The sequence below is a fragment of the Hyperolius riggenbachi genome, chromosome 10 (genome assembly GCF_040937935.1).
Source record: "Hyperolius riggenbachi isolate aHypRig1 chromosome 10, aHypRig1.pri, whole genome shotgun sequence".
NCBI classification, from domain to species: domain Eukaryota; kingdom Metazoa; phylum Chordata; class Amphibia; order Anura; family Hyperoliidae; genus Hyperolius; species Hyperolius riggenbachi.
This window is the reverse complement of record NC_090655.1, coordinates 267,255,027-267,481,913: the sequence shown is the minus strand read 5'-3', so window position 1 is coordinate 267,481,913 and position 226,887 is coordinate 267,255,027. Positions and strand designations below refer to the sequence as shown.

Here is a 226,887-nt window from a genome sequence, read left to right as displayed (position 1 = left end):
ACTCTATGTGGCGCGTCCCCGCTTGAACGGGAGGTGAGGAATAACATCTATACGACCTTGGTTACACTCAGGCATGGTAGGTGTAAAGTATAAGAAATGAACATAGATAAATAACTCCCCAAAGCCAAACAGGAGATGAAAAGGAAGTCCAGTAACAGTTCAGGTCATACACAGGCAATCAGATTAAACGAGGCACGAGGGGTAAGGAAGACTCAGGTCACTAGGCAATCCAAAGGTCAATTCAAGTGGCAGACAAGGGAGGTCAGAAGCAAGCAGTGGTCGGTCCAGGCAGCAGGCAAGTATGGTTGATAACAGGCAGAGGGCAAATCCAGAGTATTAATAATAATAGTAGAGAGCACCCAGCAACTAGCCACAGCTAACACTATCATGGGCAATGACAGAGCGCACTCAGCAGGTTTAAATACACTAAGCATCCAATCAGTGGCCGGCCACATGTATTCAGAACCAATCACAGACCAGCAACATTCCTGTCTGTCAGCTGACAGGAGAGATTAGCTGACACACACATACAGTGCTGCAAGCCTGTCAGCTGACTGGAGTGTCAGCTGACACAGCAACAACAAAGACACAGCCAGCTACACTATCTCTGCTGCCATCTAAGGAGGTAATGCAGGCAAGAGGAGCACAACAGCCGTCCAGCAATATGCGTGTGTCGATTCACAGCAGGCGCATCAACAAAGGGAACGACTGGTGAGACCCGGAAGTAGAGGCCTCGGCTTGATCTCCTGCAGAACAGTGTGCATCAGGCAGGTTCCTAACAACAGTACTCCTGACCTCACTGGTAGGTTGCATATACAGTGGGTTGCAAAAGTATTCGGCCCCCTTGAAGTTTTCCACATTTTGTCACATTACTGCCACAAACATGCATCAATTTTATTGGAATTCCACGTGAAAGACTAATACAAAGTGATGTACACGTGAGAAGTGGATCGAAAATCATACATCATTCCAAACATTTTTTACAAATAACTGCAAAGTGGGGTGTGCATAATTATTCGGCCCCCTGAGTCAATACTTTGTAGAACCACATTTTGTTGCAATTACAGCTGCCAGTCTTTTAGGGCATGTCTCTACCAGCTTTGCACATCTAGAGACTGAAATCCTTGCCCATTCTTTTTTGCATAACAGCTCCAGCTCAGTAAGATTAGATGGACAGCGTTTGTGAACAGCAGTTTTCAGATCTTGCCACAGATTCTCGATTGGATTTAGATCTGGACTTTGACTGGGCCATTCTAACACATAGATATGTTTTGTTTTAAACCATTCCATTGTTGCCCTGGCTTTATGTTTAGGGTTGTTGTCCTGCTGGAAGGTGAACCTCTGCCCCAGTCTCAAGTCTTTTGCAGACTCCAAGAGGTTTTCTTCCAAGATTGCCCTGTATTTGGGTTCATCCATCTTCCCATCAACTCTGACCAGCTTCCCTGTCCCTGCTGAAGAGAAGCACCCCCCGAGCATGATGCTGCCACCACCATATTTGACAGTGGGGATGGTGTGTTCAGATTGATGTGTAGTGTTAGTTTTCCGCCACACACAGCGTTTTGCATTTTGGCCAAAAAGCTCAATTTTGGTCTCATCTGACCAGAGCACCTTCTTCCACATGGTTGCTGTGTCCCCCACATGGCTTGTGGCAAACTGCAAACAGGATTTCCTATGCTTTCTGTTTACAATGGCTTTCTTCTTGCCACTCTTCCATAAATGCCAACTTTGTACAGTTCATGACTAATAGTTGTTCTATGGTCAGATTTCCCCACCTGAGCTGTAGATCTCTGCAGCTCGTCCAGAGTCACCATGGGCCTCTTGACTGCATTTCTGATCAGCGCTCTCCTTGTTCGGCCTGTGAGTCTAGGTGGATCGCCTTATCTTGGTAGGTTTACAGTTGTGCCATACTCCTTCCATTTCTGAATGATCGCTTGAACAGTGCTCCATGGGATGTTCAAGGCTTTGGCAATCTTTTTGTAGCCTAAGCTACATTTCTCAATAACTTTATCCCTGACCTCTCTGGTGTGTTCTTTGGACTTCACAGTGTTGTTGCTCCCAATATTCTCTTAGACAACCTCTGAGGCCATCACAGAGCAGCTGTATTTGTACTGACATTAGATTACACACAGGTGCACTCTATTTAGTCATTAGCACTCATCAGGCAATGTATATAGGCAACTGACTGCACTCAGATCAAAGGGGGCCGAATAATTACGCACACACCACTTTGCAGTTATTTATTTGTAAAAAATGTTTGGAATCATGTATGATTTTCGTTCCACTTCTCACGTGTACACCACTTTGTATTAGTCTTTCATGTGGAATTCCAATAAAATTGATTCATGTTTGTGGCAGTAATGTGACAAAATGTGGAAAACTGCAAGGGGGCCGAATACTTTTGCAGCCCACTGTATATACAGTATGTATAAGATGAACAAATCATCGATGATCCGGTACCACCCCAAGATGTGGTGGTCTCTTGGCACCAAACATCGTCATGCTCCCACCACCCAAAGTATAGATTCGCCACTGAGGGGGCACAACTTCTGTGGTGCATCTGTCCCTTGGGTGGTGGGAGCACTAGGTTGTTTGATGCCAGTCAATGGACAGGAAAATAAATGATTTTAAAGTTTTAATTGGTTTTATGTTTTGGAAAACGTTCCCTCGATAAAATTGGAATATAATAGGCAACCTATGAGGTGTTATGAGTATTCTGTGAGCTGAACATGGAAGCTTTGTTTTCTTCTTTTTGTTAGCATTCCTGTTTCTCCATGGAAGCCATTATTGTGTTGGTTCCTTTGCTGTGATCTTTTGTATTATTGTGGTGGCAGCCAGTGTCTGGGGTAACTGAAGCAGCATGAACTGGCATCTTTCTGGCATCAGTCTGTGACATTAGCATTGGCAGGCTGGTAGTTACTAACCCACCTCTTATTCATTTTTGAAAACAAAGTGAGGTGAGTGACCTTATCTGGTGACAGACATGGTTGATTCCCTGTGACCACACCACCAGTAGCACTGAAGGGTCTGCAGACAGATCACTGGATGCCGGGTAAAAAAGGACATGAATGGCATGCTGTGCCAATTGTGGGCAGATGTCAGGGCCTTTCACCCAAAACTGTATGGGGTCACCACTGCTCAGACATGCCTCACCATCACCACCACCAAAAAAGCAACCTAGATAATCATGCGCTATTCATTTTTGCCATTGTCAGTTGATATGGCCCAGTGATTCAGGTGTCAGTTGATATGGCCCAGTGATTCAGATGGTCATAGTAGATTTATCCCCCTGCTTGGGCCAATAGTGGGAGATGTGTGGCCTGGTGCTGGTACAGGAGGTGGTAGTAAAGGAGGAGGTAGTGGGTGTGGCCTGGTGCTGGTAGAGCTGGTCGTATAGAAGGTGATTGGTGTGGCCTGGTGCTGTTGGAGCTGGTAGTAGAGGAGGAGGTGGTGGGTGTGGCCTGGTGGTGGTAGAGCTGGTAGTAGAGGTCGTGGCCTGATGCTGGTAGAGCTGGTAGCAAGTAGTAGAGGAGGAGGTGGAGGGTGTGGCCTGGTGCTGGTAGAGCTGGTAGAACAGGAGGAGGAGGTGGGTGTGGCCTGGTGATGGTAGTAGAGGAGGAGGTGGTGGGTGTGGCCTGGTGCTGGTAGAGCTGGTAGTAGAGGAGGAGGTGGTGGGTGTGGCCTGGTGCTGGTAGAGCTGGTAGCAGAGGAGGAGGTGTAATCTAAATTTATAATGTAATGTAATCTAAATGTTACCCTATCCCCAGAACCCACATAAAAGGTGGTCTGATATTAAGAGCCTGAATTTCTCCAATACGTCTGGCTGTGGTAATTGCCACCAAAGAACAAGTTTTGGATGTTAAATCTGTAATAGAAATTTGATCCAAAGGCTCAAATGGAAGCTCAATAATAGAATTTAAAACTAACTTTAGATCCCATGGGGGCTCAGTAGGTTTCTTCACCACTGACTTGCTTTTTACCACCCTAATAAATCTTTTAATTAAGGAGTTTGAAGTGAAAGGAACATCAAAATACGCACCCAAAGCCCCTATCTGAACTTTAAGAGTCGGGACCCAATAGGGCGTTTTTGGCAGCATTTTGGGATAACTGACAATCACTGGCAATTCCCAAAAACCCTTTACCAATGAAAGTGAGTGGGGGAAAGCCCACTACTGCAATTGTGATTACAATCACAGGAAATGCAGCATTGAGTATAGCAGTGCTGCAAAATTCTATTTGGGGGCGATTTTTTTCTTAGGAGATATCCGGACACCTAGTAAGTATAATAAGGTTTATTGAAACAAAAAACACAAATAGATAAATCGAAGCACTGTACAATTTACTGTACAGCACTTCCAATTGCCGGGAAACGCGAGCGCATTGACCCTAGAAATCGCTGCACACGGCACAGCCACAATTTTAACCACTCTGCGTGCTACTGCTTAACACAGGATGGCAGCCGCAGAGTGGCTCTCTTGTTCCTCCAGGAGGCTACGGTGCGTCATCTTGCTCATCGCGAAATTAGCAGGGATGGAGCGCTTGCGCAAGCACGCAATGCCTGCAGGAGGAATTGGTAGATGTCCACGAACAGCCTGCCAGTCGCGAGCTGGCATTCTGTAAATGGGAAAAAAAACAGCAAAAATTATTTGTACAGCACTGCGATCTACGGCAGCACTGTACGGGGGACAGCTCTGTCACTGCGCTCTCCTCAGGAGAGGCTTACAATCTGATCCCGCTCATAGGCTGATGCCTATGAGAGGTGTTTAACATGGTGGGATCTTGGGGGAGGGTAAAAATTTGAAAAAAAAATAGCTTATTTAATTAAAAAAAAAAACAGTTTTTAAATTTAAAAAAATAGATTGCAGCAGCTATCTGATCCCACCAACAGAAAGCTCTGTTGATGGGATGAAAAGGAAGTAAAGTTAATTTGGGTGCTAAGTTGTATGACTGTGCAATAATTTGTTAAAGCTGCGCAGTGCTGAGTTGTAAAAAATCACATGGTCACTAGGGGGTGTAAGCCTGTGGTCCTCAAGAGGCTAAAGCGCTCCAATAAATTCTAGTGGGTTCCAGGTCTAAGAGTGTTTAATTTCAAACCCAGATCTAGACCTCTCTGGAGAATATCTAGAATGTTTGGGATAGAAAAATTAATAAGATTTTCTGGAAAATGTTTGTTAAATTTACTAAAAACTTTCCAAAATCTTAAATAAATTGCTGAAGTAACCGGTTTCCTAGCATGCAACAGTAATAACTTTATCTGACAGACCTTTATTCAGTTATTCAGGAGGCATGAGAAGGCTCCACGCGTGGCGTGGTCCGCATGACCACTTCATCAGGAGCCACGCGTGGAGCCTTCTCATGCCTCCCCCAGCCTGAGCCTTATACCATACATTGGTCACCCTGTGGAGCCCTGGGCCGGTACAGTATGTCATACCACTTGGTATGAGAAAGAAAAGAGGAGGCGCTCTGAGCCTTCGAGTCAAAATGAAGTAACCCACTTCCAGGACAGGTCTCACCTTTTTACAGTTTGGCCAGCACAGCGTACTCGGCCATGATCAGCATATGTCCCTCTCTGCCGAGCCAGGGACCGGGCTCTCCAGGTTGGACTGGGCGGATGTGACGTCACTCTCCTGCACGCTTCCTAGGTTGTTGCTATGGAAATTAGGACGCACGCTCGTACCACAATGGCACTGCAGGTGGCGTCTATACGCTAAGGAAAAGAGGTGGTCTGGTTTAAAAAGCCACCATGAAGGCAAAATGGGCTATACTGTTGTTAAAAATGACAACGCGTTTCACGGAGGATCAGCCTCCGCTTTTTCAAGTCTTATACACTAAATAAAATTAATTCATTTTATACATGATGTCACAAGATTTCCACCAATCGGTCCTGTGTGGGGCGGGGATTAAGACCATAAACTTCATAGTAGTCTGAGAGAACGTAACACTCCTTGGTAGTTACACATCATTTAGCTGTATGCCTGCTCATTATGTTTTGTCCATGATTCACTTTATTTGTTAGCATGACTATGAGCGTATGCTTCCTACACTTTGGGTCATGCATCACTATTTTCTTTAGCACTTGCACCTTCTTTAGCTTTGCTCCTATTGTGTGACCCGGGTCTCCACTCTTTAATTGGGGCTCTTGTTGAACCCCAGTTTAAAGTATACTGTCAACTCAGGCATCTTTTATTGTATTGAGGTGAGGCATTGTTTATTTTGACATTATCATGTGTCTTTATAAAGGGTTTTGTATTAGTGGTTTATAGTACCTCTTTTTAGATGTTTTTATGGTTCTGGTTTTTCAATAAAATGTGTAACTTTTGATATTGAATTGGTGGTGCAGTTTATGTACAGTCTTTGCTTTGCTCTTTATTTCACAATCATTAAACTTGTGGCTGTCATTTTAAAATTCTTGCTTTGCTATAGACTTACATGACTTCTGCTCCGCCACACGTCGCCGTGCAAGTTGGCTGTTAACGCAGGGATGCAGAATTTGCGGAAAGAGGCGCCCTGGTAGATGGAAGCTTTTAAGCAGTTTAAAATCGAAAAAAAGAAACAAGGTAGATTACCTCAATGACAAAATATTTGTAATAACAAAAGAATTATTTTTTGTTATTACAAAGATTTCACCATTGAGATAAGCTACCTTGTTCCTTTTTCGATTTTAAACTGCTTTTAAAAGCTTCTATCTACCAGGGTGCCTCTTTCCCTAAATTGTGCTTCTATACCCCCCTACACACCCTGGAGGTTGTGACAGAACACAAGTGGTCCACACCACGGTAGACATGTCATTTTTTCTAAGAGAGCGACCGCATGCAGGTCTGGAAAGGGCCGCCCCAAGTGGAGTCGGGTTCTTAGGCTCCACCTGCTTCCTGTGGTTGATTGCCCCTCTGCAACCCTCCTTTGTGAGTAGTGTTTTATTTACCTATTGTCACGTTTACATCCAAACATACCACACTATTGGGCTCCCATTTCCTGTCTTTTTTTGTCCAGGGTGCCAAGACACCCCCACTATACAATGTAGGGAGGCACTCGCATTAGATTGGGTACTTCCTGCGCAGAGCACCGTACGCTGTATGAACCACCCCACAGACTGTCATTGCCTAGCGATAGGCTGCAGTAAAGTTGTGATGAAATATGGTGAGTTTCCATGATTCATACATATTTAGAGAATATTTCAATCAACCAGTATTTAAGAAGTACAAAAGATGCCAACTAGTTGAAGTAACTTTGAAGTAGCATGATCAATTAATGGAAAATGACAGGTATAATAAGTTGAAATCATTTTAAAGAAAAATGAATGGCATTTGTCACAGTAAAATTTAACAAACTATGTGATCATGTTGGCATAGAAGTCTCTTTGTAAAAGTTTTTATTGGTAAATTTTATTGGACTAAACTAAACTGGCCATTTCAAAGTTACTTATTTATTTATTTATTGTATTTATAAAGCGCCAACATATTACGCAGCACTACTTTAAACTAGTTGGCATCTGTAACGATTGGTGTAGCAAAACAGGAGTCTGTTTATTGTGTGATCTGCAGTATCACCAATAATCCAGACACTATACCTGATTATGTGGTGATCTGCAGAATCACCAATAATGCAAGTATAGCTAACAAGGTAATTGCAAGGTGTATAGTGCTTGGTGCAACTGTAATACTGGTCAGTTTTAGCAGAACCTCACCAGAGGAGCTGGTGGGTACTATCAGTAAAGAACCTCACCAGTGACAAGGGCTCACTGGTGAGTAGAGTGGTCAGACAGATCGGTTCAGCAACAGACAGGAGGATACAGTACTAAATCGGCAGGCAGAAGGATAGAGGTATTTCAGGCAGAGTCAGCAATAGGATCAGATGGGCAACAGTACAGAATCTAATAGCGTAATAGTAGTCAGAAGAGAGCCAAAGTCATACAAAGAATATCAAGCAATAATAACAGTAGTAATGATAATTCCTAGTCTTGTGTGAAATCCCTGGTTTCCTCCCAGATCAAAGCACACTGGAACTAATCTAAGGTCTGAGTGCTCACACGAAGCATTCGCAACAGCAGACAGTTTGCAAATGCTTTCTCGGAGGCTTAAGAAGCAGAGGAGACCTCTCGGCCACGCCCACGCCCATCAACCAATCACAGCTGCCGAGTGTCTCCTCTGACGTCAGCCGACCGGCAGGTCAGCTGACGCGCCTCCTCCCCGCATAAAGGTCCTGTCTGTGCGCGCGCGACAAAGCCACCCTATGAGCCACTGACAGTCCCCTCGGCGTGCTAGACGCCGGAGGGACAGGAGAATCGCCCGACAGGGAACCTGAAGCAGCTGCGGGGGCATCCTGACTGCCCACAGCTGCATCCGCACGGAATGTTACAGCATCTTTTGTACTTTTTAAATACTGGTTGATTGGAATATTCTCTATCAAATTATAATTATATATGAATCATGGAAACTCACTCCCATATTTCATCACAACTGGGCCTTACTAAACTTATATAGCAGCAACTGGACTTATTCAACTTCTATTGTCCAAAATAAACTTCCAAAATGGCTGACCTCTGGTCAAAGTATCCTTGAAATCAGCTGCTCTGTTGACAACTGATAGTTAAATTATTACACACAAATAACTCTATCAATATTGTATCTTTATATCCATCAATTTATTGAGGGGGAATAAATCACTACTATTTTTACTTTTCTTCAAATACAGTATATCTCATGGAATAGAATGTAATAATTGAGGAGCTAAAATACATAGATCTGTATTAAATCCTACAAGGAAAAAACTTTTGTCTCATAAGCCAATATAGAATAGATTTATTTGTATCAGAGTTCCCCTTTAACATGCTGTCCTTCTAGCCTTATTTTAAAAAAAAATTCTTTTGAACTTGGTAGTAGCAAAAAAGTTTCTGTACCGTTTAGCCAAACAAATTATATAGGTAGAAAAAAAGTTTAGTAAAAGTAATACCTTTTAATGGCTGATAGAGTTACTGTAAATGATGCAAGCTTTCTGGGATCTTGTCCCCTTCTTCAGGCATATTTCCAGATGTTAGCTGAAGTAAAACACTGATGGGGTAAACCGTAAACACGAAGATGACAGTTGTGCTGGTTACTGTTTAGCAGTTAGATGTCAGGTGATCAGCAGGCTGGAGCCAGTGAGCTCAAGCAAGCAAACATGAAATCCAGCAGGTTTCTGAAGATCATGAAGTCAAGTCAATCATGTTACATAAGGGGTCATGAATCCCATTCCACAATTTAAATCTTCTGTTAATGTCTTGAACATTTTAATAAATTTGTACTCAGAACTCTTTCTTGATTGTTCGTTTTTGAGTTACCCTTAAGAAGAAGTACTTTCAAATCTTGCATGCTTTGTCCTGGGTCACTGCATAGCTTGGACTGCCTGCTTACGCCATCATGTGCTATCATGCACAGCTTCCATGTCACTGCATAGCTTGGACTGCCTGCTTATGCTATCATGCACGGATTCCATGTCACTGCATAGCTTGGACTACCTGCTTATGTCATCATGCCCCATCATGCACGGCTTCCATGTCACTGCATAGCTTGGACTGCCTGCTTATGTCATCATGCCCCATCATGCACAGCTTCCATGTCACTGCATAGCTTGGACTGCCTGCTTATATCATCATGCGCTATCATGCACAGCTTCCATGTCAGTGCATAGCTTGGACTGCCTGCTTATGCCATCATGCACAGCTTCCATGTCACTGCATAGCTTGGACTGCCTGCTTATGCCATCATGTCCCATCATGCACAGCTTCCATGTCACTGCATAGCTTGGACTGCCTGCTTATGCCATCATGCGCTATCATGCACAGCTTCCATGTCACTGCATAGCTTGGACTGCCTGCTTATGCCATCATGTCCCATCATGCACAGCTTCCATGTCACTGCATAGCTTGGACTGCCTGCTTATGCCATCATGTGCTATCATGCACGGCTTCCATGTCAGTGCATAGCTTGGACTGCCTTCTTATGCCATCATGCGCGATCATGCACGGCTTCCATGTCACTGCATAGCTTGGACTGCCTGCTTATGCCATCATGCGCTATCATGCACGGCTTCCATGTCAGTGCATAGCTTGGACTGCCTGCTTATACCATCATGCACAGCTTCCATGTCACTGCATAGCTTGGACTGTCTGCTTATGCCATCATGCGCTATCATACACAGCTTCCATACTAAGTTTGTTTAACCAAGGTACCATTCTGCCTGGAGGACGGAACATGCTAATGCACTGTAATGTAACCTCAGGGGCTGGATGCCTCCATGCAGGACTGGGGATTGGAGAGAACACACACATTCCCTCCCTCAAACCTAAGGGCCCTCTCACACTGGTGCGGTATTTTACTGCATTGAGATGAAGGAAGGATGACGTGCTTCCATTGCTGAAAGAAATGAATGGCATTTCGGAAGTTTGCGAGGAACGGAAGTGCTTAGGTATGAAGATTATTAAATAGATTTATATTTTCTCATGAACTTCTCATGAGTTACATTGAGTTTTACGTAACTAATACATAACAGGAACTGAGCCGGAGAAGTGAAACCTAAAATCTCTAACACATAAAACTTTACCGACACATGAAAAATTCTTGTTTTGATGTTTTATGTCAGATTGTGTAAGGAACTTACATGTGTCTAGGAGCGTTAATGCCAAGACCTGGTCTGAAAGCGCTACTTCGGGGGTTCTCGGCGCTTGTTCCCCATTGATGACGCGACTGCTGGAATGCAAGATGCACATCTTGATAGGCGGAAGGCACGTTCCCAGTGTGCTCTCCACAAAGGTAAACAATAGTCAGCTGACTGTGGTCAGTTAACCCCCTTGCCGGTCCAATTGTTGCGGCAAGGGGCAGCGCAGCACTTTTTTTTAAATTTTTTTTAATCATGTAGCTAGCCTAGCGCTAGCTACATGATAGCCGCTGACAAGCAGCATCCCCCTAGCTTCTTCGATCGCCGCCTGCGATCTGCGCAAGCAGGAAATCCCGTTGAGAACGGGATGGGGCGGGATGACGTCACCGACATCATAGGGAATGCCGATCCACCCCTCAGCGCTGCCTGGCGCTGATTGGCCAGGCTGCGCAAGGGTCTGGGGGGGGGGGGGGGGGCGGCTCGGCGGGTAGCGGCAAATCGGGCGGGTAGCGTCGGCGATCGAGTACCACATGCAGCTAGCAAAGTGCTAGCTGCGTGTAGGGAAAAAAAAATTATGAAAATCGGCCCAGCAGGGCCAGAGCAATCCTCCTGCGCGATAACTGGCAAGGAGGTTAACAGTGCGGTATCAGCTGACGTTACAGCTGACACCTAGGCAGGTTACTGCTGTGTGTTCTGATTGGATGAGTGTGGCCGGCCACTGATTGGATGAGAGTTATATTTAAGCTTCCTGAGTGCTCCCAGTCATCGCCCGTGATAAAGCATAGCTGCGGCTAGTTGCTGGGTGCGCACTTTGAATCCTGACTGCTGAATTGTTATTCACCCTTGACTTGTTTACCTTTTACTCTTGTTTGTTGCCTGGACCAACCTCTGCTTGTTACCTGGAAACCTCTTGCTTGCTGCCTGGACCGATCTCTGCTTGTTACCTGGATACTCTAGCTTGCTGCCTGGGCTGAACTCTGCTTGTTACCTGGACATTCTTGCCTTTTGCGTGGACTCTGCTTACCTGAATACATCTATATATTGCCTGGACTGTGCATTACCATACTGCTGCATACGTGTCTACCATTGTGGCCCTCATCCTCTCATGTACTTTCATAATTGAACTTGTGAATGTTATGATACTAGCTCAGTGGGGTTCTGAGGGGTTATTGTTCACTCTACTTCAGTCTGTATGCCTTGCATGTTAAGCCCTGGATGTAACTGTAGCCAGGAGACAAATCAAGCGTACTGTTCACGTGGGGGCTTGTCTATAGGTGAAGACTGTGGGTCGGGCTCAGAGTCAAGGCAATAGATTGGGGCATAGAGACTGATTGTGGACATAACCTGCCAAGCCTTATAGATTGTTTATGTTTTAGAACCGGGTTAGTTTTACAGTTTCTGTGATATTTCCCATACAATAGTGACAAATTCAGAGGAACATTGTACAAACAAAAAGGCTCTATAAGGGAAATGTAATCATTTTTAGATCAAATTACTTTTTTGATAGAAGGTAAATGTGTGATTTATTGTTTGGAAACGTAATATTTTGATAGGGAAAATGTCCAGAAGATATCCTTTATGCCAATGTTATTTTGCAAATTTGATTGAATCATTACTGAAGGGACTTTAGATGGTGAAGGTATTATTGATTCTATAATTAACAATTTGTAGATAGAAACTTTGAAATCTGATTGGAGATAATAGGGCTTGTCAGAAAGCAAAATGCTACATAGATAACATAAAATGTACATTTAAATCAGATGATGGAAAATATGATTATACAAATTGCATTAGTATCATGTCCTGCATTAATACATTTTCGATTATATAGTTTTAACATTGATTGATAGTGAACAAAGATCACAGTTGGCAAGGATATGTTTGGAAGATCAAACTGAATATGCTATACATTTCCAAATAATAACACAAACTTTTAAAAGAGGTATAACATATTTAAAAAATACAGGTATACATTAAATCTTCGGTAGGCGGTAGAGCCGCTGCAACCACTAATGCAAATCCAGCTGGCAGCCAGGGATCCAAAACATCTCAAAGCCAGATTTCCAAAAAGGATGTCCCGCTACACCAGTTGGAAGGGTAAAAAGCGCCAAGTCTTTATTTAGAACATCAATTGACACACAGGAAACCGCTCACACGTGTCGGAGCTCTGATTGGCTCCTTAATAGACATAGCTTGATTAATCATTAAATCATACAGATCTGAGGGCAAATAAATGATAGGAATACCATCAAGATGAATGTATTAACACCACAATTATAGCAATAGCTGGAAGGGAGCACATTTCAATACCTGTAACAATGTCAGGAATTCCAATTAGTGATGTGCATTGTTATTATTTCAGCTAATATTTATAATAATTTTACTATGGATGAAAAATTAATGACATTGAAAGGTCAGATTTATCATCATGTTTACATTTTCAGCCCAAGGTTATTTGTTTGCTTATTTAAGAAGAGTATCAGTTTTGTCATCATATTTACAGGTTTGTTTGTTGTAAGAAATGAAAGAGTTAACTTACACAGTGATATAATTACACATAAGGAACAAAGAAGGTTTGCGGTTAAAGCGGACCTCAACTCAGAACTTCCTCTCTGCTCTAAAATACATGCAACAGCATAATAACCTTGAAAGGAAAACATTTCTTTGTTACAGCTGTTACAAATCCGAACATAAATCTGCACTGTTTCTCCTTCCTGCTTTCATGGAAGCAGACATATTACCACCCTGTGCTTTCAAATGAGCTTATCTGCCTTACCTGAAAATGGCAGTCAGGTGACACGGGGAGAGATCAAATTACAACTTGTGATTAGACACAAATGAGGGGGCATTAGTCAGGCTAAACTCTCTAAATACATACAGGGTGCATTTCTCTGTTTTCCTTCTGTCTTGTGCAAGAGTTCAGGTTCATTTTAAGTAAGGTCCAGTTAGGAAGTGATTCAAACGTGTTTTTTTTCCCTTGAGTTCATTCCTAAAGCTTGTATGGAGGAGTTATATTACATAGACAAGTACATACATGTAATAAGTTAACAGTTTCTCTTTACAATATGTATGATACACATTAATACATTTTCATAAAATGGGTGAAAAAATGGAAATAATTAGCCACAAAGGTTTATTGTCAAGTCTATCTTAAGAACTGAATTACAGGCAGCAGAGATTACATGTAATTATCAGAAAGAAGGTAGAATACAATTGTTAATATTTTAAGTTACATTTTTGAAATAATTCAAGAAAATCAATGAAAAGAATAGGGGGAAACACACTTGTTACTACAGCAGCAGGAAACATGCTCTTGCATCCTGTAAGGGAGGGGGAGAGAATAGGGGAAACACACTTGTTACTACAGCAGCAGGAAACATACTCTTGCATCCTGTAAGGGAGGGGGGGAGAACAGGGGAAACACACTTGTTACTACAGCAGCAGGAAACATACTCTTGCATCCTGTAAGGGAGGGGGAGAGAACAGGGGAAACACACTTGTTACTACAGCAGCAGGAAACATACTCTTGCATCCTGTAAGGGAGGGGGAGAGAACAGGGGAAACACACTTGCTACTACAGCAGCAGGAAACATACTCTTGCATCCTGTAAGGGAGGGGGAGAGAACAGGGGAAACACACTTGTTACTACAGCAGCAGGAAACATACTCTTGCATCCTGTAAGGGAGGGGGGGAGAACAGGGGAAACACACTTGTTACTACAGCAGCAGGAAACATACTCTTGCATCCTGTAAGGGAGGGGGAGAGAACAGGGGAAACACACTTGTTACTACAGCAGCAGGAAACATACTCTTGCATCCTGTAAGGGAGAGGGAGAGAACAGGGGAAACCACTTGTTACTACAGCAGCAGGATACATACTCTTGCATCCTGTAAGGGAGGAGGAGAGAATAGGGGAAACACACTTGTTACTACAGCAGCAGGAAACATACTCTTGCATCCTGTAAGGGAGGGGGAGAGAACAGGGGAAACACACTTGTTACTACAGCAGCAGGAAACATACTCTTGCATCCTGTAAAGCTTTGTTCACATTCAAAATCAAAATAACTGACTCCTGAGATTCTCGATTTTTTGCACGTTTTCCCCCTCCCGGCGCTCCACTGCGCGCTACGATTTTGTACAAAGCGCTTTTGCAGAGCAATTCCGCTTATTCACTTCCAGCCGTCAGTCAGGAAGTGAACTCTTTCACCCGGAAGTACAATGTATTTATTCATAAAAGCGCGACCGCAATCGCCGGATAATGCAATTTGTGAGCATTTTGCGCTGTTCCTAAACCTTCCATTTTTAGCAAAATTGTCTCCAAAATGGTACATGCAGCGCTTTGCTGAGCGGAAAGCGGACGAAACGCGCCGATATGAACTGTCCCATAAGGAATCGGTGCACTAGCGATTTCAGGGCATTTTTAAAAATCACTGGAGCTAAGAAAAAACAACCCAAAATGCCCTCGGTGTGCACAAGCCCTTATTATTTGGTATACAAAAACAGTACCTGCATCACATATCAAATTGTTAGAACATTTAAAATTAAGAAATTCCCAGCAAGGTCGAGAAAAGGGAGAAAGTGAATATCCTAAGCCTTGGAAATATGCGAGTGATTGGCAATGTGAGTGCTATATAAACATTGGTTTATAGAAGTTAGAATGATTATAATAAATTATAATGACTTCTATAACAGGGGATGTAATATGTGTTGAGACGTTTGAAGTAAACAAATGTTTGACAGATGTGACTGTTGGCAAGGGCCCCGCCAGTTGCAGAATTACATTTGTCAATCTATTTGGTGTCAGTATCAAATCAATAACCAAACTATTAAGCAATCATATACAGTATTACATATATAATGTTGAAAATATAATCAGAAATAAATATACAAAGTACTAGGTGGAATTGGGCTGCACGCTTCTGTTGAGAATCAGAGACATTGGCGTTTACCCATCACCCTTATTCTTTAGAGAAGTTCCACATCTTGAGGGTGAGGAGGAGACTCCCGAGCTGCTGCTATATCAAATTACAGACCCCTAGATTGGTATATATGTGATATCTGGGAACAAGCGGTGCTGGAGGTCTGCATTGCTACACAGAAGTGGCACGGGGCCCCCTCCCTACCCTACACATAGGGGGACTGTAGGAGGCCTGGCTGGGGGGATATTCAGCATGAAATGTAATGAATGAGGGGTGCATCTCTCTGCACATGCCCAGATCTCTGGTGACCAGCAGCCATTCTCTCTCCTCCACTGCTAATTCTCCCCATACTTTCCCACCAGGGTGACAGAATAATACAAATACCCACAATGCCTCTGGCTAAGCTAGCTTCCAGCTACAAGGCAACAGCACCCATAAGAGCTGGGGTACAAACGCTGTCTATAGGGCCACAAGTAGGGATCTATTTATTTAGAAAAGAGGGTTACATTTCTTATTTTGACTTCATTTTCATTGCATTTATTTACAGTTTCAACTCTCTGTAGAAACTCAGCCAAAAAAACACACAAAAATAAAAGGTTCACATATTTTTTTATGACTGTAAACAATACAGAGAGGGAAATCTCCTTTCCTCAGTTCATTCTGGATAAATGGGAGCTTCTAATATTCCCACATCTGCAGCTCACATTAGGTACATAACAATTGTATAAAGAGCTTTCTTGGAGTCTCGCCTTCTTGTTTTTAATTTAAGGGGGTTAATTTCTGACTCTCAATTGTACAAAGCAGCCATATCAGTGTGACATAAACTCTGGTTCAGTCAGCTCCCAACAAAAACAAATAATTCACTTTTCAGCACTCTTGTTATCAGGAGTGTTTGATAAGCCATATAAAAAGTGTTTTCGCTTGTATTTACTCTTCAGGAGAGCCGTGGCTGCATGCAACTGCAGAACCTGCCTCATTAGCATAGATATTAACCCTGGTTTATTAACCCTTCCAATCAGAAATATAAAAAGTGATCACAGGCAAGTTCTAACTAGGCTTAGCACTATATGTGCCCATATTTATCTCACTATGTCACCTCAGTTCAGGAACTTTAAAGCTTTACCCAACAATACACTGAGTACCATGTAAGAAGCCTCTGTGTATACTGTGTAATTATGCTTCTTTGTGCAAAAAAATAAACTAAAAAAATAGACAAAGTTTATCAGGACACTTTTAGCCAAGAAATTTCTCACACTCTGCACCTGAAAATAGGGCTTTTCGCAGTGTGAGATCTCTCATGTGTGACAAGGTTTGATTTATGCCAAAAGCATTCCCCTCACTCAGCACACGCATAGGGCTTTCCACCTGTGTGAGATCTCTCATGACTAACAAGCTGTGATTGCTGTGCAAAACATTTCCCACACTCAGCACATGTATAAGGCTTTTCACCAGTGTGAGATCTGTCATGTAAGATAAGGCTTGATTTCTGTGCAAAACATTTCCCACACTCAGCACATGTATAAGGCTTCTCACCAGTGTGCAATCGCTCATGATTTACAAGGACTGATTTATGCCCAAAACATTTCCCACACTCAGCACATGAATAGGGCTTCACACCAGTATGAGATCTCTCATGTATGACAAGGTTTGAGTTACTCGCAAAACATTTCCCACACTCAGCACATCTATAGGGCTCTTCACCAGTGTGGGATCTTTTATGAGTGAGAAGATAAGATTTCTGTGCAAAACATTTTCCACATGCAGCACATGAATACGGTTTTTCACCAGTGTGGGACCTTTCATGAGTGATAAGGCTTGATTTCTGTGAAAAACATTTCCCACACTCAGCACATGTATAAGGTTTTTCACCAGTGTGCGATCGCTCATGTTTTACAAGGACTGATTTATGCCTAAAACATTTCCCACACTCAGCACAAGAATAGGGCTTCTCACCAGTATGAGATTTTTCATGTGAAACAAGGCTTGATTTATACCCAAAACATTTCCCACATTCAGCACATGAATAGGGCTTTTCACCAGTGTGGGATCTTTCATGTAAGATGAGGCTTGATTTCTGTGCAAAACATTTCCCACACTCAGCACATTTGTAAGGCTTTTCACCAGTGTGAGATCGCTCATGGTTTACAAGGATTAATTTATGCCCAAAACATTTCCCACATGCAGCACATGAATAAGGCTTCACACCAGTATGAGATCTCTCATGTATGACAAGATGTGATTTAGAAACAAAACATTTCCCACACTCAGCACATGAATAAGACTTCTCACCAGTGTGTGATCTCTCATGTATGACAAGATGTGATTTACAAACAAAACATTTCCCACATGTGGAACAGGAATAAGACCTTCCAGCAGGAGGAGAGCTGTGCTGGGTATGAGGCCCCTCAGGGTTAGACAGGTGAGGGGAGTCTGGGGGAATATTTGGGGTAACCAGGATATCTGCAGGAGACTCTTGTCCAGTGACATCATCATCCGTTGTACAGTCTGTGGATACAGAGAGACGAGTCTCTGAGAGGTTCCTGATGCCGGGACTCCGCCCTGCAAATAGAGAAACATCATCACTTCCTGTTAGAGAATTCTGAGGGGAGGAACAATTATCATCAGGGAGGGTCAGAGAGCTGCTGAGAATTCCAAGTTGATGCAGTTTTTGCAGTTTGGAAATGGACCGAATGCAGCAGCTGCATAACTTTGCATATAATTTTTTTGTAACAGGTACATTTTTATTGTATTTTTGGTTTTTGCACACAAAATACAACATAACAAAACATTTGAACATACCATAACAAGAACACAATGGTAAGCCAATACATTCTTAGAAAAAAAAAGAGGAGAAAGAAAGATAGTAGCTCCCCCATGTGAAGAGACACATGAAGGGGCGAAGAAAAAGAAGAAGAGAAGGAAGTATCATTATCACTGTTACATGTTATACACGTCAGAATATATCCATCTTACACACAGTCTCAGCACTATGTATCATATTTCATGGATTATTGTCGTATATCGAATAGAGAATCTTCATTCATCCATTGTCACTGGTTATATAACTGAAATTATCAACTTGTGCAATATCAACAGTCTCTGTGAATACTGATTATTCTAGATACCTTCCGATAGATCCCATCCCCCCACTGGAGCTTATCGAGCATATATCTCTTTTCATTGAAGAGTACATCATTCTGTCAGAGCTTATAAACACTCATTGAGCAGGCATGGCTGCTGTAAGTGTAGTAGTACACGGCAATCTGAGATTATGTATAGTTTTTTGTAAAAGTTTTCCTCAGGCAACATGTAACAAAGTACCTCACCTGGTATAGATTTGTAAATGTCTGTCAATACATTCCTACAATTCTTGTCGCACCATCCAGACCAAATATAGTCACATTTATTGGGACAGTTCCGACCTTTATATGTCATTTTACATAGAGGGAGGATTTTGTTAACGGTGTTAATCCATTCAGCTTTGGTGGGTATGATAGGCTGGCTCCAATCAGATAAGATTACTTTCCTAGCTACATGGCAAAGCGTAAATATCATTGCTTGTTTATACTTACCATAACTGCCTTTCGCAAATATACCTAATTTTACCACTTTAAGTTCAAATTTGAAAGGCGCATCTTAGGCCTGAAAGATTTTAGGAAAAGATTGAATCACACGATTTCTGTCAGAAATTGCGATTGCAATTCGATTCACGATTTCTTACAGGCAGTGTAAAAAAAGTTAATTGACAAGCTAATGGGCGGAGTCTGCCACCCATGATACTACAATTGTTAGACAGGGCAGACTCTGCCCGCCCAGCTAGTGATGTGGACTCGGGAGGAGTGAGCTACACGAGATTTAGAGCCTGTGGGTGGACTCTGGCATCTGTCCAGCCAATGACAGGGAGGCGCTGGGAGGAGTGAGCTGCAGCAAGAGAGAGAGCCTGTGGGCGGAGCTAGCTGCCTGCTTATCTGATAGGCTGCAGTCAGTATACACTGAAGTTGAGGAGTGAGTGAGCCGCCTCCATCACCACAAGGGACCCGCTGAGCCACTGCGTTTAACACCCGCTGAGACGCCGATGCATAGAGCGGCAAGCGGTGCACAGCGGGAGAGGGGACTGCCTGCAGAGGGGGATGAAATTGCCATTATGACAATCATGGAATCGCCGTTTCCGTGATCACGATTTCGATCCCCCAATGATTTATCGTTCAGGCCTAGCGCATCTAATACTTTTTCTATAGTCTTTTCAATTTGGTCCCAATATCTTGCTAATGCCGGACATGTCCAGAACATATGAAGAAAGTTTCCCTCTGCTGCCCCGCATCTGGTACATAAGTTAGAGTGGGAATGATCAATTTTGTGTAGTGTGCAAGGAGTAAAATATACCCTGTGTAAGTACCCTGTGACTCAATCTGTCCCTGGATGAGATCAGGACCCCAGCTCCCCTGCCCACCACCTCCTCCCATTCCTCTTCCTCTATTTCTCCTAAGTCGTATACCCATTGTCCATACATTGTGTTAGTATTATGACCCATTTGAAGGAGGAGTTCAGCGTAAATGGCTGATAATGGCTCAGCCAGTCGCTCTACTATAAGGAGAGATCAGAGTGGGTCGGACTCCAACCGCAGTCTTTCTTTACCAAATTGGGCTGTAAATGCATGTGAGAGTTGTAGGAATCTAAAACACATGTGATTAGGAAGACCATATAGCTGTTGCACTTCCGAGAAAGCCAGCATAGTCCCATTCGGGGCTACATATTTCAGGATTTTCATTTCATACCCGGCCCAAATTGCTGGATCAGGGATAGTAGAAAACTGGGAAATATTGGGGTTTCCCCACAACGGTGTATATGGGGACCATCTGTGTGGCATAGCAAATTTGCTATGGAGATATTGCCAGGCATGGATCGTGGTTTTCATAGCAGTTGTAATGTCTGGGGAAGAATTAAAGCCTCTAAAGGGTAAATTTAATAGAGCTTCGTACAAGCCCATAATGGCTGCTTCACCCACCACAGCTGGGTTGTTTTCATCATGAGAAAACCGCCATCTGATGGTAACTAGTATTGTCGCCAGAAAATAATAGAAGAAATTATGCATAGATAAGCCCTCCTCTACTACCGGTAATTCCAAGGTTATGAGCGATAAGCGTGGGAGTTTATTGGACCAGATAAAGGGAATCAGGATTTTATTTATCTCTGTAAAGTATTTTTTAGGTATCCAGACTGGTGAATTACGGAAAACGTACGTAAATTTAGGTAGTAACATCATTTTTATCGCATTAACTCTCCCTACCAAGGTTAAGGGCAGTTCCTGCCAGGCACTACATTTATCTTTTACTTTTTATGATGGGAATAAAGTTATTGGTTAGAAACATTTGAAGGTCCTTCTGTATCTCCAGGCCGAAATATGTGAAGGAGGTACACACACTAGCACAAGGAATCAGGATATCCCCAGTTTAGTGGAGGAGAGGACTGACTCCAATAGGAGATTGTGGCGCACAGAGCCGGTGCAGATCCGAACAGCCACAAACACTTTCACGATAACGTCTCAGCGCAAGGTAGCGCTGAGCGCATAAACCAGGACTGAGGAGATCAGGACAGGTAGACAGAATGAACGCTTGCTAGCTAGTCACTACTCAGTGACAGCAAGCGTCCATAACAAGACAGACTGGAATGAGGCAGCCAATGCGAATGCAGCGATGGCGTGCCTCACAGAGACAGGACAGGATAGTCAGGAAATAACAGGATCAAGATAGATGAATGTAACACAGACAAATATACAATAAGTATGTTTTCCTAGCGTATTACAATTACAGCTATCAATGAAACTATTTTATAACGTCTGACTAACATATGTATGTATCGGCAACGAACCGATATATGACATAAGCAGGAACACTGACTAGGAACTAGAGCAATACAGGGAACAGGGTTCAGAAGGATTTGCTAACTCTACGCAGAGATTAGCGCAATCCACACACGGTAACAGGAACAGATTAACTAGCTAAGCACGGGTGATCACGATACGCGCAATCTACCAAAAACGTGCTGAAAACTGACTGACTGAACACAGGATATAAACAGTTCGTGTACGTATATATCAGCGACACTGATGTATTAACGTAACACGAATACAAGGAAAATAACAAACGTGCTAGTATGCATATATATTGGACGATGAACCAATATATGGTGCAAGACCAGCAAAGTATCATAAGAACTAGGAACACGATCTGGGGCCAGAGTAACAGCAAGACAGGCTGGTGCTGCTGAGACTATGATAGCCAGAGAAGCCCTGCAGGAAGCAGATCTTTATACTGAGGTCATCCAATGGGAGCAGACATGCAGATTCCCACACAGGTGAATGGTAATTATTCAATCCTGAGCTGGCCAGCACTGTAGAGCCACTGCAGATGGAATCAGCAACTAGTTTCAGTGCAAACCAAACTATGCAAGCAAATGCATGTAATGACATCAAAAACTGCTTATCTTCAGTAAAACTGCAGCCAGCAGTACATGCTGCAGACATGATCATGACAAGTCTACAGTTTCCAGAGCTGCAGTAAGAGAGGGACCCGAATCTGCTATATATAGGAGGAAGTCATCTGCATAGAGTGAGATCCCACAATGCTATTAAGAGTGTCTAATCATGATTGCTAGCGGTTCGATGGCCAAGGCAAATAGATTCGGCGAAAGGGGACACCCCTGTCTAGTACCTCTAGTCAGTTGGAAGACTTGTGTAGTCTTGTTAGTGACAGCAGCATCTGCATAACCGCCATGAGTTAGTCCTCAGGACACCTTCCAAGTTTAATGTGAGAAGTACAGGAGCATGCTCTGATATACCACTAGGGAGTATGTCCACCTTTTGAATCATTGGCAATATATCATCTGTTGTATAAATGAGATCTATTTGTGATAAAGTTTTATGTGCAGTAGAAGAGCAGGTGTATCTAGTTTCACTCAGATGTTTCCATCTCCACATATCTATTAACCTCCTTAGCGGTAACGGGGTAAGCCGCCGGAGGGTGCCGCTCAGGCCCTGCTGGGCCGATTTACATAAATTTTTTTTTGCTACATGCAGCTAGCACTTTGCTAGCTGCGTGTGCATAACGATCGCCGCCACTACCCGCCAATTCGCCGCTATCCGCGCCGCCCCCAGACCTCTTTCGCTGCCTGGCCAATCAGTGCCCGGCAGCGCTGAGGGGCGGAATACCCGCTGACGTCACGACGTCGATGACGTCATCGCAATCGTTGCCATGGCAACGGGAAAGCCCATACAGGGAATCCCATTCAGAACGGGAATCCCTGCAGGGTAAAAGCGCCGGCGGCGATCGGAGGGGTGGGAGGGATAGCGAAGGGAGGGGGGGAAGCTAGCTAGATGCTTTAAAAAAACAAATTAAAAAGTGCTGCGCTGCCCCCTGGCGGATTTATTGCACCGCCAGGGAGGTTAAGGAATGTGTTTCTGCCCATGCAGCTAGGTTGGATCTTTCTGGTCCAGTATAGGTCAGTCTATCAATGGTTGGGTTGGGAGCTACATTAAAGTCTCCAGCCCATAGGATTTTGGCCGGTGATAATTGAGTAATTATGGTAATGAGGTTGTTTAAAAGCTAAAAGCTTCCAGTGGGTGGCAGTTATAAACAAATTATAATGAAGGGGGCCCCAAAAATCCAAAAAGAATTGCTTGTGTTAATACAGATCTGCCAGAGGTATCCAGCTTGACTTGCTGTATTGTCATGTGTAAGGATTTATGTAATAGGATACTAACCCCTCTAGAATGAGTAGAATATGTAGAGTGAAAGTAATGCCCCACCCATGGGTTTTTTAAGGCCATTATAGTTCTACCGATTAAGTGAGTCTCCTGCAAAATGCAGATAAGAGGATGATATTTTTTTAAGAAGTTAAAAACTAAAGCTCTCCTAAATTTGGGGTTGAGACCCGGAACATTCCATGAAACGCAGGTCAAGCTGGATGGCAGATCTACCTGTCGTGCAGTTGCCAGGGCATCAGAAGTTGTAAAATATTTATACATGTAACAATTCGTAAGCAGTTGTGCCCAAGAGAGGGCAAAGGTAGAGAGAAAAGTTGGAAAGAAGAGTAAAATATTAGAAATAAACATTATTATCTTAAGCGGTTATGAACCGTGACCTACCGAACTCCCTTATCCCTCAACTCCCACCCTTCTACGTCTAACGACTCGCAGAGTAGCTTATTCCCAAAACCCCCGCCTACTCTTCACTATCTGCTAAGAGAAAGGCTACTAACTAACTTACTGATGTGTAAATATATACACGGACGAACAGCTGAGGTCCACTGCCCAGCAACACCCAGTCAGTGCTGGGAGGAGGAAACTTATCTTAGGCAGTTAAACTAATTACTAACGTGTAACAGTAAAATATAACTTGAGAGCCCAGAAGGGGGAAGGGAAACCCAGAGGCATAGAGTCTTCATGGAGAATAATGTTCTGGGCTATAGACTCACACCATCACCCAGTGTTGAAGGGCGGGCACAACATTCTCTTATATTATATATAGTCATAGTGGCACATGACTTAAGCATTACATACAGTGGGATGTGAAAGTTTGGGCAACCTTGTTAATCGTCATGATTTTCCTGTATAAATAGTTGGTTGTTACGACAAAAAATATCAGTTAAATATATCATATAGGAGACACACGCAGTGATATTTGAGAAGTAAAATTAAGTGTGCAATAATTGTTTAAATAAAATTAGGCAGGTGCATAAATGTGGGTACTGTTGTAATTTTATTGATTCCAAAACCTTTAGAACTTATTGGAACTCAAATTGGCTTGGTAATCTCAGTGACCCCTGACCTACATACACAAGTGAATCCAGTTATTAAAAAGAGTATTTAAGGGGGTCAATTGTAAGTTTTCCTCCTCTTTTAATTTTCTCTGAAGAGTAGCAACATGGGGGTCTCAAAACAACTCTCAAATGACCTGAAGACAAAGATTGTTCACCATCATGGTTTAGGGGAAAGATACAGAAAGCTGTCTCAGAGATTTCTTACAGAACACCCCCCCCCCCCTCCCCAGCTTACACCCATCTAGAGACTCAGGCAGGAAGCACACTTGTCATGATTTGTCCATTGAACAAGTGGCCGTGCGTCTTTCAGAACATCCCCAGCTTACACCCTTCTAGAGACTCAGGCAGGGAGCACGCTTGTCCTCATGATTTTGCGGGCTTTGCAGTGCACTGTCATCACATTTTCTGTGTTCATCTGTAATTTTTGGATGCAGTGAAGAGTCAGAGGTGATGAGCTGAGGGGGGATATGGAGAGGGGGGGACACAGGAGTACATTCTAGCACTCATTAATGTAACAGGTTTATTATAGGGGAAAAGAGGCCAGAGGACATCAAGAGTTGAGGGGGGATGTGCAGAGAGGGGGCACGGGAGTGGGTTCTATATATATATTTAGCTTAAGTATTTTGTATATCTAATATTTATCACTCACCAACACGCATCCTTGTAATAACGTCTTCCTCCTTAGATGCTCTCATTATGTCTCCCTCCTCCATAGACTGCTGATCACGCCTCACATACGTCTCTTCTTCTTCTTTCTTAATTGTCCTCATCATGTCTCCCTCCTCCATAGACTGCTGGTCACTCCTCACATAGGTCTCCTCTTCTTCCTTCTTAATTGTCCCCATCATGTCACCCTCCTCTATAGACTGATTACTCCTCACATATGTCTCCTCTTCCTCATTAATTGTCCCCATCATGTCATCCTCCTCCATAGACTGCTGATCACTCCTCACATATGTCTCTTCTTCTTCTTTCTTAATTGTCCCCATCATGTCACCCTCCTCCATAGGCTGCTGATCACTCCTCACATACGTCTCTTGTGCTTTGAGCTCAGACATTAGTTCTGAAAAGGATAACAGATTATAGCTGTAAGATATTAGCAGTAATAAACAGAGCACAGAAAAAAACATCATTTACTAGAGGGTGATAATCTCCCATAAGCTGTGGTCTCCTGCACATTCAGTGCCACAGTCCTCTCTCCCAGTGTGCCTTGCTCATCATCTGCTGCTTCTCTCCTTCTCTCCATGCACACATTCCTGGGAGGTTACAGCAGTCCTGGCAGCGGTAGATGGATGAGGATGTGAGGAGAGAACAGCTGGAGACAGAGGAAGATAGGAGCAGAGGCCTGCAGCTAATTAGCTATAAATTATCATTACTTATGGCTCTGGCACCTGATGAACTAGGCAGATGGGACTGAACATTGGCAATCCAGCGCAGTAGATTTGGTCGCAGCAGTGAGTAACTTCAGCGCCGTCAGAACACGGAGCTGAACTTACTTATAAAACACTATAATTCCTCCTCCAGCAATTGCTGGAAGCCGAATTATTTCATTCCCCACTATCCATGAGGACCTAGAGGGGGAATAGTATCTAACGTCGCCGGGACAGCAGGATATGCCATACCGGCTGTATCCTGAGCCCAAGTCTCCGACGGCAAATCCTCTCGTACGCAGATGGGACTGCAGCTCCATATCCTGACCACACCTGAGCCCACCTGTCCATCACCTACTAACCCCAAACCCTCCAAGAGCCGTAGCAACAAACCTCCCAGCCGGGGCAGTGTCAATACCAGGACCAAAGCAGCAGAGATCACCCAACCACTCTCCAGCTGCAGCCTCCATCTACTCTGCCTGTCCTACTAGCCACACCCCTTGTTACCTGGCTCCACCCCCTAGCTGTGACCCACCAGCCACCATCTTTGTGCAGACTCCAACCTCTCTCACTACACGACATACAACTCCTGTGACTGCAGTAACAACCACAGATGATAACAGGTGTGTTTAGCTGCATAATTTATAGCATAAGAAGTAATAGAAATCCAGATAATGTAATACAGAGAGTGTATATGTGTGATGCACCACCTGGAGGTGGTAGCTGCTCTACGAGGATCTTATGGGCTCAGTATTCCATGGCATACAGGAATCGGCCTGTCACAGCTCCGCACTGACTTCCTATGTAATAAAGTATGTCCACCCCCTGCCTCTGCTCTGCCCAATATATAACAAGTATGTCCACCCCGACCTCTGCTCTGCCCAATATATAACAAGTATGTCCACCCCGACCTCTGCTCTGCCCAATATATAACAAGTATATCTACCCCACCTCTGCTCTGCCCAATATATAACAAGTATGTCCACCCCGACCTCTGTTCTGCCCAATATATAACAAGTATGTCCACCCTGACCTCTGCTCTGCCTAATATTTAACAAGTATGTCCACCCCGACCTCTGCTCTACCTAATATTTAACAAGTATGTTCACCCCGACCTCTGCTCTGCCTAATATATAACAAGTATGTCCACCCCGACCTCTGCTCTGCCCAATATATAACAAGTATATCTACCCCACCTCTGCTCTGCCCAATATATAACAAGTATGTCCATCCCGATCTCTGCTCTGCCCAATATATAACAAGTATGTCCACCCCGACCTCTGCTCTGCCCAATATATAACAAGTATGTCCATCCCGACCTCTGCTCTGCCCAATATATAACAAGCATGTCCACCCCGACCTCTGCTCTGCCCAATATATAACAAGTATGTCCATCCCGACCTCTGCTCTGCCCAATATATAACAAGTATGTCCATCCCGACCTCTGCTCTGCCCAATATATAACAAGTATGTCCAACTCCACCTCTGCTCTGCCCAATATATAACAAGTATGTCCACCCCGACCTCTGCTCTGCTCAATATATAACAAGTATGTCCATCCCGACCTCTGCTCTGCCCAATATATAACAAGCATGTCCACCCCGACCTCTGCTCTGCCCAATATATAACAAGTATGTCCACCCCAACCTCTGCTCTGCCCAATACATAACAAGTATGTCCACCCCGACCTCTGCTCTGCACAATATATAACAAGCATGTCCACCCCGACCTCTGCTCTGCCCAATATATAACAAATATGTCCACCCCGACCTGTGCTCTGCCCAATATATAACAAGTATATCTACCCCACCTCTGCTCCGCCCAATATATAACAAGTATATCCACCCCGAGCTCTGCTCTGCCCAATATATAACAAGTATGTCCATCCCGATCTCTGCTCTGCCCAATATATAACAATTATGTCCACCCCAACCTCTACTCTACCCAATATATAACAAGTATGTCCACCCCGACCTCTGCTCTGCCTAATATATAACAAGTATGTTCACCCCGACCTCTGCTCTGCCCAATATATAACAAGTATCTCACCAGCACACCTCAAGTCAAAGCACACCTTTTATTGTGCCAGTATCCACAAAATTCCAACAATTGTTTCGGGGGCCACGCAGGTTCCCCCTTTATCAAGCCATATGCCTTGATAAAGGGGGACCCTGCGTGGCCCCCGAAACAATTGTTGGAATTTTGTGGATACTGGCACAATAAAAGGTGTGCTTTGACTTGAGGTGTGCTGGTGAGATCTTTGATACTGACTTTGTGTGTAGCACTGCCTATACCACTTCACCAAGCACCCCGTGATATCGGATGGTGTGCCTGCTTCATCTTGGAAATACTATATAACAAGTATGTCCACCCCGACCTCTGCCCAATATATAACAAGTATGACCACTCCGACCTCTGCTCTGCCCAATATATAACAAGTATGTCCACCCCGACCTCTGCTCTGCCTGATATATAACAAATATGTATGTCCACCCCGACCTCTGCTCTGCCCAATATATAACAAGCATGTCCACACCGACCTCTGCCCTGCCCAATATATAACAAGTATGTCCACCCCAACCTCTGCTCTGCCCAATATATAACAAGTATGTCACCCCGACCTCTGCTCTGCCCAATATATAACAAGTATGTCCACCACGACCTCTGCTCTGCCCAATATATAACAAGTATATCCACCCTGACCTCTGCTCTGCCCAATATATAACAAGTATGTCCACCCCGACCTCGCTTCTGCCCAATATATAACAAGTATGTCCACCCCGACCTCTGCTCTGCCCAATATATAACAAGTGTGTCCACCCCACCTCTGCTCTGCCCAATATATAACAAGTGTGTCCACCCCACCTCTGCTCTGCCTAATATATAACAAGTATGTCCACCCTGACCTCTGCTTTGCCCAATATATAACAAGTATGTCCACCCCGACCTCGCTTCTGCCCAATATATAACAAGTATGTCCACCCCGACCTCTGCTCTGCCTGATATATAACAAGTATGTCCACCCCGACCTCTGCTCTGCCCAATATATAACAAGTATGTCCACCCCGACCCCGGCTCTGCCCAATATATAACAAGTATGTCCACCACGACCTCTGCTCTGCCCAATATATAACAAGTGTGTCCACCCCACCTCTGCTCTGCCCAATATATAACAAGTATGTCCACCCCGACCTCTGCTCTGTCCAATATATAACAAGTATGTCCACCCCGACCTCTGCTCTGCCCAATATATAACAAGTATGTCCACCCCGACCCCGGCTCTGCCCAATATATAACAAGTATGTCCACCCCGACCTCTGCTCTGCCCAATATATAACAAGTATGTCCACCCCTGACCTCTGCTCTGCCCAATATATAACAAGTATGCCACCCCTGACCTCTGCTCTGCCCAATATATAACAAGTGTGTCCACCCCACCTCTGCTCTGCCCAATATATAACAAGTATGTCTACCCCGACCTCTGCTCTGTCCAATATATAGCAAGTATGTCCACCCCGACCTCGGCTCTGCCCAATATATAACAAGTATGTCCACCCCGACCTCTGCTCTGCCCAATATATAACAAGTATGTCCACCCCGACCTCTGCTCTGCCCAATATAAAACAAGTATGTCCACCCCGACCTCTGCTCTGTACAATATATGATAAGTATGTCCACCCTGACCGCTGCTCTGCCCAATATATAACAAGTATGTCCACCCTGACCTCTGCTCTGCCCAATTCATAACAAGTATGTCCACCCTGACCTCTGCTCTACTGAATATATAACAAGTATGTCCACCCCGACCCCTGCTCTGCCCAATATATAACAAGTATGTCCACCCCGACCTCGGCTCTGCCCAATATATAACAAGTATGTCCACCCCGACCTCTGCTCTGCCCAATATATAACAAGTATGTCCACCCCGACCTCTGCTCTGCCCAATATAAAACAAGTATGTCCACCCCGACCTCTGCTCTGTACAATATATGATAAGTATGTCCACCCTGACCGCTGCTCTGCCCAATATATAACAAGTATGTCCACCCTGACCTCTGCTCTGCCCAATATATAACAAGCATGTCCACCCCGACCTCTGCCCTGCCCAATATATAACAAGTATGTCCACCCCGACCTCTGCCCTGCCCAATATATAACAAGTATGTCCACCCCAACCTCTGCTCTGCCCAATATATAACAAGTATGTCCACCACTACCTCTGCACTGCCCAATATATAACAAGTATGTCCACACTGACCTCTGCTCTGCCCAATATATAACAAGTATGTCCACCCCGACCTCTGCTCTGCCCAATATATAACAAGTATGTCCACCCCGACCTCTGGTCTGTACAATATATAACAACAATCACACAATCACCTCTTCCAGCCGCGTGTTTCCTCCATTTCCTGCAACTTCTCTTCCTGCTGGTGTACATCACTTCCTGTGTGTACGATTGCCATCTAGTGTTGAATAAACTAACTGCAATTTCTGTTTTTGGAATCAACTGCATTCTTGCTGGTTAGTCTGCACATCTGCCAATTTATTCATTTATTGCAGTTATAAAGCGCCAACATATTACACAACACTGGACATTAGTTAAGGTTACAGACAATATTTAGGGGTGACATACAGCAATAAGACAATACAGGAATACATGCAAACCAGACCATGGAGCACAGTATGAGTACAAGGTAATGCTTAGTCACTGGATGGGAGCATAGAGATTAAGCAAGACAAGTTCACTCAAGAGTTCACTGAGATCCATAGGATGTGTGTACAGTAATAGAGGTGTGTGATCAGGTAGCAGATATAAGGAGGACAACCCTGCCCGTAGGCTTACAATCTAGAGGGAGAGGTAGGGACACAAAAGGTAGGGGATCAGGGTTCAGCTGCGGAATTTAGAGCTCCAATGAGGGGAAGGGGGTAGGCCATAGTGAAAAGGATAGTTTTGAGTGCCTTCTTCAAGATGTTGCAGGAGGAGAAACCCTAATGGTGGGAGGTATGGAGTTCCATAGTGTTGAAACAGCTCTTGAGAAGTCTTGCAGGCGTGCATGGCATTGGGTGATGCAGGGTGCAGTCAGGCGAAGTTCATTGGAGGAGCCAATAATTGTTGTTTTAACAATTATTATTATTATTCCCCAACCTGGAGACAGAGAGCTACCATTTGGATGCCATACACACACATACCATACACACACATGCATACATACACATGCGCGCATATATCCCAATCTCAGTAAATAGGTATGAACAAGCACAAGGAAAGTAAAGATGAGAGCTGCCATTTAAATGCTATACACACACATGCATACACAAGCATACATACACATGCATACACACACATGCATACACACACATGCACACGTATATCCCAGTCATGAATCTGTGAATCAGTATGAACAAGCAGAAGGAAAGAGAAGACAAGAACAATGTTACATAAAGCTAAGAATATGATGCTGGAAATGTAAATTTGTCACCAGATCACAACAAAACCATCTTAGGCAATCTCTGCTTATCTGCGAAGGAAGCGCACAATGCTGTATTCCTCATTAAGTCCCAATGGACTCCTACTTTGTACCCCATGGATCCCTTTCCCTTCAGCTCTGAGTAGTTTGCTGGTAATGTCTCCTCCTCCAACATCCTGCCTGATGTGGTGTAAACCACCTTTCAGGGAACTCTTATGTGTAAACAATGCATGTGCTGCTATTGCTGTGACTGACTTTCCTTGTTCCAAGTCCCTTTTCTGCAAGATTGACCGTAGATACATGTTTTTATAAGAGGGCCATTCACTGATTTCTCGTTTGCCCAACATATTGTTTCATTGCAAGATGAAAATTACAGATGTTGTCTTACAATTGATCTAGTCTCTGATTTTGAATATTCTTTGATTGACAGTTGTCAGGCTTGGTAACGTATCTGTCCACAGCTCAGCTTCTATGCCCCAATCTAACTCCACCTTCTTCACTCTATGTGGCGCGTCCCCGCTTGAACGGGAGGTGAGGAATAACATCTATACGACCTTGGTTACACTCAGGCATGGTAGGTGCAAAGTATAAGAAATGAACATAGATAAATAACTCCCCAAAGCCAAACAGGAGATGAAAAGGAAGTCCAGTAACAGTTCAGGTCATACACAGGCAATCAGATTAAACGAGGCACGAGGGGTAAGGAAGACTCAGGTCACTAGGCAATCCAAAGGTCAATTCAAGTGGCAGACAAGGGAGGTCAGAAGCAAGCAGTGATCGGTCCAGGCAGCAGGCAAGTATGGTTGATAACAGGCAGAGGGCAAATCCAGAGTATTAATAATAATAGTAGAGAGCACCCAGCAACTAGCCACAGCTAACACTATCATGGGCAATGACAGAGCGCACTCAGCAGGTTTAAATACACTAAGCATCCAATCAGTGGCCGGCCACATGTATTCAGAACCAATCACAGACCAGCAACATTCCTGTCTGTCAGCTGACAGGAGAGATTAGCTGACACACACATACAGTGCTGCAAGCCTGTCAGCTGACTGGAGTGTCAGCTGACACAGCAACAACAAAGACACAGCCAGCTACACTATCTCTGCTGCCATCTAAGGAGGTAATGCAGGCAAGAGGAGCACAACAGCCGTCCAGCAATATGCGTGTGTCGATTCACAGCAGGCGCATCAACAAAGGGAACGACTGGTGAGACCCGGAAGTAGAGGCCTCGGCTTGATCTCCTGCAGAACAGTGTGCATCAGGCAGGTTCCTAACAACAGTACTCCTGACCTCACTGGTAGGTTGCATATACAGTGGGTTGCAAAAGTATTCGGCCCCCTTGAAGTTTTCCACATTTTGTCACATTACTGCCACAAACATGCATCAATTTTATTGGAATTCCACGTGAAAGACTAATACAAAGTGATGTACACGTGAGAAGTGGATCGAAAATCATACATCATTCCAAACATTTTTTACAAATAACTGCAAAGTGGGGTGTGCATAATTATTCGGCCCCCTGAGTCAATACTTTGTAGAACCACATTTTGTTGCAATTACAGCTGCCAGTCTTTTAGGGCATGTCTCTACCAGCTTTGCACATCTAGAGACTGAAATTCTTGCCCATTCTTTTTTGCATAACAGCTCCAGCTCAGTAAGATTAGATGGACAGCGTTTGTGAACAGCAGTTTTCAGATCTTGCCACAGATTCTCGATTGGATTTAGATCTGGACTTTGACTGGGCCATTCTAACACATAGATATGTTTTGTTTTAAACCATTCCATTGTTGCCCTGGCTTTATGTTTAGGGTTGTTGTCCTGCTGGAAGGTGAACCTCTGCCCCAGTCTCAAGTCTTTTGCAGACTCCAAGAGGTTTTCTTCCAAGATTGCCCTGTATTTGGCTTCATCCATCTTCCCATCAACTCTGACCAGCTTCCCTGTCCCTGCTGAAGAGATGCACCCCCCGAGCATGATGCTGCCACCACCATATTTGACAGTGGGGATGGTGTGTTCAGATTGATGTGCAGTGTTAGTTTTCCGCCACACACAGCGTTTTGCATTTTGGCCAAAAAGCTCAATTTTGGTCTCATCTGACCAGAGCACCTTCTTCCACATGGTTGCTGTGTCCCCCACATGGCTTGTGGCAAACTGCAAACAGGATTTCCTATGCTTTCTGTTTACAATGGCTTTCTTCTTGCCACTCTTCCATAAATGCCAACTTTGTACAGTTCATGACTAATAGTTGTTCTATGGTCAGATTTCCCCACCTGAGCTGTAGATCTCTGCAGCTCGTCCAGAGTCACCATGGGCCTCTTGACTGCATTTCTGATCAGCGCTCTCCTTGTTCGGCCTGTGAGTCTAGGTGGATCGCCTTATCTTGGTAGGTTTACAGTTGTGCCATACTCCTTCCATTTCTGAATGATCGCTTGAACAGTGCTCCATGGGATGTTCAAGGCTTTGGCAATCTTTTTGTAGCCTAAGCTACATTTCTCAATAACTTTATCCCTGACCTCTCTGGTGTGTTCTTTGGACTTCACAGTGTTGTTGCTCCCAATATTCTCTTAGACAACCTCTGAGGCCATCACAGAGCAGCTGTATTTGTACTGACATTAGATTACACACAGGTGCACTCTATTTAGTCATTAGCACTCATCAGGCAATGTATATAGGCAACTGACTGCACTCAGATCAAAGGGGGCCGAATAATTACGCACACACCACTTTGCAGTTATTTATTTGTAAAAAATGTTTGGAATCATGTATGATTTTCGTTCCACTTCTCACGTGTACACCACTTTGTATTAGTCTTTCATGTGGAATTCCAATAAAATTGATTCATGTTTGTGGCAGTAATGTGACAAAATGTGGAAAACTGCAAGGGGGCCGAATACTTTTGCAGCCCACTGTATATACAGTATGTATAAGATGAACAAATCATCGATGATCCGGTACCACCCCAAGATGTGGTGGTCTCTTGGCACCAAACATCGTCATGCTCCCACCACCCAAAGTATAGATTCGCCACTGAGGGGGCACAACTTCTGTGGTGCATCTGTCCCTTGGGTGGTGGGAGCACTAGGTTGTTTGATGCCAGTCAATGGACAGGAAAATAAATGATTTTAAAGTTTTAATTGGTTTTATGTTTTGGAAAACGTTCCCTCGATAAAATTGGAATATAATAGGCAACCTATGAGGTGTTATGAGTATTCTGTGAGCTGAACATGGAAGCTTTGTTTTCTTCTTTTTGTTAGCATTCCTGTTTCTCCATGGAAGCCATTATTGTGTTGGTTCCTTTGCTGTGATCTTTTGTATTATTGTGGTGGCAGCCAGTGTCTGGGGTAACTGAAGCAGCATGAACTGGCATCTTTCTGGCATCAGTCTGTGACATTAGCATTGGCAGGCTGGTAGTTACTAACCCACCTCTTATTCATTTTTGAAAACAAAGTGAGGTGAGTGACCTTATCTGGTGACAGACATGGTTGATTCCCTGTGACCACACCACCAGTAGCACTGAAGGGTCTGCAGACAGATCACTGGATGCCGGGTAAAAAAGGACATGAATGGCATGCTGTGCCAATTGTGGGCAGATGTCAGGGCCTTTCACCCAAAACTGTATGGGGTCACCACTGCTCAGACATGCCTCACCATCACCACCACCAAAAAAGCAACCTAGATAATCATGCGCTATTCATTTTTGCCATTGTCAGTTGATATGGCCCAGTGATTCAGGTGTCAGTTGATATGGCCCAGTGATTCAGATGGTCATAGTAGATTTATCCCCCTGCTTGGGCCAATAGTGGGAGATGTGTGGCCTGGTGCTGGTACAGGAGGTGGTAGTAAAGGAGGAGGTAGTGGGTGTGGCCTGGTGCTGGTAGAGCTGGTCGTATAGAAGGTGATTGGTGTGGCCTGGTGCTGTTGGAGCTGGTAGTAGAGGAGGAGGTGGTGGGTGTGGCCTGGTGGTGGTAGAGCTGGTAGTAGAGGTCGTGGCCTGATGCTGGTAGAGCTGGTAGCAAGTAGTAGAGGAGGAGGTGGAGGGTGTGGCCTGGTGCTGGTAGAGCTGGTAGAACAGGAGGAGGAGGTGGGTGTGGCCTGGTGATGGTAGTAGAGGAGGAGGTGGTGGGTGTGGCCTGGTGCTGGTAGAGCTGGTAGTAGAGGAGGAGGTGGTGGGTGTGGCCTGGTGCTGGTAGAGCTGGTAGCAGAGGAGGAGGTGTAATCTAAATTTATAATGTAATGTAATCTAAATGTTACCCTATCCCCAGAACCCACATAAAAGGTGGTCTGATATTAAGAGCCTGAATTTCTCCAATACGTCTGGCTGTGGTAATTGCCACCAAAGAACAAGTTTTGGATGTTAAATCTGTAATAGAAATTTGATCCAAAGGCTCAAATGGAAGCTCAATAATAGAATTTAAAACTAACTTTAGATCCCATGGGGGCTCAGTAGGTTTCTTCACCACTGACTTGCTTTTTACCACCCTAATAAATCTTTTAATTAAGGAGTTTGAAGTGAAAGGAACATCAAAATACGCACCCAAAGCCCCTATCTGAACTTTAAGAGTCGGGACCCAATAGGGCGTTTTTGGCAGCATTTTGGGATAACTGACAATCACTGGCAATTCCCAAAAACCCTTTACCAATGAAAGTGAGTGGGGGAAAGCCCACTACTGCAATTGTGATTACAATCACAGGAAATGCAGCATTGAGTATAGCAGTGCTGCAAAATTCTATTTGGGGGCGATTTTTTTCTTAGGAGATATCCGGACACCTAGTAAGTATAATAAGGTTTATTGAAACAAAAAACACAAATAGATAAATCGAAGCACTGTACAATTTACTGTACAGCACTTCCAATTGCCGGGAAACGCGAGCGCATTGACCCTAGAAATCGCTGCACACGGCACAGCCACAATTTTAACCACTCTGCGTGCTACTGCTTAACACAGGATGGCAGCCGCAGAGTGGCTCTCTTGTTCCTCCAGGAGGCTACGGTGCGTCATCTTGCTCATCGCGAAATTAGCAGGGATGGAGCGCTTGCGCAAGCACGCAATGCCTGCAGGAGGAATTGGTAGATGTCCACGAACAGCCTGCCAGTCGCGAGCTGGCATTCTGTAAATGGGAAAAAAAAACAGCAAAAATTATTTGTACAGCACTGCGATCTACGGCAGCACTGTACGGGGGACAGCTCTGTCACTGCGCTCTCCTCAGGAGAGGCTTACAATCTGATCCCGCTCATAGGCTGATGCCTATGAGAGGTGTTTAACATGGTGGGATCTTGGGGGAGGGTAAAAATTTGAAAAAAAAATAGCTTATTTAATAAAAAAAAAAAACAGTTTTTAAATTAAAAAAAATAGATTGCAGCAGCTATCTGATCCCACCAACAGAAAGCTCTGTTGATGGGATGAAAAGGAAGTAAAGTTAATTTGGGTGCTAAGTTGTATGACTGTGCAATAATTTGTTAAAGCTGCGCAGTGCTGAGTTGTAAAAAATCACATGGTCACTAGGGGGTGTAAGCCTGTGGTCCTCAAGAGGCTAAAGCGCTCCAATAAATTCTAGTGGGTTCCAGGTCTAAGAGTGTTTAATTTCAAACCCAGATCTAGACCTCTCTGGAGAATATCTAGAATGTTTGGGATAGAAAAATTAATAAGATTTTCTGGAAAATGTTTGTTAAATTTACTAAAAACTTTCCAAAATCTTAAATAAATTGCTGAAGTAACCGGTTTCCTAGCATGCAACAGTAATAACTTTATCTGACAGACCTTTATTCAGTTATTCAGGAGGCATGAGAAGGCTCCACGCGTGGCGTGGTCCGCATGACCACTTCATCAGGAGCCACGCGTGGAGCCTTCTCATGCCTCCCCCAGCCTGAGCCTTATACCATACATTGGTCACCCTGTGGAGCCCTGGGCCGGTACAGTATGTCATACCACTTGGTATGAGAAAGAAAAGAGGAGGCGCTCTGAGCCTTCGAGTCAAAATGAAGTAACCCACTTCCAGGACAGGTCTCACCTTTTTACAGTTTGGCCAGCACAGCGTACTCGGCCATGATCAGCATATGTCCCTCTCTGCCGAGCCAGGGACCGGGCTCTCCAGGTTGGACTGGGCGGATGTGACGTCACTCTCCTGCACGCTTCCTAGGTTGTTGCTATGGAAATTAGGACGCACGCTCGTACCACAATGGCACTGCAGGTGGCGTCTATACGCTAAGGAAAAGAGGTGGTCTGGTTTAAAAAGCCACCATGAAGGCAAAATGGGCTATACTGTTGTTAAAAATGACAACGCGTTTCACGGAGGATCAGCCTCCGCTTTTTCAAGTCTTATACACTAAATAAAATTAATTCATTTTATACATGATGTCACAAGATTTCCACCAATCGGTCCTGTGTGGGGCGGGGATTAAGACCATAAACTTCATAGTAGTCTGAGAGAACGTAACACTCCTTGGTAGTTACACATCATTTAGCTGTATGCCTGCTCATTATGTTTTGTCCATGATTCACTTTATTTGTTAGCATGACTATGAGCGTATGCTTCCTACACTTTGGGTCATGCATCACTATTTTCTTTAGCACTTGCACCTTCTTTAGCTTTGCTCCTATTGTGTGACCCGGGTCTCCACTCTTTAATTGGGGCTCTTGTTGAACCCCAGTTTAAAGTATACTGTCAACTCAGGCATCTTTTATTGTATTGAGGTGAGGCATTGTTTATTTTGACATTATCATGTGTCTTTATAAAGGGTTTTGTATTAGTGGTTTATAGTACCTCTTTTTAGATGTTTTTATGGTTCTGGTTTTTCAATAAAATGTGTAACTTTTGATATTGAATTGGTGGTGCAGTTTATGTACAGTCTTTGCTTTGCTCTTTATTTCACAATCATTAAACTTGTGGCTGTCATTTTAAAATTCTTGCTTTGCTATAGACTTACATGACTTCTGCTCCGCCACACGTCGCCGTGCAAGTTGGCTGTTAACGCAGGGATGCAGAATTTGCGGAAAGAGGCGCCCTGGTAGATGGAAGCTTTTAAGCAGTTTAAAATCGAAAAAAAGAAACAAGGTAGATTACCTCAATGACAAAATATTTGTAATAACAAAAGAATTATTTTTTGTTATTACAAAGATTTCACCATTGAGATAAGCTACCTTGTTCCTTTTTCGATTTTAAACTGCTTTTAAAAGCTTCTATCTACCAGGGTGCCTCTTTCCCTAAATTGTGCTTCTATACCCCCCTACACACCCTGGAGGTTGTGACAGAACACAAGTGGTCCACACCACGGTAGACATGTCATTTTTTCTAAGAGAGCGACTGCATGCAGGTCTGGAAAGGGCCGCCCCAAGTGGAGTCGGGTTCTTAGGCTCCACCTGCTTCCTGTGGTTGGTTGCCCCTCTGCAACCCTCCTTTGTGAGTAGTGTTTTATTTACCTATTGTCACGTTTACATCCAAACATACCACACTATTGGGCTCCCATTTCCTGTCTTTTTTTGTCCAGGGTGCCAAGACACCCCCACTATACAATGTAGGGAGGCACTCGCATTAGATTGGGTACTTCCTGCGCAGAGCACCGTACGCTGTATGAACCACCCCACAGACTGTCATTGCCTAGCGATAGGCTGCAGTAAAGTTGTGATGAAATATGGTGAGTTTCCATGATTCATACATATTTAGAGAATATTTCAATCAACCAGTATTTAAGAAGTACAAAAGATGCCAACTAGTTGAAGTAACTTTGAAGTAGCATGATCAATTAATGGAAAATGACAGGTATAATAAGTTGAAATCATTTTAAAGAAAAATGAATGGCATTTGTCACAGTAAAATTTAACAAACTATGTGATCATGTTGGCATAGAAGTCTCTTTGTAAAAGTTTTTATTGGTAAATTTTATTGGACTAAACTAAACTGGCCATTTCAAAGTTACTTATTTATTTATTTATTGTATTTATAAAGCGCCAACATATTACGCAGCACTACTTAAACTAGTTGGCATCTGTAACGATTGGTGTAGCAAAACAGGAGTCTGTTTATTGTGTGATCTGCAGTATCACCAATAATCCAGACACTATACCTGATTATGTGGTGATCTGCAGAATCACCAATAATGCAAGTATAGCTAACAAGGTAATTGCAAGGTGTATAGTGCTTGGTGCAACTGTAATACTGGTCAGTTTTAGCAGAACCTCACCAGAGGAGCTGGTGGGTACTATCAGTAAAGAACCTCACCAGTGACAAGGGCTCACTGGTGAGTAGAGTGGTCAGACAGATCGGTTCAGCAACAGACAGGAGGATACAGTACTAAATCGGCAGGCAGAAGGATAGAGGTATTTCAGGCAGAGTCAGCAATAGGATCAGATGGGCAACAGTACAGAATCTAATAGCGTAATAGTAGTCAGAAGAGAGCCAAAGTCATACAAAGAATATCAAGCAATAATAACAGTAGTAATGATAATTCCTAGTCTTGTGTGAAATCCCTGGTTTCCTCCCAGATCAAAGCACACTGGAACTAATCTAAGGTCTGAGTGCTCACACGAAGCATTCGCAACAGCAGACAGTTTGCAAATGCTTTCTCGGAGGCTTAAGAAGCAGAGGAGACCTCTCGGCCACGCCCACGCCCATCAACCAATCACAGCTGCCGAGTGTCTCCTCTGACGTCAGCCGACCGGCAGGTCAGCTGACGCGCCTCCTCCCCGCATAAAGGTCCTGTCTGTGCGCGCGCGACAAAGCCACCCTATGAGCCACTGACAGTCCCCTCGGCGTGCTAGACGCCGGAGGGACAGGAGAATCGCCCGACAGGGAACCTGAAGCAGCTGCGGGGGCATCCTGACTGCCCACAGCTGCATCCGCACGGAATGTTACAGCATCTTTTGTACTTTTTAAATACTGGTTGATTGGAATATTCTCTATCAAATTATAATTATATATGAATCATGGAAACTCACTCCCATATTTCATCACAACTGGGCCTTACTAAACTTATATAGCAGCAACTGGACTTATTCAACTTCTATTGTCCAAAATAAACTTCCAAAATGGCTGACCTCTGGTCAAAGTATCCTTGAAATCAGCTGCTCTGTTGACAACTGATAGTTAAATTATTACACACAAATAACTCTATCAATATTGTATCTTTATATCCATCAATTTATTGAGGGGGAATAAATCACTACTATTTTTACTTTTCTTCAAATACAGTATATCTCATGGAATAGAATGTAATAATTGAGGAGCTAAAATACATAGATCTGTATTAAATCCTACAAGGAAAAAACTTTTGTCTCATAAGCCAATATAGAATAGATTTATTTGTATCAGAGTTCCCCTTTAACATGCTGTCCTTCTAGCCTTATTTTAAAAAAAAATTCTTTTGAACTTGGTAGTAGCAAAAAAGTTTCTGTACCGTTTAGCCAAACAAATTATATAGGTAGAAAAAAAGTTTAGTAAAAGTAATACCTTTTAATGGCTGATAGAGTTACTGTAAATGATGCAAGCTTTCTGGGATCTTGTCCCCTTCTTCAGGCATATTTCCAGATGTTAGCTGAAGTAAAACACTGATGGGGTAAACCGTAAACACGAAGATGACAGTTGTGCTGGTTACTGTTTAGCAGTTAGATGTCAGGTGATCAGCAGGCTGGAGCCAGTGAGCTCAAGCAAGCAAACATGAAATCCAGCAGGTTTCTGAAGATCATGAAGTCAAGTCAATCATGTTACATAAGGGGTCATGAATCCCATTCCACAATTTAAACCTTCTGTTAATGTCTTGAACATTTTAATAAATTTGTACTCAGAACTCTTTCTTGATTGTTCGTTTTTGAGTTACCCTTAAGAAGAAGTACTTTCAAATCTTGCATGCTTTGTCCTGGGTCACTGCATAGCTTGGACTGCCTGCTTACGCCATCATGTGCTATCATGCACAGCTTCCATGTCACTGCATAGCTTGGACTGCCTGCTTATGCTATCATGCACGGATTCCATGTCACTGCATAGCTTGGACTACCTGCTTATGTCATCATGCCCCATCATGCACGGCTTCCATGTCACTGCATAGCTTGGACTGCCTGCTTATGTCATCATGCCCCATCATGCACAGCTTCCATGTCACTGCATAGCTTGGACTGCCTGCTTATATCATCATGCGCTATCATGCACAGCTTCCATGTCAGTGCATAGCTTGGACTGCCTGCTTATGCCATCATGCACGATCATGCACAGCTTCCATGTCACTGCATAGCTTGGACTGCCTGCTTATGCCATCATGTCCCATCATGCACAGCTTCCATGTCACTGCATAGCTTGGACTGCCTGCTTATGCCATCATGCGCTATCATGCACAGCTTCCATGTCACTGCATAGCTTGGACTGCCTGCTTATGCCATCATGTCCCATCATGCACAGCTTCCATGTCACTGCATAGCTTGGACTGCCTGCTTATGCCATCATGTGCTATCATGCACGGCTTCCATGTCAGTGCATAGCTTGGACTGCCTTCTTATGCCATCATGCGCGATCATGCACGGCTTCCATGTCACTGCATAGCTTGGACTGCCTGCTTATGCCATCATGCGCTATCATGCACGGCTTCCATGTCAGTGCATAGCTTGGACTGCCTGCTTATACCATCATGCACAGCTTCCATGTCACTGCATAGCTTGGACTGTCTGCTTATGCCATCATGCGCTATCATACACAGCTTCCATACTAAGTTTGTTTAACCAAGGTACCATTCTGCCTGGAGGACGGAACATGCTAATGCACTGTAATGTAACCTCAGGGGCTGGATGCCTCCATGCAGGACTGGGGATTGGAGAGAACACACACATTCCCTCCCTCAAACCTAAGGGCCCTCTCACACTGGCGCGGTATTTTACTGCATTGAGATGAAGGAAGGATGACGTGCTTCCATTGCTGAAAGAGATGAATGGCATTTCGGAAGTTTGCGAGGAACGGAAGTGCTTAGGTATGAAGATTATTAAATAGATTTATATTTTCTCATGAACTTCTCATGAGTTACATTGAGTTTTACGTAACTAATACATAACAGGAACTGAGCCGGAGAAGTGAAACCTAAAATCTCTAACACATAAAACTTTACCGACACATGAAAAATTCTTGTTTTGATGTTTTATGTCAGATTGTGTAAGGAACTTACATGTGTCTAGGAGCGTTAATGCCAAGACCTGGTCTGAAAGCGCTACTTCGGGGGTTCTCGGCGCTTGTTCCCCATTGATGACGCGACTGCTGGAATGCAAGATGCACATCTTGATAGGCGGAAGGCACGTTCCCAGTGTGCTCTCCACAAAGGTAAACAATAGTCAGCTGACTGTGGTCAGTTAACCCCCTTGCCGGTCCAATTGTTGCGGCAAGGGGCAGCGCAGCACTTTTTTTTAATCATGTAGCTAGCCTAGCGCTAGCTACATGATAGCCGCTGACAAGCAGCATCCCCCTAGCTTCTTCGATCGCCGCCTGCGATCTGCGCAAGCAGGAAATCCCGTTGAGAACGGGATGGGGCGGGATGACGTCACCGACATCATAGGGAATGCCGATCCACCCCTCAGCGCTGCCTGGCGCTGATTGGCCAGGCTGCGCAAGGGTCTGGGGGGGAGGGGGCGGCTCGGCGGGTAGCGGCAAATCGGGCGGGTAGCGTCGGCGATCGAGTACCACATGCAGCTAGCAAAGTGCTAGCTGCGTGTAGGGAAAAAAAAATTATGAAAATCGGCCCAGCAGGGCCAGAGCAATCCTCCTGCGCGATAACTGGCAAGGAGGTTAACAGTGCGGTATCAGCTGACGTTACAGCTGACACCTAGGCAGGTTACTGCTGTGTGTTCTGATTGGATGAGTGTGGCCGGCCACTGATTGGATGAGAGTTATATTTAAGCTTCCTGAGTGCTCCCAGTCATCGCCCGTGATAAAGCATAGCTGCGGCTAGTTGCTGGGTGCGCACTTTGAATCCTGGCTGCTGAATTGTTATTCACCCTTGACTTGTTTACCTTTTACTCTTGTTTGTTGCCTGGACCAACCTCTGCTTGTTACCTGGAAACCTCTTGCTTGCTGCCTGGACCGATCTCTGCTTGTTACCTGGATACTCTAGCTTGCTGCCTGGGCTGAACTCTGCTTGTTACCTGGACATTCTTGCCTTTTGCGTGGACTCTGCTTACCTGAATACATCTATATATTGCCTGGACTGTGCATTACCATACTGCTGCATACGTGTCTACCATTGTGGCCCTCATCCTCTCATGTACTTTCATAATTGAACTTGTGAATGTTATGATACTAGCTCAGTGGGGTTCTGAGGGGTTATTGTTCACTCTACTTCAGTCTGTATGCCTTGCATGTTAAGCCCTGGATGTAACTGTAGCCAGGAGACAAATCAAGCGTACTGTTCACGTGGGGGCTTGTCTATAGGTGAAGACTGTGGGTCGGGCTCAGAGTCAAGGCAATAGATTGGGGCATAGAGACTGATTGTGGACATAACCTGCCAAGCCTTATAGATTATGTTTTAGAACCGGGTTAGTTTTACAGTTTCTGTGATATTTCCCATACAATAGTGACAAATTCAGAGGAACATTGTACAAACAAAAAGGCTCTATAAGGGAAATGTAATCATTTTTAGATCAAATTACTTTTTTGATAGAAGGTAAATGTGTGATTTATTGTTTGGAAACGTAATATTTTGATAGGGAAAATGTCCAGAAGATATCCTTTATGCCAATGTTATTTTGCAAATTTGATTGAATCATTACTGAAGGGACTTTAGATGGTGAAGGTATTATTGATTCTATAATTAACAATTTGTAGATAGAAACTTTGAAATCTGATTGGAGATAATAGGGCTTGTCAGAAAGCAAAATGCTACATAGATAACATAAAATGTACATTTAAATCAGATGATGGAAAATATGATTATACAAATTGCATTAGTATCATGTCCTGCATTAATACATTTTCGATTATATAGTTTTAACATTGATTGATAGTGAACAAAGATCACAGTTGGCAAGGATATGTTTGGAAGATCAAACTGAATATGCTATACATTTCCAAATAATAACACAAACTTTTAAAAGAGGTATAACATATTTAAAAAATACAGGTATACATTAAATCTTCGGTAGGCGGTAGAGCCGCTGCAACCACTAATGCAAATCCAGCTGGCAGCCAGGGATCCAAAACATCTCAAAGCCAGATTTCCAAAAAGGATGTCCCGCTACACCAGTTGGAAGGGTAAAAAGCGCCAAGTCTTTATTTAGAACATCAATTGACACACAGGAAACCGCTCACACGTGTCGGAGCTCTGATTGGCTCCTTAATAGACATAGCTTGATTAATCATTAAATCATACAGATCTGAGGGCAAATAAATGATATGAATACCATCAAGATGAATGTATTAACACCACAATTATAGCAATAGCTGGAAGGGAGCACATTTCAATACCTGTAACAATGTCAGGAATTCCAATTAGTGATGTGCATTGTTATTATTTCAGCTAATATTTATAATAATTTTACTATGGATGAAAAATTAATGACATTGAAAGGTCAGATTTATCATCATGTTTACATTTTCAGCCCAAGGTTATTTGTTTGCTTATTTAAGAAGAGTATCAGTTTTGTCATCATATTTACATGTTTGTTAGTTGTAAGAAATGAAAGAGTTAACTTACACAGTGATATAATTACACATAAGGAACAAAGAAGGTTTGCGGTTAAAGCGGACCTCAACTCAGAACTTCCTCTCTGCTCTAAAATACATGCAACAGCATAATAACCTTGAAAGGAAAACATTTCTTTGTTACAGCTGTTACAAATCCGAACATAAATCTGCACTGTTTCTCCTTCCTGCTTTCATGGAAGCAGACATATTACCACCCTGTGCTTTCAAATGAGCTTATCTGCCTTACCTGAAAATGGCAGTCAGGTGACACGGGGAGAGATCAAATTACAACTTGTGATTAGACACAAATGAGGGGGCATTAGTCAGGCTAAACTCTCTAAATACATACAGGGTGCATTTCTCTGTTTTCCTTCTGTCTTGTGCAAGAGTTCAGGTTCATTTTAAGTAAGGTCCAGTTAGGAAGTGATTCAAACGTGTTTTTTTTCCCTTGAGTTCATTCCTAAAGCTTGTATGGAGGAGTTATATTACATAGACAAGTACATACATGTAATAAGTTAACAGTTTCTCTTTACAATATGTATGATACACATTAATACATTTTCATAAAATGGGTGAAAAAATGGAAATAATTAGCCACAAAGGTTTATTGTCAAGTCTATCTTAAGAACTGAATTACAGGCAGCAGAGATTACATGTAATTATCAGAAAGAAGGTAGAATACAATTGTTAATATTTTAAGTTACATTTTTGAAATAATTCAAGAAAATCAATGAAAAGAATAGGGGGAAACACACTTGTTACTACAGCAGCAGGAAACATACTCTTGCATCCTGTAAGGGAGGGGGAGAGAACAGGGGAAACACACTTGTTACTACAGCAGCAGGAAACATACTCTTGCATCCTGTAAGGGAGGGTGATGAGAACAGGGGGAAACCACTTGTTACTACAGCAGCAGGAAACATACTCTTGCATCCTGTAAGGGAGGGGGAGAGAACAGGGGAAACACACTTGTTACTACAGCAGCAGGAAACATACTCTTGCATCCTGTAAAGCTTTGTTCACATTCAAAATCAAAATAACTGACTCCTGAGATTCTCGATTTTTTGCACGTTTTCCCCCTCCCGGCGCTCCACTGCGCGCTACGATTTTGTACAAAGCGCTTTTGCAGAGCAATTCCGCTTATTCACTTCCAGCCGTCAGTCAGGAAGTGAACTCCTTCACCCGGAAGTACAATGTATTTATTCATAAAAGCGCGACCGCAATCGCCGGATAATGCAATTTGTGAGCATTTTGCGCTGTTCCTAAACCTTCCATTTTTAGCAAAATTGTCTCCAAAATGGTACATGCAGCGCTTTGCTGAGCGGAAAGCGGACGAAACGCGCCGATATGAACTGTCCCATAAGGAATCGGTGCACTAGCGATTTCAGGGCATTTTTAAAAATCACTGGAGCTAAGAAAAAACAACCCAAAATGCCCTCGGTGTGCACAAGCCCTTATTATTTGGTATACAAAAACAGTACCTGCATCACATATCAAATTGTTAGAACATTTAAAATTAAGAAATTCCCAGCAAGGTCGAGAAAAGGGAGAAAGTGAATATCCTAAGCCTTGGAAATATGCGAGTGATGGGCAATGTGAGTGCTATATAAACATTGGTTTATAGAAGTTAGAATGATTATAATAAATTATAATGACTTCTATAACAGGGGATGTAATATGTGTTGAGACGTTTGAAGTAAACAAATGTTTGACAGATGTGACAGTTGGCAAGGGCCCCGCCAGTTGCAGAATTACATTTGTCAATCTATTTGGTGTCAGTATCAAATCAATAACCAAACTATTGAGCAATCATATACAGTATTACATATATAATGTTGAAAATATAATCAGAAATAAATATACAAAGTACTAGGTGGAATTGGGCTGCACGCTTCTGTTGAGAATCAGAGACATTGGCATTTACCCATCACCCTTATTCTTTAGAGAAGTTCCACATCTTGAGGGTGAGGAGGAGACTCCCGAGCTGCTGCTATATCAAATTACAGACCCCTAGATTGGTATATATGTGATATCTGGGAACAAGCGGTGCTGGAGGTCTGCATTGCTACACAGAAGTGGCACGGGGCCCCCTCCCTACCCTACACATAGGGGGACTGTAGGAGGCCTGGCTGGGGGGATATTCAGCATGAAATGTAATGAATGAGGGGTGCATCTCTCTGCACATGCCCAGATCTCTGGTGACAAGCAGCCATTCTCTCTCCTCCACTGCTAATTCTCCCCATACTTTCCCACCAGGGTGACAGAATAATACAAATACCCACAATGCCTCTGGCTAAGCTAGCTTCCAGCTACAAGGCAACTGCACCCATAAGAGCTGGGGTACAAACGCTGTCTATAGGGCCACAAGTAGGGATCTATTTATTTAGAAAAGAGGGTTACATTTCTTATTTTGACTTCATTTTCATTGCATTTATTTACAGTTTCAACTCTCTGTAGAAACTCAGCCAAAAAAACACACAAAAATAAAAGGTTCACATATTTTTTTATGACTGTAAACAATACAGAGAGGGAAATCTCCTTTCCTCAGTTCATTCTGGATAAATGGGAGCTTCTAATATTCCCACATCTGCTGCTCACATTAGGTACATAACAATTGTATAAAGAGCTTTCTTGGAGTCTCGCCTTCTTGTTTTTAATTTAAGGGGGTTAATTTCTGACTCTCAATTGTACAAAGCAGCCATATCAGTGTGACATAAACTCTGGTTCAGTCAGCTCCCAACAAAAACAAATAATTCACTTTTCAGCACTCTTGTTATCAGGAGTGTTTGATAAGCCATATAAAAATTGTTTTCGCTTGTATTTACTCTTCAGGAGAGCCGTGGCTGCATGCAACTGCAGAACCTGCCTCATTAGCATAGATATTAACCCTGGTTTATTAACCCTTCCAATCAGAAATATAAAAAGTGATCACAGGCAAGTTCTAACTAGGCTTAGCACTATATGTGCCCATATTTATCTCACTATGTCACCTCAGTTCAGGAACTTTAAAGCTTTACCCAACAATACACTGAGTACCATGTAAGAAGCCTCTGTGTATACTGTGTAATTATGCTTCTTTGTGCAAAAAAATAAACTAAAAAAATAGACAAAGTTTATCAGGACACTTTTAGCCAAGAAATTTCTCACACTCTGCACCTGAAAATAGGGCTTTTCGCAGTGTGAGATCTCTCATGTGTGACAAGGTTTGATTTATGCCAAAAGCATTCCCCTCACTCAGCACACGCATAGGGCTTTCCACCTGTGTGGGATCTTTCATGACTAACAAGCTGTGATTGCTGTGCAAAACATTTCCCACACTCAGCACATGTATAAGGCTTTTCACCAGTGTGAGATCTGTCATGTAAGATAAGGCTTGATTTCTGTGCAAAACATTTCCCACACTCAGCACATGTATAAGGCTTCTCACCAGTGTGCAATCGCTCATGATTTACAAGGACTGATTTATGCCCAAAACATTTCCCACACTCAGCACATGAATAGGGCTTCACACCAGTATGAGATCTCTCATGTATGACAAGGTTTGAGTTACTCGCAAAACATTTCCCACACTCAGCACATCTATAGGGCTCTTCACCAGTGTGGGATCTTTTATGAGTGAGAAGATAAGATTTCTGTGCAAAACATTTTCCACATGCAGCACATGAATACGGTTTTTCACCAGTGTGGGACCTTTCATGAGTGATAAGGCTTGATTTCTGTGAAAAACATTTCCCACACTCAGCACATGTATAAGGTTTTTCACCAGTGTGCGATCGCTCATGTTTTACAAGGACTGATTTATGCCTAAAACATTTCCCACACTCAGCACAAGAATAGGGCTTCTCACCAGTATGAGATTTTTCATGTGAAACAAGGCTTGATTTATACCCAAAACATTTCCCACATTCAGCACATGAATAGGGCTTTTCACCAGTGTGGGATCTTTCATGTAAGATGAGGCTTGATTTCTGTGCAAAACATTTCCCACACTCAGCACATTTGTAAGGCTTTTCACCAGTGTGAGATCGCTCATGGTTTACAAGGATTAATTTATGCCCAAAACATTTCCCACATGCAGCACATGAATAAGGCTTCACACCAGTATGAGATCTCTCATGTATGACAAGATGTGATTTAGAAACAAAACATTTCCCACACTCAGCACATGAATAAGACTTCTCACCAGTGTGTGATCTCTCATGTATGACAAGATGTGATTTCCATACAAAACATTTCCCACACATGGAACAGGAATAAGACCCTCCAGCAGGGGGAGAGCTGTGCTGGGTATGAGGCCCCTCAGGGTTAGACAGGTGAGGGGAGTCTGGGGGAATATTTGGGGTAACCAGGATATCTGCAGGAGACTCTTGTCCAGTGACATCATCATCCGTTGTACAGTCTGTGGATACAGAGAGACGAGTCTCTGAGAGGTTCCTGATGCCGGGACTCCGCCCTGCAAATAGAGAAACATCATCACTTCCTGTTAGAGAATTCTGAGGGGAGGAACAATTATCATCAGGGAGGGTCAGAGAGCTGCTGAGAATTCCAAGTTGATGCAGTTTTTGCAGTTTGGAAATGGACCGAATGCAGCAGCTGCATAACTTTGCATATAATTTTTTTGTAACAGGTACATTTTTATTGTATTTTTGGTTTTTGCACACAAAATACAACATAACAAAACATTTGAACATACCATAACAAGAACACAATGGTAAGCCAATACATTCTTAGAAAAAAAAAGAGGAGAAAGAAAGATAGTAGCTCCCCCATGTGAAGAGACACATGAAGGGGCGAAGAAAAAGAAGAAGAGAAGGAAGCATCATTATCACTGTTACATGTTATACACGACAGAATATATCCATCTTACACACAGTCTCAGCACTATGTATCATACTTCATGGATTATTGTCGTATATCGAATAGAGAATCTTCATTCATCCATTGTCACTGGTTATAGAACTGAAATTATCAACTTGTGCAATATCAAGAGTCTCTGTGAATACTGATTATTCTAGATACCTTCCGATAGATCCCATCCCCCCACTGGAGCTTATCGAGCATATATCTCTTTTCATTGAAGAGTAAATCATTCTGTCAGAACTTATAAACACTAATTGAGCAGGCATGGGTGCTGTAAGTGTAGTAGTACACGGCAATCTGAGATTATGTATAGTTTTTTCTAAAAGATTTCCTCAGGCAACATGTAACAAAGTACCTCACCTGGTATAGATTTGTAAATGTCTGTCAATACATTCCTACAATTCTTGTCGCACCATCCAGACCAAATACAGTAAAATTTATATGTCATTTTACATAGTGGGAGGATTTTGTTAACTGCGTTAATCCATTCAGCTTTGGTGGGTATGATAGGCTGGCTCCAATCAGATAAGATTACTTTCCTAGCTACATGGCAAAGCGTAAATATCATTGCTTGTTTATACTTACCATAACTGCCTTTCGCAAAGATACCTAATCTTACCACTTTAAGTTCAAATTTAAAAGGCGCATCTTAGGCCTGAAAGATTTTAGGAAAAGATTGAATCACACGATTTCTGTCAGAAATTGTGATTTCAATTCGATTCACGATTTTTTACAGGCAGTGTAAAAAACGTGAATTGACAAGCTAATGGGCGGAGTCTGCCACCCATGATACTACAATTATTAGCCAGGGCAGACTCTGCCCGCCCAGCTAGTGATGTGGACTCGGGAGGAGTGAGCTACGCGAGATTGAGAGCCTGTGGGTGGACTCTGGCGTCTGTCCAGCCAATGACAGGGAGGCGTTGGGAGGAGTGAGCTGCCGCAAGAGAGAGAGCCTGTGGGCGGAGCTAGCTGCCTGCTTATCTGATAGGCTGCAGTCAGTATACACTGAAGTTGGGGAGTGAGTGAGCCGCCTCCATCACCACAAGGGACCCGCTGAGCCACTGCGTTTAACACCCGCTGAGACGCCGATGCATAGAGCGGCAAGCGGTGCACAGCGGGAGAGGGGACTGCCTGCAGAGGGGGATGAAATTGCCATTATGACAATCATGGAATCGCCGTTTCCGTGATCACGATTTCGATCCCCCAATGATTTATCGTTCAGGCCTAGCGCATCTAATACTTTTTCTATAGTCTTTTCAATTTGGTCCCAATATCTTGCTAATGCCGGACATGTCCAGAACATATGAAGAAAGTTTCCCTCTGCTGCCCCGCATCTGGTACATAAGTTAGAGTGGGAATGATCAATTTTGTGTAGTCTGCAAGGAGTAAAATATACCCTGTGTAAGTACCCTGCGACTCAATCTGTCCCTGGATGAGATCAGGACCCCAGCTCCCCTGCCCACCACCTCCTCCCATTCCTCTTCCTCTATTTCTCCTAAGTCGTTTACCCATTGTCCATACATTTTGTTAGTATTATGACCCATTTGAAGGAGGAGTTCAGCGTAAATGGCTGATAATGGCTCAGCCAGTCGCTCTACTATAAGGAGAGATTAGAGTGGGTCGGACTCCAACCGCAGTCTTTCTTTACCAAATTGGGCTGTAAATGCACGTGAGAGTTGTAGGAATCTAAAACACATGTGATTAGGAAGACCATATAGCTGTTGCAGTTCCGAGAAAGCCAGCATAGTCCCATTCGGGGCTACATCTTTCAGGATTTTCATTTCATACCCGGCCCAAATTGCTGGATCAGGGATAGTAGAAAACTGGGAAATATTGGGGTTTCCCCACAACGGTGTATATGGGGACCATCTGTGTGGCATAGCAAATTTGCTATGGAGATATTGCCAGGCATGGATCGTGGTTTTCATAGCAGTTGTAATGTCTGGGGAAGAATTAAAGCCTCTAAAGGGTAAATTTAATAGAGCTTCGTACGAGCCCATAATGGCTGCTTCACCCACCACAGCTGGGTTGTTTTCATCACGAGAAAACCGCCATCTGATGGTAACTAGTATTGTCGCCAGAAAATAATAGAAGAAATTATGCATAGATAAGCCCTCCTCTACTACCGGTAATTCCAAGGTTATGAGCGATAAGCGTGGGAGTTTATTGGACCAGATAAAGGGAATCAGGATTTTATTTATCTCTGTAAAGTATTTTTTAGGTATCCAGACTGGTGAATTACGGAAAACGTACGTAAATTTAGGTAGTAACATCATTTTTATCGCATTAACTCTCCCTACCAAGGTTAAGGGCAGTTCCTGCCAGGCACTACATTTATCTTTTACTTTTTATGATGGGAATAAAGTTATTGGTTAGAAACATTTGAAGGTCCTTCTGTATCTCCAGGCCGAAATATGTGAAGGAGGTACACACACTAGCACAAGGAATCAGGATATCCCCAGTTTAGTGGAGGAGAGGACTGACTCCAATAGGAGATTGTGGCGCACAGAGCCGGTGCAGATCCGAACAGCCACAAACACTTTCACGATAACGTCTCAGCGCAAGGTAACGCTGAGCGCATAAACCAGAACTGAGGAGATCAGGACAGGTAGACAGAATGAACGCTTGCCAGCTAGTCACTACTCAGTGACAGCAAGCGTCCATAACAAGACAGACTGGAATGAGGCAGCCAATGCGAATGCAGCGATGGCGTGCCTCACAGAGACAGGACAGGATAGTCAGGAAATAACAGGATCAAGATAGATGAATGTAACACAGACAAATATACAATAAGTATGTTTTCCTAGCGTATTACAATTACAGCTATCAATGAAACTATTTTATAACGTCTGACTAACATATGTATGTATCGGCAACGAACCGATATATGACATAAGCAGGAACACTGACTAGGAACTAGAGCAATACAGGGAACAGGGTTCAGAAGGATTTGCTAACTCTACGCAGAGATTAGCGCAATCCACACACGGTAACAGGAACAGATTAACTAGCTAAGCACGGGTGATCACGATACGCGCAATCTACCAAAAACGTGCTGAAAACTGACTGACTGAACACAGGATATAAACAGTTCGTGTACGTATATATCAGCGACACTGATGTATTAACGTAACACGAATACAAGGAAAATAACAAACGTGCTAGTATGCATATATATTGGACGATGAACCAATATATGGTGCAAGACCAGCAAAGTATCATAAGAACTAGGAACACGATCTGGGGCCAGAGTAACAGCAAGACAGGCTGGTGCTGCTGAGACTATGATAGCCAGAGAAGCCCTGCAGGAAGCAGATCTTTATACTGAGGTCATCCAATGGGAGCAGACATGCAGATTCCCACACAGGTGAATGGTAATTATTCAATCCTGAGCTGGCCAGCACTGTAGAGCCACTGCAGATGGAATCAGCAACTAGTTTCAGTGCAAACCAAACTATGCAAGCAAATGCATGTAATGACATCAAAAACTGCTTATCTTCAGTAAAACTGCAGCCAGCAGTACATGCTGCAGACATGATCATGACAAGTCTACAGTTTCCAGAGCTGCAGTAAGAGAGGGACCCGAATCTGCTATATATAGGAGGAAGTCATCTGCATAGAGTGAGATCCCACAATGCTATTAAGAGTGTCTAATCATGATTGCTAGCGGTTCGATGGCCAAGGCAAATAGATTCGGCGAAAGGGGACACCCCTGTCTAGTACCTCTAGTCAGTTGGAAGACTTGTGTAGTCTTGTTAGTGACAGCAGCATCTGCATAACCGCCATGAGTTAGTCCTCAGGACACCTTCCAAGTTTAATGTGAGAAGTACAGGAGCATGCTCTGATATACCACTAGGGAGTATGTCCACCTTTTGAATCATTGGCAATATATCATCTGTTGTATAAATGAGATCTATTTGTGATAAAGTTTTATGTGCAGTAGAAGAGCAGGTGTATCTAGTTTCACTCAGATGTTTCCATCTCCACATATCTATTAACCTCCTTAGCGGTAACGGGGTAAGCCGCCGGAGGGTGCCGCTCAGGCCCTGCTGGGCCGATTTACATAAATTTTTTTTTGCTACATGCAGCTAGCACTTTGCTAGCTGCGTGTGCATAACGATCGCCGCCACTACCCGCCAATTCGCCGCTATCCGCGCCGCCCCCAGACCTCTTTCGCTGCCTGGCCAATCAGTGCCCGGCAGCGCTGAGGGGCGGAATACCCGCTGACGTCACGACGTCGATGACGTCATCGCAATCGTTGCCATGGCAACGGGAAAGCCCATACAGGGAATCCCATTCAGAACGGGAATCCCTGCAGGGTAAAAGCGCCGGCGGCGATCGGAGGGGTGGGAGGGATAGCGAAGGGAGGGGGGGAAGCTAGCTAGATGCTTTAAAAAAACAAATTAAAAAGTGCTGCGCTGCCCCCTGGCGGATTTATTGCACCGCCAGGGAGGTTAAGGAATGTGTTTCTGCCCATGCAGCTAGGTTGGATCTTTCTGGTCCAGTATAGGTCAGTCTATCAATGGTTGGGTTGGGAGCTACATTAAAGTCTCCAGCCCATAGGATTTTGGCCGGTGATAATTGAGTAATTATGGTAATGAGGTTGTTTAAAAGCTAAAAGCTTCCAGTGGGTGGCAGTTATAAACAAATTATAATGAAGGGGGCCCCAAAAATCCAAAAAGAATTGCTTGTGTTAATACAGATCTGCCAGAGGTATCCAGCTTGACTTGCTGTATTGTCATGTGTAAGGATTTATGTAATAGGATACTAACCCCTCTAGAATGAGTAGAATATGTAGAGTGAAAGTAATGCCCCACCCATGGGTTTTTTAAGGCCATTATAGTTCTACCGATTAAGTGAGTCTCCTGCAAAATGCAGATAAGAGGATGATATTTTTTTAAGAAGTTAAAAACTAAAGCTCTCCTAAATTTGGGGTTGAGACCCGGAACATTCCATGAAACGCAGGTCAAGCTGGATGGCAGATCTACCTGTCGTGCAGTTGCCAGGGCATCAGAAGTTGTAAAATATTTATACATGTAACAATTCGTAAGCAGTTGTGCCCAAGAGAGGGCAAAGGTAGAGAGAAAAGTTGGAAAGAAGAGTAAAATATTAGAAATAAACATTATTATCTTAAGCGGTTATGAACCGTGACCTACCGAACTCCCTTATCCCTCAACTCCCACCCTTCTACGTCTAACGACTCGCAGAGTAGCTTATTCCCAAAACCCCGCCTACTCTTCACTATCCGCTAAGAGAAAGGCTACTAACTAACTTACTGATGTGTAATTATATACACGGACGACCAGCTGAGGTCCACTGCCCAGCAACACCCAGTCAGTACTGGGAGGAGGAAACTTATCTTAGGCAGTTAAACTAATTACTAACGTGTAACAGTAAAATATAACTTGAGAGCCCAGAAGGGGGAAGGGAAACCCAGAGGCATATAGTCTTCATGAAGAATAATGTTCTGGGCTATAGACTCACACCATCACCCAGTGTTGAAGGGTGGGCACAACATTCTCTCATATTATATAATAGTCATAGTGGCACTCATGACTTAAGCATTACATACAGTGGGATGTGAAAGTTTGGGCAACCTTGTTAATCGTCATGATTTTCCTGTATAAATCGTTGGTTGTTACGACAAAAAATGTCAGTTAAATATATCTTATAGGAGACACGCAGTAATATTTGAGAAGTAAAATTAAGTGTGCAATAATTGTTTAAATAAAATTAGGCAGGTGCATAAATGTGGGTACTGTTGCAATTTTATTGATTCCAAAACCTTTAGAACGAATTATTGGAACTCAAATTGGCTTGGTAAGCTCAGTGACCCCTGACCTACATACACAGATGAATCCAGTTATGAAAAAGAGTATTTAAGGGGGTCAATTGTAAGTTTTCCTTCTCTTTTAATTTTCTCTGAAGAGTAGCAACATGGGGGTCTCAAAACAACTCTCAAATGACCTGAAGACAAAGATCGTTCACCATCATGGTTTAGGGGAAGGATACAGAAAGCTGTCTCAGAGATTTCTTACAGAACACCCCCCCCCCCCCCAGCTTACACCCTTCTAGAGACTCAGGCAGGGAGCACACTTGTCATGATTTGTCTGCAGCACAAGCGGCCGTGCGTCTTACAGAACACACCCCAGCTTACACCCTTCTAGAGACTCAGGCAGGGAGTACACTTGTCATGATTTGTCTGCAGCACAAGCGGCCGTGCGTCTTACAGAACCCCCCCCCCCAGCTTACACCCTTCCAGAGACTCAGGCAGGGAGCACACTTGTCATGATTTGTCTGCAGCACAAGTGGCCGTGCATCTTACAGAACACCCCCCGCTTACACCCTTCTAGAGACTCAGGCAGGGAGCACGCTTGTCCTCATGATTTTGCGGGCTTTGTTGAGCACTGTCATCACGTTTTCTGTGTTCAGCTGTAATTTTTGGATGCAGTGAAGAGTCAGAGGTGATGAGTTGAGCGGTGATATGGGGGGGGGGGGGTTTACAGAAGTACATTCTAGCACCCATTAATGTAACAGGTTTATTATAGTGGAAAAGAGGCCAGAGGACACTAAGGGATGTGCAGAAAGGTGGCACGGGAGTGGGTTTTATATATATATAAGTATTTTGTATATCTAATGTTTATCACTCACCGACACGCATCCTTGTAATAACGTCTTCCTTCTTAGATGCTCTCATCATGTCTCCCTCCTCCATAGACTGCTGATCACTCCTCACATATGTCTCTTCTTCTTCCTTCTTAATTGCCCCCATCATGTCACCCTCCTCCATAGACTGCTGATCACTCCTCACGTATGTCTCTTGTTCTTTGAGCTCAGACATTAGTTCTGAAAAGAACAACAAATTATAGCTGTAAGATATTGGTAGTAATAAACAGAGCACAGAAAAGAACATCATTTGCTAGAGGGTGATGATATCCCATAAGCTGTGCTCTCCTGCACATTCAGTACCACAGTCCTCTCTTCCAGTGTGCCTTGCTCATCATCTGGTGCTTCTCTCCTCCTCTCCATGCACACATTCCTGGGAGGTTACAGCAGTGCCGGCAGCGGTAGATGGATGAGGATATGAGGAGAGAACAGCTGGAGACAGAGGAAGATAGGAGCAGAGGCCTGCAGCTAATCAGCTATAAATTATCATTACTTATGGCTCTGGCACCTGATGAACTAGGCAGATGGGACTGAACACTGGCAATCCAGCGCAGGAGATTTGGTCGCAGCAATGAGTAACTTCAGCGCCGTCAGAAGACGGAGCTGAACTTACTTATAAAACGCTATAATTCGTCCTCTAGCAATTGTTGGAAGCCGAATTATTTCATTCCCCACTATCCATGTGGACCTAGAGGGGGAATAGTATCTAACGTCGCCGGGACAGCAGGATACGCCGTACCGGCTGTATCCTGAGCCCAAGTCTCCGACGGTGAATCCTCTCGTACGCAGATGGGAATGCAGCTCCATATCCTGACCATACCTGAGCCCACCTGTCCATCACCTACTGACACCAAACCCTCCAAGAGCCGTAGCAACAAACCTCCCAGCTGGGGCAGTGTCAATACCAGGACCAAAGCAGCAGAGATCACCCAACCCCACTCCAACTGCAGCCTCCATCTCTTCTGCCTGTTCTATCAGCCACACCCCTTAATACATGGCTCCACCCCCTAGCTGTGACCCACCAGCCATCATCTTTGTGCAGACTCCAACCTCTCCCTCTGCGGGACATAAACCTCCTGTGACTGCAGTAATAACCACAGATGATAACAGGTGTATTTAGATGCATGATTTATAGCATAAGAAGTAATAGAAATCCAGATAAGGTAATACAGAGAGTGTGCATATGTGTGATGCACCAGCTGGAGGAGGTAGCTGCTCCACGAGGATCTTATGGGCTCAGTATTCTATGGCATACCCCTACCTCTGCCCTGCCCAATATATAACAAGTATGTCCATCCCCACCTCGGCCCTGCCCAATATATAACAAGTATGTCCACTCCGACCGCTGCTCTTCCCAATATATAACAAGTATGTCCACCCCGACCTCTGCTCTGCCCAATATATAACAAGTATGTCCACCCCGACCTCTGCTCTGCTCAATATATAACAAGTATGTCTATCCCGACCTCTGCTCTGCCCAATATATAACAAGTGTATCCACCCCGACCTCTGCTCTGCCCAATATATAACAAGTATGTCCACCATGACCTCTGCTCTGCCCAATACACAAGCGTGTCCACCCTGTCCTCTGCTCTGCCCAATATATGACAAGTATGTCCACCCCGACCTCTGCTCTGCCCAATATATAACAAGTATTTCCGCCTGACCTTTGCCCTGCCCAATATATAACAAGTATGTCCACCCGACCTCTGCTCTGCCCAATATATAACAACTATGTCCACCCCTACCTCTGCCCAATGAATAACAAGTATCTCCACCCCGACCTCTGCTCTGCCCAATATAACAAGTATGTCCACCCTGACCTCTGTTCTGCCCAATATATAACAAGTATGTACAACCCGACCTCTGCTCTGCTCAATATATAACAAGTATGTCCACCCTGACCTCTGCTCTGCCCAATATATAACACGTATGACCACCCCGACCTCTGCCCTGCCCAATATATAACAAGTATGTCCATCCCCACCTCGGCCCTGCCCAATATATAACAAGTATGTCCACTCCGACCGCTGCTCTTCCCAATATATAACAAGTATGTCCACCCCGACCTCTGCTCTGCCCAATATATAACAAGTATGTCCACCCCGACCTCTGCTCTGCTCAATATATAACAAGTATGTCTATCCCGACCTCTGCTCTGCCCAATATATAACAAGTGTATCCACCCCGACCTCTGCTCTGCCCAATATATAACAAGTATGTCCACCATGACCTCTGCTCTGCCCAATACACAAGCGTGTCCACCCTGTCCTCTGCTCTGCCCAATATATGACAAGTATGTCCACCCCGACCTCTGCTCTGCCCAATATATAACAAGTATTTCCGCCTGACCTTTGCCCTGCCCAATATATAACAAGTATGTCCACCCGACCTCTGCTCTGCCCAATATATAACAACTATGTCCACCCCTACCTCTGCCCAATGAATAACAAGTATCTCCACCCCGACCTCTGCTCTGCCCAATATAACAAGTATGTCCACCCTGACCTCTGTTCTGCCCAATATATAACAAGTATGTACAACCCGACCTCTGCTCTGCTCAATATATAACAAGTATGTCCACCCCAACCTCTGCTCTGCCCAATATATAACACGTATGACCACCCCGACCTCTGCTCTGCCCAATATATAACAAGTATGTTCACCCCGACCTCTGCTCTGCCCAATATATAACACGTATGACCACCCCGACCTCTGCTCTGCCCGATATATAACAAGTATGTTCACCCCGACCTCTGCTCTGCCCAATATATAATAAGAGTCACACAATCACCTCTTCCAGCCGCGTGTTTTCACAAACTTCCTGCAACTTCTCTTCCTGCTGTGGTACATCACTTCCTGTGTGTACGATCTCCATCTAGTGTTGAATAGACTAACTGCAGTTTTTGTTTGTGGAATCAACTGCATTATTTCCGGTTAATCTGTACCTCTGCCAATTTATTTATTTACTAGGGACCTTAGCCAGTTTAATAACGGACTAAGGTCTGTCACCACCGCCACCTTATTACGCAGCACTGGACATTAGTTAAGGTTACAGACAATATTTAGGAGCGACATACAGCAACAAGACAATACAGGAATACATGCAAACCAGATCACGCAGCACAGTATGAGTACAAGGTAATGCTTAGTCACTGGATGGGAGCATAGAGATTAGGCAAGGCAAGTTCACTCGGATCCATAGGATGTGTGTACAGTAATGGAGGTGTGTGAGGTGTGGTAGGGAACCATTGTGTTGGAGTTTTAGGGCGTTCCATAGTGTTGGAGCAGGTAGCAGAGGAGGAGGTAGTGGGTGTGGCCTGGTGCTGGTAGTAGAGGAGAAGGTGGTGGGTGTGGCCTGCTGCTGGTAGAACTGGTAGTAAAGGAGGAGGTAGTGGGTGTGGCATGGTGCTGGTAGAGCTGGTAGTAGAGGAGGTGGTTGTGGGTGTGGCCTGGTGCTGGTAGAGCTGGTAGTAGAGGATGAGGTGGTGGGTGTGGCCTGGTGCTGGTAGAGCTGGTAGTAGAGGAGGTGGTGGTGGGTGTGGCCTGGTGCTGGTAGAGCTGGTAGTTGAGGAGGGGGAGATGGGTGTGGCCTGGTGCTGGTAGAGCTGGTAGTAGAGGAGGAGGTGGTGGGTGTTGCCTGATGATGGTAGAGCTGGTCGTAGAGGAGGAGGTGGTGGGTGTGGCCTGGTGCTGGTAGAGGAGGTGGTGGGTGTGGCCTGGTGCTTGTAAAGGTGGTAGTAAAGGAGGAGGTAGTGGGTGTGGCCTGGTGCTGGTAGTAGAGGAGGAGGTGGTGGGTGTGGCCTGGTGCTGATAGTAGAAGAGGAGGTGGTGGGTGTGGCCTGGTGCTGGTAGTAGTGGAGGAGGTGGTGGGTAGAGTTGGGCCGAACGGTTCGCCTGCGAACGGTTCCATGCGAACTTCAGTGGTTCGCGTTCGCGTCCCGCAGGCGAACTTTTGCGGAAGTTCGGTTCGCCCCATAATGCACCATGGAGGGTCAACTTTGACCCTCTACATCACAGTCAGCAGGCCCAGTGTAGCCAATTAGGCTACACTAGCCCCTGGAGCCCCATCCCCCTTATATAAGGCAGGCAGCGGCGGCCATTACGGTCACTCGTGTGCCTGCATTAGTGAGAGTAGGGCGAGCTGCTGCAGACTGTCTCTCATAGGGAAAGATTAGTTAGGCTTAGCTTGTTCCTGGCTGCATACCTGTTCTGTTCAGTGAGCCCATTGCATACCTGTTCAGTGAACCTGCCACTGCATACCTGTTCTGTAAACCCACCACTGCATACCTGTTCAGTGAACCCACCACTGCATACCTGTTCAGTGAACCCGCCACTGCATACCTGTTCTGTGAACCCACCACTGCATACCTGTTCTGTGAACCCACCACTGCATACCTGTACTGTGAACCCACCACTGCATACCTGTTCAGTGAACCCACCACTGCATACCTGTTCTGTGAACCCACCACTGCATACCTGTTCTGTGAACCCACCACTGCATACCTGTACTGTGAACCCACCACTGCATACCTGTTCAGTGAACTCACTACTGCATACCTGTTCAGTGAACCCACCACTGCATACCTGTTCAGTGAACCTGCCACTGCATACCTGTTCTGTGAACCCACCACTGCATACCTGTTCAGTGAACCCACCACTGCATACCTGTTGCGTTCAGTGAACCCGCCACTGCATACCTGTTCTGTTCAGTGGACCCGCCACTGTATACCTGTTCTGTTCAGTGAACCCACCAATGCATACCTGTTCAGTGAACCCACCACTGCATACCTGTTCAGTGAACCTGCCACTGCATACCTGTTCTGTGAACCCACCACTGCATACCTGTTCAGTTCAGTGAACCCGCCACTGTATACCTGTTCTGTTCTGTGAACCCGCCACTGTATACCTGTTCTGTTCAGTGGACCCGCTACTGCATACCTGTTCTGTTCAGTGAACCCACCACTGCATACCTGTTCAGTGAACCCACCACTGCATACCTGTTCAGTGAACCTGCCACTGCATACCTGTTCTGTGAACCCACCACTGCATACCTGTTCAGTGAACCCACCACTGCATACCTGTTGTGTTCAGTGAACCCGCCACTGCATACCTGTTCAGTTCAGTGAACCCGCCACTGTATACCTGTTCTGTTCTATGAACCCACCACTGTATACCTGTTCTGTTCAGTGAACAGTTTGGTGTGTCAGTGAAGCAGTACCTTAATTACACTACCTGATTGATGTATACACATGCAAGATGTTTTAACCTCCCTGCCGTTATAAAAAAATGCTGCGCACGGCAGGGAGGGTGTTTTTTCGCATTATTTTTTTTTTTTTTAGCATGTAGCTAGCCTAGCGCTAGCTACATGCTTCCCCCCTCCCTGCGGCGTCCCCCCGAATGCGCCGATCGCCGCCGGCGCATATACCCATCCGGAAATCCCGTTCTGAACGGGATTTCCAGGAGGGCTTCCCCCGTCGCCATGGCGACGGGCGCGATGACGTCACCGACGTCATCGACGTCGTGACGTCAGAGGGAGTCCCGAACCACCCCTCGACGCTGCCTGGCACTGATTGGCCAGGCAGCGCACGGGTCTCGGGGGGGGGGACACCCTCTGTCGCGGCGGGTTGCGGCGAATCGGCGGGGAGCGGCGGCGATCGTAAGTTACACGCAGCTAGCAAAGTGCTAGCTGCGTGTAACAAAAAAAAAATTATGCAAATCGGCCCAGCAGGGCCTGAGGAATCCTCCGCGGCAGGTTAACCCGAGCTGAGCTCGGGATAACCGGCAGGGAGGTTAAAGCACTTTAGGCCTGTCATTTAGCATTCAATGTGATTTCTGCCCTTAAAACGCTGCTTTGCGTCAAATCCAGATTTTTCCCGGGGACTTTTGGCGTGTATCCCACTCCGCCATGCCCCCCTCCAGGTGTTAGACCCCTTGAAACATCTTTTCCATCACTTTTGTGGCCAGCATAATTTTTTTTTTTTCAAAGTTCGCATCCCCATTGAAGTCTATTGCGGTTCGCGAACTTTAACGCGAACTGAACCTTCCGTGGAAGTTCGCGAACCCGGTTCGCGAACCTAAAATCGGAGGTTCGGCCCAACTCTAGTGGTGGGTGCGGCCTGGTGCTGGTAGTAGAGGTGGTGGTGGGTGTGGCCTGGTGCTGATAGTAGAGGAGGAGGTGGTGGGTGTGGCCTGGTGCTGGTAGAGCTGGTAGTAGAGGAGGTGGTGGGTGTGGCCTGGTGCTGGTAGTAGAGGAGGAAGTGGTGGGTGTGGCCTGATGCTGGTAGTAGAGGAGGAGGTGGTGGGTGTGGCCTGTAATGGTTACAGACATAAATAGCACCTCTTACTCTCTAACCTCATAAAATATTACCTTGTATCAGTAGGATACTTAACATAATTAGGGTGGGTATATCCACCTGTCGTGTTGGACTACGTGGAAAACAAATTACCAGTAAGAGTAATTATTGGCTTCCACTTGCCTGCATGACAGGTCCATCAGGAGAAGTAAATATTACCTCCTCTCAGAGCGGGACCACTGCTGACAGCACTTTAAAGTGTACCTGAGAGGGAGCAATTACAAAAACACATACATACCTGGGACTTCCTCCAGCCCCCTCCGGCCTGATCCCTCCCATGCTGTCCTCTCTGCCACTCTGTTCTGCCGCAACTAGCCCTGGAAAATCCTCCAGTCAGGGCCAGTCGGAGCAGGTGCAGTCCGGCCAGGTGCGCTCCCCTGTCTTGCTCCCATTGCTGGGAGTGCTCTGCACCTGCACATAGTACAGCCATAGTGGAATGCGCTTTTATATTCTCAGGAGCTGGCTTCCCTGCGATTTCAGATGCTTTATGTATACATAACATCAACCAATTACTTAGTGTACTTTTTGATGCGTTTATCCCTTTTCCTGAAACTGAATAAACAAACCCTGAAAATGAATAAACAAATAATCTTCCTTCCTCCATGTGGAAGTTTTCTCTAAACATAACACAATCATCTTTTTCAAATCCAGCGAGTTCAATTTTTCCTCTTTTTTTTTTAGAAGGATTTGAACAGAAGGAAGGAATGATAATTTCCTGTTCTTTGTGGAAATCTGACATGACTTTTGAAGAAAAGACACAGACACAGAACATTTATATTGCGCTTTTCTCCTGGTGGACTCAAAGCGCCAGAGCTGCAGCCACTAGGACGCGCTGTATAGGCAGTAGCAGTGTTGGGGAGTCTTGCCCAAGGTCTCCTACTGAATGGGTGTTGGCTTTCTGAACGAGCAGAGCCAAGATTTGAACCCTGATCTCCTGTGTCAGAGCCCTTAACCAGTACACTATCCAGCCACACTATCCAGCCAAGGGATAAACAAAAGGAGGGTGGTAATCTAAATCTAACCCTATCCCCAGAACCCACATAAAAGGTGGTCTGATATTAAGAGCCTGAATTTCTCCAATACGTCTGGCTGTGGTAATTGCCACCAAAGAACAAGTTTTGCATGTTAAGGCTGCTTTCACAGTGGGACATTACAGGCGCACGTTAGAGCAGCCTGTAATGCAGCCCAACTCACAGCACTGAAAAATGGGCTGTTCACAGTGACCACGTTGCGTTGGAGTATAACGCAGCACGGTAAATGAAAGTGCAGCGTGCTGTGCGTTATACTCGTATGTGGCTGCGTTCGGAAGTTTGCACATGCTCAGTACTGTTTTGTTGTTTTTTTTAATTTCCCGCATTGGTCCGATAGTATGCGTCAAAAAGTATGCATCATGGACGCATCAAGAGCCGCATAACGCGGCTCTATATAACGTCCAACTTCAAAGCTCACATGCGTTGCGTTAGGGGCACGTTATGCAACCTTAACGTCGCATCTAACGGAACGTCTTAGTGGGAAAGAGCCCTAAATCCTTAATAGAAATTTGATCAAATGGCTCAAATGAAAGCTCAATAATAGAATTTAAAACTAACTTTAGATCCCATGGGGGCTCAGTAGGTTACTTCACCACTGACTTCCTTTTTACCACCCTAATAAATCTTTTAATTAAGGAGTTTGAAGTGAAAGGAACATCAAAATACACACCCAAAGCCGCTATCTGAACTTTAAGGGCTGGGACCCACTGGAGCGTTTCTGGCAGCATTTTGGGATTGCCTGCCTATGTCCTCATGCACGGCTTCCATGTCACTGCATAGCTTGGACTGCCTGCTTATACCATCATGTCCCATCATGCACTGCTTCCATGTCACTGCATAGCTTGGACTGCCTGCTTATGCCATCATGTCCCATCATGCACTGCTTCCATGTCACTGCATAGCTTGGACTGCCTGGTTATGCCATCATGTGCTATCAAGCACGGCTTCCATGTCACTGCATAGCTTGGACTGACTGCTTATACCATCATGTGCCATCATGCACGGCTTCCATGTCACTGCATAGCTTGGACTGCATGCTTATGCCATCATGCGCTATCATGCACAGCTTCCATGTCACTGCATAGCTTGGACTGCCTGCTTATCCCATCATGCGCTTTCATGCACAGCTTCAATGTCACTGCATAGCTTGGACTGCCTGCTTATGCCATCATGCACAGCTTCCATGTCACTGCATAGCTTGGACTGCCTGCTTATACCATCATGCGCTATCATGCACAGCTTCCATGTCACTGCATAGCTTGGACTGCCTGCTTATGCCATCATGCGCGGCTTCCAAGTCACTGCATAGCTTGGACTGCCTGCTTATATCATCATGTGCTATCATGTACGGCTTCCCTGTCACTGCATAGCTTGGACTGCATGCTTATATCATCTAGTGCTATCATGTACGGCTTCCCTGTCACTGCATAGCTTGGACTGCCTGCTTATGCCATCATGCGCTATCAAGCACAGCTTCCATGTCACTGCATAGCTTGGACTGCCTGCTTATGCTATCATGCACGGCTTCCATGTCACTGCATAGCTTGGACTGCCTGCTTATACCATCATGCACTATCATGCACAGCTGCCATGTCACTGCATAGCTTGGACTGCCTGCTTATGCCATCATGCCCCATCATGCACAGCTTCCATGTCACTGCATAGCTTGGACTGCCTGCTTATATCATCATGCGCTATCATGTACGGCTTCCCTGTCACTGCATAGCTTGGACTGCCTGCTTATGCCATCATGCGCTATCATGCACAGCTTCCATGTCACTGCATAGCTTGGACTGCCTGCTTATACCATCATGCGCTATCATGCACGGCTTCCATGTCACCGCATAGCTTGGACTGCCTGCTTATGCCATCATGCACAGCTTCCATGTCACTGCATAGCTTGGACTGCCTGCTTATACCATCATGCCCCATCATGCACGGCTTCCATGTCACTGCATAGCTTGGACTGCCTGCTTATACCATGATGTGCCATCATGTATAGCTTCCATGTCACTGCATAGCTTGGACTGCCTGCTTATACCATCATGTGCTGTCATGCACAGCTTTCATGTCACTGCATAGCTTGGACTGCCTGCTTATACACATCATGCGCTATCATACACAGCTTCCATGTCACTGCATAGCTTGGACTGCCTGCTTATGCCATCATGCGCTATCATGCACGGCTTCCATGCTAAGTTTGTTTAACCAAGGTACCATTCTGCCTGGAGGATGGAACATGCTAATGCACTGTAATGTAACCCCAGGGGCTTACCAGAGGGGGTGGATAACTCCATGCAGGACTGGGGACTGGAGAGAGCACAAACATTCCCAACCTAAGGGCCCTCTCACACTGGCACGGTATTTTACTGCATGGAGATGAAGAAAGGATGACCTGCTTCCATTGCTGAAAGAAATTAATGGCATTTCGGAAGTTTGCGAGGAACGGAAGTAAGGCTGAACAATTTTGCAGTTTTAAACTGAAACCACGATTCCTGTGAAGACAATCTAGTGGTCGCTAGTAGCTGTGCTGGTCCGTGCGCTCCACCTTCCGCCGCGCCATCATGCCAAATAGATCCAGCGATTGGCGAAGCTGTGTGCCGCTCTGGATCCACCCCCCACCGCCCTCATATAGTGTTGTCCGGATCATGAACGATTCGGATCTTTGATCCGAATCTATTTTGTGAGTCGAGTCATCCGAATCATCAAAATGAGTGATTCGGATCGCAAAAGGGGCGGGGCCAGGAGCGACACACCCCTTCTCAGCGGGCAGCGGGGTCCTGGAAGCAGAGCAGAGATGGATTGCTCTGTTGGAGGGGACTCAGGGGAGCCAGCCTTGCAGGGACAGGTAGAGGGGACATGGGTGCCACTGCCAGATATGTGTACAGCACACATACTGGCTGAAATGTGCTGCTCATTATAGGCTGTCTGTTCCTAGTTGTGCACAGTGAACACATTGGAAACTTTTGGCTCAGCTCAGCATAGCTCAGTAACTTTGCAGGCACTGTGATTGCAGGGCAATATGATCCTCCTGCACTCCTCTAAACAGCTGCACTTATCTTCTGGGAATGCTTTCTTTCACTGTGCGACGTTTCCATTCAAAGTATACAGATGAACATGTAGGTGAAATATATGTAAAGCATAATGATTGCAGCATGTGGGTATTGTGTGCAAACAAACATTTCTGCTCTCTGCTCGTCCCTCCTCCCTTCTCTGTCCACTCCCTGCCCTCTGTCCATCTTCTCCCCTTCTCTGTGTGTCCACCCCCCTCCCCTTCTCCTGTCGTGCTAGTCATTTCACCCCCGAATGCTTCCCTTGTAAAATGATCCGAGATTCGGATCAAAGATCCGGATCTTTTCAATGATCCGATTCGAATCATCCGGATCATTGAAAAGATCCGAACTTCCCATCTCTACCCTCATATGCAATAAGAAGTTCCAGGGAATTGGAGAAGCTGGGCTGCGCTCTACAGCTCCACCTGCCGCTGTCATACCAATTAGATCCAAGATTGGCACACTGTGGGCTGCTCTGGATCCGCCCCCCCACTGCCCTCATACCCAATGAGACACACAGGATCCGAGTCCGTACAGTGTCACCGTTCACTGTCTCCAGCGTCATCACAAAACCACAGCAGTGAATTCACAGAAGGCTCCACCGCCTTCATACACGCATTGCTTTGCACAGCTCCACTGTCCCGCACAGAGCACACAGACCCCGCCACCACTAGGCTCCGCCCTCCGCCCTCATACACTCCAGGTCCAGTGCAGAGTGTTCAGCCTCCTGCCAGCAACACCACAGATCCCTCCCCCATGCACTGTCTACATTTGCCTGCAATGAATATATCACCACCCACAAAGTAAAACTGTATTAAAGTTACATGTAATAAAATAAATGGTGGGGCCGGAGGGCAGCGCAAGCTGTTATTACACCAAACTACTACTTCATCAGCTGGGCCACTAGGATTAGAGTCCTTCCTTAAGCTCTCTGAGACTCTGCACTGGCCTGTCAGTCAAGCTTCAGCCGATCAGCCAGTCATCAAGCCTGATACTAAACACAATTTTTTTTGTTAGGATTAATCACAGCTCCGCCTCCTGTAACACAGTGTGGATGAGGGCACAGCTTGATGTGGTGATCTGCGAAGCTGTTGTGTGCTGGCCTGCTGCTGCTGGGCACTGTGCAAAGGAGCTGTGATTAATCCCAAAATTGTGTTTCTAGGGCCAGGCTTTATAACTGGCTGAAGCTTGACTGACAGGCCTGCAGACTCTGAGAGCTAAGGAAGGACTCTACGTTGCTCACAAACTGATTCTTGTGGCCGGCCCGCGGCCTAGCTGATGACGTAGTAGGAGGAAGGAAAGAGTGAGCCCCACCGAGAGTGCTGATAGCCGCGGCACTGACTACTGTGCGTGGAGCAGCGAGCTCGAGCTGTTACTGCATAGCGGGCTTTAGGAGAAGCACTGTCACTGCACTGACCCCTTCTCTGCCCCTACGTCCAGAGGTGGTAAGAGTAACGGTCACCGTCATCTTACTTAGCAGTTTGTTATTACTGCACAGCGGCCGGACGAAGCCTACCCTGCAGATCTGAGGTAAGGGAAGGAAGTTGCTGACTTGCTGCTGCTCACACAAACGGATCCTTGTGGCCGGGACAGTGCACAGCAGGAGAAGCACTGTCACTGGATTGTTACTGGCTGCACACAGTGGGAAAGCTTCATATCTTCAAAACCGCCGCTTTGACAATCACGTGACAGGATCCTCTTTTTCGAAATTTGCGAGCTGTTACTGCAGTGCACAGCGGGCTTCAGAAGGGCTGGACTGACCTGCAAGCTGCTCTCACCTCACTGACCCATTGTTTTGATAAATTCACATAATGCAGTAACATTTACAAACCTAACAGAAAATCACATCATACTATCAATTTGATGGTATGATCAGGGCTGTGGAGTCGGTACAAAAATCATCCGACTCCTCAGTTTATGAAACCACCGACTCCTACTCCAGGTACCCAAAATTGCTCTGACTCCTCGACTCCAACGCCACAGCTCTGCGTATGATGTCATTTTCTGTCAGTGCGTGTTTGTAAATGTTACTGTGTAAATACATTGTGAATTCAGTGCTCAAGCTTCATTTGAAGAAAATTGTGAATCGAATTCGCAATTTCTGACAGAAATCGTGCAATTCAATCTTTTCCTAAAATCGTTCAGGCCTAAACGGAAGGGCTTGAGCATGAAGATTATTAAAGAGATTTTCATTTCTTCATGAACTGAGTTACACTGAGTTTTACGTAACTGATACACAAGATGAACTGAGCCGGAGAAGTGAAACCTAAAATCTCTAGACACATACAACTTTACTGACACATCTGAAGAAGAATTCTTGTTTCGATGTTTTATGTTCGATTGTTTATTGTTTTAGAACCGGGTTAGTTTTACAGATTCTGCGATATCTCCCATACAATAGTGAAAAATTCAGAGGGACATTGTACAAACAAAAAGGCTCTATAAGGGAAGTTTAATTTTATTTAATCATTTTTAGATCAAATTACTTTTTGAGAGAAGGTAAATGTGTGATTATTGTTTGGAAATGTAATATTTTGATTGGGAAAATGTCCACAAGATATCCCTTATGGCAATGTTACTTTGCAAATTTGATTGAATCATTACTGAAGGGATTTTAGATAGTAAAAGTATTATTGATTTTATAATTAACAGTTTGTAGATAGAAACTTTGCAATCTGATTTGGAGATAATAGGGCTTCTAAGAAAGCAAAAGGCTAGATAGATAACATAAAATGTACATTTAAATCAGATGATGGAAAATATTATTGTACAAATTGCATTAGTATCATGTCCTGCAATAATACATTTTTCAATTATATAGTTTTAAGATTAATTGATAGCGAACAAAGATCACAGTTGGCAAGGATACAGTATGTTTGGAAGATCAAACTGAATATGCTATAAATTTCCAAATAATAACACAAACTTTTAAAAGAGGTATAACATATTTAAAAAATACAGGTATACATTAAATCATTGGTAGGAGGTAGAGCTGCTGCAATCACTAATGCAAAACCAGCTGGCAGCCAGGGATCCAAAACATCTCAAAGCCAGATTTCCAAAAAGGATGTCCCGCTACACCAGTTGGAAGGGTAAAAAGCGCCAAGTCTTTATTTAGAACATCAATTGCCACACAGGAAACCGCTCACACGTGTCGGAGCTCTGATTGGCTCCTTAATATACATAGCTTGATTAATCATTACATCATACTGATCTGAGGGCAAATAAATGATAGGAATACCATCAAGATGAATGTATTAACACCACAATTATATCAATAGCTGGAAGGGAGCACATTTCAATACATGTAACAATGTCAGGAATTCCAACTAATGATGTGCATTGTTATTATTTCAGCTAATATTTATAATAATTTTACTATGGATGAAAAAGTAATGACATTGACAGGTCAGATTTATCATCATGTTTACATTTTCAGCCCAAGGTTATTGGTTTGCTTATTCAAGAAGGGTCTATCAGTTTTGTCATCATATCTAAAGGTTTGTTTATTGTAAGAAATGAAAGAGTTAACTTACACAGTGATATAATTACACATAAGGAACAAAGAAGGTTTGCTGGTAAAGCGGACCTGAACTCAGAACTTCCTCTCTGCTCTAAAATACATGCAACAGCATAATACCTTGAAAGAAAAACATTTCTTTGTTACAGCTGTTACAAATCCGAACATAAATCTGCGCTGTTTCTCTTTCCTGCTTTCATGGAAGCAGACATATTAACATCCTGTGCTTTCAAATGAGCTTATCTGCCTTACCTGAAAATGGCAGTCAGGTGACACAGGAAGAGATCAAATTACAACTTGTGATTAGACACAAATCAGGTGGAATTAGACAGGCTAAACTCTCTAAATACATACAGGGTGCATTTCTCTGTTTCTTATTTTGTCTTGTGCAAGAGTTCAGATTCATCTTAAGTAAGGTCCAGTTAGGAAGTGATTCAAAAGTTGTTTTTTTCCTTGAGTTCATTCATAAAGGTTGTATGGGGGAGTTATATTGCATAGACAAGTACATACATGTAATACATTGAAACAAGATTAAACAGTTTCTCTTTATAATACGTATTATACAAATTGATACATTTACATAGGATGGGTGAAAAAATTGAAATAATTAGGGACTAAGGTCTATTGTTAAGTCTATCTAAAGAATTGAATTACAGGCAGCAGAGATTACATGTAATTATCAGAAAGAAGGTAGAATATAATTGTTAATATTTTAAGTTACATTTTTTAAACGATTAAAAAAAATGAATGAAAAGAATAGAAAAAAAAACTTTTATTACTGCAGCAAACAGGAAACATATTCTTGCATCCTGTAATTGTTTGGTATACAAAAACAGTATTTGCATCACAAATCAAATTGTTAAAACATTTAAAATTAAGAAATTCTCAGCAAGGTCGACTAAAGGGAGAAAGTGAATATCATAAGCCTTGGAAATATGTGAGTGATTGGCAATGTGAGTGCTATATAAATCCTGGCTAGGTCAAGTACCTATTCAGTAAGGAGTTCAAGGCAAGACTCCCTAACACTGCAGGGTGGCCTCATGAGCGCGTCCCAGTGGCTGCAGCTCTTGAGCGCTTTGAGTCCGACAGGAGAAAAGCGCTATATAAATGTTCGGATTATTATTATTATTATATAAACATTGGTTTATAGAAGTGAAAATGATTATAATAAATTATAATGACTTCTATAACAGGGGATGTAATATGTGTTGAGACTTTTGAAGTAAACAAATATTTGACAGATGTGACTGTTGGCAAGGGCCCCGCCAGTTGTAGAATTACATTTTTGTCAATCTATTTGGTGTCAGTATCAAATCAATAACCAAACTATTGAGCAATCATATATAGTAACACATATAAAATGTTGAAAATATAATCAGAAATAAATATACAAAGTACTAGGTGGTATTGGGCAATACGCGTCTGTTGAGAATCAGAGGTATTGGAGTTTGCCCATCACCCCTATTCTTTAGATAAGTTCCACATTTTGAGGGTAAGGAGGAGTCACCCGAGCTGCTGCTATATCAAATTACAGAGTCCTAGATTGGTATATATGTGATATCTGGGAACAAGCGGTGCTGGAGGTCTGCATTGCTACACAGAAGTGGTACGGGGGTCCCCTCCCTACCCTATACATAGGGGGACTGTAGGAGGCCTGGCTGGGGGGATATTCAGCATGAAATGTAATGAATGAGGGGTGCATCTCTCTGCACATGCCCAGATCTCTGGTGACCAGCAGCCATTCTCTCTCCTCCACTGCTAATTCTCCCTATACCTTCCCACCGGGCTGACAGAATAATACAAATACCCACAATGCCTCTGGCTAAGCTAGCTTCCTGCTACACGGCAACAGCACCCATAAGAGCTGGGGTACAAACGCCATCTATAGGGCCACAAGTAGGGATCTATTTATTTAGAAAAGAGGGCTACATTTCTTATTTGGACTTTGTAAAGGATTGCAGAGATGCCGCCGCGCGGTCTGGCGGCGGGGCGGCTGTCTCCGCGTTCAGACCGGCGGTTTCCGCACAGCAGCATGTGTCTGGTGTATCTGAGCCTTCTAGTGCACACAGATGAAGAGCTGCGCGCGCTGGGAGGCAGGACCTTTATGCCAAGAGAAGAGGGATCAGCTGATCAGCTGATCCCAGCGCAGATTGTCATTGGCTGAATAGCGCTGGGGAGTGCTGCACTATATATGGATCTCGCTGGTCAGTCTCGGGTTGTCTGCCGTTGCGAATACATAGGTGTTAGCACTCAGACCATAGTCAGATCCCACAGTGTGTTAGAACCAGGTGGACCTGGGAATTCACACTTATCCAGATTACGCTTGTGTTACTTTAGACCAGTTCCAGGGTGTTGAGACCACGGACCTCACACCCAAGCTTAGGGATACTGTGTCATTACTGTGTTATACTTTAGACCAGTTCCAGGGTGTTGAGACCACGGACCTCACACTCTAGACTAGGCCTCTGTTTGATATCTGTTATGACCTATTACTCTCTTGACCTCTCTCCTGCTTTCTGATTCGCTACCTTTGCATATCTGACTACCTGTTGCCAACCCTGCCTGTACCTGGTTACCGAATCAGCCTTCTGTCTCTGTACCTTATCTGCTCGTGTGTTGCTGACCTGGCCTGGCCGACCCTGCTGGCTGTCACTCACTCCTTGGGTGTTCAGTCTGTCTGTACTACCTGTGACACCACCATGTTAGGTGCCAGGTAGCTGCAGAGACTCCCTGCTCTTTAGAGGAGCCTCTCTGCAGCCCAGTCAGGGACTCTAGCCCTCAGGGGTCCTTTGACTGTAGTATAGTCTGATTCCCAGCAATACAAGGAATCATTTACTCTAAGGGTATCTCTAGCCCCTCACTAGGAGATACTCCTCATACAGCCAAGGGCCACCTGCTCCTCAGGTGGTCCTTGCTCATCGGTTATTGTGTCTCTCGCTCCACGGGAGACAATCTACTGTTGCACCAAAACACTTACACTTTATCAGGGGTCCAGAGGTTAGTTATACTTGTATTATTGGTGATTCTGCAGATCATCAATAATCAGGTATATATCTGTATTGTTGGTGATACTGCAGATCACCAATAATCAGATTCTCTCTGTGTGCTGACACCAATCGTTACAGACTTCAATTGCATTGCCTTTATTCACAGTTCCAACCCTCTGTAGAAACTCAGCCAATGATACATACAAAAAATAAAAGGTTCACATATTTTTTATGAATGTAAAAAAATTACAGAGAGGGAAATCTCCTTTCCTCAGTTCATTCTGGATAAATGGGATCTTCTAATATTCCCACATCTGCTGCTCACATTAGGTACATAACAATTGTATACAGAGCTTTCTTGGAGTCTCACCTTCTTGTTTTTAATTTAAGGGGGTTAATTTCTGACTCTGAAATGTACAAAGCAGCCATATCAGTGTGACATAAAATCTGGCTCAGTCAGCTCCCAACAAAAACAAATAATTCACTTTTCAGCACTCTTGTTATCAGGGGTGTTTTATAAGACATATAACAAGTTTTTTGGCTTCTATTTACTCTTCAGGAGAGCTGTGGCTGCATGCAGCTGCAGAACCTGCTTCATTAGCATAGATATTAACCCTGGTTTATTAACCCTTCCAATAAGAAATATTAAAAGTGGATACATGCAAGTTCTAACTAGGCTTATTATATGTGCCCATATTTATCTCACTATGGGCTTGATTCACAAAGTGGTGCTAACTGTTTGCACCTAAAACCTTACGCGCGCACTGCACAGAGCGCAGGACGCTCCGCGCGAAGTGCCCATTAAAGCCTATGGGACTTAGCGCGCAATCTGATTGAGAAAACCGGTGCTAATCTACTTAGCACCCTGGTTAGCGAGCCTAAAGACTTTAGAGGTGCTAAGTAGGTTAGCACCGCTTTGTGACTCAAGCCCTATGTCACCTCAGTTCAGGGACTTTAAAGCTCTATAAACCAATACACTGAGTAGCATGTAAGAAGCCTCTGTGTATACTGTGTAATAATGCTTCTTTGTGCAAAAAAAAAAAGTTTATCAGAACACTTTTGGCCAAGACATTTCCCACACTCAGCACCTGAAAATAGGGCTTTTCTCAGTGTGAGATCTCATGTGTGACGAGGTTTGATTTATGCTGAAAGCATTCCCCTTACTCAGCACATGAGTAGGGCTTCTCACCAGTGTGGGATTTTTCATGACTAACAAGCTGTTGTTTCTGTGCAAAGCATTTCCCACACTCAGCACATGTATAAGGCTTTTCACCAGTGTGAGATCTTTCATGTGAGATAAGATGTGATTTCTGTGCAAAACATTTCCCACACTCAGCACATGAATAAGGTTTTTCACCAGTGTGAGATCGCTCATGTATGACAAGCTGTGATTTATTTAGAAAACATTTCCCACACTCAGCACATGAATAGGGATTCTCACCAGTGTGGGATTTTTTATGACTAACAAGCTGTTGTTTCTGTGCAAAACATTTCCCACACTCAGCACATGTATAAGGCTTTTCACCAGTGTGGAATCTGTCATGTGAGATAAGGCTTGATTTCCGTGCAAAACATTTCCCACACTCAGCACACATATAAGGCTTTTCACCAGTGTGAATTCTTTCATGTGAGATAAGATTTGATTTCTGTGCAAAACATTTCCCACACTCAGCACATGAATAAGGTTTTTCACCAGTGTGAGATCGCTCATGTATGACAAGCAGTGATTTATTTAGAAAACATTTCCCACACTCAGCACATGAATAGGGATTCTCACCAGTGTGGGATCTTTCATGTAAGATAAGGCTTGATTTCAGTGCAAAACATTTCCCACACTCAGCACATGTATAAGGCTTTTCACCAGTGTGATGTCTTTCATGTGAGATAAGATTTAATTTCTGTGCAAAACATTTCCCACACTCAGCACATGTATAAGGCTTTTCACCAGTGTGAGATCGCTCATGTGTGACAAGCTGTGATTTCTTTAGAAAACATTTCCCACACTCAGAACACGCATAGGGCTTTCCACCTGTGTGGGATCTTTCATGACTAACAAGCTGTGATTTCTGTACAAAACATTTCCCACACTCAGCACATGAGTAAGGCTTTTCACCAGTGTGGGATCTTTCATGTAAGATAAGGCGTGATTTCAGTGCAAAACATTTCCCACACTCAGCACATGTATAAGGCTTTTCACCAGTGTGAGATCTTTCATGTGAAATAAGATGTGATTTCTCTGCAAAACATTTCCCACACTCAGCACATAAATAAGGTTTTTCACCAGTGTGAGATCTCTCATGTTGGACAAGATTTGATTTACACCCAAAACATTTCCCACATTCAGCACATGAGTAAGGCTTTGCACCACTGTGAGATCTCTCATGTTGGACAAGATTTGATTTACACCCAAAACATTTCCCACATTCAGCACATGAATAGGGCTTCTCACCAGTGTGAGATCTCTCATGTTTGACAAGGTTTGCGTTACTCGCAACACATTTCCCACACTCAGCACATCTATAGGGCTTCTCACCAGTGTGGGATCTTTTATGAGTGAGAAGATAAGATTTCTGTGCAAAACATTTTCCACATGCAACACATGAATAGGGCTTTTCACCAGTGTGGGATCTTTCATGAGTGATAAGGCTTGATTTCTGTGAAAAACATTTCCCACACTCAGCACATGTATAAGGTTTTTCACCAGTGTGAGATCGCTCATGTTTTACAAGGACTGATTTATACCGAAAACATTTCCCACACTCAGCACATGAATAGGGCTTCTCACCAGTGTGAGATCTCTCATGTCTTACAAGCTCTGATTTCCATACAAAACATTTCCCACACATGGAACAGGAATGAGACCCTCCAGCAGGGGGAGAGCTGTGCTGGGTATGAGGCCCCTCAGGGTTAGACAGGTGAGGGGAGTCTGGGGGGATATCTGGCGTAACCAGGATATCTCTAGGAGACTCTTGTCCAGTGACATCACCATCCGTTGTACAGTCTGTGGATACAGAGAGACGAGTCTCTGAGAGGTTCCTGATGCCGGGACTCCGCCCTGCAAATAGAGAAACATCATCACTTCCTGTTAGAGAATTTTCAGGGGAGGAGCAATTATCATTAGGGAGAGTCAGTGAGCTGCTGAGAATTCCAAGTTGAGGCAAAGTTTTTGCAGTTTGCAAATGGACCGAATGCAGCAGCTGCATAACTTTGCATATATTTTTTTTGTAACAGGTACATTTTTATTGTATTTTTGGTTTTTGCATACAAAATACAACATAACAAAACATTTCAACATACCATAACAAGAACATAACGGTAAGCCAATACATTCTTAGAAAAAAAAGAGGAGAAAGAAAGATAGTAGCTCCCCCATGTGAAGAGACACATGAAGGGGCGAAGAAAAAGAAGAAGAGAAGGAAGTATCATTATCACTGTTACATGTTATACACGTCAGAATATATCCATCTTACACACAGTCTCAGCACTATGTATCATACTTCATGGATTATTGTCGTATATCGAATAGAGAATCTTCATTCATCCATTGTCACTGGTTATATAACTGAAATTATCAACTTGTGCAATATCAAGAGTCTCTGTGAATACTGATTATTCTAGATACCTTCCGATAGATCCCATCCCCCCACTGGAGCTTATCGAGCATATATCTCTTTTCATTGAAGAGTAAATCATTCTGTCAGAACTTATAAACACTCATTGAGCAGGCATGGGTGCTCTAAGTGTAGTAGTACACGGCAATCTGAGATTATGTATAGTTTTTTGTAAAAGATTTCCTCAGGCAACATGTAACAAAGTTCATCACCTGGTATAGATTTGTAAATGTCTGTCAATACAGTCCTACAATTCTTGTCGCACCATCCAGACCAAATACAGTCAAATTTATTGGGACAGCTCTAACCTTTATATATCATTTTACATAGTGGGAGGAAAGCGTAAATATCATTGCTTGTTTATGCTAACCTTACCTGCCTTTCGCAAATTTACCTAATCTTACCATTTTAGGTTCAAATTTGAAAGGAGCATAGAGACTCAGGCAGGCAGCACACTTGTCATGATTTGTCTGCATCACAAGTACCCGTGTATCTTACAGAACACCCCCCCCCCCCAGCTTACACCCTTCTAGAGGCTCAGGCAGGCAGCACACTTGTCATGATTTGTCTGCAGCACAAGTGGCCGTGCGTCTTACAGAACACCCCCAAGCTTACACCCCTCTAGAGACTCAGGCAGGGAGCACACTTGTCATGATTAGTCTGCAGCACAAGTGGCCGCGCATCTTACAGAACACCCCCCAGCTTACACCCTTCTAGAGACTCAGGCAGGGGGCACACTTGTCATGATTTGTCTGCAGCACAAGTGGCCGTAGATCTTACAGAACACCCCCCAGCTTACACCCCTCTAGAGACTCAGGCAGGGAGCACACTTGTCATGATTTGTCTGCAGCACAAGTGGCCGCGCGTCTTACAGAACACCCCCCAGCTTACACCCTTCTAGAGACTCAGGCAGGGAGCACACTTGTCATGATTTGTCTGCAGCACAAGTGGCCGTGCGTCTTACAGAACACCCCCAGCTTACACCCCTCTAGAGACTCAGGCAGGGAGCACACTTGTCATGATTTGTCTGCAGCACAAGTGGCCATGCGCCTTACAGAACACCCCCCAGCTTACACCCTTCTAGAGACTCAGGCAGGGAGCACACTTGTCATGATTTGTCTGCAGCACAAGTGGCCGTATGTCTTACAGAACACCCCCCAGCTTACACCCTTCTAGAGACTCAGGCAGGGAGCACACTTGTCATGATTTGTCTGCAGCACAAGTGGCCGAGCGTCTTACAGAACACCCCCCAGCTTACACCCTTCTAGAGACTCAGGCAGGGAGCACACTTGTCATGATTTGTCTGCAGCACAAGTGGCCGTGCATCTTACAGAACACCCCCAGCTTACACCCCTCTAGAGACTCAGGCAGGGAGCACACTTGTCATGATTTGTCTGCAGCACAAGTGGCCATGCGCCTTACAGAACACCCCCCAGCTTACACCCTTCTAGAGACTCAGGCATGGAGCACACTTGTCATGATTTGTCTGCAGCACAAGTGGCCGTGCATCTTACAGAACACCCCCAGCTTACACCCCTCTAGAGACTCAGGCAGGGAGCACACTTGTCATGATTTGTCTGCAGCACAAGTGGCCATGCGCCTTACAGAACACCCCCCAGCTTACACCCTTCTAGAGACTCAGGCATGGAGCACACTTGTCATGATTTGTCTGCAGCACAAGTGGCCATGCGTCTTACAGAACACCCCCCAGCTTACACCCTTCTAGAGACTCAGGCAGGGAGCACACTTGTCATGATTTGTCTGCAGCACAAGTGGCCATGCGTCTTACAGAACTCCCTCCAGCTTACACCCTTCTAGAGACTCAGGCAGGGAGCACACTTGTCATGATTTGTCTGCAGCACAAGTGGCCATGCGTCTTACAGAACACCCCCCAGCTTACACCCTTCTAGAGACTCAGGCAGGGAGCACACTTGTCATGATTTGTCTGCAGCACAAGTGGCCGTGCATCTTACAGAACACCCCCAGCTTACACCCTTCTAGAGACTCAGGCAGGGAGCACACTTGTCATGATTTGTCTGCAGCACAAGTGGCCGTGCGTCTTACAGAACACCCCCCAGCTTACACCCTTCTAGAGACTCAGGCAGGGAGCACACTTGTCATGATTAGTCTGCAGCGCAAGTGGCCGTGCATCTTACAGAACACCCCCCAGCTTACACCCTTCTAGAGACTCAGGCAGGAAGCACACTTGTCATGATTTGTCTGCAGCACAAGTGGCCGTGCATCTTACAGAACATCCCCCCCCCCCGCCTTACACCCTTCTAGAGACTCAGGCATGGAGCACACTTGTCATGATTTGTCTGCAGCACAAGTGGCCATGCGTCTTACAGAACACCCCCCAGCTTACACCCTTCTAGAGACTCAGGCAGGGAGCACACTTGTCATGATTTGTCTGCAGCACAAGTGGCCATGCGTCTTACAGAACTCCCTCCAGCTTACACCCTTCTAGAGACTCAGGCAGGGAGCAACCTTGTCATGATTTGTCTGCAGCACAAGTGGCCGTGCGTCTTACAGAACACCCCCCAGCTTACACCCTTCTAGAGACTCAGGCAGGGAGCAACCTTGTCATGATTTGTCTGCAGCACAAGTGGCCGTGCATCTTACAGAACACCCCCAGCTTACACCCTTCTAGAGACTCAGGCAGGGAGCACACTTGTCATGATTTGTCTGCAGCACAAGTGGCCGTGCGTCTTACAGAACACCCCCCAGCTTACACCCTTCTAGAGACTCAGGCAGGGAGCACACTTGTCATGATTAGTCTGCAGCGCAAGTGGCCGTGCATCTTACAGAACACCCCCCAGCTTACACCCTTCTAGAGACTCAGGCAGGAAGCACACTTGTCATGATTTGTCTGCAGCACAAGTGGCCATGCCTCTTACAGAACACCCCCAGCTTACACCCTTCTAGAGACTCAGGCAGGGAGCACACTTGTCATGATTTGTCTGCAGCACAAGTGGCCGTGCATCTTACAGAACACCCCCCAGCTTACACCCTTCTAGAGACTCAGGCAGGGAGCACACTTGTCATGATTTGTCTGCAGCACAAGTGGCCGTGCGTCTTACAGAACACCCCCCAGCTTACACCCTTCTAGAGACTCAGGCAGGGAGCACACTTGTCATGATTTGTCTGCAGCACAAGTGGCCGTATGTCTTACAGAACACCCCCCAGCTTACACCCTTCTAGAGACTCAGGCAGGGAGCACACTTGTCATGATTTGTCTGCAGCACAAGTGGCCGAGCGTCTTACAGAACACCCCCCAGCTTACACCCTTCTAGAGACTCAGGCAGGGAGCACACTTGTCATGATTTGTCTGCAGCACAAGTGGCCGTGCATCTTACAGAACATCCCACCCCCCGCCTTACACCCTTCTAGAGACTCAGGCAGGGAGCACACTTGTCATGATTTGTCTGCAGCACAAGTGGCCGTGCGTCTTACAGAACACCCCCCAGCTTACACCCTTCTAGAGACTCAGGCCGGGAGCACACTTGTCATGATTTGTCTGCAGCACAAGTGGCCGTGCATCTTACAGAACACCCCCCAGCTTACACACTTCTAGAGAATCAGGCAGGAAGCACACTTGTCATGATTTTGTGGGGTTTGCGGAGTTCTGTCATCGCATTTCCTGTGTTCATTTGTAATTTTGGGATACATTGGAATCAGGAATGTGCGCATTGTGCATAAAAAAGCAGATCCATAATCATGGGAAATATGCGAATGACTTGCAATTCCGGAGTGGGCCATTGCATATAATGGATAGTGCGGAAGTGCGTGTTCTGCTATGTGCAGCACAAGGCACATGATTCAGATAAGCGTGCTCCCTGCCTCAAGCTGGCTATCCTGCCTAATAAAGTGCCAGGTTTCTGTGTCTGTCTGCGTCCGTGGTGGTCAGGCCTCAGAATCGCGCACACAGTCACTGCAAATTTGCCATGATTTTTGCTGCAATTTCTTAAAATCACCGACTCTGACACACTTACGATTCTGAGACTGCAGAGGAATAGAATAGAGATAAAGCCCCACCCACACATTAGATTAAAGTCAGCTGAGGTATCTGAAAATCTGGCGTGTGTACAGCTGCTCCAGACCAGCATTCATCACCCAACCAGCGATCTGCCAGACTGACCAACTCAGCCTAGAGACAGCTGATACCTTTGTTGTGATCCCGCCCACCATGTGATGTCACATTGGTGCCGCTTCCTCAGCCCTATGCCCCCTGTGTTGCAACAGAACACGCTGTCAGCCTCTAGGCTGTCTTAATGCTCCCCATTGAGTGGCATCATTCTACCTTGTGTCCAGGTCGTAGGAGGGCACCAAGCACTGGGAGGGGGGTGGGGCAGAGGTGATGAGCTGAGGGGGGATATGGGGAGGGGGGGACACAGGAGTAGATTCTAGCACCCATTATTGTAACAGGTCTAATATAGGGGAAAAGGGGCCAGAGGACACCGAGAGCTGAGGAGGGATGTACAGAAAGGGGACAGGGGAGTGGATTCTATATTTATTTAGCTTTATAAGCAATTTGTATATCTAATGTTTATCACTCACCAATGCTCATCCTTGTAAAACTGTCTTCCTCCTTAGATGCTCTCATCGTGTCTCCCTCCTCCATAGACTGCGGATCACTCCTCACATTTGTCTCTTTTTCTTCCTCTTTACTTGTCCTCATCATGACACCCTCCTCCATAGACTGCGGATCACTCCTCACATTCGTCTCTTCTTCTTCATCTTTAATTGTCCGCATCATGTCACCCTCCTCCATAGACTGCTGATCACTCCTCACATTCGTCTCTTCTTCTTCCTCTTTCTTTATCCTCATCATGTCACCCTCCTCCACAGACTGCTGATCACTCCTCACATTCGTCTCTTCTTCTTCCTCTTTAATTGTCTGCATCATGTCACCCTCCTCCATAGACTGCTGATCACTCCTCACATTCGTCTCTTCTTCTTCCTCTTTAATTGTCCCCATCATGTCACCCTCCTCCATAGACTGCTGATCAATCCTCACATACGGCTCTTCTTCTTCCTCTTTACATGTCCTCATCATGTCTCCCTCCTCCATAGACTGCTGATCACTCCTCACATATGTCTCTTCTTCTTCCTCTTTAATTGCCCCCATCATGTCACCCTCCACCATAGACTGCTGATCACTCCTCACATTCGTCCCTTTTTCTTCCTCTTTACATGTCCTCATCATGTCTCCCTCCTCCATAGACTGCTGATCACTCCTCACATATGTCTCTTCTTCTTCCTCTTTAATTGTTCTCATCATGTCACCGCCCTCCATAGACTGCTGATCACTCCTCACGTAAGTCTCTTGTTTTTTGAGCTCACACATTAGTTCTGGAAAGAATAACAAATTATAGCAGTAATATATTAACAAGCTGGCTATCCTGCCTAATAAAGTGCACAGAAAAGCACATATTTTGCTAGGGGGTTATAATATCCCATAAGCTCTGGTGTCTGCACATTCAGTGCCACAGTCCTCTCTTCCAGTGTGCCTTGCTCTGCCCAATACATAACAAGTATGTGCACCCCAACCTCTGCTCTGCCCAATATATAACAAGTATGTCCACCCCGACCTCTGCTGTGCCCAATATATAACAAGTATGTCCACCCCGACCTCTGCTCTGCCCAATATATAACAAGTATGCCCACCCCAACCTCTGCTCTGCCCAATATATAACAAGTATGTCCATGCTGACCTCTGCTCTGCCCAATATATAACAAGTATGTCCACCCTGACCTCTGCTCTGCCCAATATATAACAAGTATGTCCACCCCGACCTCTGCTCTGCCCAATATATAACAAGTATGTCAACCCCGACCTCTGCTCTGCCCAATATATAACAAGTATGTCCACCCTGACCTCTGCTCTGCCCAATATATAACAAGTATGTCAACCCCGACCTCTGCTCTGCCCAATATATAACAAGTGTGTCTACCCCGACCTCTGCTCTGCCCAATATATAACAAGTATGTCAACCCCGACCTCTGCCCTGCCCAATATACAAGTATATCCACCCTGACCTCTGCTCTGCCCAATATATAACAAGAAGGTGCACCCCGACCTCTGCTCTGCCCAATATATAACAATTATGTCCACCCAGACCTCTGCTCTGCCCAATATATAACAAGTATGTCCAGCCCAACCTCTGCTCTGCTCAATATATAACAAGTATGTCCACCCCAACCTCTGCTCTGCCCAATATATAACAAGTATGTCCACCCCGACCTCTGCTCTGCTCAATATATAACAAGTATGTCCACCCCGACTTCTGCTCTGCCCAATATATAAGAAGTATGTCCACCCCGACCTCTGCTCTGCCCAATATATAACAAGTATGTCCACCCCGACCTCTGCTCTGCTCAATATATAACAAGTATGTATGTCCACCCTGACCTCTGCCCAATATATAACAAGTATGTCCACCCCGACCTCTGCCCTGCCCAATATATAACAAGTATGTTTGCCCCGACCTCTGCTCTGCCCAATATATAACAAGTATGTTCCCCCGACCTCTGCTCTGCCCAATATACAAGTATGTCTACGCCGACCTCTGCTCTGCCCAATATATAACAAGAATGTGCACCCCGACCTCTGCTCTGCCCAATATACAAGTATGTCTACCCCGACCTCTGCTCTGCCCAATATATAACAAGTATGTCCACCCCGACCTCTGCTCTACCCAATATATAACAAGTATGTCCACTCTGACCTCTGCTCTGCCCAATATATAACAAGTATGTCCACCCGACCTCTGCCCTGCCCAATATATAACAAGTATGTCCACCCTGACCTCTGCTCTGTCCAATATATAACAAGAATGTGCACCCCGACCTCTGCTCTACCCAATATATAACAAGTATGTCCACTCTGACCTCTGCTCTGCCCAATATATAACAAGTATGTCCACCCGACCTCTGCCCTGCCCAATATATAACAAGTATGTCCACCCTGACCTCTGCTCTGTCCAATATATAACAAGAATGTGCACCCCGACCTCTGCTCTGTCCAATATATAACAAGTATGTCTACCCGACCTCTGCCCTACCCAATATATAACAAGTATGTCCACCCTGACCTCTGCTCTGTCCAATATATAACAAGAATGTGCACCCCGACCTCTGCTCTGCCCAATATATAACAAGTATGTCCACTCCGACCTCTGCTCTGCCCAATATATAACAAGTATGTCCACCCGACCTCTGCCCTACCCAATATATAACAAGTATGTCCACCCCGTCCTCTGCTCTGCCTGATATATAACAAGTATGTCCACCACTACCTCTGCTCTGCCCAATATATAACAAGTATGTCCACCCCGATCTCTGCTCTGTCCAATATATAACAAGAATGTGCACCCCGACCTCTGCTCTGCCCAATATATAACAAGTATGTCCACCCGACCTCTGCCCTGCCCAATATATAACAAGTATGTCCACCCTGACCTCTGCTCTGCCCAATATATAACAAGTATGTCCACCCCAACCTCTGCTGTGCCCAATATATAACAAGTATATCCACCCCGACCTCTGCTCTGCCCAATATATAACAAGTATGTCCACCCCAACCTCTGCTGTGCCCAATATATAACAAGTATATCCATCCCGTCCTCTGTTCTGCCCAATATATAACAAGTATGTCCACCCGACCTCTGCCCTGCCCAATATATAACAAGTATGTCCACCCTGACCTCTGCTCTGCCCAATATATAACAAGTATGTCCACCCCAACCTCTGCTGTGCCCAATATATAACAAGTATATCCACCCCGACCTCTGCTCTGCCCAATATATAACAAGTATGTCCACCCCAACCTCTGCTCTGCCCAATATATAACAAGTATGTCTACCCCGACCTCTGTTCTGCCCAATATATAACAAGTATGTCCACCCTGACCTCTGCTCTGTCCAATATATAACAAGAATGTGCACCCCGACCTCTGCTCTACCCAATATATAACAAGTATGTCCACTCTGACCTCTGCTCTGCCCAATATATAACAAGTATGTCCACCCGACCTCTGCCCTGCCCAATATATAACAAGTATGTCCACCCTGACCTCTGCTCTGTCCAATATATAACAAGAATGTGCACCCCGACCTCTGCTCTGTCCAATATATAACAAGTATGTCTACCCGACCTCTGCCCTGCCCAATATATAACAAGTATGTCCACCCTGACCTCTGCTCTGTCCAATATATAACAAGAATGTGCACCCCGACCTCTGCTCTGCCCAATATATAACAAGTATGTCCACTCCGACCTCTGCTCTGCCCAATATATAACAAGTATGTCCACCCGACCTCTGCCCTACCCAATATATAACAAGTATGTCCACCCCGTCCTCTGCTCTGCCTGATATATAACAAGTATGTCCACCACTACCTCTGCTCTGCCCAATATATAACAAGTATGTCCACCCCGACCTCTGCTCTGTCCAATATATAACAAGAATGTGCACCCCGACCCCTGCTCTGCCCAATATATAACATGTATGTCTACCCGGACCTCTGCTCTGCCCAATATATAACAAGTATGTCCACCCGACCTCTGCCCTGCCCAATATATAACAAGTATGTCCACCCTGACCTCTGCTCTGCCCAATATATAACAAGTATGTCCACCCCAACCTCTGCTGTGCCCAATATATAACAAGTATATCCACCCCGACCTCTGCTCTGCCCAATATATAACAAGTATGTCCACCCCGACCTCTGCTCTGCCCAATATATAACAAGTATGTCTACCCCGACCTCTGCTCTGCCCAATATATAACAAGTATGACCACCCCAACCTCTGCTCTGCCCAATATATAACAAGTATGTCCACCCCGACCTCTGCTCTGCCCAATATATAACAAGTATGTCCACCCCGACTTCTGCTCTGCCCAATATATAACAAGTATGTCCACCCCGACCTCTACTCTGCCCAATATATAACAAGTATGTCCACCCGACCTCTGCTCTGCCCAATATATAACAAGAATGTGCACCCCGACCTCTGCTCTGCCCAATATATAACACGTATGTCCACCCCAACCTCTGCTGTGCCCAATATATAACAAGTATATCCATCCCGTCCTCTGCTCTGCCCAATATATAACAAGTATGTCTACCCCGACCTCTGTTCTGCCCAATATATAACAAGTATGACCACCCCGACCTCTGCTCTGCCCAATATATAACAAGTGTGTCCACCCCGAGCTCTGCTCTGCCCAATATATAACAAGTGTGTCCACCCCGAGCTCTGCTCTGCCCAATATATAACAAGTATGTATGCCCCGACCTCTGCTCTGCCCAATATATAACAAGTATGTCCACCACGACCTCTGCTCTGCCCAATATATAACAAGTATGACCACCCCGACCTCTGCTCTGCCCAATATATAACAAGTATGTCCACCCCGACCTCTGCTCTGCCCAATATATAACAAGTATGTCTACCCCGACCTCTGCTCTGCCCAATATATAACAAGTATGACCACCCCAACCTCTGCTCTGCCCAATATATAACAAGTATGTCCACCCCGACCTCTGCTCTGCCCAATATATAACAAGTATGTCCACCCCGACCTCTGCTCTGCCCAATATATAACAAGTATGTCCACCCCGACCTCTGCTCTGCCCAATATATAACAAGTATGTCCACCCCGACCTCTGCTCTGCCCAATATATAACAAGTATGACCACCCCAACCTCTGCTCTGCCCAATATATAACAAGTATGTCCACCCCGACCTCTGCTCTGCCCAATATATAACAAGTATGTCCACCCCGACCTCTGCTCTGCCCAATATATAACAAGTATGTCCACCCCGACCTCTGCTCTGCCCAATATATAACAAGTATGTCCACCCCGACCTCTGCTCTGCCCAATATATAACAAGTATGTCCACCCCGACCTCTGCCCTGCACAATATATAATTATATCCACCCCGACCTCTGCTCTGCCCAATAAATAACAAGTGTGTCCACCCACCTCTGCTCTGCCCAATATATAACAAGTATGTCCACCCCGACCTCTGCCCTGCCCAATAAATAACAAGTGTGTCCACCCCGACCTCTGCTCTGCCCAATACATAACAAGTATGTCCACCCCGACTTCTGCTCTGCCCAATATATAAGAAGTATGTCCACCCCGAACTCTGCTCTGCTCAATATATAACAATTATGTCCACCCCAACCTCTGCTCTGTCCAATATATAACAAGAATGTGCACCCCAACCTCTGCTCTGCCCAATATATAACAATTATGTCCACCCCGACCTCTGCTCTGCTCAATATATAACAAGTATGTCCACCCCGACCTCTGCTCTGCCCAATATATAACAAGAATATCCACCCCGACCTCTGCTCTGCCCAATATATAACAAGTATGTCCACCCCGACCTCTGCCCTGCCCAATATATAACAAATATGTCCACCCTGACCTCTGCTCTGCCCAATATATAACAAGTATGTCCACCCCCAGCTCTGCTCTGCCCAATATATAACAAGTATGTCCACCCCGAGCTCTGTTCAGCCCAATATAAACAAGTATGTCCACCCCGACCTCTGCTCTGCCCAATATATAACAAGTATGCCCACCCTGACCTCTGCTCTGCCCAATATATAACAAGTATGTCCTCCCCGACCTCTGCCCTGCCCAACACATAACAAGTATGTCCACCCCGACCTCTGCTCTGCCCAATATATAACAACTATGTCCACCCCGACCTCTGCTCTGCCCAATATATAACAACTATGTCCACCCCGACCTCTGCTCTGCCCAATATATAACAACTATGTCCACCCCGACCTCTGCTCTGCCCAATATATAACAAGTATGCCCACCCCGACCTCTGCTCTGCCCAATATATAACAAGTATGTCCACCCCGACCTCTGCTCTGCCCAATATATAACAAGTATGTCCACCCCCAGCTCTGCTCTGCCCAATATATAACAAGTATGTCCACCCCGAGCTCTGCTCCGCCCAATATAAACAAGTATGTCCACCCCGACCTCTGCTCTGCCCAATATATAACAACTATGTCCACCCCGACCTCTGCTCTGCCCAATATATAACAAGTATGTCCTCCCCGACCTCTGCTCTGCCCAATATATGACAAGTATGTCCACCCCGACCTCTGCTCTGCCCAATATATAACAAGTATGTCCACCCTGACCTCTGCTCTGCCTAATATATAACAACAATCACACAATTACCTCTTCCAGCCGAGTGTTTTCTCCATTTCCTACAACTTCTCTTCCTGCTGTGGTACATCACTTCCTGTGTGTACGATCGCCATCTAGTGTTAAATAAACTAACTGCAGTTTCTGTTTATTTATTTATTGCATTTATAAAGCGCCAAAATATTACACAGCACTGGACATTAGTTAAGGTTTCAGACAATAATTAGGGTCGACATAAAGTAATAGGCATAGCCCCCAACCGTCCCGGATTGGTCGGAATTCTCCCGATTTGGGGGGGGGGCCCTCCCGCTGTCCCGGGGGGGGGCCCTCCCGCTGTCCCGGGCCCCCCCTCTTGAATCCCGGCCAGCTGGGCAGAAATGAGGTGTAAAACTGATCGAGGCTCCAGCCGCGGGAGCTTCACTACTTCCTCCCTCCCTCTCTCTGAATACCCCCCCTATGTATGTCTGTGTCCCCCCTCCCTGTAGGCAGAGTGAGCGCAGCGGAGCGGGCAGTCGGGTCCCCTTACCGCTGATGCACGCGCACTGTCTCTGGCATCGGACCTCCATGTGCTTCCTGTTTACTATGACGTCACAGGAAGCACATGGAGGTCCGATGCCAGAGACAGTGCGCGTGCATCAGCGGTAAGAGGACCCGACTGCCCGCTCCGCTGCGCTCACTCTGCCTACAGGGAGGGGGGACACAGACATACATAGGAGGGGGATTCAGAGAGAGGAAGGGAGGGAGGAAGCAGTGAAGCTCCCGCGGCATCCCTCATTACCGCGGCTGGAGCCTCGATCAGTTTTACACCTCATTTCTGCCCAGCCAACCTTCCCCCCCCCCCCCAACCTAAAGTGGCACCCTCCTCCGCACCCACGGGCATTCCCCCCTACCACCCTCCTCCCCAGGTGTCAGTGCACCTTGGCCCCTGCCCCCTTCCCAGGCACCGTGTCCCAGGCACCCAGTCCCTGTCCCTGCACCCAGGCACCTGCACCTGGCACCCTGTACCCTTACCCAGGCACCCAGTCCCTGTCCCTTCACCAGGCACCCTGCACCCATCCCCAGGCACCCTGTACCCTTTCCCAGGCACCCTGCACCCATCCCCAGGCACCCTGCCCCCTGCACCCTTTCCCAGGCACCCTGCACCCTTCCCCACGAACCCTGCACCCTTACCCAGGCACCCTGGCCTCTACACCCTTCCCCAGGCACCCAGTCCCTGCCCCAGGCACCCAGTCCCTGCCCCAGGCACCCAGTCCCTGCCCCAGGCACCCAGTCCCTGCAACCTGCTCCAGGCACCCTACCCCTGGCCCCTGCACCCTTCCCCAGGCACCCTACCCCTGGCCCCTGCCCTAGGCACCCTGCACCCTTCCCCAGACACCCTGCCCCCTGTCCCAGTCACCCTGCTCCAGGCACCCTGCACCCTTCCCCAGGCACCCAGTCCCTGTCCCAGGCACCCAGTCCCTGCCCCCTGAGCGTCACCCTCCCTGCCTCTGAGTGTCACCCTCCTCTCTGCCCACTGGCACTCTCCTCTCTGCCCACTCGCACCCGCCTCCTCTCCATTCACACCCTCCTCCTTCCCACTGGCACTTTCCACCCCCACCCACTGGCACCCTCCTTTCCACCCAGTGTCACCCTCTCCCACCCACTGGCACCCTCCCCCGCAAACTCTCTTGCAAAAGCAGGGGTGTGGCTTAAGGCCGCACAAGGGGCGTGGCTTAAGTGTCCCTCTTTCACATCTTCAAATGTTGGGAGGTATGCAATAGGACAATACAGGATGCAAGCAAACCAGATCACGTAGCACAGTATGAGTGCAAGGTAATGCTTAGGCTGTCATTCATAAAGCATTACTGCATGCGGTAATGCTGAAAACAGCAGACTTTCCCGAGCACTTAGCAAAATGTCTATTCATAAAAGCTGTTTCCGCATGAAAAGCTACAATTACCGAGCAGGGAGATGAATTACCGCCTTGTGAGGTGAACACCTCCAGCACATGTCGTAAAAGGTAATTAAATGTCAATTCATAAAGATTAGAGCGGGCTGGTATTGACACTGCGAATACCACCTGCTGTGAGTAGGTGATAACACTGATAACAGTGTGATAAGAGAGGTGGACTGTGTAAAAAGCCAGCAGCAGAGTGATCTGAACAAACAAGGCTTCCCCTGAAGTTTTTAACCTCTTGGGTACCTGTTTCAGATGTAATTTCACATTAGAAAGCCTGCATGTGTAAACTTGTTCTAAGCTGTAGTAGTTATATTGTTTATAAAGACTAATAGACAGATACAAAGCAGATTCAGGGCAAGGAGAGGCAGTTTAACCATACATGCACATCTAAAGGGAAATTGGGTTGGGGATGCCCCTTTTATTGCTGTCTCTGCGGTACAGAAATGTAACAAATCAGCCAGCCGCTTTAACGCTGACAGCTTACATTCCTCATACCGACAGCTCAGTTTGGGAAAATACCACATTTCTACTGCAGCTGTGAAAATGTTTATGCATTAGCACACACAAGTCTAAAATACCGAATGCGGAATTTTCCATCCCAGATTTTTTTTATCGCACTGCTTTTATGAATGATAGCCATAGTCACTGGATGGGAGCATGGAGATTAAGCAAGTCGAGTTCACTGAGATCCAAAGGATGTGTGTACAGTAATGGAGGTGTGCGATCAGGTAGGAGACATAAGGAGGACGACCCTGCCCATAGGCTTACAATCTAGAGGGAGAGGTAGGGACACGAAAGGTAGGGGACCAGAGTTCAGCTGTGGGGCTTAGAGCTCCAATGAGGGGGAAGGGGGAGTGAAAAGGTGAGTTTTGAGGGCCTTCTTGAAGATGTTGCAAGAGGGGGAAACCCTACTGGTGGGAGGTATGGAGTTCCATAGTGTTGGAGCAGCTCTTGAGAAGTCTTGCAGGCATGCATGGTATTGAGTGATGCATGGAGCAGTCAGGCGAAGTTCATTGGAGGAGCCAATAATTGTTGTTTTAACTATTATTATTATTATTCCCCAAGCTGGAGACGGAGAGCTGCCATTTGGATGCCATACACACACACACATACATACATACATACAAACAATTGCATACATACAAAAGCGCACTTATATCCCAGTCCCAGTAAATAGGTATGAACAAGCAGAAGGAAAGTGAAGACGAGAGCTGCCATTTAAATGCTATACACACGCATGCATACACAAGCATACATACACATGCATACACACACATGCACACGTATATCCCAGTCATGAATCTGTGAATAGGTATGAACAAGCAGAAGGAATGAGAAGACAAGAACAATGTTACACAAAGCTAAGAATGTGATGCTGGAAATGTAAATTTGTCACCAGATCACAACAAAACCATCTTAGGCAATCTCTGCTTATCTGGGAAGGATGCACATAAAGCTGTATTCCTCATTAAGTCCCAATGGACTCCTACTTTGTACCCCATGGATCCCTTTCCCTTCAGCTGTGAGTAGTTTGCTGGTAATGTCTCCTCCTCCAATATCCTGCCTGATGTGGTGTAAACCACCTTTCAGGGAACTCTTATGTGTAAACAATGCATGTGCTGCTATTGTTGTGACTGACTTTCCTTGTTCCAAGTCCCTTTTCTGCTAGATTCACTGTCGATACACGTTTTTATAAGCAAGCCATTCACTGATTTCTCGTTTGCCCAACATATTGTTTCCCGCATGGGCTATTCCAACATGATAATTACAGATGTCTTACAATTGATCTAGTCTCTGATTTTGAATATTCTTTGATTGACAGTTGTCAGGCTTGGTAACTTATCTGTCCACAGCTCAGCTGCTATGCCCCAATCTAACTCCACCTTCTTCACTCTATGTGGTGCGTCCCCGCTTGAACGGGAGGTGAGGAATAACATCTGTCCAACTTTGTTTACACCCAGGCATGGTAGGTGCAAAGTATAAGAAATGAACTTAGACAAATAACTCCCCAAAGCTAAACAGGAGATGGAAAGGAAGTCCAGTAACAGCCCAGGTCATACACAGGGCGGCACAAGGGGTAAGGCACAGTCAGGTCACTAGGCAATCCAAAGGTCAATGCAGGTGGCAGACAAGGGAGGTCAGAAGCAAGAATGGTCGATAACAGGCCTAGGTCAAATCCAGAGTATCAATAATTATATCAGAGAGCACCCAGCAACTAGCCACAGCTAACACTATCACAGGCAATGACAGAGCGCACTCAGCAGGTTTAAATACACTAAGCATCCAATCAGTGGCCGGCCACATGCATTCAGAACCAATCACAGACCAGCAACATTCCTATCTGTCAGCTGACAGGAGAGATCAGCTGACACACACATACAGTGCTGCAAGCCTGTCAGCTGACTGGAGTGTCAGCTGACACAACAACAACAAAGACAGAGCCAGCTACACTATCTCTGCCGCCGTCTAAGGTGGTAATGCAGGCAAGAGGAGCACAACAGCCATCCAGCAATATGCGTGCATCGATTCACAGCAGGCGCATCAACAACAGGGAATGACTGGTGAGACCCGGAAGTAGAGGCCTCGGCTTGATCTCCAGCAGAACAGTGCGCATCAGGCAGGTTCCTAACAACAGTACTCCTGACCTCACTGGTAGGTTGCATATATGTACATACGTATAAGAGGAACAAGTCATCAATGATCCGGTACCACCCTACAATTTGGTGGTCTCTTGGCACCAAACATCGTCCTGCTCCCACCACCCAAGGTACAGATTTACCACTGAGGGGGCACTAATTTGGTGGTGAATCTGTCCCTTGGGTGGTGGGAGCGCGAGGTTGTTTAATGCTAGTTGTTGGCATGGAAAAGAAGAAATGATTTTAATGTTTTAATTGGTTTTACGTTTTGGAATATGTTCCCTCAATAAATTTGGAATATAATAGGCTACCTATGAGGTGTTATTAGTATTCTGTGAGCTGAACATGGAAGCTTTGTTTTCTTCTTTTTGTTATCATTCCTGTTTCTCCATGGGAGCCATTATTGTTTTGGTTTCTTTGCTCTGATCTTTTGTATTATTGTGTTGGCAGCCAGTGTCTGGGGTAACGGAAGCAGCATGAATTGGCATATTTCTGGCATCAGTCTGTGACATCACTAGTGGCAGGCTGGTAGTTACTAACCCACCTCTCATTCATTTTTGAAAAGAAAGTGAGGTGATTGCCATTATCTGGTGACAGACGTGGTTGATTCCCTGTGACCACACCAGCAGCAGCACTGAAGGGACTGCAGACAGATCACTGGATGCCGGGCAAGAAAGAACTTGAATGGCATTCTGGGCCAATTGTGGGCAGATGCCAAGCCCATTCCCCCAAAACTGTATGGGGTCACCACTGCCCAGACATGCCTCACCATTACCACCGCCCACAACAAAGGAACCCAGATAATCATGTGCCATTCATTTAAGCCATTGTCAGTTGATATGGCCCAGTGATTCAGGTGTCTCAGATGATCACAGTAGATTTATCCAGGCATCCATAAGATCCCCCTGCCTGGGCCAATAGCAGGAGATGTATGGCCTGGTGCTAGTAGAGCTGGTAGTAGAGGAGGAGGTGGTGGGTGTGGCCTGGTGCTGGTAGTAGAGGAGGTGGTGGGTGTGTCCTGGTGCTGGTAGTAGAGGAGGAGGTGGTGGGTGTGGCCTGGTGCTGGTAAAACTGGTGGTACAGGGCGTGGTGGGTGTGGCCTGGTACTAGTAGAGCTGGTCGTAGAGGAGGAGGTGGTGGGTATTGCCTGGTGCTGGTAGTAGAGGAGGAGGTGTTGGGGGGTGTGGCCTGGTGCTAGTAGAGCTAGTAGTAGAGGAGGAGGTGGTGGGTTTGGCTTGGTGCTGGTAAGCTGGTAATAGAGGAGGAGGTGATGGGTGTGGCCTGGTGCTGGTAGAAAAGGAGGGGTTGGTGGGTATGATCTGGTGCTGGTAATAGAGGGGGTGGTAGGTGTGGCCTGGTGGTGGTAGAGCTGGTAGTAGAGGAAGAGGTGGTGGGTGTGGGCTGGTGCTGGAGGTAGAAGGTTGGTGGGTGTGATCTAGTACTGGTACAGCTGGTAGAAGAGAAGGAGATGGTGGGTGTGGCCTGGTGCTGGTAGAAGAGGAGGAGGTGATGCGTGTGGCCTGGTGTTGGTAGAGCTGGAAGTAGAGGAGGAGGTGGTAAGTGTGGCCTGGGGCTGGTAGAGCTGGTAGTAGAAGAAGGGGTGGTGGGTGTGGCCTGGTGCTGGTAGAGCTGGTAGTAGAGGAGAATGTGGTGGGTGTGGCCTGGTGCTGGTGGAGCTGGTAGTAGAGGAGCAGGTGGTGGGTGTAGCTTGGTGCTGGTAGAAGAGGAGGAGGTGGTGAGTGTGGCGTGCTGCTGGAAGAGCTAGTAGTAGAGGAGGTAATGGGTGTGGCCTGGTGTTGGTAGTACAGGAGGTGGTGGGTGTGGCCTGGCGCTGGTAGTAAAGGAGGTGGTGGGTGGGCTTGTGCTGGTAGAGCTAGTAGTAGTGGAGGAGGTGGTGGGTGTGGCCTGGTGCTGGTAAAGCTGGTATTAGAGGAGGAGGAGGAGGTGTGTGGCCTGGTGCTGGTAGTAGAGGAGGGGCGGTTGTGGCCTGGTGCTGGTAGTAAAGGAGAAGGTGGTGGGTGTGGTCTGGTGCTGGTAGAGTTGGTAGTAGAGTAGGAGGTGGTGGCTGTGGCCTGGTGCTGGTAGTAGAGCTGCAGGGGCCCCAACCGTCCCGTTTTCGCCGGGACGGTCACGGGTTAGGGGAAGGGTCCCGCTGTCCCGGGATACCCCCCCCCCCTTGTGTCCCGGCAGGCAGCGGAGGGAAAAAAGGATCGCTGCGCCAGCCGCGGCTTCTGTGTGCAGGATGCGGGTCTGGGATAAGCTTCTCCCTCCCTCCCTTCGAATGTGCCCCCCAGTGTCCCCCTGTATGCAGAGATAACAGCGCAGAGGAGCGGGCAGTCTTACCATCTTCCTCGCGTACCGGGCATCTCCATCTCTTGCTTCCATCTACTTCCTGTGACGTCACAGGAAGCAGGAAGCGGAGAAGACAAGAGATGCCCGGTACGCAAGGAAGAACTAGGGGTGTGTCAGGGGGTGTGGTTGGGGGTGTGTCAGGGGTGTGGCTTAAGTGTCCCGCTTTCTCATTTCAAAAAGTTGGGAGGTATGGAGCTGGTAGTAGCTGAGGGGTTGGTGGTTGTGATCTGGTGCTGGTAGAGCTGGTAGTAGAGGAGGAGTTTGTGGGTGTAGCCTGGTGCTGGTAAAGCTGGTAGTAGAGGAGGTGGTGATGGGTGTGGCCTGCTGCTAGTAGAACTGGAAGTAGAGGAGGTGGTGGGTGTGGCCTGGTGCTGGTAGAGCTGGTATTAGAGGAGGAGGTGTGTGGCCTGGTGCTGGTAGTAGAGGAGGGGGCGGTTGTGGCCTGGTGCTGGTAGAGCTGGTAGTACAGGAGGTGGTGGGTGTGGCCTGTGCTGGTAGTAAAGGAGAAGGTGGTGGTTGTGATCTGGTGCTGGTAGAGCTGGTAGTAGAGGAGGAGGTGGTGGGTGTGGCCTGGTGCTGGTAGTAGAGGAGGGGTTGGTGATTGTGGTTTGGTGCTGGTAGTAGAGGAGTTTGCGGGTGTGGCCTGGTGCTGGTAAAGCTGGTAGTAGAGGAGGAGGTGATGGGTGTGGCCTGCTGCTAGTAGAGCTGGAAGTAGAGGAGGGGTTGGTGGGTTTGAAGTGGTGCTGATAGAGCTGGTAGTAAAGGAGGAGATGGTGGGTGTGGCCTGGTGCTGGTAATAGAAGAGGTGATGGGTGTGGCCTGGTGCTGGTAGCAGAGGAGGGGTTGGTGGGTGTGGTTTAGTGCTGGTAGAGCTGGTAGTAAAGGAGGAGTTTGTGGGTGTGGCCTGGTGCTGGCAAAGCTGGTAGTAGAGGAAGGGTTGGTGGGTGTGACGTGGTGTTGATAGAGCTGGTAGTAGAAGAGGAGGTAGTGGGTGTGGCCTGGTGCTGCTAGCGATGGTAGCACAGTTGGTGTTGGGTGTGGCCTGGTGCTGGTAGAGCTGGTAGTAGAGGAGAATGTGATGGGTGTGGCCTGTTGCTGGTGAATCTGGTAGTAGAGGATGTAGTGGTTGTGCTCTGGTGCTGGTAGTAGAGAAGGAGGTGGTGGGTGTGGCCTGGTGCTGGTAGAGCTGGTAGTAAAGGAGGAGATGGTGGGTGTGGCCTGGCCTGGTGCTGATAGAGCTAGTAGTAGAGGAGAAGATGGTGGGTGCGGCCTTGTGCTGGTCGGTGGAGGTGGTGGTGTGGCGTGGTGCTGGTAGAGCTGGTAGTAGAGCAGGAGGTAATGGGTGTGGCCTGGTGCTGGTAAAGTGGTAGTAGAGGAGGAGGTGGTGGGAGTGGCCTGGTGCTGGTTAAGATAGTAGTAGTGGTGGGTGTGGCATGGTGCTGGTACTAGAAAAGGAGGTGGCAGATTTGGCCTAGTGCTGGTAGAGCTGGAATCAGAAGAGGAGGAGGTTGGTGTGGCCTGGTGCTGGTAGAGATGGTAGAAGAGGAGGAAGTAATGGGTTTGGCCTGGTAGTGGTAGTAGAGGAGGAGGTGGTGGGTGTGACCTGGTGCTGGTAGAGCTGGTAGTAGAGGAGGAGGTGGTGGGTGTGGCCTGGTGCTGGTAGAGCTGGTAGTAGAGGAGGGGGTGGTAGGTGTGGCCTGATACTAGTAGTAGAGGAGGATGTGGTGGGTGTGGCTTGGTGCTGGTAGAAGAGGAGGAGGTGGTGGGTGTGCTGCTGGAAGAGCTAGTAGTAGAGGAGGTAATGGGTGTGGCCTGGTGTTGGTAGTACAGGAGGTGGTGGGTGTGGCCTGGTGCTGGTAGTAAAGGGGAAGGTGGTGGGTGTGGCCTTGTGCTGGTAGTAGAGGAGGAGGTGGTGGGTGTGGGCTTGTGCTGGTAGAGCTAGTAGTAGTAGAGGAGGAGGTGTGTGGCCTGGTGCTGGTAGTAGAGGAGGGGGCAGCTGTGGCCTCGTGCTGGTAGTAAAGGAGAAGGTGGTGGGTGTGGTCTGGTGCTGGTAGAGTTGGTAGTAGAGTAGGAGGTGGTGGCTGTGGCCTGGTGCTGGTAGTAGAGCTGGTAGTAGCTGAGGGGTTGGTGGTTGTGATCTGTTGCTGGTAGAGCTGGTAGTAGAGGAGGAGTTTGTGGGTGTGGCCTGGTGCTGGTAGTAGAGGAGGAGGTGGTGGGTGTGGCCTTGTGCTGGTAAAGCTGGTAGTAGAGGAGGAGGTGGTAGGTGTGGCCTGGTGCTGGTAGAGCTGGTATTAGAGGAGGAGGTGTGTGGCCTGGTGCTGGTAGTAGAGGAGGGGGCGGTTGTGGCCTGGTGCTGGTAGAGCTGGTAGTACAGGAGGTGGTGGGTGTGGCCTGTGCTGGTAGTAAAGGAGAAGGTGGTTGTTGTGATCTGGTGCTAGTAGAGCTGGTAGTAGAGGAGGAGGTGGTGGGTGTGGTCTGGTGCTGGTAGCAGAGGAGGGGTTGGTGATTGTGGTTTGGTGCTGGTAGTAGAGGAGTTTGTGGGTGTGGCCTGGTGCTGGTAAAGCTGGTAGTAGAGGAGGAGGTGATGGGTGTGGCCTGCTGCTAGTACAGCTGGAAGTAGAGGAGGGGTTGGTGGGTTTGAAGTGGTGCTGATAGAGCTGGTCGTAGAGGAGGTGATGGGTGTGGCCTGGTGCTGGTAGCAGAGGAGGGGTTGGTGGGTGTGGTTTGGTGCTGGTAGAGCTGGTAGTAAAGGAGGAGTTTGTGGGTGTGGCCTGGTGCTGGCAAAGCTGGTAGTAGAGGAGGGGTTGGTGGGTGTGATGTGGTGTTGATAGAGCTGGTAGTAGAGGAGGTAGTGGGTGTGGCCTGGTGCTGCAAGCGATGGTAGCACAGTTGGTGTTGGGTGTGGCCTGGTGCTGGTGGAGCTGGTAGTAGAGGATGGAGTGGTTGTGCTCTGGTGCTGGTAGAGCTGGTAGTAGAGAAGGAGGTGGTGGGTGTGGCCTGGTGCTGGAAGAGTTGGTAGTAAAGGAGGAGATGGTGGGTGTGGCCTGGCCTGGTGCTGATAGAGCTAGTAGTAGAGGAGAAGATGGTGGGTGCGGCCTTGTGCTGGTAGGTGGAGGTGTGGCCTGGTGTTGGTAGAGCTGGTAGTAGAGCAGGAGGTAATGGGTGTGGCCTGGTGCTGGTAAAGTGGTAGTAGAGGAGGAGGTGGTGGGAGTGGCCTGGTGCTGGTTAAGATAGTAGTAGTGGTGGGTGTGGCATGGTGCTGGTACTAGAAAAGGAGGTGGCAGATTTGACCTAGTGCTGGTAGAGCTGGAATCAGAGGAGGAGGAGGTTGGTGTGGCCTGGTGCTGGTAGAGCTGGTAGTAGAGGAGGAAGTAATCGGTTTGGCCTGGTAGTGGTAGTAGAGGAGGAGGTGGTGGGTGTGGCCTGGTGCTGGTAGAGCTGGTAGTAGAGGAGGAGGTGGTGGGTGTGGCCTGGTGCTGGTAGTAGAGGAGAATGTGATGGGTGTGGCCTGTTGCTGGTAGAGCTGGTAGTAGAGGACGGGGTGGTTGTGCTCTGGTGCTGGTAGTAGAGAAGGAAGTGATGGGTGTGGCCTGGTGCTGGTAGAGCTGGTAGTAGAGGAGGGGGTGGTGGGTGTGGCCTGGTGCTGGTAGAGCTGGTAGTAGAGGAGGGGGTGGTGGGGGTGGCCTGGTGCTGGTAGTAGAGGAGGAGAAGGTGGGTGAGGCCTGGTGCTGGTAGCAGAGGAGGGGTTGGTGGGTGTAGTTTGGTGCTGGTAGAGCTGGTAGTAGAGGAGGAGGTGGTGGCTGTGGCCTAGTGCTGGTAGAGCTAGTAGTAGAGGAGGAGGTGGTGGGTGTGGCCTGGTGCTGGTAGTAGAGGAGGAGGAGGTGGGTGAGGCCTGGTGCTGGTAGCAGAGGAGGGGTTGGTGAGTGTAGTTTGGTGCTGGTAGAGCTGGTAGTAGAGGAGGAGGTGGTGGCTGTGGCCTAGTGCTGGTAGAGCTGGTAGTACAGGAGGTGTTGGGTGTGGCCTGGTGCTAGTAGAGCTGGTGGTAGAGGAGGAGGTGGTGGGTGTGGCCTGGTGCTGGTAGAGCTGGTAGTAGAGGAGGAGGTGGTGGGTGTGGCCTGGTGCTGGTAGAGCCCGTAGTAGAGGAGGAGGTGGTGGGTGTGGCCTGGTGCTGGTAGAGCTGGTGGTGGGTGTGGCCTGGTGCTGGTAGCAGAGGAGGGGTTAGCGGGTGTGGTTTGATGCTGGTAGAGCTGGTAGTAGAGGAGGAGGTGGTGGCTGTGGCCTAGTGCTGGTAGAGCTGGTAGTACAGGAGGTGTTGGGTGTGGCCTGGTGCTAGTAGAGCTGGGTTTGGTAGGTGTGATCTGGTGCTGATAGAGCTGGTAGTAGAGAAGGAGGTGGTGGGTGTGGCTTGGTGCTGGTAGCAGAGGAGGGGTTGGTGGGTGTGGTTTGGTGCTGGTAGACCTGGTAGTAGAGGAGGAGGTGGTGGCTGTGGCCTAGTGCTGGTAGAGCTGGTAGTACAGGAGGTGTTGGGTGTGGCCTGGTGCTAGTAGAGCTGGGTTTGGTAGGTGTGATCTGGTGCTGATAGAGCTGGTAGTAGAGAAGGAGTTGGTGGGTGTGGCTTGGTGCTGGTAGCAGAGGAGGGGTTGGTGGGTGTGGTTTGGTGCTGGTAGAGCTGGTAGTAGAGGAGGAGGTGGTGGCTGCGGCCTAGTGCTGGTAGAGCTGGTAGTACAGGAGGTGTTGGGTGTGGCCTGGTGCTAGTAGAGCTGGGTTTGGTAGGTGTGATCTGGTGCTGATAGAGCTGGTAGTAGAGAAGGAGGTGGTGGGTGTGGCTTGGTGCTGGTAGCAGAGGAGGGGTTGGTGGGTGTGGTTTGGTGCTGGTAGAGCTGGTAGTAGAGGAGGAGGTGGTGGCTGTGGCCTAGTGCTGGTAGAGCTGGTAGTACAGGAGGTGTTGGGTGTGGCCTGGTGCTAGTAGAGCTGGGTTTGTTAGGTGTGATCTGGTGCTGATAGAGCTGGTAGCAGAGAACACTAGCGTTGTGACGGGGGTGCGGGGGGTGCGACCCGCACCAGGTGGGGTGACCCCAGCCGCCCTAGAGGGGGTGTGCTGGCCCGTGCCCCGGTTCTCTTTGTGGGGTGCCCGGGACTTGAACTTTGGGGCGCCCATGCTCAGTGCCCCGAACAAACATGGCCGCCGAGTGCTCTACACGCCAGCCGCCAGCTTCTGGGTGGCACTCGCTGCATGTTATAATGAAAGTGCAGGCTGAGCTGTCAGCTGTCAGCTCAGCAACACCGCCCCCTGCCCAATCACGAGCGCCTGGAACTGGCGTGTAATTGTATTGAAAAGGCAGGGGGCTGGAGTGAGCTTGAGTAGCTCCGCCCCCTGCAAACGTGGATGTGGAAGCCGTTCACCCGCCCACCATCCGCAGCATGGCTCCCTGCATCCAGGAAAGGAGCGAGCCACACTGAAGTGAGTGATGTGTGTGTGAGTGATGTGTGTCAGTGGTCGGTCTGTGTGTGTTTGTATGTGCATGCGAGTGATATTTCTGCAGCATGGCTCCCTGCATCCAGGAAAGGAGCGAGCCACACTGAAGTGTGTGTGTGTGATGTAACCTATACTGGGGGGCAGCTATCTATCTAACCTATACTGGGGGCACCTACCTAATCTAACCTATACTGGGGGGCAGTTACCTATCTAACCTATCCTGGGGGGCAGCTACCTATCTAACCTATACTGGGGGGCAGCTACCTATCTAACCTATACTGGGGGGCAGCTACCTAATCTAACCTATACTGGGGGGCAACTACCTATCTAACCTATACTGGGGGGCAGTTACCTATCTATCCTATACTGGGGGGCAGCTACCTATCTAACCTATACTGGGGGCACCTACCTAATCTAACCTATACTGGGGGGCAACTACCTATCTAACCTATACTGGGGGGGCACCTACCTATCTAACCTATACTGGGGGGCAGTTACCTATCTAACCTATCCTGGGGGGCAGCTACCTATGTAATCTATACTGGGGCACCTACCTATCTAACCTGTATTGGGGGCATCTACCTAGCTAGCCTATACTGGTGGCAACTACCTAACTAACATGTGTGTGTGTGTGTGTGTGATGTCGGTGGTGTGTGTGTGATGTCGGTGGTCTGTCTGTCTGTGTGATGTAACCTATACTGGGGGGCAGCTACCTATCTAACCTATACTGGGGGGGCACCTAGCTAATCTAACCTATACTGGGGGGCACCTACCTAATCTAACCTATACTGGGAGGCACCTACCTAATTTAACCTATACTGGGGGACACCTAGCTAATCTAACCTATACTGGGGGGCACCTAGCTAATCTAACCTATACAGGGGGGCAGTTACCTATCTAACCTATACTGGGGGGCAGCTACCTATCTAACCTATACTGGGGGGCTGCTACCTAATCTAACCTATACTGGGAGCACCTACCTAATCTAACCTATACTGGGGGCACCTAGCTAATCTAACCTATACTGGGGGGCACCTAGCTAATCTAACCTATACAGGGGGGCAGTTACCTATCTAACCTATACTGGGGGGCAGCTACCTATCTAACCTATACTGGGGGGCTGCTACCTAATCTAACCTATACTGGGGGCAGCTACCTAATCTAACCTATACTTGGGGGCAGCTACCTATCTAACCTATACTGGGGAGCAGCTACCTATCTAACCTATACTGGGGGAACCTACCTATGTAACCTATACTGGTGGCACCTACCTATCTAACCTGTATTGGGGCCATCTACATAGCTAGCCTATACTGGTGGCAACTACCTAACTAACCTATACTACTGGGGGCACCTACCTATCTAACCTATGCTGGGGGCAACTATTCTGGCTACCTATATTAGCCAACTGCCTTACTGTTACAGTTACATTACAGTTACCCCCACCCATGTGATGTCATGTCCACATCAATTTTTTTGCCGCTGCACGCTTCGCTTTTTTTGTGGGGGGGGGGGGGGGGGGCGGTGTCGTTAAACTATCTGCACCGGGTATCAAACACCCTAGCTACGCCACTGGTAGAGGAGGTGGTGGGTGTGGCTTGGTGCTGGTAGAAGAGGAGGCGGTGGTGGGTGTGGCGTGCTGCTGGTAGTACAGGAGGTGGTGGGTGTGGCCTTGCGATGGTAGTAAAGGAAGTGGTGGGTGTGGCCTTGTGCTGGCAGTAAAATAGGAGGTGGTGGGTGTGGCCTGGTGCTGGTAGAGCTGGTATTAGAGGAGGTGTGTGGCCTGGTGCTGGTAGTAGAGGAGGGGGTGGTTGTGGCCTGGTGCTGGTAGAGCTGGTAGTACAGGAGGTGGTGGGTGTGGCCTGTGCTGGTAGTAAAGGAGAACTGACAGCACTACATGCTGTCAGCTGACACTCCTATTGGTTGTTCTGGGTTGGGCCGGTCCTGGGCGGGGATTGCAGGATATAAACCCCTGGCTCACTTTCACTCACTGCCCGTGATAGCAATCAGTACACTGGTGCTGGACATTCTGACACTTTGATTAATTTGCATGTTTATTGGTCTAGTTTCTCTGATATATATGCAGTGTTTGCAATATCTATCTATCCTTTAGACAAGTGTTTGTTATTTTCCTGATATATTGTGTATGACTTTTGCTACTCCTTGACCTCGATTCTATCTCAACCCATTGTACCTCAACCATCTGACCAATTGTGTATGACCCCAGCCAGTTAACGACCAAGCCTTTTGCCTCAGCCTAGTGTACCGCAGCTGTAACGATCGGTGTAACACAGAGAGGATCTGATTACCGGTGATCTGCAGTATCACTGGGAATACAGATATATACCCGATTATTGATGATCTGCAGTATCACCGATAATCAGATATACAAGCTAACCTCTGGACACCAGAGTAGAGTAGGAGTGTTTGGTGCAACAGTGATACTAGAGGACTAGGCCTCAGTACAGTTATGAGTACTGCACTACTTCCTTCCGTGGACCAGAACTCTCCCGGGAGGAGGAGTCAGGCTGAAAGTAGGAAGGACAATCCGAGAGTGACACTCAGAAGGAAGTGTCACTACCAGGACTGGGAACCGCCTCTAACAATAAGGTCGGTTCTCGAGGTCGGACAATCCAGGTCGTACACACACGGACAGACAAGGTACAGATTCAGAAGGCAGAGGCGGAGTCTAAAGTACAGGCAGAGTTCGGCAACAGGGTATCAGATATATCGAGGTACAAAATCAGGAGGCAGATGCAGAGTCTAAAGGCGAGCCGGGGTTCGGCAATAGAGTATCAGAAATATCGAGGTACAGGATCAGAGTTCACAAGAATAGTCAGGCAAGGCAGAAAGTCATAACAGATAATCACAATCAAACTAGTATTTTAAGCTATCAACAGAATCTAGCTAAGTGTAGGATTACAGCTCCAGCTGGTCCCGGCACACTTTCGGATCTGACTCAGGTCTGCGTGCTACCACGTAGTGATCGCAACGCCAGACAACCAGCAACTGAACAGCCAGCAGTATATATACCAGAACTCTCTCCAGGCCCCTCCCTAAGTGCTGGACCAATGAGAGGTGTGGAAAACATAAGCTTACCAGCCTGGTCAGCTGACTCACTTCTGGCTGTCATATAAGCTCTGCCTCTGCGCGCGCGTGTCACTCTGAATCTTGGTGGACTATCAGTCCCAGCCACACCAGTACTGTCCTGCAATGTGCCTGCTGGGTTGTGCGCTGGGTCAGTGTGTCTGTGGCAGATCCATGCGCGCTAACCGCCGCGTCCAACGCGGCGTTTTTTCCGCGTTCCGCCACGCCATGCGCGGAAAGAGCCGCCTCCCGCTGACTTCTAGCGGCGGCTCTTCCGCTTTTCTTTACAGTACCCCCCCCGAGGAGTGGACTCCGGACAGCTCCTTCCAGGTTTTTCTGGGTGTAAAGTGTGGAACTCCTTTCTTAATTCGTCCGCATGCATGCGACTCCCAGGTACCCATGACCTTTCCTCAATGCCAAACCCTTTCCAATGCACCAGATACTGTACTGAGTTCTGTACAATGCGTGAGTCTAAAATTTTCTCTACTTCGTACTCAGGTTGGTCATCTACCATCACAGGAGGAGTAGGACCCACATGAACTGCAGGCTTAAGCAGGGACACGTGAAAAGATCTTACGCCACGCATGCTGGCCGGAAGATCTATGGCATAAGTGACGTTGTTGATTTTCTTAGTCACAGAAAACGGACCTACAAACCTGGGGCCCAGTTTGGCTGATGGCTGCTTCAGGGTCAAGTGACGTGTGGACACCCAGACTAAGTCCCCTGGCTGAAACTTCCACTCCAAGGAACGTTTCTTGTCAGCTTGACCTTTTTGACTTTGAAACGCCTTCTCCAAATTATTCTTAACAATTCCCCAATTGTCCCTAAGTGACCTCTGCCAGATCTCCAATGCAGGAAACGGAGTGGAGGCCACTGGTAAAGGAGGCAACCTTCCTGTCACTACCTGAAACGGAGAGAATCCCGAGGAGGAACTTTTCAAGTTATTGTGCGCGAATTCTGCGAATGGTAAAAACTTGACCCAATCGTTCTGCGCCTCAGCAACATAGCACCTTAAAAACTGTTCCAATGACTGATTGACCCTCTCCGTTTGACCATTGGTCTGTGGGTGGTAGCCCGACAAAAACGACAGCTCCATGCCCATTTGATGACAAAATGCCCTCCAAAACCCAGACACAAATTGGACTCCCCGATCTGACACGATGTTTTCCGGAATGCCATGCAACCGGAAAATGTGGATGATGAACAAATCGGCCAGTTCCTGAGCCGAGGGGAGTCCTTTTAGGGGCACAAAATGGGCCATTTTGCTAAAGCGGTCGACCACCACCCATATGACCGACATGCCTTCCAACTTGGGAAGTTCCCCCACAAAATCCATGGACAGGTGGGTCTACGGTTCACTCGGGGTGGGCAAAGGCTGTAACCTTCCCACAGGTGCCAGCCGGGAGGGCTTACTTTTAGCACATACCGCACATTCCTTGACATACTCCCTACAGTCTGATGCCAAGGAAGGCCACCAAGCACACCTGGCAACCAGATCCTGTGTTCTGGAAACTCCAGGGTGACCAGCATTCTTATGGGCGTGGAACATCTGCAGGATCTGCAGATGGAATGGCAGCGGAATAAACAGAACCCCCTCAGGTTTTCCCTCAGGAACATCCTGCTGAAAGGGACTTAAGACCTCTGTCCAATCCTCCCAGGTTTCTGTTGCTGCCAACACTAACCTCTGCGGGACGATGGACTCAGGAGCAGGGGCTTGTGCTGTCTCCGGCTCAAAACATCTGGACAGGGCGTCCGCCGTAATGTTTTTGCTACCAGGAGTGTACGTGATTATAAACCTGAACCTCGTAAAGAATAAGGACCATCGAGCCTGACGGGGGCTTAGTCTCTTAGCCCCCTCGATGTATTCCAATTTTTTGTGATCAGTGTAAACCGTAATGGTATGTTCTGCTCCTTCCAACCAATGACGCCATTCTTCAAAGGCCAATTTGATGGCCAGGAGCTCTCTGTTGCCTATGTCGTAGTTTCTCTCTGCCGGAGAGAACCTACGAGAAAAATAGGCACATGGGTGCAATCTGCCCTGTAACCCTGAACGTTGAGACAACACAGCCCCTACCCCAACCTCTGAGGCGTCAACCTCTACAATAAAGGGGTAAGACGTATCCACGTGTCTCAAAATGGGTGCTGAACAAAACAACTTTTTCAGATTGGAGGTGATAGGTATCTGCTCCCTTTTTTGTGAGACTGGTAAGGGGTGCAATGATTTTAGAGTACCCCTTTATGAACCTTCTATAGTAATTCGCAAAACCCAAAAATCTCTGGAGGGCTTTCAGCCCCACTGGCTGCGGCCACTCCAGGACAGCCGTGACTTTAGCAGGATCCATTGACAGACCTGAGGTGGAAATCACATACCCCAAAAACGTGACGGATGTCACCTCAAAAATACACTTCTCCAACTTGGCATAAAGCATATTCTGTCTCAGTTTGTTCAGCACAAATTTAACATGGATCCTGTGTTCAGAGAGGTTGTTAGAGTAGATTAGTATATCATCGAGGTATACCAGAACAAATCTCCCCAACACCTCTCTGAATACCTCATTGATAAATTCTTGGAAGACGGCCGGCGCATTACACAACCCGAAGGGCATCACTAAGTACTCGTAATGCCCGTCGGGTGTGTTAAAGGCCGTCTTCCACTCATCGCCCTTTCTAATGCGGACCAGGTTGTATGCACCCCTCAGATCCAACTTCGAGAAGATCTTAGCGCTTGTGACCTGCGTGAATAAATCGTCTATCAAGGGTAACGGATAGCGATTCTTCACAGTGATTTTGTTCAGACCACGGTAATCGATGCAAGGTCGAAGACCTCCGTCTTTTTTCTTAACAAAAAAGAAACCGGTCCCCGCAGGCGACCGAGAAGGGCGAATGAACCCCTTGGCTAAATTGTCACGGATGTACTCCTGCATAGCCACTTTTTCTGGACCAGACAAATTGTATAGATGACCTCTAGGGGGCATACAACCAGAACGGAGATCAATGGGGCAATCGAAAGGGCGATGAGGAGGTAACTTATCAGCAGCCTTGGGACAAAATACATCAGCATATTCAGAGTATTGCTCGGGAGCTCCTGCCACATGAATCTTGGTCTGACCCAATGTCACTTTCCCTAAACATTGCCGAGAACAGAAATCTGACCAACTAGTTAATTGCCCCGCAGCCCAATCGATCTGTGGTGAGTGGAGATGTAACCAGGGCATGCCTAAGACAATTGTGGAGGTGGCCATGTGCAACACAAAAAACCTCAGTCTTTCTCCATGCAGTAACCCAATAGTGACCTCCACCTCTGGTGTCTGAGACAGAGGACGATCCCTTTGCAGCGGGGAGTCGTCCACTGCCGTAACCTGGATAGGTGGTTTTACTGGTGTAAGTGGAATACCCAATCTCTCTGCAAACTCGTGATTCATGAAGTTAGCCGCTGAGCCTGAATCAACAAAGGCCTCAGTGGTTTCAGATTGGTCCCCCCATGTAATCGTACAGGGAAGAAGCAACCGATTCTCTTTTAGGGGTATGAGTTGAGCGCCTAGGGTGTTACCCCTTACAACTCCTAGGCGGTAGCGTTTCCCGGCTTATTAGAACAGTTTTGTACTCTATGCCCTCCCTCCGCACAGTACAGACACAGTTTCTCAGTCATTCTCCGTCTTCGCTCCACCTGGGTCAGTCTTGACCGACCAATCTGCATTGGCTCAGGTGGAGGCAAGACCGGAGAGGATGAGACTGGAGGCGAGGGAGACACTGGAGGTGCAGCGGGAGGTGCGGTGTAAGATGTTACCCTGACACGATGGCTGCCCCTGGTCTGTCTCTGATAACGCAACCTGCGATCGATGCGAATGGCCGATGAAATGGCCTCATCGATTGTTCTGGGCTCGGGCTGACTCAGCATCAGATCGGAGACCTCATCAGATAGGCCTGACAGAAAGCAATCCAACAGGGCATAAGTGTCCCACCTAGCTGTAACTGACCACCTTCTAAATTCAGCCGCATAATCTTCGACCGGACCTTTGCCCTGACGCAAAAGCTTGAGCTTCCGCTTAGAAGTCGAGGCAAGGTCTGGGTCGTCGTAAATTACTGCCATGGCTTTAAAGAATTCCTCCACAGAGGTAAAGGCTAAGTCACCGGCAGGCAAATTGTACGCCCAAGTCTGGGAGTCACCAGATAGCAAGGTTTTAATAAATATGACCCGTTGGGTCTCAGTCCCCGAGGATCGGGGTCTCAACTTGAAATATGATAACACTCTACTCTTAAAATTCCGGATGTCAGACTTGTGGCAGGAAAATTTTTCAGGTACGGGCATACGTATGTCATCACTAGGAGGGGATCGCACCTCATCAACTAACGTCTGAAGGGTTCGCACAGAGCCTGATAGGGCATCAATTAATGCTTTGTGCTGGCCCAGTGCTTGATGGATGTTATCCACCGAAGTGGCAAGCACACCCAGAGGGTCAGCGCGTGCGTCCATCTGTCTTTTTTGGTCTGGCGTTCTGTAACGATCGGTGTAACACAGAGAGGATCTGATTACCGGTGATCTGCAGTATCACTGGGAATACAGATATATACCCGATTATTGATGATCTGCAGTATCACCGATAATCAGATATACAAGCTAACCTCTGGACACCTGAGTAGAGTAGGCGTGTTTGGTGCAACAGTGATACTAGAGGACTAGTCCTCAGTACAGTTATGAGTACTGCACTACTTCCTTCCGTGGACCAGAACTCTCCCGGGAGGAGGAGTCAGGCTGAAAGTAGGAAGGACAATCCGAGAGTGACACTCAGAAGGAAGTGTCACTACCAGAACTGGGAACCGCCTCTAACAATAAGGTCGGTTCTCGAGGTCGGACAATCCAGGTCGTACACACACGGACAGACAAGGTACAGATTCAGAAGGCAGAGGCGGAGTCTAAAGTACAGGCAGAGTTCGGCAACAGGGTATCAGATATATCGAGGTACAAAATCAGGAGGCAGATGCAGAGTCTAAAGGCGAGCCGGGGTTCGGCAACAGAGTATCAGAAATATCGAGGTACAGGATCAGAGTTCACAAGAATAGTCAGGCAAGGCAGAAAGTCATAACAGATAATCACAATCAAACTAGTACTTTAAGCTATCAACAGAATCTAGCGAAGTGTAGGATTACAGCTCCAGCTGGTCCCGGCACACTTTCGGATCTGACTCAGGTCTGCGTGCTACCACGTAGTGATCGCAACGCCAGACAACCAGCAACTGAACAGCCAGCAGTATATATACCAGAACACTCTCCAGGCCCCTCCCTAAGTGCTGGACCAATGAGAGGTGTTGAAAATGTCAGCTGACCAGCCTGGTCAGCTGACTCACTTCTGGCTGTCATATAAGCTCTGACTCTGCGCGCGCGTCACTCTGAATCTTGGTGGACTATCAGTTCCAGCCACACCAGTACTGTAGTGCAATGTGCCCGCTGGGTTGTGCGCGGGGTTGGTCGCACCGCCCTCAGTACCGGCGGCGGCCTCCCCGCGCTGGGTCAGTGCGTCTGTGGCAGATCCATGCGCGCTAACCGCCGCATCCAACGCGGCGGTTTTTCCGCGTTCCGCCACGCCATGCGCGGAAAGAGCCCTCCCGCTGACTTCTAGCGGCGGCTCTTCCGTGTTTCTTTACAGCAGCCATCTGATCTCACGTGTATGACCCTAGCTTACGTTTTTGACTACGAGTTATCTGAGCCTCAGTATATACGTCTCATACCTAGCATAATAATATATTTAAAAAATACAGGTATACATTAAATCATCGGTAGGAGGTAGAGCCGCTGCAACCACCACTGCAAATCAAGCTGACAGCCAGGGATCCAAAACATCTCAAAGCCAGATTTCCAAAAAGGATGTCCCGCTACACCAGTTGGCAGGGTAAAAAACTCCAGGTCTTTATTTAGAACATCAATTAACTCACAGGAAACAGCTCACGTGTCAGAGCTCTGCTTAGCTCCTTAACCACTTGCCGACCGCGCACTCATAATGCGCATCGGCAAAGTGGCAGCTGCAGGACCAGGGACGCACATCTGCGTCGCTGGCTGCAGGCTAATTAATCAGGAAACAGCCGCTCGCGCGAGCGGCTGCATCCTGTCAATTCACGGCGGAGGGCTCTGTGACTAGCCTGCGGGCCGCCGATCGCGGCTCGCAGGCTAAATGTAAACACAAGCGGAAATAATCCGCTTTGTTTACATTTGTACAACGCTGCTAACAGTAGCAGCGTTGTACCAGATCAGCGATCCCCGGCCAATCAGCGGCCGGGGATCGCTGTCACATGACAGGCAGGAGCCTGTTAGAGGCTGCACAGGACAGATCCGTTCCTGTGCAGCCTCCGATCTCCAGGGAAGGGAGGGAGGAGAGGGGGAATCCTGCGGTGGAGGGGGCTTTGAGGTCCCCCCCGCCAGCCACACACAGGCAGGAGCGATCAGACCCCCCCAGCACATCATCCCCCTAGTGGGGAAAAAAGGGGGGCGATCTGGTCGCTCTGCCTGGTGTTTGATCTGTGCTGGGGGCTGTAGAGCCCACCCAGCACAGATCAGCGAAATCAGCGCTGGTCCTTAAGGGGGGGTAAAGGCTGGGTCATCAAGTGGTTAATATACATAGCTTTATTAATCATAGCTAAGGTTAAGGAGCCAAGCAGAGCTCCGATACATGTGAGCTTTTTCCTGTGTGCCAATTGATGTTCTAAATGAAGACTTGGAGTTTTGTACCTGCCAACTGGTGTAGCGGGACATCCTTTTTGGAAATCATACATTAAATCATACTGATCTGAGGGCAAATAAATGACATGAATACCATCAAGATGAATGTATTTACACCACAATTATAGCAATAGCTGGAAGGGAGAACATTTCAATACCTGTAACAATGTTAGGAATTCCAATTAGTGATGTGCATTGTTATTATTTCAGCTAATATTTATAATAATTTTACTATGGATGAAAAAGTAATGACATTGAAAGGTCAGATTTATCATCACGTTTACATTTTCAGCCCAAGGTTATTGGTTTGCTTATTTAGGAAGAGACTGTCAGTTTTGTCGTCATATTTAAAGGTTTGTTTATTGTAAGAAATGAAAGAGTTAACTTACACAGTGATATAATTACACATAAGGAACAAAGAAGGTTTGCTGTTACAGCGGACCTGAACTCAGAACTTCATCTCTGCTCTAAAATACATGCAACAGCATAATAACCTTGAAAGGAAAACATTTCTTTGTTACAGCGGTTACAAATCCGAACATAAATCTGCGCTGTTTCTCCTTCCTGCTTTCATGGAAGCAGACATATTACCATCCTGTGCTTTCAAATGAGCTTATCTGCCTTACCTGAAAATGGCAGTCAGGTGACATGGGGAGAGATCAAATTACAACTTGTGATTAGACACAAATAAGGGGGCATTAGACAGGCTAAACTCTCTAAATACATACAGGGCGCATTTTTCTATGTTTTCCTTAAGTCTTGTGCAAGAGTTCAGGTCCACCTTAAGTAAGGTCCAGTTAGGAAGTGATTCAAAGTTTTTTTTTTTCCTTGAGTTCATTCATAAAGGTTGTATGGAGGAGTTACAGTATATTGAAGAGACAAATACATAAATGCAATAAGTTCAAACAAAAGTTAACAGTTTCTCTTTACAATATGTATTATACAAATTAATACATTTTCATAAAATGGGTAAAAAAACGGAAATATTTAGCAACTAAGGTCTATTGTTAAGTCTATCTTAAAGAGAATCCGAGGTGGGTTTCAGACAACGAAATCCGCATACAGAGGCTGGGTCTGCCTATAGAGCCCAGCCTCTGTTGTTATCCAGATCCCCCCTAAGCCCCCCCTGTGCTCTGCGAGAGCCCATAAATCACAGCTGCGCTGTGCGGGCTGTGTTTACCTAGTACTGTCAGTGTCGGCGCTCCCCCCCGCCTCCTGCATAGCTCCGGTCCTCGCCCGTGTCCCTTCCCTCCAAACAGTGGGGAGGGAAGGGACATGGGCGGGGACCGGAGCTATGCAGGAGGCGGGGGAGCGGCAAGACTGGCATTACAGAAGAAAACACAGCCCGATGTGACACGCTGCATGTCGGCAGCGCGGCTGTGATTTATGGGGTCTCGCAGAGCGCAGGGAGGGCTTAGGGGGCATCTGGATAGCAACAGAGGCTGGGATGTATAGGCAGACCCAGCCTCTCTATGGGGATTTCGTTGTCAGAACCCCACCTCGGGATCTCTTTAATAGTTGAATTACAGGCAGAAGAGATTACATGTCATTATCAGAAAGAAGGTAGAATATGATTGTTAATATTTTAAGTTACATTTTTGAAATAATTCAAGAAAACCAATGAAGAGAATAGGGGAAAAACACTTGTTACTACAGCAGCAGGAAACATACTATTGCATCCTGTAAGGGAGGGGGAGAGAACAGGGGAAACACACTTGTTACTACAGCAGCAGGAAACATACTCTTGCATCCTGTAAGGGAGGGGGAGAGAACAGGGGAAACTCACTTGTTACTACAGCAGCAGGAAACATACTCTTGCATCCTGTAAGGGAGGGGGAGAGAACAGGGGAAACACACTTGTTACTACAGCAGCAGGAAACATACTCTTGCATCCTGTAAGGGAGAGGGAGAGAACAGGGGAAACACACTTGTTACTACAGCAGCAGGAAACATACTCTTGCATCCTGTAAGGGAGGGGGAGAGAACAGGGGAAACACACTTGTTACTACAGCAGCAGGAAACATACTCTTGCATCCTGTAAGGGAGGGGGAGAGAACAGGGGAAACCACTTGTTACTACAGCAGCAGGAAACATACTCTTGCATCCTGTAAGGGAGGGGGAGAGAACAGGGGAAACACACTTGTTACTACAGCAGCAGGAAACATACTCTTGCATCCTGTAAGGGAGGGGGAGAGAACAGGGGAAACACACTTGTTACTACAGCAGCAGGAAACATACTCTTGCATCCTGTAAGGGAGGGGGAGAGAACAGGGGAAACCACTTGTTACTACAGCAGCAGGAAACATACTCTTGCATCCTGTAAGGGAGGGGGAGAGAACAGGGAAAACCACTTGTTACTACAGCAGCAGGAAACATACTCTTGCATCCTGTAAGGGAGGGGGAGAGAACAGGGGAAACACACTCTTGCATCCTGTAAGGGAGGGGGAGAGAACAGGGGAAACCACTTGTTACTACAGCAGCAGGAAACATACTCTGGCATCCTGTAAGGGAGGGGGAGAGAACAGGGGAAAAACACTTGTTACTACAGCAGCAGGAAACATACTCTTGCATCCTGTAAGGGAGGGGGAGAGAACAGGGGAAACACACTTGTTACTACAGCAGCAGGAAACATACTCTTGCATCCTGTAAGGGAGGGGGAGAGAACAGGGGAAACACACTTGTTACTACAGCAGCAGGAAACATACTCTTGCATCCTGTAAGGGAGGGGGAGAGAACAGGGGAAACCACTTGTTACTACAGCAGCAGGATACATACTCTTGCATCCTGTAAGGGAGGGGGAGAGAATGGGGGAAACCACTTGTTACTACAGCAGCAGGAAACATGCTCTTGCATCCTGTAAGGGAGGGGAAGAGAACAGGGGAAACACACTTGTTACTACAGCAGCAGGAAACATACTCTTGCATCCTGTAAGGGAGGGGGAGAGAACAGGGGAAACCACTTGTTACTACAGCAGCAGGATACATACTCTTGCATCCTGTAAGGGAGGGGGAGAGAACAGGGGAAACACACTTGTTACTACAGCAGCAGGAAACATACTCTTGCATCCTGTAAGGCTCTGTTCACATCCAAAATCAAAATCACTGACTCCTGAGATTTTCGATTTTTTGCACATTTCCCCCTCCCGGCACTCCACTGCGCGCTACGATTTTGTACAAAGCGCTTTTGTAGAGCAATTCCGTTTTTTCACCTCCTGACGTCAGTCAGGAAGTGAACTCTTTCACCCGGAAGTACAATGTATTTATTCATAAAAGCGCGACCGCAATCGCCGGATAAAGCAATTTGTGAGCATTTTGTGCTTTTCCTAAACCTTCCATTGTAGCAAAATTGCCTTGAAAATGGTACATGCAGCGCTTTGCTGAGCGGAAAGCGGCGAAACACACCAATATGAACTGTCCCATAAGGAATCGGTGCACTAGCGATTTCAGGGCATTTTTAAAAATCGACAGAGCTAAAAAAACAAACAAAAGCAAAATGCCCTCGGTGTACACAAGCCCTTATTATTTGGTATACAAAAACAGTACTTGCATCACATACCAAATTGTTAGAACATTTAAAATTAAGAAATTCTCAGCAAGGTCGAGTAAAGGGAGAAAGTGAATATCCTAAGCCTTGGAAATATGCGAGTGATTGGCAATGTGAGTGCTATATAAACATTGGTTTATAGAAGTGAGAATGATTATAATAAATTATAATGACTTCTATAGCAGGGGATGTAATATGTGTTGAGACGTTTGAAGTAAACAAACATTTGACAGATGTGACAGTTGGCAAGGGCCCCGCCAGTTGTAGAATTACATTTGTCAATCTATTTGGTGTCAGTATCAAATCAATAACCAAACTACTGAGCAATCATATATAGTATTACATATATAATGTTGAAAATATAATCAGAAATAAATATACAAAGTACTAGGTGGTATTGGGCTATACGCTTCTGTTGAGAATCAGAGGCATTGGAGTTTGCCCATCACCCCTATACTTCAAAAGTTCCACATTTTGAGGGTAAGGAGGAGACTCCCAAGCTGCTGCTATATCAAATTACAGACCCTTAGATTGGTATATATGTGATATCTGGGAACAAGCGGTGCTGGAGGTCTGCATTGCTACACAGAAGTGGTACGAGGGTCCCCTCCCTACCCTACACATAGGGGGATTGTAGGAGGCCTGGCTGGGGGGATATTCAGCATGAAATGTAATGACTGAGGGGTGCATCTCTCTGCACATGCCCAGATCTCCGGTGACAAGCAGCGATTCTCTCTCCTCCACTGCTAATTCTCCCCATACTTTCCCTCCAGGCTGACAGAATAATACAAATACCCACAATGCCTCTGGCTGAGCTAGCTTCCTGCTACACGGCAACAGCACCCATAAGAGCTGGGGTACAAACGCCATCTATAGGGCCACAAGTAGGGATCTATTTATTTAGAAAAGAGGGTTATATTTCTTATTTGGACTTTATTTTCATTGCGTTTATTCAGTTTCAACCCTCTGTAGAAGTTCAGCCAATGATACACACAAAACAAAAGGTTCACATATTTGTTATGACTGAAAAAAATTACAGAGAGGGAAATCTCCTTTCCTCAGTTCATTCTGGATAAATGGGATCTTCTAATATTCCCACATCTGCTGCTCACATTAGGTACATAACAATTGTATACAGAGCTTTCTTGGAGTCTCGCCTTCTTGTTTTTAATTTAACCACTTCAGCCTTCAGTCGTTTTCACTTTATGCATCCGAGCAATGTTCACCTCCCATTGATTAGCCTATAACTTTATCACTACTTATCAGAATGAACTGATCTATATATTGTTTTTTCCGCCACCAATTAGGCTTTCTTTGGGTGGTACATTTTGCTAAGAGCCACTTTACTGTAAATGCATTTTAACAGGAAGAATAAGAGAAAAACGGAAAAAATTCATTATTTCTCAGTTTTCAGCCATTATAGTTTTAAAATAATACATGCCTCCATAATTAAAACTCACGTATTGTATTTGCCCATATATCCCGGTTATTACACCGTTAAAATGATGTCCCTATCACAATGTATGGCGACAATATTTTATTTGGAAATAAAGGTGCATTTTTTCCATTTTGCATCGATCACTATTTACAAGTTTAAAATAAAAAAAGTGTAGAAATATTTCATCTTTACATTGATATTTAAAAAGTTTAGACCCTTAGGTAAATATTTACATGTTTTTTTTTTATTATTGTAATGTTTTTTTTTTATATTAAACATTTTATTTGGGTATTTTTTGGGAGGGTGGGATGTAAACAGAACTTTTATAATGTAAATGTGTGTTAAGGTTTTTTTTTCACTTTTAGTTGTAGTTTTACTTTTTTGCCACAAGATGGCAGCCATGAGTTTGTTTACATGACGTCACTCTAAGCGTAACACACGCTTAGAGGGACGTACGGGGGACGCAACAGCCAGAAAAAGTGGAGCTTCTGAGAGAAGCTGTCGCTTTTTCTGCGGGGGAGAGGAATCAGTGATCGGGCACCATAGCCCGATTCACTGATTCGTGGGCTAACGATCCGCGGCCGGGAGCGCGCGGACGCGCACATGGCCTCCTGGGCGTAGCTAGTACGTCCAGGAGGCCAAAGTAGTTAAGGGAGTTAATTTCTGACTCTGAATTGTACAAAGCAGCCATATCAGTGTGACATAAAATCTGGCTCAGTCAGCTCCCAACAAAAACAAATCATTCACTTTTCAGCACTCTTGTTATCAGGAGTGTTTGATAAGCCATATAAAAAGTGTTTTGGCTTCTATTTACTCTTCAGGAGAGCCATGGCTGCATGCAACTGCAGAACCTGCCTCATTTGCATCGATATTAACCCTGGTTTATTAACCCTTCCAATGAGAAATATAAAAAGTGATCACAGGCAAGTTCTAACTAGGCTTTGCACTATATGTGCCCATATTTATCTCACTATATCACCTCACTTCAGGGACTTTAAAGCTTTACAAACCAATACACTAGTATCATGTAAGAAGCCTCTGGGTATACTGTGCAATTATGCTTCTTTGTGCAAATAGACAAAGTGTATCAGAACACTTTTAGCCAAGACATTTCCCACACTCAGCATCTGAAAATAGGGATTTCGTAGTCTGAGATTTCTTATGTGTGACAAGGTGTGATTTATGCCTAAAACATTTCCCACACTCAGCACATGTATAGGGTTTTTTACCAGTGTGAGATCTCTCATGTGTGACAAGATGTGATTTATGCCCAAAACATTTCCCACACTCAGCACATGAGTAGGATTTCACACCAGTGTGGGATCTTTTATGTGAGATAAGGATTGATTTACGCCCAAAACATTTCCCACACTCAGCACATGTATAAGGTTTTTCACCAGTGTGAGATCTCTCATGTGAGATAAGGCTTGATTTCTGTGCAAAATATTTCCCACACTCAGCACATGTATACATTTTTTCACCAGTGTGAGATCGCTTGTGTTTTAGAAGGACTGATTTACTCCCAAAACATTTCCCACACTCAGCACAAGAATAGGGCTTCACACCTGTGTGAGATCTCTCATGTCTGACAAGGTTTCTTTTTAGACCAAAACATTTCCCGCACTCAGTACATGAATAGGGCTTCTCACCAGTGTGAGATCTCTCATGTTGGACAAGATTTGTTTTACACCCAAAACATTTCCCACATTCAGCACATATATAGGGCTCTTCGCCAGTATGGGATCTTTTATGCGTAAGAAGATGTGATTTCTGTGCAAAACATTTCCCACACTCAGCACATGTGTAAGGCTTTTCCCCAGTGTGGGATCTTTCATGTGAGATAAGGCTTGATTTCTGTGCAAAACATTTCCCACACTCAGCACATGTATAAGGCTTTTCACCAGTGTGGGATCGCTCATGTTTTAAGAGGATTGATTTATGCCCAAAACATTTCCCACATGCAGCACATGAATAGGGCTTCACACCAGTGTGAGATCTCTCATGTATGACAAGGTTTGAGTTACTCCCAAAACATTTCCCACACTCAGCACATGTATAGGGCTTTTCACCAGTGTGGGATAATTTATGAGTGAGAAGATAAGATTTCTGTGCAAAACATTTTCCACATGCAACACATGAAAAGGGCTTTTCGCCAGTGTGGGATCTTTCATGTGAGATAAGGCTTGATTTCTGTGCAAAACAATTCCCACACTCAGCACATGTATAGGGTTTTTCACCAGTGTGAGATCTCTCATGTATGACAAGCTGTGATTTCTTTATAAAACATTTCCCACACTCAGAACAAGAATAGGGCTTCTCACCAGTGTGAGATTTCTCATGTATCACAAGGGTTGATTTATACCCAAAACATTTCCCACACTCAGCACATGTATAAGGCTTTTCACCAGTGTGAGATCTTTCATGTGTGATAAGATGTGATTTCTGTGCAAAACATTTCCCACACTCAGCACAAGAATAGAGCTTCTCACCCGTGTGAGATCTCTCATGTCTTACAAGCTCTGATTTCCATACAAAACATTTCCCACACATGGAACAGGAATGAGACCCTCCAGCAGGGGGAGAGCTGTGCTGGGTATGAGGCCCCTCAGGGTTAGACAGGTTAGGGGAGTCTGCGGGGATATCTGGCGTAACCAGGATATCTTGTGGAGACTCTTGTCCAGTGACATCATCATCCGTTGTGCAGTCTGTGGATACAGAGAGACGGGTCTCTGAGAGGTTCCTGATGCCGGGACTCCGCCCTGCAAATAGAGAAACATCATCACTTCCTGTTAGAGAATTCTGAGGGGAGGAGCAATTATCATTAGGGAGGGTCAGTGAGCTGCTGCTAATTCCAAGTTGATGCACAGTTTTTGCAGTTTGGAAATTGACCAAATGCAGCAGCTGCATAATTTTGCATATTTTTTTTTTAACAGGTACGTTTTAATTGTATTTTTGTTTTTTGCATACAAAATACAACATAACAAAACATTTGAACATACCATAACAAGAACACAACGGTAAGTCAATACATTCTTAGAAAAAACAAAAGAGGAGAAAGAAAGATAGTAGCTCCCTGATGTGAAGAGACACATGAAGGGGCGAAGAAAAAGAAGAAGAGAAGGAAGTATCATTATCACTGTTACATGTTATATAAGCAAACTTTTGTTTTTCTTACCATCTTAGTAAGGGGGCTTTTAGGACCATTGTAGTCCCTTACACACCCCAATGAGTTCTGGGTCACCATGAGCTTGCTGGTTAGTCTGTGCCTCTCGGATTTACAAGCCCTACCCCATAGAGCCAAATTAATCCATGCCATGCACTGATGAGGATCAAACAATCCGAAACAGTCTGTAAGCATCTTGGATTATTATGGCTCTGTACATATTAACAAGCTGACACATCATTGCATTCCAGCGGTTCTGGAGGTGTGTTTAGCTTCTAAGGGTACAATGGTTAATTTGCATATATTCAGCAGTGGTGCCTGGGAGACATCTCAAGCTCACTCCAACCTGAATTATCGCAAATTCTTTCTGTTTTAAGAAAGCAAACTTTTGTTTTTCTTAACATGTTATACACGTCAGAATATATCCATCTTACACACAGTCTCAGCACGTATGTATCATATTTCATGGATTATTGTCGGATATCGAATAAAGAATCTTCATTCATCCATTGAACCGGAGTCACTGGTTATATAACTGAAATTATCAACTTGTGCAATATCAAGAGTCTCTGTGAATATTGATTATTCTAGATACCTTCCGATAGATCCTATCCCCCCACTGGAGCTTATCGAGCATATATCTCTTTTCATTGAAGAGTAAATCATTCTGTCAGAGCTTATAAACACTCATTGAGCAGGCATGGGTGCTGTAAGTGTAGTAGTACACGGCAATCTGAGATTATGTATAGTTTTTTGTAAAAGTTTTCCTCAGACAACATGTAACAAAGTACCTCACCTGGTATATATATGTAAATGTCTGTCAATACATTCCTACAGTACTTATCGCACCATCCAGACCAAATATAGTCACATTTATTGGGACAGTTCCGACTTTTATATGTCATTTTACATAGTGGGGGGGGCTCCCGCCACCTGCCGTTAGCCCCCGATCAGTGAATGGGAATATAGTTCTCATTCACCGATCTAAGTCCCCCGCAGACTCTTTTATCGGAGACCGCGGTCTTTCTGCAAAAAACAAGCTTCCCGTCCTCATTCTACTTCCTGGAAGCGTGATCATTCGCTTCCAGGACTTTTTGACTGTGGCCATCTTGTGGCCAAATAGTAAACTACACCCACATACATTTTTTTTATTAAATAATTACATTATATTACATTCAAAATTAGCTGTTTACCTCCCACACCAAAAATTACCCAAATACATTTTTTTATAAAAAAAAAAATTACAATTAAAAAAAACAAACAAAAAAAACAAATACCGGTAGTTACCTAGGGGCTGAACATTTTAAATATGCATGTCAAGAGAGTATATTACCGGTATTAGTATATTATTATATTTTTTTAAATTATAAGCTTGTAAATAGTGGTGGACGCAAATTGAAAAAATGCACCTTTATTTCTAAATAAAATACCAGCACCATAAATTGTGATAGGGAGATCATTTAAATGGTGTAATAACCGGGACAAATGGCCAAACAAAACACATGAGTTTTAATTACGGTAGCATGTATTCATTTCAAACTATAATGGCCAAAAACTGAGGCCATTTCTTTCTCAATCTTACTGTTAAAACGGATTTAGAAAAAAAATAATTCTTAGCAAAGTGTACCACCCAAAGAAAGCCTAATTAGTGGCGGAAAAAAACAAGATATAGATCAATTCATTGTGATAAGTAGTTATAAAGTTATTGGGGAGTGAATGGAAGGCCAGAGTTGCTCGGATACATAAGGTGAACAACACTGTAGGCTGAAGTGGTTAAAAGAGCTTCATACGAGCCCATAATGGCTGCTTCAACCACCACAGCTGGGTTGTTTTCATCACGAGAAAACCGCCATTTGATGGTAACTAGTATTGACGCCAGAAAACAATAGAAGAAATTAGGCATAGATAAGCCCTCCTCTGCTACCGGTAATTCCAAGCTTTTTAGCGATAAGCGTGTGAGTTTATTGGACCAGATAAAGGGGAATCAGGATTTTATTTATTTCTGTAAAGTATTTTTTAGGTATCCAGACTGGTGAATTACGGAAAACATACGTAAATTTAGGTAGTAACATCATTTTTATCGCATTAACTCTCCCTACCAAGGTTAAGGGAATTTCCTGCCAGGCAATACATTTATCTTTTACTTTTTATGATGGGAATAAAGTTATTGGCTAGAAACATTTGAAGGTCCTTCTGTATCACCAGGCCGAAATATGTGAATTTGTTTGAGCACTGTAACATTAGGCCAGGGTTATCATTGGATGGGAAGTTATCATCCAGTGGGAGGAGAATAGATTTTGTTTTATTTATTTTCAATCCCGACCATCGGCCACAATAGTCTACAGTTTCCAGAGCTGCAGTAAGAGAGGGACCCGAATCTGCTATATATAGGAGGAAGTCATCTGCATAGAGTGAGATCCCACAATGCTATTAGAGTGTCTCATCATGATTGCTAGCGGTTCGCTGTCCAAGGCAAATAGACTCGGTGAAAGGGGACACCCCTGTCTAGTACCTCTAGTCAGTTGGAAGACTTGTGTGGTCTTGTTAGTGACAGCAGCATCTTCCAATGGCTCCGAGATCCAGAATCTGGATAACCGCCATGACCTAGCCCCGAGGACACCTTCCAAGTTTAATGTGAGAAGTACAGGAGCGTGATCTGATATAGCACTAGGGAATATGTCCACCTTTTGAATCATTGGCAATACATCATCTGTTGTATAAATGAGATCTATTTGTGATAAAGTTTTATGTGCAGTAGAAGAGCAGGTGTATCTAGTTTCACTCAGATGTTTCCATCTCCACATATCTATTAACCTCCTTAGCGGTAACCCTGTGCTGGACACGGGGTAAGCCGCCGGAGGGTGCCGCTCAGGCCCTGCTGGGCCGATTTACATAATTTTTTTTTGCTACACAAAGCTAGCACTTTGCTATCTGCATGTGCATAACGATCGCCGCCGATACCCGCCGATTCGTCGCTATCCGCGCCGCCCCCAGACTCCTTTCGCTGCCTGGCCAATCAGTGCCAGGCAGCGCTGAGGGGTGGATCGGAATACCCACTGACGTCACGACGTCGGTGACGTCATCGCAATCGTCACCAAGGCGACGGGAAAGCCCATACAGGGAATCCCATTCAGAACGAGAATCCCTGCAGGGTAAAAGCGCCGGCGGTGATCGGAGGGTTGGGAGGGATAGCGAAGGTAGGGGGGAAGCATGTAGCTAGCGCTAGGCTAGCTACATGCTTTAAAAAAAAATTTTTTTAAAGTGCTGCGCTGCCCCCTGGCGGATTTATTGTACCGCCAGGGAGGTTAAGGAATGTGTTTCTGCCCATGCAGCTAGGTTGGATCTTTCTGATCCAGTATGGGTCAGTCTATCAATGGTTGGGTTGGGAGCTACATTGAAGTCTCCAGCCCATAGGATTTTGGCCGGTGGTAATTGAGTTATTATGGTAATGAGGTAATTTAAAAGCTCAATGCTTCCAGTGGGTGGCAGGTATAAACCAATTATAATGAAGGGGGCCCCAAAAAGAATTGCTTGTATTAATACAGATCTGCCGGAGGTATCCAGCTTGACTAGCTGTATTGTCATGTGTAAGGATTTATGTAATAGGATACGAACCCCTCTAGAATGAGTAGAATATGTAGAGTGAAAGTAATGCCCACCCATGGTTTTTTTAAGGCCATTATAGTTCTACCGATTAAGTGAGTCTCCTGCAAAATGCAGATAGGAGGATGATATTTTTTTAAGAAATTAAAAACTAAAGCTCTCCTAAATTTGGAGTTGAGACCCGGAACATTCCATGAAACGCAGGTCAAGCTGGATGGTAGATCTACCTGTCGTGCAGTTGCCATGGCATCAGAAGTTGTAAAATATTTATACATGTAACAATTGGTAAGCAGTTGTGCCCAAGAGAGGGCAAAGGTAGAGAGAAAAGTTGGAAAGAAGAGCAAAATATTAGAAATAATCATTATTATCTTAAGCGGTTATGAACCGTGACCTACCGAACTCCCTTATCCCTCAACTCCCACCCTTCTACGTCTAACGACTCGCAGAGTAGCTTATTCCCAAAACCCCGCCTACTCTTCACTATCTGCTAAGAGAAAGGCTACTAACTAACTTACTGATGTGTAATTATATACACGGACGAACAGCTGAGATCCACTGCCCAGCAACACCCAGTCAGTACTGGGAGGAGGAAACTTATCTTAGGCAGTTAAACTAATTACTAACGTGTAACAGTAAAATATAACTTCAGAGCCCAGAAGGGGGAAGGGAAACCCAGAGGCATATAGTCTTCATGGAGAATAATGTTCTGGGCTATAGACTCACACCATCACCCAGTGTTGAAGGGTGGGCACAACATTCTCTTATATTATATATAGTCATAGTGGCACTCATGACTTAAGCATTACATACAGTGGGATGTGAAAGTTTGGGCAACCTTGTTAATCGTCATGATTTTCCTGTATAAATCGTTGGTTGTTACGACAAAAAATGTCAGTTAAATATATCATATAGGAGACATACGCAGTGATATTTGAGATGTAAAATTAAGTGTGCAATAATTGTTTAAATAAAATTAGGCAAATGCATAAATGTGGGTACTGTTGTAATTGTATTGATTCCAAAACCTTTAGAACTAATTATTGGAACTCAAATTGGCTTGGTAAGCTCAGTGACCGCCGACCTACATACACAAGTGAATCCAGTTATGAGAAAGAGTATTTAAGGGGGTCAATTGTAAGTTTTCCTCCTCTTTTAATTTTCTCTGAAGAGTAGCAACACAGGGGTTTCAAATCAACTCTCAAATGACCTGAAGACAAAGATCGTTCACCATCATGGTTTAGGGGAAGGATACAGAAAGCTGTCCCAGAGATTTCTTACAGAACACCCCCCCCCCTAGCTTACACCCTTCTAGAGACTCAGGCAGGGAGTACACTTGTCATGATTTGTCTGCAGCACAAGCGGCCGTGCGTCTTACAGAACACCCCCAGCTTACACCCTTCTAGAGACTCAGGCAGAGGGCACACTTGTCATGATTTGTCTGCAGCACAAGTGGCTGTGTGTCTTACAGAACACCCCCCAGCTTACACCCATCTAGAGAGTCAGGCAGGGAACACACTTGTCATGATTTGTCTGCAGCACAAGTGGCCGTGTGTCTTACAGAACACCCCCAGCTTACACCCTTCTAGAGACTCAGGCAGGGAGCACACTTGTCCTCATGATTTTGCGCGGTGCACTGTCATCACGTTTTCTGTGTTCACCTGTAATTTTTGGATGCAGTGAAGAGTCAGAGGTGATGAGCTGAGCGGGGATATGGAGGGGGGGGGGGGGGGGGACAGAAGTACATTCTAGCATCCATTAATGTAACAGGTTTATTATAGTGGAAAAGAGGCCAGAGGACACCAAGGTAAGTGCAGAAAGGTGGCACGGGAGTGGGTTCTATATATATATTTAGCATAAGTATTTTGTATATCTAATGTTTATCACTCACCGACACGCATCCTTGTAATAACGTCTTCCTTCTTAGATGCTCTCATCATGTCTCCCTCCTCCAAAGACTGCTGATCACTCCTCACATATGTCTCCTCTTCTTCCTTCTTAATTGTCCCCATCATGTCACCCTCCTCCATAGACTGCTGATCACTCCTCACATACGTCTCCTCCTCTTCCTTCTTAATTGTCCCCATCATGTCACCCTCCTCCATAGACTGCTGATCACTCCTCACATATGTCTCTTCTTCTTCCTTTTTAATTGTCCCCATCATGTCACCCTCCTCCATGGACTGCTTATCACTGCTCACGTACGTCTCTTGTTCTTTGAGCTCAGACATTAGTTCTGAAAAGAACAACAAATTATAGCTGTAAGATATTAGCAGTAAGAAACAGAGCACAGAAAAGTACATAATTTGCTAGGGGGTGATAATATCCCATAAGCTGTGGTATCCTGCACATTCAGTACCACAGTCCTCTCTCCCAGTATGCCTTGCTCATCATCTGGTGCTTCTCTCCTCCTCTCCATGCACACATTCCTGGGAGGTTACAGCAGTGCTGGCAGCGGTAGATGGATGAGGATGTGAGGAGAGAACAGCTGGAGACAAAGGAAGATAGGAGCAGAGGCCTGCAGCCAATTAGCTATACATTATCATTACTTATGGCTCTGGCACCTGATGAACTAGGCAGATGGGACTGAACACTGGCAATCCAGCGCAGTAGATTTGGTCGCAGCAGTGAGTAACTTCAGCGCCGTCAGAAGACTGAGCTGAACTTACTTATAAAACGCTATAATTCGTCCTCTAGCAATTGTTGGAAGCTGAATTATTTCATTCCCCACTATCCATGTGGACCTAGAGGGGGGAATAGTATCTAACGTCGCCGGGACAGCAGGATACGCCATACCGGCTGTATCCTGAGCCCAAGTCTCCGACGGCGAATCCGCTCGTACGCAGATGGGACTGCAGCTCCATATCCTGACCATACCTGAGCCCACCTGTCTATCACCTACTGACACCAAACCCTCCAAGAGCCGTAGCAACAAACCTCTCAGCTGGGACAGTGTCAATACCAGGACCAAAGCAGCAGAGGCCACCCAACCCCACTCCAACTGCAGCCTCCATCTCTTCTGCCTGTTCTATCAGCCACACCCCTTGTTACATGGCTCCACCCCCTAGCTGTGACCCACCAGCCACCATCTTTGTGCAGACTCCAACCTTTTCCACTGCAGGACATAAACCTCCCGTGACTGCAGTAATAACCACAGATGATAACAGGTGTATTTAGATGCATGATTTATATAGCATAAGAAGTAATAGAAATCCAGATAAGGTAATACAGAGAGTGTGCATATGTGGGATGCACCAGCTGGAGGTGGCAGCTGCTCCTAAAGGATCTTATGGGCTCAGTATTCCATGGCATACAAGATCAGCCAGTCACAGCTCCGCACTGACCTCCTCTGTAACAAAGTATGTCCACCCCGACCTCTACCCAATATATAACAAGTATGTCCACCCCGACCTCTGCTCGTCCCAATATATAACAAGTATGTCCACCCCAACCTCTGCTCTGCCCAATATATAACAAGTATGTCCACCACGACCTCTGCTCTGCCCAATATATAACAAATATGTCCACCCCGACCTCTGCTCTGCCCAATATATAACAAGTATGTCCACCCCGACCTCTGCTCTGCCCAATATATAACAAGTATGTCCACCCCAACCTCTGCCCTTCCCAATATATAACAAGTATGTCCACCCCGATCTCTGCTCTGACCAATATATAACAAATATGTCAACCCCGAGTATGTCAACCCCGAGTATGTCCACCCCGACCTCTGCTCTGCCTAATATATAACAAGTATGTCCACCCCGACCTCTGCTCTGCCCAATATATAACAAGTATGTCCACCCCGACCTCTGCTCTGCCCAATATATAACAAATATGTCCACCCCGAGTATGTCCACCCCGACCTCTGCTCTGCCCAATATATAACAAGTATGTCCACCATGACCTCTGCTCTGCACAATATACAACCGTGTCCACCCTGACCTCTGCTCTGCCCAATATATGACAAGTATGTCCACCCCGATCTCTGCTCTGCCCAATATATAACAAGTATTTCCGCCTGACCTTTGCCCTGCCCAATATATAACAAGTATGTCCACCCGACCTCTGCTCAATATATAACAAGTATGTCCACCCCGACCTCTGCTCTGCCCAATATATAACAAGTATGTCCACCCCACCTCTGCTCTGCCCAATATATAACAAGTATGTCCACCCCGACCTCTGCTCTGCCCAATATATAACAAGTATGTCCACCCCGACCTCTGCTCTGCCCAATATATAACAAGTATCCACCCGTACCTCTGCTCAATATATAACAAGTTTGTCCACCCGACCTCTGCTCAATATATAACAAGTATGTCCACCCTCGACCTCTGCTCTGCCCAATATATAACAAGTATGTCCACCCCGACCTCTGCTCTGCACATTATATAACAAGAATGTCCAACCGACCTCTGCTCTGCCCAATATATAACAAGAATGTCCAACTGACCTCTGCTCGCCCAATATATAACAAGTACGTCCACCCGACCTCTGCTCAATATATAACAAGTATGTCCACCCTGACCTCTGCTCTGCCCAATATATAATAAGTATGCCACCCCTGATCTCTGCTCTGCTCAATATATAACAAGTATGTTCACCCCTGACCTCTGCCCTGCCCAATATATAACAAGTATGTTCACACTGACCTCTGCTCTGTCCAATATATAATAAGAGTCACACAATAACCTCTTCCAGCCGCGTGTTTTCACAAACTTCCTGCAACTTTCTCTTCCTTTTGTGGTACATCACTTCCTGTGTGTACGATCGCCATCTAGTGTTGGATAGACTAACTGCAGTTTTTGTTTGTGGAAACAACTGCATTATTTCCGGTTAATCTGTACCTCTGCCAATTTATTTATTTACTAGGGACCTTAGCCAGTTTAATAACGGGCTAAGGTCTGTCACCGCCGCCACCTTATTACGCAGCACTGGATATTAGTTAAGGTTACAGACAATATTTAGGAGTGACATACAGCAACAAGACAATACAGGAACACATGCAAACCAGATCACGCAGCACAGTATGAGTACAAGTTAATGCTTAGTCACTGGATGGGAGCATAGAGATTAGGAAAGGCAAGTTCACTCAGATCCATAGGATGTGTGTACAGTAATGGAGGTGTGTGATCAGATAGGAGACATAAGCAGGACGACCCTGCCCATAGGCTTACAATCTAGAGGGAGAGGTAGGGACAGGAGAGGTAGGGAACCATTGTGTTGGAGTTTTAGGGCGTTCCATAGTGTTGGAGCAGGTAGTAGAGGAGGAGGTAGTGGGTGTGGCCTGGTGCTGGTAGTAGAGGAGAAGGTGGTGGGTGTGGCGTGCTGCTGGTAGAACTGGTAGTACAGAAGGAGGTAGTGGGTGTGGCATGGTGCTGGTAGAGCTGGTAGTGGAGGAGGTGGTTGTGGCTGTGGCCTGGTGCTGGTAGTAGAGGATGAGGTGGTGGGTGTGGCCTGGTGCTGGTAGAGCTGGTAGTAGAGGAGGTGGTGGTGGGTGTGGCCTGGTGCTGGTAGTTGAGGAGGGGGAGATGGGTGTGGCCTGGTGCTGGCAGAGCTGGTAGTAGAGGAGGAGGTGGTGGGTGTGGCCTGGTGCTGGTTGTAGAGGAGGAGGTGGTGGGTGTGGCCTGGTGCTGGTAGAGGAGGTGGTGGGTGTGGCCTGGTGCTTGTAAAGGTGGTAGTAAAGGAGGAGGTAGTGGGTGTGGCCTGGTGCTGGTGGTAGAGGAGGAGGTGGTGGGTGTGGCATGGTGCTGGTAGTAGAAGAGGAAGTGGTGGGTGTGGCCTGGTGCTGGTAGTAGTGGAGGAGGTGGTGGGTGCGGCTTGGTGCTGGTAGTAGAGGTGGTGGTGGGTGTGGCCTGGTGCTGGTAGTAGAGGAGGAGGTGGTGGGTGTGGCCTGGTGCTGGTAGAGCTGGTAGTAGAGAAGGAGGTGGTGGGTGTGGCCTGGTGCTGGTAGTAGAGGAGGAGGTGGTGGGTGTGGCCTGGTGCTGGTAGAGCTGGTAGTAGAGGAGGTGGTGGTGGGTGTGGCCTGTAATGGTTACAGACAGAAATAGCACCTCTAAAGGCTCATACACACATCAGACCATAGTCTTTGGAAAATGAAAGATCACAGACCAATCTTACCACCCTTCCTGTAGTATAAGAGCCATACTCTACACAGTCTTTTCTATGGAGCTCAACTCCACATCAGAAAAAAATCTTTGCAAGATGCTGCACACACAGATGCTGTACAGACACAAAAGATCAGTATCTGCAAACGATCTGTTCCTGCCAAAAATCCATTCCTGCAAATTGCAATGATAGTCTATGAGATCTGCAGATCATACACACATGATTTAAGTGACATTGATCTGCAGATCAGATCCACCAGGATGGATTTTTGGCAGGAACAGATCTTTTGTGTCTGTACAGCATCTGTGTGTGCAGCATCTTGCAAAGATTTTTTTCTGATGTGGAGTTGAGCTCCATAGAAAAGACTGTGTAGAGTATGGCTCTCATACTACATGGAAGGGGGTAACATTGGTCTGTGATCTTTCAGTTTCCAAAGACTATGGTCTGATGTGTGTATGAGCCTTTACTCTCTAACCTCATAAAATATTACCTTGTATCAGTAGGATACTTAACATAATTAGGGTGGGTATATTCACCTGTTGTGGAGGACTACGTGGAAAACAAATTACCAGTAAGAGTAATTATTGGCTTCCACTTGCCTCCATGACAGGTCCATTAGGAGAAGTAAATATGTAATAAAATAAGTAAATATGTAAATACATATCTGGGACTTCCTCCAGCCCCCTCCGGCCTGATCCCTCCCATGCTGTCCTCTCTGCCACTCCGTTCACCTGCAGCTGGCTCTGGAAAATCTTCCAGTAAGGGCCAGTCGGAGCAGGTGCAGTCCGGCCAGGCGTGCTCCCGTCTTGCTCCCATTGCTGGGAGTGCTCTGCACCTGCACAGTAGTACAGCCATAGTGGAATGTGCTTTTATATTCTCAGGAGCTGGCTTCCCTGCGATTTCATATGCTTTATGTATACATAACATCAACCAATTACTTAGTTTACTTTTTGATGTGTTTATCCCTTTTCGAGCACCCTGAAACTGAATAAACAAACCCTGAAACTGAATAAACAAATCATCTTCCTTCCTCCATGTGGAAGTTTTCTCTAAACATAACACAATCATCTTTTTCAAATGCAGCGAGTTCAATTTTTCCTCTTTTTTGTTAGAAGGATTTGAACAGAAGGAAGGAATGATAATTTCCAGTTCTTTGTGGAAATCTGACATGACTTTCAAAGACAAGATACAGACACAGAACATTTATATAGCACTTTTCTCCTGAGCCAGAGCTGCAGCCACTAGGACGCGCTGTATAGGCAGTAGCAGTGTTAGGGAGTCTTGCCTAAGGTCTCCTACTGAATGGGTGCTGGCTTTCTGAACGAGCAGAGCCAAGATTTGAACCCTGATCTCCTGTGTCAGAGCCCTTAACCAGTACACTTTCCAGCCACACTATCCAGCTAAGGGATAAACAAAAGGAGGGCAATAATCTAAATCTAACCCTATCCCCAGAACCCACATAAAAGGTGGTCTGATATTAAGAGCCTGAATTTCTCCAATACGTCTGGCTGTGGTAATTGCCACCAAAGAACAAGTTTTGCATGTTAAGGCTGCTTTCACAGTGGGACGTTACAGGCACACGTTAGAGCAGCCTGTAATGCAGCCCAACTCACAGCACTGAAAAATCAATGGGCTGTTCACAGTCCCCACGTTGCGTTGGAGTATAACGCAGCACGGTGAATGAAAGTGCAGCGTGGTGTCCGTTATACTCGTATGTGGCTGCATTCGGAAGTTTGCACATGCTCAGTACTGTTTTGGTTTTTTTTTAATTTCCCGCATGCGCCGTTTTGGTCCGATAGTATGCGTCAAAAAGTATGCATCATGGACGCATCAAGAGCGTCCAACTTCAAAGCTCACATGCGTTGCGTTAGGGGCACGTTCTTATTTCCATAGAAGAAAACGGAAAATCGTTCGGAAATCAGATCGGACCTGAAATAGTCGATCTGGCAGTAAATCTGCCAGAAAATGGTATCGTGTGTTCCTCGCATATCAATTGATACAGCTACTTCTTTTCAGTACTTGTTGAATAGGAAATTATGATATTGAGCTGGGAGCATAGCTCAGAGACAGATAATTGGATATAAAAGGTCTGATGCTGGGGATACACCACAAGTTTTTTTGGCAGATAGATGGCTCGATAAATAATTTCCGTCAGGTCCGATATGATTTACATCATTTTTCTGATCGATTTTCTCATAGAAGTGAATGGAAATTGATAAAAAAAATGATCAGAAAATCAATCGGACAGTAAATCCACCGAAAAAAAATCATTGTGTATTCCCAGAATGAGAGAGGACACCCAGAAATACAGATATACAACCAGTATATAGTTCAAATAGAGAAGCAGATGTCTTGTGATATAGATGGGAAAGTTTGCTAGGATCATTTTAGGATATCTGGTATATTGCAACATACACATTTGCTCACTACCAGTTCAAGCAAGTTCCTACCTCTATCCGGTCAGCAGGCGCCAATCAGGTATACGGTCATACACCCTTTGCCTGCCATACCAAATCTGGCAGGAATTGCATAAATTAGCATTCAGGTGGGAGGCTCGGTTGGACGTAATCATTATTACATCATTTACAGGGTCCGCCGCGTGTAGGCATCTCCCACACAGTCCCCTCCCTAACCACTCACCTGTCAACCACATCCTGGAAGCTGCAAAAAAAGAAATGTAATATCAAACACTGGTCCGCACGACAGCCGAGGGACCCAGGTCTCTCTCACTGGCTGGGGCCCCCAAACCACCATGCGATACCTAGAGGCAAATGCAGGCGAGCCCTGGAACTCTCACTTCCAAGAATAAGAGTATGGCAGAAGGATAATGTCAAAGGTTTAGGAGAAATAAGTCAGAGAATGAGGTAATGGGTCTATAGGCTGCCTAATAAATATTAATAAATATTAATAACTGAATCCATTAATATAATTAGGTTAGGTAAGGATTAATTAGAAGTTAGCGTATGAGTTTGATTATCTTTTAATCTGAACAATCAGAAGACAGAATTGTAGTCAACATAGTATCAACAGCTTGGATATAAACAAGTAGGCAGGAAAGACTTAAGTATACTCTTTCATTCAATCATTCATTCATTCATTCATTCATTCATTCATTCATTCATTCATTCATTCATTCATTCATTCATTCATTCATTCATTCATTCATTCATTCGCACGCACGCACATACACACACACACACAGGGCCAGTGCACACCAGAGCGGTTCTGGAGCATTTTTTAAAACCGCTTGCAGGGGGAAAACCGCTTGGCTAATGAAAGTGAATGGGCTGGTGCACACGAGCGGCTCGTTTTTTCCACAAACACAAACTCGGGGGCTGCAGCATTTTTTAGATTTCTGAGCCGTTTCTGCCTCAATGTAAAGTATAGGAAAGTGGAAAGCTGCTCTGAGAAACGCCAGATCAGAGCGGTTTTCCAGGCGATTTTGTTACAGAAGCTGTTCAGTAACAGCTTTACTGCAACAATATTTGTAATCTGCTACACAAGAACGCTCCAAAAAAAACGCTAGGCATGTTTTGAAAACCTCTCTAAACATGCCTAGGAATTGCTCTGAAATCTGCTTCAAAAACCTCTAGCGTTTTGCGGATCTGCTAGAGTTTTTTGGTGTGCACTGGCCCATACATACACACATTTGCGCGCGCGCACACGCGCACGCACACACACACACACACACACACACACACACACACACACACACACACACACACACACACACACACACACACACACACACAAAATGCACTTCTACAGTTTGTAGATTTGACAAACTAGCTCTATATACACACAGATTACACAGCATTTTGTCATTTTATTTTTCTCTTTTGTAATTATATTCTATGTACTTAAAAACTGTAAGCATATTGATTTTGTACTATTAGGAGATCAATAATGATTAATGAAACCAACGCTTATAAAATGATTCTCCTGGTCAGCAAAGACTTTTGATAATAAATCGATCTACAACCATCATTATTTACAAACCAGCATTTGTGCACCTGTGTCATCTAGTTATGATGCATATTGCACAGTATTTCCTGTTACACAATAAATGTCATTTCACTGCAGAAACACTATTTCTATATCACAAGGCAAATATTATAAGGAAGCTGTTACTTTAAAGGGAGTTAAAAGTTCATATAAAATAAACACATACATAAAATCATATTAACCAATAGCAAATTACAGATCTCCTTTACCCATCCAGCTGGCAGTATTTTTCTCTGGCAGGGTTAGTAGATATTTGACCAATATAATATTTGTTTTATCTTTCCTTTTGCTTTTTTTTTCATCTTATGAGGATAACACTGACATCACTTCCTCCCTGTCTTTCATGGACTTTGTTTCTGTTCCCTCCCTCCTTGCATGAGTGATGCCCCTCCCAGGGTAGGAGGTGATGACATGTTGCCAAGGGAACAGAGAGAGTCACTCCTGAGCATGTCAGGTGAGAGTTACCAGCACACAGGAGGCAGTGTAAGCAGATACATGCACAGTAAGGACATTTTCCTCTGCTTGTGCAGCCATTAGTGCTGGTGGGGGGAGTGGGGTACTTTTTAAGAGTTCCTGAGGAGCCCCGGAGGGTCCCTGGTAGTCCTAATTATCACAGTATGTTTAAAACCTCCCACCCTAAATGTATTAAAGTTGAGTCACAACATTTCTGCAACCCTGCCTCCTACAGACCCTTAATTTTGAGGGTAAGGAGGGGACCCCCGAGCTGCTGCTATCCCAAATTACAGACCCCTAGATTGTTTTATATGTAATAACTTGGGAACAAGCAGTGCTGGAGGTCTGCAATATGATACAGAAGTGGCACGAGGGTCCCCTCCCTACCCTCTATATGGAGGGATTGTAGGAGGCCTGGCTGGGGGGATATTCAGCATGAAATGTGATGAATGATGGGGTGCATCTCTCTGCACATGCCCAGATCTCTGGTGACCAGCAGCCATTCTCTCTTCTTCACTGCTAATTCTCCCCATACTTTCCCACCAGGCTGCCAGAATAATACAAATACCCACAATGCCTCTGGCTGAGCTAGCTTCCTGCTACACGGCAACAGCACCCATAAGCAATCAAAAATTAAAAACCAACAAGTATACGCTTTTGGAAAAGGAAGTTACAAGCACTACATGGTTTGCGTTCTCACTATTGCTGTGTAAATATATATTGAAAATCTCATTAAATAGAATGCGCACTAATCTCAAAAGGAACAAAGGAGTTAACAGTCTCACAGTTTGTAGCCAGCAATGTCCTCAGGCAGAGCTCCGTTTAGGGTCAACTGCAGTCCAAGGCTTGACTCCTATGTCCAGGACACTCACCTCAGCATGCAAAAGAAAACAGATACACACACACACCTCCCAACTTTTTGGGATGAGAAAGGGGGACACTTAACACTTGCCCCTGCCACACCCCATAGTCATGCATACTATAAATATTTCATAAGATAAATATGTTGTTTTATAATTGAAACCACACTGGTCCTTTCTATCCGGGTCCATTGTCCTGCATATCAACATTTTAAAATTAGTAATATTTCAATTTAAAGGATGGGAATAAAGAGTCAATCAAACACATTTTTAGTAGAAAAATATATATATTTACATAGAAAGAGAAAAAAAAAAGTCCTGAAAGAGGGACAAATGAGGAGGAAAGAGGGACAGGGCTCTCAAAGAGGGACTGTCCCTCCAAAAGAGGGACAGTTGGGAGCTATGCACACAGTGTATAACTGCGTTTTGCGGATCTGCTAGAGGTTTTTGGTGTGCACTGGCCCATAAACAAGTAACTTGTCTATATATCTTATCTAAAGTTTAGAAAGTTTACACAGCAATTCTAGCTGCAAACAGCTTCAACAGTTTATAATTATTTATTCCTGTGATACAATGAGAGCAGCCACGTTTTGTTTGTCACATTGTCATAGGCTGAGGGCTGGAGATGCTATCAGCTTGTCTGTGTGTAAATTCACTCCCCTCTCATCCTCCCTCCTTCCCTCTGCCTCTGAAATCTCTGGCTAGTAACCTCCTCCTCCTCCTCCTGCCCAGGTTGAGCTCCCATAAGCCCTTGCTACAATGTCAAGGCACTGGAAAAGCTGTGGGCAAGGCTTGTTTAGTTTAGAGCGAATTAGAGTATTAAAACAAAAAAGTATTTGGCTTAAAGGAATACTATCGATTGAAACGACTTTTTTTTAATACTCTATATTAGTGTACACATTACCACTAGTGCTAGGGGCACTTTATTTATTCACCCAGGTCTCTCTCTCGCTATCCCTGCTTAAAAATTAATTTCTCACACAGCTCATAGTAGTTTGGGTCACCCTGAGCTGCTTGGTTACTCTGTCACACAGCTCACAAATATATTTCACTGTGTCACTCTCACAGCATGCAGGAGTCATGAGGAGAAAAAGGCTGATCTGAGGTGGTAACAGGTAACTAAATGAGCTGTAATATTGCTGGAATATAACGAGCTATAACACTAGTCTGTGTTTACACTCAGACTGGTTGCCTGCTTGTGGTGATTCACTCCAGGCTGCATCCACTTTACAAGCTGCTGAGAGGGGCAGACCACTGTCTACAATTAGCATTTTTTAATATCTTTATCAGTCAAGAAAAGCAAAGATAATAAACACACATTGCTAGAATCTTTAACCCCTTACCACCATATCAATAAGATTCTTTCAGCAAGGTAATAATTAAACTATAAACTAAGGAGTTGATAGTAACTCCCCTGTGCAGAGACATGGTCTAGCCCTCTGGGAGCCCTCAGCATTTAGATACATTTTGTATCCAACACTGACGCCAAAACTGACGGAGGATTTTACAGCTTAGAGGAACAGCTGTGTGAGGAATCAAATTGCTCCTAGTACTTGGCTTAATGTGTGCTACAACATACAGCATTTAAAAATAAATGCATACATCGATAGTATTCCTTTAACCTCCCTGCCGTTATAAAAATTTGCTGCGCACGGCAGGGAGGTTTTTTTTTTTTTTTTGCATTATTCTTTTTTATTTAGCATGTAGCTAGCCTAGCGCTAGCTACATGCTTCCCCCCTCCCTGCGGCGTCCCCCCGAATGCGCCGATCGCCGCCGGCGCATATACCCATCCGGAAATCCCGTTCTGAACGGGATTTCCATGAGGGCTTCCCCCGTCGCCATTGCGATGGACGCGATGACGTCATCGACGTCGTGACGTCAGAGGGAATCCCGAACCACCCCTCGACGCTGCCTGGCACTGATTGGCCAGGCAACGCACGGGTCTCGGGGGGGGCACCCTCTGATGCGGCGGGTTGCGGCGAATCGGCGCGGAGCGGCGGCGATCGTAAGTTACACGCAGCTAGCAAAGTGCTAGCTGTGTGTAACAAAAAAAATTATGCAAATTGGCCCAGCAGGGCCTGAGGAATCCTCCGCGGCAGGTTACCCCGAGCTGAGCTCGGGATAACCGGCAAGGAGGTTAAGGAATGCCCTATAAACTATATGAAAGGAACACAATTATGCAGTAAGTAGAAGTTTATCTCACATCCACTTTAAGCAGAATCTTCCTCTAAAAAAACCTTCTAAAAAAAAAATAAACCATCATATCAGGAGCCTCCGCGGACATTTATCTGAGCGATTCTCTCACAGAAAACAAGCCTAGCCTAATACAATAATACACTCCTCTCTTTATACGCCGACCTCGAAGACCCCACACACGATCAGATATCACTCCTCCACTTCCTATTACCTCCAATACACATAAACATTACATATCAGTCAAGGTACAATATAGATTATTCCGCTTACACAAAAAAGCCTCAACCTCCCCCATATATACCCCACATTGAACTGCAGAATTATCCATTATGAATAAGGCAATTGATGTCCTATTCTACGTTTAACCCTCTCGGTGCCACCGACTCCAGGTCATAAATCCACCTCGTCTCTTTTTTTAGAGAAATCCTGTACCCTATTTGAGCCAGTCCATGCAGGCACAAGTTTTTCAACACCACAATTTGCGCAGGATCAGCATTATGCTTATTTTTTAAAGAGACTCTGAAGCGAGTCTTAAATCATGTGGTTACTGTAAAGCACTATAGATAGACAGTGCTAAACCCACGACTTTCTTGGTCATGGATTTTGCTGCTCATGGAGGCAGAGCTTTGGGCTGCAGCTCTGCCTCCATGCGCATCAATCGCCGCGCGGATCTCCGCCTCTCCCGACCCCTCTCTGAGAAGGCAGATTGAGAGGAGCGAGGAGAGGCGGCGATCCGCGGGGATTGCCGCGCTAAGAGGCAGAGCTACAGGGCTAAGCTCTGCCTCGTCAGGAAGTGCTCCCCCGAGTTTGCAGAGCGGATTTGGGGGGTATAAACCCCTCATTTTGCCGCGGGGATGTGGCAATTTAGCACTATCTATAGTGCTTTACAGTAATTACATGCTTTAAGACTCGCTTCAGAGTCTCTTTAAAATGCAATGATACTGTGTAGCTCAAAGCCTGTTTGGATATTCTTAATATGTTCACCAATGCGTTCCTTAAAGCGGTCTAACACCCAGCATTTCAACTTTGCTTTAAAAGATTGCTTACAGCTTATAAACTATTATGCCAGATTTTTTTTTTAGCAGAAATTCACTGAATGGATTAAACATGACATTTTAGTGCTGCATTTAGCTAGAATCCTCCTCCTTGCTTGCTTGTTTAGTTACAAATGTATCTATCTACAATGTAACAAACAAACACTGCTTTGAGAGAACAAAGAGGGCTTCCCCGGCAGGCTTTTCAAAGGTCTATTTGTATTACAAATAAAGATACATTTGTAACTAAAGATAAGAACGGATGCGGATTCCTAGTTAAATCCAACACTAAAATGTCATGTTTAACCCATTCAGTGAATTTCTGCTTGAAAAAAATCTGGCATAATAGTTTGTAAGCTGTAAGCAATCTTTTAAAGCAAAGTTGTAATGCTGGGTGTTAAACCGTTTTAAGCGATCTGGTGGTGCGACCCACATATTGTAGGCCGCATTCACACCAGATTACGTACACCACATATGTAGTAGATGAGAGTACTCATAAGAGCTGGGGTACAAATGTCACCTATAGGGGCACAAGTAAGTATCTATTTAACCTCTTGAGGACCGCTGTGTTAACCCCCCCCTAGTGACCAGGCCACTTTTTGTTAATTAGGCTACTGCAGCTGTAAGGCCAAGCTGCGGGGCCGCACAACACAGCACCCAAGAGACACCAACCCCACCCCCCCTTTTCTCCCCACCAACAGAGCTTCCTGTTGGTGGGGTCTGATCCCCCCCCCCCCCACAGTGTTTGTTTTTTTTACAAATATTTATATTTTTAAATAAATTTTTTTTCTCTAAACCAGCCCTGCCTCCCCCTGCTAGCCAATCACTCTGATCGTCTGTCATAGTCTTCAGCCTATGACAGCGGATCACCGCCGACACTCTGGAGTGCAGATCGCAGCACTAGACAAGGTAATTAGACGCCGTCTAACAGTCTCCAAGAGGAGATCGCCACTGGGAGACTAAAGGACTTCCAAGCAAGAGATGCGAGCGCAGCCTGTGCGCGCTCTCCTGCTAGCCCCATAGAAGGCCAATCACGCCAGTCGGTGTGGAGCGGTCCTGGGGCTGCCGCACTGCTCACGCCAGTTGGCGTGAAGCAGTCGGCAAGTAGTTAATTAGAAAAGAGGGTTCCATTTCTTATTTTGACTTCATTTTTATTGCATTTTTTTCACAGTTTCAACTCTCTGTAGAAACTCAGCCAATGATACACACAAAAAAATAAGGAGGTTCACGTTTTTTATGACTGAAAAAAAAAAATGCAGAGGGAAACCTCCTTTCCTCAGTTCACTCTGGATAAATGGGAGCTTCTAATATTCCCACATCTGCTGCTCACATTAGGTACATAACAATTGTATAAAGAGCTTCTTGGAGTCTCGCATTCTTGTTTTTAATTTAAGGGGGTTAATTTCTGATTTTGAACTGTACAAAGCAGCCATATCAGCGTGACATAAAATCTGGCTCATTCAGCTCCCAACAAAAACAAATAATTCATTTTTCAGCACTCTTGTTATCAGGAGTGTTTGATAAGCCATATAAAAAGTGTTTTGGCTTCTATTTACTCCTCAGGAGAGCCATGGCTGCATGCAATTGCAGAACCTGCCTCATTTGCATCAATATTAACTCTGGATTATGAACCCTTCCAATGAGAAATATAAAAAGTGGATATATAAATATAAAACTTGGGTTAGCACTATATGTGCCCATATTTATCTCACTGTCACCTCAGTTCAGGGACTTTAGTGTATCATGTAAGAAACCTCTGTGTAATTGTGTTTCTTTGTGCAAAAAAAAAAAAAATAGACAAAGTATCAGAACACTTTTGACCAAGACATTTCCCACACTCAGCACCTGAAAACTGGGCTTTTCACAGTGTGAGCTCTCTCATGTGTGACAAGGTGTGATTTATGCCGAAAACATTTCCCACACGCTTAGAACTTTCCACCGGTGTGGGATTTTTCATGTTTAAGAAGATGTGATTTATCTGCAAAACATTTCCCACACTCCGCACATGTATAGGGTTTTTCACCAGTGTGAGATCTCTCATGAGTGACAAGATGTGATTTATGCCCATAACATTTCCCACACACAGCACATGAGTAGGGCTTCTCACCAGTGTGGGATCTTTTATGTGAGATAAGAATTGATTTATGCCCAAAACATTTCCCACACACAGCACATGAGTAGGGCTTCTCACCAGTGTGGGATCTTTCATGCGAGATAAGGTTTACTTTCTGTGCAAAACATTTCCCACACTCAGCACATTTATAAGGCTTTTCACCAGTGTGGGATCTTTCATGTGAGATAAGGCTCGATTTCTGTGCAAAACATTTCCCACACTCAGCACATGTATAAGGCTTTTCACCAGTGTGAGATCTCTCATGTTTTACAAGGATTGATTTATGCCCAAAACATTTCCCACATGCAGCACATGAATAGGGCTTCACACCAGTATGAGATCTCTCATGTATGACAAGGTTTGAGTTACTCACAAAACATTTCCCACACTCAGCACATGTATATGGCTCTTCACCAGTGTGGGATCTTTTATGAGTGAGAAGATAAGATTTCTGTGCAAAACATTTTCCACACACAACACACGAATAGGGCTTTTCACCAGTGTGGGATCTTTCATGAGTGATAAGGTTTGATTTCTGTAAAAAACATTTCCCACACTCAGCACAAGAATAGGGCTTCTCACCAGTGTGAGATCGCTCGTGTTTAACAAGATTTGATTTACACCCAAAACATTTCCCACATTCAGCACATGAATGGGGCTTCTCACCAGTGTGGGATCTTTCATGTAAGATAAGGCTTGATTTCTTTGAAAAACATTTCCCACACTCAGCACATGTATAAGGCTTTTCACCAGTGTGAGAGATTTCATGAGTGAGAAGATAGGATTTCTGTGAAAAACATTTCCCACACTCAACACATGAATAGGGCTTCTCACCCGTGTGAGATCTCTCATGTCTGACAAGCTGTGATTTCTTTACAAAACATTTCCCACACCAGGAACAGGAATGAGACCCTCCAGCAGGAGGAGAGCTGTGCTGGGTATGAGGCCCCTCAGGGTTAGACAGGTGAGGGGAGTCTGCAGGAATATTTGGGGTCACCAGGATATCTGCAGGAGACTCTTGTCCAGTGACATCACCATCCGTTGTACAGTCTGTGGATACAGAGAGACGAGTCTCTGAGAGGTTCCTGATGCCGGGACTCCACCCTGCAAATAGAGAAACATCATCACTTCCTGTTAAAGAATTCTAGGGGAGAAGCAATTATCATTAGGGAGGGTCAGTGAGCTGCTGAGAATTAAAAGTTGATGCAGTTTTTGCAGTTTGGAAATGGACCAAATGCAACAGCTGCATAACTTTGCATATAATTAACATACAACTTGTACAATCTTTAACTTATTTGCATATCACTGACCATCACTAGTTATCAGCCTAACAGAAAACTGCAGAAGGTTGTGCTCATTACAGTACATTACGGCCAATCTCACGACTATAACTTTGGCTTGCATGCTAATTTTATGTAGCTTGAAATTCAGCCAATGAAACACATATACTGACAAATGTGATTATCTGCATACAATTTGCATTACATTTGCATACAAGTCAGTTATTTGCATCTTATTGACCCTCCCTACACATAAAGCATTGGCCATACATGGAAAGCAGTACAATGTAGCACTTGATGAGACAATGGAAGCAATGTGTTACTCCTGTGACAACAGACCAATATGTACTTATAGCAAGAGATCTGTGTTATGTTTGTAGAGCAATGTGGTGTCACTTACACATTCTTATTGCCGCTGTATCCTCATCTGAGAGATAAGATGTTCATCACCTTATAAAATATACAGAGACAAAGGGAGCCCAGATTGTGGAGTATTAATGCTGAGCTGGTGATTTGTGGAGTGTGAAGGGAAACTCACAAAATAAGGCTGCTATTTAGGGCACCAGCCATATAGGCATGTGGAGGAATCAGTCTGCACTCGGCTCCCCAGGGCTTCCTCTAGGTCTTGGTCACACTCCTGATAAAGCTATAGTTGGTGGGAGAGGCCTGGTGGCCCAAGCTGGAGCCCGAGCCCTTCTGGTGAGGAGGTGACAATGCAAAGCGGGAAAAAGGCGCCCGGAACTGATACAATTGTATAAAACCAATACAATGAAGACAGAGGAGGTGGCTTAATAAAACACTGTTATCCTGCGCACACACTTGTATTAAAACGATAAAGTGATCTTTCTATTACTGATGGTCAAGTAGGTGCAAATAACTTCGAGTTGATGTAAATGTATGCACATTCTTATGCAATTTATGCAGCTTGAAAATGAACCAATAACATTTTACCTCAGCAGGATTTTATTGGTTCATTTTCAAGCTGGATAAAATTTGCATACATTTGCATCAACTCGAAGTTATTTGCATCTAATTGACCATCACTACTTTCTACTGTGCCCACTGTAGTTAAAATTATACACATACATAAATAAATAAATAATGTTTGTACAGCACAGAACAGTCCGTGGTTAAAATGTGACATAAAATTCCTCAATCCCAATATGACAACAAGTCCACAGATCGTGGTGCTTGCAGAATGTCAGTAACCAGTGCGCTGGAGATCTTACATAGAGGTATTCTATTCAGCATGGAGCAATTTGTTCTTTCCTAACTGAGCTCACAATGTTACTTCACCTCCGCCAACACCCTTCAGTGATACCCTCACCGAGTTTTGCGGGCCATCACCACAATGGTCACAATTCGCATGTGGGGCATTCAATGGGCTTCCCTCGCCAATCAGGCACCTTTCACTTCCTAATGCAGTCTTCTCTTCTCAGTACTCAGCAACATGTTACCTCAGACCAATAATAACACATCATTGCGCAACTTTGCTAATAAAACTTGTAGATTTATTCAAACATTGCACTCACATTCTCCTTAAGCGTTACAAGGCATGAGTTTTTACAGCGGGCTCTCCCCGCGCGGTCTCCCGGTATGACCGTTGAAGTTGTCCGCCCTGCCGCTGACTCCCGCTCCTGAAGCTTGTATTTCGTGGTAGAATCGCCATCAGAGGCTCTGCCCTACTAGTTTTGTCATAGAACACATTACTCAACAGGGGATGGAGTCTCTGTGACGGACTGCTGCTAAAAACTATCCCTCCTGCATTGTTATTGGTGGACCGGTTTGTCAGTCAGCACTAACATGGAAGCCTCTCGGTGCATTGGGGAAAGAGTTCCCCCTTCAACACCCTCTGCGTAAATGTGTCCCTTTACACTTCATAGAGGTTATAGGCTTTTGGTATGCTTACTCCCCCTGCAGGTGGAAAAATGGAACTAACTGCTTAAACTTTCATATGCAATTTTGTATATAAATGTAAACAGAGACTGCCCGTGGTGGTGCCTGACCGAGTGGCGAGGGGAGCCTATAGAATGCCCCACATGTGAATTGTGACCATTGCGGTGATGGTCCACCAAACTCGGTGAGGGTATCACTGTAGGGTGTTGATGGAGGTGACGTAACATTGTGAGCGCTGTGGGGAAACAACAAATTGCTCCATGCAGAGGAGATGGCTTACCTCCATTACCTCCAGGATGACATAATCAGGGAAACTCAAACAAAGTACATATGTCATTTGTTATCAACTATATTATACATTATGTCGTATAATGCTTATATAATTATATGTTATACAGTGTGCTATGTGGAAGAGCTTTTTGCAACATGGGTCAGATTGTGTTTTGAGCATGAAGTATGTTAATCTGAATTCTCGCCCCTCCCCCCTCTGTGCTTTCCCCGCCGAGCGGTATAAATGCAGAGTATCATGCAGTGACAGCCGTGCATCTCTCCTCTCCACTGCATTGGATCTTCCTGTCACCACTGCCTCTAGTGCCCAGCATCTCCGAGTACATTGTGTGATGACGTGATGAGGCGGAGATGCCAGACACTAGAGGAAGCAGTGACTGGAGGATTCACAGCGATGGAGAGGTGAGAGATGCACGGCTTCCACTGTGCAATACTCTGCGTATATACTGCTGGGTGGGGGAGCACAAACACTACTAACGCAGAAGCTCTGAGGGAGCAAGGGGGAAACCCACCACCACCAGGAAAGCTGTGGTGGAGGGAGGGGGGATCCCACCTACACCATAGAAGTTATGAGGGAGGGAATGGGAAGCCCACCACCACCAGGGAGGCTGTGGTGGAGGGAGGAAGCCCACCACCACCAAGGAATCTGTTGGGGATGGAGGGGGACCAGTAAAAACCAGGAAACTCCTATAAGGGGTGCATGCCATGCAAATTTAGTCATGGCTAACAGTGTGGAAGGGGCACGGCAGGTGTACCGGGGGTGGATCTTAGTGTCCCTATTTTTCTGCCTCTAGAAGTTGGGAGGTGTGCATGTGATTTTGTAACTGCACATGCTCAGTCCACACCGACCAAACAAATACACTTTATATTTTTGCTTAAAGGACAACTGATGTGAGAGGGCTATGGAGGGTGCCATATTTATTTCCTTTTAAGCAATACTAGTTACCCGATAGCCACGCTGATCATATGCCTCTAATACTTATAGCCACAGACCCTGAACGCAGATGCAAATGCAGCAGATCAGTTATTTCCGACATTATTGTCAGATCTGATGCTGCATGCTTGTTTCTGGTGTTCCGACACTACTGCAGATCAGCAGGGTGCCAGGCAACTAGTATTGTTTAAAAAAAATAAATACAGCAGCCTCCATATTCTTCTCACTACAGTTGTCCTTTAAACCAACTTTATTCACAACATACACTAACACACATACAGAGACAGCAGAACATGCTCCACATGACACTTGAGTCTGATGAAAATGGCTGCTGGTATCTGTGGACAATTCTTTGTGTTTTCTGCACATGACAGCCAGCTGGCAGCGGTTGTCTGTCAGTAATAGGAATTGCATGCGGAGTGCAGAAAACACAAAGCCATTTCTCCTGCATGCAGAAAAAAAACTTACATTTTAACACTTGTCCTTAAATGTCAATAGAAAAGCATTACTTATGTTTTCTCATGCGATTTATCATCACTGCTAAATGCCTGAAATTCCCCCAAATGTGATCCCTGCCTGAATATCTCATACATGACACACACAAGTTATACAGGGTGGGCCATTTATATGGATACACCTTAATAAAATGGGAATGGTTGGTGGTGTTAACTTCCTGTTTGTGGCACATTAGTATATGTGAGGGAGGAAACTTTTCAAGATGGGTGGTGACCATGGCGGCCATTTTGAAGTTGGCCATTTTGAATCCAACTTTTGTTTTTTCAATAGGAAGAGGGTAATGTGACACATCAAACTTATTGGGAATTTCACAAGAAAAACAATGGTGTTTTAACGTAACTTTAATCTTTCATGAGTTATTTACAAGTTTCTCTTTGTTTACAGCCATTGACATGTAGCCGAGATTAACACGTGAGGAGCGGATAGAAATTGTATTGATGTCTGGTGAACGCAGTAACCGGGTCATTGCAGCAGATTTCAATGCAAGACAGCCTACGAGACCACCCATCTCCCGTGCTACAGTTAGCAAACTGCTTGCTAAGTTTCAAGAAACTGGTTCAGTGTTGGATTTGCCAAAATGTGGACACATGAAATCTGGCTGTCCTAGCTTCATTCAGCAAGAGCCCACAGCGTAGCACTCACCGCATGTCACTGGAGAGTGACATTAGTCGAACATCCCTTCAGCGGATATTAGCTACTCACAAATGGCACCCTTACAATCTCCAGCTACTGCAGCATCTCAACGAGGATGACCCAGATCGGTGCACTGAATTTGCAGAATGGGCAAAACAAAAATTGGAACAGGACCCCCAGTTTACGCACAAGATTTTGTTCAGTGATGAGGCAAACTTTTATGTGAATGGTCAAGTTAAACATAACCACCGCTATTGGTCTGACACTAACCCACATTGGATAGATCCCTCCAAGACTGTTGGAACAACAACAAAAATTGATGGTATGGTGTGGTATATGGGGTACAAAGAGAGTGGGGCCATTCTTCATCAATGGAAACCTCAAGGCCACTGGATATATGATATTGCTACATGATGATGTGTTTCCCTCTTTATGTACTGAAGCTTGCACGTTCCCTGAGTTTTTCCAGCAGAATGGTGCACCACCACATTATGGGTGTCAGGTCCGAGCATTCCTAGATGAACAGTTTCCTGGAAAGTGGATTGGTAGTCGTGGTCCAGTTGAATGGTCCCCAAGGTCTCCCGATCTGACCTCTTTAGACTTTTATCTTTGGGGTCATCTGAAGGCAATTGTCTATGCTGTGACGATACGAGATGCGCAGCACCTGAAACTACGGATACTGGAAGCCTGTGCTAGCATTTCTCCTGCGGTGTTGCCATCAGTGTGTGAAGAGTGGGAGAAAAGGGTTGCATTTACAATCCAACACAATGGTAGAGATGGCCCGGATGGTTCGCCACTGAACTTGCGTGAACCACAAAGTTTTTCCAAAAAACGTTCGGGTTCGCATTTTTCCCCTAGACTTCAATTGCGCCGACGATTAATAGCAACGCCCCTTTACATAGTAGAAACACCAAATACCAATACCAAAACCTTATACTTTTTGAGAAAATCTTTTTTTTTTTTTAAACAGCCTTTATTAAACAAAGTTGAACAAATACAACTATTACAATAATAGTTATTACAACCAGTGCAGCAGTACAATAAAACTCGAGAGAACCAATTACCTATAATCATATCAATTTACCAGCGTGAACCATAAACCTTAATTATGCCCAGAAAATAGTCTAAGATACATAGACAAGTTACTTGTTATAGTTAGTTTTTTCATCTCGGATCTGCTTTAAGAGGAGAGTGATCTGAGAGTGATCTTACTAAGTATTCTACCTGATCAATCAGAGGTAGTAAAGCTTGGTTTCCTATTGCTAAATCTATCCTGGAGAGAGACATGCGAATCCTGCTGAAGCTAGAATAATTAAGTTCCTTTGGATGCATACAGCGCCATATATTTACTAGGGCCAATTCCGCCAGAAGCCTAGCTAAAGAAGACGACTGACTATCCTGCATTCTCGATCTAAATCTATCTAGTCTCTGGTCTAGGTACATATTATAATCCCCAACCCAGAGTAGGGGGAGGTGCATCTTATCCTGCAATAATTCAATAATTGGTTGCAAGCTGGAAGGTGAGAAGGGAGGTGGAATGTATATACCAACAATAACACATCCAACTGAATTAAAGTAGCCATGTACTATTACATATCGGCCTTCAACATCTATATGCGATTTTATCAATTGAAATTGAAGTTTAGCATGTGTAAGAACGGATTCTCCTCTGGAGTACGCAGAATGGGTAGAGTGAAATACAGTCGAAATCCACCTTCTGAACAGCCATCCCAAATTATTCTTGGTCAAGTGCGTCTCTTGCAGACAGACAGCTGGAACTTGTTTCTGTAAGGTTAGTATTGCTTGAAGCTTAGAATAATCAGCTAAACCTCTCACATTCTAGCTTACCAAAGAAAAATCTGCCATGGATGAAACTAATGTACTGTAAATGGAAACAGAAAATGCTAAGAATATTGATTGTGGCGCTTTGTTAGCAATATATATTTGTAGGCTGCAGAAAGAGCTATGAGGTTTGCTCTATCCTCATCCATTTCAAATGTACAATATGATAAATGTCTTTCTGCGCCTTCATAGAATGTCTGACGCTTCAAATATTTCAATAAAAACGTTTATGTAAAATCAATTGATTACTGTGCAATAATTCATGATCTAACAATGTCTTCCAAGCTCTTACTGAGATCAGCTGACCTCACCACATACCACACCCACTTACACACTGCTCCAGTCACACCTCTGTTGGTTGTATCCTCCGCACAAAAGCCACCCGTATATGTACAAAGTACTGCCACCACAAAGTGTGCTTCATGGCAGCCTGCAAGTTTGTCCTTTCTCTGTTGTGGCAGCGTGAAATGACACCTTAAATATATATCTGTATACAAGCTCTCACTTCTATGGAAATCTCTGATATTTTAAAAGTCCAGCAAAGATCCAAAAAATTCATCAAATATTCATCTAAAATTCATCAGATTTCCTCTTCATAAACATACATAGCACCTTTAGCAATCTGTATTGTAGCAAATAGTTCTTGCTCCCGTTATTCATATAGCAGTAATTACTGCTCTGCGTTTAGCTATGAGACTCACGTATCTTTCAATGTGAAGCAGGGGAGTTCAGGGCTGACATCCAGATTAAGGAAGTCCGTTATTGCAGCTCTACACGCTCCCTAGTCCCGGCCGGAGACACCCAGGAGCCTGGAGCCGCTTGTTGTCACAAATCGTCTTTCCGTGGACCGGAAGTATCCAGGTGACGTCACCACACTTGTCCACCAATCAGGATATTTTGTGCTCTCCATAAAGAATATTGACTTTCAGCCTTGTTTTAGGATAACTTCTCGATCCTGATAGTGAAGTACTTTGGCCAGTATTGGTCTAGGCGCAGCACCTGGTTTGGGGGGGGGTCGAGCTGGAACGCGATGTGCCCGTTCAATAGGCATATAGCTTAGAAAAAGAATCAGAGCCAAACACTTCTAGCAGCCATTTTTCAATAAAAGCTGTGGGATCCGACTTCTCTACATTCTCTGGAAGTCCTTCTATGCGGACATTGTTCCTGCGCAATCTATTTTCTATGTCATCAGACTTATCCGTGTTAGCAATAGAACGCTTAATCACTTGTGAGGTGCGTGTGTTCACATCACCGGCAGGCCACGCCTCCTCCAAAAATAAATTTTAAAGATCGCTACTGCGTGTGGGAAATGTTCCAACCACCACAGACTAATGGTAAATAGCAAAGCCCCCTTAAATGCCAGAAACACCAAATTTGCATGGGAATGTTAAGAAGAACAGTGGGAACAAAATGGAAAAAGGGAAATTTTTCAAAAAGACCTTATACTTTTTGAGAAAATCGATTTTTAAAAGTTCAAAAGGAAAAAACGTATACATTTAAATGCCGTTCAATGACAGATCGTGGGAAACAATTCCCGCCAACTTTAGCAGTTAATAGCAAAGGCCCCTTACATCCTAGCAACACCAAATTTGCAGGATATGTTTAAAAGATAGTGGGAGACAATATTTAAAAATTACTTTTTTTTTTAATTAAATTTTTTTTATGTCATGTCCAAAGTGTGTAAAAACTGAAAAAAAAAATGACGTGGGGTTCCCCCTATTGAGCTCTCTGTAACTCCTTGTCACCCATACAGGCTGGGATAGCCAGAATTGCGGAGCCCCAGCCACGTGGGGCTTTGCACCCTGAGCTATACCAGCACACACGGTCCATGGTATGGGGGGGCTCCACCGATTCAGTTCATTAACCTCCTTAGCGGTATGGACGACTTAATACGTCCATTACCGCCGGAGGTCGCCGCTCAGGCCCCACTGGGCCGATTTAAATAATTTTTTTTCTTAAACACGCAGCAAGCACTCTGCTTGCTGCGTGTCTCACCTGATCGCCGCCGCGATGCAGGGCCCCCCCAGGCGAGACCCCGTGCGCTGCCAGGCCAATCAGTGCCAGGCAGCGCTGAGGGGTGGATCGGGTCTCCCTGTGACGTCACGACGTGCGTCGCCATGGCGACGGGGAAGCCCTAAAGGAAATCCCGTTTCAGAACGGGATTTCCTTATGGCTTACAGCGCCGGCGGCGATCGGAGGGGTGGGAGGGATGCAGAAGGGAGGGGGGAATCATGTAGCTAGTGCTAGGCTAGCTACAGGATTGAAAAAAAATTTTTTTAAAAAATAGCGCTGCGCTGCCCCCTGGCGATCTTTAATAGAACGCCAGGGAGGTTAAAAAGAACCGGATGAATCATGAATCGGTAAGTATAGCTTAGAATACGTCCTGTGCAGACGCATAGCTGCAGGCTCCCGCTGTCTCTCTTCACCTGCCTTCACCTGTCACCCTCACTTAGGCTGGCACCCAGTGCACCCATGGATGCACCAGGTGCCAGGCTAGCTGAGAGTGACAGATGAGGAGGTGGGGAGGACAATGGGAGCCGGCAGCTATACGTCCTATGAGGACGCATTCTTTGCTATGTGGGGGGCGGCGGAGATCTTCAATCAACTTAATTGAAGATCGCAAGATGAGAGGATATTGGCGTGGGAGACATTTCTGAGGATATTGGCGTGGGAACTTTTTCTTAAAGGTACAGCAAACAAAGTCTAAAAGAAGACAAGCCCTATAGGTAAAAACACCTCAGTACGGTGTCTTGTCAAAATTAGACCAATTGGTCGAGTGATATGCCTCCTGTATTTGGAGGGATATCAACGGTACACTCTCCTAATAGGGATAGTTGGCTACAAGTATGTGCAAATTACTGCGGGGGTCTTTGCTGATCCCCCCCACTCGATGTGTCGACGTGGGGTGTAGCTATCCTGCAGGCAGTGCACTAGTGTACCGGGACAGTGCGTGAGGTTAGAGGGGCATAAACAAGCTACCTGCAATCTATTAATAACAGATAGGGTAGAGCCCAGAGTTCTGCCTCACACTACTGTGCCCAAAGGAGACAGGATGGATAGAGTACTGTGTCATCACAAGTGCCCAGTGCTGTACATATAAAACCTTAATATGAACATATTTCGCCCATAGACAGGGCTTCCTCAGAAGGTGCTATACAATATATACAAATTTACATAAACAGTGATTAAAATATCTACACAGACCCCCCCACCGCCATCCCTCAAAGCTTAAGTCAAAGCTAACCGAGCCATGTCAGGCCTCTGTTTAAATAGGTGGTGGAGGGGGGAAGTGGACAACGCCCCTTGTCTGGGGCGTGTCTAAAGTAAATTGGCAGTCAACACTGTATAGACCCTCTAATGGGTAGTTAAATGACCCTGAGGGGTGTCTACCTTAAATACATGTAGGCGCTGTGGTTGGCGGCAAATACCGCCACCGCGATCGTCCCCAGGAGTCCGCCATCCTGTGCCTCCAAGCCGGGTTAGTTCCATGTGTACATGGCGGAGCAGCCCGTTTCCGCCCGGCGTATACGTCATGCGCTGTATGTAACCATAGTGACGGCGCCGGACAAAGCCGGCGTCACAATGCGCCTCCTCCCATGTTGTCAGGGAGACGCAATGCCACCAGCGCATAGGTCTGCATCAGACCCATGGGGCGGGGCTCCATAACGGAGCAGACTATCCCCGCCCAGCATGTAAAAGTGGCATGGAGTATAGTCAAGGTGCCGGCCTGGCCTCATTCGGCGCCGCATCCGCCCCCTGCTAAGTTGCCAGGGTAACGGCGATGCCGGCAACCGATTGGTCCGTCCTTGGCCAGTGAGGCGGCACTCATAGATACTCACATCTCCAAGTGACGTCTTCCAGAGGGAGGGCGCATGAGTTGTCATGGCAACATAATACAGCCAGATCATGATAGCATGATACAGCCAGATCAAAGACAGTATATAAACTGTCAGCACGCCATCTGACGCACTGAGAGTGTTCTATGCGCATAATCTGTGTATGTGCAGACATAAACAGGTCAGCCCATGAGTGATGTGCGATACGTCATATTGATACATCACTTAAATGCACAATGGGGCATAGATGCAGGAGGCATGGTAGGGAAAAGGGGAGAGACACTATATCCATTCCACCATAAACAGAGCAATAGGTAGGAGGGGGAGGAACCTGGCTAAACTTGGCTAAACCAATACAGAGAGAATCAGACTCACATGGAAGCACAATAACATATAGAATGGGTGGCAGACAAGGTATGTCATAGGAAACAGGCCAGATTAAAGTCCTCGTTTAATCCCTTTGGTGACAGGAAATGTCAAAACGATGGCCGCTATGGCATTCATTCCTTTCCTTGAATTGTTTGATCAAATCATTCATTAACTGTGAGACACGCGGAGTAGTGTATGGAGCGAAATGCCCATGCAACCTGTGGTATGTGGGTAAAACCACAAGACAATTCAAGGAAAGGGTACTGGAACATGTGGGCAATATCACACATAAAAGCAGCACCCCTATTGCCAGGCATATGAATGAATGCCATAGCGGCCATCGTTTTGACATTTCCTTCTGGGGAATTCAATGTTGGAAACGGGATAAAAGAGGGGGCAATTTTGATCGCAAGCTCACACAGATAGAGTCCGAGTGGATATTTCGTCTGGAAACTATTGCACCAAAGGGATTAAACGAGGACTTTAATCTGGCCTGTTTCCTATGACATACCTTGTCTGCCACCCATTCTATATGTTATTGTGCTTCCATGTGAGTCTGATTCTCTCTGTATTGGTTTAGCCAAGTTTAGCCAGGTTCCTCCCCCTCCTACCTATTGCTCTGTTTATGGTGGAATGGATATAGTGTCTCTCCCCTTTTCCCTACCATGCCTCCTGCATCTATGCCCCATTGTGCATTTAAGTGATGTATCAATATGACGTATCGCACATCACTCATGGGCTGACCTGTTTATGTCTGCACATACACAGATTATGCGCATAGAACACTCTCAGTGCGTCAGATGGCGTGCTGACAGTTTATATACTGTCTTTGATCTGGCTGTATCATGCTATCATGATCTGGCTGTATTATGTTGCCATGACAACTCATGCGCCCTCCCTCTGGAAGACGTCACTTGGAGATGTGAGTATCTATGAGTGCCGCCTCACTGGCCAAGGACGGACCAATCGGTTGCCGGCATCGCCGTTACCCTGGCAACTTAGCAGGGGGCGGATGCGGCGCCGAATGAGGCCAGGCCGGCACCTTGACTATACTCCATGCCACTTTTACATGCTGGGCGGGGATAGTCTGCTCCGTTATGGAGCCCCGCCCCATGGGTCTGATGCAGACCTATGCGCTGGTGGCATTGCGTCTCCCTGACAACATGGGAGGAGGCGCATTGTGACGCCGGCTTTGTCCGGCGCCGTCACTATGGTTACATACAGCGCATGACGTATACGCCGGGCGGAAACGGGCTGCTCCGCCATGTACACATGGAACTAACCCGGCTTGGAGGCACAGGATGGCGGACTCCTGGGGACGATCGCGGTGGCGGTATTTGCCGCCAACCACAGCGCCTACATGTATTTAAGGTAGACACCCCTCAGGGTCATTTAACTACCCATTAGAGGGTCTATACAGTGTTGACTGCCAATTTACTTTAGACACGCCCCAGACAAGGGGCGTTGTCCACTTCCCCCCTCCACCACCTATTTAAACAGAGGCCTGACATGGCTCGGTTAGCTTTGCCTCAAGCTTTGAGGGATGGCGGTGGGGGGGTCTGTGTAGATATTTTAATCACCGTTTATGTAAATTTGTATATATTGTATAGCACCTTCTGAGGAAGCCCTGTCTATGGGCGAAATATGTTCATATTAAGGTTTTATATGTACAGCACTGGGCACTTGTGATGACACAGTACTCTATCCATCCTGTCTCCTTTGGGCACAGTAGTGTGAGGCAGAACTCTGGGCTCTACCCTATCTGTTATTAATAGATTGCAGGTAGCTTGTTTATGCCCCTCTAACCTCACGCACTGTCCCGGTACACTAGTGCACTGCCTGCGGGATAGCTACACCCCACGTCGACACATCGAGTGGGGGGGATCAGCAAAGACCCCCGCAGTAATTTGCACATACTTGTAGCCAACTATCCCTATTAGGAGAGTGTACCGTTGATATCCCTCCAAATACAGGAGGCATATCACTCGACCAATTGGTCTAATTTTGACAAGACACCGTACTGAGGTGTTTTTACCTATAGGGCTTGTCTTCTTTTAGACTTTGTTTGATTTATTGTTTCCCTGGTATCCCACTTCGGCCAGTGTGTGTTCTTAAAGGTACAGGTAAGTATTTCTGGTTAATTAAGAACATTAAAGGACTTTTTCGTGGTTGTGTTTATTTCATTTAACTTTGTACCCCTATACTCATTTCTCCTTGGTGGGGGGTGGGTATCTAGGGTCTCCTTCTTAAAGGGGACTCCCAGATGCCACCATAACCCCCCCCCCAGCGAGTCGCCGCCCCCACCTCCTCCCGGGGCACCGGAGGTGGGGAAGAGCCTCTTGTCCATGGATTGGACAAGGGCTCAGGGGGAGAGGGGAAGGCTTGGCCGCCCCTCCCCCCCCGGAGCCCCCCATACCATGGACCATGCGGGCTGGTATAGCTCAGGGTGCCAAGCCCCACACGGCCGGGGCTCCGCATTCTGGCTATCCCAGCCTGCATGGGGTACAAGGGGTTACAGACAGCTCAGTAGGGGGGACCCCATGTAATTTTTTTTTCAGATTTCCCACACTCTGGACATAACAAAAAAAAATGTTTTTAAATATTGTTTCCCATTAATATCAGCAACCATTCCCATTTTATTAAGGTGTATCCATATAAATGGCCCATCCTGTACATTTGTTACACAGCAATAAGGGCCTCAGCATATGGCTGCCTTGTCTGCAGCACAAGTGGCCGTGCGTCGTACAGAACACCCCCAGCTTACACCCTTCTAGAGACTCAGGCAGGGAGTGCACTTGTCATGATTTGCCTGCAGCACAAGTGGCCATACATCTTACAGAACACCTCCCAGCTTACACCCTTCTAGAGACTCAAGCAGGGAACACACTTGTCATGATTTGTCTGCAGCACAAGTGGCCGTGCATCTTACAGAACACCCCACAGCTTAGACCTTTCTAGAGACTCCGGCAGGGAGCACACTTGTCATGATTTGTCTGCAGCACAAGTGGCCATACATCTTACAGAACACCTCCCAGCTTACACCCTTCTAGAGACTCAGGCAGGGGGCACACTTGTCATGATTTGTCTGCAGCACAGGTGGCCGTGCATCTTACAGAACCCCCCCAGCTTACACCCCTCTAGAGACTCAGGCAGGAAACACACTTGTCATGATTTGTCTGCAGCACAAGTGGCCGTGCGTCTTACAGAGCCCCCAGCTTACACCCTTCTAGAGACTCAGGCAGGGAGCACACTTGTCATGATTTGTCTGCAGCACAAGTGGCCGTGCGTCTTACAGAGCCCCCAGCTTACACCCTTCTAGAGACTCAGGCAGGGGGCACACTTGTCATGATTTGTCTGCAGCACAAGTGGCCGTGTGTCTTACAGAACACCCCCCAGCTTACACCCTTCTAGAGACTCAGGCAGGGAGCACACTTGTCATGATTTGTCTGCAGCACAAGTGGCCATGCGTCTTACAGAACACCCCCAGCTTACACCCTTCTAGAGACTCAGGCAGGGAGCACACTTGTCATGATTTGTCTGCAGCACAAGTGGCCATGCATCTTACAGAACACCCCCCAGCTTACACCCTTCTAGAGACTCAGGCAGGGAGCACACTTGTCATGATTTGTCTGCAGCACAAGTGGCCATGCATCTTACAGAACACCCCCCAGCTTACACCCTTCTAGAGACTCAGGAAGGGAGCACACTTCTCATGATTTGTCTGCAGCACAAGTAGCCGTGCATCTTACAGAACACCCCAACTTACATCCTTCTAGAGACTCAGGCAGGGAGCACACTTGTCATGATTTGTCTGCAGCACAAGTGGCCGTGCGTCTTACAGAACTCCCCCCAGCTTACACCCTTCTAGAGACTCAGGCAGGGAGCACACTTGTCATGATTTGTCTGCAGCACAGGTGGCCGTGCATCTTACAGAACACCCCCAGCTTACACCCTTCTAGAGACTCAGGCAGGGAGCACACTTGTCACGATTTTCCCGGGTTTGCGTCGCTCGGTCATCGCATTTTCTGCATTCAATTGTAATTTTTGGATGCAGTGAAATACAAGGTAATAAGGAATGTGCGCATTGTGCATATAAAAGCAGAAAGATGTCTGATTCATAATCATGGGGAATTTGTGAATGACATGCAATTCCCAAGCGGGCCATTGCCTATAATGCATAGTGCGGCAGTGTGTGTTCAGCTATGTGCAGCACAAGGCACATGTTTCAGAAAAGCATGGTTCCTGCCTCAAGCTGGCCATCCTGCCTAATAAAGTGCCAGGTTTCTGTGTCTGTCCGTGTGTGTCAGGGCTCAGAATCGCAGAAACAGATGCAGCAATTCTGCCAAGTCCTTTGCTGCAATTTCTTAAAATCACATCGACTTTGCCCTGATTGCGATTCTGAGACTGCAGAGGAATGGAGGTAAAGCCCCCCCCCCTCCCCCCCCCCCCAACACACACGCCAGATTAAAGGCAGCTGATAATCCAGCTGCTCCCGACCAGAGTTCATCACCCAACCAGCGATCTGCTAGACTGACAAACTCAGCCTAGAGACAGCCGATACCTTTTTTGTGACCCCGCCCACCGTGTGATGTCACATTGGTGTTGCTCCATTAGCCCTACACCTCCCCAGCAGAACGTGTCGTCACCCTCTAGGCTGACCCAGCTTTATTTATCTGCTGAGGGATTCAACTCCTAATCGCCATTTGGTAACATCAGCTTACCTTGTGTACAGGGCTTAAGAGGACACCAAGCACTGGAAGGGGGAGGAGGGGGGGGGGGGGGGTTAGAGGCGATGACCTGACTGTGACTAGTCTGCGTACAGTGACCATTCTCAGCTTATTACAGGCTGGTGTGACAAAACAGAACAGGGCACTCCTAAGCAATCAGGTTGCCTGTACTGTTAATGTGGCCATACATCAGGACACTTGGCAGCCGATTGACAATCCAATTCGATTATTATAATTAAATTGGATGAAAGTCGGTGCCCCCAAGTGCATGCCCAACCGACAAAGTGACCAATTTCAGGACAGAAATTGGTTGCATTGTCGATAGCGCATGCTGTTAGATGTCGGGCCAAAGATGTTTGGTCGGGTGCGCGGCGGGAAGGTGTGCAATTACCGGATGATCGACAAAACCATCTGCCGCCTTGCCGCTCCCCTAAAGCCCGCCATGCCAAAGTGTATACATTACCTGTCCGTGGCCTCCGCTTGTCCCCCGCTGCTGCAGGCGCATTCTCCTCTTCCGTATACACACACACTGCACATGGTTTCCTGGTAAGGGTACGCATGTGATGCGGGGGACAAGCGGAGGCCACGGACAGGTAACGTATATAGTGAGATATGGCAAAATAAAGGAGAGGGAGAGATTGGCACTGCTGTTGCGGTGGCAGTGGGTGCTGGGCACAGATGCCTATGCCTATTAGGCATCTTTGCCCAGCACCCACCGCAACACTCTCTGTAACTATGGTATGTTCCCACTTTTTGTTTTGTCAAGATTGACAAGATGTGTCACATTTGTACCATTTGTTCACAGCATGTTGGATTTTCTGCATACAACACTCTGGAATAAAGGTTTGATTAGCAGTGCCGATCTCTCCCTCTCCTTTATTTTGCCATATCTCACTATATACGTTACCTGTCCGTGGTCTCCGCTTGTCCCCCGCTGCTCCGGGCGCATTCTCCTCTTACGTATACACGCACTCCTCACATGTTCTACTAGTAAGGGCGCGCGTGTGACATCACATGCGCACCCTTACCAGGAAACCATGTGGAGTGCGTATGTATACGGAAGAGGAGAATGCCCCCGGATATTTTGCCATATCTTACTGCCTTGCCAGCATCAGAACACGCTAATGACACCAGAGTGACAGGAGAGAGTGTGCATATGTTGCAGCTTCCCCCCTGCTTCCAGCGTTCACTGTAGTGCCGACCCTTTGCTTCTCCGGGCAAAACGTATATAGTTATGCTCAACTCCGTATTTGGAAGAAATCCGGATAGTTGTTATCCAGATTTCATCCTGTTAAATCAAATCAGCTGTGTGGGCTGGACGGGGGGGGGGGGTCTATCTTACCTATCTGACGTCTTCATAGGCGGTCACATGATTACAAACACTTCCTCCTTCCAGGTTGAAGGAGGAAGGGTTTGTAGTCACGTGACGCGTGTGGACCGCGTCGTGGGAGGCGCCGAGGGACGGACCTAAGAAAACGTCAGATAGGTAAGATTGCCCCCCCCCCCCCCCTCCACCCAGCACAGGTGATTTGATTTAACAGGATGAAATCCGGTGAACAATTATCTGGATTTCATCCGAATACAGAATTGAGCATCACTAAACGTATACACTTTGGCATGGCAGGCATTGGGGAGCACAGTGACGAAGCAGCGCACAGGGCCAATTCTGGTTTGATTTCAGCATGAAATTGATTGGGAATTGGCCTGTGGTGACAGATCTCTCTCTTATCAGGTTCAATAACAGAGATTTGTCTCGTGGTCCAATCTGCCCAAAAGTGACACAGTCATAATAACTAAATATATTCAATATTTAATGTTGATTACTCACCTGTTTTGGTTTTTGTTCGTGGGTTCCATTCTATAGCTGTCCCCATCGTGTCACCCTCATCCATAGACTGCTGATCACTCCTCACATACATCTCTTCTTCTTCCTCTTTAATCACTCTTATTATTAAACCCTCCATAGACTGCTGCTCACTCCTCACATATGTCTCTTGTTCTTCCTCTTTAATTGTTCTCATTATGTCACCCTCCTCCATAGACTGCTGATCACTCCTCACATAAGTCTCTTCTTCTTCCTCTTTAATTGTCCTCATCATGTCGCCCTCCTCCATACACTGGTAGTCACTCCTCAGATACGTCTCTTCTTCCTTTTTAATAGTCCTCATAATGTCATCCTCCTCTACAGACTGCTGATCACTCCTCACACATGTCTTTTCTCCTTCCTCTTTGATTGTCTTCATCATGTCACCCTTAGTCTGATCACTCCTCACATACGTCTCTTGTTCTTTGAGTTCAAATCTCAGTTCTGAAAACAATAACAGATTATAGCTGTACGATATTAACAGTAATAAACAGAGCACAGAAAAGAACATAATTTGCTAGGGGATATAATTTCCCATAAGTTGTGGTATCCTGCACATTCAGCTCTGCCCAATATATGACAAGTATGTCCACCCCGACCTCTGCTCTGCCCAATATTTAACAAGTATGTCCACCCCGACCTCTGCTCTGCCCAATATATACCAAGTATGTCCACCCCGACCTCTGCGCTGCCCAATATATAACAAGTATGTCTTCCCCGACCTCTGCTCTGCCCAATATATAACAAGTATGTCCACCCCGACCTCTGCTCTGTCCAATATATAACAAGTCTGCCCACCCCGACCTCTGCACAGCCTGATATATAACAAGTATGTCCACCCCAACCTCTGCTCTGCCCAATATATAACAAGTATGTCCACCCCGACCTCTGCTCTGCCCAATATATAACAATTATGTCCACCCCGACCTCTGCTCTGCCCAATATATAACAAGTATGTCCACCCCAACCTCTGCTCTGCCCAATATATAACAAGTATGTCCACCCCGACCTCTGCTCTGCCCAATATATAACAAGTATGTCCACCCCGACCTCCGCTCTGCCCAATATATAACAAGTATGCCCACCCCGACCTCTGCACAGCCTGATATATAACAAGTATGTCCACCCCAACCTCTGCTCTGCCCAATATATAACAAGTATGTCCACCCCAACCTCTGCTCTGCCCAATATATAACAAGTATGTCCACCCCGACCTCTGCTCTGCCCAATATATAACAAGTATGTCCACCCCGACCTCTGCTCTGCCCAATATATAACAAGTATGTCCACCCCGACCTCTGCTCTGCCCAATATATAACAAGTATGTCCACCCCGACCTCTGCTCTGCCCAATATATAACAATTATGTCCACCCCGACCTCTGCTCTGCCCAATATATAACAAGTATGTCCACCCCAACCTCTGCTCTGCCCAATATATAACAAGTATGTCCACCCCGACCTCTGCTCTGCCCAATATTTAACAAGTATGTCCACCCCGACCTCTGCACAGCCTGATATATAACAAGTATGTCCACCCCAACCTCTGCTCTGCCCAATATATAACAAGTATGTCCACTCCACCCCAACCTCTGCTCTGCCCAATATATAACAAGTATGTCCACCCCGACCTCTGCTCTGCCCAATATATAACAAATATGTCCACCCCGAGAGTCAAGCAAGCACCTCTTCCAGCAACGTCTCCTCTCTCCACCTCCTGCAAAAGTCTGTGTTAAACCATTTCCTGTCTCTGGTTTCATTTCTTCCTGTCTGTGCGTTCCACCTGGCAGGTGTGACTTCGCCATCTTGTGGTAAATAGGCTAACTGCAGCCCCTGTTTGTGAAATGACCTGCACTTTGCTCTTTAAAATTATTCTTATCATTATTGTTGTTTTTGCTATTACTGTCTTTCCCCAAATTTAAGACCTCCCCCGAAAATAAGACCTAACATATTTCAAACATGCTTGAAATATAAGACACCCCCGAAAAAAAAGACCTAAGTGGGACGCTATGTGTGGGGAGGTGTGTGGTCTCTTACCGCACCTCCCTTGCGGCAGCGGTAATGGCTGCTTAAAATGTCACCAGATCACATCAAAACCATCTTAGGCAATCTCTGCTTATCTGGGAAGGATGCACACAAAGCTGTATTCCTCATTAAGTCCCAATGGACTCCTACTTTGTACCCCATGGATCCCTTTCCCTTCAGCTGTGAGTAGTTTGGTGGTAATGATCAGGGTCGGACTGGGACACTGGAGCCCACCAGAGACATCTCAGCCTTTGGATCACGCGCCCCCTGATTTGGAACTCACATAACCTACCCTAGTGGTGGCCATAACAGCATTACCTAGTGGCATAGTGGTCCCCTCCTTCCCTTATACAGGCATATATATGGTAAGGCGGTCAGGGAGTGGGGCGCAGGGACAGCTGAATGACGTCTCTCCCTGCTGCTGCTAAACTCTCCAGCGCCGTTAAATACTATTCCCCCTTTGAGTTGCAGCAACTCGGAGGGAGATGTAATTCAGGGTCTCTTGATCGCCGGATCCCCAAAATACTCTTGTGCAGGGCACCATCGTAGCATTGCTGCAATGACAGCGCCCAGCTTCAGCACTCGCCGCTGTGCACCAAAGTCATGGTTTCTCGCTTAATGGTAATTCTTTTACATTCTTTTCCCAGCTTATTCACTGTTTCCCTATTCAGTCTTTCTCTATCTGTCTGCTGTACACATATCCACACTGTGTCTGTAATTGACTCAGCTGTCCTCTCTGTAATTCCTCTGTACACTTTCCCTGTTTTATGTCACTGCCATTTCTTATCATTCCTTCCTGTCAGAGTTCTTTCCGTCTTTCCTCATCAGTGTCACCTCCCTCACTAGCTCCTTCTTCTTCTCAGCCCAGCATCTCACTCAAGCTAGCTCTCACTGGCTTCTCAATTCCATCCATTATAATCCCTTATGTTTACACTTGGCTACCTTTCCATTCAGTCAATTGGTGAGGCTATCAGATACTGGTAACATGGTTACTTTGGACCAGATACGAAGGCAGGGACCTACAGCTGCATGTTTTTATGTTAATGGTCATAGAAATATGCTTTTATTTACCGGGTATTCATTTATTTATCTATGCATCTATCAATCAATTGGAGCATGCGTTGAATGGTCGATTTTCATTCAAGAACAATAACAACAAATAACATTTGTAATGCACTTTTCTCCCATCAGACCAGTAATTGGTTGATTGGTAAATTGTGGTACAGAGGAAGAATTCTATAAGTCTGCAGATGCCAGGTTAAACAGGTGGCATTTAGATCTGGATTTGAATAACTGCAAGGATGGGGCTGTCTTTACTGGGTGTGGTAGGGAATTCCAAGGGGTAGGGGCAGTGTGACAGGAAGCTCTGGCTGCAAAGGTTTCGAGGTGCACTCTGTTAATGACCAAGTTTATTGATCCTGCTATCCTGCTGATCTGAGGTTGTGAGGGGTGTGGTGCAGCTTCAGCAAGTTCTTCATGTGTCCAGGGCCAAAATTGTGCAGGGATTTGAATGTCAACAGTCCAATCTTGGGCCCAGTGCACACCGAAACCGCTAGCAGATCGTCAAAACGCTAGAGGTTTTTGGAGCTGATTTCAGAACGATTCTAGGCTTGTTTGGAGACGTTTTCTAAACATGCGTTTTTGGGAGCGTTTTTGTGTAGAAGATTACAAATATTGTTACAGTAAAAGCTGTTACTGAACAGCTTCTGTAACAAAAATGCCTGGAAAACCGCTCTGATGTAGCACTTTCCAGAGCGGTTTGCGTTTTTCCTATACTTTACATTGAGGCAGAAACGCGTCTGCAAACCGCAAGCGTGCAGCAGGAGGCACGTTTGCGGTTTGGAAAAAACCTCAAACCGCTGGTGTGCACCATCCCATTGAAATACATTAGCCAATCGTTTTCACTGGCGGATGCAGCTGGCGGATCGCTGCTAAAACCGCTCAGTGTGCACTGGGCCTTGAAGTGAGAAAAACAGAGGCGCCAATAGTGTAAAATATGATTCCAATTAAAACCAATTAAAATGTGGGTGGCAATGGTGGACTTGCCTACCCTACAATAAGCAAAAGACCACTTTGTATGGTTAACAATATAAATTTAATCAATTTTAGTACTCCAAATAAACAATTAGTTTGCAACGCGTTTCACGGGACACAAGCCCGCTTCCTCAGGCAAAGCACATACAGGTAGGAGCAACCTAGTAGTAGTCCGTACTGGCGTGGCCTCGCCAGTACGGACTACTACTTGGTTGCTCCTACCTGTATGTGCTTTGCCTGAGGAAGCGGGCTTGTGTCCTGTAAAACGCGTTGCAAACTAATTGTTTATTTGGAGTACTAAAATTGATTAAATTTATATTGTTAACCATACAAAGTGGTCTTTTGCTTATTGTAGGGTAGGCAAGTCCACCATTGCCACCCACATTTTAATTGGTTTTAATTGGAATCATATTTTACTCTATTGGCGCCTCTGTTTTTCTCATTACGTGATATCCACCTGGTGGATGGGTGTGGACACCCTCTTCTTCTTCTACACAGAGAGCGACTTTTTAGCCTGAGCGGGGACAGGTTTAATTTCCCTGTCTGTGATACAAGTGGTTACCTGACCCGGCAACCCATACTTGTGAGTATAATTTTACCATTTATTTCGTTCACGTCAATCAAACCAACAATAATACACTATTGGGGGCTCTCAATTTTTCCCTTTTTTCTTTCTTCACTGGGCCTTGAAGAGTATTCTCCATTTTACAGGGAGCCAGGTTAGCGAGTGAAGAATCGGTTTAATGTGACAGTGGCGAGGCTGGTTTGTTAGTAATCTGGCAGTAGCATTCTGTACTAGTTACAGGCGGTATTGGTCCTTGTTTGGGAGGCCAGCGTAAAGGGCTTTGCAATAGCCCAGCCGTGATGTGATGAAGGTATCAACTAAGGTTACATAGCTCCCAACTGTCCCTCTTTGGGAACCCAGTCCCTCTTTCTCCCTTATGTGTTTCTCTTTCAGGACTGATGTACAGATCTATGTAGATATATGTATTTTATACTAAAAAATATGTTCAATTGACTCTAAACTTTATTAACATCCTTTAAATTGATATATTTCTTATTTTCAATTGTTAAGGGGAAGTCAAATAAACCAGAATAGAAAGCACCAGTGTGGTTTAAAACATAAAACAATGTATTTCTCTTATGAAATCTTCATAGTATGCATGACTAGGGGTGTGTTGGGGCGTGATTAGTGGAGTGAAAGGGGTGTGGCTTAAGTGTCCCTCTTTCTGATCTCAAAAAATCTGGGAGGTATGGGGTTGGATGATCCTCTGGGGTATTGAGAGGGTTCTGTTTTTTATGTGCCTCTATCCTAAAGTCATTGTCACGTGATGTCACTGCATCCTCATGTATATGCTCTTCCCTGTGTATCCTCCATGCTCTGCTGCACTTCAACATGTTTATTTCTGTGAAGGAGTATTACTCGTACCAGCATGGTTGCATAGATGTGGACCACCCATCCCATCCCCCTCCAGGGCGTATCACCATCAGCTTCAGGTGTGATGCTTGTGCTGGAGTGTCAGGTGCCCTGCCTGACTCCAGGATGTTTTATAGTAGCCCTGCCTGACTCCAGGATGTTGTATAGTGGCCCTGCCTGACTCTAGGATGTTGTATAGTAGTGGCCCTGCCTGAATACAGGATGTTGTATAGTGGCCCTGCCTGACTCCAGGATGTTGTATAGTGGCCCTGCCTGACTCCAGGATGTTGTATAGTGGCCCTGCCTGACTCCAGGATGTTGTATAGTAGTGGCCCTGCCTGAATACAGGATGTTTTATAGTGGCCCTGCCTGACTCCAGGATGTTGTATAGTGGCCCTGCCTGACTCCAGGATGTTGAATAGTGGCCCTGCCTGAATCCAGGATGTTTTATAGTGGCCCTGCCTGACTCCAGGATGTTATATAGTGGCCCTGCTTGACTACAGGATGTTGTATAGTTGCCCTGCCTGACTCCAGGATGTTGTAAAGAGGCCCTGCCTGACTCCAGGATGTTTTATAATGGCCCTGCCTGACTCCATGATGTTGTATAGTGGCCCTGCCTGACTCCATGATGTTTTATAGTGGCCCTGCCTGACTCCAGGATGTTTTATAGTGGCCCTGCCTGACTCCGGGATTTTGTATAGTGGCCCTACCTGACCCCAGGATGTTGTATAGTGGCCCTGCCTGACTCCAGGATGTTTTATAGTGATCCTGTCTGACTCCAGGATGTAGTATAGTGGCCCTGCCTGACTCCAGGATGTTGTATAGTGGCCCTGCCTGCAGGGCCGGCCCTAGACTTTTTGCCACCTGAGGCAAAATTAGAAAAAATCGCCACCCCTCCCCCCAGGCGTGGGGGGGGGGTGCCGAGCTGGAGGGGTAGCTGGCAGAAAGGGGTATTGGGCCTAGCGGCGGGGAGGGGGGTCGGACCCCCCCCCTCGCCTGGGTCCCCCGATCTGCGCTCCAACTCCAGCGTAAAGTACCAGCCAGCGCGCATATGTTGAAGAGGCAACGGGCGGAGGAATCACTCAACTTTTCCGCGTTCCATCGTGCGCTCCACTGACGTCACTTCCTGCAAGGCCGTCCACTTACAATACAGTGGGCGGCGTTGCCGGAAGTGACGTCAGTGGAGCACACGATGGAACGCAGAAGAGGTGAGTGATTCCCCCGCCCGTTGCCTCTTCGTCATATGCACGCTGGCTGGTACTTTACGCTGGAGGAGGAGCGCAGATCGGGGGACCCAGGCGAGGGAGGGGGGGGGTCCGACCCCCCTCCCCGCCGCTAGGCCCAATACCCCCTTTCTGCCCGCTACCCCTCCAGCTCGGCGGGCGGCCCCAGCGTCCATGGAGAGGCGGGTGCCGCCCCCCCAGATTTGCCGCCTGAGGCAAATGTTTCACCCCGCCTCATGAGCGGGCTGGCCCTGCCTGCCTGACTCCAGGATGTTGTATAGTGGCCCTGCCTGACTCCAGGCTGTTGTATAGTGGTCTTGCCTGACTCCAGGATGTTGTATAGTGGCCCTGCCTGACTCCAGGATGTTGCATAGTGGCCCTGCCTGACTCCAGGATGTTGTATAATGGCCCGGCCTGACTCCAGGATGTTGTATAGTGGCCCTGCCTGACTCCAGGATGTTTTATAGTGGCCCTGCCTGACTCCAGGATGTTGTATAGTGGCCCTGCCTGACTCCAGGATGTTGTATAGTGGCCCTGCTTGACTCCAGGATGTTATATAGTGGCCCTGCCTGACTCCAGGATGTTGTATAATGGCCCTGCCTGACTCCAGGATGTTGTATAGTGGCCCTGCCTGACTCCAGGATGTTTTATAGTGGCCCTGCCTGACTCCAGGATGTTGTATAGTGGCCCTGCCTGACTCCAAGATGTTTTATAGTGGCCCTGCCTGACTCCGGGATGTTGTATAGTGGCCCTGCCTGACTTCAGGATGTTTTATAGTGGCCCTGCCTGACTCCAGGATGTTGTATAGTGGCCCTGCCTGACTCCAGGATGTTGTATAGTGGCCCTGCCTGACTCCAGGATGTTGTATAGTGGCCCTGCCTGACTCCAGGATGTTGTATAGTGGCCCTGCCTGACTCCAGGATGCTTTATAGTGGCCCTGCCTGACTCCAAGATGTTTTATAGTGGCCCTGCCTGACTCCGGGATGTTGTATAGTGGCCCTGCCTGACTCCAGGATGTTTTATAGTGGCCCTGCCTGACTCCAGGATGTTGTATAGTGGCCCTGCCTGACTCCAGGATGTTGTATAGTGACCCTGCCTGACTCCAGGATGCTGTATAGTGGCCCTGCCTGACTCTAGGATGTTTTATAGTGGCCCTGCCTGACTCCAAGATGTTTTATAGTGGCCCTGCCTGACTCCAGGATGTTGTATAGTGGCCCTGCCTGACTCCAGGATGTTGTATAGTGGCCCTGCCTGACCCCAGGATGTTGTATAGTGGCCCTGCCTGACTCCAGGATGTTGTATAGTGGCCCTGCCTGACCCCAGGATGTTGTATAGTGGCCCTGCCTGACTCCAGGATGTTTTATAGTGATCCTGCCTGACTCCAGGATGTAGTATAGTGGCCCTGCCTGACTCCAAGATGTTTTATAGTGGCCCTGCCTGACTACAGGATGTTGTATAGTGGCCCTGCCTGACCCCAGGATGTTGTATAGTGGCCCTGCCTGACTGCAGGATGTTGTATAGTGGCCCTGCCTGACTGAAGGATGTTGTATAGTGGCCCAGCCTGACTGCAGGATGTTGTATAGTGGCCCTGCCTGACTCCAGGATGTTTTATAGTGGTCCTGCCTGACTCCAGGATGTTGTATAGTGGTCCTGCCTGACTCCAGGATGTTTTATAGTGGCCCTGCCTGACTCCAGGATGTTGTATAGTGGTCCTGCCTGAGTGACTCCAGGATGTTTTATAGTGGCCCTGCCTGACTCCAGGATGTTGTATAGTGGTCCTGCCTGTCTCCAGGATGTTGTATAGTGGCCCTGCCTGACTCCAGGATGTTGTATAGTGGCCCTGCCTGACTCCAAGATTTTTTATAGTGGCCCTGTCTGACTCCAGGATGTTTTATAGTGGCCCTGCCTGACTCCAAGATGTTTTATACTGGCCCTGCCTGACTCCAGGATGTTGTATAGTGGCCCTGCCTGACTGCAGGATGTTGTATAGTGGCCCTGCCTGACTCCAGGATGTTGTATAGTGGCCCTGCCTGACTCCAGGATGTTGTATAGTGGCCCTGCCTGACTCCAAGATGTTTTATAGTGGCCCTGCCTGACTCCGGGATGTTGTATAGTGGCCCTGCCTGACTCCAGGATGTTTTATAGTGGCCCTGCCTGACTCCAGGATGTTGTATAGTGGCCCTGCCTGACTCCAGGATGTTGTATAGTGGCCCTGCCTGACTCCAGGATGTTGTATAGTGGCCCTGCCTGACTCTAGGATGTTTTATAGTGGCCCTGCCTGACTCCAAGATGTTTTATAGTGGCCCTGCCTGACTCCAGGATGTTGTATAGTGGCCCTGCCTAACTCCAGGATGTTGTATAGTGGCCCTGCCTGACCCCAGGATGTTGTATAGTGGCCCTGCCTGACTCCAGGATGTTGTATAGTGGCCCTGCCTGACCCCAGGATGTTGTATAGTGGCCCTGCCTGACTCCAGGATGTTTTATAGTGATCCTGCCTGACTCCAGGATGTAGTATAGTGGCCCTGCCTGACTCCAAGATGTTTTATAGTGGCCCTGCCTGACTACAGGATGTTGTATAGTGGCCCTGCCTGACTCCAGGATGTTGTATAGTGGCCCTGCCTGACTGCAGGATGTTGTATAGTGGCCCTGCCTGACTGCAGGATGTTGTATAGTGGCCCTGCCTGACTGCAGGATGTTGTATAGTGGCCCTGCCTGACTCCAGGATGTTTTATAGTGGTCCTGCCTGACTCCAGGATGTTGTATAGTGGTCCTGCCTGACTCCAGGATGTTTTATAGTGGCCCTGCCTGACTCCAGGATGTTGTATAGTGGTCCTGCCTGAGTGACTCCAGGATGTTTTATAGTGGCCCTGCCTGACTCCAGGATGTTGTATAGTGGTCCTGCCTGACTCCAGGATGTTGTATAGTGGCCCTGCCTGACTCCAGGATGTTGTATAGTGGCCCTGCCTGACTCCAAGATGTTTTATAGTGGCCCTGTCTGACTCCAGGATGTTTTATAGTGGCCCTGCCTGACTCCAAGATGTTTTATAGTGGCCCTGCCTGACTCCAGGATGTTGTATAGTGGCCCTGCCGGACTCCAAGATGTTTTATAGTGGCCCTGTCTGACTCCAGGATGTTGTATAGTGGCCCTGCCTGACTCCAGGATGTTGTATAGTGGCCCTGCCTGACTCCAGGATGTTGTATAGTGGCCCTGCCTGACCCCAGGATGTTGTATAGTGGCCCTGCCTGACTCCAAGATGTTTTATAGTGGCCCTGCCTGACTCCAGGATGTTGTATAGTGGCCCAGCCTGACTCCAGGATGTTGTATAGTGGCCCTGCCTGACCCCAGGATGTTGTATAGTGGCCCTGCCTGACCGCAGGATGTTGTATAGTGGCCCTGCCTGACTGCAGGATGTTGTATAGTGGCCCTGCCTGACTCCAGGATGTTTTATAGTGGTCCTGCCTGACTCCAGGATGTTGTATAGTGGCCCTGCCTGACTCCAGGATGTTGTATAGTGGTCTTGCCTGACTCCAGGATGTTTTATAGTGGCCCTGCCTGACTCCAGGATGTTGTATAGTGGCCCTGCCTGACTCCAGGATGTTGTATAGTGGCCCTGCCTGACTCCAGGATGTTGTATAGTGGCCCTGCCTGACTCCAGGATGTTGTATAGTGGCCCTGCCTGACTCCAGGATGTTGTATAGTGGTCCTGCCTGACTCCAGGATGTTTTATAGTGGCCCTGCCTGACTCCAGGATGTTTTATAGTGGCCCTGCCTGACTCCAGGATGTTGTATAGTGGCCCTGCCTGACTCCAGGATGTTGTATAATGGCCCTGCCTGACTCCAGGATGTTGTATAGTGGCCCTGCCTGACTCCAGGATGTTGTATAGTGGCCCTGCCTGACTCCAGGATGTTGTATAGTGGCCCTGCCTGACTCCAGGATGCTGTATAGTGGCCCTGCCTGACTCCAGGATGTTGTATAGTACTGGCCCTGCCTGACTCCAGGATGTTGTATAGTGGCTTTGCCTGAATCCAGGATGTTGTATAGTGGCCCTGCCTAACTCCAGGATGTTTTATAGTGGCCCTGCCTGACTCCAGGATGTTGTATAGTAGTGGACCTGCCTGACTCCAGGATGTTTTATAGTAGCGGCCCTGCCTGACTCCAGGATGTTGTATAGTGGCTTTGCCTGACTCCAGGATGTTTTATAGTGGCCCTGCCTGACTCCAGGATGTTGTATAGTGGCCCTGCCTGACTCCAGGATGTTGTATAGTGGCCCTGCCTGACTCCAGGATGTTGTATAGTGGCCCTGCCTAACTCCAGGATGTTGTATAGTGGCCCTGCTTGACTCTAGGATGTTTTATAGTGGCCCTGCCTGACTCCAGGATGTTGTATAGTGGCCCTGCCTGACTCCAGGATGTTGTATAGTGGCCCAGCCTGACTCCAGGATGTTTTATAGTCGTCCTGCCTGACTCCAGGATGTTGTATAGTGGTCCTGCCTGACTCCAGGATGTTTTATAGTGGCCCTGCCTGACTCCAGGATGTTGTATAGTGGTCCTGCCTGAGTGACTCCAGGATGTTGTATAGTGGCCCTGCCTGAGTGACTCCAGGATGTTTTATAGTGGCCCTGCCTGACTCCAGGATGTTGTATAGTGGTCCTGCCTGACTCCAGGATGTTGTATAGTGGCCCTGCCTGACTCCAGGATGTTGTATAGTGGCCCTGTCTGACTCCAGGATGTTTTATAGTGGCCCTGCCTGACTCCAAGATGTTTTATAGTGGCCCTGCCTGACTCCAGGATGTTGTATAGTGGTCCTGCCTGAGTGACTCCAGGATGTTTTATAGTGGCCCTGCCTGAGTGACTCCAGGATGTTTTATAGTGGCCCTGCCTGACTCCAGGATGTTGTATAGTGGTCCTGCCTGACTCCAGGATGTTGTATAGTGGCCCTGCCTGACTCCAGGATGTTGTATAGTGGCCCTGCCTGACTCCAAGATGTTTTATAGTGGCCCTGTCTGACTCCAGGATGTTTTATAGTGGCCCTGCCTGACTCCAAGATGTTTTATAGTGGCCCTGCCTGACTCCAGGATGTTGTATAGTGGCCCTGCCTGACTCCAAGATGTTTTATAGTGGCCCTGTCTGACTCCAGGATGTTTTATAGTGGCCCTGCCTGACTCCAGGATGTTGTATAGTGGCCCTGCCTGACTCCAGGATGTTGTATAGTGGCCCTGCCTGACTCCAGGATGTTGTATAGTGGCCCTGCCTGACCCCAGGATGTTGTATAGTGGCCCTGCCTGACTCCAAGATGTTTTATAGTGGCCCTGCCTGACTCCAGGATGTTGTATAGTGGCCCAGCCTGACTCCAGGATGTTGTATAGTGGCCCTGCCTGACCCCAGGATGTTGTATAGTGGCCCTGCCTGACCGCAGGATGTTGTATAGTGGCCCTGCCTGACTGCAGGATGTTGTATAGTGGCCCTGCCTGACTCCAGGATGTTTTATAGTGGTCCTGCCTGACTCCAGGATGTTGTATAGTGGCCCTGCCTGACTCCAGGATGTTGTATAGTGGTCTTGCCTGACTCCAGGATGTTTTATAGTGGCCCTGCCTGACTCCAGGATGTTGTATAGTGGCCCTGCCTGACTCCAGGATGTTGTATAGTGGCCCTGCCTGACTCCAGGATGTTGTATAGTGGCCCTGCCTGACTCCAGGATGTTGTATAGTGGCCCTGCCTGACTCCAGGATGTTGTATAGTGGTCCTGCCTGACTCCAGGATGTTTTATAGTGGCCCTGCCTGACTCCAGGATGTTTTATAGTGGCCCTGCCTGACTCCAGGATGTTGTATAGTGGCCCTGCCTGACTCCAGGATGTTGTATAATGGCCCTGCCTGACTCCAGGATGTTGTATAGTGGCCCTGCCTGACTCCAGGATGTTGTATAGTGGCCCTGCCTGACTCCAGGATGTTGTATAGTGGCCCTGACTGACTCCAGGATGCTGTATAGTGGCCCTGCCTGACTCCAGGATGTTGTATAGTGGCTTTGCCTGAATCCAGGATGTTGTATAGTGGCCCTGCCTAACTCCAGGATGTTTTATAGTGGCCCTGCCTGACTCCAGGATGTTGTATAGTAGTGGCCCTGCCTGACTCCAGGATGTTGTATAGTAGCGGCCCTGCCTGACTCCAGGATGTTGTATAGTGGCTTTGCCTGAATCCAGGATGTTGTATAGTGGCCCTGCCTAACTCCAGGATGTTTTATAGTGGCCCTGCCTGACTCCAGGATGTTGTATAGTAGTGGCCCTGCCTGACTCCAGGATGTTGTATAGTAGCGGCCCTGCCTGACTCCAGGATGTTGTATAGTGGCTTTGCCTGACTCCAGGATGTTTTATAGTGGCCCTGCCTGACTCCAGGATGTTGTATAGTGGCCCTGCCTGACTCCAGGATGTTGTATAGTGGCCCTGCCTGACTCCAGGATGTTGTATAGTGGCCCTGCCTGACTCCAGGATGTTGTATAGTGGTCCTGCCTGACTCCAGGATGTTGTATAGTGGCCCTGCCTGACTCCAGGATGTTGTATAGTGGCCCTGCTTGACTCTAGGATGTTTTATAGTGGCCCTGCCTGATTTCAGGATGTTGTATAGTGGCCCAGCCTGACTCCAGGATGTTGTATAGTGGCCCTGCCTGACTCCAGGATGTTTTTATAGTGATCATCATCACCGGGCATATATTTGCATAAGCCGTTTGTAGTACACGTGCCAGTATTCCCATTCTGGCATCTGAGATGTGTGATACCTTTAGTTTGTAAGCTTACAAGGGCAGTGCTCTCTCACCCTTTTGTGTTTTGGAATTTTTTTTTCCCTTTCTTAGCTCGCACTCTGTTATACGTTATACATTTTATTCATCATGCATATAACATATTTTGTACCAGTGTCCATATTTGACTTATAGCATTGTCTGTATTATTTTGTACCCCTTGTTTGTTTTCCTACTTTGTACAACACCGCGGAATATGTTGGTGCTTTATAAATCAACAACAATAATAATACTATTTAGATTGCGATTCTGAGATGTGTGGTATATGTACATGTGTCCCTTGCCTTTCCCCTGACCCCCCCCCCCCCCCCTCACCCTAGTCCATATACAGCCATGTTTTCATGCATCTTTCCCCTTTTACCGACCTGGGATTATTGCACGATATAGTCAGCGTTTCCAATTTATGCATGTATTTCATTTATTGATGTGTATTTCTGTTACTGCTGTGGTTGTTCAGCTGAGGCAGCATCTAGGCATTTTTATGTCCATGTTTTTTTATGCAATTTATATATTTACATATATGTTTATTATCCGTGTATTATTTTTTCCTATTTATTTTTTTTCCATCCATCCTCAATTAAATTTTTTTTTAAATGTAAATCTCATAGTTATTTATTTATTATTCATTTTTATTTTCCACTTTCCTTCCCTATTCACACTACATATCTCCATTCTTGGGCCCCTTCGTGCTTTCCTGCATTTAATCCATCTCCCCTCGCAGCGTTCATCCGGAGGACAGCCCTGTCCCTATGATGAGCGTCGATTTCAGGCTGCGGACCACCGTTGCCCAGCAACCATGCATGTCAGCTGGCGGAACAAGTGCCTGCGTCCGCCATTTATTTTATTTATTGTATTTATAAAGCACCAACATATTACGCAGTGCTGGACATTAATTTACAGACAATATTTAGGGGTGACAAACAGCAATATGACATTACAGGAATACAAGAAAAAACAGATCACGCAGCGCAGTATGAGTACCAGGTAAGGCTTTCACTGGAGGGGAGCATGGAGATTAGGCAAGTTGAGTTAACTCCAATGCATAGCATGGGTGTACAGTAATGGAGGTGCGTGATCAGGTAGGACACAAACGGAGGAGTACCCTGCCCAAAGGCTTACAATCTAGAGGGAGAGGTAGGGACACGAAACTTAGGGGATCAGAGTTCAGCTGCAAGTTTAGAGCACCAGTGAGGGGTAGTAGGCCAGAGTGAAAAGGTGAGTATTGAGAGCCTTCTTGAAGATGTTGAAGGAGGGGGCTGCCCTAATGGGTGGAGGTAGTTAGTTCCATAGTGTTGGAGTATCTCTTGAGAAGTCCTGGAGGCGTGCATGGGACTGGATGACATCAAGGCTGCCTAACGAGGATGAGTAATCTATTCCTCACTCTCCCCTTTCACTCCAGGGAGTCCTTCCTCTGGGTGAATGTGTGGGCATAGGATCTGGCAAAATAGCCACAATGACAGGCGGGACCCTCTGGCACACCATGGCCCCTCCCCCCAGGGCTCCAGGAGTACCTGATGGGCACCTTACACAGGGCCTTCCCAGCGCACATTTGTTTACAGCTCTGCGGTTGCCTAGCAACCACTCACACGCCCCCAGCATATCTCCAGCCCTCTTTGCTGCTACCCATCACGTCCTGTCACTTTTGGCAATAGCCACGCCCACCGCCTGGTGTCAAATATTTTATCGATTTCTGCCTTAAATGATTATCGACTATTTAAAAGGCCAGCTTAAAAGTCTTCATAATCAATATCAGCCAGTAGTGGGTGCGTAGCTCACTATAAACAGAATATTTGTAGGTTAACAGGTTTACCTCTGGAAAAAATACACAACACTCATCTGTTGAATTTTATAAAATTATATTGATATATAAAAAAGAAATAGATAAAGCATATATACAGGAATATACATCTCTCCAGTTGTTGTCCATCATCCAATATACATTTTCAAAGTTCCTTTAGTGAAACAAGTCCATATCCATATAGCAATTCTTCTGCTGTAGATTTTATCCTCCATCGATAACTGTTATCTTGAGATTGTACAGTGTATGGTACACACAAATATAGCTTTATCCTTAAAAAATGTTATATCAAGTTCTATTCTTGTATAAAGAACTTTAAGTAGGTACATCTTAAATTGGACCCAAACTAAAAATACAAGATTTCAGCAATAATATCTATTTTCTAAATTAGAATAATAAATCGCAGCCTTTTTTCAGCTGCATGATGACAAATATAAAATATTTTACATTTATTGGAGGAACCCCTCCCTTCCTTTCATATTGCCGGGACAGAATCCGGCAAAATGCTGGAGTAGATGGTGTCTGGCAATGGAGGAATTGCTAATGGCTGCCACCTGTATAACCCTAGTTATGCAAAGAGAAGGGTGAAAAGCAGGGCCATAGGAAAAAATAGGCAATTTCCCCAGGGCCCCAGAGCCTGTAGGGACCCCCAAGTTGTCCCTCACCCATCTTAACTGTTGCTCCCCAGGGACTCTGCAGAGTCTGTTAAGGTGGGAGGTGATTGGGGGAGGGTCAGCAGCCAGCTCAGGGGCCCAGGAGGGAAATTTGGCTGCAACAAAGGGCCTCTAATGATGCTTTTTGGTTGGGGTGGTGTCTGTTGGGGGGCCTCCAGGCTAATCTTGCCCTAGGGCCCAATTGTTACTTGAACCGGCCCTGGTGAAAAGCATGCACTGAAATGCTCATAGACTTGAAGGAGTGTTTATTTATCTTTGTATGTGTCAGAGTGGTGCAACTAAATATTTTGAATTAAAAAAATGTTTGGTTTGGGTCCGCTTTAATCAATCAAAGCTAGGTAGTTGTTCCTAGGCTTGCAATTGCAATTAAATAGTAATGCTTACTGATTGTAAATGAAGAATAGTATAAAAAAGTTATCTAAAAAATTGCTGAAGTTTGAAATGACAAGTCTTTAATGTTTATATAAGCTATTGTCAATAAATTCACCAAGAAGAATGCATATTACCTCTCTTGTGTTCTAGAATCACAGTGGAAGGTAAGTAGTCTATAGGCCTCAGTCGATCTCAGTAGAGTTTCAGGCTCAATAATAAAATATACCAGCCTGCCAGGCCTTTTTATTGTAAAGTTTCTAAGATGGCATCCGTTAGGGGACTTTATGGTGACGCACAAAGTTCAAACTTATTTTTAACAGGTACATTCTGACATTTTGTGATATTTTAAACTAGCAGGTTATCTGAGCAGGTGTGTTCATGTATGACGCTACTTGGCTTATTAACGTAAACAATCTACATCTTTTCTAATCAAATTTACATCAATAACATTGTAATTAGAACTTATGACACAAGTGGTGTTCTATGACATCTTTCTGAATCTGATGGACGCTAAAATATATGCGTATGTTCTTAACTTATTCTAAGAAATTGGCATGTTCTTTGGTACATCATTAATTAACAGGGATTTCCTGAATGCCCCCTGTGGTCACAGGTTGTACTGTCTTGATCACATGGCTTATTGTTTTGGTTTGGTATATAAGTCTATCATTGATCAACTCATTAATTGATAACTCTATGACCACTATACATGATCTCTATACAGGATTAATATATCAGCGTATAGCAGGCTTAGCTTCTGCACTGCGTGTGTTTGGCCTTGCATAAGTGCATTGCAGCAAAAACTGAGTATAGTCAGAACATTTCTCCAGCGTTATCTTAATATAAACATAACCTTGTACAGGGAACACACAGCTTACTGCAGGAAATGACACTAAGGGTTACTCTAACCAACAATCTAACTGATTAAAGAATAATTCTGCTTATAATCATAAAATCTTGAAATTCACTCAAATAATCTGGAAAACATTTTAAAACATAGATAATCAACCTAAAGCAAGATGGAGATAATTTCTCTGCATTAATATTAGATTTTCTGACACTGGTGCCAGATTCCCCATGCCACTCATTAACACAGAGATGTACTGTATAATAATATATGAAGTAACAAATATTACACCATGTCTAGTACATATCTTAAACAGGTCTACATAGTGGTGTTTACAAAGCCTCATAGGTAACCCAAACCTCCCAACAAAGCGGGACACTTAGGCCACACCTCTAGTCACACCCACCAAAAAGAATTTTTAAGAATTTTTTTAAAAAATATTATTCCCTCATACTAAATAACCAATGTGAGGAGGAGGGTGAGGGTGCCCATGGGTGGGGAGGAGATTGCCACGGGAGAGAAGGCGAAAACAAAATGATCGAGGTGCCAACCACACAGATGTGGGATGCAGGTCCGGCATCACATACATTACTCCCTCCCTCGGAATGTGCCCCCCCTGCTTGCAGAGTAAAGAGTGTGCAGCGAAGTGGGCTGTCATCTTACCATTGATCCCCCCGTACCAGCAGCCAACTCTTCTCTGCTTCCTGTTTCCTATGAGGTCACAGGAAGCAGAGTGAAGTCCGCTGCCGGTACGCGAGGATCAATGGTAAGATGAATGTCCGCTCCACTCTTTACTCTGCAAGCAGGGGGGGCACATTCCGAGGGAGGGAGGAATGTATGTGATGCCGGAAACGCCTCCTGCATTCAACATCGGCGCGGCTGGCGCCTCGATCATTTTCTTCCCCCTTCTCTGCCCAGCCAGCCGAGACACAAGGGGGTGGTGCGAGATAGCAGGAGCGCCCCTCCCCCCCCCCCAAATCGGGACAGTCGGTCGTGCAGGATTCGGGACACTTGGGGGGGGGGGGGGGGGCTTGGGAAACCAGAGAAGGGCCTGTCATGGAGAAATTCTTCTAACGGAGCAAGTGGGTCTAAGTGCCCCTTGTTAGACATTTCCAATATAGTTTAAAGTGGTCTAACAACCAGCATTTCAACTTTGCTTTAAAAGATTGCTTACAGCTTAGAAACTATGATGCCAGATTTTTTTTTAAAGCAGAAATTCACTGAATGGGTTAAGCATGACATTTTAGTGTTGCATTTAGCTAGAAATCCCTGTCCGTGCTGAGGTTTAGATACAAATGTATCTATTTACAATGTAAATAAACAAACACCTCTCTGAGAGAGCACAGAGGGCTTCCCAGACAGGCTTTTCAGAGGTCTATTTGCATTCCAAACAAAGATACATTTGTATCTAAACCTCAGCACGGATGCAGATTTCTAGCTAAATGCAACACTAAAATGTCATGTTTAACCCATTCAGTGAATTTCTGCTTTAAAAAAAATCTGGCATAATAGTTTCTAAGCTGTAAGGAATCTTTTAAAGCAAAGTTTAAATGCTGGGTGTTAGACCGCTTTAAATATAATAACATGGTGGTTAAACCAGATTTCCTATTATTAACACCTAATAAACGAGGCTGGCGCCTCGATCATTTTCTTCCCCCTTCTCTGCCCAGCCAGCCGAGACACAGGGGGGTGGTGCGAGATAGCAGGAGCGCCCCTCCCTGACCCCCCCCAAATCGGGATAGTCGGTCGTGCAGGATTCGGGACACTTGGGGGGGGGGGCTTGGGAAACCAGAGAAGGGCCTGTCATGGAGAAATTCTTCTAACGGAGCAAGTGGGTCTAAGTGCCCCTTGTTAGACATTTCCAATATAGTTTAAAGTGGTCTAACAACCAGCATTTCAACTTTGCTTTAAAAGATTGCTTACAGCTTAGAAACTATGATGCCAGATTTTTTTTAAAGCAGAAATTCACTGAATGGGTTAAGCATGACATTTTAGTGTTGCATTTAGCTAGAAATCCCTGTCCGTGCTGAGGTTTAGATACAAATGTATCTATTTACAATGTAAATAAACAAACACCTCTCTGAGAGAGCACAGAGGGCTTCCCAGACAGGCTTTTAAGAGGTCTATTTGCATTCCAAACAAAAATACATTTGTATCTAAACCTCAGCATGGATGCAGATTTCTAGCTAAATGCAACACTAAAATGTCATGTTTAACCCATTCAGTGAATTTCTGCTTTAAAAAAAATCTGGCATAATAGTTTCTAAGCTGTAAGGAATCTTTTAAAGCAAAGTTGAAATGCTGGGTGTTAGACCGCTTTAAATATAATAACATGGTGGTTAAACCAGATTTCCTATTATTAACACCTAATAAATGAGCTTATATTAATATTGTTGGTGTATGTGAGGGAGAAGCTATGTAACCTAGTGGTGGACAAAACTAGGTATAAAAACAAAAGAAGAACCAAATTGCATGCCTGTACCTCATAGTAGCAATGAGAAGGAGAGAGAGAAGGCCTTCCAGGTGGAAGCAGAGGAGGTGGGGTGGAAATCTTATGCTGGGAATACCCTATAAGTTTTTTCAACAGATAGATGGTTCGATAGATAATTTCTGACATGTCTGATCTTATTGTCTGATCGATTTCCCATAGAAGTGAATGGAAATTGATAAGAAAACATAAGAAAATCGATGGTAAAGTCGATCGGAAAAAAGATTGGACAGTAAATCGACGGAAAAATCTCATGGTGTATTCCCAGCATTATATTGCCCATGGGTGATACAATGACCTGAGAGCATGGTACTGAGATGGGATTGAGTACCACCCATTAGGAATGAAGTAATTATCGTTGTTAGACTCTTTCCACAATAAAGGCGTTTTTTGAAAAAAGTAAGCGCAGGCGTTTTTTCCAAACCGCACAGAAAGCGGCTACACCATGTTGTGCTATGGTGTAGTTCTCACTTTAGCGTTCCGTGCGCTGTCAGTTTTCAAAAGTGGTGCTTGAGCCATTTTAGGGCGTTTTTGCTATAATGGAAGGTATAGGAAAAACGTGAAACACTTGCAAAACGTTTGTGGAGTCATTGCATTCGCATTTTTAAGATTAAATACATTGTATTTATTTTTTTTCTGGATCAAAGAGTTCCTTTCCTGACTTGCATCAGCGAGTGAATTACCAAAACGCTTGGGAATAAAGGCATCTGCTAGTAACATCAAAGCTGAGCGCTCAGCTTTGATGTTACTAGCAGATGCTTTTTTACTCCTATCTGTATTGCCTGAGGAAGCAGGTTTAACCTGCGAAACGCGTTGAGCCAAGCGCACTTTATTTTGGAGTACCCAATAAACGTTTTTTGACTGAAAATCTACAGTCGTGTGTTCTGCTTGGAGGGGGTAGGTCCACCACTGCCTCCTCTATTACCAAATTGGTTTTTAAGCTCATTTAGTCCCTTTTATCCTTTTGGGGCCTCTGTTATCTTATTGCTACATTGAGTCCACCCTAGGTGGAGGGTTGTACCCACTTCCTTCTTCCACTACAGAGAGCGACTTCTTAATCCTGAGTGGGGTCAGGACAATCTCTACACCTGTCTTGAGAGTGGTTGCCTAATGGTAACCCTGGTTTGTGAGTATTACATTTTGAATTACTCTATAAATCTTCCATTACCAGTACATACTACACTATATTGGGCTCTTTGTGTTCTCTTCTTCTCAGTAGAGGCACAGAGGATGGCAGGGGGTGCAGAGTGCATGGTTTAGCACCCTTCGGAGGCAGCCTCCATAGAAGCACCGAATAGTGCGAAACGGCCGTCAGGCTAATCTCTGCACCCTTCACCCACCGCCATCCTCTGTGCCTCTCCTCCAACTTGGTATGTGCACATGTGATTTTATGCATTCTACGTTACTGTACTGCCGAAGAATTTTGGGGATTAAAATACGTGTTTTTGCAGCAGTGCCAGCGTCGTTCTAATTTTTTATGTACTTCAAACTGACTGTTGGCTAAAGCAGGCTGCTGGCACCATCAGAGAGGACGCACTCACACAGCCCATGATGAGCAGCTCGTTTTCCCAATCACTGTAGCACCAACCCACTCTTTGATCTCCTTCATGTGTAATTCTACCTTGGACAATAACGAAGCTACTAAAGAGCATCCCCAAAACACATGTGTACAGTATATGTCCCTAGATCTCTATTGCACTTCCAACATATTGGGGATAGGTTTGGTGAGAAAGAAGCTGTCTGTCTTGGTGTCAGGTACCATCGGAATAATACCTTCTTTAACATTTCCCAATGGGAGTGGCATTTTGAGATTTTACAAGACAATTTGCTTGCAGTAACTACCTGATATATCGTTATACCGTATTACAACCAAGATCCGAGGACCAAACTAAGGAGTATTCATTAATTGATGATATACGATGGGAGCTCAGAACGTTGTACCATACCGATATGCCTCCTTTTACCCCTTGAGGACCAAGGTCTTAAAGTGGATCCGAGGTGAACTTTTACACATTGCACAATTGTGTTCCTTTCCTATTGTTTATAGAGCATTCCTCAAGCCAAATACTTTTTTGTTTTTGTTTTAATACACTAATTCCCTATAAACTAAAAAAAGCCACGCCCACAGGTTTTCAGAGAGCCTTGGCAGTAGCAAGGGCTCATGGGAGCTCAGTCTGGGCAGGAGGAGGAGGAGGTGTTACTAGCCATTGATTTCAGAGGCAGAGGGGAGGAGAGAGGAGGAGAGGGCATTAGGCTGATGGTTCAAGATACAGATAAGCCTGCCTCTGTGTAATGTTTACAAACAACATGGCTGCTGTCATTGTATCACAGGAAGACATAATCATATTCTATTAAATCTGTTTGCCGCTAGATTTGCTGTGTAAACCATCTAAACTTTAGATAAGATATATAGACAAGTTACTTGTTATAGTTAGTTTTTCATCTCAGATCCGCTTTAAATCCCCCTAGTGACCAGGCCATTTTTTAATAATACATGGCAAAGAAATGAACAGCGCTACTTTAAAAACAGATAAGTGCCTACCTGCAAGAGAGTGCAAGCCCCACTTGTGAGATAAAATACACACCGAGCATACACATAACCTGTCTACCACTGGAGGATGTTGGTTTCCTGTAACAGCTTGCATGCAACTTGTTAAGTACTCGTCCCTCCCACTGCGAAGAAGTCATCCTCATATGGGAGGGGACCATTTTTTAATAATAGGGCCACTGCAGCTTTAAGGCATTGCTGCAGGGCCGTACAGCTCAGCACACAAGTGATTTCCCCCCCTTATCTGCCCACCAACAGAGTTCTCTGTTGGTGGGCAATGATCGCTCCCAGGATGTTTATTTTTTTATCGGAAATATTTATTTGATTTTTTTTGTAATAAATGTTCTCTTTTTGTATTATTTAAATATCTCACCGCTGGGAGACTGAAGGCGGAGCAGAGGTCCGTCACTCATGCAGATATGCGCGTGCATCGGCGAGCGCGATCTCCTGCAAATCCCCGCCCCTAGCACTCCACGTCAATTGGCGTGATGTGGTCCTGGGGCTGCCGCACTGCTCAAGCTGATCGGCATGGAGCAGTCCTTTACAGGTTAAAGTAACCTTTGAATTTAAGCGTGATTGCAATTGCATGATGAAGAACTGGGGGGGAAGGGGGGATATATGATTAGATTTGATCAAGTGGAAGATTCTGTGATAAGTGAGTCATTGTTTTGTGGCAATCCATAGTGGTGGGATATGCAAATGATTTGATTACCAACAAAAAGATCAGAGATAGATTCAATCCATAAAGTTTTCCATGCCCTCAGGTCAGTGTCAGGTGTGAAATGTTCGAGGACTGAAATGGATGTATGGATAGGGACATCTTTAGAAGGCGGTGGGGGGTGTTTAATGAAATATTACCATGATTTTAATGACTCCTAGGTGGACGGGAAATGGGTTGTAGGAGGTTTTGCTGCCATTAATACACTAGTTACTCAAGTATATATACTTTGAGTATAAGTCTAGAAATGTAGGTCTGATTCACTTCATAAACGTATAGGGGGTCGACTTATACACGAGTCACGGGCGACACTGAGCACACCGAGTAATATTTGTTCTAAAAGTAACATTCCTATTTGCAGCAATGTACCCAGTGGTAAGTTTGATACTTTGAGGAAATGAAATGCCAAGAAAACACAGGGGTGAAAGTCCTGCCCACAACAATAACCAAGGAAAGGGGCGGGGGAAAATACTGGGCTGCATAAAAGGGAGTGAATAATTGCAGCATTTGGGGACCTGAGGGGGTATTGGCTGCACTTAAGGGACAGGAGGGGTTAATGGCTGCAATACTGTATGCAGTGCAGTCATTAACCCCTCCTGAGCCCCAAGTGCAGCCATTAACTTTGCTGGGTAGACTTATACTTGAGTCAATAAAAAAATTCCAGCATAAGAGGATTAAATATTGGAGTCGACTTGTACACAAGGCTGACTTAGATTGACATTCAGAAGATGGGATTCAAGTTTGACCCAAGGATTTTCTAGGGCTGGGCTTCACCATTGTCTAGCCATATCTAAAATGGAAGCATTGTAATATGCCTCAGTGTTGGGTAGACCCATGCCTCCATCAGATTTAGCAAGAACCATTACTTGAAATGGGGTTCAAACTTCTTTTTTTACCATTCCATATAAACGTATTTATACACTTTTTAATATCAGAGAACCATGATGTTGGCACCAATATGGGTAAGGAGCGGAGAATATAAAGTATTTTAGGTAGGAGATCATTTTTTCACCATTTCAACCCTCTGTAAAAACTCAGCCAATGATACAAAAATAAATAAATAAATTAAAGAAAAAACAAAAACAAATAAAAGAGTTTCACATAATTTTTAGTATGACTGTAAAGCAAAATATATAGAGAGAAATCTCCTTTCCTTGGTTCAGTCTAGATAAATGGGAGCATCTAATATCCCCACATCTGTAGCTTATAGTAGGTAAATTACAACATTAAATAGAACTTTTCTGGAGTCTCACATCCTTGTTTTGAATTTTAGGAGGTTAAATTCTAACTATGAATTGTACTAAGCAGCCATATTTGTGTGACATAAAATCTGGCTCATTCAGCTCTCAAAAACAAACAAACAAACAAACAAATAATTCACTTTTCAGCACTGTGTTGTCCTCCAGAGTGTTTGAGAAGTTAGATATGTGTTTTGGCTTTTATTTACTCTTCAGGAGAGCCGTGGCTGCATGTGACTGCAGAACCTGCCTCATTTGATATTAACCCTGATTTATAAGCCCTGCCAATGGAAAATATAAAAAGTGATCACAGGCAAGTTCTAACTAGGCTTAGTACTATACAGTATGTGCCCATATTTATCTCATCATGTCACCCCAGTTCAGGGACTTTTAAGCTTTACAAATCAATACACTGAGTAGCATGAAAGAGACCTTTGGGTATACTGTGTAATTATGCTTCTTTGTGCAAAAAAAAATGGAAAAAATAGACAAAGTGTATCAGAACACTTTTGGTCAAGACTCAACACAAGTATCTGATAAGCGGTGGCTTACACTGACATTTCCCACACTCAGCACATGAAAATTAAGCTTTATGCTGTGTGAGACTTCTCATGTTTGACAAGGTTTACTTTCTTTGCAAAAGATTTCCCACACTCAGCACATGTATAGAGCTTTACACCAGTGTGAGATCTCTGATGTGTGACGAGGTGTGATTTCTGCGAAAAAATTTTCTCACACTCAGTACATGAATAAGGCTTCTCACCAGTGTGAGTTCTCTTGTGTATGATAAGCTCTGTCTTACGTGCAAAACATTTCCCACACTCAGCACATGAATAGGGCTTCTCACCAGTGTGTGATCTTATATGTGTGAGAAGATGTGATTTACGCCCAAAACATTTCCCACACTCAGTACATGAATAGGGCTTCTCACCAGTGTGAGTTATCTTGTGTCTGACAAGCTCGGGCTTACGTGCAAAACATTTCTCACACTCAGCACATGAATAGGGCTTCTCACCAGTGTGAGATCTCTCGTGAGTGACAAGACTTGAACTATGTGTAAAATCTTTCCCACACTCAGCACACGAATAGGGCTTCTCACCAGTGTGAGATCTCCCATGTGTGACAAGATGTGAATTATATGCAAAACATTTCCCACACACAGCACATGAATAGGGCTTCTCACCAGTGTGAGATCGCTCATGTCGGTTAAGCTGTGATTTACGTATAAAACATTTCCCACACTCAGGACATGAATAAAGCTCCACACCAGTGTGCAATCTCTCATGTGCAACAAGGTATGATTTATCCTTGAAACATTTCCCACATTCAGAACATGAATAGGGCTTTTCACCAGCGTGAGATTTCTTGTGCATGACAAGGTTTGGCTTACATGCAAAACATTTCCCACACTCAGTACATGAATAGGGCTTCTCACCAGTGTGAGATCTCTCATGTGTGATAAGGTTTAATTTGTGAGCAAAATATTTCCCACACTCAGCACATAAATAGGGCTTCTCACCAGTGTGAGATCTCTCATGTCTGAGAAGTTTTTCTTTGGAAGCAAAACATTTCCCACACTCAGCACATGGATAGGGCTTCTCACCAGTGTGAGTTCTCTCATGACTGACAAGCTGTGATTTCCATACAAAACATTTCCCACACTCAGCACATGGATAGGGCTTCTCACCAGTGTGAGATCTCTCATGTCTGACAAGCTGTGATTTCCAAACAAAACATTTCCCACACTCAGCACATGAATAGGGCTTCTCACCAGTGTGAGATCTCTCATGAATGACAAGACTTGATTTCCAACCAAAACATTTCCCACACGTGGAACAGGCATAAGACCCTCCAGCAGGGGGAGAGCTGTGCTGGGAATGAGGCCCCTCAGGGTTAGACAGGTGAGGGGAGTCTGTGGGAATATTTGGGGTCACCAGGATATCTGCAGGAGACTCTTGTCCAGTGACATCAGCGCCCGTTGTACAGTCTGTGGATACAGAGAGACGAGTCTCTGAGAGGTTCCTGATGCCGGAACTCCGCCCTGCAAATAGAGAAACATCATCACTTCCTGTTAGAGAATTCTGATGGGAGGGACAATTAACATTAGGGAGAGTCAGTGAGCTGCTGAGAATTCCAAGTTGATGCAAAGTTTATGTAGATTAGAAATGGACCAAATGCAGCAGCTGCATAACTTTACATATAATTAACATACAATTAGCACCATATCTGAGTTATTTGGCATTGTGGTTAGCGCTGGGTCCCCAGTTCGAATCCCAGCCAGGTCAACATCTGCAAAGAGTTTATACATTCTGCCAGTGTCTGTGGGTTTCCTACGGACACTCCAGTTTCCTCCCACATCTCAAAAACATACAGATAGGTGGATTGGCTTCCCTCTGTAGTGGCCATAGACTACAATACATACACTGCACGATACATACATAGACATATGACTATGGTAGGGATTAGACGTGATGAGACAGTATACTCTGTACAGTCCTGCTTACTATGTCAGCGCTATATAAATACTTAAATAAAAAAAAAAATTGCATATCACTGAGCATCACTTGTTATCAGTATAGATTCAAGGATATATGCATAGATAAATTATTTGAGGAGACCAAAATCTTTTTTTCAAAGATGAGCTTAAAGCGGTCTAACACCCAGCATTTCAACTTTGCTTTAAAAGATTGCTTACAGCTTAGAAACTATCATGCCAGATTTTTTTTTAAAGCAGAAAGTCACTGAATGGGTTAAACATGACATTTTAGTTTTGCATTTAGCTAGAAATCCGCATCCATGCTGAGCTTTAGATACAAATGTATCTTTGTTTGGAATGCAAATAGACCTCTGAAAAGCCTGTCTGGAAAGCCATCTGTTCTCTCAGAGAGGTGTTTGTTTATTTACATTGTAAATAGATACATTTGTATCTAAACCTCAGCAGGGAAGCAGATTTCTAGCTAAATGCAACACTAAAATGTCATGTTTAACCCATTCAGTGAATTTCTGCTAAAAAAAAAATCTGGCATAATAGTTTCTAAGCTGTAAGCAATCTTTTAAAGCAAAGTTGATATGCTGGGTGTTAGACCACTTTAAATATTTAATATATCAAAACATGCAAAAATAGTTCAGAGATTTTCAAAAAGATTCATCCTTAGAACCTTGTGATGAACCTAAAGATGAATCTTTACCTGTGAACTATTTTTTGCATGTTTCGATATATATATATATATATATATATATATATATATATATATATATAAAATCGGATGTATGTGTGTGTATATACGTATGTGTGTGTATATGTGTGTATATATGTGTGTATATATGTGCTGCGATCACTCGAAAATGCCTTGAACGATTTGAACAAAACTTGGTATACAGATCCCTTACTACCTGGGATGATATGTTCTGGGGGTCTTGCATCCCCCCTGCACACCTGGGCGGAGCTACAAACAGCCAATCAAATTTCACCCATTCGTGTCAATGGAAAAAATGGAAAAGGCTGCCATTCTCACAGTAATCAAGCCAGAGTCCCCACACTTGGCACAGTTGGTCACTTGGTGACCGAGATTACAAATTCAGGAAAAGTGGGCAGAGCATAAAACAGCCTATCAAATTTCAGCCATTCATTTTAAATGGGAAAAATGTAAACTGCAGCCATTCTTATGAAATAAAATCAATAAACCCACAACATGTGCTCCTCCAAATATATCCCAGTAAAAATATTTCTATTAATAATGTTTTTCTATCGACTTGCCTCGCACCTGTTTTTCAAGTGTGTGTACCACTTTAAACCAAAACATAAAATATAAAAACCATTCACAGGGCGCTCAACAACAGAATTTCTCACACTAAAGCACAAATCCACCGTGTGTCACACTTTGCACATAGAAAAAATGTCCCTCCAGCTTTATATACGCCTTTCAGTACCCAAAGTCCACATAAGCTGCCTTTAAAAGTCCTTAAATATATAGATAGTTCCACTTTCTCTGTTTAGATACTTCAAAGCCTTCATGCATTAATAGTACAAGTATACGTTCACCTGATTTTTTGCTGACCAGATTAGGATCAGCAGACTGAGCTTCTGGCCTTGCCAGTTCACAGGTCTCTTGCATGTATTCCTCTCTCAATCTTCAATAGTGATGTCCCAAACGGTTCCAGGTGAACTTCGGTGGTTCGCGTTCGCCTGCCAAAGGCGAACTTTCCCGGAAGTTCGATTCGCCCCATAATGCTCTATTGAGCAAAACTTTGACCCTCTACATCACAGTCAGCAGGCACATTGTTGCCAATCAAACTGCACTCACTGGTGGAGCCCCCCCCCCCCTTATACAAAGCAAGGTCCTTGAGCCATTTGACTCACTCGTCTGCCTATACTAATTAGTTAAGGGACAGCTGCTACAGAGAGTTTAATTAGCCTCTTGTGGACTTCTCCTCCCTCCTCCCTTCTACCGATTCCCTCCTCCCGGTACAGTATTTCAAAAACCAGCTTACATACCGTGGCTGGGAATTGAACCCAGGTCTCAGTGTATGGTAGGTAACTAACATATCCATTATACTACCAACACTACTAGCTGAAACTAGCCTAGCATGTACCATTTATGCTCAATCCAAGAGAAAAATTAGACGAGACAAATAACATTTATGCTATCTTGTGTAATTTTTCTCTTGACAACTGTTGAACACGAAAGGCAAGGCCATGTCTGGCTACATATCCTTAAGCAGTGGCTGGACGGTGTAATGGTTAAGGGCTCTGCCTCTGACACAGGAGACCAGAGTTCAAGTCTCAGCTCTGTCTGTTCAGTAAGCCAGCACCTATTCAGTAGGAGACCTTAGTCAAGTCTTCCTAACACTGCTACTGCCTATAGAGCGTGCCCTAGTGGCTGCAGCTCTGGTGCTTTGAGTCCGCCAGGAGAAAAGCGTGATATAAATGTTATTTGTCTTGTCTAATTTTTCTCTTGAATTGAGCATAAATGGTACATGCTAGGCTAGTTTCAGCTAGTTTCAGCTAGTTTTAGCTAGTTTCAGCTAGTAGTGTTGCTGGTATAATGGATATGTTAGTTACCTACCATACACTGAGACCTGGGTTCAATTCCCAGCCCCGGTATTTAAGCTGGTTTTTGAAATACTGGAATTCCCTGGCAGATGAGACCCTCCTCCCTCCAGAAGGAGGGAATAGGTAGAAGGGTGGAGGAAGGAATTAGAAATGTTGAAACATCTTTTCTATCATTATTCCAGCCAGTAGAAATTTTTCTAAATTTTGAAGTTTGCCTCCCCATTGAAGTGTATTGCGGTTCGCGAAACTTTTTCGCAAACCGAACTTTCCACGAAGGTTCGCGAAACCGAAAATCGAAGGTTCGCGACATCTTTAATCTTCAATACTCCAAGCATGTAAAATAAAATGACACTGCAATAGTGTAATACTGCATAGCATAAGCATGTAAAATGCCACCAGTGCTCCCCGTTCTGTATGCTGGCACCCAGTGAACCAAAACCACCGGGCAATCAATCACCAGATCCTATGGCTGAACCGGCACAGGCCAGCAATCAGCGCTTAACAGACGACACCAGCGTCCTTTTCCAGCAGCAGCAGTCCTAAGACTCAAACAGGCTTGACATAGTGTAAAACCGCATTTTATTTAAAAATATTAAAAAGGTTGTGCACTTACAATCTTTCAGTATTTATGCGCATATAAACGTTTTTTTCCCGGGCCTGTCCAGCGTCTCCCTCGCTCCTTAGGCTCCGCCCAACTAGTTTCGTTGATTGACTCATAAGGGGCTGATGAGTCAATCGACGAAATAAGCCAATCAGATTTCCTTGGTGGATAAACTGCTTCCATTCACGCATTTTTGATGCCAGGTACCTAAAAGCTCACAAACTTGGTCATTGAGTGACTGTGTGTCCAGGTTACAAAAAGTGGGCAGAGCCAAAAACAAATTTCACTGGGAAATTATGAACTGCAGCCATTCTTACACTGTTTATGGCAGGGTTGTCAAACGTTGCCCAGATGGTCACTGGGTGACTGAGACTTATATTCAGGGAAGTGGGTGGCGCATATAATAGCCAATCAACATTCACCTGTTGATTTTTAAGGGCAATATTTACATTGCTGCCATTTTTACATGGTTAATAGCAGATACCTCAAACCTGCTACAGTTGGTCCTTGGGTGACTGGGGTTCAAATGCTGGAGAGGGGTGGAGCCACAAACAGCCAATCTGATTTGTTTAATTTCTATGAGTTAGGGTTAGAGAAAGTGGGCGAAGCAAACACCAGCCAAATACATACACGGGCCATCAATACAACGCTGGGTCATCAGCTAGTATTAAATATTTAAGCTCATCTTTGAAAAAAAGATTTCGGTCTCCTCAAATGATTTATCTATGCATATATCCTTGTATCTATATTGGTGAATGAGGCAGGGAGCACACTTGTCATGATTTGTCTGCAACACAAGTGGCCGTGCATCTTACAGAACACCCCCCAGCTTGCACCCTTCTAGAGACTCAGGCAGGGAGCACACTTGTCATGATTTGTCTGCAGCACAAGTGGCCGTAGATCTTACAGAACACCCCAGCTTACACCCTTCTAGAGACTCAGGCAGGGAGCACACGTGTCATGATTTGTCTGCAGCACAAGTGGCCGTGCTTCTTACAGAACACCACCCAGCTTGCACCCTTCTAGAGACACAGGCAGGGAACACACTTGTCATGATTTGTCTGCAGCACAAGTGGCCGTGCGTCTTACAGAACAACCCCCAAGCTTACACCCTTCTAGAGACTCAGGCAGGGAGCACACGTGTCATGATTTGTCTATGTATATTAATGTACAGTGACCATTATAAGCTTATTGAAGGCTGGTAACCCTATGTGTGACAAAACAGAACACGTCAGCCAAAACCATCAGGGTTCCTGTACTGTTACTGTTAGTAAGCTGTCACCAAATACTATCAAGAAAGATAGTTTTAGATAACAAAAACTCTAACATGAATACATAGCATAACCCCTAATATAGCCAGTCTGTGAGCAGTGACACAGTCATAATAACTAGAGATATTTAATATTTAATGTTGCTTACTCACCTGTTCTGTGTTGTGTAAGATGGTCCTCCTCCATAGTTGTCCCCATCATGTCACCCTCCTCTGCAGACCGCTGATCATTCCTCACATACGTCTCTTCCTTTTTAATTGTCACCATCATGACACTCTCCTCTATAGACTGCTGATCACTCCTCACATACGTCTCTTCTTCTTCCTCTTTAATTGTCCCCATCATGTCACTCTTCTCTATAGACTGCTGATCACTCCTCACATACGTCTCTTTTTCTTCCTTTTTAATTGTCCCCATCATGTAACCCTCCTCCATAGACTGCTGATCACTCCTCACATACGTCTCTTCTTCTTCCTCTTTAATTGTCCTCATCATGCCTCCCTCCTCCATAGACTGCTGATCACTCCTCACATATGTCTCTTTTTCTTCCTTTTTAATTGTCCCCATCATGTCACCCTCCTCCATAGACTGCTGATCACTCCTCACATACGTCTCTTCTTCTTCCTCTTTAATTGTCCTCATCATGCCTCCCTCCTCCATAGACTGCTGATCACTCCTCACATATGTCTCTTCTTCTTCCTCTTTAATTGTCCCCAACATGTCACCCTCCTCCATAGACTGCTGATCACACCTCTCTTGTTCGTCGAGTTCAGATTTCAGTTCTGAAAAGGATAAAAAATTATAGCTGTAAAATATTAGCAGTAATAAACAGAGCTTATTGGTGAAGCTGCGCTCAATGTCCTTGTTGTCACACACGATAACTCCCGGCTGCAGGCTATAAACTGAGACAAAGTTCCCATAGACATCCAATCACAATGGCAGTGCCAATGAGTCCAACTTCCCAAATCCATATACCTTTAAATGCAAATAGACACAGAGAGGAGACCCCTCATGGCGAGCAACACCTTATCAGATCACCCTTGTGCACAAAACACTCTGAAGTGGGGTTACTGTCACCAATAGGAAACTGAGATGACAAGCTTCCCCTCATTTTCCCCTGCTCACCGAATCTGTTTCTTTGTACAAAGCATATCAACATCCCATGAAGTCAGTCTAAAAAAAGGGAATGCAATTAGTTTAATAAAGCACCCAAATGCCCCAATTAAAATCCACGTACATAAAATCAACTTGAGTTAAAGCACATCATAAAAACAGTCTTGCTTATGGCTCTGATCACCTCCCACGTGTCCCAGGCCGGGCTCCTCATACTCAGCAGCGTGCATCTCCCTAAGCTCCCCCCTATGCGTTTCATCACAGGTTGTGACTCATCAGGGGCACAGAAAAGTACATAATTTTCTAGGCGGTGATAACATCCCATAAGCTGTGGTATCCTGCACATTCAGTACCACAGTCCTCTCCTCCAGTGTGCCTTGCTCATCATCTGGTGCTTCTCTCCTCCTCTCCATGCACACATTCCTGGGAGGTCACAGCAGTGTCGGCAGCGGTAGATGGATGAGAATGGGAAGAGAGAACAGCTGGAGACAGAGGGAGATAGGAGCAGAGGCCTGCAGCTAATTAGCTATAAATTATAATTACTTATGGCTCTGGCACCTGATGAACTAGACAGATGGGACTGCAGTTCCATATCCTGACCATACCTGAGCCCACCTGTCCATCACCTACTAACCCCAAACCCTCAAAGAGCCATAGCAACAAACCTCCCAGCTGGGGCAGTGCCAATACTAGGACCAAAGCAGCAGAGGCCACCCAACCCCTCTCCAGCTGCAACCTCCATCTCCTCTGCCTGTCCTACTAGCCACGCCCCATGTTACCTGGCTCCACCCCTAGCTGTGACTCACCAAACATAATCTTTGTGCTGACTCCAACCTCTCTCACTGCGGCACATAAAAACTCCTGTGACTGCAGTAATAACCACAGATGATAAAATAAGTAATATAAATCTAGAAATAAGGTAATACAGAGAGTGCATACGTGTGAGGCACCAGCTGGAGGTGGCAGCTGCTCCACAAGGATCTTATGGGCTCAGTATTCCATGGCATACAAGATCAGCCGGTCTGCACTGACCTCCTCTGTAACAAAGTATGTCCACCCCGACCTCGCCTCTGCCCAAAATATAACAAGTATGTCCACCCCGACCTCTGTTTTGCCCAATATATAACAAGTATGTCCACCCCGAACTCTGCTCTGCCCAATATATAACAAGTATGTCCACCCCGACCTCTGCTCCGCCCAAAATATAACAAGTATGTCCACCCCGACCTGTTTTGCCCAATATATAACAAGTATGTCCACCCCGACCTCTGCTCTGCCCAATATATAACAAGTATATCCACCACGACCTCTGCTCTGCCCAATATATAACAAGTATGTCCACCCCGACCTCTGCTCTGCCCAATATATAACAAGTATGTCCACCCCGACCTCTGCTCTGCCCAATATATAACAAGTATGTCCACCCCGACCTCTGCTCTGCCCAATATATAACAAGTATGTCCACCCCGACCTCTGCTCTGCCCAATATATAACAAGTATGTCCACCACGACCTCTGCTCTGCCCAATATATAACAAGTATGTCCACCCCGACCTCTGCTCTGCCCAATATATAACAAGTATGTCCACCCCGACCTCTGCTCTGCCCAATAAATAACAAGTATGTCCACCACAACCTCTGCTCTGCCCAATATTTAACAAGTATGTCCACCCCGACCTATGCTCTGCCCAATATATAACAAGTATGTCCACCCCGACCTTTGCCCAATATATAACAAGTATGTCCACCCCGACCTCTGCCCTGCCCAATATATAACAAGTATGTCCACCCCGACCTCTGCTCTGCCCAATATATAACAAGTATGTCCCCTCCTCCCCCCCCCCCCCGACCTCTGCTCTGCCGAATATATAGCAAGTATGTCCACCCCGACCTCTGCTCTGCCCAATATATAGCAAGTATGTCCACCCCGACCTCTGCTCTGCCCAATATATAACAAGTATGTCCACCCCGACCTCTGCTCTGCCCAATATATAACAAGTATGTCCACCCCGACCTCTGCTCTGCCCAATATATAACAAGTATGTCCACCCCGACCTCTGCTCTGCCCAATATATAACAAGCATGTCCCCCCCCCCCGACCTCTGCTCTGCCCAATATATAGCAAGTATGTCCACCCCGACCTCTGCTCTGCCCAATATATAACAAGTATGTCCACCCCGACCTCTGCTCTGCCCAATATATAACAAGTATGTCCACCCCGACCTCTGCTCTGCCCAATATATAACAAGTATGTCCACCCCGACCTCTGCTCTGCCCAATATATAACAAGTATGTACACCCCGACCTCTGCTCTGCCCAATATATAACAAGTATGTCCACCCCGACCTCTGCTCTGCCCAATATATAACAAGTATGTCCACCCCGACCTCTGCTCTGCCCAATATATAACAAGCATGTCCACCCCGGCCTCTGCTCTGGCCAATATATAACAAGCATGTCCACCCCGACCTCTGCTCTGCCCAATATATAACAAGTATGTCCACCCCGACCTCTGCTCTGCCCAATATATAACAAGTATGTCCACCCGGACCTCTGCTCTGCTCAATATATAACAAAAGTCACACAATCACCTCTTCCAGCTGTGCGTTTTCTCCACTTCCTGCAACTTCTCTTCCTTCTGTGGGACATCCTTTCCTGTGTGTAAGATCGCCATCTAGTGGTGAATAGACTAACTGCAGCCGCCTATGTTTGTGGGATGAACTGCAGTGTGCCGCCTGAAAATATTCTTCTGACTGTTATTATTATTATTCCCCAGCAAAAAGAAAAGGGATTCCGCTACACCAATGGCAAACTTATTCGCAAGAACTTCGGCGGTTCGGTTTACCACGAGCGAGAACCACCGAAGTTCGCACGAATAAGTTCGCCATTAGTGTAGCGGAATCCCTTTTCTTTTTGCAGTCTTTATGATTCCTCTGGATTCCTGACTCCCTCTGGCGTTTTTGTGGTTGGTCGTAGTGGGTCTATTCCTGTTTCATATATTATTCCCTAGACTGGAGATGTGGAGCTGCCATTTGGATGCTACACACATTCATACATACATAGAAATGAGCACCTATATCCCAGTCACAAATCTGTGAATAGGCAAGAACAAGCAGAAGGAAAGAGAAGACAAGAACAATGTTACATAAAGCTAAGAATATGATGCTGGAAATGTAAATTTGTCACCAGATCACATCAGAACCATCTTAGGCAATCTCTGCTTATCTGGGAAGGAAGCATACAAAGCTGTATTCCTCATTAAGTCCCAATGGACTCCTATTTTGTACCCCATGGATCCCTTTCCCTTCAGCTGTGAGTAGTTTGCTGGTAATGTCTCCTCCTCCAATATCCTGCCTGATGTGGTGTAAACCACCTTTCAGGGACCTCTTATGTGTAAACAATGCATGTGCTGCTATTGCTATGACTGACTTTCCTTGTTCACCATCAATACATGTTTTTATAAGAGGGCCATTCACTGATTTCTGGTTTGCCCAACATATTGTTTCCCGCATGGGCATTGCAACATAAAAATTACAGATGTTGACTTACAATTGATATAGTCTCTGATATTTAATATCCTATGATTGACAGTAAGGCTAAACGATTTTCAGTTTTAAACCGAAAATCGTGATCAGGGGTAAGACGATCTTCAGATTGTCAAAGCTACAATTTTTTTGTGTGTGTCAGTTTTCACCGCCACAAATATGCTCTGCTCCCGGCTCTTTCTTCCTCAGTTGCCTATGAAACAAATTAATTCCCAGCTGGAGAGGAGGCCAGTGAGGAGTTAATGAGTCAGACCCTGCCCCTCCCTCTCAGGCCAGGATGGTAAATGGGGCACAGACACAGGAGGGACTGCTTGTCCCGACCCTATCCCCAGGGACCCGCCCCCTCCCTCTCACAGAGACAGACAGGCTGGTCAATGGAGCACAGACACAGGAAGGACGGCTCATCCCGCCCCTATCCCCAGGGACCCGCCCCCTCCCTCTCACAGAGACAGACAGGCTGGTGAATGGAGCACAGAAACAGGAAGGATGGCTCATCCCGCCCCTATCCCCAGGGATCCCGTCCCCTCCCTGCCATGGAGACAGCCAGTCTGGTAAATGGGGCACAGACACAGGAAGGATGGCTTGTCCCGCCCCTATCTCCGGGTATCCCACCCCCTCCCTCTCATGGAGACAGACAGGCTGGTGCATGGGGCACAGACACAGAAAGGATGGCTCATCCCGCCCCTATCCCCGAGGATCCCGCCCCCTATATACAAATACAGAGGGGCTGCAGCACACAACAGGAAAACAGCGACAGGGGCTCTTGGTTATGCTTTAACATGCTTAAGGGACACTTAAGCCAGAAAAAAAAAGTTTTTCTCGCCTGGGGCTTCTACCAGCCCCCTGCAGCAGTCCTGTGCCCTCACAGCCACTCACTAATCCTCTGGTCCCCCGCTCCCAGCTAGTTTTGTTTTTGCCGACAGGCCCAACAGGACTTGCCATGCGTAGCTTCCTCCGCATTCCCAACTGCAATTAGCGCTATTGCAGGCCGCAACGCATACAAAAATACTCGTTGCCGCATTACCAACGCACAGATATGCAGCAACGCCTATCTTTGTACGCGTTGCGGCTCGCAATAGCGCTAATTGCAGTCGGCAATGCAGAGGAAGCTATGCGTGGCCAGTCCTGTCGGCAAAAACAAAACTAGCTGGTAGCGGGGGACCAGAGGATTAGTGAGTGGCTGTGAGGGCACAGGACTACTGCAGGGGGCTGGTAGCAGCCCCAGGTGAGTAAAACTCTTTTTTTCTGGCTTAAGTGTCCCTTTAAGCGCACCAACTGCGCCAAAGTGTCCCCGGTCTGGTGAGTCCTACTCTAACCATGCAGGTGTTTTTAATGTACTTTTCTCCCATTCTCCAACAAACCAGAAATTTGTATTCTCTGTAACGGCTACCGGTACCTTGAAAACTTCCCATTTTCTTCCAGGAGTAATAAGCTGCACAATAAGGGAGACTAAATTAGTAAATTAGTGATTTTAAAGATTTAATTGGTTTTATGTTTTGGAATATAATATGCTACCTTTGAGGTGTTATTAGTATTCTGTGAGCTGAACATGGAAGCTTTGTTTTCTTCTTTTTGTTAATATTCATGTTTCTCCATGGAAGCCATTATTGTTTTGGTTTCTTTGCTCTGATCTTTTGTATTATGTGTTGGCAACCAGTGTCTGGGGTAACTCAAGCAGCATGAATTGGCATCTTTCTGGCATCAGTCTGTGACATCAGCAGTGGCAGGCTGGTAGTTACTAACCCACCTCTCATTCATTTTGAAAATAACGTGAGGTGATTGACCTTATCTGGTGACATATACCAAACACACAGGAGAAACTCACTTCCCAAACAGTTCTCTGCTGCTTATATAGAGCCTGCAGGCTGCTTGTAAGCCAATCAAGAAGTGCACATACACTTGCACATACACGCTGGTGCCCCCTGCTGGCCATATAGCCATTGTCTATATGCAACTGAAACCCTCTCCTATGACTAGCTGAGTAGCTCAGCTTCTGTTTGAATCAATCACTGCAGACTAGGTGTCATGTGTATGTGCACTTCTTGATTGGCTTACAAGCAGCCTGCAGGCTCTATATAAGCAGCAGAGAACTGTTTGGGAAGTGAGTTTCTCCTGTGTGTTTGGTAAGTTTCAGAGCAGTTGGGGACAAGCTCCTGGGTGTGGCAGATCCAGGGCTTGGCTGCGCTCACATATGGTGTTGCATGCTGGTTCTGGGGCCCCGGGCAGTGAGAGTTCCTGGGGCCCCAGGCTGGCTTGTGCACCATTATTGTTTTTAAATTTTAATGTAGATTCCCATGCAGTTTAGTTAGGAGGGGGGCAGATGAGAGGGTATATCCTGCACGCTGGTGCCCCCTGCTGGCCATATAGCCATTGTCTATATGCAACTGAAACCCTCTCCTATGACTAGCTGAGTAGCTCAGCCTCTGTTTGAATCAATCACTGCAGACTAGGTGTCATGTGTATGTGCACTTCTTGATTGGCTTACAAGCAGCCTGCAGGCTCTATATAAGCAGCAGAGAACTGTTTGGGAAGTGAGTTTCTCCTGTGTGTTTGGTAAGTTTCAGAGCAGTTGGGGACAAGCTCCTGGGTGTGGCAGATCCAGGGCTTGGCTGCGCTCACATATGGTGTTGCATGCTGGTTCTGGGGCCCCGGGCAGTGAGAGTTCCTGGGGCCCCAGGCTGGCTTGTGCACCATTATTGTTTTTAAATTTTAATGTAGATTCCCATGCAGTTTAGTTAGGAGGGGGGCAGATGAGAGGGTATATCCTGCACGCTGGTGCCCCCTGCTGGCCATATAGCCATTGTCTATATGCAACTGAAACCCTCTCCTATGACTAGCTGAGTAGCTCAGCTTCTGTTTGAATCAATCACTGCAGACTAGGTGTCATGTGTATGTGCACTTCTTGATTGGCTTACAAGCAGCCTGCAGGCTCTATATAAGCAGCAGAGAACTGTTTGGGAAGTGAGTTTCTCCTGTGTGTTTGGTAAGTTTCAGAGCAGTTGGGGACAAGCTCCTGGGTGTGGCAGATCCAGGGCTTGGCTGCGCTCACATATGGTGTTGCATGCTGGTTCTGGGGCCCCGGGCAGTGAGAGTTCCTGGGGCCCCAGGCTGGCTTGTGCACCATTATTGTTTTTAAACTTATCTGGTGACAGACATGGTGGATTGCCTGTGACCACGCCACCAGCAGAACGAACTGAAAGAACTTGAATGGCATGCTGTGCAAATTGTGCTTAGATGTCAAGCCCACTAAACAACAAAAAATAATGGATTGTCTATATTGCAAAAAAATAAAATAAATAAAATAATAATAATAAAAAAAAAATCAAATATTTCTATTTACTTACTGGTAAGCTAACCAACACCTCAGTGTGATACCTTACCTGGACAATCCTACACTGTCTGGCAGCATGCCTATGTACTATGCCCGGAGCTTGCAGCTCCACACCAGCCTCCTGCCATGCCCTGACTGACATTAGTTGTCCGGTCTGAGCATGGCACATGAAAAAAAACCACATACCCAGGCACATCGCCTCTAGTTAGGACATTAAATAAGTTATTAAGGAAAATTAGGTGCTAAGGGGGTGTGGCCAGAACAAAAGCAAAAAAGAATTAACCCTGCACACACTCGCATGCAAATGTTCAAACAAATGCATTCAGATTCACTCATCCAGGCACCACGGTTATCCCTACAGCTAAGTTATAAGCCGGGGTCTTAGTTCACAGAAGAATGCATTATTTTGCTTAGTCACCTACACTGCACAGAAATACCCAGGTAAACATAGGTGTTCTAACATTCATTGCATAAAACCTATTTAGGGATTAGGAGCACACATCCTGACAGATAGCGCATCTTACCAATCGCACAAGGGAGCTAACGTAATGTATCCATGCACACCATGCACATACACCAGCATAAGCTGTTTGCATGCTGACAAAAAACACATACAGGGGAAAAAGGGAGTGCACTGAATTAAAACACTGGCCACAGGAGACAGTAACAAGAAAAAAACACATATCCAGGCACATCGCCTCTAGTTAGGACATTAACTATTAACTATTGTTTGCCTGTCTGCACTATGCATGTTTTGTGTTTTGTCAGCATGCACACAGCTTGTGCTGGTGTATGTGCATGGTGCACATGGATACATTACGTTAGCTCCCTTGTGCGATTGGTAAGATGCGCTATCTGTCCCAGGAGAGGACATCAGGATGTGTGCTGCTAATCCCTAGATAGGTTTGATGCAATGAATGTGTTTGCATGTCTGCACTATGCATGTTACAGGGCCAGAGTTAGGACACCTATGTTTACCTGGGTACTTCTGCGCAGTATAGGTGACTAAGCATAAGAATGCATTCTTCTGTGAACTAAGACCCCGGCTTTTAACTTAGCTGTAGGGATAACAGTGGTGCCTGGATGAGTGAATCTGTGAATGCATTTGTTTGCACATTTGCATGAGATTGTGCGAAGGGTTAATTCTTTTTTGAGCATGGCACAGGTACAGAGGCATGTTACCAGGTAGAGGAGTCACCAGATAAGGGGCCACATTGGTGAATGGTTGGTTATCTTACTTGGTTACTGCAGTAAATGTAACTAAGGATCCCTGGTATTTGCACAGAAGTATTAGACAGTGTTTTCCTGAATGAGGCATTCCCTGGTTGGGATTGTACACAATGACTTCATATGTGACATTATGCAGCTCATGTCGGAGTAGAACTGTTTATTATTGAAAGCAAGTGAGGGGTACCTCCATGGGGGCGACATGTGCTCCAGCTTATGCCTGTATACACCATAGGCGACAGATAGGAATGGTTTATGAGATGTAAATAATTCCAAGTTAATGCAAATTTACACATTTTGATAATGGACCAACTGCGCCTCACCTCATCCTTATTCGACTGGTACGTTCTCAAGCTGCATAAAGTAACATAAAAAGTTTGATGCAATGTTACAGAGAGCTCTGGCTACAAACACTGAGCTTAGAATGGCCTCATTCATTGTAACAATGCAATTTATTTATTACAGTAAATCTGAGTGATGCAGGTAATAGTACATCTTACATTCCATGCACAGGAACAGAACACGTCACACTGTGGTAACAATATACAGCTGATATTCAGCACATTATCCAGAGGAATAACTTTATTAGCAGCTTTAATCACAGGAGAGATACTTGGAGATGCATCAGATTTCCATTCTAATAGGATTTATTTTGTTACATAACACAGAATCGTTTCCAGCAACAGCTTCCCACATTTGTCTATAGCAGTGATTGTAACATATAACACTAACCTGTCCCCTCTCCACCCCAGAATTCCTGTATCTCACCTCCAGCCCAAACACCTGTATCCAATCATCTCCTAATTTACATTTGGGGTGCAGCACTGAGGCATTGGGGTGTCTATAGCAGTGAGTGTAACACATATAACAATAACCTTTCCCCCTCTCCACCCCAGAATTCCTGTATCTCACCTCCAGCCCAAACACCTGTATCCAATCATCTCCTAATTTACATTTGGGGTGCAGCACTGAGGCATTGGGGTGTCTATAGCAGTGATTGTAACACATATAACAATAACCTGCCCCCTCTCCACCCCAGGATTCCTGTATCTCACCTCCAGCCCAAACACCTGTATCCAATCATCTGCTTCTAATTTACATTTGGGGTGCAGCACTGAGGCATTGGGGTGTCTATAGCAGTGAGTGTAACACATATAACAATAACCTGTCCCCTCTCCACCCCAGAATTCCTGTATCTCACCTCCAGCCCAAACACCTGTATCCAATCATCTCCTAATTTACATTTGGGGTGCAGCACTGAGGCATTGGGGTGTCTATAGCAGTGAGTGTAACACATATAACAATAACCTGCCCCCCTCTCCACCCCAGAATTCCTGTATCTCACCTCCAGCCCAAACACCTGTATCCTATCATCTCCTTCTAATTTACATTTGGGGTGCAGCACTGAGGCATTGGGGTGTCTATAGCAGTGACTGTAACACATATAACAATAACCTGTCCCACTCTCCACCCCAGAATTCCTGTATCTCACCTCCAGCCCAAACACCTGTATCCTATCATCTCCTTCTAATTTACATTTGGGGTGCAGCACTGAGGCATTGGGGTGTCTATAGCAGTGACTGTAACACATATAACAATAACCTGTCCCCTCTCCACCCCAGAATTCCTGTATCTCACCTCCAGCCCAAACACCTGCATGCAATCATCTCCTAATTTACATTTGGGGTGCAGCACTGAGGCATTGGGGTGTCTATAGCAGTGACTGTAACACATATAACAATAACCTGTCCCCTCTCCACCCCAGAATTCCTGTATCTCACCTCCAGCCCAAACACCTGTATCCAATCATCTCCTAATTTACATTTGGGGTGCAGCACTGAGGCATTGGGGTGTCTATAGCAGTGAGTGTAACACATATAACAATAACCTGCCCCCCTCTCCACCCCAGAATTCCTGTATCTCACCTCCAGCCCAAACACCTGTATCCTATCATCTCCTTCTAATTTACATTTGGGGTGCAGCACTGAGGCATTGGGGTGTCTATAGCAGTGACTGTAACACATATAACAATAACCTGTCCCACTCTCCACCCCAGAATTCCTGTATCTCACCTCCAGCCCAAACACCTGTATCCAATCATCTCCTAATTTACATTTGGGGTACAGCACTGAGGCATTGGGGTGTCTATAGCAGTGAGTGTAACACATATAACAATAACCTGTCCTCCTCTCCACCCCAGAATTCCTGTATCTCACCTCCAGCCCAAACACCTGTATCCTATCATCTCCTTCTAATTTACATTTAGGGTGCAGCACTGAGGCATTGGGGTGTCTATAGCAGTGACTGTAACACATATAACAATAACCTGTCCCCTCTCCACCCCAGAATTCCTGTATCTCACCTCCAGCCCAAACACCTGTATCCAATCATCTCCTAATTTACATTTGGGGTGCAGCACTGAGGCATTGGGGTGTCTATAGCAGTGACTGTAACACATATAACAATAACCTGTCCCCCTCTCCACCCCAGAATTCCTGTATCTCCCCTCCAGCCCAAACACCTGCATGCAATCATCTCCTAATTTACATTTGGGGTGCAGCACTGAGGCATTGGGGTGTCTATAGCACTGACTGTAACACATATAACAATAACCTGTCCCCTCTCCACCCCAGAATTCCTGTATCTCACCTCCAGGGCAAACACCTGTATCCAATTATCTCCTTCTAATTTACATTTGGGGTGCAGCACTGAGGCATTGGGGTGTCTATAGCAATGATTGTAACACATATAACTATAACCTGTCCCCCTCTCCACCCCAGAATTCCTGTATCTCCCCTCCAGCCCAAACACCTGCATGCAATCATCTCCTAATTTACATTTGGGGTGCAGCACTGAGGCATTGGGGTGTCTATAGCAGTGATAGTAACACATATAACAATAACATGTCCCCCTCTTCACCCCAGAATTCCTGTATCTCACCTCCAGCCCAAACACCTGCATGCAATCATCTCCTAATTTACATTTGGGGTGCAGCACTGAGGCATTGGGGTGTCTATAGCAGTGAGTGTAACACATATAACAATAACCTGCCCCCCTCTCCACCCCAGAATTCCTGTATCTCACCTCCAGCCCAAACACCTGTATCCTATCATCTCCTAACTTACATTTGGGGTGCAGCACTGAGGCATTGGGGTGTCTATAGCAGTGAGTGTAACACATATAACAATAACCTGTCCTCCTCTCCACCCCAGAATTCCTGTATCTCACCTCCAGCCCAAACACCTGTATCCAATCATCTCCTAATTTACATTTGGGGTGCAGCACTGAGGCATTGGGGTGTCTATAGCAATGATTGTAACACATATAACTATAACCTGTCCCCCTCTCCACCCCAGAATTCCTGTATCTCCCCTCCAGCCCAAACACCTGCATGCAATCATCTCCTAATTTACATTTGGGGTGCAGCACTGAGGCATTGGGGTGTCTATAGCAGTGATAGTAACACATATAACAATAACCTGTCCCCCCTCCACCCCAGAATTCCTGTATATTTACTTTGTTATATTTACAAAAGGAGGCTCAGCTAAGCACCGATATCTCTGTTGGGGAGACACATTTCTGCACCTGTGTAATCTTGTTATGACGCATATTGCATAATACATACTGATACCCAATAAATGTCATTTCCCTGCAGAAACACGATTACATAATCACATGGCAAATATTAAAAGGAAGTTGCTTCCTCAAAGGGAATTGAAAATTCATATAAAATAAAAATTATATTATCCAATAGCAAATGAATGATCTCCCTTACCTATTCAGTCTGCAGTATTCTTCTCTGGCAGGTTTAGTAAATATATGACCAATAAAATATAAATCTTTATTTTCTCTGCTTTTGCTTTATTTCCATCTTGTGAGGATAACACTGACATCACTTCCTCCCTTTCCTTTCATGGACTTTGTTTCTGTTCCCTCCCTCCTTGCATCATTGATGCCCCTCCCAGAGTAGGAGGTGATGACATGTTGCCAAGGGAACAGGGAGAGTCACTCCTGAGCACGTCAGGTGAGAGTTACCAGCACAGAGGAGGCAGTGTAAGCAGATACATGCACAGTAAGGACATTGTCCATTGCTTGTGCAGCTGTTAGTGCTGGTGGTGGAAGGGGAGACTTTGTAGGAGTTCCTGAAATGTGAGTACATTTGAAATCGGCGCCGGTAGACTTGGGCGCAGGATACAGCGGCATATAACTGATCCTGCTTCTGCACAAGTCCGGGCCGATTTAATTACTATTCCCCCTCCAGGCCGACATGGATAGTGGGGGAATGAAATAATTTGGCTTCCAGCAATTGCTGGAGGCCTAATTATTATGTTTTTAAGCAACTTCGGCTCCGTCTTCTGACGGAGCCGACGTTACTCACTGAGCGCTGCAATAGGAGTGATTCCTATTGAAGTCTATGCAGGCGCCGGCTGCGCCCAAATGTAGCAGCGCTGAAAAGCACTGCTTAGCTGAAATGTCCAGTGTTGTCCCCAGGCTCTTTTAGTCGGGTGCTTCACCCAGCTAGTTTTTCTGAGCACCCGGCTGTCATCGGCTCACCTCCTCCTATGCTGTAAGCAGAGTTGCTCACAGAAGCACCGGCCCTGCATTCTCTCATCTTGCCCCACCCAACTACTTTTTCATGCCACCCGGCTACTATTTCATGGCACCCGGCTGGAAAAAAAATTTCTGGGGAGAACACCGATGTCCATTCCTCAGTTCAGTCTGGATAAATGGGAGCGTCTAGTATTCCCACATCTGCAGCTTATAGAAGGTAAATAACAATGTTATATAGAAGTTTCCTGGGGCCTCACATTCTTGTTTTAAATTTAAAGGGGTTAAATTCTGACTCTGAATTGTACACAGCAGCCATATCAGTGTGACATAAAATCTGGCTCATTCAACTCTCAACAAAAACAAATAATTCACTTTATAACACCCTCTTCTTATCAAGAGAGTTTGTTCAGCCAGATATGTTTTGGCTTTTATTTACCTTCCAGGAGAGCCGTGGCTGCATAAGGCTGCAGAACCTGCCTTATTTGCATAGATAAGGCTCCTAGTTTATCAACCCTTATAATGGAAAATATAAAAAGTGATCACAGGCAAGTTCCAACTAGGCTTAGTACTATATGTGCCCATATTTATCTCACTATGTCACCTCAGTTCAGGGACTTGCTTTACAAACAAATACACTGAGTAGCATAAAAGCTTCCTCAGGATGCTGTGTAATTATGCTTCCTTGGGCAAGAAAAAAATAAATAGACAAAGTGTATCAAACACTTTGGCCAAGACATTTCCCACACTCAGCACTTGAAAATAAGATTTGCTTTCTGTGCAATAATTTTGCACACTCAGCTCACCAATAAGAATTCTCACAGGTGTGAGATCTCTCATGGCTGACAAAGCGTGCTTTACGCCTAAAATATTTTGCACACTCAGAACATAAATATGTCATTTCACCAGTGTGGGACCTCTGATGACTCACAAGCTATCATTTACATTTTATGCCCAACACATTTCCCCCACTCAGTACATGAATAGGGTATCTCTTCAGTTTGAAATCTCTCAAGACTGACACGCTGTGATTTGCATGCAAAAACATTTCCCACACTAAGAAAATGTATAGGACTTCTCATCAGTGTGAACTCTCTTATGTTTAAGGAGGTTTGAATTACGCCCAAAACATCTCCCACACTCAGCACATGAAAAGGGCTTTTTACCAGTGTGAGATCTCTCATGTATGACAAGGTCTGATTTCTGTACAAAACATTTCCCACACTCAGAACATGAATAGGGCTTCTCACCAGTGTGAGATCTCCCATGTTTGACAAGATTAGATTTACACCCAAAACATTTCCCACACTCAACACATGAATAGGGCTTCTCACCAGTGTGAGATCTCTGATGTAAGACAAGATGTGATTTCCAATTAAAACATTTTCCACACTCAGCACATGAATATGGCTTCTCACCAGTGTGAGATTTCATGTGTATGATAAGCTGTGATTTACGTGCAAAACATTTCCCACACTCCACACATGTATATGGCTTTTCACCAGTATGAGTTTTCTCATGTGTGTCAAGATGTGATTTACGCCCAAAACATTTCCCACACTCAGCACATGAATAGGGCTTCTCACCAGTGTGAGATCGCTCATGGCTAACAAGCTGTGCTTTATGAACAAAACATTTTCCACACTCGGCACATGAATATGGCTTCTCACCAGTGTGAGACCTCTCATGTATGACAAGATGTGATTTCTGTGCAAAACATTTTCCACACTCAGAACATGCATATGGTTTTTCACCAGTGTGAGATCTCTCATGTCTGACAAGATGTGATTTCTGTGCAAAACATTTCCCACACTCAGCACATGAATGGGTCTTTTCACCAGTGTGTGATCTCTCATGCATGACAAGATCTGATTTACATCCAAAACATTTCCCACACCAGGAACAGGAATAAGACCCTCCAGCAGGGGAAGAGCTGTGTTGGGTATGAGGCCCCTCAGGTTTAGACAGGTGAGAGGAGTCTGGGGGAATATCTGCAGCAACCAGGATATCTGCAGGAGACTCTTGTCCAGTGACATCACCATCCGTTATACAGTCTGTGGATACAGAGAGACGAGTCTCTGAGAGGTTCCTGATGCCGGGACTCCGCCCTGCAAATAGAGAAACATCATCACTTCCTGTTAGAGAATTCTGAGTGGAGGAACAATTATCATTATGGATGGCCAGTGAGCTGCTGATAATTCCAAGTTGTTGCAAAGTTTATGTAGATTAGAAATGGACAAAATGCAGCAGCTGCATAACTTTGCATAAAATTAGCATACAATTTGCACCATCTCAGAGTTTTTGGCATGTCAGGACTGGTTAAAATTTGGATAGGAAAATGTAAATCGCAATCACCCAGCTATTGCAATTGCGATTTTGCATCATGAAATTTTAGCGATTTGTTGATATCTGCAATTCACGATTCATATTTAAGACAACGACAATCACATCCCGATCACCGGCACAACGCTGCATGTGGCGTGTTTGTGGTTTATGCACATTGCAAGCGCTGCAGCGAGGACGATCCCATAGGGATACATTGGTCACTGCGCTTTACTGATCACCAGCAGGCAACACATCACTGAAACGCTCACCAAATGCACCCGGGTGTGAACCAACCCCTCACTGACATCACATGTTATCAGTCTGACAGGGAACTGCAGAAGGTTGTGCTCATTACAGGCGGCCAATCACATGACTATAACTTTGCCTTGCATGCTAATTTTATGTAGCTTGGAATTCAGCCAATGAAACACATATACTGACAAATGTGGTTATCTGCATACAATTTGCATACAAGTCAGAGTTATTTGCATCTCATTGATCCTCTAAGCATTGGCCATACATGGAAAGCAGCAAGTTGCAGAGCTTGCTGAGACAATGGAAGCAATGTGTTACTCCTGTGACAACAGACCTCTATGTACTTATAGCAAGAAATCTATGTCAGGGCTGGAACCCACTAAAGCGATTTTTTATAGCATTTAGGGAGGTTTTCAAAACGCTAGCGATTTCCCTAAACGCTCAGCTAATGTAAATGGATGGGCCAAAATTTACTGGAGCGATTACCAAAATCGCAAATGCAGGATATGCAGCATTTTTAGCGTTTAGCGTTAGAATTAGCGTTTCTGCAATGTAAAGTATATAAACGCTGGCATAATCATTCATCAAAACCTACACAGAGCGATTTTGCAAGCGTTTTTATATTACTGCATACTGTAAAAAAATTCTAATTAATTGAAAGGACCAATCAGAATTAAGAACACTAATCGCAAATTGCTACACAATCGCTGGCAAAACGCTGACACTTTTTAAAATCGCTACCAAAATCACCAGAAAACGCTCATCAAATCGCTTACAAAACGCTCATTAAAAACGCTAGCGCTTTGTAGTGGATTCCAGGCCTTATGTGTGTAGAGCAATGTGGCGTCACTTACACATTCTTATTACCGATGTATCCTCATCTGAGAGATAAGATGTTCATCACCTTATAAAATATACAGAGACAAAGGGAGCCCAGATTGTGTAGTATTAATGCTGAGCTGGTGATGTGTGGAGTGTGAAGGGAAACTCACAAAATAAGGCTGCTATTTAGGGCACCAGCCATATAGGCATGTGGAGGAATCAGTCTGCACTCGGCTCCCCAGGGCTTCCTCTAGGTCTTGGTCACACTCTTGATAAAGCTATAGTTGGTGGGACAGGCCTGGTGGCCCAAGCTGGAGCCCGAGCCCTCCTGGTGAGGAGGTGACAATGCAAAGGGGGAAAGAGGCACCCAGAGCTGATACAATTGTATAAAACCAATAAAATGAAGACAGAGGAGGTGGTTTACCTCCAGGGTGACACAATCAGAGAAACTGAAACACGTTACATATGTAATTTGTTATAAACTATATTATAAATGATGTCATATAATGCTTATATTTATATGTTACGTTGTGTCCCATGTGGAAAAGCTGTTTACAGGGAGGGAGGGAACACACCGGCACCCAGGAAGCTGCGGGGCACAGAGGGGGGAAGCCTTCTTAGGGGCTCAGAATCGCAGAGGCAGTGATTTTTGCTGCAATTTCATAAAATCACACTGATTTTGCCACAATTGCGATTCGGAGACTGCAGAGGAATGGAGGTAAAGCCCCGCCCACACGCTAGATTAAAGTCAGCTGAGGCGGCTGATAATCCGGCATGTGTACAGCAGCCTCCTACCAGCGTTCATCATCCAACCAGCGATCTGCCAGACTTACCAACTCAGCCAAGAGACAGCCCATACCTTGTGTGACCACGCCCACCGTGTGATGTCACATTGGTGCCGCTCCATCAGCCCGACACCCCACCCACCTGTTGCAACAGAATGTGCTGTCAGCCTGTAGGCTGACTTAGTGTTTGTCACCTGAGGGATCAGCCCACAATCCCCGTCATCAGTCTACCTTGTCTTTAGAGGACCCCAAGCACTGGTGAAGGGGGGGGGGGGGGGGGGCAGAAGTGATGAGATGAAGGGGGTATATGGAGAGGAGGGACACTGGAGTCCAATCTGTGTATACAGTAATGTACGGTGACCATTATTAGCTTATTACAGGCCGGTAACACTAAGTCACCCCTACTGTGACCAATCTGTGTGCAGTAATGTACAGTGACCATTATTAGCTTATTACAGCCCAGTAACACTAAGTCACCCCTACTGTGACCAGTCTGTGTACAGTAATGTACAGTGACCATTATCAGCTTATTACAGGCCGGCAACACTAAGTGACCCCCTACTGTGACCAATCTGTGTACAGTAATGTACAGTGACCATTATCAGCATATTACAGGCTAGTAACACTAAGTGACCCCCTACTGTGACCAATCTGTGTACAGTAATGTACAGTGACCATTATCAGCTTATTACAGGCCAGTAACACTAAGTCACCCCTATTGTGACCAGTCTGTGTACAGTTATGTATAGTGACCATTATCAGGTTATTACAGGCCGGTAACACTAAGTCACCCCCTACTGTAACCAATCTGTGTGCAGTAATGTACAGTGACCATTATCAGCTTATTACAGGCCGGTAACACTAAGTCACCCCTACTGTGACCAATCTGTGTACAGTAATGTACAGTGACCATTATCAGCTTATTACAGGCGGGTAACACTAAGTCACCCCTACTGTGACCAATCTGTGTACAGTAATGTACAGTCACCATTATCAGCTTATTACAGGCCGGTAACACTAAGTCACCCCTACTGTGACCAATCTGTGTACAGTAATGTACAGTGACCATTATCAGCTTATTACAGGCGGGTAACACTAAGTCACCCCTACTGTGACCAATCTGTGTACAGTAATGTACAGTGACCATTATCAGCTTATTACAGGCCGGTAACACTAAGTCACCCCTACTGTGACCAGTCTGTGTACAGTAATGTATAGTGACCATTAACAGCTTATTACAGGCCGGTAGCCCTATGTGTGACAAAATAGAACAGCGCACCCCAAAGCAATCAGGGTGTCTGTACTGTTATTGTTAGCAAGCTGTCACCAAATACAATCAAGAAAGATGGTTTTAGATAACAAAAAATCTAACATGCGTACATAGCATAACCCCTAATATGGCCAGTCTGTGATCAGTGACACAGTCATAATAACTAGAGATATTCAATATTTAATGGTGATTACTCACCTGTTTTACCCTCTATAAGCTCCTCATCTATAGTTGTCCTCATCATGTCACCGTCATCTGCAGACTGCTGATCACTCCACACATATGTATCCTCTTCTTCCTCTTTAATCACTCTTATTATTAAACCGTCCATAGACTGCCGATTACTCCTCACATATGTCTCTTCTTCTTCCTCTTTAATCACTCTTATTATTAAACCTTCCTCCACAGACTGCTGATCACTCCTCACATATGTCTCTTCTTCTTCCTCTTTCATTGTCCCCATCATGTCACCCACCTCCATAGACTGCTGATCACTCCTCACATTCGTATTTTCTTCTTCCTCTTTAATTGTCCCCATCATGTCACCCACCCCCACAGACTGCTGATCACTCCTCACATACGTCTCTTGTTCTTTGAGTTCAGATATCAGTTCTGAAAAGGACAACAAATTATATCTGTAAGGTATTAGCAGTAATAAACAGAGCACAGAAAAGAACATAATTAGCTCGGGGGTGATAATATCCCATAAACTGTGGTCTCCTGCACATTCAGTACCACAGTCCTCTCTCCCAGTGTGCCTTGCTCATCATCTGGTGCTTCTCTCCTCCTCTCCATGCACACATTCCTGGGAGGTTACAGCAGTGTCGGCAGCGGTAGATGGAGGAAGATGGGAGCAGAGGCCTACAGTTAATTAGCAATAAATTCCAAATACAATAGCAAACTGCTGCGCTCAACCAATAACCTGCTGTGACTCTTGTATGAAAAAACCAGTCCGGTGATCAATAAGTATTTCCACCTTTAAATGACAAACTGGAATAGTGTAATACTGCCATTACCTTAATGGGTTAGCAATGTCGTCACCAGAGCACCCCTGATGAGTCTGATCTTCTTAGGATGAAACGCGTAGGGGGGAGCTATTGGCAGTGAAAATGATGTAGTGGATGTGGGAGTGGCCTTGGCTGGTGTAATGTACAAGGATACAGACAAGACTCACTATTGGCTGGAAGAGGGGTTTTTTTTTACAAAATTTTTTAATGAAAGTCCAAACATCTGATATGTTACATGCTGTTGTTATTCATATTAGTGACCAGGAGGAAGTTCCCCTAAGAAGTCTACAGAGTGCTATAATAACTCCAGACATTACAATTGCACCTTCCAGAAGCAGAAATTTGCTTAAAGATATAACTCTATCATTCTATAATACAAAAACATAAACAATAAAAAACTTTAAACCGCATTAAAGTACATACCTATGAATTGATACTTCTGCGTATCAATGTTGTTAGAATGAGGCTGTTGGCACTTCTGGCATTGTCTCTCACACAACATTCTGGTGGAGGGCTGATTTCACTTCACTGATGGGAACTGTGAGCACTGATTATAATACATTGCTGTTGTTTGTAAATTGTGTTTTGCTGTTGTGATATCTGGTGGCTTGTGTATTGCAGTTCATCTGATATCTAGAGCAGCAAGTGTCACTTTTTAAACGTATATTTTTTTCTTTTCCCTCCAGTTTGCTTAGCAGACAGGCAATTAGCTAGGGGGAGGGACTAGCTGCAACAGGAGGTATTTGGTCAGCTTCAGGACTCAGTACCTGAGCTTGCTCAGTCTGTGGCTTACTCACTAAGTGGCTTCGACACAAGTGGCATAGGCGTTAAAGACAGGCGTTACAACACAGGCACAAAGAGAGTCAGTACTTTAAGCAGCAGGTAAGGACTTAAAAAAAAATTACTTTCAACCAATATTGCATTTTTTGCATTGGTTAGAATGTGCTAGGCACGTTGTGGTGTAGCCTTTAAGTTTTGAGGACTTCACCCCAGCTTCACTCCCTCTCCTCCACCCCAGCTTCACTCACTGCCCAGCTTCACTCCCTCTCCCTCTCCTCCACCCGAACGTCTCTCACTCCCCAGCTTCACTCCCTCTCCTCCACCCCAGCTTCACTCACTGCCCAGCTTCACTCCCTCTCCCTCTCCTCCACCCGAACGTCTCTCACTCCCCAGCTTCACTCCCTCTCCTCCACCCCAGCTTCACTCACTCCCCAGCTTCACTCCCTCTCCTCCACCCCAACTTCACTCACCCCCCAGCTTCACTCCCTCTCCCTCTCCTCCACCCCAGCTTCACTCACTCCCCAGCTTCACTCCCTCTCCCTCTCCTCCACCCCAGCTTCACTCCCTCTCCTCCACCCCAGCTTCACCCACTCCCCAGCTTCACTCCCTCTCCCTCTCCTCCACCCCAGATTCACTCAGTCCCCCGCTTCACTCATTCTCCCTCTCCTCCACCCCAGCTTCACTCACTCTCCCTTTCCTCCACCCCAGCTTCACTCCCTCTCCCTCTCCTCCACCCTAGCTTCACTCACTCCCCAGCTTCACTCCCTCTCCTCCACCCCAGCTTCACTCACTCTCCTGTTTCATCTTTTACCACCACAGTTTACGTTAAGTAATTTTTCCCCACACAAAAGTCATCATGTTTGAGAATGCAGTACAGTGTACATGCTGCAATATGTATGCATGCCTTGATCAGCAGATTAGGGTGTTTACTGTTGCCCTGGGTGTGTGCGTGTTGCTCAATTAGAGGCGGAAGTCGCAGAGCTAAATAAGCATCTCGCAACACTGAGACGCATACACAACATGGAGATGAGCTTGGATCTCACGATCCAGACACTGGAGGGAACCGGTTAAGTGAAGGTGGGTGGAGTACAGCCGGAGCAAGAAGTAGAGGTAGCCGCTAGTTGGGTCACAGTTAGAAGGGGTAGGGGAAAAAGTGGCAGGGAGGCTAGTCCCGAGTTGTCCCTCCCTAATAAGTATGCTTGTTTGCGTAATATTGGGGATGATGATTCTGGAGTAGCAACGCTGCAGCAGGATGTGTCCCGTAGCAACCAAGGGACAGACTGCTGCAATGAGAATGGGAATAGGAGTGCAGCTAAGGCTAGACAGATACTGGTGGTAGGGGATTCAATTATTAGGCACACAGATAGGGTAATCTGTCGAAGTAACCGTGAATGCTGTACAGCCTGTTGTCTCCCGGGTGCTCGGGTTCGGCATGTAGCGGGAAGAATTTACAGATTATTGTGTGGGGCTGGGGAAAACCCGGCTGTCATGATACACATTGGCACCAATGACAAAGTTAGTGGGAGATGGAGGATCTTCAAAGATGATTTTCAGGTACTTGGAGATAAACTTTAAGCAGGGACCTTGAAGGTGGTGTTTTCTGAAATACTGCCAGTGCCACGTGCTACATCTGAGAGACAGAGGGAGCTTAGAGAATAAGTGGCTGAGGAATTGGTGTAGGAAGGAAGGGTTTGGGTTCCTGGAGAACTGGGCAGACTTTGCAGTCGGCTACAGGTTCTACAGCAGGGATGGGCTGAACCTTAATGGGGAGGGTGCAGCTGCATTGGGGGAGAAGATGACTAAACGGTTGGAGGAGATTTTAAACTAAGATCTGGGGGGGGGAGGTGGGAGGATAAAGTCTCAATATGTAGACAAGATGAGGTAAAAAGACAGTGGGAGCCTAACATTATGGGGGGTGGGGACAGTGTAAAGATTAAGGAGGTTGGTAAAACTTCAAGTAACCCATTTCATGTAACCAAAATTGGAAAATTTGGTGGTAAAAACAAAGTGCATGGTAACCAATGCTGGGAGCCTTGCAACTAAAATGGACGAACTAGAGTTCATTCTGATTGACAAAGGCTATGACATTGTGGAAATAACCGAGACACGGATGGATGAAAGCCATGACTGGATAGCGAACTTAGAGGGATACAATGTGTTTAGGAGGGATAGAACAGGGAAAAAAGGTGGAGGGGTTTGTCTCTTTGTTAAGAATTCTTTTACAGCTGTCCTGAACGATGAGATGGAGGAAGATTGTGAAGATGTGGAGTCCGTTTGGGAAAATATTCATGGTGGAAATAAAGGTTGCCAATAGCTTATTGGGGTATGCTACAGGCCACCACATATTCATGAAGCTGCAGAACTGCAATTACTACAGCAGATGTAAAAAGCTGAAGTAAAAATGAGGTCATAGTTATGGGCAACTTCAACTTTCCAGACATTGACTGGAGTATTGAGGCTACCCATTCTGGTAAAAGCAGCAGATTTCTGGCAGCATTACAGGACAATTACTTGACTCAAATGGTAACTGAACCAACTAGGGGGAATGCGTTACTGGATTTGATCATTTCTTATAGACCAAAAAATGAATCAAATGTGCAGGTTCAAGAACATTTGGGAAATAGTGATCACAACATAACGTTTGATCTGGTGACTGATAGGCCGCAGGGCAGCAGGACCACTAAAACTATGAATTTTAGAAAAGCAAAGTTCAATCAACTAAGACAGGCACTAAGTTTGGTGAACTGGGCTAATGTACTACAAGGGGTGGACACTCAAGGGAAATGGCAAGCTTTTAAACTTATTCTCAATTAATATTGTAGTATGTATATCCCATATGGAAACAAAATGTCTAGGAATAAAAAAGGTCCCTATGGATGAATAGAAAGGTTAGAGATAAAATGAAGGGGAAAGAGAATGCCTATAAGGTCCTAAAACAGGAGGGGACCGAGGCTGCATTAAGCAATTATAATAAATTTGGAGAAGAAAAAGCACAGTATCTGGCACCAAATGCTGCAGGGCAGACACACCGGACACAGGACCAAGGAGCGTGCTCATCCACAAGTTTGTTGTATCCAGTAGAATTGAAGACAAGAGAAGGGGCACTCTGCCTCTGAAGAAGCTGGTTTAAACCAGCGAAACAGCTGTCAGGCTCTTTCCACCCCCACTGCTGTGTACCTGCTATTTCCCCCACCGGAATAAAGGAATTTTAAAGAAGCAGTGCCCCTTCTCTTGTCTTCAATTCTACTGGATTAAGCAATTATAAGGAGTGCAATAAAAATGGTAAAAAAGAAATAAGGCTGGCAAAGATCGAAGCTGAAAATCAAATCGCTAGGGATATCAAATCTAACCCAAAAAAGTTTTACAAGTACATCAACTCTAAAAAAAGAAAGGTTGACTGTATTGGACTCCTAAAGGATGAGGGTGGGAACTCAATGGTGGATGACCAAGGTAAGTCAGTTATTAAATGCTTTCTTTGCTTCTGTCTTCACAAGGGAAACATCACTGTTGCAAATTACAGATGCAGAAGAGTCTCAATCTTCCAACTGTAATATTGAATACTTAACGCAGGAAGAAGTGAAGGCAAGACTAAATAAATTTAAAATAGACAAGGCACCTGGCCCGGATGGCATGCATCCTCGGGTCCTAAGGGAATTAAGTTCAGTTATAGATAAACACCCTTATCTTATCTTTTGTGAATCTCTTTCAACTGGCAGAGAAGTCCCAGTGGATTGGCGTACAGCCCACATTTTCCCATTATTTAAGAAGGTCACAAAATCAGATCCAGGAAATTATAGACCTGTAAGCTTAATGCTGGGCATACCTGAGTCGATCCGGCGGCCGATTAACCGATGGATCGACTCCCGCCGCGTCCCCGCGGATTGATTCCCGCTCGTCCCGCCAGCGCTCCTTATGAGCCGCTAGATTCCCCGCCGGCGGGGATCGAGCGGGAATCTATCCGGCAGGTCATCGGACCTGTCGGATATTATCAATTGAGCCATCAGCGGCTCGATTGATAAGGAGAGAAACTGCCGTGTATGCCCAGCATAAGAGATACTATACATGACTTCATAATAGAAAATAATCTTATTTCTCAGCATCAACATGGGTTTACTAAAGACAGGTCCTGTTTGACTAACATGCTCAGCTTTTATGAGGTAGTGAACACTAATGTGGATATTGGGAATGCTGTAGATGTGATATACTTGGACTTTGCAAAGGCCTTCGACACTGTTCCCCACAAAAGTCTTGTGCAAAAGTTGAGAATGCAAGGACTGGGGAAGAGCCTGTGTGCATGGATAGGGAACTGGCTAATGGACAGAAAACAAAGAGTTGTGGTCAATGGATCATACTCAAAATAGGTGACCGTTAGCAGTGGGTTCCCACAGGGGTCTGTACTGGGGCCAGCCCTTCAATTTATTTATTAATGCCCTGGTAGATGCAGTAGAAAGCAATGTTGCTATTTTTACAGAAGATACAAAATTGTGCAGAATCATCAACTCTCAGGAAGATAGTTACATATTGCAACAGGGTCTGGATAGGATGGCTATATGGGCACATAAATGGCAGATGAAATTCAATGTTGAAAAATGTAAAGTCATGCATTTTGGTGGTACCAATGGTCTAGCACCATACAAAATAAATGGGATACAGTTGGGGACATCAAACTTGGAGAAGGACTTAGGAGTACTCATCGACAACAAGTTAAATAATCATACTCAATGCCAAGCCGCTGCAGCTAAATTTAACACAATTTTGGGATGCATTAAAAGGGAAATAAAAACTCGAGATGCTAGCATAATATTGCCCCTGTTTAACTCTCTAGTAAGGCCACATCTGGAATATGGAATTCAGTTCTGGGAACCACATTACAGGAAAGATATTGCAGTTTTAGAGCAGGTGCAGAGACGAGCAACAAAATTAATACGTGGGATGGAAGGTCTCACTTACCAAGAAAGGTTAGATAAACTGGGTTTATTTAGTCTAGGGAAAAGACACCTTAGAGGGGATCTAATTAACATGTATAAATACATCAGAGGGCTATATAAAAGCTTGACAGATGAGCTTTTTGTCCCTAGTCCTTCTCAAAGGACTAGAGGACATGATCTGCGCCTGGAGGAAAAACATTTTAGCCATTTAATGAGGAAAGGGTTCTTTACAGTAAGAGTGATTAAGATGTGGAATGCATTGCCACAGGAAGTAGTTATGGCACATTCTATACCTGCATTTAAAGGGGGCTTAGATGCTTTTTTTTGCGTTGAAAGATATCCATGGCTACAATTACTAGGTAATGCCCAGTGATGTTGATCCAGGGATTTATCTGATTGCCATCTGGAGTCGGGAAGGAATTTTTTCCCTTTCGGGGCTAATTGGACCATGCCTTGTAAGGGTTTTTTGCCTTCCTCTGGATCACCAGGGATATGTGAGGGAGCAGGCTGGTGTTATACTTTGTTCTCTGGTTGAACTCGATGGACGAATGTCTTTTTTCAAACCAAATAACTATGTAACACACAGATCAACTGTGTCAGAGATGATGCTGCAGTGCCATTCATCCATACTAGTTTTTATGTTGAAGGTACAGTCTTAAGGAAGACACCTCACTTGGCGTCATGGGTGGGCCGGGCCTGCATGTTCCCTTCCCTCTGCCTCGTAGTGCTCTGAAGGGAAATTTGTGAGGCAGCTTGCAGCATCCTTTTGGGATTTCTTGCTCCTCTCTGCAGCCAGGACAGGGTGGCCAGTATCCTACTGAGCTCCAACCGAATTTGCAGCCTTTTATGGGTGGGGGGGGGGGGCTTTCCAGGAGGGAGTGCAGCCTGATTGGCTGTCATGTCTCTGCTGACTGTGATGAAGAGGGTCAAAGTTTGGCCCAATGATGTAGTATAGGGTGCGGGTCGACCTCGCTAAACACATTTCGACACCTTCACATTTCGACACGAACATGTCCGCATTCGAAACGTTCGGGCCATCTCTAATAACAAGTATGTCCACCGCAATCTCTGCTCTTCCCAACATGTAACAAGTATGTCCACCCCGACCTCTGCTCTTCCCAATATATAACACGTGTGTTCACCCCGACCTCAGCTCTGCCCAATATATAACAAATATGTCCACCCCGACCTCTGCTCTGCTCAATATATAGCAAGTATGTCCACCCCGACCTCTGCTCTACCAATATATAACAAGTATGTCCACCCCGACCTCTGCCCTGCCCAATAATATATAACAAGGGTCACACAATTACCTCTTCCAGCCGTGTCTCATCTCCACCTCCTGCAAAAACTCTGTTGCACCATTTCCTGTCTTTGGTTTCACTACTTCCTGTCTGTGCGTTCCACCTGGGAGATGTGAGGTCGCCATCTTGTGGTAAATAGGCTAACTGCAGCCTAGGTTTGTAAACTCACCTGCACTCTGCCATTTACAATAAAAATAATAATTATTATTATTAGTCCACATACTGGACACGTAGAGCTGCCATTTGGATGTTGCTATATAGTTACAAGAAGTGTCCATTTCTTGCACCAGACTGGGAGGAAGAGGGAAAATTATTGGAAAAATTGTGTAGACTGGGACATCCACTTATGTGCCCGTTAAACTCTTTGTAGTCCTTTTTCATTAGTTGGAGGAGTGAAGAGAACAAATAACCTTTCTGTGTGTGTTTATGGGATGTGAGACTAGAAGGAAACTGGAGTTCCCAGTTGACCTTTGCACTGACCCCAGCTAATAAATTCCAACAAACCTTGCTTTTAGCTGATACACTCCCATACCAGAAGCCCTGCACTCACTATATATAGCTGATACACACCCATACCAGAAGCCCCGCACTCACTATAACGGATACACTCCCATACCACAAGCCCTGTGCTCATTTTAGCTGATACACTCCCATACCACAAGCCCTGCACTCACTATAACTGATACACCCCCATACAGTGGCTAGATAGTGTAATGGTTAGGGCTCTGCCTCTGATACAGGAGACCTGGGTTCAAATCTTGGCTCTGCCTGTTCAGTAAGCCAGCACCTATTTCAGTAAGGAGTTTCTTGGGCAAGTCTCCTTAACACTGCTACTGCCTACTGAGTGCGCTCTAGTGGCTGCCTCGCAAGCGCTTTGAGTCCGACAGGAGAAAGGCGCTATACAAATACTGCCATTATTATTATTATTATTATTATTATACCACAAGCCCTGCACTCACTATAGCTGATACACTCCCATACCACAAGCCTTGCACTCACTATAGCTGATACACTCACATAACACAAGCCCTGCACTCACTATAGCGGATACACTCCCATACCACAAGCCCTGTGCTCACTATAGCCAATACACTCCCATACCACAAGCCCTGCACTCACTATAACTGATACACCCCCATACCACAAGCCCTGCACTCACTATAGCTGATACACCCCCGTACCACAAGCCCTGCACTCACTATAGCCGATACACTCCCATACCACAAGCCCTGCACTCACTATAGCTTATACACTCCCTATACCACAAGTCCTGCCCCCACTATAGCTGATACACTCCCTATACCACAAGCCCTGCACTCACTATAGCATACCACAAGCCCTGTACTCACTATAGCTGATACACTCCCCATACCACAAGCCCCGCACTCACTATAGCTGATACACCCCCATACCACAAGCCCTGCACTCACTATAGCTGATACACTCCCATACCACAAGCCCTGCACTCACTATAGCTGGTACACTCCCATACCACAAGCCCCACACTCACTATAGCTGATACACTCCCATACCACAAGCCCTGCACTCACTATAGCTGATACGCCCCCATACCACAAGCCTTGCACTCACTATAGCTGATACACTCCCATACCACAAGCCCTGCACTCACTATAGCTGATACACTACCATACCACAAGCCCTGCACTCACTATAGCTGATACACTACCTTACTACAAGCCCTGCACTCACTATAGCTGATATTTATTTATTGTATTTATAAAGCGCCAACATATTATGCAGCGTTGGACATTAGTTTAGGTTACAGACAATGTTTAGGGGTGACATACAGCAAAATGACAATACCTGAATACAAGAAAGACCAGATCATACACTCCCATACCACAAGCCCTGCACTCACTATAGCTGATACACCCCCATACCACAAGCCCTGCACTCACTATAGCTGATACACCCCCATACCACAAGCCCTGCACACACTATAGCTGATACACTCCCATACCACAAGCCCTGCACTCACTATAGCTGATACACTCCCATACCACAAGCCCTGCACTCACTATAGCTGATACACTCCCATACCACAAGCCCGGCACTCACTATAGCTGATACACTCCCATACCACAAGCCCTGCACTCACTATAGCTGATACACTCCCATACCACAAGCCCCACACTCACTATAGCTGATACACTCCCATACCACAAGCCCCACACTCACTATAGCTGATACACTCCCATACCACAAGCCCTGCACTCACTATAGCTGATACGCCCCCATACCACAAGCCCTGCACTCACTATAGCTGATACACTCCCATACCACAAGCCCGGCACTCACTATAGCTGATACACTCCCATACCACAAGCCCTGCACTCACTATAGCTGATACACTCCCATACCACAAGCCCTGCACTCACTATAGCTGATACACTCCCATACCACAAGCCCCACACTCACTATAGCTGATACACTCCCATACCACAAGCCCCACACTCACTATAGCTGATACACTCCCATACCACAAGCCCTGCACTCACTATAGCTGATACACTCCCATACCACAAGCCCTGCACTCACTATAGCTGATACACTCCCATACCACAAGCCCGGCACTCACTATAGCTGATACACTCCCATACCACAAGCCCTGCACTCACTATAGCTGATACACTCCCATACCACAAGCCCGGCACTCACTATAGCTGATACACTCCCATACCACAAGCCCCACACTCACTATAGCTGATACACTCCCATACCACAAGCCCTGCACTCACTATAGCTGATACGCCCCCATACCACAAGCCCTGCACTCACTATAGCTGATACACTCCCATACCACAAGCGCTGCACTCACTATAGCTGATACACTACCATACCACAAGCCCTGCACTCACTATAGCTGATACACTACCTTACTACAAGCCCTGCACTCACTATAGCTGATATTTATTTATTTATTGTATTTATAAAGCGCCAACATATTATGCAGCGCTGGACATTAGTTTAGGTTACAGACAATGTTTAGGGGTGACATACAGCAAAATGACAATACCTGAATACAAGAAAGACCAGATCATACACTCCCATACCACAAGCCCTGCACTCACTATAGCTGATACACCCCCATACCACAAGCCCTGCACTCACTATAGCTGATACACTCCTATACCACAATCCCTGCACTCACTATAGCTGATACACCCCCATACCACAAGCCCTGTACTGACTATGGCTCATACACCCCCATACCACAAGCCCCGAACTCACTATAGCTAATACAACAACAACAACAACAACAAATAACATTTGTAAAGCGCTTTTCTCCCGTGGGACTCAAAGCGCATAAGCATGGCTCCGACCATCGTGGTACAGGGGAAGAATTTTATAAATCTGGAAATGCCAGGCTAAACAGGTGGCTTTTCAGTCTGGATTTGAATAGCTCCAGGGATGGTGCTGTCTTTACTGGGTGTGGTAGGGAGTTCCAAAGAGTAGGGGCAGCATGACAGAAGGCTCTGTCTCCAGATTTTTTGAGGTGCACTCTGGGAGTGACCAAGTTTATAGAACTTGCTGATCTGAGGTTGTGAGAGGTGTGGTGCAGCTTCAGCAAGTCCTTCATGTATCCAGGGCCCAGATTGTGCAGGGATTTGAATGTCAGCAGTCCAATCTTGAAGAGTATTCTCCATTCTACTGGTAGCCAGTGCAGTGAGCGAAGGATCGGTGTAATGTGACAGTGGCGAGGCTGGTTTGTTAGCAATCTGGCAGCAGCATTCTGCACTAATTGCAGGCGACGCAGGTCTTTTTTGGGGAGGCCAGCATAAAGGGCATTGCAGTAGTCCAGCCGTGATGTGATGAAGGCGTGGACTAGGGTTTGAAGATCCTCTGGGGGAATCAGATGTTTAATCTTTGCAATGTTCTTCAGATGAAAGAAGGAAGATTTAACTACAGATGAAATTTGGTTTCTGAAACTCAATTCCCCATCGATTAGTACGCCAAGGCTGCGCACAAGGTTGGAGCTGTTTATGTCTGAATTCCCAATCCTGATTGGTGTTGCTTTAGGATAGAGCTGTTTTGATGGCGAGCACTGGCTTTGGACAAACAGGACCTCAGTTTTGTCAGCATTCAGTTTTAACCAGTTATCATTCATCCATGCCTGAAGCTCAGCTAAGCAAGAGTTTGTTTTTGGGGTAGGGTCTATTCCACCAGGTTTGAAGGACAGGTATAGCTGTGTGTCATCGGCGTAGCAGTGGTACGTCAGGCCATGTCGTTGGATAAGTGTACCGAGTGGCAACATGTAGATTGCAAACAGCAGAGGGGATAGGATTGATCCTTGTGGCACTCCGAATTGTAGAGGTGCAGGTTTGGACATTATAGGTCCTAGGGATACTCTCTGTGTTCTGTCAGTCAGGAATGATCTGAACCACTGAAGGACTGATCCACTGATGCCACAGTACTCCTGCAGTCTGTTAAGCAGGATTTCATGGTCAACTGTATCAAAAGCAGCTGAGAGATCCAACAGGATTAGGATGGAGCATTCCCCTCTGTCCCTTGCCATGAGCAGATCGTTGCAGACTTGGATGAGGGCTGTTTCACAGCTGTGGTGTTTCTTAAAGCCAGATTGTAGAGGGTCCAGGATGTTGTTTACTGACAGCCTGGTTTCAAGTTGCAGATAGACAGCCTTTTCAATAACTTTACCTAAGAAGGGGAGGTTGGAGACAGGTCTGTAGCTGCTCATAGCATCTGGATCCATGGAAGGTTTTTTGAGAAGGGGCTTGATGATTCCTTCTTTTAGAGAGGTAGGAAACCTCCCTGCTTGCAGAGAGCAATTTACTATTTTGTGAAATGCTGGACCAAGCAGGTCAGGGCATTTCAGCATATGTTTAGTTGGCCCAGGGTCCAGGCCGCAGGTAGTCTGGCGGAGACGACAGAGGGTTTCTGAGATCTCTTCCTCGCTAATACTTTTGAAATCAGTCCAGGGTGTTAGGTTGTTTTTGCAGCTATTTCCATTAGTTGCATGAGTCTTGGGTGCTGTGGACTGAATGAGAGACCGAATAGAAGATACTTTGTCAGCAAAGTAGCAGGCAAATTTCTCACATAGCTCCTTTGAGGGAGTTATAGTGGGTTTTAGACAGGATGGATTACATAGTCTATCAACTGTGCGGAATAGTTGGGCTGGTCTGTTGGCGGCCTTTGCGATCTCCTGTGATAGGTAGGAGGATTTTTTCTTGGTGATCGCATTTTGGTAGCTTTCCCGGTGAGAGACAAGGGTGTGTTTATCTTTTGAATTCTGAGATTTTCGCCACTTCCTTTCTAGTCTGCGCACTTCTTTCTTTAGGTCCTTTAGTGAGCTGTCAAACCACCGTGCATGGTGAAGTGGTGTAGATCGTTTGATGCGAACTGGAGCGAGGGCGTCATAGGCAGATGACACTGCATGGTTGTAAATCAGGACCATGGAGTCTGGGTCTGCGCAATGATTGGTTAATGCGTCGAAGTTGAGGATATTCTGAACGTGCTGGGGTGAGACATCTTTCAGTGAACGGTATTTTATGAGTTCTTTCCCTCTGTGTTTTATCGCTGGTGCTGTCAGAGAGAAGTGGATGGTGTGGTGGTCTGACCATACCACTGGGTTTATATCCATGTGTGATATTAAAAGTCCGGAATGAAATATAAGATCCAGGGTGTGCCCTTTCGTATGGGTGGGGAGGTTGATAGCCTGAGAGAAACCCAGTTCATTCATTATGAGAAGTAGTTCACTTCCTAGCTGGGAGTCGTGATCATCCACCCATGCATTGAAGTCTCCCAGGATGATCCATCTAGGGTGTTCCACTGTTACGCAGGATAAGAGTTCAGATATTTCCTTAAGAAAGGCTGGACCATTTTTTGGGGGGCGGTATATGAGCAATATGTTGATGTTTACTTCTGCTGACAGTTGAGCTGCAATACATTCAAAGGTTTCAGTGGGGCCTATGGGCAGGGGCCTTATGTTCAAGGAGGATCTGAAGCATATGGCAACCCCCCCACCCTTGCCGACTTGTCTCTCACAGTGCAAGATTGAATAATTGGCCGGCACGGTTGCTTCAAGAGTTGGGCCTGCATGCTTCCCAAGCCAGGTCTCTGTCAAAAAGGTCAAATCAGAGAGCTCTATTAGGTCATGTATAGTTGCAGTCTTATTATTTATCGATCTGGCATTGCAGAGTGTAGCTGTGATTAAGCTTTTCTGAGGGCAAATATGTTTTTTATACTTGGATCCACTACCTCTCCGCCCCCTTCTGCATTTCCTGAGTATCCCAAAGGATTTTAAGAGTAGAGCCAGAGAGGTGTTAATTTGTAATTGATTCTTGGGAGGGCATGCAGAGAAAAGGTCCTTTGATGAGTATTTGTATGTTGACATTAGAGACAATAGACTTGTTCAGATAGCATGTACTTCTGGAGTCCTGCTGGGATCAAAGGGGGTCTGTGCAAAATCCTTTCATTCCTACATAGAGTTGGATCATAGATTTATTTTAAGTAAAGTTCCTTGTTTTAGAAGATACAACCCCATAACACAAGCCCTGCAATCACTATAGCTGATACTCTCCCATATCACAAGCCCTGCACTCACTATAGCTGATATACTCCCATACCACAAGCCCTCCACTCACTATAGCTGATACTCTCCCATATCACAAGCCCTGCACTCACTATAGCTGATACTCTCCCATACCACAAGCCCTGCACTCACTATAGCTGATACACCCCCATACAAAAGCCCTGCACTCAGTATACCTGATACACTCCCCTACCACAATCCATGCACTCACTATAGCTGATACACCCCCATACCACAAGCCCTGCACTCACTATAGCTGATACACTCCCATATCACAACCCTGCACTCACTATAGCCGATACACTCCCAAAACCACAAGCCCTGAACTCACTATAGCTGATACACTCCCATACAAAAAGCCCCGCACTCACTATAGCTGATACACTCCCATACCACAAGCCCTGCACTCACTATAGCTGATACACTCCCATACCACAAGTCCCGCACTCGTTATAGCGGATACACTCCCATACCACAAGACCCACACTAACTATAGCTGATACACTCCCATACCACAAGCCCTGCACTCACTATAGCTGTTACACTCCCATACCACAAGCCTCGCGCTCACTATAGCTGTTACACTCCCATATCACAAGCCCTGCACTCACTATAGCTGATACACTCCCATACCACAAGCCCCGCACTCACTGTAGCTGATACACCCCCATACCACAAGCCCTGCACTCACTATAGCTGATACACCCCCATACCAAAAGCCCTGCACTCACTACACCTGATACACTCCCCTACCACAAGCCCTGCACTCACTATAGCTGATACTTTCCCATACCACAAGCCCTGCACTCACTATAGCTGATACACCCCCATACCACAAGCTCTGCACTCACTATAGCTGATACACCCCCATACCACTAGCCCTGCACTCACTATAGCTGATACACCCCCATACCACAAGCTCTGCACTCACTATAGCGAATACACTTCCATACCACAAGCCCTGCACTCACTATAGCTGATACACTCCCATACCACAAGCCCCGCACTCACTATAGCTGATACACCCCCATACCACAAGCCCTGCACCCACTATAGCTGATACAGTCCCCTACCACAAGCCCTGCACTCACTATAGCTGATACACTCCCATACCACAAGCCCTGCACTCACTATAGCTGATACACTCCCATACCACAAGCCCTGCACTCACTATAGCTGATACACCCCCATACCACAAGCCCTGCACTCACTATAGCTGATACACTCCCATACCACAAGCCCTGCACTCACTATAGCTGATACACTCCCATACCACAAGCCCTGCACTCACTATAGCTGATACACTCCCATACCACAAGCCCGGCACTCACTATAGCTGATACACTCCCATACCACAAGCCCTGCACTCACTATAGCTGATACACTCCCATACCACAAGCCCGGCACTCACTATAGCTGATACACTCCCATACCACAAGCCCTGCACTCACTATAGCTGATACACTCCCATACCACAAGCCCTGCACTCACTATAGCTGATACACTCCCATACCACAAGCCCTGCACTCACTATAGCTGATACACTCCCATACCACAAGCCCTGCACTCACTATAGCTGATACACTCCCATACCACAAGCCCTGCACTCACTATAGCTGATACACTCCCATACCACAAGCCCTGCACTCACTATAGCTGATACACTCCCATACCACAAGCCCTGCACTCACTATAGCTGATACACCCCCATACCACAAGCCCTGCACTCACTATAGCTGATACACTCCCATACCACAAGCCCTGCACTCACTATAGCTGATACACTCCCATACCACAAGCCGTGCACTCACTATAGCTGATATGCCCCCATACCACAAGCCCTGCACTCACTATAGCTGATACACTCCCATACCACAAGCCCTGCACTCACTATAGCTGATACACTCCCATACCACAAGCCCTGCACTCACTATAGCTGATACACTCCCATACCACAAGCCCTGCACTCACTATAGCTGATACACTCCCATACCACAAGCCCTGCACTCACTATAGCTGATACACTCCCATACCACAAGCCCGGCACTCACTATAGCTGATACACTCCCATACCACAAGCCCTGCACTCACTATAGCTGATACACTCCCATACCACAAGCCCGGCACTCACTATAGCTGATACACTCCCATACCACAAGCCCTGCACTCACTATAGCTGATACACTCCCATACCACAAGCCCTGCACTCACTATAGCTGATACACTCCCATACCACAAGCCCGGCACTCACTATAGCTGATACACTCCCATACCACAAGCCCTGCACTCACTATAGCTGATACACTCCCATACCACAAGCCCTGCACTCACTATAGCTGATACACTCTCATACCACAAGCCCTGCACTCACTATAGCTGATACACCCCCATACCACAAGCCCTGCACTCACTATAGCCGATACACTCCCATACCACCAGCTCTGCACTCACTATAGCTTGTGTCAGCACTCACTATAGCTGGTGTTGGCCAGTGTGCAGCAGGTATAGAGGTTTGTACACACACATGAAGATTGTTGCCTGCGGAGACCAGTGCTCTATCTCTCATGTGACAGTCTGGTGCAATACAGACACATTACAATGCATATTTATTGCTATAGAAGGGGGATGATGGAGCAGCTTGCAGTCCAGTTAGGAGTTGCTGGGGGTGAGGAGGGGAACAATGGGCTCTAGCATCAGTCAGGCGGTATCTGTATGTCGTGGTACACCTGGTCACACTAGATTCTTGGCCGAGATGGTCCTGAATGGCCTCCTGGGCTGATCATAATCATTCTTCCATTCACCGAGCAGGGCTTCCATCTCTCCCCTGTCGAATGGAGGATCCCATGCATACTTAACAGCGAAACATTCAGGCTGATCACAGTTGGCAGATATGATTGTGGCAGGCACATGTATAGGGTTAATTAGCAGGTGATTGGCAGATTCCTTATTCTTCAGAATCTCCAATACCTGTAGCAAGTGTTGAACTGTAGTGTATGCAAACTTCCCTTGGTTCACAAATAAGTTGATTTGTTCAATACTCTGTAATATCTCCTCATAATCATACTCAGATAATTCTTTTAAACAAAAATCTTTATTTTCCCTAGCCAGGGATGAAAGTTCATTAGTAGTTTCATAAGTCCATTTAACTCCCCTGAAAGACAATTGCATTTCATTATCTGTTAATGGCAGAATCTCATTATAGGTCTCAGTCGCTAAGGATAACGACTCTGCAGATCGGACACGTTTCTTAGAACGTTTGCGTTTTGCCTTAGACCCTGCTGCCTTTGGTGATTTATTCAAAGCTGCAGGAAAATTATCAGGAACACTCTCTGCTTGCTGATCATTTTTGCAAACAATTGAAGGAGCAGCTGATTGGCCTGCTGCCAGGAGTTCATTTAGAGGAAAAGGCAATGGATCTATGCGCAACCAGTTATGGATCACAAACGCTAGAAATTCCAGCGGTCTCTCTTTCAAATCGGAATGATTGAGAACATCAAATGCCCACTGAAATAATTCCCTTTTAAACAAAATATAACTTAGTTGGACTGCCCAGGTTGAAACAGGAGTCGCTTGGAGATCGGGATTGGCCAGGAACCTGGCACATTCAGAGAAAAACTCATTTTCTGTTTCAGAGTTAAGTTCTTCAAATTTCTTAAAGGAACAGGAACCATATTTAACAGTGTCATACTTTCTGGGAATCCCCCCCACAATGGGGATTGGTAATGGGGTTTTCATAATGTAAGGCTTGGTGGTGTATTCTCCACAGTCAGCATGCAACGCATGAGCTGACATGAAGGAGGTACACACACTAGCACAAGGAAACAGGCTATCCCTAGTATAGTGGAGGGGAGGACTGACTCCAATACGAGATTGTGGCGCACAGAGACGGTGCAGATCCGACAGCCACAAACAATACTTTTGCGATAACGTCTCAGCGCAAGGTAGCGCTGAGCGCATAAACCAGAACTGAGGAGATCAGGACAGGTAGACAGAATGAACGCTTGCTTAACTAGCCACTACTTAGTGACAGCAAGCGTCCACAATAAAACAGACTGGAATGAGGCAGCCAATGCGTTGCGGCGATGGCGTGCCTCACAAAGACAGGACAGGATAGTCAGGAAATAGCAGGATCAAGATAGATGAACGTAACACAGATAAATATACAATAAGTATGTTTTCCTAGCGTATTACAATTACAGCTATCAATGAAACTATTTGTAACGTCTGACAAACATATGTATATATCGGCAATGAACCGATATATGACATAAGCAGGAACTCTGACTAGGACAGGAGTAATACAGGGAACAAGACTCAGAAGGATTCGCTATCTCTTCGCAGAGATGAACGCAATCCACAAACGGTAACAGAACAGGATTCAGAAGGATTCGTTATCTCTTTGCAGAGATGAACGCAATCCACAAACGGTAACAGAACAGGATTCATAAGGATTCGTTATCTCTTCGCAGAGATGAACGCAATCCACAAACAGAACCAGGAGCAGGGTAACTTACTCAGCACGGGTGATCACGAATACGCGCAAACTACCAAAACGTGCTGGAAAGCTGACTAACTGCACACAGGATATAAACAGTTCGTGTACGTATACATCAGCGACACTGATGTATCAACGTAACACGAATACAAGGAAAATAATAAACGTGCTGGTATGCATATATATTGGCAATGAACCAATATATGATGCAAAGACCAGCAAAGTATCTTTAGAACAAGAAACACGATCGGGGGCTGAAGCAACAGCAAGACAGGCTTAAATTGAAGCTATGAAAACCCGAGGAGTCCTGCAGGAAGCAGATCTTTATACTGAGGTCATCCAATGGGAGCAGACATGCAGATTCCCACACAGGTGAATGATAATCAGTCACAAGCTGACAGCAGGGAAAGGCAGACAAAGCTATGCAGCTTGCATGGAAAGAGATCAGAACTGCCTGAGCTGCAG

At 45.7% G+C, this 226,887-nt stretch overlaps 1 protein-coding gene and 2 pseudogenes across 1 annotated transcript; all 3 read right to left on the bottom strand.

The window, feature by feature from the left end:
• Window positions 1-14,325: 14,325 nt before the first annotated feature.
• Window positions 14,326-59,215, bottom strand: LOC137537174 (zinc finger protein 585A-like; annotated as a pseudogene).
• Window positions 59,216-71,121: 11,906 nt separating this feature from the next.
• Window positions 71,122-158,745, bottom strand: LOC137537172 (uncharacterized). The gene is given in 13 exon segments (XM_068259291.1): window positions 71,122-76,377; window positions 81,491-82,285; window positions 88,153-88,216; window positions 97,419-98,522; window positions 105,036-105,405; window positions 105,980-106,078; window positions 107,239-107,533; window positions 116,405-118,060; window positions 123,956-124,300; window positions 130,816-130,836; window positions 138,651-139,940; window positions 156,986-157,465; window positions 158,706-158,745. Coding segments are annotated over 12 exon segments (8,406 nt in total). The 5' UTR covers window positions 157,404-157,465; window positions 158,706-158,745; the 3' UTR covers window positions 71,122-74,428.
• A 22,312-nt stretch (window positions 158,746-181,057) lies between these two features.
• Window positions 181,058-215,408, bottom strand: LOC137537171 (zinc finger protein 585A-like; annotated as a pseudogene).
• Window positions 215,409-226,887: the final 11,479 nt, after the last annotated feature.